The sequence below is a fragment of the Lepisosteus platostomus genome, chromosome 14 (genome assembly GCF_059453375.1).
Source record: "Lepisosteus platostomus isolate fLepPlt1 chromosome 14, fLepPlt1.hap1, whole genome shotgun sequence".
Classification (NCBI taxonomy): Eukaryota; Metazoa; Chordata; class Actinopteri; order Semionotiformes; family Lepisosteidae; genus Lepisosteus; species Lepisosteus platostomus.
In genome coordinates, this window is record NC_142624.1 from 39,190,746 (window position 1) to 39,479,103 (window position 288,358).

Here is a 288,358-nt window from a genome sequence, read left to right on the forward strand (position 1 = left end):
CATGGTTGCAACTTCCGGTGGTTTCTCTCCCAAAGATATTTTATCAAGTTGATGCCTTGTTGGGCACTTGGCGACTGGCTGTCCTAAATCGATCTACTCCCATAGGCACTGCTACCCGAAATAAACTCAGACGTCCGTGATGTAAATGTGTAAACGACCAGTAGCGATTTGCAAAAAAAAAGATATGCAAAAAAAAAAACACGCCAATTTCTGATTTCAAGATTTTTTTTTTTCAGGAAAAGAAAATGAATGATTCATAAATCATGAAGTCTGAAAGGGAGTTCGTGTGACAGGTCTCCTTGCCTGACGAGGTGACTCCTCCTGAGTGTTAAGTTCACACGTAGATTCGGCGCCGTGAAAACCCGAGGTTTCCTGCCGGGCGGTACTGCCCTGGCAGGTCCTGCTCCCCTGGTGTTCATGTGGAGCAGCTGAGGACAAGGGCTGGTCTCTCAGCCTCCCGAGCTGTGGAGTCTCTAGAGCAGCACTCGGCCCGAGTCCGAACCCGCTGCAAGAGCCCGAGAGGCTCCGAACCAGAGGAGGCTGTTCGGCACCAAGGGCCCGTCGGGTTGTAGCGACTCGTACTAGTAGTCCTTTGCACAATGGCACAATTGTCTCTTGATTTAAATTTCAAGTTTAATTAAAGTTGTGACGATATATTTGGTGTTTTAAATTGCTTCCCCACATTGTCTAGAAGACAGCAAATAGCTTGTCTACAATAACAAACTTTTCCATAAGTAGACATTTCCCATTTTAACATCTAATGTTTTTGCTACCTCAATGTAATACACTTTATCTGTCTGCATTGAATATCGTCTGCCAGGTGTTTGTCCATTCTTGAATTTTATTTATATCTTTAGTTTATATTACAGCATTTTGAACCAATAGCACCTTAAAGGGTATAATCGTTCTTAAACATCACTGGGTGGAAAGGTCTATTTCAATTTTGTCCTACTAAAAAAGTATTTCTGTAAGAGTACCTCATATTTAGTTATTTATGCTTTTATTCTGTATATTCATTTGAAAGCTTAATAAAATGCTTTTTTGGTACTGTCTGTGTAGAATCAAGGTTATAATCTCTGATTTCTTCACGTTTAACGTGATATTCAGCAATAGTTACATTTAAGAGACTCTTTGCTGTTAGCTTTTTTCCATTGTTCAAAACTCCGGGATTTAGAAACTGTACCAGATCTCAACGAGATGTTGAAGAATCGAAACAGTTTCACTGCACTTTGTGCACCAGTACAACAGTAAACCAGTTAACTGAAGAGAGGCAGATTGGCTTGGATGACAATGTTGCCAGTCAAGGTCCATCTCAATTTGTTACAGTGGAAGTTGTGATTTTCATCTGTTGAGCTCTTTGGCTCGTGGCATGCTAATTGAAATCATTAGTCACAGGAGGACTAAGATCTCACTTTGGTTTCTTGGAATCCTCTCATACAGCGCAACCCTACTGCACAATTAGATCATTCCTGCGGTTCGCAGGAAAGCTGGCGAGAACGGTACAGGGTGTTTTTTGTTGATATCGCCCAAGTCAGACGAGTGCTACTGTGTCATCTCTCAGGTGAGCCAGGGGTCACCACAGATCCCAGAGACTGGGATCATTCCAAACGATCACATCTTGTTTTTTTGCTCACGGGGTTGAACCATCTATTTTGTTATGTAATAAAAAAACATACAGTATACATATATACAGATACTGGTCCAGGAGCTTTACAGGAACTACAGTTCAGGTTACTCAGATGTGAAAATTGTGGATACATTTTGGAAAAGGAATAATCCAGGCTTCAACACCTACTGTGATGCACAAGATAAAAAAGATTACTGTTTGGATTTCTTGTTAATGTTGTTTTTGTACATACATGCTAGACATATTCTAAACCAATCAGAAAAGCTTCCTTTTGCACTGTGAAACTGCACCCCAGTGGTGGATTTTTAACCACAGTGAGAAGACAGTTGCAATGAAAATGATCCCAAAAAAGCAATAATTCTGCAACTATACAACTCCTTTCACTGCACGACATGAAAATGCAAGACACTTGGAAAACCGGACCGTAATTATGGAAGTATTTGCAGATGCACTCCCTTCCAATATTTGATTTCACAGACTCATAAAAGACATCTGCTTTCATCTGGTCATGCTCACCTGAGACAGAAGGGCTTGTGCTCTTCAGAACCCAGGACGAGCTCTGGGCCGATGAGGCACCATGGCTCTGGTCTGGACTTGATCTGGAGCTACTGAGCTCTCAGGAGTGACAGCCTGGTAGCAAAATGGCAGCACGTTGTAACACACATGGGGATAAAAGTAATTAAAATTCTTAATTACGTCAATTCACAAGCTCAGTTCGCCTCGTACACAACAAGCTGTTTTCAAACTCAACATTTCACCTCTTCAGGGGCTTGAGATGTGCCCCAAACTCTGCAAGTACAGTTCTCTTTGGTTGACCATTCCCTTCATTTCCCATTAACCCCGGGGAAGGGAGTCGCGTTCTCAGTCACCCCCCACGTGAGCTTCGCTGTGGCCTGCTCTCAAGATCCCTCTCAGTCCGAAAGCCTCAACGCTCTGCTGTTGAATGACGGAAACACCGCGTTTCCCCGAGAAGCAGGATAGCTGTGGCGTCTCCACGCCGGCCGAGCCGACAGTTCTCCTGCCAGCGAGCAGCTCGGGAAGAGCCCGCGCTCATTTCCTCAGGACTGCAAACCGCACAGGTGGGTCACGCTGGAAAAAAACACTTGACTGCCTGCAGAATGGAGTCCAGCCTCCGTTTCATCACTGGAATTAACAGGCTCTCTCCGGCTCTCCGGGAAAGGGGAGCTGCCTTTCCTGTAAGTGCTGCAATGGTATCTCAGGCTCAAGAGCACCTGCCTATCACTCCCAGGCCCTTCAATCAAGATGGCTTTGCTGGAGGGCAGCCAATCAGGCTACTGTGCATAAAGCCGTCATGATAAATCCGGCTGAGTCATGAAGGCTCTCTGGACTGGCAGCAGGACACAGTGACGGCTCTGGTATGGAGCGATTGCATTCAGGTACTTAACCTGAAGAGAAATACCAGCCCGTGAAAGTGGAATCGGTGGGTAACATTGGAAGCAGCCTTTAGCTGCAAGACTACAACAGGAGCAGTGTTGATCCCCATTGAGAGAAATGTGAAAGCCTTTGGATAGTATGAATTTTCGCAGTGTGCGTTATGAGAGAATAGAAATACTACTTTATGTATTTGTTACTTAGTCTTTCATAATATATACACTAGACTTCAGCATTTTACTCCTAGCTTTGTCAGCTCATTTAGCCATTTCCTTCCCCTGTATGTCCAGAGATATGTTTACTTAGGCTTTAACTGGTATCCAGTAGGTGTAACCATACAACATTTCAACATCGGGAGCAGAGACCCAGTTTTATTCATTGAGGCACTTTTGGTGCGAGTCGTGTAGGCAGGGGTGAAACAGCCCTCCATCAGTCTCTCCACAGAGAACGAACGGCGTGAAATATAAACATTCAGTGGTCCGATGATCGAAAGGTGACCTTCCAGCTCATGCAAGCAGGAGTAATCTGATCTTGTAATATCCAGGAGATACTGTGATTTAAATGCCTCTTCTTCTCAGGAGTGTGCAATTTTAACAGCCAATCAAAAAAAACATCTCCCACATTTCAAAGGACTGCATCCAATGAACAGTTTGCGGGTAAAATGTTTATTACAGAGAAGACTTTAGAAATGTTTATATATAAAAAAACGTTAAAAAAATATATTGTGACCAATTTAAGGCTTTCCAAGTCTTCAGTTTAGGGAAATTTCCTTCACCTTAAGACATTTATTGTTCTAGCGGTTTTAGGTAGTGACCAAAGGTGCTCCCTCTGAAACGCTTGTGCCACACCTGCAGACATTCTTACCCGTTTTCCCATCCCTTCCGCGAGGAGCTCCGAGCACACACCCACCAGCTCGCTGGAGCGGCACACAGCCGGCACGATCGGCCAAGAGCAAGGGGCTGCAGTGAGCGCGTGTGAAAGTCCAGTGTCTCTCAGGGCAGGGCTGCAGGGCGGTGACGCTGCCCCCAGTGGTGCACTGGGGCTGGGATGCTTGCGACTTGTTTTGGCCGGATCACGCGCCCGTGCTGCACGACTGCTGGCTCTCCGTACGCGGCCCAGGAGCAGGGTTGAGTACTGCCGATTACTCCCGGCCACTGGTGTCTGCAATCCCCAATCCACCTGTGCATGGGGGGGTGTGCATCTTCTGTGGTGGTTTAAGGATAAGCCAGCAAGCAGCAGGAAATTGTTTTGACCCCCCAGGAACTACTTACCTGAAAACAGTCTCTTTCCCCCCAAAAGGTGGCAAGGTCTTGATTGCTGACTTGGCAATTTTCATTTTTACTAATCAGAGAAGACATTTTAATATATTCAATATGTTGGGATTTCTATTGCAACTAAATGCAATATGGAATTTCTTTTCGGGAACACTTCAGAAGTATGGTAACACAGCAAGGCATTTTGTGAAACTTTATGTAACATTTGCTTTGACCTTTAGTTTTTGGGGCTGTTCTACTGAACTGGGTAGAATTCCAGGGATGCAAAAGTGAGGAGAGACAGAGTAATGTACAGTTCTTATTCAGCTGACATGTATAACGAGAAACAAGAAGCAAAATGCCTCAAGAGGAAAAAAATTCAAGTATGAGTGACCAGTTTTTAATTGTAAAGTAGGTGCAACATTATTAAAATGTTACATCGCTGCATGACCTGTAATGTTCACAATATTTACATTGAACTGTTGCTTACATGAAACCATAAAACTCTATAAAACAAAAAAAAATGAATTTAACTAATCCTAGCACCCACGCCAATGCTATCAGCAACCAACGAAATCAAGTGCACAAAAATACTTTACATAGCCTACTATTGTAAAGTATACACTGGTAAGAAAATAGAAACATGAATTACATGCTGAAAAATGGACGACAACAAAAGGGTTGATCTGACCAAATAAGGTTCAGGACAGAAAAAGCAAAGGAAAAAACCCAAATATAAACGCACACAAACACACACTCACCTGCAATGAATAAAACACATTGGAGCAGACATAACACTTTAGGAAAAACAGGTTGGTATAAAACAATGGACAACATTAACCATTATAAACATAAAAACATATCAACTTGTGACAAAAAATGATGTGAAACTGATCTACACAGATATTTCCCAAGGGGCTTGTACATGAGACTGTGATTGGTCACCATGTCATTGCACAAAGGGCAGAATGAACTTTACCAACAAAACTGAAGTATCTGCTTTTAGGCCTTGGTCACATGTTTTCTGAGCATCAGCTCTGGATATTGATATGGCAGAACACCCAAGCAGTGACTTAGTGAAAGGCACCCCAGCTGTGCACTGACTGATCCATCTGAACAGATCTGAATCTTGTTAATCTCTTTGTCAAGCGCAGGAAAAGTGACAAAATATACAAAACGGGGAACTGTGGGTTTTAGAATGGCTGAAAAAAGAAAACATCCGTGTGCCTGCCTCGGGGCCACAAAGGAACAAGAAGCCTGAGTGAAAATAGAGAAACACATTCCTGTAGCCTCTGATCAGGTTCTGAAGACACTGAACTGCAATGGCGGAATTGTTTTTTCATGTTATATTTGTCGTCTGAGTCTTCGATAATCCAATTACAATGTCTTGAATTATAGAAGTTCCTAAAAATATTGTAAATATAAAGCATACTGTTTGTCACTGTAACACAAGTGTGTCCATTACTGAAAAGGGTGTAGTGTACTGAGGATGGTCGTTCTAATTATGCTATATAGCAAATCTGAGCATCATTTCAGAGGTATAAATGAAGTTAGAATTCTGCCCACGAGCTTTCCTCATCACTGCTTTTCACAGGTTGAAAAGGAACCGTGCATTACCATGGGCAGGAGCTGGAAAGGCCTTGCACAGATCTACACTGTCTTTCCCTTGTTTAAAATGACACTTGTTTTGACAGGGTCTTTCCAGTTTTATTCAGAATTAGTGTTTCTTTAATGCAGCATCCAGGCCTGACTCTGCTCTCCCTTTGGAGTATATGAAGGCCCTAACAGGATATCCATTCTTGTTTTTTTCTCTCACGTGCTTGAGAAAGTCAGTATCGGCTCTGCCATAAACATGCAGACTCTGGGTTGTCAATCCTTCCAGTCATGTCTGCTAACAGGAATCTGTACTGTCCTGTAATAATGAATCAGGGCCTTCAGAGGGAAAGAAATATCAGCACTTTATAAAATGAACTAGTCTCTTTATAGAAATCTGTTGTTTCACAACAGCCTGTACATCCAGACTTGTAAATCAGCAGTGCCGTAAAAGGATGCAGGTACCATACAGTCCACAAGAAGCACAACAATTAAAGAAAATTATACATTTATATTTGTTAACAAATTAATAATACTCCATATATAGGCTGCACCTGTGGTTAAAGCAAAAAGTCCAACTCTAAGGCCTTTCAGAGTTTATAACTCTTATTAGTATTATTGCCAACTATAATAATCATATAGCTACAAATAAATATGGAATACATTTAATAATTTACAACAACAAAATTAAGGCCCCTACATTTAAAAGTAACCAGTACAGCTTTGGCCACTGTAGTATTTGTTCATTTGAAATAAGGCTGAGATCACACATACTTTCTTGCTTATTTGGGTATTTCTGAGCTAGTTTTAAAAGTTAGAGAAACTGACCTGCATTTTGCATCCCTTTGAAATATAAGCTTATAAGTGTTACAGTCTATCAGTTACAACCTTATAGTAAAAAGAGCTGTCTTGTTATTGTCATCCTTGTACTCCACACATGGATAAGAAACACTTGTCGCTGTTGAATAATAATAATAATAATAATAATAATAATAATAATAATAATAATAATAATACATTGCATCTAATACTTAAGATTTGATAAACATTAAAATACTTAATGCTTTTCCTTTGGAGGTATAACTTTTTTTTGCAGTGTATATTGAACTCCAGTGGTAGATATCAAGGGAAACATACAGCAAAGTAAAAGACTATCAACACTATCGATGGTAGCACTGAAACAAAATCTGAGAAATGACATGAAAACGGAGTGCAGAGTGAAAGTCACAAGTGCCACGGAAATGAAACTGCAAGTCAGTTTAGTTGTAAGGATCAAAACATCACCTAATATTTTCCCAAAGCTGATAAACCTGACGTTTTCACACCTGCTGTAAATGTCAAAATTTGCTGTATCAAAAATATTCAAGAAAATAAATACATTTAATTTTGAAGTAAAAAATAAAACAACAATTGAAAACAATAACTTAAAATGGACCTCTCAGGCTCCTTTCATGTCATGGCTTTCGTCTTGTTAAGCGCATACCCTACAATGTGAGTTTTAAACATTATTAAGAATCCATTTTAACACCTCAATCTGTCAGAATGTCAGCTATTCTCAATGAAGCTACCAAAAAAGTTTCACATACTCCTTGTCTGGTGTAAAAACACGTACCCATCATCATACTGTGACAAAAGTCACTCGGTTCTATGCTGTGCTCCTCTGAGTATTATAAGGACCTGCTCAGAGAAAGCCCAGAAGCACACTCAGCTGGTAAAGTTCATTCGATTCAGACATTAACAAACACTTACAGGTGTCAAGTGTCTGTCATAATCAAGGGATTACATAATCATGCCTTTTCCTCTGCTGTTTAATACAAAAACAGCTTTTTAAACATAATCATATAAAAGCTTTAGGCTGTATATCTTTTTATTTATCCTGTTTACACTGGTAGTCATCTTGACTGTGTACTGAATAAAAACCAAAGAATTTTGTACACTTCTTTTGTTTTGTACAATAAAAGATCAAGTGTGCATTAAGTACGCTTGTACATCACGATATTGTACATTATTTACATTTTTTCTCAGAATATCACCATGAAATTCTGCATTATCTATATACATATTGAAAATGTATCAGAAATATTTGGACTGTCTATTTTCTTGTATGCAGGATTTTTTTCTTTTTAGTATTCTAGAAAAAAATAGTTCTTCAGCAAGCTGTAGACAAATTGTAACCATGACCATACAGTTTTCTGAATAGTTATTCCAGCATCTTCACTGTCCCTCTTGTCTTGGTGTCAAAAAATACTGTACCAGGGTTTGACTGTAGCACCTTGGGGCTGTTAACAGTTAAGACTCTGTAGCTACACAGTTCCATTCACAGGTACTGGACTGGCGATGGACACATTCAATGTTATCTAGAAATCTTCCTCCTCTTGGGTTTCGGTGGTTTGACCTGTCTCTCTCTTGGTGGCATCTGGTGAACCTATGTAATCAGAAGCAGAGTATAAAAACACTCAGTACAATACAGAGTATTGTCACAGCAATGCCACAAAACCAAGCAAAGATTTAACTGATGCAGGAGGTATCACACTTTAATAACTATAAATAAGGACAGCTGAGAAAACATTGTAAAGTTATCATTCCCACTGGAAATAACACAGAAAAAAGCCTAGGACATACACTGCTGTTAAGCAATCTGAACAAGAAAACAGAATAATCCACTATTACAATCTGTTTTGACATTGTTATTCAATACATCCAGGCTGGTTTCAGTTTCAGCAGGTTTTCGGATGGCATCTATGTACACACACATGAAAAACTTTTTCTACAGTAAAAGGACCACTGAAGCTTTCATAAATAAGATCATCACTGTGAGCCATGTGATAAATATCACATTGAGTACATGTGTATTATTTGGCTGTTGTAAGCACAAAAGTTCTTGTGAAAGTAAAATATGTTTTATTGTCCAGTACAGATTCGCATTTAGTAGTGCAGATTTAATATTGTGATTTATTGAGATGCATAAATTCTTCAGTGTGTCAGGGGGTATCTCCTATAAAACTAATATGACCTGTAAGCTGTTTAGCAAGTAGATTGAGCACATTTCACATACTGGCATAACCAAATTTGAAAACTGTTAAGCCACTGCATTACTTGCAATTTAAAGCAGTTATATTGTACAACATGTGGCTCCAACATGTGGCATTGGCTTCTTTGATCATTTCAGGACTGCTAGGTCAGCGCTTGCATTAATTACTGTCAGGTAACCCAAAGAATCACAAGTCTTTTGATATACTGCTTTTTTATTCACAATCTCCATATATATTTTAGTCCCTGAAATTCTGTTACATTTTCAAAACACAAACCTTCTAAAAGTGAAATCAGTGCACATGAAGCAGCAGCAGAGGGCGAGTTTGTTGCGGTTTTTACGTAATATTTCAACATCAGCCTCCCAACAGACACAGAGCAGTGTCTTTGATCAACGCGCCTGTCACACTGCAGCTCAGCCGGTGGGCGAGGACAGAAAACAGGAGTTTGCTTCATTTCCGAATATTAAGTCCTGTTTAGCTCCTCAGTGTCAATGTGACTCTGACACAGAGGGCCAGCAGCAGAGCAGAAGAAGCAAGTGCACCAACAACAGACTAAAGGAAGACGGCTTCACCTGTCTACCTGGGGAGGCATCTACAGGAAAGCATGATACATTTTCATTTCAGAATGTTAACACACTTCAAATGTGAGTCTTTTAGCTGCCTATTTAACACATGAATACACAAAGTCTAAATAATAATTACACCAGAAATCAGAAAAATGGGAAAAAGATAAAAATTGATACTCACACTGCCTGACATTTTGTCCAGCTCACTCATAGCCTCATGAATAGCAGCTTCTAAATGATTATTCAACTTTCCACTTCTAAGAGAAAACAAATATTAACAAACTCAATGTATGAAACAGAACTTTCCACATAGACACTAACAACTTTTCTTTCTAAAGAAAACTGAATATGCTCTATGCCTATTAAGCTATCTGTGGTTATCTGCCTAAGCACAATTATATTTTATTTGGAAAAATGTACAGTATTTCACAAAATGTATATGTGCTGTTGTACATATGATCTACTGTTCTTTTAATTTCAAATGACAAATCTTTCCATTTCCAGGTCCAGTGAAAATCTGACAGACTTTACTGTGTAAACATCCACATGCACATCTAGTTAAGCATGCTCTAAACTGTCCCATCATTCCCCTTGACATGGGGAAGTGTTAGGAAAGCACATATTCTGCACAGCTTTCTGCAACATTTTTGGGAACAATGAATGGAAGCCTTTTTTATTCTTTAAAATAAGGTACTGGAGGTGGGATAACACCTCTGGCTAGGGCAGATTTCACAGGAGTAGGAACAGGCAGTCTGAGGCTTCCTGGTCATGGTGATCAGCCACCCCGCGGTTCAGTACTGAGTGCCAGTGTGTAAATTCACAGGAAAGGGAAAAACAAAAACTTCCCCATTCTTTAACTGTCTGGAAACGTCACAAAATCCTGCAGGATTTGGAGGAAGTAGCGCTTCTTTACAAAAAACGGAATTTAAACCTGACACTCACATGGTCCATAACCATAACTGTCCAATACCACATACAGTACCCACGTTTATTCCTACAAACTAAATGAATGCACTTATTGAAATAAGCTTTTAGGTTCTTGTGAGATGAATTTCACACTCCAGACTGCAAACATAGTATTTTTATGGAAAATATGGCCTACAATGTAAGCTGCATTACATACGGTTCCTAGCTGAAACGGAATAATTATTTCAGAAATGACAGTAAATCCAAATACCATGCAATATTGTGGTCACACCTGCTACACTGTTAACTTAACAAGTCCATGTTGCCAAAATGTGTTGGCGATCTGCAATATTCCTGTATTAATTTTAATTAACACTAAGTTCCCAGCTATCAAACAGTTCATAGAATATTATAAAGAAAATAAATTAAGAAGGACAATTATATGTCCCTTTCTCAGCCCTGCGACACCAACATAACAAATGTCATCAAGTACTCCCAAGGAAACTCTCTGGAACAAAGTTCACCCAGCGTCACTGTGTGGACAAGATAATACAAAGTACAACAGGCACATTGTAAGAGTGGAGGACTCAGAGTGAGGGGATCAGTATTAGCATTCCACAATTAGAAGTACACATAGATGTAGATATGGGCATTGGCATCCTGCATCATAAACTAATTGATTCACCATGAATGCCTTTCCCACACTTGTTAGAAAACAGTATGTTGAAGACCACGAAAGGGGTAATCACTGATGAGAAAGAAAAGTTTAACAACCTTGTTTCAGATGCAAGGTGTACATCTGACGGTGGGCAACATGTATGTGTTCACCTGTACAGTCAGGAGACTTACTTTCGATTTCTCTTCCTAGCTCGGTTGAAGGCTTCTAGATCTTCAGTTAGTGTCTTCAGCTTCTCGGGCTCCACCTGAGTGAAGGTATGAACACCAAACCACATTACCCAGACCTGCAATTATTAAACATGTACTTCACTATTTTTCTTTTTAAACATATTAATGACCAACACCTTGTGTATCATACTCAGCCCAGCATTCTTATGTACATACCTAACACACATTAATGTGCTTATCATTTATGAATGTAGGCTCTAATGGCTCTTTATTTCACTGTTTTGAGGCTAAAATGCCAGGGTCTGTATATAAATGTCCTACATAAAGCCTCATTAATGCACTACATGACAGTTGAACTTGCAATGTATGATTAAAACTCCATCGCATATGTCTGTATCTTGATTCATTTATATAGTATATAGTAAATATTCAAACTGTAATTAAAAGTCTGTTGTTGAGCTAAAATGATCAAAGTAGCAATAAAAAAGCAGTAATTTGAAAGAATCTATCTAGGATTCCAGTTTACAGGACAGCAGCACAAGACGAGATTACACACAACCAAAGTGAGGTCCTCATTGCACACTCCATAATCATGATTTAAGGTCAATAAAGCATAATTTGCTTACAACAGACAGCAGCTCCTTAATTAACAGAAGGTGCAGTATGAATTGCATACAATGGGGCAAGAATTAAAACACAGCTTTTTCAAAGCCTTTGCACCACACAGAGTATCTCCTGGGATTAGTACAGATAACACTGGTGTGGTGTGGTTGCATGGGTTTCTCCACTCACATATCGAGGTTCATAAATGACCTGGGCTTTTATCTACTAAGTATAGTATCTAGAGTAAAAAAATAATTATGAAAACTGCCCCCTTGTGACACCTAGCTGTAATTCTAATGAGACTGGAATAAGATGCAATCTTAGTCATGAAATGAGCAACATGTCTTTAAATGTATGTATGACTCATGACAAGGCTACACAGAGGCAAGCAAGATCCCACAGTCAATGTCGTATTTAAGTGTTCACTCTGAACTACAACAAAGACATCAAAGGGTTCAAAAGGAGCAATTAATCGTCTTCTCTAAGAGTAAGGAAAAATCCACACTGGAGGCAGGTGGAAAAACGAAAGTTTGTAAGAGAAGAGTTGAAAAGAAATCAAATCAATGCCAAGTGCTGTCTGACATCTGAACTAAGATGCAAGTCACAGGCTGAACTTCGGTCATGACAACGAAGACCCAGGACAGAAATGCAGAGGATATGAATCACTGTTTTGCAGAGATCCGTGGATATTTCAAAAGGTTTATGGAGCCACGCCGTCAGTGCTAATTCCACCGTGTCAGTCTCGGAAATGGAGTGGTCCCTGTTTGAAAATTAAGCAAAATAGTGTCTACAGAGGCAGCTAGCTATCCTGAGAAATCCTGGATATAATGCCTCCCGGGTTTCTGTACGGGAATGAGCTGGATGCTGGTGCTAAGGGAGCAGGGAGTAGGGTATTGCATGAGTGTAAAGGGGAGACAGGGGTCCAGCGCCAGATGTTTCAGATGCCCACAGATGAAAAGAACAGACATACACGCAACGACTAAAGAGACGATATCTTTGCAGAGGTTTGTCAATTGTCAGCACTGACATAGTACTTAAACTGCGCCCACAACACATTTAACTATCCTATTTTTTAAACTGTTATTGGTTTTTTGCTTATTACTGTTTTGGCACACAAGGAAAGAGCCGCGGGCCTGTGATCATGCTTTGGAACAGTGCAAGGTACACTTCCTGCGTGTTGCTTTGGAACAATGACCCCCAGGGGTGTGCCTTCGACTTCTTTCCTTTGGAGTCACTGAGCTGCTCAAATAAAAGCCTCTAAAACAACTTGCCTCTGGGAGGAAAGAAAGCAAAAGTAATATTCATATGTGGCTGTGTGAAGAAAAACCTACTTTATAAGTATCAAAAGTGGGAAAAACTGGTGGGGAAAAAATAGGTGATTACAACAGCACACACATTAATTGCGAAAATGCCAGTGTGCTGAATGATTAGTGGGAAGAGAGTAGTTTAATGTTTAAAATGCAAGAGTTTTTACTTTAGAGATGAGGCAGAATATACAGTAAGAAGGCTTTCAGATGAGAGGAGGGCCATCTAACCTGTTCATGTTCTATAAAATGCAATCACATTATGTATATAGTACTTGCAAAAGAGTGATCTATTTAAAAAAATGAAATTCTATTTTCCCCCTTTCGTTACATAATATGGGAATTTTATTCCTGCTCGTCTTCAAACATCACAAAAAGGTTCTCGTGCTTCGGCTGCTCCATCTATTGAAAAGGTCTCTACAGGACTGGAAGACCCGTGTCCTTGCAGACATACGCACCTTGCCCTGCTCACTGTTCTGGACAGCGGAGTTGTGCACCTCTTCTTCACTCACAAGTTTTCCCGGCCACGAAGGAAAACCCTTGATCTGGCCCCAGACCAAGTCGCCTACGTTAAACGTCCTTGGCCTGTAATGAATTAACTCGTTAGATGAAGGAGAGTCTGGATTTCTTAAGTCCTCCTCACTGCTAATGCTTTTAGTGTCTGATGGGCTCGGCGCACACCCATTAATGCTCTCTGCACTGAAGTCCCCATTGTAATGGATGTAGTCTTTGACCAGAGACCCTTCCAAGCTGGTGGAGGAGCTGGGGGACTGATCTTCGGCGGCATGGTCCTGCTTGGGAGTGCTCAGAAGGACGCCGTAGCCCCTGCCTGTCTGAGGCTGGTTGCCATTGATGTGCGCACACCTCTCCACAGTTTGCTCCAGCCTGTCCTTGAAAGTGACCATAGTCCTCTTACAGTTGTTGACCTTGAAGTTCTCCTCCAGAAACCTTTTCTCGTTTGGCATTAATACTGTGTGGTGGTGACGGGGCGGCGGCGGCGGCGGCTGCAGCTGCTGCTGCTGCTGCTCCACAGCCAGAGGCAGCATGGTGGCGATGCTGTTAGGCCGCTCTGTGCAAGGGCTGCTGTGGACGTGGGCGGGGCACTCCACAAACTCCTCACACTTCCACGGGTTGCCCTCCACGCCAGGGGCAGAGTCCAACTCCCACTGCTTCCTGGGGGTGCTGCGACCGGGGGATCTGAAGTAATCGTGAGCCTCCGCACCCTCGGGTGTACTTTTGCCCTGTTCCGAGTTCTTCCGCACCCTCGGTCCCCTGGCGTTTCTGGCCCGGTGTTCGGCTTCCTGACCCGAGGGCCGCCTGCCATGGATTACTGCATTGACCGCATGGGAGAGGTTGACGGGGTCCCCGATGGAGGCAGTAAAGGCACTCATGGCACTCAGAGCAGGAATGGGGCTCATCTGGGTGGTGCTGCTCACGGTCGTGGTGATGACAACCTGCATGCCCTTGCTAGCGGCGTCCACCACTGCTTTGTAAATGGCATCCACAGAGGGGTCTCTGCCGGGACCGGGACCGCAGAGGTTCTCCCGGGCAGCCTGCTCGGCTGCCTGCTCCACACCCTGGTGCTGGAGGTCGCAGGGCCCATCGCGGAACCGAGGGAGCGCCGCCAGGCCGGAGCTCTCGGGCAGCGGCACCGCCCCCGGCTGGGCGCTCATCTGCTTGCTGGGAGCTGCAAGTTCTTCCGGCAAGCTCACCTGACGAGAGTGAAAGCAAACGTTAAAAAAGGCAGGTCCCGCTGCTCCGCAGGGGAAAAAAAAACCCCCAACAAAACAAGCTGGTGTCTGATTGTAGCACGAAAGTGAGAGAGACAAGCAGGCGAAATCACCACCGGCTGTTTAACTGGGACGACACTGTCAGTGACCCCGGGGTCCTGTCACTTCGCTTCACGCACCTGGAAGCTTTGGAAGAGGCAGGCCATGGGGCTGGAGGTGTTCTCAGGAAAGGCGCTGTCAGGGAAGGCGTGCTGCCCCGGCAGCCCCACCCCCCTCTGACTGCCCTGCATGCCCTGCAGCAGCTGCTGTTGGCTCTGATGAAACATCTGGTTGTTGGCCATCAGCGACTGCAGGCTGCCCAGCTGCGGGTCACCCAGACTGCTGGCCAGCGCTGAGCCATCGCCTACGAGACAAAGAGCAACCAGAAGATGAAAAGGCTGATCACCTGCTTCGTGGAGCTAGTTATTAAAGAAGCAGCTCTGGCTTTTCCTAAAATAATTTTTCATGCAAAATAAATATGAAACCTATACCTGCACTACATCAATCCAAACATTCCTACATCCAGAAAAAGAGTCAGACATGTTTCTTCAAACATACTTGGCTAAGACTTATGGCAAACAGATGCTTAAAATCTTTTAGCTGCATATAGAATTCTACACCCTTAGTCACACAACTTTACAAACATAAGGAAAATGTTAAGATTGAAACATCGCGTATTCTGATGTTCTGCTGTATAAGACTGTAGTACCATTTCCTGTTAATCTGTATATGTTTAATTTAGTACAGGGTGACTATGAACGGTTCTGCATTTCTCTTTTTAGAAATGTGATGTCATTAAGATTCATTTTTATTTCTTAGATTTCCTTATATAAAATACACTTAAAAAGGTAGGAATGTAAATTGTTTCCCAACAACTAGAATTGAAATCATTTACTCAAAAAGGAGCAATAGAAGCACTGGATATGTTTGGTTTAAAACTTACATTAGTACGTTACTAAATTACCAAGGTCTGTGAGGCAGTGTTGGTATTTATAGATGGGCAAATCCGAAAAAGGAATATCTCCATGTAATACATTGCCTATTCCTACAAACAAACCATCAAAAATGAACGTTTCAAATTTCTCATCCAATTAGTGGAAGAAAACGTAAAACCTTAAACGACGAGGATTCCCACCTACAAAACGTACACCTGTCTGATGATTAAATTAAAATCTACTTGGTACTTATTTACGAGCTCACAAAGCAGAAAACCTTGCTGGCTGCAGGAGCAGGAGTGTGCTGCAGAAAACACGGAGATAGCATTCCAATACTGAACTGTTTTACAGGGGCACTCTGCCTAGTGTCACACAGAGACTGGACCAACCAGCCCAAAAACAGGAGGATTCCTAAATTCCTACTTTACAGAGCTGGGGGTTGACTGCCCTAAGGCTTTGATACACCCATCACACTCCTCCTGGAAGAGGCACTGGTGTCTGCTTACAAAATGATCTTGGATGGCTGGCTTTAATATGCCCTTTAAGATCTTTAACTTGTTTTATAAAGCACTCTCAGCTTTATAAACTGAACACGGAATTTACAAGTATGGAATACTTTGTATGATATCGCAGTTGCAGTGAGTAACAAGAAAATACACACTGGTACATGTTTAACTATCAGTCTAGCTGTGTAATCACTGTAACAGAATATTCACAGGTTTTCATCCCCTTCCAGTGACATCCCATTTTGTTGTTTTTCAAATTCAATATACACATCTATAAATATTTTTAATAAAAAAATTCAACGCTCAAACTGAACACTTATGAGTAAACCAAGTTCAATGTTAGTCAAAACAAAAAAATAATCCAATCCTAACATATTTTAATTGCATATGTATTCACCAAACTTTAATTTAGGCAAACCTACAGTAAATTAGTTCAGGTGCACAAAATTACAGTAATACAATCAGCAGAATGGCCTCTGCCCGAGGGCATTAATAGTGGTTCACATGTTCCTATTTCAGAATAAACACTTAACTCCGTACGGTCCCTGAGGCAGGTTGTGAATTTCATGCAAGTATTCAATCATGAAGATCACGGAGCTTACAAAAAACTCGGGGATAAAGTTGCCAATCGAGAGAAAGGTTTGAAAACGCAGCAATCTATCATCAAGAAGTGTGAGATGTATCATAGACCAGGCTGTCCCTCTAAGCTGAGCAACTGGGCAAGGAGGAGAAGGGTCGAGGGGCCACAGTGAAGCCAATGGAGACTTTGAAAGGGTTACAGAGTTCAATGGATAAGATGCGAGAAAAAGTCCATTAGTCAAAAAATATCCTGGTCCCTCCAGATAGCTGAAGGAAGCCATTACTGAAAAATAATCTCACCGAGTTTGCAACAAAGAATTTTTGTTTTGCAGTAAGAGGAGATATAATTGGTAATTTTGGGGGGTCTAAATGCAAAGTGTTTTGTATCCCAACCCAGTGCATCACTCGGTCAACACCATCCCTACTGTTCAACACGTGGTGGCAGCCTCACGTCACGGGGCTGCTTCTCATCAGCAGGGACTGGGGAGCTTGTCAAGACTGAGGGGAAATGGATGAAAGAAAGTAAAGGCAAATCTCAGAGCAAAACCTGCTTCAACCTGCTAAAGACCTAAAACCCGGATGAAAATTCACCCTTCAGCAGGAATATAACCCAAAGCACAAGGTTAAATCTAAATCTGGAGTAGCATAACGAAGAAGTGGCCCAGTCTGACTTCAATCCAATCTCAATTCTGTACCAAGACTGGAAAAATGCAGTCCATCAGACCCCCAACCAAACTTTACAGAGCCTGGCCAAGTCTGCAATGAACAAAGGCTGAAAACAGCACCATCAATGTGTGCAAAGTTGGTAGAGACTAAATCTCACTGCTGTAACTGCGATCAAAGTGGCTTCCTGCAAGTACTGACCAATACAGTACATCTGAGAAATAAAGTTTTCATTTCACATACAATACATTATTTAGAGTCATTTATATTGGGACGTCATTGTAAGGGGTTGAACACTTTACCAGGACACTGCATTCACAGTATGCTTAAAAGAAGTAAATACCAATATGAAGTGAGGCATTTGGGGACAGACTGCATTGAAGTGACTAAAACAGTTAAAATAAGGGAAAAAACTAAATAAAATATGATAAAAATTCCTAAAGAAAATAAAAACGGGAGATCATATCTAAAGATCACTCCATATCAACTTATGAATATCAAAACATCTATAAGAGAATTTAATATTACATGCAATTTGCTCTTCCATGGCTTAAAACAGCGAAACTAACTACTCTAACTACTATTCAAATTGGAAGAATATCTATTTCAAATAAAGGTTGTATGTGGAAAAAATTATATAATTGATGACTATGAATTAAAAAATCATCCTAAAAATGTTTAAAGCCAATACTGCTTGGAAAAACAGAAAACTGAAACTGAGCTGAATTACTTGTAGAGCTTTAAATAATTCATTATCAAGGCGGCATTAACTGACCACAAAAAAACAGAATAACCTCATCTGTAATGTGAATAAGAACATGCTAAAGCGAACACCATCCATTTTCAATTACTGCTTTATTGTGAGAGGAGCTTGATGAGCTGAACCCCAAGCCAGCAGGCACAGGGAGCAGAGCACACACACACTGCACAACCTTCATCTTCATCACAGCAAGGCCCTAGACTGCGAGAGCACACCAGAGCATACAGAGAACACCCACGGAAGACATGGGAGACCATGCAGACTCCCCCGAGCTGGGGCCTCAGGTTGGAACTGACCTCAGCTGAATCAGCGACCAGAAAAAGAATGACAACAGCCGGGTTTAGATTTACAGGGGGCGCTGCACAAGACAACGCCCACCGGCACATGAATATATTCAACTATCAACTAGCAGGAGGAACAGAGGTAGCAGGCAAGAGGGGCTTGCTAGAATGCACAAGGAAGTTTGTGTTATTTACGACGAATAAAAGTTTAAGTTTCTTAGGTGCAGCAATTTAACTCCGGTAGCATTCACCTGGAAAATGAATCAATTCTTCAAGCAGACCAGGAAATTTAGGAGGTTACCGATGTCTGGTTTCTTTACAGGACTGGTAGCAATGTCACACTTTGCAAGACAGCATTATTTACTATAGCTTATCTTCTATAACATTAGACTGAACACAACCAATTATAGCTCTATTCAGATAAAAGATAACCCCTGACTCTGTAATAAGGAGAAATCAATAGAAACATTAAGGGCCCCCAGTACATGTCTGAAGAGATACTTGAGACAAGTATCCATTTCTTTGCTTGGAGAATAATACAAATATGCACAGGTACAGTATTAAAAGCTGCAATTAATTAGAAATTCAAGGAATTTTAACTGAATGCATTTCATCTATAAACCTAGCCTAACTCATATTTATGACAGATTTTAAAAAACACATGTTCAAAAACCTTGTGCTTACTCCACAGATTTTTCATGACAAGTTTCTTGTTTGCGATCTTTCCCATGTTATTTTTGGAAAAATAATATCACTGAATCAATAAAAAACAAACCTACAGATTCGGGCTATTTCCTTTCAGCTTAACACATAGATCCAAACTTCTCACCTAGTAGGATTTTTGGTTGTGAAGGGATAAACTGTAATGTAGAGTAGAAACTGAACCAAATCTCTCTTCAATGGCGATATCATTATTGGGCCTTGTGCGTGTCAATGATATGACGCCCCCAGGGCCAAACTAGGAGACATGCTTTCATTGCTAACACAGGCACTAAAGCTTTTAAGGCACACATTTTCTAACTGTAATACTGTGTGAAAATTATTCAGCTAATCCTATCTTTCCAGAAGTTTGAAATCTGAAAAAACAGGGAGCAAGAAAAGTTCATAACAGCATACTGGTCACAGAGCAAGTCATAACTGTCCAATCAATAATTCTTTGATCCCAACACACCACAGATAATATTTTATGGCAAGTTCTCATTAAGGAACCACATAATCCATGTACGACCCCACTGTATTATTCCAGCAAACTGCATATCAAGACTACACTCCCTGACAAAGCTGACCTAACTCCACTTCTATAACTCTCCTCATCTGAAAAACAAGCCAATGAAAAGCCTGTGCCTTCTCCTCCCACAGATCTGTGACATACTGTACGCTTTACCTGCATTCTTGTTCAGACCGCCATGGACGAGAAGCACACAGTGCTGAATTTAATCTCCGCTCAGGTGGAGTCCTGACACTGCTTCACAAACTACCAATGTTAATCCAATAACTTCCACACATCTGCTGCACAAACATGAACGAGAAAGACGTCTTTACTGCTGCGTGCTAAATTACAGTGCAGGTATGATTCGTGGTTTAAAAAGAACACCACCTAATTGCTACACAAGTGCTATAACTCAACAACAATTAATCTTCTAATGGACAAATTAAGCCAATACCTATAAACACCTACCCATCGCAAATTATAAACCTTGCTCTAGGAAGTGATCACGTTTTGTTTACATGAGGCTTTCTCTTTTTGGTGGAAACTTGCCATGAAGTTTTGAAATTGTTATATTAGTTTCAGTGAGTGGGTCTGACACTTTATCAGGCAAACAGAGCATATCTGCACAGCAAAAATGAAGGTGATCAGATGGAAAGAGACTAGTCTTTATGAGTAACAGGAAGACCTAACAATACAAAAACAAAGAGCTAAGCACTCCATAGCGTTTTCCTAAAGAGACTGTCATACTATTCTGTGAGGAAAGCATGCAAAATGTATTTTAAAATCCAATCTTACTAAGCAGGCCTGTGCCAAGCAGAGGGTTCAGCAGCTGTGGCACCACTGAACCACTGATGAGCTTGGTGGGTCCTGTCGCGTTCCCAGAGTTGCTGGAAAGGTTCAACAGAGTCTCTGCCATTGACATTACAGCTGTCCCACCCAGTGAGGAGACAGCCATGGCTGCCACTGATGATGATGATGTAGTGGTTGTGGTAGTGGTTGCCTGGGAGGAGGTTGCTATGGGAACCTCGGGATGATTAGTAGTACTGTCCACTGCAGAGTTCAGGAGGCTTCCCAACAGCTGGGGATTCAAGGACATTAGCCCCGAGGCCCCAGTGACAGCTGGGAGGAGTAAAGGATTAGGAGCAGTGTCACTGCCTGAAAGACCCACTAAAGAGTTCATCAGAGGGTGGGAGAGCCAAGCCTCTGCTCTGTTGCCATCTAACTGGTTATGCTGCAAATGGTCTGGCAGAACGGGCATTGAAGTCATGGGAGGTAAAGGAGTGTCATCCTGCTGCTGCTGCTGCTGCTGTGACAAACCAGGCAGGGTCAGATTGAAAGGGGGCAATGGAAGCATGGACGCAGCCTGAGCCTGACTCTGCAGCATGGCTGCGAGGAGCTGGACAGGCGGCAGGGGCTGCCCATCCGTGCCATTAGAGAGCAAAGCCAGAGCAGCATTAAGGTTGGGGTTTAAGATGCCCAGAGGATTGAGATTGACCTCGGGCTTGCTGTCTCCCGACGGAGCCGGTAACATGTTTAGCAGATTCTGGTTTAGGAGGTGGTGCTGCTGTTGCTGCTGCTGCTGCTGCTGTTGGTTCATGCCTAAAGGGATGGACAAGGAACCAAGGAGGCTTGTGTTTAAAGGATTTGTAAGACTGCGGTTGCTTGGATTATTTTGTGGGATCTGAAGCATCTGCTCCTGTCCCATGAAGGGAAAAGCGCTCCCCATAGGTAACTGGCCTTGCAGTGGATTGCCTCTCGAAGTTCGGACAATAACTCCGTCCTGCATTACAGAGGTGGTCTTGGTGATGGCAGGCTGATTGGCACCGGCTACTGCCATGGAAGATGATGGGCCTGAACTTCCTGAAATACACAGAAATAAAGACCGATTAGGAGATTTCTGCCTGAGATGCTTCTTTACTAACATCAGGAGGCAGTGCGGCCAATTGGCTAAGGCTCAGGACTAAAGGTAACCAACAGCTGGACGGGAACATCGTCACCCGGCGATGCAGCGCTAGGACTGGTAAGAATCTCTGACATTCCCTAAGGCACAGAGTTAAGGGTGTGAAGAAGAAAATAGATTTAAGGAGAAAAAAAAGGAAACAACAGTATTTGCATTAGTGACAACCACCCTAATGCTGTGAACACAAATGCACAGATATTAGCTACAAGTCCAACAATTAACCCAGGAATAAAAGAAAAAAACAACACCAAGAAAAGACACAGTACTAAAACTAAAGTGTCATCCATACCAGTGTTTTGTGTGGTGCCCTTTGCCACCTTGCTTGTATTGTAAGATACAGATAACAGCGTGGGACTGAACTCATCTAATGTCAGATAATTAAAATAATCTGTTCGCTATATACATCCACACCTCTTTTTACGCATGTTCTTTAAAAGAAAATTCGATACGACAAAGCATGTGAATTGTCACCTGTATTTCAAAATAACAAAACCCAACTTCAAAACTACAAAGAACCGATATGAAGAAAAACTTCAAAACCTCCGCCAAATGTAGAGAGTGAAGAGGAAGACGTAATGGCACTGGTTTCATATGAAGTCTTCGCATCACATTCCACTGACTATGGGCGAGAGAGCAGAGCCTACAGAGTGGTGTGATACAGGTGTGATACAGTTCACCGGGTCTTGCATTGTGCGTTCTTCGCTATCGTGTGCACCCTTACTTTTCGTAAGGATATTATTTTAGACTTTGTCATGGATCTTAAAGGTGTTAAGAAAATGAAAATTGTGAGTGTGTATTTACATAAAAAGCAAATGAAGTGTTTAAGTACAGTACTTAGGATGACTGTACTTAGTACTTATGATTAATGATGTCTAACTAGGTAAGCAGTGTTTTTTATTACTAAAATCACAAACCACAGTATGAATGTTAGCTATTATTGCTTCTCCTATCATTTTTGGTGAAAAAAGTAAAAGTAGGGGTACAGAACCGATTGTAATTTTTCCCCCATAAGCAATAATGGAAAAAGGTTTTTCTCATCATGAATTTTCACTATACGAAAGGGTTTCTGGGAACGAATTACGTTCATAAAAGGAGGTAGGGTGTACTCTGATCCAAGGATCTGAGGAAACCCCACTGTGAAGATTAAATGAAATACTGCATTTGGGGATGAAACTGGTAACAATGTCAGGATTTTCCTTGGTCTGCGAGACAAACATCACCTCTCTACCCCAAAGCTGTGGACAGCTCTGTGCTGATGCGATAGGCATGCTGGGATAGGTGAAGCAACGTGTACTAGAGCCCTCCATCTTAATGAGGACAGAGCACTATGAGTTTCACAACTCTTGACCTTTCACTGGGCTATGTGATGAAAGTGTTGAAGAACCTTTGACACAATTAAGAGCCTAATTCTAAAAAATGATCACAGACACTAACACAAACTGAGGTATCCCATCATGAACAGATTTCAAAAGACCCCGATTCTGAACATTGTCTCCACCAAGAGTATTATCTGCTTATATACATTTATTGAAAATATTTAAAAATTGAACTTTTACTTATGACAATAAGAGTTGCCTTTTATTTCTTCCAAGTCTGTATCTTAGAGCATGACAACTCATTAATTTTCCATATTTATTCGGTTTTAAGCATTATAAATAAATCCCATAGTCTTTTAAACCAAATAAAATATATTACATCTTACATTTACATAACATTATTTAGTTGCGTAATTGTAATCTGATGCAGAAAGTAAAAAAAACACATATGCAATATGGATTTTTATTACGCCTGCTACAGTTACTACACTGTTACTTTGATTACAGTTTTCAGTTTTTATTAATCACTTACCAATAGTGAACACGGTTACATGATTCTAAGGATTAGCTTAGCTTGAGTATATAGGGTTGGGCAAAGTATTTTTGTAATAAATAATGAGCATATGCCAGTCAGATAATACCCATTTGTCAGCTGCACTTATTTCAGCATCTTTCACTGCTCATCAAAACTTGTGTCTCCTCTAAAGGCTAACAAGCCGATCTCCGAAGGTTAAAAACTGAGAGAACGATTTACAGAAAGTTATCGACAATGCACATTGCTAAACCCCAGAGCCTTGAATGCAGTCCCTGTCAAAGCATTCAAACTACCGAATCTGTCTTTTTTTTTTAGCTGATCAAATGTGATCTCAGCCACATTATTAGAACAGAATGATGTCACAGTGGCACCTTTGCTTAGAGGGAATATGAGGGTCAAAGAAAGGTGTAAACAGTCACTGCTTCAGTGGGTACCTGCTGTCCCCTGGCAGCCAGCCACTTGGACGGTCATCTCGCTGAAACACAGCTGCCACCACTGAGTTTGCGAGAATAAATTAATCATGGGCTGATCCAAGAGTTTTCAAGCACACGTTTGATGAGGTTATTCGCATCAAAGACTTCCTTCACATTTTCTGAACACAGATCTTGCTAGTCGAAACATGTGGTTTGATCCAGAATCTGTGAGTAAATGTTCCCGGACATTCCCAAATCCGTTACTGCATGAGCTTGGTGAAGCCAGAGTTTATCCCGGATGCTCGTTTGGTTGTGTGCTGCAGCTTGCGAGAGGCAACATTCACCCAACTCCACCTGCTAAAGCTGTCCCCTGGCTTATACCTGCAGCAGCAGCAGACCTCTGAGAAGATCCTGTAGCACAGAATGACAATGCAGTCAGCGCTTTCACTGGTAAATAAGTGCCATGAATTTTATTCTCTGCCTGTTGTGTTCTTTGCCGGATACAGTAGGTGTAAAACAGGTGGCTAAGGAAAAAGAAGGATTACTACCTCTTCTACCTGTACTTTTAATTTCTCTGCAATTTTCTATTAAGAAGTACAAATGTTTGGTTATCAAAAGTTTATGACCTATCATTCAGCTATTCTGAATTCAGTTATTGCCATTATTTAAGCTTTCTTCATTTGAAGGAGTCAGACTTGGTTGTGTGCTGTGGTCCTACATCAGCTGTTATAATGGAATCAGCTGGTTGCACGAGTCACTACAGAAATATCTAACACAGCCTGTGTAGATGAGTGTGAAATGCAAAATGTGCACCTCTGTGCCAGGCTGTGTAGTTTCGAAGAGATACACACCTGGTGGCACTAAGGCAAAGCAAGGCTCTGAATTCACACTAAGGAGGATCAAAAATATGAAAGTAATTGAACTTTGCATTTAAGCATTGCACCCATCAAAATAAAACCCCCAATGTAGTTCACAAATAAGCTCCAGAAACTACGTAGAGCAAAAACTTGTACTGGGGGCATTAAAATAGGATTACAGTATTCCACCCTTTCAGACTGTGATATTTTATGTCTAAAGTTGTAAAAGCCTCTGGAACTGCCAAGTGATAACCTAGGTAAGAGGGCACTGGGGTACCATAACAGATCTCATAATTGTTAAAATTTGTACTAAAACATGAATCTAATCCCCGGCACTCCCCCAAAATCCCCATAATAGGTTTAGAAATAGAAGGACTAACAGGAAAACTAGATTCCATGTGACCACCCATTCAGCTGGCATTGGTAAGCTAGGGGGATGGACTCAATATATTGCAGAGGCATCAACACTTCCAAGGAGCAGACGTGCACCTGTACAGTAAGTGCAGAAAATCAAGAAGGAGAGGGTCAAGGTGAAAGTCATCCACAATGTGCCCAAAGCTGTTTCTTTCACCTGTGGTGAAAGTACACAGGCTAGAAGTCACACTAGCAGATGGATATGAGAACCATATCACAGGGAATCCTTAATTCAGCACCAACAGTGTTGTTACTATAGCTACAAACATGCTCTGAAAATCTTTAAAGTCTATCTAGGCTAAATCTTTTATGAGAAACAAAAACCCTTTTTTATGTTGTTCTGTCATTAACTGTGGAATTCTCTATTAACATGCAAAGTACACAGATTGCAGGAAAGGACATCACTATGGGAAAATAGACTAAGCTTCAGAATGAAGGCCCTTTATCCATTGCTAGGAACGCCTGGGCTTCAGTAGAGCTTTTAAATCAATACTGTTTGCCATGGGATATTACTGACAATTTCTCATGGACTGACTTCCATACCTCCAACTTAAGCAATTCCAAAAAAGGAGATTGTAATGAAATCAAAAGAGGCTTTGTCCATTTCATCTGACAAGTTTAGATCCAGAGTTCAATACTATAACACATACTGTAAATCAGAAATGATATGTGTGCCTCACTCTGCATGAAGGGCTTCCATGTGGAAGCCATTTTCTATGATTTTTCTCCAAAATTTATAAGAACGTTGACATTGATTTTTCTATCACTGGGTTGCTGTCTCCTATTAAGCGACTTTAATTGCAAGAGAAAACCCATTTAAAGAAGCATTAACCTTTAAAAGTAAAATTTATTATGCAAGATTTTACTTGTGAAAATGTCACAAGAATATTTCAGGATGTTGATGACTGGGGGCTTACCGTCAGAATTATTTCAGTAGCTTCTTATTTTAATGAAGGTGCTATTTCACAAAGTAAATCCTTGATCTGTCAATAAAACATAACCTAAAAACGCATTCAACAACTTCAAACAAAACAAAAACATCCGTACAGGACAGAAAACGAATTGAGTCACCGTGTAACCTAAACATCAGATTACAAAAGCTACATAACACTATATCCAAAAACTAGACAGGTTTGTCCTTCAAGACTTCATATAGGCAGAATACCTTTTAATATACTTCACACAGAATTCTAGTATTTGGTGAAGGGCATAAGTTTTAATTAAAAAAAAACCCTGATTGCTCGTACAATACCATGATAAGAAACACTTCCAAAAGAAACAAAACCCAAACATACACATGGAAAACAATAGCAATGAAGTGAACCGGGTACCCCAGTCAGACACATGCTCTGTGCTGCTGCACTCTCATTGTGGGTTTTGTCAGTGACAGTGAATTAAAATAGAATCCTCCCATTTGGAAAATGTTGTAACAGCTGAGCAAATGTGCTTCAGCCTGATAGTCCTGTGGAAATATGAATATTGAAAGGTTATGTTGTTTTACGAACAACTTTGATGTTTCTTCTAAGTCCTGCTGTAGTTATTGCTTTCTAAAACTGGCACAGAGGAGTCTACACTGAGAAAGCCCCACTACTACTGCTCTAAGAATCATTATCAGAATGAGTCATTCAAGTCAAGACTAGTCAACAGAGGCAAAATGACTTTGGAAAAGGAGGCTTTAATTATTTCTAAAGTGCTGAATACTATTTCACTGGGAATATTTACAAAAGAATATTAAACAAAACACAATATTCTTCTTCAGACTTTATAAAATCCCCTATTGCAGTGTTAATAACCTAATATTCATATTATCATAGATATAGAGTATAATTAACCCATTCTGTGTTTGCTAAACCACCTTTTTTCTGAAATTGCTTCCAGTTATCATTTTCTGAAAGAAACGGTATGCTTTTTTTATTGCTCCATAGAATGTCAGCACTAGAACCTGCCACTTGTTCACTCCTCAAAACTCATCGTTGTCAGTTTTGATCCATCCTTATGTTGGACAGAGCTCAGTGGAAACGAGAATCCATGCTTTCGTATAGACAGGAGTGGAAAACTGTCGTGCTGTTCTAACCAGACACCCTCAGAGAACTGAAGCCAAGCTTCCATTAAAGGCAAGATTACACCAACTTCTGCCTCACTTGATTGCAGCATGTTTCAAATGTCACATGAGGGCAGATTTTTTTTATGCTAGAGCCTTCCTGTGTCCCTGGTGAAGAACTGGTTTTGGAATTTGAGCAGGTGAATGTTTTGACTTGGGGTATGAGATGCAATAACACATAACAGCCCCAGGGGTTACTCCAAGAGTCCACTGGTTTCAGCTCAGTCTTTGCAAAGTCAGGTACCTTCTGACTGAGCCTATGATACCTTCTGTCCCAAGGAGAGGTTCTCTCCCCCTAGAAACATTACTATTCCCATTCTGATTTTGTTTAGAAGCACATGGATCACTTTTGTGTCCACATGGCTCACACTGATATCCTACAGTAGCTGACTTTGTTAAGTGAACACTTTGCAAGCCTTTATAAGACATTGAAATACCTGGAACGAAAGACAAAGAACATCCCCCAAAATATGTTACCAACAGCTACACATTGTCATGTTGTCTGAAAGGGCTTAAAACATTTAATTAAATATGAAAAATGAAATTTAATTTTGCTTACAAGACAGTTCAATTGTTGACTTGTTAAAAGAAACTGCATCACAAGTGATGCTGAATTTAAGCAGCTTGTGGATTTTTGAATAACAAGTCAGACTAATAAAAACATAAATTAACAGAAAACAATGTGCATTTCCAACTGCACACTGCAGCTTTAAGGTACTATTGGAAGATTCTGTCCCACCTGTCATTTTTAACTGTTTATGACATCATCCATTGATTGCAGTGTCTTGAATATCAAGTGTCACTTCAAAGAAAGCTTAGCTGACAGCAGGCTCCTCTTTCTTTACACAATTATTTCCATAAATTAGTTAAATATTTAACACATTATTAAATATTCAAAAACAAACTGCATGCATCAGCCCTTGTTAAACTGTAAGTATCTATATTCTGTGTTCAGTTGTATTCCTGTAGATTGGATTTGAAGTAAACAATTATATTTCAGGCCAGCATAAATTCACTTAAATATCTCACAATTAAAAAAAAAAGTCACACTAGAGGCACTGCTTAAAAAAACATTTCTATATTAAAATGTTTAAAGATTGCTTTCTAAATCACATTGTATTAAAGAAGAGCAAAAGGCTGCTTCCTTCTATAAGTTATTCACTCTAGTGTAATGTCCCAATGCCTTAACATCTTGCGATCCTGCCACTGGCTCTCCAGTCAAGCATTTGTTTGTGTACATCACATAAAAACACACCACAGTGACTGAAAACACGGGGAAACTGTAAAATCTTTTTCTAATTTTATCAGCAATGATATGCCACACATGCAATGAGCTTCATTTATATAGCAGAAATGGAACTTGCAAAGCTCCAGAAAAAAAAGTTTGTTGTTAGTGTTCACAAACGGAATTACGGGTCAGGGTAAATAGCAGTGTTTCAGTTTCTCATGTTGTTCTACATGAGAAAAAATAATGTACTTCAAGAAGACAATGAACCCCACCTAGGAAAGGTAAAAATGTCTTTGGAATCAGATAATTCAGCTTGCAGAATAAATTTCTGTATTAAACAATTCACAATAAAACCTATGTTCCTTGGATGGTTGCTTCAGATTTTAGGCAGAAAAAACTCCCGATACAATTCTAAAATTAAACTGAATGCTAATTCAAACATAATAATTAGTCAAAGTCTGACTGAAATAAACTGAAAGAAATGTGTTCATTTTAAAATACTTCTGAAAACAGAAGTTACAAAATAATGGCAAGCACATTACCACATACTCAAGTCCAAGCTTTACATAATTACCACACAGAATGCAGTTTTATGACATGTCAAAACTAAATATGGAAGATTGCAGAACTAACCAAATAAACTGTTATTTTAGCTTAGTCTTACAACATTCCCCACAAAAGCCTGTAAACAGCAGAAGGCTACACAGGGACAATGTGCTCAGTACGCTTTGGTAGAAGTTTCTTATAAGGAGTGTGAAAAAAGTTTAAACACATGGAATGTTACTTTAAGGACAAAGTTGAAGAAACAAGTTCTTCAATGCACAGTACTGTTCAACGGGGCAAAAAAGGATAGTGTGCCAATCATAGGAGCAAGGAAAATCAGTTCTTTTTCAAGGTCCTCGTTTTAACCAAGACGAGCACTGCAATAAATAAAAAACTTGTATTTCACTGTTTCCCTTCACTTTATTTAACAAAAAAGTTTTTTTTTGGGGGGGGGGGGTCACATCTCCTGTTACATTAGTCTCTGAACCCACCTCATGTTAATTTAAATCCTCCCTGTGTATTAATCAGTTTGCCCTTAACGGATGGGACAGTACAAGAGAAAACCAGCTCTGGTTCAGATTAGTGCTGTAGAAATTCAATGGCTTTAGTAACTGGGTTACTAGACTCTTCACTTTCTAGCACACCATAACTCATCACCCATAGAGGGTGCACATGAGTCTCCTTTAAATAAGACTGCAGTAATAGAGGTTCTGACTTAATACTACAATAGGCTTCAGTGTATATATAAAAATAAGGACTGGAAAAAAAAATCAAGAGATGTACACTACCCAATATTTGTATTCAAAAATATGTGAGAACTCAAACATAAACATACACATTTTGTAATGTTTCCATCACCTTCGAAGCAACCTACCTTTTCTACTTATTACACTACGCTAGCCACATCAGCTGGTCTTAAAATGATCTGCTGCAAAAACTGTGGTTAGGTAAAAGCCAGAAACGCACACGAGCCATTTATTCAAAACACAGGCAGGCGAGACATTCATCTTCATCTCAAAACACAGGCTTACCTGCATCAGAGATCCCTCGCCCACAGTTGCTTCCATTGCTGTTTGGTACCACTGGCGCACAAACTGCCTGATTCCTTGAGTGGGACTTGTTCTGCTGTTGCTGCTGATGGTGGTGGTGATGGTGGTGGGGAAGATGTTGCTGGTGAAGGTTGGGATGGCCAAGGACAGAATTCCCTAAGGCTACCCCCGCCTGTCCGAGCACCCCACAATTCCCAGCAGCCTGCATCTGGTTCATCAGACCAGCGAACTGGCCATGCAGGACGTGGCCTCCAGTGTGAACCAAGTTAGTGTCAACATTTGGGCAGCGCATTCCTTCCCTTCTGTTATGGAGGTGCTGCACTGGCAGATTTTGTGCTGCAGCGGGTGTCAAACTGTTGTCTGCAAAATGGAGCTGACTGGAGGGGCACAGCATCCCTGAACTGGAGCTCACACAACCTGCCCCGTTATTTCCAGCCATATGGGAACTCTGACAGCTCATAGACTGAAGCAACTGGGCCATGGAGTTATTTGGGGGGAGGGAACCTTGTCCTGCTTTCCTCAGCGGGTCAGGCAGTGCAGGCTTGGATGCACCTGAAGCACTCATCTGAGACTTCAACATGTTGAAAACCGTGTTGGTGGACTGCTTTCGCTTTCTTAGAGGATCCTTCTGTTGAGCCATAAGCTTGTCGCGTAGTGCTGCACGCCCGCTCTGCCCTTCATTCACTGCCAGCAACATGTTGGAGTTGGGTGGAAACATTGTATTTAAAGTGCTGTGCCCTTCCCCATTGCCACCACTTCCCACTGGACCAGAGCTGCTGCTGCTGCTGCTGCTACTGCTGCTGCTGCTGCTGCTCCCTCCACTGCTGCTGTTATTGTTGCCAGTCATTTTGTTTTGATTTGCTAGCTGTGCTTTGGCTGCTGCTGACAGTAAACTACTGGCTGGAAATGAAGCAGCGTTATGCTGATTCAAGATCTGATTAAAAGGCATTCCCAGCAGACCTGGGTGATTCTTTTGTGGAACATTTCCGGCAGAAACAGGTGGAAACATTGAGTTGGGCTGAGTGTTGAGAACATTGCTCATTCCTACGAGCAACTGGTTAGGCATGTCTTTGTACTGAAGGAGCGCATCTGGCTTTGTAGATGGGCTTGAAGGCATAGAGGGCCTTGGAGATCCCATGGAGGACCTGGGAGACCTGGGAGGAACTTTCATGCTGCCGCAGGTCACCTGTGGACCCGACGGCATAATGAAGCTTCCGTGGTCTGATGAGGTGGAAGATGAACGTGACCTTTGCGGGGATACCTCCATCCTCCCCATAGCGGGCCCCATCATGTGCACTGGTGAGGTCACTGGGGAGGGCGATATAGAGGTGGAAGCTGTGTGCTGACCCCTCTGCATGTGACTGCCGTGACCGATGGGACCGGGCTTGACGGTTGGCAAAGGGAGATTACTTGGCAAAGGGACAATAGCGGGGGGTATGTTTACATTCATCATAGGTACCTGAGAGTGGACGTTTGATTGGAAGTTTGCAGGGTTCATCACCACTGGGTTCTGGTTTACCGGCTTACTGGGAATGGGATCCAGAATGCCAAGAGGGTCCTTTTCTGAAGTTATCTTTTTCTGAAGAGCACAGGAAGGGGGCAGGGAAGGTGGGGGTGGAGCATGGGGCCCTTGCTGGGGCTTATGGTGAAATACTGCACGCGGCATGTCCATGTTAGCAGGGAAATTACACATGGGTTTTTTCATTAGAGGGCTTTTTGTTGCGACAGTAGGAGAAAGAGGTATATTAGTCCTCCCTGCCATGGCGCAGGACGACTGTGCAGGGGAGTTCTGGAGCATGAGGGAGGGAGGAGAAAGCGGAGTCCTGCTGTTCATGTGAATGGGGCTAGAATTCTTTGCTCCATGAAACCCGGGATTGTTCCGTGCAAAAACATCCGGGCTCCCCAGAGGGTCAGTCCTGGGAGACAGGGAGCCATCACCATATATCTGCGATCCAGAAGAGGCCGGGCTCAGCATTCCACCGTGGCTGCCCCGGTACGGAGACTTCTGCCCATGCTCGCTGCTCCCCAGCCTCTGTCTCGGATAGCCAGCGTAGAGCTCCTGTTGCTGACCTGCTGTTAACTCCTGCTGGTAGTGCCTCTGTCCCACCATCATCATCTTGAAGGGGATCTTACACTCCGGGACCACGGAGTTAGGTATTCCGTCGTGCGATTTATTCTTTATTGCTCGAGGAGTTGCAGAACGTGTAGGAACCATGGGGGTTGCGCCTGAAATTCAGTTTAAAAACACAAAACATGATCATTTTGTGACCTGGAACACCCCAAGAACCACGTTATATATTTTTTTGACACTTTCAAGGTGCTCAACTTTCTAAATATATTAGGGATTAGCTGTTACTCAGCATAATTTGGGAGAACACATACATACTTAAAAAGCAAGGCAAACCAATAGCAGAAATAGATTCATAAACAGAAAAGAAAAAATTAGTTGACATGATATTATCCCAAATATATACATATATTTGAATTCATGCAAGAATTCCCAGTCAAAAACACAATTATGTATTATATACAGTGGTATAAAGGAAGATGTAACATAAGGCCCATGAACCTCATTAATGACATATGCTTTATTTCAAGATATAGCAACATTATCAATTTGCTACTTCAGCTAAATGCAGAACTTCACAATGTTGACAAAATACCCTGAATTTTCAGAAAGCTTCTTTGTCACCTTTTTTGTAATCTTTTGTAAAGTAGATTTTAATTTTTCCTGCATTCATAAAAACACAAAAGAAGTCTACAATATTTCCTAACATACACAGCCAATACCACACATATCCAAAAGCAGTTGGAGCACTGGAGCGGTCTTTTTTACACCGGCTCCTGACGTGGGAAGGAGGAAAGGTGTCGTCCAAACGACTTAGGTGATAAATTAAGTAAGAGCTCAGCCGGAACTAAGAACAGGAAACTGAGCAAAAATACAAAGATCAAATTCGCAAAAACCCCGGTGTTACATAAAACAACTGGTGCACCGCTCTGCTCCGGGAGAACTACAAGCCAGCAAGCCGCAGGTGAAGCCTGCTCTGCAGCCTTGAACCAGACAGGCTGTTGATTACTTCAGGCAGGTAATAAAGCTCCAGTGGAATGAAATCGCAGCAGCGGACCCCCAGACCTAGACCCGCGCGCGGCTGACACCAACCACACATACTTGTGCCTCCGCCGGGACTGGTCAGGACTAGAGAGGGATGTGGCGTCTCCATGCTCTTGTGCAGCGTGGCCACCGCAATGATTTTCCTTTTGTGGATGCAGAGCTTGGTGACGTCCTCATCGGCTTTCACATCCTCCGCTGTTCTCTGCTTGACAGCCGCCCCAGGATCAAAATTAAACACCTAGAGAAAGCATTTCTTTATTCAGTTTGTTAGCTTTTACAGCCATTCGCAGAGCCTTCTGAAGCATATATTTGCTATGCATCCCGTCTCTGACCTTGCGCATTAAAGCGTCAAGCTGAAAAAGACAGAGAAACGCCGGCTGATTAAAATGAACATCTGAGTTCACAGTGTGGAATTAAATTTGCTTTAAAAGCCGCTCGTAAAAGAACGGTGAAATGGATTTATCAATGTCTGTTCATTCGAACAAAGTACAGTACTGTGAAGATTTGCCACCCAATTAGTCTGTACATTAACTGCAAAGGGGCAGGCTTTTCAAATTTGAAACAACGAGAAAAGTGTTTACCTAAATAATTTATATCCAACTCTGTTACCTGATAACACACGAAAAATCTAGATTAAAGTTAATGTGATCTCATGAAGAAAGCTCTTAAATCTAATGCTCAATACAGATCATGGTGGGATGAACACTGCACTAGGTGAAATTGCAGGTATGTTTCAATATAAGACTGATCTTTGATAAACTGTACTAGGAAATCACAGTGTTTAGCCTGGAGGTTCTGAAATTGACAAACTGAACTGAAATTTTGCTGAACAAAACTGTGTAAAGACAGCACCCCGAAATGCACTGTTATTATCATCACAAGTGGCAGTCTTTCACTAGGATCCTCATCTAACAGAACACCACAAACTCTCAATAATTTAATTTAATTTAGCTATTATACATCTGGCAATGTGATTATTTTTACCACTTATTGGTTCCTTATCTGTGAGCTACAGAGCTATATAAACTCTGCAGCAACTAGTGTGTTGTGCCCTTCTCTGTGGCTCTGTACCACTACAGCCAGCCTGGTTTTTGGCAACCCCTGTTGCCATGGCAGCATGGGAGGAGTCTGTGCAGCTAGAAAATAAACTGTTATATAAAAATGGAGGCAATGTGCTTGTTTTAAATGACAAATGTAAAATATGCAGCACAAAACTTTTTGAAAATAAAGGACATTAATGCCAGCAGCGCATATGACCTGAATGAGAACAGAAGCATTAGCACGCCTCTCGCGGATATGGGGCGTACCAGTCTGCACTGCACTCTTGCAAACAACTCAGACTACTCCTCGAGCTGGGCTACAATCAATTACCACACTGCAGAAAGCAATATAGTTTTATGGCACTAAAAAAACCAAACAAACAATAAAAACAAATCCTCCTTCTGGGGACCCAGGGAGGGGGCCCTTGTAAGCTTCACGGCAGAATCGTTGAGGGGGGTGCTAAGAAGTGCGCACAGAGGGTGGCAGGCTGCTGGCGGGCAGCCGTGCACTGCACAGGGCCGGGCTGTCTCCAGGCGCCTGACGGCCGACTCTAGCAGGGCCAGCTGCTCAGCTGCTCCAGTGAGGACTGACAGCACCAGTACGGCGCTGCCTCCGTGGAGAGGGCTGCAAGAGCTCAGCCTGGCGGGGCTGTGTGAAAACCTAACGGTTCGCAGGCGAAGCGACACCGCTGTGGCCATGTTAGTTCATGGTCACTCAGAGCAGCGCTGCAGAGCGCTTCACACGGTGCCCCGCCCAGTCGACTATGCTGTTCCCGCACTCTTGAGGGACGCGGTGGCCCTGCGGCTAAGGATCTGCGCCTGTGGCTGGAAGATTGCTGGTTCAAATCCCACCGCCGACAGAGGAATCCTTCTCTATTGGGCCCCTGAGCAAGGCCCTTAACCCCAACTGCTCCAGGGGTGCCGTATAAATGGATGACCCCGTGCTCTGACCCCCAGCTTCTCTCTCCCTGCCTGTGTGTCTGATGGAGAGCAAGCTGGGGTATGTGAAAAGACAAATTCCTAATGCAAGAAATTGTATAGGGCCAATAAAGTCATCTTATCTTATCTTATACTGTACCTTAGGAAGGATAAGAGGACACTCCAGGCCGCACTTACAGGTCCCATCGGTCAGCAGGTAAGTCTTCACCTGCTCCAGGCAGGACAACACTGAGCCACTGGGACTGAGGGGTGCGGAACAAGAGAGCAATTAGTGTCTGAGGAACTGTTGAGATGATGCACAAATTATTAAATTGGTAACCCTGTTTTACGAAACCAAACATCCGAAAATGTTTACATTTAGAATTAAAATGAGTTAACTAGTAGATGGCTAAAACCTTTAGTTTCAGCCTGCCAGCAGCAATTTGTTTTTTAATCTATGAAGAGTTCAGGGGTTTTATGGGCTGGTTAAAGCACATCATCAACCAGACTCAATGTATTCATGATTAACTGCACTTTGTCTTTAAGAACATCGCAGGGAAAAGAAAGTGCAGGTAACGGTGACGAGGATTTGAAGTCAAATCCACTTTTCAGCGAACATTTTATTCTTCATAAGACAAATTTTGCTGCTTTCTGGTAGACTACTGTCCAGATTCAAGACACCCAGAGGTCACCGCTATTTCAGATGATAGCCTGTGATGTCAGAACCTCCAAGTGTTCTGCTTCACTCTTGTACTGGAACATTTACCATACAGACTCCCTTCATCACCACTGCTGTTCACTGAAAACGCTTACAAAGCAGTTCTAACAATAAAGGTTACACTCTATTCACTTGTCAGGTGTTACTTGCGCACATTTTTAAAACCTTGTCAGAAACAGCAGGAAAAAAGAGCCCAGATGAGAGACGGTGAACAATGTTTAAACTCTTTACAACAGGGAACTTTAAAACTATGGTAAACTATCCTGCTGTAAAAATATCCAAGGCTGAGAGCACCTCTTAAAGCGAGGAAAATTGAAGGAGATTTGTAAAAAAAACAACACGGTGTAAAAAAGAAGTGTAAATCCAACTGGAAAACATCTTGGTTCTACACCTCCACATGGAAAAATGAAACAGCCACCTTCTGCAATTGGCTTTCAATTACTATTAACACAACAGAGCGTGGAACCTCGACAAAAATAAGAGTCGACTGAAAGTACTCTTGTTCTTTCACGATTAATTGTATTTTTACAGGAAGCTTCAAAGCTCCTCTAATAAAAATGCAGTAGCTCTATATCAGTGAGCTCCAGATGTATACACAATGAAACTGAAGAAGCAGCGGCCAACCAGATCATTTATTAATTTATGTAGAACAGGAAGCAGAGGAAGGAATGAACATAAATAAAAAAGACTGTAAAATATATATTCTTTTGAGTCTTGCGAGGCCTTCCTCAGAACTCTGTAAAGCACTCCAGGCTGCTTGACAGGAGAGCTTCTCAGCTACAGTACAGACACAAACCCTGTCCTCTGAACCCTTTCCTGCACCGATATCTACAGTACAGGAACTGCACTCCAGTGCCTGCCTAGTGGATGTTTATACTAGACAATGTACTGTTTGGTTTTATGTGCACTTGTCCTGCTGTATGGCCACTTAAAAAAACGTCCAATCTGCCAGTTTTATTGTCTTTCCATTCAATTGATCGGACCATCCTAATATAGTGTCCATTTCAATGGAACAACCAACCTCACTGCAGAGAGCAGGAACTTCTGGTGTGGTTAGATTTAATTAAATTACTGATGGCAAAGTGCGCCTGGGTATGGACACTGCAAGGCACCTGGTCAAATTTCTGGCAAGAAGAGCTTTAAGTGCAATTAAGCAAAAAAACTGGATCACGGCCCAATCACAGTACAGTTGGCTTTTCTTCTTTAATTTGGCAAAAGTGACGGACTCTGTTCTTCAGGTCTGCCTGCTTGCCCAGGTGACAGATGCATATCCACACTGAGTGTTTCTGTCCCAGTTAAACAAGCTCTTCCACCAAAGCACACTGATGTCTCATATTTTGCTCAGTCACACTACTGGTAAATGAAATAAATACAAAGAAATCCAATTTCTGCAAACTATAAAAAGACGCTAACAGGAACACATTAGTGTCCTGAACCCTGTCACAGTTATGCTTCAGGCCAGAATTAGATCTGAACTTTTCAACCTCTGAACATGGACAAGCAAAGAGCTTTTTTCATCTTACCGGTTTTGAATAAGATATTGTTCCATAACGATACGCTACAACTTGCATATGAACAGATTAATTTACAATGGAAATCTAGTTTAATTGCGCACATCATTGGTAAATGTACTACTTCATTCTTTGCAAACTCTGAATGCTTCGCAAAACCTTTGTAAACATAGGCCTGGATTCAATCAAAATTTTGACTTACATGCCAATCGCAAATTACAAACCCAATACATGAGGCTGGGTTTCCACTGCATAGATGGAAGGCACCTATAGCAAACTGAAACAACGGAATACTTAATTGGGTCAATGTTTTGATTCATCCCAAATCTGTATTTCTATTAACAAAGAAAAATGAGCGCAGACCCCATTAAGGACAGAGGCACTGCTGGGAAAGCTCCTGGGGCCTTTACCTTATGTAAACCACTCCGTTTGGGTCCACCTTGCGCTGCCAGCCAATTGGAACATGGGCAGCAGGTGGCCCCGCCTCCTTGGCCCCGCCTTCACACTCCTTTCCTCCATTCATTGTTCTGGTTCTGCACACGATGCCTCAGAAGCTCTCAAACGCTCATCAGTGTCCCCAGACTACATGTCATCTTGGTCTTCCAAAAGAGGACCATACGGTACAGCTTCGTTTGCAAACTGTACACCACTGCGCATTGGGCGGTCAGGGCAGGCAGGCTCACTTTGGAACCAAGTCTTTGCTATCCTCCATGTTTGTTTTGTCCTTCTAAGCACCGAGGTGACGTCCCATCATCGCCTTCATCAACGGGAGCAGTCTGGCAAATCCTGTTTGATGGGAGTCACATAGGCAAGTTAGGTGTATGAAACTGGCTGCCACTCGCTCCACACAAACATTTTTCAGGTGAGAACGTCTCTTGAGCTAATCTTTCAACAGCCCGCTCTTTCTAAAAGCAGGCGTTCACTCTCGAGGGTTTTAAGATGCTTCTGACTTGCACTTGCAGAGCTCTCATTTCTTAGGCGGCGAGTCGGAGCCAGTGCTTCCCAGTGTCACGCCCTTGGATGTTTCCATCTTCCTCTGCTTTTCTCTTAAACCTTCCAGGACATATGATGGCTTACATTGTGATCTTCTCTTCTTGTTACCTGAACAAGGAAAAAAACAACAAAGAAAGCATTGTGAAAATGAATATACATGATTCAAAAGAGGCTAGAGCTCCTTCGGGAACCTGGGCCCTGAAACTCCTTTTACTGGGTGTTTACATGAAGTCCTGGAAAGAGCGTTTAGTTTATTTCTGCAGGTAATTGATTCAATTAAGGCATACCATCTCAGGTGGACTGAGGAACAGACTTGTCTCCAGCGTCTATGTTAGAGTATATTTTAGTTGCACCTAAAAAAAAATGCATACTTTTATGCATATACACCTTCAGGTCAAATGTAATGATTTGAAGAGCGTAACTGTAATTCATAAATGGATTGTGAAACATTCCTGGGGCCCAAGGTCAAGAAGAAATCTTACTGTTTGTAAAAATGAATTTTTTTAAAAAGTTTTTGTAAAAATGTGTGCATTATCAAATTGATTTTCTCACTGTTGTTTTGCAGTAAATTGAACTGCATATTGCTGAACATTCATTATTTCATCAGAAGGTGAGGCACTGCTTCATGGTTTTCTGTCACCAATTTAGTTTCTACCCTGTGTTACTAAAGGAAAAAACAGCACATACAAAAATATCAAACTACAGAAACAAGATCATTTTTCCTTCTTCATATTATGAATTGAGCCTTTTGTACATGAAAACAATTGGAAAACAACACACCAAACACTAAAAACAGCGCCACGGGTTGTTCCGTCAACAACCAACACGATATTTTCACATGAAGAAGAATACCTGTATGGCTAAATTTTCAGCAAACAACAGGTTGTTATATATCACACAGATGTATCCTTGGGAGAAAAAATAATATTTGATCTAATCCTTCAGGGTTTCTTTGCACACTGGGACTTCATTAGCATAGAGGAAATGTCTTTATTGTCTGAATGACCCTCTCTTCTCTTTGAAGTGGGTATCTTGCAAAATAATAGGAAACCTGGACTTAATTTAATTTGTAAAATAGTGTAGAAGATAATCTGCAGGGATAAACAAATCATTACGACAGAAGACGGCATTATCTTTGGCCTTGTTTTTTTAGAGAGCACCAATTTCTGATGTTCAGATATTTTATTTCCATTCAGACTGATTTTCAATGAAAAATTCTTATTTACATATAATCAAACTTCATGATTCATAAAAAATATTTTTATTAGGTAATGGGACATTCATGGATGATTTATGTTATCTAGCAGAAAATGCTTTTAATATCTCAGATGGATTTTTATATATACAACTGTATCGTTGGAAGGCATCTGCATACGAAAAAAAAGCCACACGGTAATGTTGAGCAAAAGGCAATCATTTTCATTATCTAATTATTTCACAGAAAGGGGCATATTTCATCAGCCAGGTGTAGAAATGTTTAAATTAAAAGTGAATCACTTGCCTGGAGCATTCTCATCCGTTATCTTACAGTAGCACAACTGTTTTGGTGCCTTCAGTTGCACTGCATTACTCACTTATTAACAGGCTGAATTTTGTTAAAATCCTTCACAGCCAACAGCTTAGTCCTGCAGTGGCTTTGGGTCGGCTGCCTCAGTGCATTTGGCCACATGATTGAGTGCGAATGGCAGGAAGAACCGTACAGCAGTACGACCGAAAACTGCATTAAGATTCTGATTAAAGGGATGGAACGTATAACTTGAAACTTCACGAGGGGGGCAGAGGATCTGATTAAACCAGAATCCAGAACCACAATATTCATGCTCACACCCGGCAAGAGCGAGCGAGCGGGCCGCACAGACAGAGAACTTATAAAACAGAGAAGGATGTCATCATTTCAATGCCACCAGTGATCTCATCGTGGGCACTGCAAAAACGCTTGATGAAAACATGAAAATAAATAAAATGGCCTTTTGCCGTGGTGACTTTCAGTATGAGTAACTCCCCGTTACAGTATTCAGCATGACATCAACAGCCAAAACAACAGTGCGAGAAGCTGCTCTGCTGGGAAGGACGAACCCTCTGGGGACTGTAAATGTCTACATGGCTCAGCTACTGATAAAGGCACCTGAAAGATCTGATGAATGTAGTGCACATCTGAACACTCCAGCTCAGTAATGAAAACGCAGGCCCTCTGCGCTTCACATCATTAACAGGCCCTCATATATGAAACACACACAAAAAAAAGATCGTGAACGAAATTCACAGCCTTATCAATGCGTATTTCAAATTGGGCAGGAAATATTTCACGTATTTAGTTCATACTTTCCTACAGCTTTAAAGCTCTAATGCCATTTTTAAAACTGACATCAGTATCATCAATTGTTTTGCAATTGAAGTCTTTTTATTTTACGATTATCTCAATAAATCCAGCTAGGCAGAAGAATGCTCTATCACAAAGCAGGCAGGTACAGTGCTCTGGAGAAACACATCCCTAACCGCCTGTATAATCTTTGCAATTATCATGTGACTTCTGGTTTGCAAGATCCCTCTTTTGTTGTGCTGCAGACAATGAAAAACTATAAATGTAATGACTCTCCAACATCACCACTCTAATATTATATTACATATGTTTTTTCAAAATATGAATCACTATCTTTATACATTTCTGGTTTTTGATGACTAATACCAATCACTGTACACAGGAAATGCAGAAAATCGGACTGCTTTTCCCTTCCACTTTATGAATGTTTTTTATGTTTATTTAATAAATTTACTCTTAAAAACATCAGTTGACTATGAACATGCCATGCATTGTTAGCGAGTCACAATTTACTGAACAGCATTAAGCCCTACCAAGCACTGTTAACGTATTAGGCTAACAATTGTTAGCCTAGTAGGCTATATATAACCTTTTATGTGTTTGGTAGGACACTTCAAAGAAAATCACTGTAACAAAAATAATTTAACTTTCTTTTCAATAAAAACCTTTCACTTCTATGAGACTTATTCTAAAGGGACTTTAGGGCACACCTATATACTGGCAATGCTAAACAGTTTAATTTCCTAAAAACAACAGTATGTTGAAAAACATACAAAATATGTGTGGTAATATGGTAACGGTATATTGAAACAATAGTTTCAATGGTAACAGTTAAACATTCAATTTTAAATTGGCCTTAACTATTTTAAGAGGACTGACTAAATAGAAATAAATGGTATTTTTTGGTCTGATACTGAATGCAAAATATTACCTTGGCAAAATTAAGCTGCATGGGGTAACTGATGAGTTCTACATGAGTTGCAATGAGCTTCATAGCACACTTTTGGGAAAATGTATTGAAATGTCATATAAAAAAATAGGTTCAATAGCCCGATCTTACATACCAATAATACACACACCTGAAGAAGGTTCCACGGCCAAAATGTTGCATCTCTTTTCTTTTCAGCATGGAATAAACCTTCACTTGTTCCTTTACAGTCTACGCATGCTGATGCAGCTTCCTACTTCAACTTCCTCGCATCCGATAATACCGCATATATAGAAGGATAAGAATATAAAAGACAGAATGATGGGACATGACTAGTGTTCAAAATCCAGGGGTGGCTCAATCACTGAAGCCGGGGTCATCTGGCCAGACAGCTCGTTCCACACTCCCAGGTCCAAAATGTGGAATGAGCACAAGCTGAAACCCCTCTTGTTGTTACCTTCTTTACATTCTGCACCTAGTCCTGCACACGTGACCCCCATTTACAGAAACTCAAAACTTTTTAAATTCAGTAGCTCCACATAACATGCAGAGGAATGAAAAATGCACAAAACAGTAAGTGGCATGTAAGTAAGATTACTGGGGTGCCACTGGATTGTCTTCTATGGCCATTATTCTTTCACATCGTAACCAAGGATCTGGATTCAGGTAGTTAATTCACCCATCTAAAAACCTAGCAAAAGCTCAAAACTACTTAAGAGATGATTCAAGACTGGGGAGACACTTGGCAAATGAAGTTTCTAGTTGACAAGTGCAGACAGAGACAAATTTTATTTGAAGAGCAAGGTGAGAAACAAGAGGCTTCCCTGAAAGAGGCTTTTGAAAGTGATCTAGGTGACCAGTCAATGTCCTCATCCAGACCAGTGCTGCTGCCTCCTCATCGTGTGAAATTTCATTAAAAAGCTCATTCAGGGGAAAAATATTTTTATATGCAATGAATATGAGTATGTCACACTGCCCAGCTAAGACCCTTGCTTTGCCTAACTGATCAAATATTGATATGTACCTTTATTTAAGGATAATTTATAAGATACCGAACAGGTTTCAGATGAGAATTCTGCTGCTCTTGAGCTGACTAAAAGAACTTTGGATTAGCACAGAGCTCCTGTTCTCTGCAAACTGCTCCAGGTGCCTGTGAAGTTCAGAGTGGACTGTAAGGCTCTCCTGCTCACATCTAAACTCACCGAATAGTTAATCCGGCTCCAGGTTATCAAAAGGACCTATGGCATGAGTATAGTCCAACTCTTCATCCGAGATCTGCCGAGTTAGCCATTCACTGTGCGCTGAAAAGCAGCTTCCACACGATGGGCAACAGAGTCTTTTTATGGAGCTCACTGCCCAAATCAGAGACTCTGCAACCTTCGACACTTTAAAAATTCACAAATGAAATCGTATTATTAGAAGGCAGAGTTTCGCTTTACTCTCAGTTTAACTAGGTCAGTCGGCTGTGCTTTTCCCTTTCTCTATCTCCCCCTGTTATGTGGATACCATGCGTGCTACTGTACAGTGCTCTACATTTCCTGAAATACACTCATAAATAACATTGTATCATAATAATCAATCATTGATTATGATTATCATTAACCCTGATGTACTAAATTCCATTCTGGGCCTGTACGCTCTGCCCTTCCTTAGCTCAGCAAGCGGTTTTTCACTAGTACAGTGGATCTGGGGTGAAGTGCGAAGGGGAGGGGGGGTGGCTGGAGGTACTTTACACAAAGGGTTGAGGGCATCAGGAGATACCCAGCCTTGCTCTTGTTCCCTGGGCCAACACACTACAAGCTACCAAAAAAGCTAAATGGGCCGAATGGTCTCCTCTCATTTGTAACCTTCGCTCTGATCTTCTGATGCAGGTCAGATGGCACACCCTTGCTTATCTTCCTCAATCGAGAGATGGAGTGCTCTCCTAGGTGTGACACAGAACTGAGTCTGTAGCTGTGGGCAGCACTGAAGTCCACATCCGAAGTGTCTCTTAATGAAACTCAGCTGGTATCATGTTGGACCAAAAGGGTGGAAAACAAAGCTCCATGTGACTTTGGCATAGCGGGTACTTTAGGCATATTCTAGTTTAGGATTATTGCCTTTTGGGGCTGCAAGCTGCTCATGTTTCTGACATCAGTTTAAGTTACTGTATGTATACAGCATTCTCTAAAAAAAAAGCAACAGTCATGTAGGTCATCAAACAAAAAGAGCAACATATTCTGCCGAGGCTTTCACAACAGGGCAACACACTAGCCTGCAGACCGGGGGACCAGGTTCCAGCCACACTCATGGCTGAAGTGTCCCAATATTTTGTGAGTGGAATGGAGGAGCTGTGATTGGGGTCGGTAATCTTCACCCTAGGGTCCCAGTGGGTTTCTCGGCTGCTGTATCCCTGAGCAGGGTAGGTTACCCAGGGTGCTCTAGCTAACCCAACTGGATGAATGGGCATCTATTTTTATGTCAAAAAATTAGTACCTGTAACTCCTGTAGGCGCTTTTTGATCAATCCAGCAGTCGAATTAATTAATAATCATCTCTGTGAGAGATAGGGTGGGAGATAATCCAGACACTCTACGGAAGGAACTTCAAGGTCTTTTTCGAGATGGAGCTCGGTTTGTTAGAAATCGGGTTTCTGATCCTGGTCAAAGGTTAACGGGCAACTTCATCCAGTGAATCACTACCAACCGTTCATGGTTTCTCATGTGGGCACAACATGGGACAACAGTCACATACAGGGGTGCTAATAAACTGGCCAGAGATTGGCATTGATATAAAAACACCGTAGACACGTGGTCATGTAAAGATTTCCGCAAGCAGGCAGCTACACTACTAGCCACATTCCTCGAATTAACATCACACTTTCCACGACTGTGAGTTATACAGCTAGTTTTCATAATACTGCGGAATTCTATATTTCACTGTGCTTTGTCTTATACTAAGTCTTTGTCTTTGGTTTCTTAAACTGGTTAAAAAAGGTAAAAAAAAACAAAGCATCAAAGCGATGAAAAAACTTTCAATTTTCACATTACCCAACTGAAATCGGAGAATACAATTCAACAGCTTAACATTTATACTATGCATTTTAGATTTCCCTTGTAGTTTCATCCTGTGTGTTTTACATGATTTATGTAAGCAGCAGAAATTTCAATATATCATGCTATATTGAAGAAGACTGTAGTCCAAATATTTATAGATTTAACAAAGGCAAGTATTCTGGCAAGTATTACAAGAACTAGACTGAGCTCTATATGTTGACTTTTTTTTATTTCAAGGCTATTGCAACAAGCAATATTATGCACAAATATTCATATTTACGATGTTGTCCTATAGTACTAGTTTCCACAGTTACAAAGCACAGCTTTTAGTGGTTAAGACCTTTACTTTGCATCAGAGAAGCTAACTTCCATCCATTTCTCAAGCTAGCATAGTGCCCACACTGCTACAGAGGCAAGCTCTCCCATTTGACTTGAAATTTGATCACAAATTTATGCTTCCTCGCCATACATACAATACTTCAACAATGCTGTTAAAGCAAAGAATGAAAACATGCTACCAGGTCCATATTAAATCACATTCAGAATGTAACACTGTCCTGAGTGTACTGTCTCTGCAGCTTCTAGGAAAAACGGCTTGAAATATAGGGCAGGTTGTCTTGGAGAGAAGGTAAAGTCCCATGGGATTCCTATAGTAGGTGTTGCAGCTCTAAATATCTTAGGAGTGTGCACAATACTTTAGTAACACCACCTGTTTTCCCCAAGTAATATCTTGAGAATATGAAAAAAAACACCACAGATTATCCAAGATAGAACAAATTTGTTCATTTAACATCCAAGGCATCTATCAGCAAAACCGTTTCAAGCTATGTATGTAGATACTAACTAAGTTAACAGCAAAACCCAACAGGAGAAAGTCCACCTGCGGTCAATGTAAAAATACTCTACACAAATGTGAAATCAAGCCAACACCAGAAATGTCATCAGCACTGTACAAAGATGGCCCCATCCTTAATGTGTTAAAACCACACTATCTCCTAGCTGTTCGCCACCACATGCAACCCCACCCTGTCCCTTTCCATGGACATGGATCCTTCACCACTTCTTATTTTTATAACTTCAGCTAATTTTGCTTTTTGGGCACACAAAAGTTGGCATCTCTTCCCAGCCCACCCTTCCGTGATGGTCTAGATCACTACTCTCTGGTAACTTGTACGGATGCCGAGGATTTACCTGTAACTGAGAGTGTGGCAAGTGCCTCGGTGAGCAGTGCTGATGGTGCCGGTCCTGATGTGACGGTGTACTCACTGAGAGCTGCACCCGTCCCGGACAGGTACCGTGACACTCAACGCCATGGCTAACTCCTAACTTTGGAGCCATGTGTGTGCAAGTTCTCACGTCTCTGTATTGACATGACAGTTGTACTAGCAAGATTTCAAACTAAGGAGATAATCGGTACTTCCATGAAACAGAATGTTCTTCCTAATTTGCTTGGGATGTTCGGTTTCTGCCTAGTTTTTTCATCTTTTAAAGCTGCACTTACTTAGACACACACTTTATGATTTTGCCACAGCTTTTCTTGAAGTTCTCTGCGGTAGAGAATTCTGTCTTTCTAAGCCTACCTCCCACAAACTATAATGCAACATGGCTCAGTTTATCACCATTGCCGCTGACACTAATCCACGTAAAACATTTCATTGGTCACTAGAACAGGACCAGTAATTTTCCATCACCACAAACAAGTCAGTAAAACAATAGCCTCACTTCTTTTTTCCTTGTGGTTTGAAAAATCTAACCACCAAAAAAAGGCAAAACGGAGTACTAATTAGACTTGAGGTAATGCACATTTTAAGCATTACTCCACTAATCTTTACAAAAAATTCTAGGAATGTAGTTTATTAAAATGTTTCAGAAACATTGCTGGTGAACCTACTGTAGAGCAAGTTGTTTTTAGTACAAATGTGTTGTAGCACACTTGAACAAACATGTTGAATAAAGAAAATCAACCTTATAATAGGAAATACACTACAATTTTATCTATGTATTTACTCATCTTACGCTAATGCATCATTACATGTTTCATGCAATACATCTGAAACAATTTCACTACATGTACCTGGAGTATAATACTGGAATAAGATTTATAAAAGAATAAAAGTTGTCTCTTTCTTGCTTGCCTATGCTCTATCCATATCAAACTGGCAGACATGTATAAATGCAATAATTCACAGACCAACATCCCCAATTGGTCCTAATCTTACAGAACAGAAAAGTAATAAACCTATTCATAGCACAGCCACGCAAAAAGGTTACAAACTGGAAGACTGTTTTGTGTTTTGTACTTTGAAGAGACTTTTTATCCTAGTCAGGTGCTCTCTCTCTGGTTCAGCACCCACCGGGGAGTATTCGGACATGCACTGTCTTGTTGAGGGAAAAAAAAAAGATGCATTCTTCATTGCAGGAGACGAGGATGGAGAACAGCTCCCATGGCTTGACATATTCCAGACAGTCAAACTGCTGCTAATAAGCACTAGCTCACAACTGCAGCTACTCTAGGCAACCTCAAAAGAGTAACGCTTAAACACACAGAAGTACATCTCATTTAACTGTGAAACTGTGTACCTTGTAAAGCTGAAGACTTCAAGGCAAGGTCCAACAGCAGATAAGACAATGGTATCACTTCCAAACCATGCTTTGGTTTTTTCCATGTCCTCACAGAAATTACTGAACTGGTGTCTGTCCAAGTCTGTCCAGAAAACTCTGATTTTCTAAGTGGGATGGACTGGATTTGAGAACAACAGGCATGATATTCACAAGGAAGGTAACCTCCAGCAATTTAATCTGTATGTAACCAAAATGGCAAAGGTAGACAGGCAAAATGTGAAGATGGCACTCTCCAAAAACTGGTTTATTTGATTTCAGTCTACACTCAATGCAAAGTGAGTAATGTAAGTGGGTTTAAAAGCAACAGCAGCATTTAATATACACCAGCTAGTAGAGTACCACCTATGTCTAGCCAACTGAAATAATTAAATGGCTTTTAGAATTGAAATTCCTGGCTAGCAAAGCCTTAAAGAGTAACATCTTTTTTTCTGAATAAAATGCCTTGAAATAAGTCAAATGTTGTACATTAGGCAGCTTCTAAACAAGAGATGGCTGCAATGAACAGCCAATAGTTTCATGGTGCCTCAAGCCTACATGTCCAAATCACTCTGCAGGGACCCACTTAAGAGTGGCCATTTACAAAGTCTCCTTCTTTTCATCTCTAGTGCCCGTCTTAAGGCTTCAAATTGCAGGAATAAAAAAGGGAAGATAAAGCAAATGAGAAAACTAGGGGGGAAAAGGAACACATGCAAAGGGCAGCTGGGAGAACAATTCAGGACAAAAATGAGGGAATGAGAGATGCAAGGAAGAGCAAACGAAAGCAATTCAATTCAACAGTACAGGGAAAGACAAATAAGACTTCCAATGCTAAACCACAAGGTTTATTAGTGAACACTTCACATTTCAATCAGTTGTGCAATTTAGGCAACATAGGAAGATACAAGCTACAGCTTTATCTTAATGTCATACCTGTTTTCTCCAGAGTTTAGGCCAAAAATAAAAGGTAATTTGTTATTCTGGATATCATTTTTCTTTAAAATGAAAAAAAAAAAATACTAGCGAACTCTAATTCATGTACTGCATGTAGCTACTGTATGCAGCTAGAAATGAAGCTAACATTGGTTATAAAGCAATAAGGGCACCTAAGAAACGTGAAAATAGAGAAAACAATAACAGACAAAATACATCAACTTTCATAGAAATAAAGGTATCTTTGCATCAGTCCAATATATATCAAAATAGTCTGAAAAATTCTAAATTATGTAAAAAGAACAAGGATGCACATTTTCATGACTGTGCTGTTCTGAACTATAAATGGTCACATTCTCTATTTCATTAATTCCAACATCTTTAATTAAACCCCCTATCTTTCCTCAAAATTGCTGCACATTGGTGGTGGTGGAGGGGAGTCCCCATTACCTGTAAAGCGCTTTGAGTGGAGTGTCCAGAAAAGCGCTAAATAAATGTAAGCAATTATTATTATTATTATTATATTAGTTTGGCTATGAATATAATCTGAAAGCTCTTGGGGAAAAAGCTGCACCTGTCTGCACACAAAGTTACAACTTCTGTGACTACTGACGAGTGATGGTCCTCACATTTGGATGAAAGGTCCAGAGAAGTAGAGGAGAAATCTCACGAACATGAGAAACTGACTGAAAGCATGGGAAATGCACACAATCTCCTCCAGAAACCCACACGTCACACAAACAGACTTGTAGCATGACTGGGAGAGACCAGCCTTCTCCTGTTTTTAGCCATGATGAACTGTAAATCTCTAGTTCCTTTCTATGCCTGCCTGTTAAAGACGCGTCTGATCTTTCATTCAAAAGGTGAATTGGAGATAAAACACAGTGGAGCCACGTTGTGGACGGGAGCAGTGAAGCCAACGAGCAACCAGGCACACCTGACTTCCACCTTACTGAGTAGTGCTGCACTTGGAACAGTGAACATCAGACAAAAAGCCACCTGGTAAATGGCCTAACTTTCAAACATCTGCCTTTGGAAACTGCATGTTTCCCCAACACTAGCGGTAAACAGCAAGGGGATTCCGCGCATGGCTAATTTACATACCAGCCTAGCCCCTCCCCTCCCCTTCCCCTTCATGGGCATGGTGCTGGGCTCCAAGTGGACCTCCTGTGAAATGAACAGACACAACGGAGGCCCAACAGGACATCGTGTTTAGCAGCATGCAAAGGCACATTAAAACACTGCCCCCCTTTTCACCTCCGTGGCCGTGGTGTCACTTAATGAGTCAGCCTCATAATCTACTGGGTATTTATTGTCTTGTTCAAGTCATCCAGTTCTGTAAAACGTCTTCAAGGAGGAGATAAGCAAGAGCAGCCTGTTTTAGACGACTCCTCCTCAAAGTCCAATATCCCACAGAGTGAACAAAAAGAGATTTTAAATCAGATGTGAGTCCACAGCCTTATGGAACCTAGTTCCCAGATTATAATTGTGGTTGTGGTACCTGTATTTATACTTTCTAGTTCACTCAGCATGAATTCTGACATAACCAGGATTCAAGGGAAGGATGAGGAGTCACAAAGGGCTGGACTGCATAGTACAATGCTACCTTTCTGATTCACATTTATGGCACGAAGGCTAAATGTTGCAATCTGTGTTTTTTTTCCGCACCATATCGGAACTTTATACTTTGACGTGAACAGAAGAGAAGCTGAACTGAAGGATTTATGCAATCTGAAATCTAATTATTAAAACTGGACAGTAATAATAGCGAAGCTTAAATCACGTCTAAGCCATTAGATTTAGGAGGAATCTACAAGCAAGGAGGAATATACAAGAAGAATTTTAATAATATAAAAAATTACTGAATTAATATCCTAATTTAAAAAATCTAAAATGAGAAAGTCTATATCTCTATATCTTTAAATACTCTTCCCACAGCATTGCCTTAAAATACAACAGATAAAAAACACTTATACTGCAATATGGCTATGGCGAGTTTGTTGAATGTTCTTTATGTTTTTTATACAATATATTCAAAACAAAACCATTAAAGAAATGCAATAGTAGATTAAATTATTATTATTTTAAGGACAAGCTTATTGGTTGCAAGCCATTAGTCTCTTCCTGTGTGATCGTCCGATTTCCTCATTACAAGGTTCCTGTTTGCTCCATCCTGAAACCTCTTTCCTCCTACAGGACCAGCCTTAGAAACTGAGGCTCAAAGCAAACAATAACAGCAATCGTTAAGTATTTAATGGAATTAAAAATTGTGATTAGTATATCTACAGCATAGTGCTGTGACAGTTCTATTTAATTAGTTATGAGATCGATCTCAGGGGGATGCTTTGGTCTTTGGAGTTTCAGGGACTGAATTCATGCTTTGTCACCTACAGGCTCACAACTACGACACCATCTCAGATTCAGGCGGCCAAAATGTCAAGTAGCACTCGGGTGTGCCAATCCCATCTAGAAATTTGAATTCAAATCTGGAGGTCAAGGCTCAGATTTTGTTCAAGGCTTGTTTCACTTCTTAGCCAGATCCAGGCCCTGCAAATTTGGGTTGATCTTTTGTTACGTCAGGGTTTGTTTTCATGAAAAAGTGAGAAGCTCAAGTGTGGTGCGAGACTCACAGAATACTGGCCCGACTGACACGGGCCAACCCCTTATTTGATAAACAATGCTCCTTGTGTGCCCTAATCCTACCAGTACTTACAGATCAGAACAAAGCACCTTTTGTGGTTTAAACTGGACATTTCAAAGGTGTGATGCTTTAAAAGGCGCAGACAAAACTTAACAGATAAAAGAGGTCTTTGCTTTTACTATATACCTCTTCCGTCTATAAGTCAAACTGCGTTACCTGTATTCACTATGAAAACTAAATTTTGTGGTTACAGCATGTGACTGGCTGGGTATAAATTCCAAAAGGGCTTTAATCTTAATTTTTTGTGACTATTTACAGAACACTTCAATTCAGTTTTATTTATTTTTTTCATTCAGTGAGTAAAAAAATCATTACCTGCAGCCTCCTGAAAACATACTGAATAAGAAAAACCTAGCTCAGTCAGTTGTTCTTCAAAATAATCAAACTGACTACAGGAAGAAAGGTTTGCCTGCATACAGAGGAAAAAAATAAACACGAAACTAACAAATCACATTGCGGGTGATCTTCTAGATCCTTAGCCAGCCATATCACTCTACAACTCACACATGCTGCCCACTGAAGCAAAGCAGGTGTGAACCTGGCCAGTACCTGGATGGGAGACCTATTGGGAAACACTTAAGGTTGCTGTTGGAAGAGGTTTTATTGGGACCAGCAAGGGGGCGCTCACCCTGTGGTCTGTGTGGGTCCTAATGCCCCAGTATGGTGATGGGGATACTACACTGTAAAAAGGCGCCGTCGTTCGGATGAGACGTAAAACCGAGGTCCTAACTCTCTGTGGTCATTAAGAATCCCAGGGCGTTTCCAGAAAAGAGTAGGGGTGTAACCCTGGCGTCCTGGCCAAATTTCCCATTGGCCCTTCAATCATGGCCTCCTAATCATCCCCATCTCTGGCTTCATCACTCTGCTGTCCTCCCCACTGAGAGCTGGAGTGTGGGGAGCGGACTGACGCATCATCCAGGTGGGGCTGCACACTGGTGGTGGCAGATGGGTGGTGGACGCTTTGAGTGGAGTGTCCAGAAAAGCGTTATATAAGTGTAAGCAATTATTATTATAATAAATTAATTATAAACAAACTACTTGATGATCCTCTGATCAAAAAGCTACAAGCCTGTGGATGAACAAAGAGGCCAAAGAGCCTGCTCTTATATACTAGCTTTCACAGGTTCTTACAGCAACTGCAGTTTTGACCTATCAGATGCTATTTGGAATTACGGTATCCCAGCATTAAGAATACTAAATCCATGAAGTTTGCAAATATGTGCTGCCATAGCATGAGCACCTAGGTGCAGAACCAGAAAAAAGCCGGTTAGTAACTGATTGACAAGGGTCAGCAAACAGTGAAGCTATTCAATGACAGTTTATTGTGGAAGTTGGTTTCCGCCAGGGAGTTAAAAAAAAACGCGCTATGGTATCTCGCAATTGCGACTTAGTACCTCAGAATTGCGACAGCTGGCAAGACCTGGGTTCGAGCCCATGCAGTGAGGCACGAAGTAGGGTGGGAGCGGCGAGGGCACAAGCCCTAGAACCCGAATCAGTTACAATAACAAAAGGACAGACAATGAAATGTGGGCTATTTCGAAGTCGCAAATGTGAGATAAAAAGTCGCAATTTCAAGATATAAAGACGGAATTCTGAGTTTTTAAGTCGCAATTGCGAGATTCCATAGCGCGTTTGTTTTTTACTCCCTGGCGGAAATGGGCTTCCATAAGAACCTGATCCCTCTCACATTTGGAGAAACAAATTCCTTCGTTCAATAAAAATATCCAGGAGGGAAGGAGTGCTAATGAGACCTACAAGATGTACCTGCTCAGGCTAAGCCTCAGTCCAAACCTGCCCCAAAAACGACATCAGAGAATAACTGCCCTCCGTAGTTTATACATAAGGCCTTAAAGCTCCAATACAATAGGCTTGCTGTGCAAGTTCTTAGAAACCATGCCTTCCATTCCTACCACTAGAGGCCGCTACTGCTTTACCCAGTCTTTAACTTGGCCTTATTAACCCGTCAGACGGTTAGACAGCAGGAATGGCTTTCCAACAGACTCGCAATATAGTGCCCTGTGCGTTGCATTGGAAGCCAACAAGGAGTCTGATGGCCCAAATGTAGTAGACAGTACTAAGAGACGTTCCTCAGAAGCCACCACTGCTCTGACCGTAAACTCGAACGAGTCGCTGTGCTGTCTCCACTAGTTGCATCATGCATGCCAAAACAATAAAATGCATGTCTTCAATGGGTGAGTGGATCTGTGGGTGGTAATAATCTTCTCCACCATTCCCAAACAGATCTGTCTTGGTCCAGAAAAACTTTACTTATCTATAGATGTGCAAGATTGAGCAAAATATAGCAAAAACAATTAGCTAAACCAAAGCTTGCAATAATATTCCAAAAACTAAAGCTAAGCATACATGCCATAAAATAATAATATTGCCTTTATAGGCTATAATTACTCTTTATAAGAATATAAGAGTTAAAAATGAAGACTATAGCACAGATCTTCTTTATATTAAATCTAAAATCGAAGGAGCTGTATTTTCACACGTTTTAAATGTCTTAATTTCAATAATGCTTTATTGAAGGAATTCATAAAATAAGATTATGAAATGAATGACACTAAATAATGAAAACGAAAACTAGCACTATATTGTAAATCCTGTAAACAATTAAGTTTCTATTTGGAATTTCAGTAATAAATAAGACGTTGATCAGCAATCCACAATCAATATCTGATGCTGTATAGATATTTTTTTGACTCACAGTTAACAATTCAAATAATCATGTATTGCATTAAAAATCAAACAAATTAAATGAACTACAGCATTTCAATTCTTAAAATTCAGACATCAGACATCAAAAAGGTAAATGCTTTTTAAATCACAAATTGAAACTAGAGTGCAAGTAAAAAGATAAGGGTTTCACGCCTTTAAACAGTGTGGTAATGATGAGTCAGTGACTCATACTCAGTCATAACTAATTCAAACAGCAAAAACAAAACAACCCCTAAGAAACTGTGAGATGTGAGAAGCTGCAAAAAGCCAGAATTGCTGTATGTTGAATTCTAAGGGGAGTGTTTTTAATTCCATTTTAAAACAGTTTAATGTAAAAAATATGTTGCATCCTGAGCTAATGTTTTTCAGTGTATCCTACCGCTGTAATTACAGTTTCCTTGAAGCAACAGTTAATAAAATGTGAAGTCAATAAAGCAGTGCATGAGCCTTTAAACAAAATGGTGGCAAACATTTCACAAGAAAGTCAGAAAAAACCTTCAATCAGTTAATTGCATGAGAATGGAGGTTTATTACAAGCTCTTGTATCTTCTGAAATCTGGAATATTTCATCACATACATAGGCCTTAATCAGAACATCGGTCTTCAGAATGATCACTTCAGAACTACATTTCAGCAATATTGAAATTAAATAGGCACAAAATAATTTAAAGAGAAAGATCCTGCTTCCCATTATATTACATACTGTACAGTACTCACATCAGTCACATGCTCTATGGCATTGTAGCTTCCCAGCCCGCCGCAGTAGAACACGGACTTACAAGCTGCTGCAACAGCAGTAACTGCTCAACCTAGCTACCATAGTTTCCCAAAGAAATAAAAAAGTAAAATTTTTGGAAAGTGGGAAACTTATTGCTTCTATTCTAACCTTGGTAATTTCGGGAATTATCATTTCATGTGTACAAAGCTTCACTTTTTGGTGTTGACATGATAAAAAGTCAGAACATCAGTACAACATCTTTACTAAAGGACCGCCCATCTAACAGCACAATTTACCTGGTTACTTACTATACTTGAACGCTGCTTTCTAAATTCTGGTCCCAGAGGGAAGCGTGCCACCTACTACTCCACCAATACCACTTATAGGAGCAATCACGTTTCTTTAGAGGTCTCCCATTTCAGTCTACCCGGGCGGTAAAACTGTTGTTGTAATTAAAGTACTTTTACTATAGGTTTATGCACCTTGGCATGTCATCATTTAATTCTCTTTAAGGGTTATTATAAGTATTAGCCGCCAACCCTCAATTTACGAATAGAATTTATTCCTCCAAAGCTGTTTGTACGGTTAAAATTCAGAACCTGAAAACAAAACTCCCATTATACGTACAGCCCCTCAATTCATTCCAGAAGTCTGGAAAATCATCCAATATTACTTATTTTTAACCTAAAAGATCACTGAATCATCAAAGTAAAAACACAACTGCTCGTTTGTGATAATCACCCTATGCAACCTCGAACAGCAGCTTAAAGGATTCGCACGATATAATATGCAAGAATTCTGCGAATGCAGGCGCACTGAGCTCCTGTGTTGATGGAGATGATGCTGTGAGGACAGCGTCTTCCATGTAGCTACAAAGAACGTGACTTTGTTGTAGCAAAAAACTCTAGCTACGAAAAACAGATATGATAAAGTGCGCTGTTACAGAGGAAATTTGGAAATCAGGTTTTCGAGGGATGGATGGATCTTATATTGTCATAATGAGTACTTCACTGCAAACTGCAACTGTTTTTCAAGCCTTGAAGCCCACCTAAGATAGCTTTCTAAAGGTATCTGCATTTTGAAGACCACCTGAACACCACTGAACAGCAGTATCCGGCATTCCCTTAGTTTCTTAAAAGTCTCTTTAAAACAATAACACCTGAAAGCATGAATCCTTTCCGTTTCACTTTTAGAATTATTCTTTGTTTTGGAATCACAAAGGGTACATCAAAACAGTCCTGAATACATGAGTGCCTGTGCTGTCCTCCACCCTCCTGCCAGAGCCATCCGCCATCTGGCACACCACAAGCTCCAAAGGGTCTCTCTGGGAAGCCACTGCCTGAAGGGGCTCTGAAGCCCTGGGGGTCTCAGCTGCCTCGAGACCACCACCACTCAAACCTGCAACGCCACTCAGAGCTGGTTAGTGATGTGACCAAGGCTCAGGCCAGAGATGCAAGGAGTCACGTAGTTGAGAACATTAGGCAGCTAATTCTTACTTTTACTTAAATCTGAGTCAAAGACAACTCTGTTTTACGCAAAAAGAAGGGGAAAGTTACCTGTAAGAAGAAGCTGGAAAGCTTCTCAATTTCATGTGTTGAGATATGCAGAACATAACTGTCAAAACTCGTCCCGTCATTAAAACAAAGTTTTGCACAGGAAAACCGGACCTCTAATTTTGCCACTATTTTTTCCCTAACAGAGATCTTTAGCTTTGGGTGACTTCTCAAACATCCCTTGTTCTTCCATTTCTGTACCTTTTTATACTTTTATTTTTTACTAAAATGTGCCATAGGAATAAAATGTTCTTTGACATAAAGTTTTATTGATTAAATCCTTTTGAAAGAATATTTTCAGTAAAATCATACATAGAAAAGTACAATTATTTCTATGTTCTTCTTCTTCCTTTATCCATGCATAATATCTTTATTCATGAATAAATAAGTGTGTACTACACAAAGCAATGTTAAACAGGTTACACAAGACTAAGACATTGCTGAAAACCCCTTTAACCATGAATAAATGGACAGCAATCCTGAGTTTTTTGTGGAACCAGTATAACACAGGTAGAAAATGACTATTCTTCACTACTAGGGATCCTTTAGTATTAATAAAAGCTTTAGATATCACTTTCATCACCTTGAGAAAATGTGGGATTGATTACTAAATGTAATAGTCTGATTTTGTCAAGATCTGCTCAGTCCTGTTTTATCAGACACCTCCCCATCTTCATTGCATAGTCTCTTTGAAACAGAGCAGCCCATAATTAGGAAATTTAGCAATCTATCCGGGCAGTTACAGAACAATATAAAAAGGACAAGCTACATCTTCAAAAATACTTTCAAAAATAACCCAATCACTACACTTACATAATTTTCTCTAGAAATAAAAGTCCAAGCATATTTTTAATCTTATGATATGGTTGGAGGAAAAGATAGAATAGATATTGATCAATTACAAGGAGAAATCCAACACTGAAAAGAAACAGAAAATGAAGGTTTAGCTTCTTTTCTAGATCTGTGCACTGTATGTCAGCACTACAGTAGGCAACTGTAAAGCACAGCAAAGTGAAACTTGGAACACTAAGCTGAAAATGGGAGAACAAGCCTGGGTATTCAATGTGATTCATCTGCTTTCACCTTTTATACAACACTGTTACGCTAAAACAGTTCAATTTTTTCCAGACGGTGCTGTGATTTACAAGAAACAGCCGTTATTTATGGAATCACAAGGAGTTTTTATAAAGGGGGGAAGGGAAACTATACATAGTTAAGAAGTATATATCTATCTTCCCGTTTTCCTCTTTGGTATTATAAGTAAATGTAGTATTAAATAATTGTTTAATTTGTATAATGAGGACAAAATGGTACTGATGGTAGTCTTTGCAAGAAAATATTTTGGAAGTTGTATCGCACTTAACGCTCAAAATGCCAAACGATCAGCAGAACAAAAACTTCACTCCCCAGAATTCCTCAGCCCCGACAGGCATTTTATTTCCAGGACCATAAAGCAAGCACAGTGCCCATGAAGTCAAGTCACTGGATTTTCAGGATCAGATTCTGTGCTCATCATGATCGCCACACACATGCATTCCATGCTTAACACAGACAGAAGGAAATTCTGGAAAATTATTATAAAATACAAATCTATGATACATAGCTCCAAATTAACTGAATCTGCCTTACGCAGACACTGTGTCGAGAACAAATATGGCATGTACAAATAAGGCAAATTAATATTTAGCTGAAAGTCAGATCCTGACTAATATGAAAGTAATACACATGTACTGTATTTGAACATGTATATGTAAGAAACTCTACACTTACGCTAGTTGTAAAACAAGACTACTAGATACTCCAAAACCATACAGCAAGAAAATGATGAATATAACCTAAGCTTCAAGAGTACAGCTTAGCTGAATTGTCTGTATGCAGCCATAAACTGCAAATAGTTCTTAAACATTAAAAAAAAGAAATGTATCTTAACTACACTTACTTGAGTCTACTCAAATATATTTGAGTACGTTGGCCTAAGTCTATTCATTTCAAACATGCCATTATTTTCAACTTAAATCAAACTAAATTACAATCCAAACCAGACCCGAATATAAAGTGCAGTAAATTCTGAAACTCTCTTAAGAGAATTCCAAATCCACATTGGAATCTGCACAGTCAAGCATGTACCACCACATCCTCGATCGATAATAGTTTTGCACTTTCTGTGAGACTTATCAAGAAGCTTCAACAACAATTTACTATCTGCCTGTGACTGGCCTTTAAAGGCATGCATTCTAACCCTAAAACAAATTATAATATCTAATTAGACCGAAGGATGCCAGGTTAATTCAGCCACTAAACAATGTAGAGCACATTAGTAGTCTATGCAGGTAAAACTGCCCTAGCTGTGGGAAGAAGAAAAAAAGATTGCTGAAAAGTCTTTTAAATGCTCTTAGTTACAAGCATCAAACTTTTAGAGTGTTTAAATGCAAGCTTCGCTTCGCAAACTTATTTATCTCACAGATCGATTTAAATACCGTACGAAATTATGTTAGGTATAAGAGGCCAGTCCACTGTTTTCTATAGCAAAAAAAAGTTTTTTCCTTTAAGCTTCAGCTAACTACTTACTGCTTAAAGATTAATTTCATTCACTAATGTTAACAGAAAAAAGCTTGTCCCAGGTAAAATGAAGCTATTAATCTTACATTTATCTAGTAAAGATGTATACAATTGGACAGGACACCTTTGTTCAGGCAGTATTGGTATACTGCACTTTCTCTGCCAAAAGTGCTAAAATATATGGCAACATGCACAGACACTGTTCATCTGTAAAAATTATCTGGCATTTGCACTGTGTGTGCCAGGCTTAGCTGTTAGAGAACTATTGTATTACCAGACACTACTTCTGAATCAGGGTTCACAGAAAATGGACAACTTCAAATGTCTATGTTTGGAAAAATATAAAATATTTTCCTTGATAGAGATCATTGTTTGCTATAATGCGTCTCAATACACCGACTTTAATACCTACAGGTATTCGATACTGAACAATAAAAGCATATTAAATATTTTCATTAGGAAATGAACCTAAATTTCAGGGAGAGAGATGGGCCTTTTTTCACTACAAGTCAACCATAAGAACTTTTTCATGCAACCTGCTGTCATCGAGACCTACATATGACATAGTTCTGCTGTGTGTAGTTGGGTAAGTGCAGTGTCTGTCCCGTGTCTATCCTTCTCTCCCCCCTCATAGACAAGCAGCCTTTAATCCACTTGTCAGGTACGACTGCTTTCTCATCTAGCAGTAAATTAATCATTTCTAGCTGCTGTAGTATGTGACAGTTATATGTCTTAATTGTTTCTTTCAAGTCAGTACAAAGTTTTCATGATTAAAAATTCTGTAACTAAAACAGAAGACATATAGGGCCTAAATAAAACTTTTATGAGAACTAAGGAATACCAAAGTCTGGGATTTTTAACCACATCGAAGCTACCAGCTCTCCCGGTGGGTTTGCACAGGTAAAGCACTGCTGTGCTGTGAGCCCCAGGAGGAAGCCCTCCCCTCATGACGCCAGGCAAGTGTCCCTTTTCAAGATCGCAGGTCCTGCGCAAACGGTGCAATGCAACTTGTAAGGGCCAAAGGCACAATACTGGCCGAAATCCTTCACCACCTCCGAGACCTCCGGAATGTGGACCCTCGCGTCACATAATGAGATGGAAAGAGGTGTGGCTGTGGAGCACAGCGTGCAGTAACGGCAAGCGTGTTTTTGGAATGCCCTTGCTCATTCTACGACTCCCCTTCAGTGATTAATAATTGTTAAAATACATATCTGAGGGAGACACAATATCGAGATCAGCAGCATGAACCACGCGGCACCCCGACTCGGTGCCGAGGCCTTCAGAATCGGGGGCACCTTCAGGCACCCCAGTCAGTGATGTCACGAATCGCCCGAGACAGATGGGGAAAGCACCTTTAAGACGATGAAGGACAGTAGCAACTTGACAGAATGTGTTCAGTGGTCAGTATATTATAAAAAAAAGCCACTGAAGTACAGATCTCAATCAATCATTAAGAAAGCGCAGGGCATCATTGTTATGTATTCTTCTTGTGGCATACGGTTTAAATTTAAATTCTAAAGGGTTTAAAATAACAAAGAGGCCTCCTTTGCAATATAAGGATGCCACAATTTGAGACAAAACTCTGTTGCAGTATTAAAGAAAATGCATAAATATGAGAGTCCCAAGAAATAGAACCTGAAGAGAATAACGAAGCAAAAAGAAGGATATGTTTAATTTTTATTGAGGAACATAAATTGAATGCAGAAGCAATTTACATTGACATCATCATAGGTGAAAGGAAGTTGAAAGAGTATATTTAAAATACGGGGGAATTTTTCTATGAGAATTCAGACCCAAACTATTCAGCAAAACCACTCAAAAGTACCACAGAAAGAACGTATGGAATGCACACCAGGATGTATTATATTCCTTGAGAATATTCAAGGAAAATTCGTAATTGATTTTTTTGGCATAGTAATGCAGTCATAAAAATGAAAGATGCTAAGACTAGCATTCCTGCTGAATGCTAATGAATTTTTCTTGTTTGTTTCAGTGCAGGCATCTCCTCCTCCAAGAACTTTAATGGACCTGTGCTTTTGGATATGAAAGAAGATCAGTCCTATTCCTCCCTTCACTGTATCTCAACTCTTACAGAGCAGCAAATCGCAATTCAGGTGGTGTTTGTTCAGATTCCGCCTTCTGTGGCTCCTCCATGGACTTGTAACTTACAGTATGAGTGTACTAATACAGGGTAGACATCGGCCTTTGACCTCCTTCACTGATCTGCCAGTGATGCTCTTGTAAGACGGTGTAGCTGCAACTGGAAATTTCAGTGGGACAAGAAAAATACATATTTGGTATTGGTAATGGTTTCAGTTACATTTGCAACATTCACACGTACTAAACCGGTATTAAAAAATGGATATTATGGTAAGTGATGGCCCAAAAGCAGTATGACAGTACAATAACAGCTGAAGCAAGTGAAAGCAGCAGGCCTGGCTCCTATCTCCTACTGCACATGTGGCACCTTCATCGGCAGAGGTGAGAGGGGGTGGATAAACAAAACCTTTTAACTAGATTAAAAAATCCTCACGAGCCAAGGATCTTCATTTCAGGAACACTTATTCAAATCTAGGGAAGAGGAAAAGTCCTTTCCCCCTCTTAAACAGTCTTATAAGTCATTTTACTGCTGAGGTGATGGAGGAGTTGAGGGAAGCTTTTCTTGAGCTGTGTTCTTATATAATTTCTTCAAACAACCTAGAGGAACTACAACACAACTGTACGCTTAAAAAACAGACTCAAGGAGCCCTAAAAGGTATATTTCCTTGTAATTGCATAGTATTCAATGAAAACAACAAATTGTTACGATTGGCCAAAAATCAAAAGCTATTATACGCCTCCACTGTGCTTTCTTTAAAAACACAGGAACCAGAATGCAAATTTCATTAAAATAACTTAGTTACTAATTTACTGATTAAAACTCATGAAAGGTACAGTATTTATAAAGAATAAATTATGAATGATATTAGCAATAGGTCACTATGGGTTGCTTTTCAAAATAATACATTTTAAGCTGCTTTTCCCTGTTTTTTCATCCTTGTTTTGCAACTGTCAAATCAAACATGTCATGATTAAAACCGTCACGTTAATTGGCCCGGGGAAGAGGAGTGTCACGCAATGTCACCGAGTAAAGTAGATCCTCACATGGGAGAACTAACAGGTAGATGCAGGGAAACTATTGACCTCTTTAGGATTAAAGTTGTTTTCTCTTGGCCTTAATAGGCACCTGCTCAACAAAGTGTAGGAATGAGATCCCAGTTGTGAAAACTGTGACTATTCAGCTCTGCAACTCTGAACATACAAGTATCACGTATCTGCCATGTGAAGCAACATGCTCATTTAGCATAGTACTGCTAATAGCAGCACACTGGTGACCCCTTTCCAATTGCTTTCAGAGCTCAGGAAATACTGCAACACTGTTTTCCATCCCTCACAAATACTGCTCACTCGCATAGAAGACTGGAAACCGCAGGTGATTCCTGTGTGTGTTTTATTGTTGTTGTCGTTGCATTTGTTCATTGGATTGCAGTTTTAAATTTGTTTCGGCCCTGCCTGCAGCTCTGAGACGGGACTAGCTCAGTGACAACAGCCGCTGGCCATCCAGCGCTGAGCTCCAACGTTCAGGAGGGAAATGGGCTGGTACCGTACCAGTGCCATGTGGCAGCAGTGCCAGCCCTGCCTCTGGATCGGACAAGTGCAATTATATAAGGCTACGATGGATCATCTCGGCTGTAGGACTTAGTGTTGATTAGCACTTTCCTGTCCTGTTTGCTATTGGTGCTGAAATTTTAAACTGAAATACTGTGTGGGTTTTGGCTTGAGTTATATGTATTATTTTTGTCTTGTGCTATTATGTTGTAAAGTAGTTCTTGCAGTGTCATTAATTCTACTGCATTATGTTCACTGCAATGTAAATTCGTTTAAAATATAAAGGTATTTTTCATTTCATCCATTTTTTAAAATCAGATAAGACACGACAAATTCTCATGTACGCTTTCTGTACTCGAACACGGATGATATTAACTCCAACATTTAACACTTTCACTTAACTTTCTGAAGCTTTTTTTTGTGCCATAACCTACTCTTGTGCACTAAAACACTCAGTGGTTCTACCACCTGGCAAAAATACTGATGTGAAGTATGATTAACATAACTTTATATATATTAAATTAAACTAAAAATATGTAAGGTACGATATGAATCTGCACAGAGAAAGCTACCAAGCTAATACTGAAACGAATACCTTGGCTTCCTTCCTTGGATCAATCATCTACTATCAAATGGGCTGGATGCGGCATATGGCCTCCTCTCATTTGTAACCTTTCTTATGTTCTTAAAGCTTTTATATACTACCGTTGGCTCATTGAATTTGCTCACTGGCACAAGCCGTGTACTGGGATAGGAAAGGTAAAAACATCACGTGTGCACGTCCTGAGACCAGCGAGTACCAGGAGCCTTACAGCACGAAGGGCACAGCTAAGGTCTCAGGTGGAGATTACGAGGCCCTGTAGGCCCGCCTGCCCCCCGCTAGCCAAGGGGTCACTGTCGTCCACTCAGCTCATTGACTTCAAACCTACTGGCCTCCCCTGCAGAACCCGAGCCACTAGTTCTGGTCACAGTCGGCTAATAGATTCACACCTGCAGGACCTGGGCTCCGAGAAGCTTTTATCGGCCGTGCAGCTCAAAAAGCTCTTTCCAAGGACTTCAAACAGTGGGACGCCGATCTTCTCTTCCCAATTCTTCACATTAGGAATGAATGGTAGATGTACATAAAGATCCATACTTGTCCTTCCCCGGGAATTTAACTTTGAAAGTATTTGAAACACACAATTTAATTACTGCAATTTAAAAAAAAAGGAAGGAATATACCTTGACAATAAGCACATCAAACAAAAGCTACCATACAGAAACGGATGCTGGATCAAAATCTGTTTAGGTCTGCTGAATATTTTGAAACCAGTGTTTTTATCTTTTACCGCTGTGAACCATCTTAAAATAAGCTAAAATTGTCACAGTATCACAACAACATGTGAATACAATTCTGAGTGAATTTTGCCATGATGCACAGATAAATACACAGATTACCCTGTAGGTTTTCTGAAAAATCTGGCTACTTCCAATTTCTTAAAACAGTCTTGCTTTCTATTACATAGAATTATAATCAGACATATCATACAAAATCATTAATTTCAAACTCCACAAAAGGATGAAATTAAAGTCAGCTTCCCGTAGTACCAAGAGAACTCAATGGCAACCACCATCGCCAATGGGTTCAGTCAGAGAAAAAACGGAATGCGCTGAGATGTCGTAAAGCGCCCCAATATGAAATCTAAGTGGAACACTGTGTATGACTGTGACAGAGGGCTGTAAATGACACCCCAATAAATGTTGCTGATCTACCAGCAGCAGTACATGGCGCTACAAGCCAGCATGGACGGCATCTGCCTTAACAGCTGCACTGGGAGTGTGGAAATTTTACAGTACAGGCTAAAAGAAAAGAAGAAAAATAGCCTTTTGAATATAAACCTAACGCAGACTCTAATCCCCGCTCTCAATAAAGGTTGATCAAAATGTGAAATATGTGGGTGCAGAGGATCTTAAATCTGGAAGATGAATCACAGGAGGAAACCTGAGCAGCTGATTCTATGCCACACAGACAGTAGTGTATCTCGGCTGCTCTTCATCACACAAGGCACAGCCCACAGTCACTGCAAAAATACACAAAAACAGCTGGGAGACACCCACCTCCTCGCACCTCTGCGGGAAGATGTTAAAGAAAATAATTACTGGGTGCGGCCTTGACCTTCTACAGCGATAAAGCAGAAGAGGCACAAAACGCCTTTAATTGTGGAAACCGATTCTGGGGACAAGCGCCGCTTCCTTACAAAGATGACGAACCCCCTGTCCAACATGCAGGACTCATCCTGTCCTCGGACAGAGGCATCCTCATCGCTGCACCTAGCCCTCGCGTTTCTTCAGCATCAGGGTGCACTAGCTGTACACAGCATCATACGGATGGCGAGACATACATAACTACGGTGATCCAAGTTATGAACACACTGACTGCAGCCTATGGCTTGGCTCACATGTACAGGTGCACTTCAGTGTTTCCCTGTCTATTAACTGACAAGGCCAGGTGAGGCTAAGCCAAGAATCACACTGAATTCCAAGGCAGTCCCTTGCTTTCAGATGCTTTCCATATGATTGGCATGAAATATATGAAAAAAAATACAGAAAGGGAAAAAACTGAGGTTTTTGTCAACTATAGCTCGACAGGCGCCCAGAGGACCAAAATCTATGGATACAGTTTAAACCCACCTACCTAAGAGATTCTAGAAAAACAGATGTCAAAAATAAAAGTCGAGTACATATTTAGTATTCAATATTTATCTCCAGGTTTAGGAAAATGGCCATCTAAACTGAACAACCTACTAATATAAGAAAAAGCAGGCAGTAATGAATACAAAACACTTACAAACATGCGGACGTCCTGTACAGCTGTTTACCACTTTCCTGAGGGAAATTCCACAGAAGTACATTTCACGTGTGCCCAAGCACTGGTGCTGTAACTTAACCTCCATGATTGTACCCAGCTGCTATGCCGTAATAGGTCATGTTTTATGTTTTTAATAGTTCTGCTGTCGAAGCAAGTGAATATCATTAAAAACAATAACATAAATGGTGAACAATGTTTGATTATGTTAAAGGGCATGGCGTCTATGGGAATGGTCTTATATAGGTCTACCCCCAGAGAGCACACACCTGTAAAACAATTGCTCTCTAACACACATTTTCATTATAGTCAATGATCCTTCGCTGTTCAGTATTCGGTACAGCATTAGCTGAATTTCAGACGGTAGGTGTGAGATCACCCAACTTTCTCTTCTTATAGGAAAAGCCAACACTATATCAATAAGTTCTGAAGAGAAATATCTAGGCTATTGATTGGGTTGTTGGTACACCTCTTCATTTTCTGAATGAGACAGCTTCTTGTAGTACGATTTGCATTCACATTTAAACCACTTGCTTCGATTTTTCCTTTGGAATTCTTTTTCACCAACCCGGGCATAAGAAACCATACAGGAGCCATGCCTAACTCACAAATCACACAATTTAACATGGCTTATCCATCACATGCACCTTGCATGAAGGGATTATAAAAAAAAAAAACAGTCTGCCAAGAATAACTCTAGAAAAGTCATGTCATAGAAAAAACAGCAACATCTTGATCCACATCATGGAACTCGCCTTCACTGTGAAGTCCTGCTGGAGCGGCGGCAGAGGACAGCCGTTTACAACATCAATATTTGCATTTGGAAACTATGAAAAGGAGAAACAACGCCGTGGACAGCTAATGAGAGGTTTTAATGAGCAGCAGCTGAAAAATACCTGAGATACAGGCAGCCATGGTGTCGGTCAGGAGGCTAGGGCTCAGGCTGGTTTTAATCCAGAATTAGCTGTGCCCGTTTACAACCGGTGGTATGGCATCCAATGACTCAGAAGTAGACAACCTAACTGCGAAACAGTGCTGTATGGGGCCACTCGGATGTACACAAACCATTTAACCGGGCTAAATTTCATTATCTTCACAATTAAACTTTTTATATGGCCGATGAAAGCTTCCAGGAGATCTCCCGAAGCCCCGGTCGGCCTGAGCCAGGTTATTTAATCACGCAGGGTTTCGGTACATTGTAACGGGAACACCGATCTACCGCTTTTCGTGATATTTTAATTTGCTTGACAAAATCCAAATCTCAAGGAGGCGTCCACATCCCCTGCCAACTTCAACAAAATGCACCTTGACTGTTCAAAGGAAAAAAATACCATTTAAGAAAAAAAATATTTAAATATAATCTGTGGCTGCGTGTAGTCTTCACAGCAATATTCTGCAGAACAGACAGCCCCAACACCAGAACACATAAATAAAATGCATTTTCAGACACTCAGGGCAAACAGGAGCTGAAATTTAACATTTTTCAAAAAAATATATCCAGGAATTAAAAACGCGCACCTACCTCTGATTATCTTCCATCGCCAGAGAAATTGAAATTACGGGCAGAGTGACCGAGAAATAGCGAAGTTTTTATTCTCTGTGTGAACTGAGAGGTCTCTGCTCAGAAATGTCTCCAGCCAGGGCCAAAGCACAGACACAGGGAGAGGAGAGGGTTGTGTTGCTAAGAAGAAGCAAGAGACAGAGAAAAGGGCTTTCTGGATTGTTCTCCTTAATATAAAGGCCTAAGACCCTTTTCCTCCATTTTTCCTGCCCCCGTTGAGTTCCTGGGAGGCTAAGGGCGGCGAAACGGAAGGTTTGAGCTGGTTAAAATGAGGTTCTGTCCCTTTAAAAATAAAAATAAAAAGCTTCCCCATCAACTGCTGCTGCTGGCTCTCTCTCTGGGCTTGTTGGGATAGAAAGATGGAGCTCTTCAGCGCGCCTGCGCCGCAGCTTGGGGCCCGGAGGAGAGGGGTGTCCCGGCATGCACGGTAAAACCCAGCGGAAGCGACGGGCGAGCCTGCCGGAAGGGCGCCGCTGACGTCACGCGCCGGGTTGAGAGTTCAGAGGTGATCGCAGGTGCTGGTGGTGGGTGACTGCGGGAAGAGCAGGGATGGTCGGGATTTAGGGACTGAGCGAGAAGTCACAGGTAAAAAAAAAATATATATATCCACGGTTTCTCAGGTTCACCGCCTTTCCTTTCCTTGTGAAATGAGTCCGGGATGCGTTTTAGATGAGGGAGCTATGCAGCATCTATGAAAGCACGCTCAGGCTCCTGCCGTTGAGGTGCTGTAGTGAGGAGACTGTAAGGTAACATTGCGTATAGCACAGTATCCGTGTGGTGGTTGTGTTCTTCCCAATGAATTGTAGCGCGTGTGAAATAAACCCTGCATGTATTTTGCAACCTAGACGGGTTTTCCCTGTTTGCCAGGTTTAAAATATTTTCAGCCCTCTTAACAGTTCTGGCAAGAGTGTAACGTCATGCCTAGTTAAGTATAATTGAAGGCGAAGGCAAGTCTGGCGCAGTCAGGTTCGTGCAACTTTCCAACTGGCAGGTCGGAGCACAGCACCGAAGGGCTGGTAATTACAATTCAAGATAAAGACGCGCAGTCACGTTTCAGACATGCCGACGTGTTCGATTAGGCTCTCAAAGATAGCTTCTTCAGCTCATAACTTTTCCATAGAGTCCAGTTCAAGAATCGGGTTAACAATAAGCAAGCAATAACCGTCTTTTGTTTTGTATCTAAAATCTGAAAAGTCAGTCAATATAGTTTTCGTTCTAGACAAATATTTGTCGTCGACAAGGTGAGAGCCTGGTAATTCATCTGAATGTAATGTACTCATCGTGATGAAATCCTGACTTTCTGGAGGAGGCAGGTTTTACCACTGTGCTCATTTTGCTGATGGAGGTGTCAGTTTGCCTGTATCCATTTGCACTGTTTATCCTGCAGAAGGGAGTTTGCCTGCCTGCTGACCTCTAATGTCTTTTTCCTTCTTTAGGCACCAAGGTTATGACATCATGAGTAAAAGAAAGTCGAAAGAGAGCACTTTAACACTGGGAGAATGTATTTCTCAGGTTTGTATTTTTTATTGATGATCATTACCGTTGGTACCAGTTTCTTCCATTTTAAATAGGTGGACAGGTTTTTGCTGGGACTTCATCTGAATGTATGGTGAGTTCGAGCCAGAGAACAGTTAAGTGAGGAAAATAAAGCAGCCTCTTGAGTAGGCACCACATTATTTAAGGATTAGTCTGACACATCTGGACTCCCGCAAAACATTGGGATTGTGTAGATCAGAAAGATAAGAATGAAGTGAAACCATGTGTTGCATAGATTAGTTCTATCTGCAGGATCGCTTATCTGCGATCAGTATTTAGGTCATGCTAGCTTTGCATCTGAAAGAAGTTCTTGCAAGTAGAATGTTGAAATTTGACTTACATCAGATACACTAACTTCCCTTCATCTATTTTCTTATTCTTAGTTTCTGCTGTGATTATTACAGATTCACACTGTTCCTCTTTGTTAACAATGATAATTGACTCGAAAGAGCCCATGCGAATCACAGCACTCTTCAAAGTGTAATCTCCGTTCTAAATCTGTGTTAGTGTGATCCTCTGATGTCTGTGTATTACTTGTGATTGTGCTGTCTGCATCGAAAATTCGCAGAGGATCTTACCAGATAAAATGGATACATTTAATACTATTTGTATTTCTGAAATTCTGCATAGTTAAAGTATTTTTTTTTGCTTCTTAGAAGCTAAATTTGTCTGATCTTGTCAGAGTACATCCTCAAGGATTAGTTGTTAGGCTGTATAATCAGAACGCAAGAACGATGGAGCTCTAGAAGTTACCACCTGCTGCAGCTCAAGATGTTCGGAGTGTTCTGTTCTGAGTTTGGCCTGAGGGGCATCTAGCTCTATTGCCTTATTTTCTGAAGGCTAGTTTCTCAGTACTCATTGTATACTTTGCATTCTGTATTAAATGCGTTTCCCATGGCAGTAGATTGTTTTATATACTAGTGGAATTGTTGACTTATTTTCTTAGTGCCTGACAGATGAAAACCTTCTTGCAGAATATGTGAATCTGTTGGATATGATTAGTTGCTAAAGTATAACCTTTGTTTTTGCTCAGTTGCTGTTACTGTGCCTGCCAGGTATTCCAACATATAAAATATGTTTTGATTTTAATACGTACATTTGATTTTTTCTGCTTTATAGAGGCTATTAATAGCCAGATAATGTATCTGTATGCCCGTATATCTGTCTGTCTTTTTTCTGTCGGCTATATTACTGAATTTTTCAGTTTCACCTCACTTTTCTTTCTTATAAATATTTGTACATTGTGAATCGTGGTTTCAAAAAAGAACAAGTGATTTTTTTATACGATATTATTACTATTTCATCTGTTTGAATGGTTTGCCAATCAATAAAGACTCCCTTTGTTGCTATGAAGTTTAACTCGTGCTTTCTTGTCCGTTTTCAGGCTCACAAAATACTGAGGGAAAGGTGCTGTCACCAGAAACTCCCCAGCAAGCCCTTCGGAGTGGAGTCCCAGTATGAGTAAGTGTCTTGATTGCCCTTGGACTGTATTCAAATGCCTTGCTTCCTGAAGAGCTTGAGTGTCTTCAGCTCGCTTAGAGCTTAAACAGCACTTGGGTCACTGAATACGATTCCCCAAGTTTAACCATTGCTGCCAGCCTGTTCTGTAGCATAACACGTAATTTTACCTGCTCTCGTTAATCATAAATAGTGCAGTTATGTCTGTTGGGGTAAGGATCAAGTCTTTAACCTGTGAAGGACAAACAGATGTACAAAATTGTAATTGCTTTATATTAGATGTTTTTGTCTCAGTATTTTTCTTACCTTTTCCTTCTAGAAACAATTTCTCTTTTTATAGCTTATGATTTAGAATTTTCACGGCCCGTGATGTAGTTTGTGGTTATATGCAAGGGAAACGGCAGATCAGAGCCATTGGGTCTATGTCTGAGCTATTTTGAGGAGCACCACTGCAAACTGTGCTGTTGTTGTGTCCTCATTCCCATGGAGAAAATGCCATGATTATTAATGGTAGCAATTGACATTGGTCCTTCAAGTTGTCACTTGCTTAGAAAGTGAGCCAAGGGATTTAATAGGAGGATGGATTGCAAAAGCAGGCAATGGCACTTGTTTATCGCTTGCTCTGGACTCTCCCAGGGTGCTTTCCGCTCCCACAGTGAGGCTTGCATTGCACCGCAGGCTGGCCACCTTTCTGCTGCGGAAAGTGTCATTTTTAAGCCGAAGGACATGGGAAGAGGTGTCTGACACTGGGCTGCGTTGTTTCAGGCACCTGCTGGAGCTGCTGAGGCGAACGGCTGTCCATGGGGAGAGCAACTCTGTCCTGATCGTGGGCCCCAGGGGAGCAGGGAAGTCCATGGTACGAATGTAAAGAGCCAGCTCTCAGACACCCCTCCTGCAGCTTTTGTCCTTTGTCCCCACCAAGGCTTTTCTTTGCCAAGCGTCCGCTGCGACGTCTGGAGTGAGACGTGCAGGTAATGTGGGCGGGGCAGCAGAGGAACACGCCCGCAGGTGACAGCCTGGGTGCCTGTTTCGCACTGAAACTGTAGAAGAGTGCGTGACTGCAGGCCAGGAGGATTAGATGATCAATTGGGTGAGAGACACTAATCCTTTATGGCTATGAAGCCTCTGTCAGGTCTTGCGTGTCAGTGAGCACTTTCAATTCCTCTATGCTCCCTTTTACACACTAACTTCTAGTTTGAATTCTGCTTTATATATATTAAATAGATCATTATGGAGAGCTTATTTTATTGATTTCAACAGGATGGAGCACTTGCTTCAGATAAACAGCCCAGTGATTCTAGAATAGCACCTTATCTGCAGTGTCAGCTGTGCTACCTTCATTCTCAAGACGGCTATCTACTCTTCTTCCTGTTGTGGATCATATTAATAGATATGCTCTTCTAGGAATTTGGTACCTTAGTACCTTGGTGTTTCTAATGGGAGGAGTTTAAACTTTGTTTTTATAAATTTTAATTTTAAAAATAGAACAGCTACATCTTGCTGAGAGGAACCCAACATCTCAGCTTTAGGTTGAACCTGACACTCATGTTTTACTTGTGAAATCTTCCAGCTGTCCCTTCTACTGCTTCTGGATCACTTTCGTGGCGTTTTAATGTGTCTGTGACATATGGGGAAATAATTTAGATTTGGTATCAATACAAATGTGGATTAGAAATATCTAAAAACAGTGATTTACTAAATTAAAGTCCAGTTTAAAGGTGAAATAATCTTTACATTTTATTATAGCTTCCTGGGCTTTGTACCATGATTCCAATCTGTGCTGTGTTATGCTTTTCTCAGATGATCCAGCCTCTTATCAAAAAAGGAAAAACCAACCAGTGTTGATCCTCATTTATCTCTTCAAAGGCCTCTCTGTGAGAACCTTCACGTCAGAGGCTTAGCCTAGTATTGTAACCTTTCACCCTGTTCCTTCAGCTGCAGCAGCTAGTGTTCAAAAGCACCATCCTGTGTGGTGCTGAGTAAACTCTTACAAGCCAGACGAGTCTGCAGAATTAGGATACTGCAGTGCTTACCTTACAATAAAGACAATTCTACTGTGAAGCTAGAATCTTCTTACTAGACTTAAGCAAATACAAATATCAAAATGTAAGAGCAGAATACTGCAGGTAATTGTAATGGAAGTTTCCAACATCACTTATGTAGCTCTGGAGAAGCCTGTTATTGTTGCAAGGTTTGAAAAAAAAATCAGCTTCACAAAGGAAATGAAGAGCTTCATGTAATGTGGGGAAAAAGGATGGTATAAAGATACTGTCATGCTCTGTTGATTTTCAGCTCCTGAGCTGCGTCTTGAATGAATTGCAGAAGGAGAAAGAAGTGATGGAGAATATTTTACTGGTTCACCTGAATGGCAAGTACAGTTCAGAAAAATTCACCTCCACTGAAAAATTAACCTTGTTTTCACCTGCAACGTGACTTAGCCCTGACTGTTACAGGATTGTTGCAGACTGACGACAGAATTGCTCTTAAGGAGATCACCAGGCAGTTGCACTTGGAGAATGTGGTTGGAGACAAAGTTTTTGTAAGTTTTCTATAACTTCTCAGTCCAAACTTCTCAGCACAGCCTGGGACTCGGCATAAGTATGAGTAGTTATTAGGTCAGAGGAGTATTGCTTTAGGCATTTCTTTCTGTATCCCAAGTGTCTTTTCAGACTTATTTCATCCTGTGAGGTAATATGCTCAAATATGTTAAGTGCTTATAGGCCGATCTTTAAACTGTATAAAATACCTAGACATTTCCAGTGACTGTTGGGGATGTTTATCAATAGCTGTTCAGTTGTCATGTTTTGCTATGATGTATTTTATTTTGTGTCCCTTTAAAATAGCTGTAATGGGAAGATAAACGAGTTTATTTTTCTCATAAACATAAAATGTAAGGAGTCATTTAACGGTTCTCTTTAAATAGACCATTGAAGACCTCAGGAACTCCCAGCTATCACATCTGCAGTGATAATAATGATTGTGACCATCTGTGTACTGTATCTCCAAGCCTATTTCTTCTTTTTCTTTAAATAGCTTCTCCATCTATTTTTATATTTCAGGGGAGTTTTGCAGAAAATCTTGCCTTTCTTCTTGAAGCTTTAAAGAAAGGTACGTTTTAAGCCCATATCTTTTTGTAAACGCATATATTATTCATTGTAGAAATTGTGTGAGATTGACAGCGATTCATGAACATGATGTTTGAAGCATTTTTTATTGCAGGCTGGATCTAAACGTTTTGCTTTATACAGGTCTAACTGTGCCATCTCTAAATGATGGTTACAGTGACAAAAGGATAAGAGGGAGATTTTCATTAAAGCATTGCTTTTCCAGGTAATAGAAGAACATAGGAAAGGTCACATATGAGAGAAGCCTATTCAGCTCATCTAGCTCCTTTAGGTTTTTAGAAGTTACTTGATCCATCCTGTGGGCAGCAGTGTAGCATTGCAGCCTCGCAGTGCTGGGGCCCTGAGTTCATTCTGGACCTGGGGGGCTGTCTGTGTGGAGTCTGTGTGTTCTCCCCGTGTTCACATGGGTTTCCTTCGGCTGCACTGGCTTTCTCCCTCAGTCCAAACTCATGCTGGTAGGATAATTGGCTTCCTGGTAAAACTGGCCCTGGTGTGAATGTGTTGTCCTGTCCAGGCTGTACACTGCCTTGCGCAAGTTGCTTGATAGAATAGCTTCCAGCTCCCCCATGACCCTGAACTGGGAGAAGTGGTAAGAAAATAGATAGATGATCCATCCAGCTGTATCCCATCAGGATGTCCTGATTGAAGCCAGGGCATCACTTTCCACAGTTTGCACTCATGTCCTTTGGCTTTTGTTTGGCTGTTGGTTCTGAAAAAGCCCATCAGGTTGGGTTTGTGGATGCCTTTCAGGTACCTGAATACTTGAATCATGTGGTTGAATATTGGGAGAGCAGAGCACTGGTTATAATGTGGGGGCTGTCATACAGTGGTGAGCCCGGAATAGTGGTAGACGAGTGAAGTGCTGCTTTATGCCAGTGCCTAGCCAAGTATGCAAACAGAGCCTTTGTCATGAGCCGGTGGTGGGGTCTGATTACACGGCCAGAAGGGGTCGCTGGTGAGGTCTGCCTGGGAGAGCACCCTGAACCTGCAGCCTCCTGCATTACAGGGAGCATCAGCGCAGGGCCGGCTGGTGGCACTCAGTGCACTGGTCCGTCGCCTCAGTCGCCACGTTAAGTATTTGTTGTGGAACACCTAAAACTGTCTGCGAGTAGCTGCACTATATAGAGGCGTGCTGATTACTTCATGGCAAGGGCAGCGGGACATGTGCCTGCCTGTGTTCAGGACAGCCATTCCCTTGCCTGCCCCGGTGGACTGGCACTCGTTCTTGCCGGCGCGCGTGCCGTTTGGCTGTTCTCCTTGTTGGCCTCTTGCCTGGGCTGCTGGGATCACGCTGGCCTGCTCCCCTCCCAGGAGACCGCAGCAGCAGCCGCCCCGTGCTGTTCACCCTGGATGAGTTTGACCTGTTCGCTCACCACAAGAACCAGACTCTTCTCTACAACCTCTTCGACATCTCCCAGTCAGCGCAGGCCCCTGTCGCGGTGGTCGGTCTAACCTGTCGGCTGGTGAGTTTTACGCCGAGTGGGACCCGCGGCTGTGCTGTGTTGGGCTTTTAAAAAAAAAAGGTTTTTGAAGCTGGAGTGTCCTTGTAGCCAGGTGTGCCTGTTGTAATTCATTATGACCAACACGCGTATGGAGTGTGATCGTCCTCATTACAAGATGCTGCAGTCGGCTGTAGCAACCAGATTAGGTCCTGTTGGGCTGTATCTCAATCTTCTCACAGGTACCAGTTAACCACAATGTAACGAAACCGTGCAAGCTAAAATTCTCTTCCTTAAACATGAGAATATAAGAATGTTTGGTACAAAGTGTTTTGCTCTCCCTTCTTTACTCACGCTATTGAAGTGGCATTTCATTGTAATGAGTTTAAAGTGCTTTTTTTTTTTCCTCTTGCTGAGATTTATTCTGTTGTAGGTTTTCAAAGCTAAATTTGACCATTAAACCAAACGATGTGGCGCTGCTATGACTTCTGTTGCTTTCTTTCTGTGTACAGTATGACATCTTGGCCGCATTCTATCGCAGTTACAGCTCTAGCAAATTTACTTTTATGAAAACAGACCACCCACTTGGCCTCTTTAGTCTGAAGAGCTTTTCCCGAGCTGAGTGCCCGGCCTGCCACCTCCACGGCACATCTTTGAGTTGTTTCCGCGTGAAGACATCTCTTAAAGCTGAAGAGACCACTCTCGTCTGCGCAAGGCGCAGCCTGCACAGACCCCTGACGCTCCTGAAGAGGCCGAAATCGGTTTCTCTTCTCTCTGCTATTCAGGGTGGAATTAACTTCCGTCTCATCTGTGCCTTCTGCCTAGTAGTGCACAGGGAGTTCGATCCGGATTCACTGGGCAGTGCAGACTGCCCCTCGCCATGGTCATACTCGAGGTTCATTGGTAGTCTCTTTCTTTAGGATTCATGGTTTCTCACTTGTGCCTTAAAAATGACAGGCCTTATAAAGCGGTGTCATTAGAGCCTTTCTATAGAAAGTCTTTAATTCTCTAACAGATGAAGTCCTGCATTGACAGTGGAAATGCTGTCTGGTGTCTGTTGTCAGGATGTGCTGGAGCTGCTGGAGAAGAGGGTGAAGTCCAGATTCTCCCACAGGCAGATTCATTTGCTCAGTGCCTTCGATTTCCGGAAGTACCTGGAGATCTTCCAGCAGCAGCTGAGTTTGCCGGAGGACTTCCCCGACGGAGGGTTTGCCGAGCAGTGGAACGAGAGCGTCAAGGTGACAGCTGGCATGTTCTGGAAACATGGAAAGGCTTGTGGGAAAAGCAGGTGTTGTGTGCTGTTATTCAAGGGGGAGACTTTGATTGAAATTATTGCTGGTTGTGTTCGATAAGTGCAGTAATAACGCTTGGTTATCTTTTACATTCGTGGAGCACAAACAGCAGTAAGGAGGTCTGGTCTGTCCAAAAAGGATGAAAAGGGGTGTTTGCTGCGTTGGACCCAGATATGAATGTGCAGGTTTTCACATGGTTTCAAATTCATAGCAACGCAATTTTTTTTTCTTGCAGTCTTTATGTGACGACAGATCAGTAGAAGATATCTTACAGAAGCACTTCCACTCCAGTAAAGATTTCCGATCCCTCCAAAGGCTGCTGGTAAGAGATTTTTGAAACATTCAAACAGCCCTTGTAGGAGAAAGACCTTGCATGATAAAAATGCCTATACGATGTGAAGGCCATATTTGAGGTGCACAAAGCTGGATTTAAGGTCGCAGATGTTGGTGATGAGGTGCATGTAAACACTCTTAACACCTTGGTCACAGTAGTTGACACCCCAAAGATACAAATGTCAACATGGCCCTGTGAACACACTCCCTGAAATTCCTTTAGTTGGCTCTGCATGCTCTGTGGTGTGGAGAAACATATTTACGGCAGTGCACCCACCCAGCAGGGGCAAATGCAGATTACAGACAGATAACATTAGCAAATATTTGCAAGACAAGCAGTAGTTTTGCAGTGATAAGTAAGAAATAAACAGATTTATTTCTAAGTGCTTTTAAAAGCGCTCTACAGTAGAGTACAAATGAAACAAGGCAGGAGTTTGGTATCCAACAGTAAATTGACTAAGTATATCCAAGTGTCCAACTATCTAAAGAAGCTATAGCAAAAAGATAGGTGCTTAAGTGCATTTTAAAAAAGTGCAATGTTGTAATGCCTGATGGGTTTGAGCAGTGAGTTCCACAGTGGGGGTGCTGCGTGAGAGACAAATCTGGAGCCCATAGTGCAGTGCTTGCTCTCAGGTGGAGTCAGATATCCTGAATCAGCAGATCTCAGATTAGGTTTTGGACTATACTTATAAATAAGCCCTTAAGAACCTGAAATAAGGTTTTTAAGTTGTAAGCATGGGAACTGAGAAGTCCACTCAATTTCACACTGAGCCAATGCAGTTTCCATAGGAAAGGTGCTGTATGCTGAGGCAGTTTCGTTATTAGTGTTAGGACACGGGCCGCAGAATTATGCGCTATTTAGTGTCTAGAAGGTACTCCAGTAAGACACTGCAGTACTCTGATCTTGATTAAATAAAGGCATCTCACGGTACTTCTGATCAGATAGAGCAAAAAACTTAACCAAGCAATGGTCATTGCGATACTCGTGGAGGAGATAGCTTTCTGATGTTCCCAAAATCATCTTTGAATGATTGTTAAAAACCTCACTGATCTTCTGTTGTGGTGAAGGATTTAGTTTCATCATTTTCAGCAGCAACATTGATGTCACCAGCTTTACACAGCTGTTGTTGGGAGCCAGGAAGCATAACCTCAGGCTTATCACAGTTTATCTTCAGAAACTTCTGTTGCATACATTTATATCAGATGTAAAGTGCAGAAGCCGCAGATGTGCTATCTGAATTAGTTTGCAAATAAACCCGTCATCAGTCTAACGGTGAAGCCCAAGGCTGTGATGGGGGAACAATTTTAACAAGAGATAGGAAACATGCTGGATAGTGAAGGTCCCAGCAGGTAGCCCAGTGGAACACCTTGAGTAACAGGTGGTACATCAGATATATAACATTCAGGATGTACAAATTAACTTCTATTAGTCAAATAGGAGCCAAACTAATGAAGGGAAGACTGAGTTGAAAAGCATCAGAAATGACCTCAGCAAGGATGAATCGGTAATCTGCCTGAAACCTGAAATGTGGCCCATTTTCAGTGATGTGGAAAGTGGAAATGAAATGTAAAAAATGTCAACACTGTCGTGGGATTCATCTTGCAGTATTCTGTGAATGGTTACTGTGGTCCTGGGCAGAGTAAGAGAGTTAGCGTTTGAGCCGTTAATTTGCGTCTCGAGGGCCTGCTGTCACTGGGCTTCAGACCCTCCGTCCCGCCTGCCAGAGCTCAGCCCGACGGGCAGAGAAGCAGGAAACGGAGAGAGCAGAAACACGAGGGGCGAAGGGTGCCAATTACTTTAGGAGAAGGCTGGGTGCCGACGAGATGGAAGACTGGCTGGAATCCAGAGGAAGGGGGAACAGCTGCAGTCTGTCAAGGAATAGAGAGAGTGGAAGAAGACCAGTCAGTCATTGAGATGATCTATTTCCCGGGAGTCTCATGTACCTTATATACCTGAAATGTACAAATGTGCATTTTTACCTTTCTACCCGACTGAGTTTTATTACATCCATGCTGATCGCCACAGATGTTGTGCACGTTGTGTTTATGCAACATGTTGTGTTTATACAACAGAAGAAAAGCACTTGATCAGCTAACGGATTGGCTTCAGTCTGTTTTCGGATCTGCTCATCATGGATCCACTGTTATCCGATGTCAGAGGGGCGTGAATATCACACGCGCCTGTTTTCACCTATGTCAGGTTTATGTTTTTCGTGGCCTTGCCGGCGGAGGTTTTTTCCTCTGTTTGTGCTCTGGCTGTGCTCTCCGGGTGTGACCTGGCCTTCGTGGGCTGCTGTCTGTTTCAGGTGCTGACGCTGAGCCGAGTGACAGTGTCTAACCCAGCCGTCAAACCGGCAGATCTGTTAGAAGCCAGCCGCCTCTGCACGATGGACTCCAAAGCTAATATTCTGCATGGTAACTTGCCTCATGTACTGACTGAAAAGCCCTGTGGGCTTTGCACTCGCATGTGAAACGGTGCCTATTAGTTGATTACGCGAATCGATAGAACAAAACTGCGCTTCGGTTGTTTTCTCTTCTCTCCTGCTTAAGAATGTGAAGCCGGCATTCAGTTCCTCCATAGGCTCCGGTTCTGTCCGTGCTGCACTGTGGTAAGTGTCCAGCAGTAGTTGAGAGTAACAGCCACCTGGAAGACTCCAGTTCCCCATCAAACCCTCCCCTGTTTCATTACTGTGTTTGCTGTCAGAACACTTAAATAAATGAATAATATAACTACAAAACGTTTATTGTTGAAGAACATATCATAAATAATTTACAAAGGAGAGCAAGAAGCACACGTTTTACAAAGATAACATTTTTTATAATGTTTAATGTATATAATGTATTTTAACATTGACAGTGAAATAAACCACTACACTTACATTCACTGCTCATAATATTATAATTTATAACTAACTTTAAGATCCTAGATTGGCACAGCAGCGACAGAAAGAGCCGCAGGAGGGAGTCTCTGACTCGCATGAATGTGCGGATTAAGAAATATGTTGTGTTGTGTTGCGCAGTGAGGGGTCCCCTGGTGGCCTTGGGGCCCTGGGCGGTCGCCCCGTCTGCCTCAGCCGAGGGCCGGCCCTGGTTAAGGTATTTTCATATTTAACTTACATGTGCGGAGAGAATGTTTGAACACGACAGAAAAGGGTTTTTTTTCTGCTTCTCCAAAAGTTGTAGTTCTCTATCACTTCTGAGAAGGTGGCTCTGTGCATGAGCTGTTCAAGGCTCAAGGATCAGAATATTTCTTCCTCCATGTCTGTTGAGCAGGGCCGAGCGCTCATTTCTTCTAGAAGAAGTTTGAAAAAACAACAGAAACAATGAAAAGCGCCGATTTAGATCTCTTGATTTGTTTGTTTAGGTCTCTCGGTCCTGGAGCTGTGCTTGATAATTGCCATGAAGCACCTGAGTGACATTTATGACGGGGAGCCCTACAACTTTCAGATGGTCCACAACGGTGAGCCAGCCACTGTTCCTCGACACCGTTGGAGATCTGCACCAAGCCCACTGCTCACACACATTGTCCCAGACGTGCAGTGGCTGTGTTTCCTGCTGCAGCTGGCACGGCAGTCTGGCCTTCGGTACCAGGCCAGCCTGTCACAGCGATCGGGACTGTGACCTTAAGTTACAGAACAAGCTGAAGCCATCGAATGTCCTCCCTGTATTGTGGGTGCTTGGGGTCGGCTGGAACCCTTGAAGATCCGTTAACTTCTGTTTAGATAACCAGTGCAACCATTCGGCAGAGAGCTAGAGAGACCGGTTCTCCACGCAGTGTTTTTGGGATAAGTGTCCTGCGTGTTCTTTAGTCCGGTGGAAGACAGTTTCTGTCCCACTGATTATTCAGGCAGGTAAGGGCCTGTGTTGCCGAGGTGAAGTGTGATTCTGCAGGGGGCTGTAGAATGGGAGTGATGTTAACTGATGCTGCATTGTCAGTGACTGAGGAGGACATGCCACTGGGGGGTGTCACGTGAATCGCTTCTTGACAGATGGGAAGAATTCTCGCCGGAAACAGGAGACGGGGTCACTTGTGCTGTGGGCAGGGCACAGGCCTCTGCCGGTGTGCATGTCCGTTCCGAAGACACAGGGAGTCGGTGAACGCCGCCGCGATAAGTGGCTTTGATTTACTGTTGGCGAGCGTGCCGACGATTCCCTTTAGTGATCTCGGAGGGCCGCATGTCTATTCCACCTTTGCTCTTGACCCAGCAGAACGGGTCACCAGTTTAACTGGAAGAGTTGAGTACTTCTCATGGGCTGTCGGCTGCTGCCCAGTTATGCAGAAAGCCTGCTGGACTCTTTTCCTGGAGGACTGGAGTTGGGCTCCTTTGCTGTACCTGCACGTCCACTGCTCTCGTTTGCTCAGAATCTTTATATCTTTTTGCTTTCAGAATTCAAGAAATTTCTGCAAAGAAAATCGCATTCCATACATAACTTTGAAAAGCCTGTTGTAATGAAGGTAAGAACAGTGTCCAGTCACCCTTCAAGACGAATGAAAATTCAGAAAGTCTATGGTTTACTGATGACATTGTCCCTACTTACTTTTTTATTGGTTAGCTTCTGTGTTTCATTGATAATTTTGTCAGGAGCTTGTTACTGCGAGCTTGTAATTTTAAACAGCACTATGTAATGTGAGCTGCATCCAGTCCTGTAGGTCCACTGTGATGATTCTAGTTCTGTTTAATTCCCCAGATCTTAAAAGAGCCGATTTGATCAAGTAATTAGTGCACTTGAGAAACTGAGAATACAGATCTGAAGGAAACCAGAAACCCCTGTGACCCTTAAAGAGCAGTCAATCAGGAATCATGCTGACCAGTTAAGTCAATGATTGAAAACAGTAGACATCAGGATTGATTTGATTAATTGGATGTTTTTCTGCCTGAATCTTTAGCAATATCAAAGAGAAGCTGTGTGTTGCTGCCATCTAGTGGAATGTATCTTTACTGTTGATAATTCAATCATTTTTAAAGCAGCAGTTTAAAGTTGTAAGCCAGTGTACATGTTTGTTTTTTATTACAAAATCAGTATTGTGGTAATAGTAAAAATAATTTTAGAATATTTTGCATTTTAGGCTTTTGAGCACTTACATCAGCTGGAACTGATAAAGGCAGTGGATGGGCCCTCTGTGAAGACCCAGAAAGAATACCAGCTTGTCAGGTTAATGCTGGACAACGGTCAGATAATGGAAGCTCTCCAGAAGTACCCACAATGCCCCACAGATGTCAAACAATGGGCAACATCTGCCTTTGCGTGAATGTGGAAGATGACTGTTACAGGGTCTGAAGGACACCACTGCTGCATGGACTTTCCACTGAACACTGTCGATATTAAGTTTCTACATTGTGTTTTGAGGTTTAAATGTGGATTAGAGATGGACATCTAACAAGCAGAAACTGTCATGAAGGTGTAAATGTGCTACTTACATTTTATAGATCAATTTCCAACGATATGGCTTACATTTTGATATTCACTTTTTATATATGAATTAAAACATAATATCTTTGTTATTCATGTTTATTTTTCTGTTAAAATAAGGACTGCAGCCAATTACAGATTGAAAACGCTGCATGTCTCCTGCCAGAACCTCCTTGCTCTAGTCCTAGTTTTCACCGGAAGCTTGCGGCAGTTTTCTCTGTAAACTAAAATAACTAAGAACAATGAAGTCCATTGGTCCCATTTCAATAGTGGTTTGGAAAACTTTCACTAGAAGTAAAAAAAAAACATCTTTGAAAACCGATAAATGTGCCCAGTACACAAAGCCTTTGCCCAAAATGTTGACTCTTGGAATTTAGGTCCTCTTCAGCTGTTCCTCTTCACAAGCCTATAATGTACTTGTCGAATCTCGAGAAAAAAGCTGGAACAGCATCTTTTCCTCAGCATAGTAACTGTTTTTTCCTCACGGAGTTACAGCAGCAAAATGAATACTGAAACAGCGTTCCAAATGTAAAGGTCGCTCTTTGGCCGTAACCCTCTGTTTGACACTCAAGTGTCAAATACTCAACTTCATTCGGTATTATTGCTAGTTTGAACATTTTTAGACTGTTGTTCAGATGTTCATGTGAATGACGGTGGTTCTCAAAGGGTTTTCTCTCAGTCACCTTGGCTGCTGTTGAAGCTGAGCTCTGTGGAGTGAGATGGTTAAGAACAGCTGATCCTGGCCCTGTGGAAGCAGAGTGTGTGGGTCGTACCTATATTACCACGGTTACTGAACTTCATCGTTCATCATCTAATCCGCAGGTGGACCAGGACAGCAGTGCAATGACATGAACCTCCTGGTGCGGCTGAAAGCCGAGAAGTGCAGCCTTGCGCTGTAACAGACTGGCCTTCTTCCAGCCTGCTACTGCGGTCTTCCTCTCACTATGCTGTTAACTCTGTTTCTCACCTGGTACTCCCGGTCAGCCGAGTCTAACTGGCAGCACAAAGCGTGTGCAAAGATGGAGCTCATGAGGGTGTAGACCAGCATTTGCATTTAAGATTTACAGAATTAGACATAAAGGGAGACCGATGATAAAACAGTGGCAGAAATCATATTGCCTCCAGTTTCTTTTTCTGCACTTCACCTCTTCTTTCCTGTCCTTGTGAGTTGTGCTTTGGCTGGAACGTAACCATCGCATTTACTGTGTATCGCTATGGTGTGCTTTATGAACTGGAAGGGACCAATCCTCCAGCCTGTCTGTGGCAGCAGCAGCCCCACTGCACACCAGATCAGCTGGAGGAGGGAGAGATTACGTTACCAACTACACCCCTACTCTCGCAGACAGTCCCCTGAAACCTTCAACGTCTCAGCCAAAGAACAGCACTGTAAGGAACTGCCCGTCATGGCTATTAACCATTATGAAGTTATTTTAGTTTGATTTGCAGACTTATTTCCGACCGTGAGCATGTTTGTAACTTCATTGCATCTATAGAAATACAAGTGCACAACAGTAGCTTTATTTTCAATGCTCAATGTGATTCATTACAGATATAGTTCCTCAAAGATTATAAAAAAAAACAACACTTAACTGTTTTTTTTTTCTGTGTGGTAACAGTATAGTGTTAAGTAATGAAAAGATTACAATTTTTAACTTCAGTAACATTCATGAAAGTCAAAGTACATTTGCTACAAGCAGTGCTGCTAACCCCACGACTGGCAACGTCAGCTCACACAGTGGTAGCTGTAGGTGGCACTAAAGCAGTAAGATATACACAAGCCAGAGCAGTCACTATACTTTATTGTAGAGGGGATAGCATACATTTTATCTGTACAATATTTAACAATCACTTCCAACCAGGCCTCTGAAATTTTGTTAAATACTTGCAAAAAATAAAAATGGCAAGTACACTTTTACAGTAGTACAGTCATCTGTGCCCCGGACCCAGAGGTCATCGGCAGATACAGGAAATAAAGCTAACACATCTCAACATATTAGCTTTCTGGCATATTGAGAGGTAATGTGTGTCACATGAACTGAACCGCTTCATAGAAAACACTGCTGGTCAGAGCTTTGAGGTAAACAATGTTAAGATCAAGGGTGTCATTTGTGGCGTTTTTTACAGATTAAAAATGTATATAAAGGAAAAAACGTTACGTTACTTGGGCCTAAACGTAACGTTCTCAAAATCAAAAACGCTACATTTTGTTATGAAACGGATACCTTTATAAAAAGAAAACGGTGTGTTTTTTTTGCATTGTGACGTCTTCGGGGGGGTAAATCCATGCTAAATCACATTCGAACGGAAACTATTTACACGATGCGCAGCTCTGGTGTGGAGTTCTGCCAACCCTGCGGTTACAGCCGAGGCCTGGGCTTGCGACTGCGGGAAAGAGAGAGCCGCGATTTGACCAGCTCGCCCTCCCGCCCATGACGCCCAGAGGAACACGCGTCTCCCGGGGCTGTAGCGCTGAAGGGGGGAGAGAAGCGGCAGGCAGCAGCGGGAGCCGTGAGGACGCCTGCAGGCCTGTGTGTCTAGTTAAAGGAACAGGAGACAAATGACACCCGAAAGTACTGGTGACCCAGAAGAGGGTCGAGTCACATGGCTACATTGATCATTATCGTTAGCGCCAGGACAAAACGGTGACCAACACATGGCAGGTGTTATACAGATAGAGGCAATTGCATATGGTGCCTTCCACCCCTCCCTGCTTGGAGACCTGTGACCGATTTTACTGACATTCTCGCAGATTGCTGCAGCAAGTTATGCATTTGCTCGGCAAATTTAGTATCGGAACGAACGAAGGCTCGGAGAGCTGCAAAGTTCCAATGTTCGAAAATATTCACAGTACTGAAAATATTCCTCGGAACCAGGCAGTGGCCCCCTCCCTCGTCAGCTTTGTTTCTGCGCGAATACTGTTCCGATCCAGCGGCCCGGGCCGGCCCGGCCCACCTCAGCTCGCTGGTGCCCTGTCCCACCAGCCCCGGTGCTCTCAGACAGGTAAAGGGTTAGTTAGTGTTCCCACACAATAAAAGTGGCACCTGCTCCTGACCTGTGGTCCTCAGGCATGGCAATTTATTGTACATCAATAAATAAAACAGCACTTGAAAGTTTCTTTAAAAATGCTACAACTTTGTAAAGGTCGCCTCACTGGCATTGTCAGTAAGCTGCTGTACCTGCACTGATTGCATATACTGTAATTAACTTAGTAAAGCATAGTATTGTATCCCTGAATGTTTTGTTTTAAAAAAAAGCAATATTGAACATCTGTGAAAATAAAAAATACACTTTAAATACAAAATTAGAGTCAATTATTTTTGCAAGTGTCATCGAAAATGTTAAGTGCTCAAAAACAATATATATAGCATATATCTGCATATATATATATGACTATATTGGATATATAGCATTCCTATAAATCATTTTTCCATTAAGAAACCCGATCCTTAAAGTCATAGTACTAAAGTACTAAAATACCCTTCAATGCATACATAGGTGTAATATTCTGTATGTACTGTGTTCCATTAACAAGTACAAAGAACATTCTTTCAATTTGTGGCTTATTTCCTGTCAGGAGGGGAATAGCTACCAGCACAGATGTTGAATATTAACTTTAAATAATGGCACCAGAACGAGTGTCACAAAAAGTCACTTGCAGCTCAAAGCAGAGAGAGGGGTTTGAGAAATACAGCTTCCTGAGGTGCATTTTAATACAGTGAAACCAGCAGACTGTTAACTGTACTTCCAGGAACAGGCGCAGAAAGAGAGACAGACCAACAGAAAGAAAGGAAAGACATTTAGCAAAACTAGGTTCAGGTAGGAACACCAGTGTCACAGCTCACACGGGGTGGAAGGGGAAAACTAAGAAGGCGTGCGCACATCTTGACATCCTCCATAGACACAGCAAGCCTAAACAGGGAAGTGCTGCTGCAGGGTTTTTTAACTTAAAACTTGGGGAGTATTTTTTTATTCTTTTTGTTTTTACAGGAACGGTAAGGTTTTGCTGAAAATAAACAGCTCCAATGCTCAAAACAAAAGAGAAACAGCAGGGCGAAATACACCACAATCTAATAGCCCAAAAGGAGGCCGAGGATCGGTGCTGCATGAATGGCCATTCGTCTGTTGGCATCTTCCATCACATGCTGTTGCCTTTTCTTGTCAAATGCATAAAAACCGCCAGAGAGCGTCCAACACTTCGACTGTTTTAGCGTTCAAGAAATCGTTACTTGTCAAATGCGGAACTGAGGTATACCTTGTTGAGGGAGGTTTATGGTTATTTAAAATAATGCTTGGAAGCAAATCCCACCAAATAACCTTGATCACCATTTTGTTGATATACGTACAGCAGCAGTACACTAAACATTCACAAGCTGTTTCATATTGGCATTACAATAGTCATTTATATAAACACAAAACAGCAAATGCATTAAAAACAAGTTGCCCTTTTTTATACTGAAATGAAATGAACTGTGTTGGGTTTTGTATAGTCTTTCGTTTCTTAAAAAACTAGCAGTTGTCCGTTTGAGGAAGTCTTTTTACCCAAGATAAAAAAGAAAGATACCTGCCAAAAGTCAGTTTAAATTACAATGTCCTTTGCCAAGCAGATGATGACATTTTCTACCTCTTCTCAAATTTGAATGATCCTGATTTTGATTCTGCGTTTTTCATCACTTACAAGAGACAGATGCAAGTCTTCAGGCACACATGTAACTAAATGTTGTTGGTAGAAAACAGTCCCCGTTCTTCAATTCCTGATTTTCCTGTCTGCGTTGGCTGCTGTACTGTTCTGTACATGAGAACACAATATTGAGTCTAAATGGTAACCAGATGAGTTATTTTAGCAGCTCTGGAGTTGAGTCTGATTGGTCGTTGTGTTTGTGTTGATGTGTTCTGCACACATTGTTTGACCAATGCAGCCATCATAGACTTGATTCTTTCGGTGGAAAGTCTACGTTTGTCACCATGGTGACCACAGTAACAATTTCCTCTGGCGTAATGATGTTCATCAGTCTTTGCATTTCGATAATCCGTTGCTCCACGCAGCCGGCGGACAGCCTGGCTTCTGCTTCATGATCCCAGCACTCCTCTATGGTCTCGCACAGCATGGCCAGACCCTGCAGGTGAAACACACACCGTCACTGTCGAGACGCCCACTCTGTGACACACCTGTGCTTCTGCGGAAAGTATAGTTTTCAGAGCTACGTTTACGGCACAGTAACAGCAGGACAAATCAATACACAGTTTGGGACATTTAAATTAGGAATGGTGAAACGGGTGCATGTCATTAAAACAAAACTCTTGCAACTGGACTCAACTCCAACAGCCCACATGTCTCCAAATTTCTGTCCTTTTAAAGGAAGTAACCACTGACTGTACATCTCCCTGACATCGGGAGGCCCGTGTCTTAAAGACGGCACTCAGCAGTGAACATTCCTCAGTGTCGCATCTCTGCTTGCTGAGGCCTGTTACACCCAGGCTGCTGCTGCAGAGCCAGGCCCGAGCTCGGGTCCGAGCCCGGAGGGACGAGAGGGGCGAGAGCTCGAACATGAAAATTAATCACAGCGTTAATTAAACACACTGAATTCTTAAGTGAACTGAAAGTGCTTCGCTAGTTGTTTTGCTTACCAAATATTCTTCAACAGAACACAGGTATATTGTAACTTTTTAGGAAACAATAAATTAATTGAATCGATTAAGGGAAAATGCATTTACTGCCAATCTGAGCAATGAAAACCGAATTCTAACACAGCTCTAATCCAATGACTGCTGCGATGAGGAGGCTCACTGACCGCGTGTTTCTGCCAGCACTCTCTCAGCACAGGCCTCATCTTCTTATGAACCACCACCTCCTGCATGTCTTCCAGGGATGGATGCTGGCCAACCTCCTCTTCAAAGGGTAACATATATTCGTCAACTGGACCTGAGGGCCGAACAGCATGGAAAAAAAAAGATTGATGTGGCTGCTAGGTTTCTGCTTCAGAAATCCTACAGCTGCCAAGCCATTCTGACAGCAGGAAGAAAATAAACTTTACATAACACTGCATTAGCAGTACTAAAGGGAACTGTGCCTCTGCATTTGGAATGTGGCATTATTCACCCAAAACACCAAAGTGGGAGCACTGCTTTTCCTAAATGCGACTGAAACATTCCTCGCCATTCTTTCAAGAGCTGAATAGAACTGAATTTGAATTAACCCCCAAGGGAATTCGTCTGGCACATCAAGAGCTCATGAACATACAACTTACACGACAATAATACAATACAGCAACAGTACAATGCCACAACACTCAACAACAAATCGCTCGATTTGTTGAAGATTTTTAAGGAGCTGCTAATATTTGCATTCGTTCATGTCCCTCAGGCACACAACACTCATTCTCTGCCCCATCCTGGGCCACGTGTGCAGAACAGAGGCGCCGAGGTCGTTCCGCACTGACCGTCCGCCGCTGTGCACCGAGAGGCCAGCTCCCACAGCACCAGGCCCATCGCGTACATGTCTATCCGCAGGAACGCGTCTCGCTGGAAGTTTATGGCGCCTTCCAGGACTTCCGGGGCCATGTACCTCCGGGTCCCAACCTGGAAAACAGGGGACACGGCTGGGAGAGCGACGCAGGAGAACATCCAAGCTTGGTCAACAACAGCGGGCATCTACAACAAGAGTGGTGGGAGTGTGGAACCGGCTGCCTAGCTGATGCCCTGGCTTCTTCCAGGAAATGGCTGGTGAAGACTTTTTGCTGAGCTCTTCAATGTGTTTGTAGCTCTCCGGGTTCTCAGCTCAGAAATCCCTTGCCTTTGAAGTAATTTCTAAAACTAAACAGATTGACTGACGATACTGTTCTGCTATAGTCTAGCTGTTTGGTGTTTCAAAGTCTTTGTGATACAACATTCAATTCTCCTTCCCACACTAAGTTGCAGGGGGCCTAGTAATTAGACAACAGGATCCTCGTTTCTTTATTCTGTACCCCCAAATCCGGGCATCTGTGCCATCTGTTACAGAGCTGCTGTGTTTGTCAGAGCTGCTCACCTGACCATGCGTGTCTCCTGCAGACTTCCCAGCTTCAAATTTCAGAGCCAGACCGAAGTCAGCGATGCACGCTGTGAGGTTGTTCTTCAACAACACGTTTTTGCTTTTAATGTCCCTGTTTTCACAAGCAGAAGAGACAGAAATAAAGAAAAAAATGTAAACATCGACGCTCTGAGGAAAAAGGCTATAAAATGTAATAGCCCGCTTTCTTGTTCAGCTGATGGTGTATTCTTGACCTGCACATTTAGACTCAGTGAGGTGAAACAGAAAACGTACCATGATTTATTTATATTAATGAACTGCAGTGTCAGCTGACACTAGCTGCTGGAAAGCAGATTAGCTCTTAAGGTAAATACATCTCCCAGGTGATAAGCTGCACTGTGATAAAAACAGATGTACAGTAGTACCTGACTTAGCACTCCTGGTCCTGGCCATTACCTTCATTAGTCAAATACAGCTGTGCGAGAGCCGTGTGCGACTCACAGACAGGCCAGGCGGGAGTGCCCAGAGCAGCCTCACTGTGACCGTCTGTGGTGAAGGGGTGCGAGCTCTCAGCCAGCGAGTGCGGTTGGATGGGGATGTTTACTGTCCTCGCTGACATTCCCAGTGCACTGGGATTTACACCTAGATTGTGTGGTAGAATATCAGTAGTACCTCAAGGATGCCCTCATACACGGCTTATGTGAAAGAAATAGCGATTCTGAAAAGGCACTGCCATCGAACCCGGGCTGTAACTGCCTTTGCTAGCACTGATTTCCCACCAAGCTCCTAATCCCCCGCGCTGTACTACAAGCGGAGGAGAGGGCCAGGGAGCAGGCTGCTGTCTGCCAGCATGGCAGGAGGGTGAATGTGACAAACCTGTGGGCGATGGCTGGCTTGTGTCCCTCTTTAAGGCCTGGGATGTCTTCGTGTAAGTAGGCCAGGCCCCTTGCCATGGTCTGAGAAATGTGACACAGCTCGTTCCAAGAAACGACATTTGCCTTCAGATAATCAGTCAATGAGCCCTGAAAAGGGGTAAAGAAAAAACAAATTCTGTATTGAGAACTCATTTTGCTTCAATTTGGCTATATGACATATGACAGAGAATATCTAGGGCATTTTGTCAGTGTGCCTAATTCTTCAGCAGAGCGCCATGTCAAACAAGACTATAATCCTATAACTGCTCTTTTTAAACACCAGGGGGCAGATTAACCTTGCAAGTGCTCTTGAATAACACTACAAGGGAAGACCTTTACACGCTCTGTGTGCTTTTCCCTGTCAGCCAAACTCTGGTGAAGAACAGCCTGCCCGTTACCAACATGTTGAGTCCCGAGGCCTCCTGGGAGTGGGCTCTGTTTTTGTACCAGCGGGAGATGAAAACGCAAACCGCACGTACCTTCTCATGAAACGCCGTGATCAACCAGAGCTCCACGTCAATGTTAGTCCCTCGCTTTTCTGCACCGATAAACTGCAGGATATTCTCATGTTTCATTCCACTCAGGCTGTAGATTTCGTACTCATTCTGCCACGACTGCTTGTCCTGCAGCCACACGAGACAGAGCATTCAGAGACGAGGCAATTTCTCACCACCGCTGACCTGCGTCGGCAGCAGCAGGAAGGAGCGCCTATGTTCTTGTGTTGACATAAGGACCACAACTCCGAGAGAGCAACAGATTAAACACACAACAGTTCTTTCTGGGGGAAGGAGATAAGGACATTTCTGCAGTGCTTAAATTCCAAGCATTTACCCAGCCTATGTTTTGACATTTGTTTAATTATCATCATATTTGTCACACATCCGTTTTGGTGAAAAATTCCCGCTTGCTTCCTGCCTCTAATGGAAAATTACACAGCAAGGAGACATCAAAAGAAAACCCCTCATTACTAATTTACTTCCCTGCAGAACTCAATCGCAAAATTTTGAAATCTGAAGTGTATTTTAAAACAGGGTAGCAGTGTTTTTTTGGCGGCAGACCATGCTGCAACCACAATCGCATGTCCAAGTGCTTCTGACTTCAATGGAAAGAATCATAACCTGCACAGCTACACAGCTCACTGGCGGACATCCACCTGGGAGGCACGCAGCTCTGAGGCCTGCAGAGCCAGACCAAACTGGGCGCCATGGGGCTCAGGAGACCACGCAAAACCAGCACGACAAACCCCGCAACGGGTACCTGCAGAGGGAAAATCTTCACAGCCACGTATTCGTTAAGCAGCTGAGCCTTCCAGACGCAGCCAAATCGCCCCCTGGCCTTGATCTCCAGCAACTGCAATGGCTTTTGTCCGAGGATAGGAGAAGGGGGTGGAGGTCCCGGGTCCTAGAACATACAAACGTCATTTCAATGACTTTACCTGAATACGGAAGACACCGAGACTTGAGCAGCAGGCTTTGAGACATGTTGAGCGCATGAACTACCCTAGACCTTTGGCAGCTCCGTGTGTGAGGAGGTGCGTGCTGCTTTCAGTCCTGGGCCCAGCTGTGCACTGAAGCCGGTCTCAGTGTCCGTGTTCAGAGAGGTACAGCCCTTTTCCAAGTCTGTCTGCACTTCACAACACTGAGCATTTAAAGGAATCGCCGTCGAACAAAAGGGAGGTTTGTTACTGAAATGCACTACGCCCCTGTCGCAGGTGGAGTCGCATCGGGATGCCGCAAGCGATATGAACCCAACGTGTCTCTTTTCACTCAAATGGAAGGTGCAGCGCAGACTCGCTGCTACAGCAGAGTCACTAAACCACCACCCTGATGGGCTGCAGAGAATTTTAAATCTGTAACTATGTGTAAACACGCTCTCACGGGCCCCGGGAGCACAGAGGCAACGGGACAGGGTGGCAAACACAGAGAGAGGAAGAGCAGGAGAGCGCACACTCCGACTGCTGCACGTGATTTTCACACAGCCAGCGTCGGGCAATGAAGGGCTCCGCCAGAATCGCAGGGCGACACTGAACCCCTTCTCCCCTGCCGCCCCACGAATCCCAGTCCTCTGTGTGATCCCTGAAAACCAGACCGGCCTTAAAGGAGGCGTGAGAGTTTCAGGGGGGCTGTGTGTCAATCACTGCTCTCGAAACCCTAGTCTTTCTGCTTTTCATGCAGGTGTTACTGCAGTGGTCAATACAGTACGCTGCAGGTGTGAGATCAGTTTGTCGAACTTGTATATTATATCCTGAGGGCGCTTCCCCCGAACACCACAGGACGACCGGCCCCAGGACACAGCCTCCCGTCGCTGAATTATCGGCTCAAAGGTAGAACGGGTAGAACCGGCAGAAGGAGTGGAGTAAGAGTGAGAGCTGCAGACACGGCCGTGAAGCTGCGAGCGGGAGCTCAGATCAGCTCGGAGGCCGAGAGCGCGTTCCAAAAATAAGTGGGTAAAGTGGGCCACTGCCCCGGATTAAAGTAATCGCTCGCACGTGGATTCTCCGAAGGGCTCTGTAATGATCCCCTGCACTGGAGACTGCTATTAGGAAAAACACTCACACAATAATATACTGTATGGAGGATTATAGTCTGGCTTATACTAGGTATACAACAGATTTGTCTTGTGTTCTCATTAAGCCTGTTATAAAAATAAAACCACAGCACGTTTCGCGAGGACTATGACATTCCGCAGCAATCAGGGCACAAACAGCCTTACGTGTACAAGAAAAAAGGTCAGGTCGGGGGTCAGTGCAAAGGTCACGAAAGCACAAGCATGCATACATGTGTTTTGTTGCAGTTTAAATGAAAAGAAAAAATAAACCAAAGGTAACTCAACAGAAAGCTTTTGCGGAAAGCTAGAAAACATTCCTAGGTATTATGCATTTCAAACGACAATACTGTAAAGACTGCACAAGAACATAATCGTCCTCCCATCAACCATGTTCTCAAAAACAGAATCCTCTAACAGGAGGTCTAGCGCCGTGCACAGCTGCTATTGTATGTGTTAACTTCAGGGGAAAGACATCTCACCTGTAAATGTAAAAAATAAAAAAAGAACTGGATTTACAATAGCCCACGTGACATTTCATATGACAACTGATCACATTACACAAAGTCCTGTGATCCATGTCTAAGGGATTCCTGTAAATGGTTCTGTTTCCATACTTGACCGCCAAACACTCTCGTTCCCCAAATGACCAAAGCCAGCTGCACCTTCAGGAAGATCTGCGGAAAACACAGTCCTGAACCTCACCACTTCCCAGGAGTTGACACACAGCCTGGAATCACAAGCGCCACGCTCTTTCATCACGCAGAGCCACACTCGGAGCTCTGGGAATGGCCAGCAGTTCTTTGCCCTGGTAGATGGCCTATCCTGCATTAGCAGGTCTATTAGTAAATCAAGGCAGTGAACCAACAAGGTGCACTGCGTTTTCTCACTGGGGTCTTAATACAGAAATGCATTCTTCCTAAGATTGCAAGGCCTAGCACTTGGAAACAGGTCCCACACACTTCAAGATGGCTCCTCAAGGTTCCCAGTAATTCATTAAATCATTTATACACACCATTCACTGGTGAACACTGGTGAATTGGTTAAGAGAACAACATCGATCAGCCCTCATTAAGCAGCAGCACAGTGCTTCTCATTTTTTTTACATCCACAGTTTATATCCAACAAAACCCTAATTTAAAAGTTAATATTTTATTTTTAAATCACTTTACAGAACTCAAATACACCAAAAACCATACACAAGGATATAAGGCAAGGGAACTGGATTTTATATATTACATTATTACTCAGCTTAGCCAATTCAGGTGATCCTGGTTCACCTGCACTTTTGGCACATTCATCTAACCAGTTCATAATCTACACATGTATAGGATGGGGTCATCACACAAACGGGGGATACAAAGATCTTGCATATGTGTGCAATAAAGAAAACTTAATTTTCACAATTCACTTAAGCCTAGAAACAGAAAGTATTGCAATGCAGAACAGGACAGACAGGTAGAAACCATGCTGGAAGGACACGTATCCCAGGCAATTCTTCCTCGGCGCATGCAAGTGGTTTCATATTCCCCCGTGTTCTGCAGTCCACATTATACGAGGGGGCAGAAAGGAATCATGCAAGAAACAAAAAGAACTGGAAATGAAACCTTTGAGTTTCAAAATGTGAAAATAATAATAAAAAATGTCAAAATGTATTAAGAGGCATGTCCATACAGAAAGAAATGAAACAAAGGAAATGGAACGGCCAGGTTATCAGTCTTTCCAAACCCACCGAAAAGTTTATGAGTTAATTAAACTTATCTTACCTCTATCATTATATGAAAGGCGTGCTTGTGAAGGAAAGAAAAGAGGCAAAAGAAATTACTGTTTCCAGCGAGGATGAAGTGAAGGCAGATAAAGAGGTTTCAGAGGATGATTGATGATCGAGTTGGGGAAGTGGTGTTTTTTTCCCCTCCTCAGATCTGGAAGAAGCAGCCGGAAATAGTCTCCGACCGAATCAATTCCAACTCTCCGACCTCAGTTTAGCGTATGAAAAATTGAAGTGGGATGACAAATGTCTCAGCCTCATTGTCGATGCACAGGGAAAACAGCTGAACACGATGCAGAGGGAACAGGAGCACTGTTAGGAGTGACACACAGGACTGCATGAACGATGGAGAATTAAGTGTTTTAATCTTCTTCTGGAGTGAAGCCATACATCCTGGCTCTTTATCACTACAGCTACAAAAGCGGCAAGGAACAAAAGGTATAAACTTCTGCTGCTTTCATTCCATTGTGTTCCTACAGAACCTGGCATTTTTAATTTGACCAAAAATAACTTGCAGGCTCACACGCTGTAGACGTCAGTGAGGTTATGAGGCATAACACAACTTGAACAACACATTTCACATTTATCAGAGGTCTACCGTATTGTGTGATAACGCAGCACAAACACACTGTATGGGCTGGTATTGTATCACCTGTGAAATACATACAGCATCAGCCAGAATGAGTGCAACTGTGTTAAAAACATAAGCGCTTGTGTCAGCCTCCTTCATACAAGCGCACACGCTCCGCCTCACTCTGGTTTAAACACAGACCCTCATGGTCGTCTCATGCTGCTCCAGTGCTGGGAGCCAGCTGCTTTGCCCATGAGCAGAGCCCTGCCTCAGGTAATGTCCTGAAGAACGGGAGAATCGTAGCATGGGCGTTAGTTGCCTCGGCACCACTCATCTGCAAATGATTAATGTTGATAAACCACAGCCGCCCGAGCCCTGCTGCTTACCAACCGCAGCAGGTGCAGTACCATCCACAGATCGGCACTGTCCTAGTCACCCAAGGCAATGCTTAGGCTCCTCTGTCATTTGACCGGGTTCACTAAACACGTGGTTACTGCAGGACACAATCGTTACAAAAATACAGGAGTTATGTGCTGTTTCAATTCACAAGTTCCCAGCGATGAATAAACAGACAAAACAAAGCTCGCCGTTGCTCGACAGCGTGCCAGCCCTTGCAGTCGCATGTGAACACGTGCCTGGAATCATTTCTGCTGGATAATTGGAAACAGCTTTCCGAAGTTATGCTCGGCGAGTCATTCCGTGCAGCTTCTCTCCCAGCTCGGGCTGGGACAGCCGCGGACCGGCGGGCGACACTCCTGCTGCAGTGCGAGCAGCTTCCCTGCTTCCCCCAGCGCTCCTCAACACACACAATCACTCACCGGCCCCTTCAGGACCTCACCACCTGAGGCGCCAACTTCGATGAAATGATAAAAACGACCGCCACAATCTCTGTAGGTGTTAGTGTTCAGAAGAGCTATCCGAGATTTCCGTTAAAAAATGAAACAGCTAGAGCTCACCCTGAGAAGGAAACCACAAATAGTGGCATGCTTCTTGTCTTACTGACTGAATTTGATATTTGCATTTTAAATTTCCTTGAAGATGAATGAAAGCAGAACTCAGTTATAAAAACACTCCCAGAGGAGGTACTTGCAATTCCACACGCACACACCCAGCACAAACTGGACAAGACGCTGTAATTATAATCAAATGTTGGGAAAGCATCCGAGGTCAGAAATCGTCTGTTTGGGCCAGCAGCTCCTCTGCTCCGTGAGAAAATGCATTATTGATTAATCATTGATGTTTTGAGTCCAAGCCCTTGTCTTTCTGTAGCTGCAAAAGTGAAAACTTAAACCAGTATAAGTTTATCAAAAATTCCTTCCACAGACACAGAAAGATGAATAGAAGGATTTTGGGGCTTGTGGGTTAAAAGACTTGGAAGTCTATCAAAATCTATTTCAGACAATGAACACACTATACAAAGAGTGGCATCGCCAAGACTCCTATCCTCAAAGAGGGGGGACTGTGCGGCGGCTCTGTGGCTCAGGATCTGCGCCTGCGGCTGGAAGGTTGCCGGTTCGTATCCTGCGACTGGCAGAGGAATCCTACTCCGTTGGGCCCCTGAGCGAGGCCCTTAACCCCAGCTGCTCCAGGGGCGCCGTATAAATGGCTGACCCTGCGCTCTGACCCCCAGCTTCTCTCCCTGTCTGTGTGTCTCATGGAGAGCAAGCTGGGGTATGCGAAAAGACGAATTCCTAATACAAGATATTGTAAATGGCCAATAAAGTGATCTTAAAGAGTCTCGGAGAAGGTATAGCAGACCTGTGTGCTCCAGTGACGCCGGGGAACAGTTACAGGCAGCCTTAGTGTTTTTTTCTCGTCCCTCGAGGGCATTTGTTGGCATGCTGACCTTACTGAATCCTGAAATATGACCTCCATAAGAGTCAACATGGTGTTTTTTTAAACTATATTTGTTACCTTTGCACAACAACGCATGATATTCCTTTTGTTTCAGGTCCCTATTCCTAGATAAATGACAGCACTACATACATTAATCTATTACGTACTACTATTTACCGGCAGCAGAACGTTTGAACTCCTCCCTATCAATCCACCCACTGCACTCCTGCACTATTCCTGGTGCCAGGAGTCACAGCCCCCAGCCTCTGGAACATCAACAGAGAAGGATAACTCACACACCGGGGCTGAGATAAGTACCAGGGAGATCACCAGGTCATGTGAAAGCGGGTTTGAATTCAGGGAGTGTTGTGAGCCAATCTTGTCTGCTCCTGAAGTCTCGCAGTGCACGGCAGTAATTGTACGAGCAACCTGGAACAAACATTCAGTGTCTTTCCCCACTGAAATGAGACATAAGCAGTCCTCGCAGGCCCGGCTTCGCTCTAGAGCTGGAGGCCATATTTTTGGATTGTAAAAAAGAATCTGTCAACAGGGGGCACTGGTATATCATAAAATAAAAAAAACACTCATCCCATTCCCAATCGGTCATTATCTGGTGTTCCATTTCTCATTAATGGTGTGGAGAAACTGCACAATCTACACTCAGAAAACTTTGATATTTCGAGTGCAGGTATGAAAACCCCAAAATGGTTCTACACACGACAAAACAATCTTATGCCCTACAAAAAGATTTTTCTGTTTGATGACATAATCAGGATAGCATCAGCAAAGTTCACACAAAGATGGCTTTTCTTTGCTATGTATAAAGAGCCCTAATTCAAGCATTTCGTTTTGTTGCAAAAAAAAATAAAACCAAATAAAAAACTTCAGAACCCATTAACAAGGTTAAAGTGAACAGTATGAAATCAAAAGTTTGTCATAGCATTCTAAAAGTCATGCGATAAACTACAAAACAAGATATTTAATTTTTTAGTAGTTCAAAACAGACAGCTTTCCAAATAACAAGACAATGACTTTTAATCTTGTTTTAACAATAAAACATTGGCTTGGCTCCATTGTTGTTAAAATTGGATAATGACTCTTTAAATGGCAATTAGCCTTACAGATAATTACTGTACTCCTTTTTCAGAATTCAGTAGGTATTTAGAAAGCTGTAGAATTTTTGAGTGTACATACAGTGTCAGTTTTAGTACTAAAATTGGAACTGTCCATCCACAACAATTTTTTAAAAGTAAGATATCAAGTAATATTTAGCACAATGACATCTCTTTAAAGTTTTATTTAATTGCAAATTAATTAAATAATTTAAGACAAAGGACAAAACCAATTATTACACCCTGGTTGTAATAAACTGGTTAAATTGATATAATTCAATTTTATTCAATTAATTCAATTTATATCAATTCAATTGATAAAATTCAACCTACTACATGCCACAATTAAATGGTTTTCAATAATATAATAAGAAACATCCCTGTCAAATTAGCTTTAAACAAACTAGTACACTCTTAAGAAATGAAACAAACTGTAACAACGACAATAGAAAAGGACAAATTAAAATACTGCAGCCATAACAGCTGGGAGAATTTAGGGATCAAGGTGCGCTTACTGAATTTGGATACTGTTTACATACTTTAGTTACAAATATGATCACAATTTGAGGAAGGTCTTTCATCTGTCGCAGTCTCTGCCCTCCACATGCTGAGTGTAACACAGCTGGCGATGTGAGACTGACGATCCATAATAGTGCACACTACTAAAGAAAAACCGTCAAGAGACTGGAGCTCAGAGCATGGGGGACAATTATCATTATTTTACAACCTCTCATCAGATTGATGGATTTGAGCTGAGAAGTTACACAATAATATACTTTAGGTGGACTCAAGGCTCCTGTCATGAAACAAGGAAATAAAAATGAAACTGCTCTCAACAGAGAACAATGACAGTAAAAAATCTGACAGGCTCTGAAAAGCAAAGCAACGACAACAGACACCTTCCAACAACATTACACATGATTAAGAAAGAGAGCTCCTGACCATTGTCTATGGGAAACAAATATGGAATGCAAAAGCTGTTACACCCTCACGTGACGTAGTGAGTGAACATCATCACACTATGGAACAATATCTGGTTTCCACTGTTTATTTTTGAGTTAAAAAGGGCATGGGAATTTCTCACCACAGGCACTGTGGTCTAGCTAATGGTCGCAACCTTTTCACCATCATCCCACTGAATGAAAACTTAACTCTGGTGTATAAAATGGGAAATACAAACAATGTGCACAGATCGAAGATCACGACAAGCCTGCAAGATCCCAAGGCCCCCTTCAAATTGAAGACGGCCGTGTCCGAGCACTGTTCACACACAGCCAGCTTCTGAGAGGCCCTCGGTCCTGTTCAGTAAACCGAAGCCAACAAACAGCTCCTTTGTATATGATTCTGCAACCTCCATTCTGCCTGGAGCTAATAAATATGTCAGAACAACCTACATATTTCACAGCATTAGTGACAGCCTGTTCCCACAGCACATAATAGAGTTTTTCTTTAACTATTGTAGGCACACACCCTTTAGAAACGCACCCGTAACTATTCTGAATTGAACTGTAGCTACTGTTTCTTTGTGAGGCACTACATTTTAAAAATGATCGCCGACCAGAAGATAAATTGAATTGCAAAAAAATAAAAACACAGAATTGAAATATTTTTTTTCTGCGAATTATTGCTTTGGCCTTCATACCACTTAAACATGTAAATGTCTTTTGTCTGTTTTGTGGGTTGAAGACACGCACCCAGTTGTCTAGTGCGCTTCAGAAAGCAATTCTGGAAATGTTTTCTATTCTTTCCATGACTAAACGTGCCAAAAAAAGAAAACATTCCTTCATGTGATGGTAATAAAACCTTCCTCTGTACCTGCTTCTAGTCAGATTTTAAGTATGACACAGCAATGACACATTTGATCTGTGCTATTACTGACAGCCAAAAAAAAAACTTTCAGTGTTTCAGCGATTGTTAAAGAATAGCTTCTGAAAGAAGAATTACGAATGTGTACAGAAGGTTCATTTCAAAATTTAAACTGTCAATTCTAAAATCCTGAGTGCATCTCATACCAAGCAACCTGTGAATTCACTGTGTTGAATGCAGGGCCCTGTTGAACTCAAGAACTAATGGCCTTATATTGCCCATATGAAGTGAATATACTGATCAGCAGTCCATAATTAAACTGCACTGCCAATGTATATGATCTGAAAACTACTCAAATAAAATTAGGAGAAGCAAAGAGGAAATCTGTCTGAAATCGTTCCTCAATTGCCAGAGCAACTGCAGAAAAAACAGCATTTTTTCAAGTTTTTTTTTCAAGTGTGCCTTCTTGAAGATACTCGATGTTTCAGTGTGGGCCTGGAGAACACTCCTGACCAACACCACTCCTCCCCAAATACTTAAGCCCAGAAGACCTGCAGGAGGAGAGCCACTCCACCCTTCACTCATCCCCCATTAAGAGCAGCCCCACTACACAGCTGTTCGGGGGCAGAAATGGGGAGTTACATCACCCACTGAAGAGAAGAGGAACTTTGGAGTGGAGATGAGCTAGGACACTCTTAAGAACAGTGTCCCTGGGATCTTCGATGACCAAACAGATAAAATACATTTTAGCCACAAGATGGCACCTCCTGCAGCACACATTCCTTGGTCACAGGTCTGGCTAGGGTGCCTGCTGAAGTGACAGAGGAGAAGGAGAAGGAGGAGAAGCAGGAGCAGCTGGAGGAGTAGAATGAGGAGGAGGAGAATGAGGAGCAGGAGGAGAAGGAAGAGGAGCAGGAGGAGGAGCAAGAAGAGGAGGAGGAGAAGGAGGAGCAGGAGAAGGAGGACAGTCACTGACCTGAGTGGGCACCAGGACTGGGGGATAGGCCAGCTTGTGATGCCGGTACATCCAGAAGGAGAAAAGGACGATAGCAGCGATTCCCACGATGGGCACCAGGGAGTACAGCAGAGTGTTGAACAGCAGGGGCTTTGGTGTCACGGGATTGGAGGTTGCTAGAAACGAAACCAGGAGCAAAGTCAAATTAATCAAGGCTAGATGCAACACTAAAATTAAAAAAATCCAACAACAATTATTTTAGATCCAAAGCTACGCGGGTTTTAAAACACAGGTTTTAAAAAACCCTAAAAAATCAGCAGTTGCCAGCTCATGTATTATGCTAAGAGTCCCAGCCGGGTTTGTGAATCCATTTGCATTGTGAGGATTTTCTTTCTCTGCCCCTCCTAACTGGAACTGTAAACAGGCCGTTAAATGACTGATTCTGTGTTTTCACATTCGCAGTGCTCTGGAATAAAGCCAAGTCAGCACCAGGATGTCCTGGCAGAACATGCCCTCCTGCAACGTGCTGAAGCATATGCTATTCTGATCTGATCATATTTACCAGTACCATAAAATCATTTCCTGAAGTGCAATTTAGACCACCTCTAAATTGAGACCAATGTCACAATACAGTGCAAGTAAAAAATATTTCAGTTTAACTATATAAAACAGAAAATCCCCTACAGCCTTTCCATTCAGTGTTAGAATAATTGCTTGGCTTTTGAATAGAAAGCAAATTTGCTTGCTGCCCGTATGTTTGTAGAATGGGACAAAACTAAATCACTTTCTTTGGCATCCTGTAAACAAGTCTGTGGCCCTGTGGTTTATCCAGGGAAACATAAGTATGACAGTAGGAAACCATTCATCACTGCTACTATAGGAAGAGTTCCAGATCCAATTAGTTAAATTTAGACAGCCTGTATTAAACAACTAATACTACTTTAACAAAAATGCTAGTTTCTGAAGAGCCTTCTTCAGTATTCATTAAATCAATTATTTTCTCTGGGAAATGCATGCAACTTATACAGAGGGCATATTTATATATGCATTATAAATGCATATTTATATACAAGTGACAATCTATTCAAGGTCAGTAAATAAAGAAGTGAACAGAGAGGTGAATTTAATCTTGGAGCTATTCCCATTCCATGGGAGACAATGTGATGGATAATAACTAATGTGGTTTCAACCATAAATTACAAAAAGGTCATTTTGTTTTAAAGAACAGAATCACTGTAAATGCACCTGAAAGACAGCAACTCAGTACGGAACAGGTAAGATACAGACACAAGGATGGCTTTATCAAGCCTTGGAAAGGCTCATGGGGCAGAAGATTAAAAAGAGGAACTGTGGCACACAGGATCACACCTGCGTAGTGTGACAACAAACCTCACAAGTGAACTTCACTTTTCTCTCCACCCACGTGCTCATTGTACAGCAGGGTGTTTATTTTAATTTCACTGAGAATCAGTCACAAGGCGCAGTACAATATCATTATCACGTACGCCGCGCTGACAGGACAGGTGTGGTTTTAAGACTGTTCCAGCCAGCCAGCATGACTTCAGCTCCAGCATTTTGTTCTTAAATGTAAACCTCAAGCACAACTGTGTCACCACACATTCTGTCCCCAAAACAGTTCTCTCTCTCTCTGTCTCTTCCCCCTCTTCCCTGAGATCTTGCACATGACTGCTGCACTTTTAGAACAGCTTTGTCTCTCACACACACGTGCCTGCTCCACCAGATCTGCAGGGATAACGCGGGTCAGGTCTTTCGGATTAGTCCTGCAGGCCAGCAACACGCAAATCCCTGGAGTCAAGCCCAGGGCACCACGTGCTACAGGCAGGCAAGGGTTAAACTGCCCCAGATCAGAATTAAATGCAACTTGACACAGACTTGTGTCGTATTCGTCACAAGGTCATAAAGCAATCATTTTAAAATTGGTTAATCTTCATGCAATTTTTCCCCCTTTTAAAACTCAGTGACTCATTTCTACAGATTTATTCAGCTCTGAGTTTCGAGCCGGATTAATAACCTTCTCGCATCACACCTTGTGTGCTTCTCTGGGGACAATCTCCCTGCCAGCTCATCCTCAACAAGGCATGAATTTTAAACACTTCAATGGCAGCTGTTTTTTTTTTCTTGCCACCTTTGCACCAGTTTAATTAAACAACAGAAAAAAAATATACCGCTGGAGTGAAAAACAGGCTGTCAGAATGTAGGACAGGTGTTTTAGGATTCAAAATAAAAACAAAGTAAACAATTTCTGTATAATGAAGCTCTCTAATTGGCATGGAGACAGCTTTTTATCATCGTTAACCATACTTAGCAATTATGGCCACACATCCAATTAAGACCTTTCCTTTACAAGGTAGCTGTTGTTTAATCAACAGCTGAAACAACTTAGCCATGTGATTTCCCCCCCCCAAAAAAAATAACTGCCCTGACGATTCTGCGGCTAGCACTTCCCAGCACCGCTGTCTAAGGTGGCAGCAGGCCAGGAAAGGCAGCCCGAAGCCCACCGCAAGTCGCCATGGCTACCCGAACCACAACCACAACCCCGACGCCGAGCCGCAGAAGAAGCACAGATCCAGCAGGCCGCCGGTGCATCAGTCCATACCTCCCCCGCAGGTTTGTCCCGCAGGTGCGCAAGTCTTTAAGGCACACCACGTCTGAAGTCAGAAATGCGAACGCCACCTCCGGGGTGCGCCAACAGCGCAGTGCACTGAAAGCTCGTTTTACAGACGGGAGTCGCTCCCTCTTCTAGGCTCGCTTCTCTTCCTGAGCGCCAGTGTTGCAAGTAGAAGCAGGAGCATGACAGAGTTTTTAAACTTTTTAATCGGGCGGGGGGGTGCGTTTCCCTCGAGCTACAAACGGACTTTTAATGAAATCGGCTCATTGCTCGCTGAAATTTATTTTAAATAGGTGGTAGTAAGATTTATATTAAAATGAATAAGTTTTCGTTTTCCAGCCACCTGTTCAAAGGCAGTAGTAAGTGAACAGAGATGGCTAACGTCATCTTGAAACTACTCCCTTACCACAGCAGACAAATCGTTGTAAAAAAAAAGATTACGGCTACGACAGTGCATTCATAAAGTTAAGCACAGAAAAGACTGAACTGCAGACTGCTTTCTACAACTTTCTATTCAAACCTCCAACCCCATACAGCCTCATAGAAGGCATTAAAAATTCACTATCAAGCCGTGACCCTTCACGAGTCCACTCCACATCGAAGTTTAATTAACCTTAAAAATAATAACAACAAAATGTTGTTACAGTCGTACTGCAGCAAGGAGATGAGAATTCACAGAAGTGGTGAATCACTAGTTAGTAAACTGGTCAAAGGTTGCAGATGATATCTGACTAGGTGGATTAGCAAACACCGAGGCTGCTGTGAAGAAAAGTTACACACAGGTCTCGAAAAACCCATGAAGGAACCTGATCCGAGCAACCCTCATTCAAAATCGTCAGTAAGCACAAAGTCAACTCGGCACACTGCTTCAGCACCATCAGGGAAACACGAGGCAGAGAGCCCGTTTGGAAACTATGGGGAAGTGTGTCTAAAACAGAGAACAGGACACACTGGGATACAGCTCCCTATCCATACTGTCGAAGCTCCTACTGTGGCTGCTTTCAAGAACAGCTGGATGGGATTCTCAGATCCACTATCCACCAGCAACTCTAAGACGGGTTGAAAGACCCTCCATAGTCTGTAATTATTCTCATGTTCTAATTCCTCCATTCTAACAGTTCCGATCCTAGAAATAAATCTGTTACAAACGTAACTGTGTTCATTAACTATTCCGGATCAGCTGTTTAAAATATTACAAAAGTATCTTGGTGACTAAATCTGCAATTCCCGCAACTATTTTAGAATTATAACATTATGCATTCTTTTTTTAGCGGCAGTAAAGAAAAAAAGTTTTAAAATCCAATTACCACACAATACACCTACAAAAACGCACAGACAACAGACCAGAGAAAAGTTAAATAGTTGATGTTCTTTACAAATATAATACAGCTCCTTCAGCAACTTTTATGACATGACTCATTTTGTCTAAAATACCTCAAATTAGGTGTCAGTAAAACGAGCTGGTTTAGCTTTACCATTTATCCAAGTCATTAAACCTCCATGCTTTCCCAGCAGGAGTTGTGGAGTAGTAGAGGAGTTTATTGCCACATGTACATGTACACTGGAATTCTTAGTTGTGCCAATCTCTCTGGACAAACACAGTACAACAGACAACATCACGCAATGTAGACGCAAACAACACAACCAGAACAAGAAATATGTTGTGGGGCAGTAAATATGCGGTAGTGAGAAAAAAACCATGGTAGTCCATGCAAAAAACGCAGTGTGCAGATGTGTACTGAGTCTGAGGCTGTTGAAGACGTGTACTGCAGTGAGGTTGAAACTGTTCTTGCGTCGAGTGGTCCTTGCTAATAGTGCAGTACTGCTGGCCAGAGCGCAGGGGGGAGAAGAGTTTGTGGCTGGGATGGTTGGGCTTTATCGTGACAGCGAATGGTGCAGATCTCGTTGACTGATGGTAAAACAAAATGAAAATGGATCTTTCACTGGAGAAAGAAACAATGAAACAAAACACAGTAACCCTTCGTTTTATACCGAGACATTTCAGAGTTGACAACACAACTTACGTTGTATTCCCAGCGTTTCAGGGTTGTAAAAAAACTTTTCGTTACACATGTCGCCTTCACAGCAGCAGAAGAAGACATCTGGACTTTCCTTCTTCTCCACGCAGTCATTTCTGCAAGGAGTCAAGAACAGGCAACTGCGTGACAAGTCGGCATTTTCATCTCGGAGAACGTGCTTCACCTGCACACTCCCCAGAGCACTGCCTTCCAGGCAGTAAAACAGCCATCCAGACCTGAACGTCTGAATGCCACCCAGAACAACAATCAGGAAAATGAAATATGTTAGCATATTATCAAAATAATTCAATATTCACAGCCAGTGTGCTGAAGTGGGCCAAAATCATACAATGGAAGCAATTTCACAGCAGATATTAAATCTGTGTAATAAGCTTTAGCAAGGCTAAGTAACACTGGTGTATGCTGGTTATTCAATAAGCTTGTTATTAAAAGGGAAAACATGATGATTTATACAGTATATGTTTAGTTAAGAGCAAAAAAAAACTTGGACTTCATTTAGGGATGTTGACACATTTTTCAGCAGAGGAAGTAATCAGACTTTGACAAGTTGAGACACGTAAGGTGAACATAGTTTATATATTTTTTATTTAGTATGATTTTGTTTAAACTGTAAGATGAACCACAGGAATTCATTTTAGCACCCAGCTCTTCCTAGATGACTAAACTATTTATACTGTATCTCCGATTTAGTTCCCTGTTTTTCATTTCAAATTCAAAATGGATCATCTCCTCAGATGTTCTGCTGCACAAATACCACTTGTCTGTTAAATGATAACAACACAACAAAGTAAGCTGTGTCTGCATGATTCAGAGGAATTTGTTAGTCTGTCAGTTTCTGGTGGAAACACTGCAGGACAAAAAGACCAGGGTCTTTTTCTCAGTTACACTGCTTATTCTATGCACAGAGCTGGCTAGCTGTGCAGACACCACAGTACCATGGTGTAAAATCGGTGACGAAAACATTCGTTTGAAAATGCAGTGGAACACGAGATCACAGGTCAGCCGCTGACCTTGCCCCTGTGATGTGATCTATCAGCTCTTTCTGCTGAACACACTTTGTTTCTCCGAGCGCCTGGCCATTTGCACCAGCCATTCATTTGCAATTGAAGGCTTCAAGAAGCTTGTAAAGTAACATTTAAGCCTGAGTGCTTAGTGCAATAACTAAAGACAAGCAAAACAAATTAAAAACAATAACACTTACAGTAAACCACCAAAGAACCTAACTGTGCATATAACACTTGGATTTCACAGCAAAAATAAAACCTCATTCTGACACCGCTAAAATTCAGTCTAACCACCTGGCCCGTTATGAAAAGAGCTCACAGGAGAATACAGAATCTGCACGAGTTTAGGTCTATATGCTGGACACCATAATTAAAACAACACAAAGTACAAAAGGAAAAGAAACATCTTTTTAACCTGTCGTAACAGTTGATGTCGTCAAGCCAGCAGCCTTGCTTGACAATTTCAATAGATCCAGAGATGTTCTTCCAAGTTGCAAAACAGTGTCGCCTTTTATCTTTCTCCCCGTAACAGGGCTCGATGCCACTGCGATTCGTCCTGTCCTTCTCCCAGCTGGCGTTGTAGTAAATGCACTGCTGTGTCTCCGATCGGCCAAGGATTGCACCTGAAGAGCAGGGGACAAACGAACAATGCTGAATTGAGATCTGCATTAACACTTTTTTCAGTTTTTCCTAGCAACAGGAACATGGAAAACAATTTTGAAGATAAAAATCTGTTCTGAGCTACTGCTGCAAGACTGGCAGTAAAACACAAAAGACTTATGATTAATGTTATTCAACCTGTATCACATTCACGTGAAATACGGATTCTATTAGGTATCGTTAAGAGCCTCGCCATCTACTCATCATCTATATAAAATTAATTTCACACACAAACAGTGCTAGTTGCTGTTGGATAACCTGTATCAAAGCTACGCTTTAATCACATCGAAACACTGGGCTTGGTTTACTGAAATGTGTTAAGGGCCAAGCTCCCTTGTCATGTTCAGCACCAGCAGCTCGGCAAACCCAGGTCCTAATTTCGGAGGCGTGCGTCTTACGAGGAGCCTCACATGACGTCAGTCTCGAACCGGAGCATCTTGCTTGGGCAGTGAAAATAAACGACTCAAGGCGGCAGGCTGGGGACGGGCTCGGGCTTGTGAATTTTTTATCACAAGCGCCCACACCAGATGAAACACCTCCTGATACACCTAATCTGTGCAGCGGAGTCAGGAAGGCTGCCCAATTTGCACTCTCCTGGGGTGTTAAATAAGGGCAAATGGCAAAGCAACCAGAGCGCAATGCTGCTTGTTTTTCCCTCACCCGCATGTGCGCTGGACGGACACGCTCGCTGCACTCTATTACACCGTAGGGCAGCGCGTTCCAGCCCGCACATGCTCTGCCACTACACTCCGGCTTTCCTCCATCACGGCGGCCCACCTGACGCTGCACTGAAACTGAACTGGAGCCTAACACGCCCTCTGGCTCTGATCCCAGAAACCATCCACCATGGCTAAGATGTGTCACACACGAAAGCACAGCGCGTACGGGGCAAGGTCCGCCAGTAACCATTAACAGAAGATCTTTCCTATCACGCTCTGCAAAGCACATGACAGGGCGCTGTAATTAACTCACGCCACAGAAGAAGAAAGCAGCAGTGGCAGCATCAACACAGCTTTAATCTGGAACAGCCCCACCACCGGTGAACGGGGGGGCAGGATCTCCGGGCTTTCAGGCTGCCTGGACCCCCAGGCCTCGCCCCCGGAGCTCGGGCAGGACGTGCGGCGATGAAAGCAGTGCCTCTCCTGAGGAAGGGGGCTGCGGTCACTCTGCTGCGGACCGGAAGCTCGCGCCAGCGTGCGGAACGGAAAGGGCGGCAGCTCAGATGAACGGCACGATTAACCGCCCTCTGGAAAAGAGGCTTGGCAGGCTCAACGGCACCCCGGCCAATTCCTGGTCACACAAGGACCGGGCTCTGCCAGTTTGAGACTCGGGGAAGCCGTCCTCGCCCGGCGCGCCAGCCTCCAGAGCCGAGAGGAGCGGGTGCACCAGAGGCGAGATATCAGCCGCCCTGCCGAACGGCACCGCAGTGGGTGGTGCAATTTGTTAAAGCACTTGCACAGAAAACAAAGCTGAACAGCAAAAAGGCAGGAGAGCCGGGCACATCGCCACTTCCCCTCTGCCGAGCCAATTCCTCAAGTACTGCAGGCTTGATAGCAAAAGTAAATAAGTAAAAGGCATGAAAAGGAATAAAAAGAGATCAAGGGCGAATTTTGTAAAGTTATTGATTTACTCCTGCTGAATGCGGTTCAGGCACTGTATGGTGTGCAGTATTGTTTGTGGAAGTGAGCAGCGAAAGGATTTTAAGGTAAGTGCTTTTCTTTTGAAAAGCAAGAGAAAAGAGCAAATACTGACACCAAAATACAAAACTAGGATGAACTGTGCTAATGCACACTCAGCTTCAAAATGTCAGCAGTGTAAATCTAATACATATGCATCATATGAGTCTTGATACTGAATATATACAACAAAATTACAAGCTACATGCTGTATTGTGTGCAGTGGAGTTTTGTGGTCATGGCGTACAGTAGCTGTGGTACAGAATAATACTGCAATTTTATGATACCAGTATGCAGCACAACAGCAAGTCCAGATTAAAAGTGTATGTTTCAGAAGACAGCTAGGTTTTACACTTTAATTTCCCTTGCATTTCACTCCATAAACACTTCCAGAAATACTGACGGGAACTCAGCCGAGCAGAGCTGTTTATCAGACTGCCTTCTGACTCTCTACAGTAGTATTACTGGCGACATTCTGACACGGCAAAATCATGTTTCTGCGATCCGGGGCCTCCTAAGAACGTCTCCACGCAAGCAGAGACACAGATCTATCGCACACAGCTTCCTTCACACTCTGAAACGCGTTCATTTCGCTCCGAGCAAAACTGTTCAGGACTGCAAGGCCACGGTTTCAAACAGGCTTGTGTGCTGGAGGAATTCGAAGTTATTTTAAAAAGGGCCGTCACCAGTTCATTGAATAAAAACGCGTATCCACTCAAGAGGCGGTCAAAACTCAACAGCCCCCAACTGGACATTGCTCTCTTTGCTCGTCTTCTGAACAGCTGGTCTTCATACCCAGAAGCTGGGGGTGGCAGGCGAGTTGTGACACCTTGAGCTGCTCACATTAATGGCCCGTACACTCCATCTTGGCAGGGCTTGCACCTCCCAGGATGCAACACACATTTCTGGCCCGCGCCCACACCAACCCTGGCACCATCCTTCAGCAACAAGCTCTTGGATATCGCGAAAGTTGGTGCGCTGCCTGGTCTCGACTTGTCTGCTCCTGCCAGATCTCTTCTGTGAGGTTCAATCTACCGGAGAATCGCTCCGTGATCTCTTTCCGAAGTACTGGAGAGGGCGTGGTGCTGGATGAACGCACGAGTGCACTCGTTTGGTTCAGACAGCAGAGCTTAAGGGGGCAAACTGTGCTGTCACTTTAGGGTGGCTGACTTCTAGCTCCAGTAAATTCTTCTTTGGCTGGCATGGCTTGCATGGTCTACCTCTCTCGCCATGAGCCGGAGAGGTGACTGCTGAAGGGCCAAGGAAATACTGGGTGTTTGCCCAACTGGAAGGGATGCAGTCATCACCAATGGGGAGAGCCTTGTACTGCCCACTGTTGAAGGGTATATTAAACTGGACCCAATCGCACTACACAGCTCCACTACCCACTCTGCCTCTGAGCTGGTTGGTGTCAACAAACCCCAGGTGCTCAGAAGGTTGCGGGTCACTGCACCCGTTAATAATCCTCAGGCCCTCACAGTGGGGGAGGAACGCCGAGCACCTCCCTGGCCAGTGGAGCACCTGAAAAGGGAGATCCCTCTCCCTCTCCTCCAGAAGGCAGTGCTGCAGCAGAGCCAGGGCTGGGAAAGTGCAGAGGGCAGCTGGGGTCAGGCAGTGGCCACTGCATCAGGACTCGGAGAGCACCACAGGGCCCAATATGAAGAGGTCAGCCACAGTCAGCCACAGTCAGCCACAGTCTGGCCACACACGTCCACCACCGCCACACAACCCCAGTGGCGGAGTGCCCATTCTGGGTCATCTGATCTGCAGCAGTTTTCTGAAGCCTGGACAGGGGGACTATCCTGACAGACAGCCTCTGGAGGGCGCACTCCACCCCTCCCCGCCTCCAGCACCAGCAGGAAGGCCTGTAAAAGTTTCCAGGTGCTGCTGTTGATCTACCTGTTGTACCCTGGGGTGAGCTTGCCGGTGGTTTGATGCATAAAGGTGAGACTTGAAAGTCATGACTGTAACAGCAATAAAGGATCATAATGCAAAAGGGGGGGTCTTGCAGGCTACAGGGCCTTCTAAAATTCCTTCTAAAAGCTGTATGAAACTGCTGTATTATGTCATTTCATTATACAAATTGTAAGTTTATACGGACCATGCACTTAATTCAAAATGCAAGAAAATAGATCAACTAAATATGAGAAATATAATGCCTCCCTCATGTGACTGTCCTGAATGGGGTGTTTATTATTACGAAAGCTTGCTGCTGTGTCTACTACAACACTTAGTCAATTCACCAAACCATCAAGCCCTTAACACTCTTAACTTAACATTTATGCACTTAAATCAACTCCAGCTGAAATCCCTGCTTTGACATGATTTTACTACAACATGTAAAGAACATGTAAAACAAATGACGAGAACATAATAAATTTGAAAAACAAAAATAGGCAATTCAACCCATCAAACCCATTTAGTAACTGACCCACAGTAATTAATCACGGTAAGCGAATTCACCCACGGATCTCATCCGGCAGTTTCCTGAAAGAAGTACTTCAACAGCATGGCTGGGCAGCTCTTTGTTAAGAAGTGCTCCTGTTCTTGGTTTTAAATGTATTTGTGCATCCAGCAATGCATATGTAGCTCATCTTCCATGGTGTTCTTTACTTCTGAATCTGAACACTGAATCTGATTTTATACAAAGTGTACGAATGTCAGAAATCTAGCTTTATCATCACGGCTTCATCATGTCCGTTGGATTCTAACCTTTGTAGTCTCGTTGGGAGTGTAGCCACCATGCAGGTGTGTCTTCTCTAAAGAAGGAGTCATGTTTCACAAACAACCAAGTCCTGGGATTGTTCAACTTACCATCCTTATACACTCTGTCAACACAGGTCATTGTGAAAACCACAGAGCTTAAAGGAAAGTGTGATTCTAAATACCTTGACTGATATGTACTGGGAAAACTACAATCTTCTTCACCTTCACAACTGAAACAGAAATGCATGTAGATACAAGCTCGGCACCGTTCACCTCCTCACTAGGTTTCACAAGCCTCCCACACGCAGAATATTTAAAAACTCTTCATGTGTACATCGCAATCATTCACTGTCGAAAGGGAAAATGTGTGCTGCTGTATTTAAGGTTGAGCACATTGCAGTGAAAGCATTCAGAAAAAGCATTTTAATGTGCTAGTATATTACTGTTTTGGAATCCAATTATATATTGCAATTAGAAATGCTATAAACTCTATAATGCATCACTGGGACACTAGATTATAAAATAACATTTTATCTTTATTTGTTTTAAGCATAAAAAAAAACTTTCCTGACAATTGTGGCATGGGTCTTGTGATATGAGAAACGTGATATGAAATGATGCACACTGAAAGGTAAACAATTTGGCATTGCATTATGTTTGGACTTGGGAAGGTCAGAGGGCATCACAATGCTTCTTGCACAATGTACATAGACTTGTTAAATACATACAGAGTATAATATGAAAGTGTTATACAGATTCCTTAATGTGTTTAGACATGCCCCCATTTCATCACACTCTTTAGTTTATCTACAAAAATATGCCACACTCTCAGCTTCCACAGTAAATCTTTTAGTTTAAAAATGTAATCCGTAAGGTTTAATCAAATACAATAACAACATATAGGCGATAACAAGAAGCATTCTGCTGATTGTAGAAGAATGCCTCAAGCTAGTTTAACAGAAAAACCTAGAGTTTGAATTAGTATTGTGGTTAGCCAAAACAACAATTTAAGAGCAAGCGCTTAGAGTAACAAAAAAACAATCTCATGTTAGATCTTGGCATATGACCACAAGTGTCAAGATTCATCATGATGAAATTTGTAGTTATTAATTCTACGTGACCTACAGTAATAATGGGCTTAATATTTTACAGTTCAGTCTAATTCAAACATAACGATTTGACATTTTCTTACATGGCAGAGCAGAAGTCTTTGACACTATCAGGGTGTTGCAATTCATGTCAGTTGTGAGCAGTAACAGTTGGCTCAAGGCCTCAGCTAGTGTTTTCTACAATTTCAACAACAGTTGAGTTTTATTACTACAGCTTGGTTTGTGTATTATGTCTCAGGCTTTTTCACAGTGTACACCCATAGCAAGTGGTATCAGAGTGAGCTGTGTGTGCAGTTGACATCCTGATTGCACTGCTCAAGGCCTCACTCAGAAAGCCTGGACCTATCACTTAAGGCATCTGGCTAGCAGCAGGTGAGCCAAGATGCAGGTAAACAGATAATCAAAGGGGTTTTCCACAGACTTACTCTGGTTAATTTATCTCATGGTAAATCATTACACATTATACCCATAATAACAGATAAACATTCAACAGCCATCAACACATCAGAAATGCAGAGACAGAGAACACAAGGGATGAAGACCAGCAGAGAGGGAAACAGAGGTGGAGACAAAGCTGGTGTCATGCAAGAGAGCCTTGTTCTGTTCAGGCTTGGAGACCAGAGTCGCACTCAGTAAGCTGAACATTACCATAGAGATCTTGCTGTCCCATTTATCTCCCATACTGTGGAATCCTCAAGCTAAAAACATTCTCCTAGTTTGGTGATGCATTGTTAGAATAGGGAGGTGGCTTCCCGCACACTTTTGGGAAATTTAGTTCTGTTCAGGATCCATTTATTGGTTATTCAGCATGCGGGTCTTCATGGCCTGGTAAGGTGTTTTCTAGCCTTTGCAGATTACAAGGATATATTCTGGGTTTCTAGGTCTGGAACATACTGATTTATACAAATGTGTTCTCGTGTGATATACTGTTTAGTTGTCTTGGCGACTGTTAACAGATATTTGTTTGTTTTGTCGAAGTCACTAGAGCTGTGCCCCACATTTACCTAACACTACGGACATGAACCTGACCTCAGGTGTTTCAGAAGAGTATGATGAGCTGGCAGACAGTATAGCACTCAAACAAGATACTGCAAAACTAAATATTATACTCCATGGAAGTAAAATAGTATAATCCCTTCTCTGTGTAAGAAGATGAAAGACGTGAAAGGATTAATCTGGAAAATGAAATACTCCTCTAATGTAAATATGACATATATTCTTCCCCTGCTAAAAAATGACTCACCTAACAGTTTAAGGGCACTTTCATTTTGTCCTGACTGATAGAAGTGACAAAACGCTTCAAACTAAAATGACCCCAGATCCATCCAGATACAATGCCAGGTTCAATGCAAACACAGGGAGCCTCAGGCAAAAAAACACGCAGAACAAGTGCAGTAACAGAGGGCTATGGAAAATAATAAGAAAACAAAACCCGAGATAAAATGTGTAACACAATAGCATGTGCATGACTGGCACAGGGTGTCATGGACTTGTCTATAAAACTTCATCGCATAAATGAGAAAAGCCAGAGCTGCTTTAACAACATTTCTGGTAGCTTATTTCATACTCCTACCACTCTTTGCGTGAAGATTGTGCCCCCCGTTCTTAGTTTTAAATGCACTTCCCAGTAGTACTGGGGAAAAAAAGGTAATACTCGGGTATATCTGTTTCATTCTTCACAAATTGAACTATCTGTTCTTCCTGCCAGCACAAGCTTTTTTCCTCATGTCTAAGATTTCTTTATTTTTAAGCTCCACAAATTTTTCATAGTGAAATTGTTAAAGGGAGTGGAGTTAAAATGAAGGTCGTGCGAGTTCATCTCAAACACGTTCAGAAAGAACCCCGTATCTCTGTCTTGCAGATACACCCTTATCTGTTAGGTAGTCACTCACAGCAGAAATAATAAATACACCTGAAAACAAACAAAACATAAGTTTTGTAGGGCTTTTTAGTCAATTTCAGCTCTTGTAACACACAGTACTTTGTCAACATCAGACAAAGCATATTTCTTATACAGGCGCATAAACGCCATTCTATTTTGAACGTACATTTCAACAAAACTGTTCTCACTAAACACCAACTAAAAAAAAAAAACTTGCCACTGTTAGGGTAAGCAGAGGTTTAACCGTCCAAAGACTTTCCTCCTACCATAAATGTTAAAAAGTTCACCTCAGCAGCGTCAGAGACTGACAGGACAATTACACGGACTCCACAGAGTCTAGACTTGGCAGACTTACCCATGAGTTCCTGCCATTAATGCTGCGAGCTCTCATTTGCTGTACTGCAGCCAAACATGATGGAAAGAGGTGGTAATCATAGATTTGCAAGCCAAAACACTGCTGGGTTATGAAGTGCCACTGGCACAATGCTGACCAAAAGTTACTTAAACATAGAAAAAAAGCACGTACTACAGCATCTTGCAAACACAAAACATGGGATGTGCAGAATGTCAGCAGGCTGTATTAAACATACCTAAATACAGTGAACGCAGGAACCCTGATGCAGTAAGAAGCTCATCATAATTAATCAGCCATCGATTACCCAAAAAATTCCTGGTAAAGGTTTTGGCAGCCTGGAGCCTTATTGGAACAGCGGTAGGGCACAGGTAGAACAGGACCACACCTGGACAGGACATCAGTGCTTGTTGAAGGCTGCTGGTCATACAGGTCTTAACCACTCCAGCAGGAGTTTTCTCTGGTACGGTGCACTAAAGAGAGCTGTGTTGCTCCAGGCCACACTGTCAAGGCAGGGGAGAGACCCTGGAGGACTACATCAGATACTTGAACCCAATCACATGGTATAAACATGTGTTATTGGTATTATCACAGCAAACCAAATGAGCAACTTTCCTATCTTGCAGGTACCTTTGGAAAACAGGCCTGAAATTCACCTTCATTTTATGGTAATATGTCAATTACAACAGGCAAATGCATGAAAATCTCTAGAAAGTGTATCAAGATCACCTTTCCATAACAGGACCACAGCTTGAAGACAGGGAAAAATTGAAAATGGCTTCAGGGCATTTCTGCACTATTCCTTCTTTTGTGCCAAAATGCAGTAAGGTATTAAATTCCTTTAATGTTCATGGATTTGATACGAATGTAGCTGCACGATACAGATGATTATGGAAGCTGAACATAAAAATTTCAGAAGAGCTCATTCACCTTGACTGCACTCCCTGTTCTCGCTGAAGGCTACCATAAACACAGCTCATTGCGAGACTCTGCAGCTTTAATACAAATGAAGTGTCTAAATAATGCTGACTTTCTGTTTTACTGGAACAGTCTACCTTTTGTTTTAGCTTTCCTGTTGAAGCAGAAACAATTCAGAATGCCTTGTAAGCCAGACTCAGTCCTGTTTCTTCCTTACAGTAGCTGCATTTTCACAGTGCCCTGTAGCAAAGTAATGGCAGGCGATTTTCAGGTGCAGAGTGTCATATTCTCAAAGCCTTGCATTAAATATTAATTTCAACCCCGCTGTCACCAGCAGACTTTGTCTACTCACTGTTATTACAAGGGTCAAATGGTAGTTGTCTGTAGGAATATCTCCTGAATTCAGGCCTCCCAAAGGTCCTTCATAAAGGCTTTATAAGAACAAAGGAGAGGAGGCCACTTGGCCCACCTAGTCTGTTTGGTGGTTCTTAGCTAATCGATCTAATGAATTCATCCAGCTGCTGCTTGAAAGAATCCAGAGTATCAGATTCAATAAAATAGCTGGGTAGCTTGCTCCACACTCCCAGGTCCCTGTGGGTAACGAAGGGGCTCCTGTTCTCGGTTTCCACTGCCCTTCCATGCAGTTTCCACTTGTGGCCTCTGGTGGGTGTTTGACTGTCCACTGGGCTGCAGACATACTGCACCAGCACACACAGACATCACCTCCAGCGCCTGCTGCACGCTACCAGCTCAAAGGAGGTCGCTTAATTGTTTTCATTTCATGCAGCTCTGATTACGTACTGAGCTATGTGTTCTGCTCTATTTCTAACAGCACTACACTCCTGCAGCCTGGACCAGCTTCTGAACACATGACCTCTTCCTGGCAGGAAGTTGAGAGTGGTACTGTGTCCCACTGTGGCGTGGGACAGTTAGAGGGACAAGAGACAGCCTGTGTCCAGTCTAATCACTGCAAGAACATGCAGATCGCCCTCCCGCGGCTGGTTCTACTCCAACGGCGCCAGGTGCATGTCGCGGGTCGTGGGGAAAGTCCAAGCCAGTCCAGCTGGACCAGCAGGAAGAGGGGAAAGCAGCTGGAACGAGCTGCAGGTGAAATAAAGACCCAGAGAGCCGCCAAAGCCAGCCAGGCAAACCAGCACAAATCCCACCCCGACGTAACCGCCGATCCCTCCCTACAGAGCCCAGGACTGGTCCAGAGTGAGCTCGTGCAAAACAGCACAGAGAGTCGGAGACAGTAAGAATATGCCTCTGATTATTGTGACACATGCTGCCTTATGACATTCTGCCAGAATGCCGGCCCGATCGCAGAAGCTACAATAAGCAAGGCTGGGCTCAGTCAGCCAGCACTGGGCTGGGAGACCTCCAGGGAACACCAGGCTGCTGCTGTACAGTGGCGTGGATGGATCATCAGGGCACGCTCTTCCCTCGCACATTCCCCACTACGGCACAGGGGACGGGGGACGCTGCGTCAGTGCCGAAAAGTTAAAGATCACGATCCTTTACGATTAAAACCGCTGTGTCAACGCTGGTATTCTTTATTATTTTGAAATGGCTGAAAAGGTGGAGTTACAATTCTTAGTAATCTGGAGCATTCAGTCACAGAGAAACATACGTCATCAGCAGCAATAAAACCGGAGCAGAACTAAAGCAGAGGCTGTACGAGGCCCTAACGAGACACACACAGTAATGCAGACTTGATGCTTTAGGACACTGAGCTGTATTTTTTCTACCCGTGTTAAGAGTTTCCATTGAGGGCTCTTGCCAGTTTAAGATGTTTCTACTGAACCGCGACAAATGTTTGGTGTATGTTTACTACAGATACAAACAAAACAAACCAGAGACTGAAAATGCTGGAATGTGTATAAGGCATAATCACATAATACTGTTCACTGCCATCAGGATAATTTACCACACTCCATTTGAGGGGCAAACCCAGATTGGAGACTGATGCAAAAAACGATCGGACATGGAAAATTACATGTTCCTCAACGTTTTCCTCTTAAACACCATCTCTCCTTCAGGAACAGCATGCCCATCCCACTGTTTCTTCTCCTGCGGCCACACGCTCGATTCTCGGGAGCCAGGAGACCAGGACTACAACGGGGACAAACCCAGCCGTCAGTGAGCCCTCCTTTGCGGAAAGAGATTCCCCGTGTTGGAAACAGGCCTCTTCTCGATCCCGGGGCCGTGGGACGGCGCTACAGAAACACGCTTCTGGCTGTTTCAGGGCCTAACCCTGCACAGCTCTCCAAGCAGAGCACGCGCTCCACGTCTTCCACACACGAGGACCAGCGCGCTCGGGAAGAGGCAGAACCAGTTTAATCCTCCAGACGCGGAGAGAAACTGGCCATCTTCCCCCGCTCCGGTCCAGACACAGCTCACAGTGGCTGTCCGTGTGCAGGATGCGTCCCGTGGCCGGCTGGCAGATCACTGGACAGCAGACTGAGCGTCCTCTCCGGGGTGGCACACGCTTGGCGGGGGTCCCGCAGGGCCCCCCTGGCACCCCCATCCTCTCCTTGCCTTGCTCGGCTCTTTTCTCTTTTCCTTCTTGTGGAGTTTGTTTCTTTAGTGTGCCCAACTGCTTCCCAGTCTCTTCTTATTTGACACCTTATTTGCGGTCTATCTCCAAGTTCATATTGTGTCAGAATCAAAAGAAATATTTTCAAACTTAACCTTTTCCCAAGAAATCACTTTTCTCCAACCCAAAATCATTTTCAGATTTTCCCTTTAAAATAACATTATTATTAAAATAGCATTACATGAATAATTTTTTAATTAAACGGTAATTGGTGAAAAGGAAAACCGCAGTTCTAACGCTGTCTCGCACTACTGCATCCATCCTTGAAAACTGATGTCCCACAATTTCTCCTCCTTGCGTTATGAAAGTATTCTCCCAAGTCGCTGAGGATCAGTGAATGCACATGTACTCCGGCACACAGGGTCCTGATGTCTGCTGAGCGGAGTCTGGCCACCTCACAGTCTGATGACTGGAAGTGCATGACACACTTTTCTCCACATGAAACGGCACAGCAAGCAGTCATTTCTCACACTGCTCAGGATTTCCAGTAGGAAAATACAAAACAAAGCAGTAACTACAGTGCAGTACGGTATTTATTTTCTCCCAAGTTCTTTGTGTTATCTGGGGGCATTTCTGTTGATCTGTATTGGGATGCCCATGGTATGTATATGGCATAAGGGAGATCTTTTTTCATTATCTATGGACAATTCATGAATGTATCCCCCAGGAATGAGGAGAACTGGCTGTACTGGCAAGTAACGCAGGTCCGTCCCCTTTGTTTACCTGAAAATACAACGCCTTCAGGGTTTTATTTCAATCCTAGCCACTGGTTTAGTTCTTCAGCCACAGAAAGTTCACTTTATTCTTTACACAGCATCAAAGGCACAATTGTATGATGAAATTATAGTCTAGGGATGCATTAGAATCCACTTTATTAGGTCCTACTGAAGCACTAAGAAGTGAATTATCACAAAAGCACTAGTCTTTCCACAAATACATTAAAACAACAGAACTCAGCAACAGAATCTGATCCTTTAATCTGCACTGGAATGTTTAACAGCCAATCAGTCTCTGTTTCAATGATGTTTGTGATCACTGCAGCTTACGAAGAGGCTGAGTATTCAGGCTCTAAATGAACTGCTGTGGTTCAGGCCTTCTGCATTCCACACATATGAAAAAGAAGCAGGGTTTTAATAGGATTTCATAGGGTGCACATACTTTACATTCCTCATGTTTATTACACAGAAAAAGCTCTCATGGCATTAATCATCCTCGTAAAATAAATGACAGGCTATATGGACTGCTACATTTTGAAAGGGCAAAGTTATGAAACATAAATAAATGGTATGTAATGCATTTTATAGGCATCTATGAAAGGTGGTCAAATATTTTTGAGATTATCCACTGAAACACTGAAAAAAAAGGGTTGTAATGTATGAATGCACAGACAGTCTAATCTTTGCAGACAGTCTAATCAAGAAATGATCAAGTATGTAAAAACAGAAACATGCTATAAAGGATGAAATCGGTAGCGGTTGGTAAAAACATCAATGAAAAGAAAGTGAGAGACCCTTTATTCTGCATGCTTTCAGTCTGATTTCAAACCCTTGGCTCTTTCTATTCCATATGCAGGAGACATTACACCACACCGGTGGGGCCAGTGCACAGCTCACAGGTCTACTGCAGGAAGCCCTCGGCAATGTCCTTGTGATTTATCAAGACAGAGCCAAACAGCCTTTCAGTAAACCGCCTCATCCAAGCACTGCATTAATCCAAAGGAAACTGATCCGCTGTAGCCTCAATCCAAGAAAAGTGTTCAAAGCCATATCCTTATCAATTCCTTTCCAAAGTGGAGTAGTCATCCAACACACTGTTGCGGAGTCTGTTCAGCCCCTGCAGGGCAAGACCAACAGAGACATCGTGCCACAGCTGTGGCTGGAAACTGAACACCAAACCTCAGGCAAAGCTCCCTCACACGCCTCCTCCCCCACCAGCAATACACAAGAGTGAGAAATCTGCACATGGTACTGATGAGTAACTAAACAGTGTGCACGGCCCATTTTAAACCACGTAGTGCCAGGCTTCCACACTGCACTCCTGACAAACTTGGCCTCTACATGCCAAGGGCACCAGTGCCCTTGCCTGTCCGCCAGCTGGAAGTGATGGCTTTTTACAAGGATGCAAAAAGCCACTGTTTCAGCAATCCAGGTTGTTTACAGTGTATGTGGAGGGTAAATCTAACCCAGTCCCTCCCTAGTCTGCTGTGCCATCACCTCTGCAGCACAACACACGCCATCAGCCATGTGTCACTCAAACCCTCTGCCGAGATGAAACAGAAAGGGTGCACGTGTATTACTCCCAGAGCTCTGCTACGGAACATTACATAGGCCACTTAAAACACACAGGACAGATCCACTAGATATGAACATATTAAGAGACGTGCAGAATTCTGCTGTGTGTACAGGTCAGCCAGCTCTTAATGAAAAACACAACCAGGTGTAATCAGTTTACATCTTCCTGTAAGTGCAACTAAAATGCAGTCCTCAAACCCATTCCTCATGAAACAGACACACAATTCCAGTAGGACTATTATTTTTAATGCATTATCTGTGATGGGTAAAATGCCCTCTCCCCCCTCAAATGACTTAAATGCGCAGTAATGGAAGCAAATCAGCCCACTGGTCAGAGGCAGCATGGATATCTTCTCTGCAGACTTCGCTCACAGTTTCAAAAACGTCGGCACAACCGAAAAACAGACAAGGTTAAAAGTCTTGGGAGACTTAAAACTAGAACATGATAAATGTACAACAACCAGTTTTAATCAAGGATCAAAGCAGGAGCAGAGCGCAGCCAGACTGTCTAGACTGGAGTCTACAGCAGGAAGCCTCTGTAGCACATAAAACAACATCTGCAAGGCACATTAATCACACTTAGGGCTTTCTTGAGGTCTCCTGAACACTAAGAAACTCACACTAAAATCTATTAGGTCTTCATAGTTTATGACAAGAGGACCTGCTGAAGAAAAGGCTCCACTGAAACACCCCCAGTGGAGCAACTTGCTGGCAGCTCAGCGAGCTCAGAGACTGATGGCTCCATCCTTAGTTCAGTCATCTGGGGGAAGAAGAAGCTTCTCTCCCATCACACCTTCATGGCAGGGCAGAGTGAGGGCTACGGCACCACGCGCTGCGGACACACAGCGCAAAAAAAACCAAAACACGGCCCGGGGTGTTATACCACCTGCAGTGTTTTAACTTCTACTGAATAACGGTTCCTTACAGTAGTTAATTAAAATTTAATAGCAAAAAAAAAATCAATAGCAATGATTTATTAAACTTTTAGCCGCTCAGTATTTTCGATGGAGAAAAAAAAAAATCTTTTAGGTACCAGAAGTGCAATTCAGCGATATATAGTCTTGCCTGACCTTAACATAAAGGAGAACACCGTAAGATCTTACAGTTCATACCAACTCAATTTTGAATACAGATTGAGTCAAAAAGCAAATGTTTCTTTTTTAAATAATCTTTTAGCGGTATGTCTGTCAGTGAATCTGCCTAGACAGAGAAACGGCCAAGTTCACAATACAAAACAACACAAAGTAACAAGTCCAGAGCAGCTCAGCTTTGACCGCAGCCTACAGTTCGATAACCAGAATAATGACTTGACCCACAGAAGCTGTGGGCTGTCACACAGATCTAAAGGGCCTGTGGTGTACTCTACTTCCAGCCTATACAGCGGGGTCTTCTCACTGCCCCATCCCCAAGCACAGCTGGGGGCGCACACAGACCGGTCCTGCAGAACTGGAGTCCGGGGCCACACACCTGGATTCAACATCACGCTACAGTTACACCTTTATAAACTTTCAAACTCTGTTCGATGTTAAAAAACCTGCAAGCTAAGCACTTTGATTCTTGGGTAAATCTTTGTTTTGCTGCCTGCCTGTTGGCATTGCCAGCCCTAGTATTTGCCAAAAGGTTTAAAGATACATAGAGAGAAAGAACACAATTAATTAGCCAACAGTGTTTTTCCTCTTGATACTGGGTAAAAACCACTAACTGCATAAAATCTATTGCTGTTTTGTCAATCACAAGGAAAATACTCTGTCGATGAATACAAAGTGTTATTGAAAATTTAATTTCAAAATCCAGCCTGCTTTTAAGAGCAAAAAGGTGCCAAGTTAAACAGAACAAAGCTCAGACTTTAAGCCTGATTTCAACATAGGAAAAGCGAAAACACGTTTAAGTTCTTCCAAAGCAAAACAAATCCTACGTATTAACACTTCACAGTGACACTTAACGCAACTTGTTGTCAGAGTGCTTTACCCTCTCTGAATTTACTTCTCTGTAAATCCACACTTCTCTCTGTCCTTAAACCAGGAGGCCAAATTAAATCTCTGTTCATAAAACTAAAACATACAGCGGGATGTCCCGTTTTTCACACTGCTGGAAAAGCAGGTGATGTCAGACATGTAGGCTTTCTGGCTCATCTTGATTGGAAATGTCTTCCTTGGAATACACTCTTCCCAGATGCAGTGCACGTCCATTGGCAGGAAAAATCCACCAGGGAATCGAGGAACAAGGAGACGCCCACCAATCAATAATCTTTCCTCCCTGCAGTCCGCAGTGGAAAATTTTGAATTAAACTGCGAAATGAGGAAGTGTTAGACTGAACTGGCTAAAAACTTGCAGGAATGAGAGCTAAAGTCGCACTGACGGAATTTGCAACAGCTGCAACGCATTTTATTCCAGCTCAGACATGCCAGAGACTGGGACAGAGCTCACTGGGGCCCCAACATTTGTCACAGCAAGAGATTGGGTCTTTCAGAAAATATTTACTGCACATCAGCACAGTTCAGTTTCATCCCCTCAATCTTCTGATCAACGACCATTTCTCTTTGCTACTTCTCATGTTAGCTGATGGTCACTATGGCCAGCACGTCCTGCACACAGACAGGGGACACTCACCTCTCCCTCGAGGTTACTGACAAGCTGCCTCTCGCTCCACCTTTCCACACAAGCTACTGGCCACTGAGCGAACAACGTGGTGGCCAGAGCACTAACGCCACAAGACAGCTTCTGACTGTGAGGAGCCACAGTAAACTTTTACTCAAGAGAATATTACAAGAACGGTAAAAGCAATCAAGAAAGATGGCCGTGTCACATTTGGTCGAATAAAAAATGAAAACAGGCAAGCCATTACGTTGTCCTCTTTGAGATAATGTAACCGTCCGATTTCATTTGGTCAGGACAGCTGGAATTTGCCTCGCGATTTTGCTGTTGATCCATGCTTGCTGCTTCCAGGAGTCATCGTCTTCAGGACCTTCTCATGGCGTGTAAACAAACGGCCCATGTGTGACGAGACGTTTGTTCAGAATAGATGGAACTCGATTACTTACAGCGTGGCTCAGCAGACAGCTGAGGCACAGCTACGCGACAGACGTGCGGCGGCTCAGACAGCCCAGACCAGAGGAGGCAGGTGGAAACTCGGTTTACACACCGAGGACAGGCGGCCCTTCTTCACCCAGAGGGCAGTCGGCCTCTCGAACCAGCGGCTCAACCACACGGCAGAAGCCAAAACCCTGGCTTGCTTTAAGCAGCTGGCCGGATGACATCCTTGGATCAAGAACCTGCTCGGACCAAACGGGTCAGATGGGCGGAAGGCGGGCGCCTGTACTGCTCCAGAATCCCCCTGGTTCAAAATGCCTCTGCTGCCCTGCCGCTTACTGCCTGTGCCACCTGGTCGCCTCAGGGAGTGAAGTCTTACTAGGTTAATAACAGACACGACGAGATTATTAGCCTGGCTGTTATTCCTATAATTGTTGTGCAGTGCAAACGATATTCAATTTGGCAAATACACAAGGCTTAAATTATACAGTACCTGAATTTCATCTCCAAGGGCATCTTGGAAAACTCCCATCAGCGCACACATTCCTAAACAATTGCATTTTAGGTTTTGACTTCTTTCAAAGAGGATATTGCACAGAGGGCATTAGAAGTTGGAAATGTTTGATTCTACCAGTATCTGCATTGCAGGACCGTGTATCATACTGTACGTCCATGAGGATTCAATTTCCTTCCTTCACCTCCATTCCAGTGGCGACAGCTGTGCTTCAACACCCTCTTTCGATCACTGAAATACAGCGCTTGCATGCTCAAACTACACAGACCCCAGCCGATCCGTCTTAACAATGTGTTTTTGGAAAAGGGAAGGATCGTGGATCCCTTTGATGCGGATCGCACTATTGTTACCAGCCGGAGCTTGGAGTGCTGTGTAGGCATCACCTTCGCCGACTCCCCGTTTACAATCAAACCCTGCTCACCGAAACACAAAACTCAAAATAAAGCGGAGTACAAACATAAAACGGCATAATATTTTAAAGCCCTCAGGCCTTTTGTGTTTTTTTAAAGAAACTCAACAAAAATTTAGCAGGCTTCACAGGAAAAGATCAACGCAAGAGACCACCACAATTCACCACGTTACAAAGTCACTCGCGTAGACTGTAACATCAGGCGTGGTTTGCCCAGATGAACAGACACCATGAACACTCATCACCAGCTGGTCAGATTGAAGACTAGCACGTCAGTCCCCCGTCAGAGTCCAGAGTGAAGTCCCACCGGGGAGAATCACCCTCTCGAAAAACGACTGCAAATCCTGGCTCACACCCACAGGTCTTTCAATCCTGCTTGTGTGCTGGAGAACTGTCACAGAGAGAGCAGCTGCTTCACAGAACAAGACCTACTACAGCAACTGGCCAGATTCCCTGCAGAGAAGAACACGCTGCTCTCCAGAAGAAGATGAAGAGCCACAAAAAAATGCTTATTTCTTTCAGGTCACCCGTGTTTCCTTTATTTTGGAAATCCAGCTGATCTTTACCTCCTGTGGCTCTGTTCTTAGGAAGTTCTCCTTGCAATAGGATGTACTTCAACAGTATTCCTAAAAATCTGTTTCCTGAAAAATCTGCAGCGTGCTCTCCGACATGAAATACTAATACTTACAATGCCTGCTTGCATCACTCCCCAAACAAAGAAAACACCAAAAGATGACATTGCACAGCTACTGAAAGCAATTAGACAACAAATCATTTCCCAACACTGGAGTTCTCACTGTATTGAGCAATTAAACCCACAGAGTGTTGGAAAAATGTATACAGGATACATACTGTATACCGACATGCTACCTAATAGACATTTTATTTTTAAGCACCACTTGAAATATAGAACAACTCAGGGTAGTACAGTTATTGTAGCTGCTAAAGCACTACTTAAAATTCAGGACAGACGGGGGGGTGGATTTCAGCTTTATAGCACAATGCCGCCCAAAATTAACATTTAAAGGGGCAGAATCTCTTTTATGTGGCAGATTTGGCTTTTGTGCTTAAAAGGGCAGCTGTTTCTCAGCACCCAGTTGTCCATGGCCGACTTGCTGCATTAATACTATACGTGTTGGGGAGCTTTCACTCACTCAAGACACAAATCTGAAATTCAAATTGCACCGAAGCATACAACAATCCATGTCAGCAGAGCAGCCTGAAGCTAAATTACAATCGCAGTTTATCAGTGTGGCACATGCATGTAAAAGGCGTAACATGTCATGACAAATATTACAAAATCTCTCAATGCACCTAGCACCTCGCATAACACAGACATTCTACACAAACAGCAGATCTTTGGTTTACAATTTGATTACAGAGACATTATTGCCCTTCACATTAGCTGTCGATTAACCAACCTCCCAGCTTCGCAACATTTAAGTACTGATATTCAACCAAACTAACCCTGAACACAGCACTGGGGAGTTTCATACCACTCTGCCTAACGGGCCATCAGGACAGACAAGCAGCTCCATTCCTTCTCGCCAGCGTCCCGTCCACAGTGCTGTCTGAAAGGCCAAGAAGGAGCGCTAATGCACAAAAGCACTGCACCGGGCCAGCGCAGCAGAGGAAGAGCTGGGTGCACTACTGTGTGCTGCACTGCCCATCGTGGACTGCTGGCTGAACAACACACGCTTGCTGCATGGAACTCTTTCCTGCTTCCTGCACAGAACCACTGCTGTCTGCAGCACCTTCGTCATACCAGCGCTGGTCACCACCTTCCAGCTGCGGTGTGCTGGCAGCCTGGTGCCAGTGTGCCAGCCCGGTGCCAGCGTCTCAGGGACGAGGCTTTCCAAGCCTCTCTACCTCTCCCAGCAGGACTGGAAGCCAGACCAAGCGCCAGCCGCCGCCGTGTCCCAAGAGCCACTCGCTCCCCCGTCACAGCCAGCTCGGAGCTCCTGAGGCCCGGCCCGCAAACATCCGCAGGCGCACACAGCCGGGGAACAAAACCGCTGCAGAACCGAGCCCGGGCCAGAGCCGAGAGTCAAACAGGGAGGGGGTCTACGTTTACAGCAAAAGGAGGAAGAATACCAAAGACCGTCTCCGGAAAAGCAAGGAGAAGGACACACGTCTGGGAACCTGACCTCACAGCCGTCAGGTTTCTATAGAAAATGAGCCGTCAAGCCTTCTCTCAGCTCGAGTACACACAAGCACTACTGCACTTCCAGCATGCCTGCACAAGCCAACAGGCCAAGAATAACAGATAAACACAGTTAACAGTTAAAAGTAGCAGGTCTGATTTTCACAGAAGACTGCCACAGATCTGGAAAAAAAAGCACAAAAGAACTTTTTGTATCCACCTATATTCCTTCACAGCCAAGAAACACCTGTAGACATTTAAGGGAATACGAATTTATGCTGTTCACGACATCAGATGTACAAAATATTTTGGACAGCAGCTCTCTCACTTGTATTTGCTCCATTACTAAATCTGTGCTGTTGGTGATGTAATCTAAATGAACACAACATTAAAGCCTTTCCATTTTTCCCCTCTGTGATTATTTCTGTCTCCCAGTGAACAGCCCTGTCCTCACTTGGTCTTGATCTCTGCCTAAATCTGCCTCACTGATAATAATACACACTGCTGTTAGCACAGAACTTTCCTCCAACACTGTGTTTCCTTCTTCTACAATGAGGATACTTTTCGGTCACTTTAAATGGACAAAATTAAGATTAAGGAGGGTTTTATTTTAATTGGCAAGGGCTTAAAAACAGCAGACTGGTTGGAAATTTCTTCAACCATCCAAGTCATGTTGCTGATCTCATTAAGGTCAACTAAAGGACTTATAACACATAAAGTAGCGATTTTCTTTCTCACACACCTACAAAAACTAGACATCCATTAAGCATCCAAACTTTCCTGATAATGAGATAATTAGCTGTACTGGATATGCACTCTGTCTTTGAAAAGTACTGAAGCAATAATGATGCCTGCACAACAGCTCAGGGTACTGCAGCACTGCCATCTGCCCAAAGGGCCAAGGCCAACCAACAGAAAGGTCAGGATCTGTAAGATTTACATAAAGTGCAGACTGAAGGCATGCCTCTTTTTAAGGGTAGCCGACAGCCTGGGGTCTGCTGAGCAGCAAAGCAAAAGCACTTGTGGAGACAGGTTTGGAGCTCGTCTGTGGATCTGATTATTAATTCACTCTTGTCGGCGCTTTCAATAGAGTGTGACAAGCATAACTCTTGCAGCATGAAAGGGGAAAAAAAAAAACTTCTAACACCAAATCTGTAAAAGGCTGCAAAAGCAGTGTAGCACAGATGGCAAACCGAGCCTGGTGGCGCGTTTATGGCAGGACTGTGATAGTACACAGTCAGATCTCCCGCCATGTGAGAGACTCTGGAAGCAGGAAAGTAACGTGAGAAATGGAGGAGAAAACAAGCCTGGCAGTACCAACCCAAGCCCTCCGTCACGACGAGAAGTGGAACAGCACGGGGCACACCACTGCGAGATGAACAAATGAGAAGCACCGCAAGTAAACGACCTTCGGCACATGATTTATATGACTTTGATTCTGCACAACAGGTTGAAACGCTGCACTAGACAGTTCAATGTTAATGGAATTAAAAGGGTACAGAGCTGAAACGATACGGACTGCAGTCTACAGCACTGCCTTTGAAATCAGGACAAGAAACAACATGCTCGCCATGCTCATGCTTTCCGACGTCGGATTCGTTCACAACGGTTCGGTAGACTAGAAAGCATCTTCCAAACTGAGAATTGGTGTTCAGAGCACCAGGTATCGAACTGGGAGCAAAAACACCAGCTAGAGGCTTGAGGGCTGGTGGCAGAAAAGCGCTTTAACGACCTGCCATTTCTGTTACAGTGCTCTCCTGGCACCAGCCTCGGGGGAGACAGCCGGGATAGACTCGGCGCAGAACTGAAGCACAAATCATTCCTTTGGATAAATAAGGGATTAGACCAAAATAAAGACAACAGCTCACGTAAACAACTCCGAGACGGGACTCCTCGATTTCGGATAAGGTATTTCTATCCCTGCCCCAAAGCCAGCAGGAGCGTCTGCCAAAGTATGCTGCGAATAGATTAGTACTGCCGCTGTAAGGCCAAATCAAAACTTATATGCCACTTTGGCAGGGACTACTGCTGACTGGCCTGAATGTTCAGGGGGGTACAACAAAAGTCTCTATAAATCTCGGCATGAAAAAACCATTAGTGTAACAGAGGGAGTTCCAAAACAAGTCAGAGAGGACAGGAGTGCTCCGTGGCTGGGATAAAATCTGCATTATTCCTCAAGAATCAGCTGCTCATCTAATGGATGCGATTTCCTCTCCAGCTATCTGGCATAGTCTCGGCCAGGAGTCAAAGTGGTGTGAGCCTCCTGCAGCTTGTGCACACCCTTTCTGAAGATAGGGACTGATACCCCAGCGTGCCAGTCCAGAGACCCTGTACCCGCCTTCCACCACCCTGCCAAACACCTCTGAGGCTGCCAGATCGTCATTCCCCACCAACTCTCCAAACCCCCACACCAGTCTGGGCCTTCCCTTCGGCAGCACGTTCGGCAGGACAGTACACAAGCTTTGCTCTGGTGGACTTCGTACCATTAGTGTCCACCGGTGCACTATAACAGGCCATGAGCATGGAGAGACCACAAGAGAGCTCATGAGAGGAGCCCATGATGGGTGAGACCACGATGGGCGAGAGGAGCCCACGATGAGCGAGACCACGATGGGCGAGAGGAGCCCACGATGAGCGAGACCACGATGGGCGAGAGGAGCCCACGATGAGCGAGACCACGATGGGCGAGAGGAGCCCCTGATGAGCGAGACCAGCTCACGATAGGCGAGCCAACAATGGGCAAGAGGAGCCCATGATGGGCGAGCCCACGATGGGCGAGAGGAGCCCACGATGGGCGAGACTACGATGGGCGAGAGGAGCCCATGATGGGCGAGACCACGATGGGCGAGAGGAGCCCACGATGGGCGAGACCACGATGGGGGAGAGGAGCCCACGATGGGCGAGACCACGAAACGGTTCCACGCAGCCATTCTGGACTGACTGCTGCTGGGTTCTGTGGGTGTCTCTGATCACAAGCTGCAAAACACAACCACCACACCCAGCTCCAGGAATCAGTCCCAGTATTTAGCAGTGTTCAGGAATCAGTTTTTTGTGCATACAGCTTTTCTACATTAATCTAAGAAGGAATATAAATTTCAGTTTAAAAAATAAGACAACTGTCATGCCTGTAGCTCCACTTAAATCGCAGAATTATTTTTCTCCTCCAAAATGGTGTTACATATACACACAAAAGCCAAGAAACTTACAATATGGCTTTAGCAACCTATAATAAAACTACTTTTTACTCATTTTAATTTACGAAGTAGAAGGACACTAAATACATGGAATTAGAACATGCAGAAAATGGAACTGCTATCTTGCTGACTGCAATAATTTGAAATTCATAAAGACAGAACAGTTACTGTAATAGTTTAAATTCAAAAGCAGAGGCAGAGTTTAATGGCAACATGAACGCAAAAGCACGACTTCGCCAAACAACAACAGACTGACTCGCAAGTCAAGGGGGACAGCAAGACGTGTCTGGAAGAAACACAAAGTGAGCGTCACACCAGTGACACAACCGTCACAGAAAGATGGAGTGCAGGTTAAAAAAGGAAAAGGAAGGTATTCCTTCAGTGCAGACCAGATATTGATCCACTATGCTTTCTGAAGCATCCCCAAGGCTTCTTAGAACTGAGGTTTCCAAAGTTTACTAGGACATCTTACCAGGAAACACTGGTCAACTCAAAATGGACACAAGCGGACTTCATAACAGATTAATAATACAAAGACTGTAGCACACACAATGACCTAATGATTGAAGGAGCAACAATATCAGTGGTCTTGTTTGGATACCAGTCTCCAGCAGAATTTGTATGATCTGAGCCGAAGAAAGCAGGGAAGACAGCACAAACTGGGGCGACTGGAGAGATTCAACATGAGTCTCTTTGAATAGCCAAATAGTTCAAGTTCAAAGTTCATTTGCCATTTGTAACAAGTACATTGGAATTCTTATTTGTATTTGTTCTCTCAGTGTACAGATACAAACACCCTTCAAAAATGAGCTAAAGAGCCTCTTAAAAGGCTCCTTTCAAATACATTTGAAAAACAAAAAATTCTTTACAGATGTTCTTTTTTACACACACATTATAGCCAGACAAGTCCTTCAGTTTATTTGCAACAGAAAGCACTGAATGTACACCTGTATTTTCATGTTAAATGAACCCACAGTTCATCAGGGGTACAAACTGATTCAGAGACTATTGTATACTGGATTACTAGGGATACTGAGACTGACAACACTCCACAATTTAGTTTCCCTTCAAGTCTGTATGAACATATACATATATTTCTACAAAGCACTCTAAAATGATGCTAAACATATAAATACTACAGAACAGTGAAATAAAACCTTACTAAAAAGGCAGGCAAATAAATCAAGAGGCTGATTTTTTTGTAGCAGTATTATGACACAGGTGTAAGAGGCTTCCTAGGGTTACTGGGAAAAACCCAAGAGCAGGAAGAAAAACAGCCAAAATGGAGGCAAACCCAGTTCTAAAAGACAGATTAGGACACTTAAAAATCCTTAGTTGACAACACGCATAACCTACATTTAAATACCGGTGAAAATCCTGTTTACTGCACATTGCCTAGCTTTCACTTTCCCGACTTTTTAACAACCTTGTGACTTAGTTTTGGAAGATTCTGTATTTTTAAAACCGTACAACAGAATATAACAGATGAAAATGGGATAAAGTCGTACAAGAAAAGTCAAAAGCGGGGCGGCCCAAACAGGTTCCCGAGACGAGTCGGAGCACAGCACCCAGCTGTCAGTCCGTCTGCGCCAGCAAAGGCTAATACGGGAGTATTTCTTTCCACAGCAACATTGTCTAAAAATGACTGCAGCCAAGTGCGATTTACAGGTATCTCGGCCTCCACCCAGCCTCCTGAAATAGGGATTTTCGCCGAAGTTAGACCGCGAACAAAAGACGGTGTGGCTGAGGACGGAAGGTAACCGAGAGCCAGCGAGCACGGTCGCGTCAGAAAGCTCATTAGTCACACTCACCCAAAAGCGCTGCTGTCGCTCGACACTCCCAAAACGTGCGAGGTGGCTAACAGGTGATACTGTGACACTGTAATTACCTGCTGCCACTGCTGGCAAAAAGACGAACTCTCCGGAGAGCTCCCTGCACCGTTTAACAAGAGCCGCAGGGCTGCAAGACAAAGCCTGAACTGTTGTGGTTTGTTTTTTTTTTTCCGGCTCTGCCTGCGATTTCCTAGTGCCAACAGCACCTAACCAACTGAACCCACGCTTTGACAAGGAAGGACGGGAGCTGAGGCCGAGAAGGCTTCATGGCTGCCTTACCTCCAACTAAATATTCCTACAGCTGGTCTTCGGAGAGGCACCCTATATGCGAAGTTCAAGCACGAGTAAGCTAAGGGAGATTTCCAGTGCAGTGAAAGTAATTCAAGACAGCGGTAATGGTAACATAAAGGAATGTTTAAACCACTTGGATGCAGGCCTTTATAAACATAATAACAACAATCAGTTCACCTTTTTTTTAATTCCTCACGCTAAAACTCCAGGTTTGATGTTTGACACAACCGCGCGATAAGAAATGCTTTCCTTGCATGACCGGCCTCCCCTTGCTTGGCGACCGAGACACACTTAGCTTTTGAAACGATAGAAGTCCCACTACTACAACGCCGCGAAGACGATACAGGTGTATATATATACACACACACATTAAAAACGCATAAAGCAACAAACAATCAAAGCCGTCAAAAGTGTATTCTGGACAAAATGCAACATCAGTCTTTGCCGTTGTTCGCGACAGTGAATTTCCCGCAGGTGAGCTCGCCAGTAAAACGGCCAACCTCTCTCGCGGGCAAAGCCGCAGTGTGGAGGCAGGCAAGCTCACAGATGAACAGCTGTGCGCTCGGCAGTGAAAGTGCTGCTCACTCCGCCCCGGGCACAAACCCAGCTCCCATCTTTGCAACGCAACCTCCTGTCGCCCTGGGTTCCAGTGCCACGGTCATCTCATCTTACAGCGGGGCAGATAAACCGGCAGGCCCACGGCGCGTCACCCACCAGCTCGGGAGATGGCGGGCTCGCCCGTCAACACGGTTTTGGAATTTGCAAAGACGCAGGGCGCCTGAAGATGAGACGTGGAACAACCTCCAAAAACGGAGGCTACACATGTGCGGGGTATAGAAAGAAAAAAAGACAAGGTGCTTTTTTGTTACAGGCGTCGAGACATAATGGGAGACTTCTTTAGCAATTGCTACACCTCCATCTGAAACTTCAGCGCGTTTCGTGAAGTTTTCATGAAACGGTCATCACAGAGCAGCGCTGGGTCTAATCTTGCCCTGTCTCGCCTCGGGTACCCGTGCCTTTCGCCACTGCCTGGCCGACCCCTCTGGTGCAAATCCCATGAACACCTTCGCACCAGGCCACACCGGGGCAACTGCGGCCCGAAAACCGCTAAACCACGACCTTCTCCAAAATGCCTTCCCTGCGTGACGAAGATCGTCTTGTACCGCCAGACACGACGAATTTCTTCCAAGACAGACACCACAGCATTTGAACAGATTTTTAATATGAATGAACCTCCTTTTTTAATATCGTTAAGCTATTCTGCATCACAGGGATTTGCGACGTAGACAACAGCAGGGAATTAAATACCCTGGTCTAGGCCAGGCGTCTCATTTTCATTGTGAGCACGAAATGTAATTAAAAATATTGACATTAAATAGCTCACACGTCGACGTAAAAACACAAGTCACGCTAGATACATTTTAATGATATGATTTCAAACCGTGTTATATTTACGGTTTTCGTCAGCTTAATGTACGTGGAACCTCTCACCAGTTTACATTCTTTTGCTCATTCAAAAAAAAAACCCAGATCTCCATCACAGCTCCGCGTTACTGCACCTCGATCTGGTGATTTAATACAACCAGCGCAGCCATTCAGGAAATTCCGAAACACCGTGTGCTTCTCTCGACAGAAAACTCAAAACGTTCAATGCGTGTATTTGCTGCATAACAGCATAGCCCAAATTAATCACCACATTAATTTAAGCAGCGCAACGTGTAATTGATATGTATCTAATTGTATTGAACACAAGCGTATCATTTTCCCTTGAGTTATAATTTGTAACAAAGCCCCTCAATCAGATAATCAGATTTAGTACAGAACTAGAATTTCAGATTTGTGGACTGATATGAAGAAGCGTCTCAAACCCCAGCGCTTTGCCTGAGAAGCTCAATTTGTGCGCGATAATCTTTGATACCCGCAGACCTTCACACGATACAAAATTCGCAATTCGACTATTTCGTTTTGAGCTTGCGGCCCGCTAAAGCATCTAAACAATGTCAACTGGATGATATTTCCCCCAGCTGAATAACTATTCACGAAGAAGCAGCCCGTCTCCTGTGTGTAAGCGATGAACTGATTGATTGGCACGTCCATCCCTTGTACCTCTGTTTACAGTTTACACTTCACTGTGCCGCTCCGAAATCACGAACTGCCATTGATTTTCATGCTCCATTGCCGGGTTATTCTAAGCCAGACAATACTCAACCCGTTTACAGGTACCTGGCGAAACATAAAGCGAACTTCATCTCCGCACATGAAGTCTCAAAACACCGATTTCATTGGCCGCTGTGCTCCGATCTGCTCGGCATTGATACTGTAACATGTTCACATTCAAGGTTACCTCTCTGCGACGCTACAAAGGGAGTAACAAAAAAACAACCAGAGCCTCAGTGAGAGATGCCGTGTTTCCAAGCGGCCGACAATTTCAATCGCGAAGCTGGGCTGGAGGGAGATACTGTAGTAACAGCTAAGGCGCAGACACACACCTCCTCTCGCCCGGCCGTTCCTCCGTCGCCCTCTCCAAAACGCGGCCGAGGCGCAAGCGAAACCCCCCTACCCACCTGAGGAACAGGAGATGAGGAAAACGGCGAAGGCTAGTTTCGTCGCTGCTCCCATTTTCAGTCCGCGAACCAATCCGGTATTGCAATAAAATCCTTAAAAACGACGAAATTCCCAGGATGAGCACCCACTCGTAAAATGTCTTCTTTTATTGAGTCATAGATGTGCGCGTTTATGTTTTGTATATATATTTTTAATGAAAGCCAAGCCTTAAATCAAGGAATTAGAAATTTCTTTAAAATTTTACTGTGACAAACTGCCGCTGGCAAAGTCCCAGGGCAGGCCCCGCTCCTGAATTTTGCGTGTACAGTCCTGAAACTCAAGAGACATGTGTCACTTGACTGGCTGAGAGCATCAACATGTTTTTTGACATTTTTTTCTTTCAAAATGATCTTATTTCGGAGACGCCACGTGTTCAGTTCGCAGATGCCCGCAAAGCCGAAGGCGCCTGGGCACCGATCAGTCCAGATGCTAGTAGTAGTTGTTGTTGTTGTTGTTGTTTGTTGTTTTAAATTAAAAATCTTCAGATCAAAAAGAAAAACATCGTCGCTTGCTGCTTGCAACAAAATACCTTTCCTTACGGACCATGCACCGAATCCCCCAGTGAAAGCTGGAGAATGTGCAATAGAAAGGTTTTAAAAAATGTTTTCTTGTAGTGTTTTTCAGTTTTCTCCAGGAATACTACAGTAGCGAACGCACAGGCAGCAGTCATCTGTCCGAATTCTGTGACACGTCGGGATTTGCATAATATCAGCGGAGTTCATAACGCATTCAATCACGACACATGGACATTGTATTCAGCCGCTGGGAGGGTGGATGCACATGTACTAATACTGGTTAAAATTCTCCCAGCGACGATAACGTCCCCCTAAAACGAGCCACTTTATCCCCCCCCGACACGAGTGATCCTCCCCGAACAGAAAAAAAAAATCCTTGCTATTTGGATCTCAAGTCCACGTTTCCAAACGCCGAGTGTAAAAATGCGTGGCAACGACTTGTCACAAGCGCAGGCTTCTTCATAATTGCACCGAGGACGAAAAGGCGAGATTCCCGTTTTCTTGGTGGTTTGTTTTGGGAGGGGGTGGTGGACAACAGCACAGTCCTGTTGCTGCCTCTCGCCTGCCTGCCTGCCTGCCTGCCTGTCTGCTGTGGTGGGTAGGTACCCGATCTGAGGTGTCAAGTCCGAACCTAGCACTTCAAAATAACTTCAGTGCTCCACCAGAGACTCGCAAAATCCACCACGACGCCGGAGGAAAACCCGTGCAGTCACCTGGCCAGGCGACCCCTCGCCTCCGCGGCCAAGCTGTCAGAGAGACTCCTTGACGGCGCTGGCCCGCTTCTCTCGCCTGCCTTCCTCGCAGCCTCTCTTTAATTCAGCGAAAACAGACCCGATTCAAGATGGCGGCCGGCACGAATTGTTTTTGTTTTTTTTTTTCCTCCCCTCTCTCCTCTCTCCTCCTCCTCCTCCATCTCTACCCGGCCCCTCCGACGGCGAGCCGTCTCCCCGCACGGCGAATACCCTTGACTGACATCACAGCACGTCAAATCGAAAGGGAGGGGGAGCCACGCCAGCCGCCAGCCGCTCCGCTCCCTCGCCCAATCCCACGCAGGACACCCGCCTTGTGTGGAGCAGGTCGGGGCGCTGGAAGTCCCAGGCTCTCTGCAGCGCGCCGCGAAGGCGTGATTGATGGGCGCCGCTTCCTATGGCCGGCAGAGGGGCATTGACGGGCTGAGCCGTGGAGCCAGCGCTGCTGCCTGTAGTGTACAGGACTTACACGGGATGCATGCGTTGCCCTGGCACAGGCGTGGGCGTGTGCGGCACACGGGGCGATGAATCTTTTTTGCAAACCAGCGCTTGGGCATTTTTTTAACGCCGTGTCCTCCAAATCTAATCCGCCCTGGGACTGCGGAATGGTTTCACACCTGCAAACGTGCCCCCTCCCCGCCAGTTACAGAATCAGCAGTCTTCGCAGGTTTCTGTGTTGTTCATACACGTGTTCGGTTTCGGTATTTTATACTGGTCGATATTTTGATATTAATAACCAGAGATGACATGGACTTCGCGCCTTTTGGAGAGTCCGTTTTTTTCTGAGATGTCTTATCAAAGTCACAAAACCCTGTACAGCAGAGCCAGAACTGATTTCCAATAAACAAATTCTGTTTCATATCAAAATCTACCCCGAAATACTCTTACCACATCTCATGCTTTGGTCCGCAGTGAAAGACACTTTGAAGTGTATTTATACCGGCATGTTCACGTTTCGCACGATGTTTCAAAAGCAGCAATAGAGCTAAATTCCGTTCGCTTAGAAATGTATTTTCAAAAATACATTTTTAACAAGGCGGAGAGACAAATGAATAAATCAGCTCTCTGTCTCCCAAAGCGTCTGCTACAGTGACTTGTCTTGCTGTCTTTTGTTTTCGAAGACATTCCAAACAACATACTGTAGGTGTAACTCAAGAGCCCTGCAACATCCAATCCGATGACCACAGTTGTTTATTAGTAACTGGTCCCTCAATGATCACATTACTCCACAAAGGGTTTGTTATATAGGAATCAAGATGGAGGCAAACAGTTCAGATTTCAAAAGAAATGTTCTGTTCAGAGGTTAGGTGGCACTTCATTTCTGTCATCCTACAATGGGCCATTCCGATTCAGTCCTGGAAAAGTTTATTATCTTTTCTTAAGATGTGCTGCCTCTGGCACACCTGGACATGCTGCTCAGAGGAAGTGTTTCAGTGCAGCAGGTCTTGTTGGTTTCACGTTGAGACTTACGAACAGAACTATTATCCAGCTCAAACATGGATACATGCCTTAGCAGGACTTCATTAAAGGACAGTGGGATCTGCCACAAAGCCAGATTTCAGAAGGGTCTTCCACATACACAGTGTACAGTAATATACTAAATGAAGTGAGCTTTGAAGCACTGTGTTTTATTGTGTGGTGAATGTACAGTATAGGACAACTGACATGTACTGTATCGTTTCACTTATTCTATAATACAATTCATTATATTTTATAGCACTTGAAATTGTACAATGTCAGTGTCTCAACGCTCCTCTTTGATGATAGCTGCTGTTACAGTCTTCTCCAGTGTGTTGTTAGTGTAGAGTCCTCTCTGTCACAGGTCCCCAGCGCTGAGCTGTGATATTCTGCCAGTGGAGAATATTATTACTAGAAATCATACTGCATGTTCAACTGGTAAAGGTCAGTCTTATTTATTTAATCTTATTTAGTGCAAATTCCTTTTCCTTTTAATAAAGCACAAAAGGTCATGTATTTTGTGTACACTTTATGTATGAAAGAAATGGAGAATATTATGTACAAGTTCTTCTACTCTACAAGAAAAACTCTACTCTAAAAAACTCTACAAGTTTAAAGTACCTATAGATGACAATCTGTTACTTGCAGTTACATCCAATTTATATGATACATTTCTCTTTAAGGAGAATAGGTCTCTGTAGGTTTCGATTAAATTGATTTATTCAAATAAGCAAATGTCAATGGGAAGCACCAAAGATAATGGTTTCAAGCAAAGAACAGACCAATTTGAGTGATATATTGACTCAAAACGGTCAGTCATCTAGGTTAATGCAAGTGTAAAAACTAAGGTTGTTTACACTTGGAAGTTGTGACACATTTCTTGATCACTTAATGGTATTTTTCTCCAAATAGATGATAACTTGTATGGATATACTTTTGTCTTCTTTGCACAAATTCCTTTATTGGCATATATCCTAATACGTTTGAGACAGAGAGAAAGTTACATTGTTCAAATGATAAAATTACCTCTTCAAAGATCTTTACATTGAAGACAATCTTTTTGGGATCGGGTCAGAAAACAAAGGAAGAAAGTACTTGAGACAAAGTGTTTAAGTACTGTATCTCTGATACTTCAAAGTGCATTTTTTAGTTGACGTTTTCAGCGTATTTCAAGCATTTAACTATGTAGATATGCAACGGGCCTGTCTTTATTTTCTCTTTGGGAATAGCATATCATCGGATATAAGTGACTTTTATATACTCCATAAACGGTTACAGAGAAGCTTTGAAGGTTTTAATGTCGAGGGACCGGTCATTTAACTGCCGTGGCGTGCTACAACACGTTTTATGTCACAGCCTCTTGTTGCTGACGATCTGGCTTGTAGCCAAAACCTGTTAGATCTTCTTTAGATCTGAAAAGGGTGGTCTTAAGACTCGCCGGGTCTAAAAAGGGGATCAACGCTTTATGAAATGTCTACAGAGGTTGCGCGGAAGAGAGTATTTTACCAGTAATAAAATAAAAACGAAGCACAAAATGTCCTGAATAAACCTTCAGCTGCTGTGCACTTTCCTTCCTTTAGGAGCAGCATTTTGAGAGAGAATCGGAGAGAGATGTCCGGGGCTCCTGTCGCCTGTCTCAGATGCTCCGTCATAAACAGGACGACGCACTTACGCGTGAAATACAATAGGTGGATACAAATCACGATTATGAAAAGAGTTACTGTGGTGATGTTGAATTTGCGGAAAGAGCATACATTTTCTGCACGAAAACGACTTTTTAAATGGTGGACCACATGTGGTCTGACATTAACAGCAACGACAACAACCATCTTCATGTGATGTACAGTAGCAGCTTTCATGTGGAAATAAAAATCCGCAAATGTTTCCCCAGAATAAAAACAGATCAGCGATAATAAAAATAAAAGCAGTAAATACAGATCAAAAAGTCCAACATTCCCGATAAAACATTTCCTGTCCTGTGTTTACGTTACCCTTGAAAAACATGCAAAATGATTTTAGCCGATGATTTACTTTAAGATGTTCACGAGAAGGAGTTGTGCTTTTTTCTATAAGTTCTAAATATAATTGTATCAAGTAATATTTGCATAGTAAAGATATATAAATAATACAAATAAATAGATCTAATCTTAACCAATTTACCACAAATGCTGTTTTATGTTTTAGGGTATTTACATATTGATTTAAATGTGTGCATAAAATAATATCTAATGTAAAATTGCAAAGCATTTAATTCTGTAATATTTGATTTACATTTATGCCATTGCGTACAATATGCATGTGTCGGAGCTACACTACCAACACATTGCGTTCCCAAAAGGGTTGCCGTTAAAGTACGACGTGCCCTGTTTTATAAGTTATATACTGTATTTGTACCACTTTACAAAACCTTCGAGCTCCCCCTTTAAAAAGAGCGAACTCGGACGGCCTGGGATGGTTTCGTTTTGAGCAAGAGAAACGTGATTTCAGAATGGAGCTGCCAGTGGCCAACCTGCATCACGCAGTGGACCCCCCCTTTACTGCCGCTGCACGTTATATAAACAGCGTGTTAATCCCACGCCCCCACCGCCGCACTTCTGAGCCGGTGCTGTTGACCTTGAAACCGGCGCATTAACTTGCAGCGCGCTTTATTTTAAGCTTTCCTCGCGGAATAGAGGCTGCACGCCGCCGCCCCTCCCCCACACACTTACTGTAAATCCTGGGTTACAAAATCTATACGTTCCTGTGCTTAGTGATTGTAATAGGATCACCCCCCCCCCCCCCCCCCCCCCATTTAAGACGGCGAGGTTCTTAATGTATAAAAATATCCACCCAACGCTGATTTTGTTTTTTAGGAAAATCTTAAAAGCGGGTTTACACCAAAAGATAAGGGTAATCGTGTCGTCGAAGTCGAAATGATGAGGCCTTCAGTCATCCCCTTGTAGCTAAGAAGCTGTTTATAAATGCGAAGACTTCATTATCCAGCTACGTACGTTGCCTTATACCGAACCACCCTTTCCTCTACAGTCCAGGCTCTTTGCAGTTAATCAATACGAATGAAAACTCAAACATTAAGAATCAAAACTTTGAATTTATGGAGCTTTTGTCGTGGCTATTGAACTCCACGTTCTTTTTTAACGTGAAAGTGCCCTCTCTGAGCAAGCGATACGTCTGTCACACTCCGAAGTTTAGACACTATCGTTTATTTACTGAGCATGTTTTGTTTAAATTCCAGACGCCTTTGGAATATCTCATCATTCTAAGGCACCCTCTTTGTGCTACGTGGTGATTATATCTGAGTTGCATTTCACTGCTTTGTAATGTCCAATTTTCATTGTAAATCGCAAAGTTTTAACAGATCACATTCAGTTAAAGAATCTGAGATAAACTTGTGCTGAAGTTACAGTAGGTTACTGTAGCTCAATGGTCGTAAGCATTTTGCTAAAAATACAATACTTTTTTTAAAATCTGACAAGACACGGGCTCTCTAGAATGCTGTGATTATCCGAAATGCATTGAAACACAAGCTCGTGTCATTTCGTCATTCCTTAGTGTCAATTCTTATTTCTCATTATCACTTTTTAAGGACTATAGCAATCTGAGATAGAACGAGTTCCATTGAGTGATAAAGCTGACAAGGTGAGTGAGGTGAAAAATTTTCACATTTTTCAAACTTTGCTTTGGTTGAGGGTGTGAGTGATTAATGACCCTACCGAATAATCAGAATTGCTGTTTTCCCCTCTTACGTACGTGTGGCATTTGATAAAGAACTGCACACTGTTCCCTGTGCTTGAAGCTGGGGTTTTGTCAGCATTAAAACGTTTGGAATGCTGATCTGTCAGCGGTAATCTCTCACTGTGGTCTTCTAGGGCTTCAGCAAACTCATTTTACCCACAGAAATGTCAACAGGCACGTAGCTTTTAAAAACATTATTCAGATCAAGGAAGGAGAAAAGTACAGTGTGATATTTTTGTATGATTAACTCATTTTAAAGTAAAATGCAAATAAATTGCGTAACGCGAATATTGATAGCCCATTCATCGAGCTCATGCTACACAATGATTCCGTTCAGTTTGGGGGTGAGGTCTGGTGTTGTGAACTCCGTGCTTTCACGGCCACGAATGAGCAACAACTGTAGACTCAACCTTTCCCGCGAGTTCCTAATTCTTGCCCACAAAGGTTGCATTTGCATTTTAAATAATACCCTCACTGGATGAAACGCCGCATCGTCCATTTAACGCATTTCAAGTAATAAATTGCTTTTGAATTCCCTTCTGTCCAAAAAAAAAAACTGCTCACACATGTGTATGGTTGAACTTTTGTGAAATTATGAAACCTTGTGAAACCTGAGGCACGGAAAGTAGGCAAAACCCACACAGGAAGCACTAAGTACAACCAATCGCATTTCATTTGTGGAATACATTTTGAAACGGTTTAGAGAAGAGGTTCTGGACAAAGGTATAAGTAAGCGGATTTAATTTCAGCCCGATGTGAAGATGTCCTAGTATTAGCCACGTTCTTTATGGTCGTGTACAGTATCATTATACTTTAGACACCTTTTGTTGTTCAGAAGCACTTCTAACAGGTCATGTCTTCTCTTAACACCCATGCTCATGTTACACACATGTAACATCATTATCATGTGTATCTGAGTTAATGATAGGTAAAGGGTTTGTGTTCCATGCCTAAACATTTCACACTTTTTTTTTTAAACACAATTTTCAGTTCAAGGACAAATTATCAACAGAGCCTCTATTTCTACAGTACTATGCTTCTAAAAAAAGCCCACGTGGTATTCCAAAGGCCACTGAATTTGTATAAACAGGTAGCTCTTTTCAGATAGAGTTCCAAGCTTGTCTCTATTCAGCTGCCACAGGCCACCTTCTGAGAAGATCCGCGTTCAGGGGCCTTTCAGAGAGAGAACGCCGTGGTCAGTCTAAACTGGAAGGGGCATCAAAACAACCTTTCGCACTCCTCAAATAGCAGCCTGGGCCTGTCTGCCCCCCTCCCGACTCCCAGTCGCGGTCTTTGAGCTCAGTCTGGACTGTCAGGACAGAGAAGAGAAAAAATGGTCACAAACCCGACAATAGCTATGATGTGCCATTTGGCAATTAAATTAAAAATTCCTCAGTTTCTTCACATCCTTGTCCTGATGTGCAGTTCGTGTGCTCGTTAAATTGTAATCAACTTTCCGAAAGTAAGCAAGATTAGCAACAGGGGGTTCAAAGTATATTTAAGCTCCTCCTCATATTTAAGATGTCAGAAGGCGGACAGAGCACCTGTTTCTGTGTGTTCCCTCTCTTTGTCATTCCTTGTCCTTGAACAGTAATTGCAAGCATTCCACATGTGGAATATCATTCTTGTGACCCCTGCCCCTGAGCTTCTCTAGGGCTGACACTAATGATATACTGTAAATCTGCACAGAAAACAAAATATTGGTTTTCCTTTTGCATAGTATTACTACGCAAGAAATACTATGACAATTACTTACAATGCTCAATACTATTGCTCATTGTTCAGCAACAAACTAACAATAATCTTACCAAATCTTACCAAAGGACAATAAATAACACTAGAGCATTTAAGACAATATGTAGATTTCCCAAAAGCTTTTGTTAAGGTACCTCATAAAAAGCAGACACTGTAAAATGTGATATTCACTTAGGTACAGATCTGTCAAACGAGCAAGGAGGGTTAAATGTCCTTGTGACCTTGTGTTCTCATGATCTTAACCAAAACTACAGTACTGTATGTCTCTTTCCAGCAGTGCCCGGTGGAGCCAGTGGCTTGATTGAGTTCAGCAGAATCATGCCAGATGTCACTAGAGCTTTGTTTACTGTCATGTGTTGAAGACTAATGCAGGGAAGAGGCATGTATCTCCTTCGGACCATGGCTCAAAAAGCAGATGCACTTCTGCTGTCTGAAGGAAGATTGTGGCAGCCATGCTTAGCTACTAGGGGCCATGTAACTTGTGCTCCTAGCCCATAAGGGCAATTCAGATGTATTCATTTATTACGCAGGTTGATTTACCTAACACCTGCATTGCCCTAGGAGTGACTCCATTACAAGCCCGCCACAGGAAGGTTGATGATATCAAGTTCTGTGGGATTACTCATTCTGCTGGTGAAAGCGATAGATGAACAGTGGCTCTATGCCTCAAAGGCAGGAATTTCAGTAGCCCGTACACAGACTCCGACTAGTATTGCCTGCATATTTACACACAGACACAAACGCAGATCTTTAGTGAATCAGGATCCACAGTGGAGAAAATTGATCATCTCTCATCTCTATCCATATGTTATCAAAGTCGATCAGTCCTGCAAAGAAAAACAACAAATGTCATGAGGCTTATGCTAATTTTGGTCACACTTTAGTTTAGTTTAGAGGTAGATAAGCCAACTGTCAATCTGTTTATAAAGTCTCACAGCTGGAACACGCTACCTTCTACAAATAACCCAAGAGTTAGGGTTAAGGTTATAGTTCAAGTTACAGTCAAGTGAACTAGGTGTTTGTTCCTAACATACAATTAATCAACGACATAGGTTATTATAACTTTAATGTTGCTCTCTAATGCTTTATTACTCTATTCCATGTATCCACTTATTTTATTTATGTACTACACTATATTCCAGAAAGCATTTATAAATGGGATTTGAAAACCCTTATCCACACTGTTACAATTATTTTTGCATGCTTATATACAGTAAAAAGAACTAAGATAGCGCAGCACATTAATGAGTCATCACATTCCTAATGTTAATCTAAATCGAGATTGTTCTCCTTGAAGGAAGAAAAGTATGAATATATGTATATAATACACCTGAGTAGAGTGACACCTTGTTATGATCTGTATTTCTCATGGCTGAACTGGAGTGAAGTGAGACAATGCAGTTCAGTTTCCTCTCTCACCACGGTATCATCTGTTCGGAACGGAGAGCTCCGACGGTGGAAATAACAATGAGACGTTTAATGTAGCGTAGAAACTGTAAAGAATATCTATGACATGTTTTAACTACCTTTTCAATTTGTGCCAGAGTAAAGAAAACACATTGTCTCAACACAATAACTTCTTTCTGACAGGTCTGTAGAGCACAATCAATAACACTGTTTTCTCCTTGGCTGTTTCAGGCCTGCACTAGAGCCCAGCATTTTCAGAAGATCTGAAGAAATTATAGAACAGTACACTTAGTGCTTTTGGTGTTCTAACTACTGTTACATAATGGACTTCTTAGCTCACCCTGCGTTGCCTGTGTTGCAGAGTTATTGAAAAGAGTTATGTAAATAGATAACAGCCAAGCTGAAGAGCGTTGCTGTACAGGAAAGTTTGAAATTCTCTAGACCCCCCGAAGCATAAGAGTGCTCTTGGCATGGCGCAAAGCATTTGGGAATGAAAAGTATAACAGAAAAAAATAGAACGTGTATAGTCAGAGAATGGATTTTGTTATGCATGTTAATAAACTCTTAAAATACAGCTTTATAAAACTTCAGACTGGCTGTGGAGTGTTTCTCCTCAAGCCTGGCTTCTTGTGCCGGAATGAACAGGGTTTTCATCGCTTGTCCTAAGATAAGTGTTAAGGGGCAAGGCAGGATGTACAGGAGGAAGCAGCAGGTGAGTTCAGTTATAATAATAATAATAATAATAATAATAATAATAATAATAATAATAATAATAATAATTGCTTACACTTATATAGCGCTTTTCTGGACCCTCCACTCAAAGCGCTTTACTGGTAATGGGGATCCCCTCCACCACCACCAGTGTGCAGCCCCACCTGGATGATAACACCATGCTGTTATCATTGTGTTAAATGGCTTTTTATATAACCGTTTAAACAACTAGTTGAAAAGTAACCCACCAGTCCCAGGGTTATTGCTAAATGGACTTGTGATAGTCTTTCAAGCCTCCTATTTTCTGGCAACAGAAATTAGGCTGCATCACAACAACCACATGGACAGAGACAGCGTAGCAGCTGTCTTGAGTGTAAAAGCCCTGGTCAAATTGGTCACTGATGATTGACGTCATCACCACCCTATGAATAGTTTTCCTCACTAATAAAAATCATTTTGTAAGGCGGTCTTTCGATGGGACATGCTGTCTGCATCTACAACCAGCTGTTCCTGTTTTATTTGGGGAAAAGATAGTCGTTGGGAAAAATCAAGCGCACGTGTTGTAAACATTATAGTGTCAGTATTCTCTGTTTGTCATCCTGATGTTGCATTTTGGTGAATAGAAATTATTAAAGTATGTGTGAAACATTATGTATGTATTATAATTAAGTCGTGGGGGTTTCTGTGTGATGCCTATGGCGAAGGGAGTCCTGGCCATCTAATCCCACCCTAACCCCAGCAACAGGGCAAGTCACAGTCACAGTCACAGTCACAGTCAGCTAGTAACATGGCCTTTGCTCAAACCCGCGATCACAGAGCTCAGCCATCGCTTGGAACAGCTGCTTGCATCTCCCTCACAACCCAAGACAAGAAGCTTCATGGAAGTTTAATGGAAGAAGAGCCGTTAAGTATAGATACAGTATATACTCCCCCGCGGGTTTCTTTAGAGGCGCATGACTTATTCCTGGGGCCCCCAAATCTTGTAGTAGAGGGGGATCCACTTCAGAAACGCACTGTCCGCCCAACTTGTGTGACTTGATGCTCCTGTCCTGCAACACTAGGACTCAGGAAACACTGCCCAGGTGGAGAAGAAAAAAAATGGACTTCAGGTGAGATATCGCTCATGCACTTAAAACAAGCCACACCAGATATCAGAGGCTGGAAATACAGTGTTGACATCTTGCCCACCAGCTGACGCCTCAACCTCTCCCATTGAAACTGTCCCTGTCAGCTCTGGGAGGCGACTCCACTGTCGATGATCCCCAAAGCAACTGCTTCCTCTTCACCGTCCACACACATCCAAATAATCCAATAATCCCAAAAAGTTGAACAGGGAAACTGAAAGAGGAACTGCCCTGTAGCCTTTCAGTTGCTCCTGACTCGGGTGTAGGACATCAGGACTGCAGGCTTCTCCGCAGCAAGTCTTACCACCTGGAATCACGGAGAATCACAGACTCGGACCTCTGTCTGCCCCACCTGTGCTTTTATCAGCTTTACAGTCAGTTAGCCCTTTTCACCTATTACCTCACTGAAACAATATGCGAGGCTTTTAAAGTTGTTGCTTTTGAGCACACTCAGATGAACATAAATGGAACTACAGTATGCAAAGAAACCTTTTTTTTGAAGGGACATTTTTGTCTCTGACATGGGTGTATCCAGCTCTTACCCCGGTGAATTTCTTTCCCCCTGTGGAGGCAAAGTCAGCGTATTGTGTGTCATGTGGGACCTTAGCCAAAACTGAAAACTTGAAAAGGCAGATTGCATACTGAAGATTTATTACTCCCTGCTTATGTCACTCAGACAGACTTCTATAACAGTTTGGGTCATTTTTCAAATTCCCTAGAGTCTCTGTAATAGGGTGGATGTAAAAATCTTTTTCTTAGATAAAAACATAACGTATGTGCAGCACACTGTAGGAAACTGCGCAGAGTACCTTAGCAATCACTGGTCTCCAACTAGAATACAAATGAAAGCTGCACAAACAGCACCCACATACACTAGTGCACAAAAACACAAATACAATTCTCCCATCTCTGAAATCCAAGGGAATCGAGAGTTATGGCAGAATAGATCCTGTGCTTCAGATCAAACATCTATTACCCTAGTAATTAAAATGTAAAAAACAGAAATAAAAACATCATGTCTCTGATTTCTGTATGTTGCAATGAAGAAAATTATGGCGTATATTTTCTCAGTGACATCTGGAAGATACATGACTTGACATGACATGACAAAACACAAGACGCTGAAAGCATAATATTGCTTTAAATTGTGATTCACACTGTTATATATTGTAAATGTCCTAAGTTACACTTTAAAAGTTCATATTTACAAAGTATAGATAAGAGACCGCTGTGAAGAACGGGCGTCCAATCCAGGGTGTGTCCTGCCTTGCACCCTTACTGGATAAAGAGGTTAGAAAATGGATGGAAACACGTGACCAATCAGCAAAACAGATTTTTCTCTTTTGATTCATATTTGTTTTTTTATAACACTCTTGTTTTCTTTGACATCGCATCTATGGTCCAAACTGTAAACATTGAAAACAAGCCTATGAGATGTTAAAATAAGGATTTTAACACAATATTAAACTTCACTTACTGGGGACATTGTGTGTATCCTGGAATCCTTGCATTCAGAAGCTGAATAATAAATTGCTACTTTACCAGGATCTGTGAGATTAAGTAGATTAAGTCCTCTTAACAATTGGATCCAGTGTGTGCTGTATCTGTGTGTGTCTGTACACCCGTTGTTGCACGGTTACTTCATAATCATTCTAAAGAGCTCAATTTGTCCAGATTTTACTAGGAGAAAACATATCCATGATAAATAGCAGAGGGCCCAGAATGAGCTCTGTGGAACACTAGATCCAACTGATTCCAACTCGGAAGGAAAAGAAACAATAGAAATAGAAATAAAATGTCTACACTCAGTAAGATACCCATTTCAAGGCAATACCAGAGATACCAAACCAACTGTAACTGAGTATGTAGAATGTAATGTTTTACAGTGAATACAATCAATTAAAATACAAACTCTAAGAGTATAGACTGAGGTCTAAGAAAAGCAAGAACATTTGAATCAGCAGCCTTTAAGAAATCATTAGCAACTTTAAGTTGTTAGTTTCAGCGCTCTGTAAGTGCATAAAACCAGATTGAAAACATTCAAAAAGTTTATTTATAGTGAGATGACTAGTTACTTTACAGCACATTCAAATATATTTGCAGGAAACTGGCGTTAACTTGGAGGAAGTAAACCAATAAATACAAATTACTCACAATTTTGAGATGCAAGGATTGAAAGACATTCTGATCTTGTAACGGTTTGAAATATGACAATATGGTGTTTTTTAAATAGCAGTTTGGTAAGAGATCATTCTAATCCTGCGCTCTTCTGCGTTCCTAACCATAAATATTTCTTCTGCTGAGCCCCCCTATGAGCTTGTTTCTCATACCCCTCCCTCCACCTATCCTCACTCTTACAGCAGCTCCCTGGCTCATTCCTCACTGGCGCAAAGTCTTATTTATTAGGATTTGGCTGAAACAAAAACTCTTTTTTTAAAACTCTTTTTGTTTTAATAAAGAGTTATGTTTTCCTTTGGAAATGTGTATTATCAAACATTATGAGCTATTGTCTTGTAAAAGTACAACCGATGCAGATGAAGCCATTTCGATTTTTATTATTGTTATCATTTGGAGTTTTTTTGCTTGGGTCAAAGCACAATACAGGAAGAGCTCACAAAACAGCTGATGTGTATCAGATATCCAAATAATTGTGTCATTTCTCCTTCTCTTTGATCTTGAATCCAAGGCAATCAATGGTACTTATTTTGGGGTTTGGGTTGTCTGAACTATTTAACGAACATCATTAAAAGGTTTGTTATCCAGTTAAAAATAACAGGTGAATTAACCACAAGTAATTTGGTCTATATGCACAATTAAACAACCGTTTATAAAAAATTGCAGAAATCCATTTATGTTTCCGCAAATAGTATTTAAGTTTATGCCAAACCACACAATTTTTTTGTATGTAAAATGGGTGGTGCCAAGGCTCTTATTTAACATACTTCAGCTCTCATAAAACAGAAAGTTGCCTTCCCTTGTCATAAACTGAATTTTAAATGAAAAAAACAGACGGTATATATTGTCATATATACTATATATTACATATGAGCCTCAGAACATATCCTGGTAGCTGTGTGACCAGAAAAACTTTTTTTTCAGAATTTTGTTGAACTGTGAAATTCACTCTCTTTTACTGGAAGGTGTGGTTAGCATGTTCTGATTTGGAAATTTGGGAAACAGCAGCATTGGGTTCGGACACTTAATTTCTGACCTGGGCTGGGCGTGTGGGCTTGCCACTAGCGCTATGGCCTATTACACAGTGTCAGAGGCCTGGTACCAGTCTGGGTTACCTGTAGGGTAACCTGTAAGACCTGTAAGACTGTACGGTATGTTCAGTACAACTGACACCAATCTGAGCAAATACATAATTCGGCATAATTAAAACACATAAATGGAAACGGCAGTGGAGTCTTCTTCAGGTGTGACTCCTTTGTTTTCAGCATGGAATAAACCTTTACCTGTTCCTGTGCAGCCTACGCATGCTGACGCAGCTCCCTACTTCTTCCCAATCAAGGTCATTTCATCCGACACCGCAACCTGGAGGGCTTTACAATAAACAGGCATCTCTGAATGAGATCTAACAGGCTGCAGGTTCCTGTGATGTAACCCAAACCTCCCTCTGCCTCCAGGGTTGTTTCTGGGGGGAGGCGGCAACACCCTTGACCAGCTTCACCTGCGGTCAGCACGTCTCATTACTGGCCAATGTGAACGGGACAACAACAGCTGCACAATTACAATGAAACACAACCTCGCATCCTCTCTTCCTTCACGATGACATATTGTGTCTGTTTTGTTTTTTTCTGGTCTCCATCGTGACATTTGTCCGCTTGCTTGAGCACCTCTCCATGTCCTCGCGCTTTCCTGTACAGGTTGTGAAACGGAAAAAGGAAGTAAATTAATTTAATTTCTCTCTGCAAATCAAAAAAGCCAAATCAATATTACAATTCCGTGATTCCTACAGCGAGTCATTTACGAGACAAGTCCACCTACAGGGAAGACATTTTTATATTCTTAATTCCGAAAAGAAAATAGGGTGTGGGATCAGGGCAAAAACCAAGGAAACTGAGACGGGTCATGAATTGTTAATAAGTACAGAGTGCTTTTCATCCCAGACAATCCTAAAGCGCTTTACAAATAAGAGGAAACTCACTGTATTTTTCTTCCAAAGGACAGGACCTGGGTTCACTGACACCTTGCCACTTTGCATCATGTGTTCCTGAAAGAGCGTTCAAGCCCAGAGCTTTCGCTATGCACTGTTCTGAAAACGCCGATAAATGCCAGCCAGTATTGCTTAATGCCTGCATGAACGCCTCTGTAGTAATAGCTGCACACGAAACTGAAAACTAAGAATTATACAGTATGTACACAGCTGCAGTGCCCTCCAAAGCTATTGGGACAGCAAAGTCAAAGCAGCTAGTTTTGCTTTGCAATCAAGAAATTTGTGATTTCAGATCTCGTAATCAGTAGAAACAAAACACGTCAGAACTCTCCAAGAACAGGCGAGAAGACGAAGTGACTGCAGCAAAGCCCCTGAAACGATTACAGAGAATTTGGTGAGCTCATTCGGTTTCAGACTTCATGCAGTTGTTGCCTAAGAAGGAATATGCAACCATATATGGATGTTTACTCAATCTTAAAACCTCAATTGCATGTGTCCCAGAACGTACAGTCACTTAAAATCACTAGATGGAACATAAAGTATATTTTTGTTCTAAAAATATTAATATAGTATGTAAATGGAAATACCCACAAAAACGGCATACTATATTGTACTTATCATTCATATTACTGCAATGATCACAGATGCAAATTTCCATCACTTTTCTGTCCACTTTTGAAAGGCATTGTATATTGTACAGTTATACTGTAATCCGATTTCGGAGTATCAGTGCTTTTCAACTTTGTATCCTCACTTGTGCTGAGATCTGACATTCGTAAGATGTCTGCACGGGGGGCCCGGTGGGGATTGTGCTGTAGAAACCCTAGACTGCTGCTTAGCAATCGGATTATAATGCACATGTGCAGTGCGTGGAGCTCATTTACCCACACCTGACATCGGCAGTAATCCCCCCATGTGGGGGTGCCACTACTAATTCCATCAGAAGAAGGCCACATACAGTACCAGCATTTCAAAAAACAACGCTAGAAAAAAAGGGATTGTTTCTGAATAATAGGGAAAAAAATAGGTGTTTTAATTAAACAACCAAACATATCCTGAATGAAAAAGAGAATTTTCTGTAAAAATTCATTCAAGCAATCATGCTTTCCAGGCCAGCAGCTGCTGACCATTGAGCAGATATGTCTTGTTTACAAGGAGTCCTGATTAAAGGCCACTAATTGAATGATCAGGATTTCTGTTACAAACTTTATCTAAACAAAGACACAGAGTGATTCCATGCATTCAATGCATTTCACATAATTCTCACTGGAGACAGAGGACAGCTGCTCTAGTTATTATTAGCTGCTACTTATGGACTGGTATCTTCTTTCATTTACAAAATCACAGATGGCTGGGTGTCTTTGGGAGTGTGACAGTGTTTTCTAGGGCCCAGGTACAAGGGACTTGGAGACCCAGTTTAATATCGAAGGATATCATTCCTTTATTCTTTTTTTTTGTGGTTGCAGGTTGTTGTACAGTAAATCTATTTTTATCAAGCAGAAATGCCCCAGAAATGTGGTTTGGGTATTATACACCCCCTGTGGGATGAAAGCATCTTGTGTGCAATATTAATGTGGCATCATTTCAAAGTGAGGAAGCAGAGAAAAGGCTTGGCTTCTTTGGTAATGACCGAATGGATAAACAGCTTGGTTTAATGTATGTAGATAAACAAGCACATGAGTTAACACATAGCCATTAGCATGTTATAAAGCCCTGGAGGAGGAGTCTGTTTACAGAGGATAACAGGCCTAGATTCCTATACAGTACAAACTGCATAGGCTCGTCAGAGCCTGAATCTACAGAAGTGCTATACATAAAAAAAATGACTTATTCAGTAAGTTATTAAAAAAAAAAAAAACAGCTTCATTTCATGTGTTGCATGGGTTAACATTAGGTAGTATTTTAATTGTCTTCAAATGAATTCCGTCAGACAAATACAGGAATACTACCCTTACATGCAAATTCCCTGGCAGGAATGTTCTGAAAAACAAACCAGAAAATGATTAAAACTGTTGGAACGTGTTTTATCTTGAACACATCTCATTCTTAATCCAACTTCCTTCTGCACTTCAGGGCAGACTCCTGCTGCACAGAGCCCGGGAGAAATGACAAAGCACTGCTGGGGAAGTCTGCTAATTTCCTTCATTGTGTGATTAAGATACCAATTAATAAATTATATTTATTTCTGTCTTTATTTACCTTAGGTGATGGGTTTAAACCAACCACCATACAGTACAGAAATGTACTGCCTGCATCTTGCTGATGGCTCGTTTAGATAAATGCAGTTTATTTTGCACCATATTGAACATAATGTTGCAGCTACTTGCCCTTCACCATCAGCCATAAGCAGTGTTTAGTCTTTACATTAGCATTTACAGCACTTAGGAATTATAAACTCTTACACTTTGTGTAGCTTGTTTACTTATGTCACCACTTTCATCCCCTTCCTTGCTGTGTTCTTATGTCTTAAGTATTTTACTTTGCAGTTTTTCCCTGGGCAGTCGGCCAAAAACAAAGCATGAGCTTTGTCAGGTTCCTCAAAGGCACACAACTGGTTTAAGGCCTCGAGCAGTAGGACTCTAAAATGCAAAGGAATTCTGCAGCCCCAATTTTAACTGGTAATAGTTAGCTACCATAATCGTCTATTTTGAAATCCAAGCAAATATGACAAGTGATACAATTAAAATATTAAAATTGTAATAATAAAATTACAGTTTGCAGCAGACTTAATTAAAAAGGATAAGTATGACAGTTGTGCTTGGAATTTCCTGAAAAAACACATTCTTTTCAAATACATCAGATTCTCCATACTTGAAAGCACACTTCTTGGGTTTGGAAGAAATACCCATCATATACAGTATCTCTGTACAGTAGAAGCTGGGGTAAGATTCTTTTTTGTTTTATGGAGCAGAACGTTTTGTGTCAAGCATTCCTACATGTCTTTAAAAGCTGAAACAGGCACAGAAAACCATCTTTTCTCATGGTCTCGAAGCAGGAAAATGGTGGGACTTCCTCTCCCAGGTTCCGCCTCTGAATAATCCAATTAGGAAACTATCAGACAAGAAGTCACTTTAAGAGGCATTAGGGGTTTAGGCATCACATACAGTGCCTTGCGAAAGTATTCGGCCCCCTTGAACTTTTCAACCTTTTGCCACATTTCAGGCTTCAAACATAAAGATATAAATTTTTTATTTTATGTGAAGAATCACCAACAAGTGGGACACAATTGTGAAGTGGAACGAAATCTATTGGATTTTTGAAACTTTTTTAACTAATAAAAAAATGAAAAGTGGGGCATGCAAAATTATTCGGCCCCTTTACTTTCAGTGCAGCAAACTCACTCCAGAAGTTCAGCGAGGATCTCTGAATGATCCAATGTTGTCCTAAATGACTGATGGTGATAAATAGAATCCACCTGTGTGTAATCAAGTCTCTGTATAAATGCACCTGCTCTGTGATAGTCTCAAGGTTCTGTTGAAAGCGCAGAGAGCATCATGAAGACCAAGGAACACACCAGGCAGGTCCGTAATACTGTTGTGGAGAAGTTTAAAGCCGGATTTGGATACAAAAAGATTTCCCAAGCTTCAAACATCCCAAGGAGCACTGTGCAAGCGATCATCTTGAAATGGAAGGAGTATCAGACCACTGCAAATCTACCAAGACCTGACCGTCCCTCTAAACTTTCAGCTCAGACAAGGAGAAGACTTATCAGAGATGCAGCCAAGAGGCCCATGATCACTCTGGATGAACTGCAGAGAACTACAGCTGAGGTGGGAGAGTCTGTCCATAGGACAACAATCAGTCTTACACTGCACAAATCTGGCCTTTATGGAAGAGTGACAAGAAGAAAGCCATTTCTCAAAGATATCCATAAAAAGTCTCGTCTAAAGTTTGCCACAAGCCACCTGGGAGACACCCCAAACATGTGGAAGAAGGTGCTCTGGTCAGATGAAACCAAAATCGAACTTTTTGGCCACAATGCAAAACGATATGTTTGGCGTAAAAGCAACACAGCTCATCACCCTCAACACACCATCCCCACTGTCAAACATGGTGGTGGCAGCATCATGGTTTGGGCCTGCTTTTCTTCAGCAGGGACAGGGAAGATGGTTAAAATTGAGGGGAAGATGGATGCAGCCAAATACAGGACCATTCTGGATGAAAACCTGTTGGAGTCTGCAAAAGACCTGAAACTGGGACGGAGATTTATCTTCCAACAAGACAATGATCCCAAACATACAGCAAAATCTACAAAGGAATGGTTCACAAATAAACGTATCCAGGTGTTTGAATGGCCAAGTCAAAGTCCAGACCTGAATCCAATCGAGAATCTGTGGAAAGAGCTGAAAACTGCTGTTCACAAACGCTCTCCATCCAACCTCACTGAGCTCGAGCTGTTTTGCAAGGAAGAATGGGCAAGAATTTCAGTCTCTCGATGTGCAAAACTGATAGAGACATACCCCAAGCGACTTGCAGCTGTAATTGCAGCAAAAGGTGGCTCTACAAAGTATTAATGCAAGGGGGCCGAATAATTTTGCACGCCCCACTTTTCATTTTTTTATTAGTTAAAAAAGTTTCAAAAATCCAATAGATTTCGTTCCACTTCACAATTGTGTCCCACTTGTTGGTGATTCTTCACATAAAATAAAAAATTTATATCTTTATGTTTGAAGCCTGAAATGTGGCAAAAGGTTGAAAAGTTCAAGGGGGCCGAATACTTTCGCAAGGCACTGTATAATGATGTTAGCTAGTTAGTGCTTAGAGCCCAGCAGCAAGCTTGGAGTTCTGTGAGTCACAAGAGTCCTTAACAAAGAATACAAACTTCGACACTCTGATGACAAAACATAGCTTTAGATCATGAGAACTGAGACTGACTTCCTTGTGGAATATGTCTTCAAAGACCTTCTTAATCTACTACACAGTGAGCAGTAACACCGCTTTTTTCACCACTAGTTTTTTTTGGAACCGTCTTTAATCTTCCTAAGTTCATAATTGTTTTGCACAGAAGTGCAGTCAATGGTGATCTCTTGAAACGAAGCAAAATATTTAACATGTTTTTTTTTCAACAAAACTCAGTGCTAGTGCTGTTGCTGTTGCTGTTTTGGAAGATGAATCACGTGATTAAAATGTGTACTATTAAAAAATAATTTACATGTTCTCTTATTATCTCATATTAGCACAGTTTCATGACAATCCTTTTTTTTCCCAGAATGCTATTAGCTATTAGCAATAAAAATGCAGCATTTAACACCCAGACATCTTAGCACAATATTCAAATTCCCCCAAATATTCTGCCAAACGGTAAATGTTAGTCTATTACAGTAATTCTTCTGTTTTTGAACTGTGCTGACGTCATCTATTATTCACACAGGAGAACATGCACCTAAATTGCACCTAAAACATGTCTAAATTTTTGAGGAGGAAACAAGGGAGTTCCTCCTGGAAGCCAATTAATGGCAGTTCAGTTACTATATACTGATATGTGGTGTATACAGTTCAGGTCTAGATGAGTTACAATAATCATACTTTGAAACTGCAATGAATAATTAAGGGAATGGCAATGTTGTGGTTTTTAAGTGTGTTGATTGCACATTAATCAGTGTTTGTGTGGTGATTGTTTTAGGCTAGCCTAGTGTCAAAGCCCGGATTTGAAAAAGGACAAAGATAAAAGCCTGGAAAGCACAGCTCTCTGAGTAGACACATGAAGGTAAAGTTATTTTTTAAATGTTCACTTCTCTTATTTGAACTGTTTTTTAGATCATGTTCAGCTTATATATTTAAGGATTTACCCTTGAAACATGAGCATTTCAGTCCAATGACCATAAATACATTAAGTTAAATTGTACATCACAATAAAATTGCAGATGCCAGCTGGACTAGTGTGACAAAGCTTTTCTGGTCCCGTTTCACACAGTTTAAGACTCACTGTCTGAATTGATCAGAGAGTCCCTTGACTGATAACTATGAGCTATTAATCAAAACTGGAGGAAGAGGCAGCATTTCAGAAATATGTGATAGATTATCGACAACAACACGTTCTTCTGCTCAGTCTCTCCCCACTACCCCCGCAAACAAAGAAAGAATAAAATAGGGAATTGCAGATACTTACGGTATATACTGTACTTCATATTAGACTTTTCTGATAACATTTGGAACATTTTTATAGTAGCGTTCGTAAATGGAGAAGTCAATGTCAGCAGTAGTTCAAGTGGTTTCAGAAGAAGCCGAACAAGCACTTTCCTGGGCATTAGAGTTAGCGAATTTTTTCTAGATAACAGGATTTAAGGACACTTCTCCAGCACTAACCTGTGATGGCTTTGAAATTTTGCTTGGTTGTACTACAGCTACTGTATGTATGCCTGAAACTAAATTGTACCTCAATGACAGGAGAGAGCTTTTTTAAAGGGCAAGAAAAAGTTTGAGAAACGTAACTTTTTGTCTGTTTTGTCATCTAACTAAAATGCATTTCAGTTCATCTAAAAGAGTGCGTTTTAGTCTGAGCATATTGAATACATTTCATTAAAAGCATCGCTGCATAGGTGAGGTGAGCAGGGCAGGCGATATAAACAACGGTACCTGTAACGACAGCCCGCATGGATGCTGTGTAGAATGTCACAGCACCACTGCAGGTGGGAGGCCCTTAGTGCAGAGGGATGAAGTGACCTCAGCACAGCAGCAGCAGCTGTACTGCTGTTCTGCTCCACCTCATCCTGATATTATTCGACCTCAGGAGCTCAGTAAGGCTGGTCCTGGTAATTACTGGGGCACCGCTAAGGAAAGCCAGACTGTGGCTGTGCGTGCTATCGTTAACCTGCAGGTGGCGCTCTTGTCTCTGGACGAGAATTTCTAAGCCGATGCAAGAGGATGGTGATCTGGGGCACTCTACTGTAAGAGGTGACATCCCTCGGAAGAGATGTCTCTCTGAGGACCTCACGGCACTTTTGGAAACTCCACATCCTGGAGTTTTCCTTACAAATTAAGGCTCCTCTGTAATTCAGCCAGTGAAGTGAAGCAGTTTCTCCCCTCTCCACCAGATCTGCTCTGCAGTGGTGCTGCCAGCACAAATTGACTCCCTGCATGCACATCATGATTATTTAAGCACCCAGGTCACTATTATCTAATTGTTACCAATGGAACCACTGGCTCATTCTTCCCTGCTTCTGAAAGGACAGGAGGTGCGTCATGACATTTGTGCTGGCAATGCAGTACCTGAAGGATTATCTTCATAAAATATGACACTTTATCTTCTTCCTTGTATTAAAGTGCAACAAAAGGAAATGACCTCGAAGGCAGGGCGTTGATCTCTACCTGTCAGAGCAGATTTCTCCCAGGGGATCTAGAAGATTAGGAGGCTTTCTTATCCCTGACAGCAGCTTCCTGGGCTTCAAAGTACTCATAAATGTGGTTGGACATTCAATGCAACTGTAGTGTGTCAAAGGACATGACATTACAAAGGAATCCAGAATACAATCAGGAAATCAGATCTGTTCTATATTTTTTATCTGATGCAGCACAAAAGGGGTTTCAAGGGAAGGTTCAAGGGAAAAAAATGTACCTCCCTTCAAAACATTTGGAAAATATGTCTAAATGAATAACTGTCTGTGAATCTGTGTGAGCCAATTAAAAATTAATTGTCTTCCCCTCACGTATTCTCAGTTTTCTGAAACTTGGATGAGTTTTGATCCTGTAAATGCTAATGTGAAAATGATGTTTGATGGCTTAAAGTCAAACAAAGACAGAAGATTGTAACATGCTGCTTGCAGACAGGGATCATGCACACTGCTAACATAAGAAACAAAGGCTACAAACAAAAGGAGGCCATTCAGCCCCTCTGTGAACATTGTACTGTAAAGTATAGCGTTAGATATAGACACACCGATATGGATTTCTATCGGAAATTATCTGGGATATTGGTGATCTTTACAGGTCTCCCCCTGGGGAATTTCAGTTTAATCTCACCCACGAGGCAGAAGAAAATCTTTACATAAACTTGGGAACTTCAGGGTATCATCAGCTCCAGATAAATAATGCAAAAGAGCTTCATTGAACCGTGAATTGCCAGGAACACAGCTGAAACCGAAGCCTGATAGATGCTGCCCCAATACTTTGTTTTCCCTATCACCTGGCGTTCAGCTCCAGTGTGTCCCCATCTGAACCCAGGTAGCGTGTCGGCTCACGTCAGTCCCAACATAGTTTGTACTCATTTGCTCCAGGTTTTCCTTTTTTTCAGGTGGAATGCATGCTGCTGTATTTTACATGCCATATTCTTGCAGTCATTTTAGTGTAGTAAATGCCACTTCTATTGGTAGTGCAAAAGCATGTAACTAAAGCAGGAACCTGCTAATTATTGATATTAAAAACAGAGTTTTTCAGTAGAGATCACAGACAAGCCACTGTACTTGGACTGTAGAGCTGCCAGTACCTCTGGTGGATGAGGAAATCATTTCAAAGGAGGAATAACATTGTGCATGACAATAAAAAATAACTACAGATTGTGTCCTTGCATTGAACGTATAAAATGTTATATTAAATCACAGAGTTAAGAGGCACAACATCTCAGTCCTCAGCAGGAAGGAGGCTGACAGGAAAAGGGGTCATTGTACCTTATTTTGCTTTCTTTCCCCACAACTGCATCTGTCTGCATTCAGATATCTTTAGACATCTAAAATTCACCAAGCAAGTAAACACTGTTTTTCTCTCACAGTGAGAAATAAGTCTGAATTCAGGTCCAAAGACACTGTCCAGTCAGGGTTGTGATCTTGACTGTGATAGCGCCTCTAACATCTAATAGACAGATGTACACAATCACATTTCAGCCAATATGTGTAGTATACCACTGACGCATGGCTAGGGCGTCCATCTCACCTGATCTGTTATACTCAGTCCAACAGTAAAGACAGTAAAGAGTTCATTTACTCAGAAATCAAGATGTGTGTGTCCACTGTTGTGAGGACACACACCAGAGCTCACCTGAACAGGGAAACCTAGAGCTGATGCCATTTTCAATCTGATAGCAATTCCTCCAGTTGCTCTGCCATTCCACACTACTTCATTCACACCAGTTCTTTGTTGCCATCTGCTGCTGTTGACTTGAGGAGCAGGAGTATTGAACCTCCTGGGTTCTGGGGGTTGAGACGACAGGCTGTGAGTATTTGAGATGTCTTTGCTTTGTTTGCTTTGATAAAGCTGGATCACAGATATTGTCAGCAATATGCCTTCAGTTCAATACACTGTCAGCATTCCCTATAGCATGCCTAAGCAAGCCGCCCTGTCCTGTTGCTCGCACACACTTCTGCAGTTCTTCTACAAATAGCTCATTTCAACAGCTTGATATGCTGAGCACTCAGCACATGACAAAATCTGTACCAGTTCGTCTTTAACAAATGAAACTGTCACAAAAAGATAGATTGAGATAACATTGTTCGAATAATTAACAGTTACTGGAAAGCAGCATTGGAATGTTGGGATAGCCATACCTGTCCAGAGTTATTATACTCCATGAATTTAGCAAATGTGAATATTGGTTCTGTCTGAAGGGAGTTCTGATTCTGCCTTGTGTATATAAATAATAGCCAGCAGCCACAGACAGTTGTTTTTCCCTTATTAGGACTCATCAGCGTGTCGGTGTCATAGCTGATGCCAAGCAGTGACGTCTGTCCGTTAGGGGTAGGAATATTAATGACCTCTTTGTTCAGTCACACCACTACAGGAGACCTAACCTGGGAAGGCGTTCATTCTTTTCAAGAGCTCCTGTAGAATCCCACAGAATTGTTTTTCCATGTTGTAGCAATTGATAAAACATTCCAGGTCTGGAATAATGCCATCCGCCGAACTACACGGGTATCTGAAAGGGCTTGAGCATCTCCACTACCTCTGAGTAATTTCTAATCTTGCGATAGACCCACCTCCCTGGAACACTGTTGCCATCTGCTGCTTTAGATTACTGAGCAGAAGCATATTCCCCTGTGATGCAGTAATCCTCTGCTAACCAGAAATCTAAGGCTTTTTTGTTGTCAATGACTGTATTTAATGATTCTGAGGAGGTCCTGTCCATTAAGCTTATTACACGCACAGCTGTATCTCTGGGTGGATGATTACACTGAGTCGCATTATATACTGCGCTGCATCCTTATCCAGAGATCAATATTATATGGTTATTCTTAGACTGGAAGCGTATGATGCTGAATGCAGACAAGAGGGAGTGGATCTTTCGGCATTCTTTCTCAACAGTGAAACGAGAAATATCTCCTCCTCATGATATAAAATGATATACAAGCTATGCTGTTAGTATGTTAGTATTCAGAGGTGTGCATATGATATTGATTCATATTATATAAGCCACATTAAAACCAATTGTATTATCATATTATTATATTATCATATAGGAACCAATGGTTATAGTAGTGGAAAATTATATATCAAATTTTGTTTCAATGCTGAAATGTTTCAGTCTCTTACTGGTAAACCAGTTGGTATGTGTTACTAAATATAATCCTGCTCCAAATTACAGTACAGATAAGTGTCGTTTCTCACATACGGGGCAATGAAAAGACTGCTGTAATGCTGTGAACACAATGTTACCATTTTTTCCTGTGTGCACAGCTCTGGAACAGTTTTGAGAGATAATGGATTTGACCCTGACCGTACAAAGCAACAACATGGCATGTTGTTCATTGGATCTGAAGTTAGGTCCTACATTAAGTCTGCTTTGCGTGTGAGTCCTGAAGACTGTGAAAAGAGCTTGATGTGAGGGGCTGGACTCACCTTTAAAACAAAGCAGCTCCCTCTCTTCTGGCTGCTAATGGTACTGACTTTTTGCACCCACTGCTTCCTGTGGCTTTACAACTATCCAGTTACTTCTTCTTTCATGCAGGAATCTGATATCCAACGATAGCAAGAAAAATGAACCTTGGGAAGCTGCAACATCGAGTGTTTTCAGAGCACAGGAATTCCTGTTGTCATGGAGTATTCTAGAATGAAGTTTCTACATGCTGTTGGCACGGAGAAATAAGCAAAACACGGTGATTAATTGTGCTTGGTTTTTAAACTTAAAAAAAATGTACAGAAATTGTAATAACTATGTTGTAACAGCAATCATCTGTTGAAATACAACACAACTTCGAAAGAGCACTCCATTAAATCATGTAGGCTATTTGTCTTTGTAGGTGTATTGTAATTAAATGTACTTATTAAAATCTAAATTGATTAATGCCAATTTAGATTTTGAGGAAGCAAGCCTTAAAAGGGGAAAAATGGTGCAGAAATATTCAAATGAGGTTGTACAGCTATTATACTTGTAGGCAGACAATTTGATTGGTTATTAATTATGTTAATTCTCCTTTAACTATCTATGTCTTTCTTTTCCATATCTGTGGTCTTCACTGGAGCAGAATTCATTATGAGACAATACTCTTCCTTGAGAGAAAAAGACCTATTGCCAATATCATTCTACACATGACTTTTAAATCCAATTAAAAAGAGGTCATGACCTTTCTATTTTTTACCTTAAAGAAGACAATTAAACTGGGAGTAAAGGTTCCTGTTTCACCTGGTGTGTTGAAATGCTTGGCAATATTTATGCAGTTTATTGTCAAACGTCTTCATAGGAATGCCTAATATGCAGCACTTTTTATGGGAAATCAAGTCTAAATCAAGCATAATGCTTGCACACAGCATTTGAATATCAGACCAACACTGCATAGAAAGGTATTGTGAGTTAAATATCTCTAATGTAATGCTTTAAATCACTGTTATTAAAATGAGCAGTAGAAGGCAGTCAGGAATTGGTCTTGTGCAGAAAACAAAACATCTCAAAGATTCTTCTGTAAAAATCTTAAGGGACTGATAGAGCTTTACCTCATTTAATTAGAGAACAGATGCCCTTACCCACTGGACACTGAAAGTCACAGCAGCATCTTCCTTTACTGATTTATTCCTACACCTGTCCAGTTTTAAAAAATGTATTCATAAAAAGAGAGAGATACAACCTCAAGAAGTAAAGTACAGTGTAAAAATGAAATTTTCCAAGTTTGCAGGTTTTCACAATTTTCCAGCATCATGTCTCTCACTGCTGAAGAGAGCGTCCATCTGGGTGACACATAGTGGCCCTCATTCTGCAGCAACCTACTCAGCAGGTCAGGCTGAGAGCTGAGAGATGACTTCGCCAGCTGAATTAAGGTTGAACTTTCGCTGGACCTGACTGTATAAGGTTAGAGTGGAATTCAGCCTGTTTTCCTTGATGTGACACATTCATAGATTTCAAGAGAAGCACAACACTGAGTTAGTTACCTTCACAACTTTGGTGGGAGCATTGTGCCCTCAGTTTTGTCAACAATAGCTTGACACAGGGTGCTGACTTCTCCATCGATGTCTGCCAGGGCGTCCTACTGTAGCTGTGGTTTTTCTTCAGCTCTGTCCAGCTTGTGCTGCTGTCCTGAACTCAGGCCTCCACGAGCTACAGTAGGTCATGCCCCAGTGCCAGGCCTGCACTTAACTCTGCTGACCGCAGCACCCGAAACCTCTCTCAGATTCTGCTGGGATCCCTCACAGCCGTTCCCGCAGCCTGCACCTCTTGGTCATCGCCCGCTGACAGTGTTCTTCCGGGCAATGTCTATCACTCTCCGGCCAAGATACAACACAAACATGAACTGACTCATTCTCCCACCCCACATCCCTGTCCCCTCCTCTTTCTCCCCTCTGGGCCCAGGCTTGCAACCCCACTGGCACCCTGGGCCCCAGCAGTTCAGAGCTCTATGTCAATAACATCAGCACACTTTGGATCCAGTGACGCCAGGAGAGGGAATGCAGAGACTCACAGGGCAGGTCCAACATAATTTTACGCAAGAGTACTAGAGGTCAACAGGCAGTACTCTTTTGAGAATAAAGGACAAACAGGAAGAGACTATTTTCCAGGAGAACATCTGGACACTCCCAAAACATGTGCAGAATCCTTCCATGAAACACAGACAAAATCCATTCTTCAGTCGTCTTTATTTATGGCAATATTATAAATTAGATCACCATTATAAATCCAATGTTCTCTTCGGTCTGTTATTGAAAAAGTCCGGATAAAATTACATTTGTCATTCATACTGTTTATTATTGTAACATTGAATCCTGCAAAAACACAATTTAAAGCACCATTGAGATGATGAGTGACACTGCAAAAATTTAATATTTGAAATGCATTTTTTAAGAAGTGACCAAGTGCCCTTTCTGTTTCTCTCCAATGACCAAGACTCTAGTATGAGTAGTATTTACTGTGACTTTGGTCCTAGAGTGGGTTGCAGGCTATCAAACTATAAAATAGTGGTGTATGATACTCAGAAAGAGTAAGGCTGAGCTCAGAACTGGACAGACATGTGGAAAATTGAATTGATTACAGCTGTTTTACTCTCTGAACTATAGAGAACTGATGCTAACACTTTAAGAATCATTCAACAAAGAAACTAGAAACAGGGCACAGAGATGGAAATTGAGGGAAAGTGCATTAATGTGATGGCAGGAGTGGTCTAATATATTGGCCACCAGATATGAGTGGCAATTGAAATTAAACCTTATTGACACAACAATTAACAATCTATGGGCAACCCAAGTTGTGGTTACAGCTGATAAATATTGCAGGATGCAAACCTCCCAAGATGGAGAAACACTGAATACATTGTTAAACAGGTAATATTGAAGGACATTCTCCTACTTTCCAAATGGTTTGCATATTTTACACGGGGGACTCATAGACTAGCAGATGTGAGAGGCTTGTTAGTTTCAGAGGCAAATTCTGCTCTAGTTGCAACTTGCTAGACAGGTGATGACATCCGGCAATCCGGTGGCAAAATGGTTATTTCGAGAAGCTGTAGATTTTCTTTTGAGAAAAGACAGAGTCCAGATTTGGTCTGAGGATGAAACAAAAAACGTCACGATGATCTAGAATGTGTCTGCTGTGCAGTCCTACTGAGTTGGAAAAAAATTAACAGAACGTTTGGCAGCATGGATGATAGTTAAAAGTTTTTTGGAATGCAAGTATGACTAAACTAGAAATATCACAGGTTTCACAGCTTTAAGACCAGCCAGTAAACGTTTTCTTTTCTCGTGTGGATTGTAGAGAAAAATACTTTAAAAATATATTTCACGGTCCCACAGGCTCCATGACAGGAAGTTAAATTGCCTACAGAATATGTAGAATTATCATTATTTGATAAGGAATTATTTTTTTCCCACTTTGAATAATATGCAGACATGATTCCTAAAATGCTTTTAATAAAACATTCCGCCACCGTATCGCTAATAAACTATATGATTACTTTGTGGACACTGGGTTCCAGTTGTTTAAGCTTCCTACTAGACTTTTGATTTTTAAACCTAGAAATCCATAATTAAAAATACCCCCCTCCACAGTCCCACTCCCACAAGATTCATTAAATTATTCGCGTGCACAGACCTGCAGCAACTTACACAACTCATTTCCCAATATACTTCATCTTTCAAACATGTGCGTATTCTGATTTGCAAAGGCATATTCTATTCATTTTTATATTGTTCAGTATAAATTGCCTAACAAAGAGGCAGCTCAATGGCAGCTGTCATTATGCATGCAGTAGGCAGTGTGAGTTGCATTGACTGACAGACAACATTGTGCTCTAATCCTTGAGAACCTCTGAATCTCCACAGAGTATGGGCTTTCACAGATACAGTCTGCGCAGAACTCAGACTGATACATTTTAATGACTTTTGAATGTGTGCAGGTCTAGTCATGCGCTTGGGTCATTGTCAGCATTTGCATTATTTCATACTAAAGCTCGGAATTATCACTTTTTCTCTGTAGCCTCTGTGTGCTTTTTATTATGTTACTAATCTGCAGCAGGCCTTGTGGAAGGTCTGCTTGCTACAAGGGTGATGCATTGCACCCAACAGCAGAAATCATCACAGCCTGGAGCATGGCTCAGGGGCTTGTCAAAAATAAGAAAAATTACTAAAATGTCCTGATATCTCCCTCGTTTCATTCGGACATTTGCAACTTGTCAGGAATGTTTGCTGTTGTTCCCTTGAACTGTTTTTGCTCTGAAAGTGTGGGAAGACTGTGGGGGCGGGCGGAGCACCTGTAAAAAGTCAGCGCCCCTAGCTGAGGGTCGGAAGCACCGGTGCGAGGTCAGCAGGGACCGAAAACAACACACAAAGTTCGAAAACATGGGACAAAAAACAAAAAGAAAGGTGCTGTAACATCGCGATCTCCGGGCTGGGCTTAGCCTATTTAACGGGGTCCAGCCTGGGAACAAGAAGAACCGCCGGCACAGCGGTGACCAGACTGGACTTGCGCTATTCAGCGGGGTCGAGTCTGGCAGGGCAGGGCGCACAAGGCCCAAAATACAACAAAAACTGTGTGTGTGTGAAAGGTGTATCTGCCCCGGTGAAAACACGCGACGGGACGGAACAGAAAAAAAGAAAAAGAACGCCTTACGCGGGTGCAATCCCCTCCGGGACTGCCGGTGTAAAACTCCCCCTTCCGGGGGTGGCCCTGCTCGTCCCGTCGGGGGGTGTCCAGTGTGCCTTTATAGGACCCGCCCAGCTGGGGCTCATCCTCTCGGAGCCGGGACAGCTGGGGCCACACAGGCGATCAACTTCTTCTATTGGTCTCTTGGAAGTCATGTTTTCAGAGGTCGGACATTATCTTTGGTGGGGCCATTCGTGTGTGCTTGTGGGGAAATGGTTCTTACTCCTGGCATTGGGCTGAATGAACCCACAGGGGGTCTCAGGATCACGTTCTCTGATGCTGAAGTGCAAATGTGTACAACATTAAAAATGATGTCCAGCTGTAGGCTTTAAAGTGTGGAGAATGAAACTGACTTCTCACTCTGGGCTGCCCTAAGGACCTGGTGGGACATTTTAAAGATGCACCACATGGCTGACAATCATGACCTTTGAGAGGAAAAAAGTCAAAGTACTGTCTTGAATTTCAGTCTAAATCATTTGATGCAACAGAACTAGTAAATAGGGATCCAGTGGTCTGTTAAACATGCTCAGGTTCAAACATGCTCATTTGCCTCCCAGTTTATTCAATATAAATTAAAGCTTGTCTTAGCAAAAAAATGCAAGTTTACAATCAGTAGTTGTTGCATAACTGAAAAACATGTAAGACCATTGGTACTGGTTATAATAAAAGAAAATCCAAGCAATATTTTTTTTCTAAAAACTAATTTCCTCTCACTCTGTAAATGTTTTGAGAATCAATGCTGCAGATCTAACACTTCACTGCTGAGTGGTCATCCCAAGGATAGTACTTTCTCTTACTATTTGGAAGTCACCCCGATAACAATCCAGTCAGTATCATTAATCATCATGGTGAAAGTCAGAGAGCGGTCAGGCAAAAGGTTATCGACCTTTGCAATGTACAGTACATGGCATCTATAAAAAATAGAAGCTGTACATCCCAGTTCCAATGGTTGTGTCCATCTTCAAGAGGTTCAAGACTAATAATGTGGTTGCCACCCTACCAAAAAAAAGGATGAAGAAAGTTGTGTCCCCAAATAAAAGTGGTTAATTGACAAGAGGCAATAGTTGGGCATTTTAAAAATAAATTCATTTTCTTTTAAGTCAAATTGGACCACATGGTATGGTTGCCTGAAACCCCAGTTAGGTGTTTTGACAATCTCTCCAGTAACAGATTAGCACAGAAATGTGAAACTCAGGTTGTAATAGATTCCAAAACGTATTGGAATCTATTTTAACCAAAAACATGGTTTCCTGTGTTTAGGAGCTCAAACTAGGTTGCAAATTTAAACTCTCCATTCGAATCACACCTCCAAATTTACTTTCAAATGGTTAAGGGAAATTCAACATTCACACAATTGTGATGGCTAACCAACTCAAATTAATCACCCCAATCTCTGAATTTAACAAAGCTGTGTGAGGAGCTGAAGGAGGAGTTGGAGGAGGAGCTTGTGTGAAGCTGAGAGAGGAGCTAGAGGCCATGTTGGAGGAGGGGCTACAGGAGGGGTGGGCGGGGGGAGGGGGCTTTAGGATGAGCTGTGGGCGGAGCTGGAGGAGGGGTTGGCGAGCTGGAGGCGGAGCTGGAGGCGGAACAGAGTAAAGGAGGAGCTTAAGGAGGGGCTGGAGGAGGAAATGAGGGAGAAGCTGAGGGAGGAGGTGTAAATGATTTTGAAAATGTTATATTTAAAAAAAAATTGGAATTAATTGTAACCTATGGTCAAGGCTTGTCTACAATATACTGACCTGTGAGGTGGATGTTTATTTAATGTGACTATGTCTGAGACAGAAAAATATAATATTCGGATCTCAGTTTGTAATATTAATTTTTGAATTAAACCTTTAATTCACTGTTTACCGACTTGGTTAAATACATTTTCCCTTCCTATGACGAACAGTTTCAGTTTCCATTTTCCACTGTAGTTTGCAAATGAGAGCATTTCGATTGATGTGGCGTGAGAGCATTCTTCACTTTCACTGCCTGCCACATCCTGTGTTTCACTCTGTGAATCTAATCAGTGCTAATTGCTGAGCCGTTGAACCCCCTAGGACTGCTCTTTAATTTAGCTTAACTGCTGTATAACCTAATTGTTAATTAACCAACAATTATTGATATAATTTCAACAGAAAAAGTTGATATATGAGACCCTGAGTTCAATTGGAACCTCAAGCCCAATATATTAGCATACTCATGAGGCATCTGGTGCTATATTCAAAATAGTAAACATTATGCATTTGTTTTCATGTAGAACAAAATTAAAATTACAGATGTGTCCATTTCACAGGAATGAAAATTATTCTCAATGCATTTGTAATCAAACAGACTAAGCAATAAATCCACACTGAGGGAAAGAAACTGTTCTCACTCTCTTTCTCAAACCGGTAATTATTATACAAAAAAGAACAGCATTCTGCTAAATTGAAGCTATTCATCATCTGGGACAGTGAGGAATCTGAAATTTATTCATTGTATTCACAATGCTGACTTTACCCACAAATCACACTGGCTTGATACATTTTTGTTTATGTTCATGCAGAATAATTAGAATTCAGAATAGCACACATTGGTAGACAAATGGTTTGCTTATAGTGGAGACTGGGACTCACTGCAACCAATTCAGACTGGTTTGCAGCAATGTCTAAAGCCTGTGATTAATTCATTCTGTTTTAACACAGATAAGCAGGAATGAATAATATCTTATATAATTTTCAACTAGACCATACATAGCTTTCCTGCCATAAACATTTCATTAAAAAGAATAAAATAGATAGATGGATACAGTGAATGGTCTGTGAATTGAATTTTCTGTTTATAGTACAGTTTGGGTTAACTTTGACGAGTGTAATACCGTCTGAATAAGAAAATAAAGAGCAAAGAAAACTGATTTCCTAAAAGCTACTGACTATCCAATTGATAAAAAGATGTATTCATTCATTCTGAAAGTATAAAGGTTTTTTTAAATCTCATAGATCACACAGTAAACAGCTGTTCATACACAGAGTCTTAAAATCAATGAATCACAGCATGCTGAAGGCGCTCCAGTGCTTCCCAAGAACATAAGACAGGTTACAAATGAAAGAAGGCTTTTCAGCTTATCTAGCTCATTGGGTTGCGAGTTGCTAATTGCTCCAAGGATCTCATTCAGCAGTTTCTTGAAAGAAGTCAGGGAATCAGCTTCATCCACATGGCTGGGCCGTGTGTTCCAGACCCCCACAACACTCAGAGTAAAGAAATGCCTTCTAGATTTTAAACATGCTCCCTCCTTAAATGAACCTAATCCTAGAAAGCCTCTGGTATTTGAGATCTAAGAGGTTTTTTTTATGGAAAGTTACCATACTCTGAAAAGAGCAGTAGAGTAAAGCCAACTTGCAGTTGGGAAAATATCGTGTTTTCTTAGTCAATTAAAGTTAATCTCTTGAAAGCTTTGTGAACAGGTTCAGTCAGTGTAAGGAAATCCCGTGATCGGCTATTCAGGAGGTAGTGCACTGCAGGAAAAGAGACAAATCCGTTCCTCGCAGTCAGTGCCTTTGTTATAGTTCCATTCTCTAAAGTTTAATTACATTACCCGCCCATCCTTGCTCTTAAGTGGTTAATTATGTCATCTGATCTATTACACTGGGAAGGAAGTGAACCTCCTGGGTGGGAACCATGTACTTTTCCTGTAAATTTAAACTTGATGTTACTAAGTATTTCACTCTGGGTTTCCAACAGCTCTTTTTTTTTGTGTCAGATCTGTTTGTCAGCTCAATGCGCCCATATTGTCTTTTTCCAGTTCTCATTTTGATTTGTGCTTTGTACGATACAACAGGAATTAAACTACTTAAAAATCACCATTGGCTTTATTCTACCTTGGGGATTCAGTGTCTTTAATCAGCATACAGCTGAGCTTACAGTAAGGGTAGAAGAACTTTCCCCAGGGTCATGTAGTTTCTCTGCTGCGCTTGCTGAGAAGGGAGCCCGCTGCATGCCTGAACTACCTTCAGGAAACTCTCGGGCAGTTGAGATCCAAGTCTGATAGCTGGCGCCTGGGATATGAGCTCATGATCTCTGGATGTGACAGGCTTCATTGAACCACTGCACTGGCACCACAGTAAAAAAAACAGACAAATTCTAAGTATTCCTGTTACTGGAAAAAAACAGCAAATTGGTCATGATAACTCTTGAGGACTGGTTTTTAACATTGTCATTAACAATTTCAGACCTCTTTTGCACACAAGTGGACTGTCTGGCCATCTGCTCCCAGCTGCCAGAGTTGTTTTGTCTGCAAATCGAAGGTTTACAACAGTTTTGTTTTTGAAACACAGCTGAAACTCGTCCAGATTGGCTGTCATTTAAACTAGAATCATTTTGGTCATTATCTCAGCTCACACATTTTTGAATAGCAAGTTCTTTGAAATTGCACCTCCCACGACGGACTGCTTGTCCTCCTGTTTTCTCACTTCTCACTCACTCTTTTGTAATTATTCTGCCTGTGGCCTGTAGCTCGCCAGCTGGGTTCTTTGCCAGCATCATTACTTTCTCTTACTACACAGTCGTCATGGTAAAGAGTACGAGACCGTCCTACTACCGAGCTCATTTTCCAGGAAAAAAAACTCCATTGTTCTTTGTTGCATTGTGATGATCAGTGATGTGCATTCAAACCAAAATATATGAGGTAGACGTGGTTCCAAAATGTGCAAAATGAGGAGTTGACTCATCCGTTTACTACAAATCATTCCTAAAGAAACTGTTTTAAAGATCGGATGTGTATGTGTTTGTCTTTGTGTGTTTATCATTTTGTATTTTTTATAATGATTCCTTACATGGTAAATACATACTGTACGTTAGGGAACATACAATACTCTGATGTACGTATGTATACTTGTTAAAACTATACTGCATGTCTGCTGCAAAATCTAGGGCCCAGCTCAAAGACTCCTGCGCTTACTATGCAATTCACAGAATGTTGCGCATATTTGTTGGACATAATCTACAGCGTTCCAACGGGTATTTTTGAAACTGTGTGCACAAATGGCACAATCTCTTTCTGATCCATCTGAAGTTCCGACCACAATAATTGCCTCAGTAAGTGATGCAATATGGTTGGGGATTAAAGCGAGCTGTAGCCGGGTGAAAGGGATACAAATGCATGGTGTCAAGATAAGTTTTCCCAGGCTGTGCTCATAATGGGCCATGACCCTGACCTCTGGGGCCTTGTCTTTTGGGGGTGAGATTGAACCAGCTCTTTCTACTTTTCCAGCCAACTGTAGCATGAAAAGAATGTCATTAGTACTAAACCTACTGACAAATTGAAGCAGTGTCTGTATTCTTCCAGAAAGGCTAGAAAGGAATATTTTTGGCTGCTTCCAGCCATCTGTTCACAATGATTTTAAATGAATGTAAACTTGATGCAGTGGCTTGGAAGTGTTGGTGGCTCTAACAGATGGGGACTTGAATTTTACTAAAATGTAATGTTTTTTTTTTGGACCACGGAATTTTTCAATGCACATTTATTGCGAATTACTTTTTTTTTAAATGGGTGAAGCTTTTAAAATACACAGAGCTCACTGATACAGTCTGTATTTCTTTTAAAATCAGTCATTTCCAACAGGGTGCGAAACAGTGTTGGCAGCCTGATCTTGTTAAGTTGTTGTTACGTGCTGACTTGAGGGTCCTGAATTTTCATTGAAGGGCAGTAATAAGATAAAATAAATGTGTATTATTTACATTTCTCTCCCTCTCATTTACAGCACCATGCAGATCAGCGTGGGCAAGGCATGCCATGCATAAGCCATTTTGCACATCTGTCATCAAGTAACAGCTGAGATCAGAAAAGGCACATTTTTCATGTTTTCAATGTCCGTTGCGTTGCCTCATCTTAACGATTCGGTATGACTGATAATTTAAAAGAGAACCTCTCAGCTTCCTCTCAGGAAGGAACAAGGGCTTGTTTTGGATGTTACGAGCCAAAAGCAAATGTAGCTAATGAGCCACCAGGGACCCCCGGGGCTGGCGGCAGAGATGAGGCTTTTAGCAGCGTGTTTGACTGGGGGATCGCATTCCGGCGCTGGGGCCTGCAGCAACGTCAATAACGAGGAGAGCATGCGAGCCCCTCAGCCCGGAAGCAGGAGACTGAGCCCGTGTGTGAGGACCGTGTCACGGACAGCATCACAACCAGCACCTGCACACTAATTCATCAATCGCCACTCCTCACGCTCTTCCCTGTTTATACCCTCTCGCTCCACTCAGTCCCCGCTCACTAGTGAGAATAACCTCTGGCTTTCTCCTGTGCGCGTTTAATACTCTCGACCCGATTCCTGGTGACCCCGCCTTGTTTTTCCCCCGGCTTCGGCTTGGTCCCGCCTCTCGTTTTGGATGTGGATGCTCTCGACCTGACTCCTGTGATACCCGACCTGGCTCTTCTACCACCACAACGACTTTTGCCTTTTGCCCTTGGGATCTGAACACCAAACACTAGCTGCCCACAGACTCAGCGCCGCATAGGGTCCAACCAGGCGCTCTGAAGGACAGCCCTGACAGACCAGGTGCGGGAAGCGAGCGAGGTTTGGCCAGGGAGAGGGGGAGAAACAGATCCCTCTGGTGTGAAGCCTCCTAGAGGTCAACAGAATAAGGCCATTTCCCATTACATCCTGATTACAGAACAATATTAAACCCTTTTACAATAAACACATGAATTTGTGAAAAATCAGTTCGATCGCTGTGTCTCTTGCATTCATATTCCGTTTCAGGGTGGGTGCTTATGGGCAACACGGTGAAATTAATTTATCTTGGAAATAACTGGCTTACACACTAGTCTGGATTTGTCTCTTCAGTCCTTCAGGTTATTGGAGAGTGGGTATAACTGGGATACCATAGTATATCTTGTGTCCTGCTTATGTGTCACTGTGCTATTGGCTCCCGTGTGCATCACGTGATAAAGAGAAAATGAGGAACAGCTGCTTTTGAACAATATAAAGAGTTTGTACATTGACTGTTTGGGCTGCATGAGTGCCCTTATGATAATCATCGTGCATACATATGGTCAGCATTACCACTTTCCTCGGCAGATCATATTAAATCTGTTAAGATGCAGACTCTCACCAAATTGCCTTTTCTTCTTTAGCGCATTCCAGGATCAAAGATTTGTTACAAATACTTTTTTGATCAAATAATTTCTTCTTTCATCTGGAACAATAAGCCTCCGCCTATCCAGAAAATATTCCTTTCCCGGAAGTCCTCATCTGAGGGATAGTGCCTCCTATTGCACAGGGTCCCTGGCACGTTAGTTTCACATTCAGATCCTGAGTGAAGAGCGTCACCTACTGGTCCACCATTTACTATAGCAACCCAGCGTGCAGAGCTACCGAGACCTGACAAGATCAGGCCGAAGAACAGCAATGCTGCAGTACTGGGTTCATTCTCAGGGCCTCCTTCCTTACACATGGAGGCATCAGCTTATCCATCATCCTATCCTTGCGCTCTCCAATGAGACAGGTCCCTGCTGATCAGGCCTGTTCTAGGCTGTGACATGTAGAAGCCAATTCTACCTCCTGTTGATGATACTGTATTTTGTATCTGGCATAGGAACAGCATTGCATCTGTCAATGACGTGTGCACAAGCAATGCTTTTGCCTCTTTTTCTCAGCTCTCACTAAATCATAACTTCTTAAAGAAATTTCTTTCCATTTGTACAGGTCTGTAGATTTGTTTGCAACACAATGACTCACTTTCCCCTGATACCCTTAAAATCTGATATTGAATTCCAAACTCAGTCGCGAACAGTGGTGTCATTTCCAAAAATTTGGCACAGGACTGCCCCTTACTTTTTTGTAAAAGTCATGGGAACAGGAGCTGGTAATTAATGTTGCAGTTTAAAGTTGGAAATCAACACAATCTTGCATACACACCTCTCCAGTCTCTACCAGAGACTTTCTAACACATTAAGATAGCCAATTTAAACAAATGTGCAAGATGCTCTAAAATGAATCTGACCGTAGACCCAGTACGAGTCAGATGTGAGTGGGCTCCTGCTACTCTAATGTTTAGAACTAGTCTTTTGTTGGTATGGATCTCCATTTCTTAAACGTTTAACCATCTGCTGTCTGTCCCCCTTGATCGTACAGTACCCCTCTCTTACTGCCCGCATGTCTCATCCTCTTAACACTGGCAGTGGGCCACCCCACTCTCATCTGCACGGTGGATGAGAGATGTTGTCCAACATGCTCCCTTAATCTAGGAAGAATGAAAGGCACACTACGAGGCTCCGAGGAGAAATTGAATCGGAATTCTTTTTTATATTAAATCAACCAGCTGAAACTCTCACTTGTTATCTAATCCACTGAATTTGTTAAAGGGACAGAGGCCTACAGTCCTCCTTTCCATATCTCCTATTACTCAGGGCTATCGTCAGAAAGCCATAACCACAAAGACGCTATTTCAAATTCTACTTACTGCTATTTATTAACACATTTATTTACTGTATCCTTTGGCTCATTGCTGTTATAATATGAGCAAGACCTTTGCTTCTTCTTTCTTTTTTCTTCTCTCTGTTCTGCTTCTTGTACAAAATGTGTGTGTTCACCAGAATATTTGACACTTTTTGTTGTCTGTGCCGTACGAAATCTTATAAAAAAAGGTCAGATGACATATTTTTACATTTTCTGTGTATGGTATTGTAACAGGCTTGTGAAATTTGACCCCAAAGGGAACAGGGTCATTCCAAGGAATTCAAAATGTCCTTGATTACTTTTTGACAAGGTAAGGGCTTTAAATGTAATTGTAAATTATTGTAAAGACTGGACAGCAGCGCCGTTGAATCTGAGATGTGATTCAATCCGAATAAAGCAGTGAGTCTAACAGGGAACTCCTATGCACTTGAAGTCTAGCATACACCTTTTTTCATTATTTATCATTCTATGTTGTGGCAATTTAAAGATTCATCTCTTCAATTCTCTCACTTTTTACATTAAGATTGAAAATGCTATTGGCGGCTTTCAGGATTTAAGCGTTTGGCAGAAGGCTGGGCGGCATTATTCAAATCTACTGCCATGAAAAAGATTGGTCTCAGGCCGTGCATACTGACCTGAGGGAAAAGCCATTGTAGACCAACCACATTTATAACTTCCAACGATATTATAAGGTTTCTGTAATTTAAAATGTAATCCCCACCTCAGGGTCAGTAGCAACAGGCTGGAGATAATGAAGCAAAGGGAGAGTACTGTACGTGATGAAATCTGACTTCTTCCTTGAAAATGATATTCTGCACTGAGCAAATATACACTCCGACCAGCAAGAACAGTGTTACAGAATAAACACAGACTCCAAGCCTCTTTAATTAGAATAAGATGGTCCATATTTGAGAAACAATATTTTCTTTCATAAACTTCTATAATTTTGTAAGATTGTGGAATAAATATTTAATTTTTGCTCAAGGCTGTGCTTCTTCCTGTGGATAATGACAGATTGCATTATTGCCTTATACTTCCTGGACATCTCATTTAATTATTTCTCTATTGAACTTAGCACAAAATATACCTAAGACCCAAACCTTACCTAATTTAAAATCAAACTTCTTTTCTTCTTTCATGAGGAACTGGTGGCACATGTGGTGTATCTTAGCAAAACGTGATTTTTAAAATGAGGAATATGACTTAAGATAAATAATTTCTTTTCAAGTTTCCCTGAAAGCAATATCTCTCTCAGCACAGCAGGAGGACTACTGAACTGTAGTTTACACAGAAGGTCATGCACACCTCTTATTAAAGGCGGAGCATGAGGAGAAGAAGCAAGCAGAGACAAGAACTGCCGACCAGCTCAGAAAGACCCACAGGAGCCATGAAAGATAAACAGCTGCACAGTGTTGGTCAGCTTTCTTCTAAAAACTCAGACTCTGGCAGAATTAATCTTGATATCCCTTCAGAACCAGTGCCAAGATGATCGAATTCATCACACACTTGTATCTTGTAATGGTAGGAGGCAGACATTATTCTTTGACACTTATTTATCAAAGTGGAATCCACAAGCACAAAAGTGAAGGGGAAACTAAAAAGCTCCAGTACTTTGTAGGCCTGCCATGGGTCCAGCTTTCTGGACGTATTTTAGGAATTTTTATTAACATTGTTCACACCTACGGAAAATACACAGAAATGCAAGCAGATGACAAGCTTCTGAGGTGAACCCCGTTGAATCCTAGAAGATTTCACTACAACTGACGTACTTCTCAAGAAAATAAAAGACAATTTCCTTCCTGCCTGCCTGCCTGCCTGCCTGGATGTCCTGCTCTATCTACTTCACTGCGGTCTGCAGATGTCAGGGTTCGCCAGATACATCCTGCATCCCTGGGTTAGATAAGCAAGCCTGAGGGGTTTGAGAAAGCCCTGCGTAGCCTGCAGTAGGCTACAGTGCAGTGACACTCTACTTTTCTCCTCAGTCTTAGTTTCATTATTTGGAATCTCAGAAATGATTTAAATTAAATATTGAATGCATAAATTAGATATGCACAGATTAGTCTTAAAATATTCATTAAGTCCCAGATTCGAATGCGCCTCACATTATCATACTGCTCTGAAGAGGCTCAGATCTGTTACGCTCACCAGGATGCACTTTTAGAAGTCCCAGGCCTTTAATTGCTCCAGTCCTTTTATTATAATTGGTAATGAGAACCAAGTCCTGCTGCCTTTAGATCTGATGCAGGGCTGTGAGAAGCAAGTGTTTTTTGGCAACACAACCTGGACTTCAGGCCACCAGGATGCTGGGATGCAGGGCCCTAATGACTCTCCACATTCTCACAGCAGGACTCCTACACAGGACCGGAATGGATTAAATTGCAGAAATCTCAGCCTTTCCATTGAAATGATGGTGAAAACTGCTGTGGTATGAACTGCCGAACCCCCAAAGAAGTGTGCCTTAAAAGTACACTTAAACATGTTTATAAAGTAACATTTAAAAACAAAATGCCTCTAAAATGTCTTATTTAATACTATAAATAAACATTTACATTCTGTACAAACTCTTTTCCATTGCTAAACTGGACAATGCTCAGAACAGCATACCCAGGACTACAACAGCGGATCTTATCTGGGAATTGAACCTTCAGAAACAGGTCCAGAACACTAATCTACAGCACTTATACAGTAAGAATAACGATCCTGCTACAATGTTACTGAAGGTGATCATTTATACTTGTACATATCTTCTAGACAAGCAGGAATGACATTTATGCAGTTTGTAAAACCCCTTCACTTAGAATATCTGAATACACCAGTCCCTGCAATCTCCTGTAAAACTGCTTGACCAAACATAAACTTATCATGTCATAACTTTTAATAGGCATGTCAAATAAAATTACACTGCAATAACAACAGAAAGGAAAAAATAGGCAACTTTCTTTGGGTTAGTTCTGAATTAATAATAATATGCAAATGCATGCATTCAGCTAATTTTCTTTTTGTATTTTTTTTGCAACCAATTAGAAACAATTCAATGAGCAGTTTTGCAGAAATTAATGAACAGAAAGCCCATTATCCTAATCAGTCTCAGTCTTAGATGTTTAGTTGATAAGTACTACAATTGAAATGTTCATTTTTTATTACATGTGGCATGGTACACTGCCTTCTCAATTTTTATGCAGTTTGACACAAGACATCTCATTTAAAAATACCCCACTGGCTGGTTTGTTTAGTGAGATGTAAGCAATAGCAAACAACAGTTAATTTCACTTTTCATTGTCTTTAATATCATTGTGCCAAGACAAGACACTTTCCAATGGAAACGTACAAACTCTATGTGTTCCTTCTCTATCCCAGCTTCTTTAGCTTATCTAAATGTTTTTCAGCTTTTAACAGTCAATAACTGTTAATAGGAACTAAAATCATTAACCAATTAAAAATAACTGTTTTGCTGCTGGTCCTAGGAATTTTAAGTGAAGGAGTTAGAAGTACTGTCACCCATGTACCAGTGCCTAATTAGCCAAATTAGTGTTTTAATTGAGGTGTGACAGTCCACACATAATGAAGCCGTCTTAAAGAAGAGTAAGGTCACTCGGTTGGGTTAGAAGTTAGTGGCTTTCTGTTCCTCCTACAACCCCTTCATAAAGGGTGCAGGGAGAAGCACAGAAAGCTTACCCACTACCAGCAAAGCATACATATCATATCTTTTATATTTAGTTACCTTTCACAGATTCAGCATGTTTCCTCACTAATGCACACTAAATTAAGGAAAAAAACACGAGAAGCATTTTTAAACTTCAATTTACAACGCACCTCTGACTCTTCTGGCCTCTGGATCATTACACAGTTTGAACTGAATAATAAAAACTGGTCAGACTGCATGGCTACCAGAAGTGTAATTACTACCCAGGACCTCTCTTCAGAGTTTCAGTATGGTTATCCGTACTGTTTGAAATTGCATGTCTCTCAGACGCTTACGGGTAAAATCAAAGAATGACCTTTTCCTACCCCCTTTTCTTACTCCTTTTGTGTTATGATTTTCACAACTCTGCTTTAATAATAATAATAATAATAATAATAATAATAATAATAATAATAATAATAATAATTGCTTACACTTATATAGCGCTTTTCTGGACACTCCACTCAAAGCGCTTTACAGGTAATGGGGATCCCCTCCACCACCACCAATGTGCCACACCTGGATGATGTGACGGCAGCCATAGTGCGCCAGAACGCTCCCCACACATCAGCTATTAGTGGGGAGGAGAACAGAGTGATGAAGCCAATTCATAGATGGGGATTATTAGGAGGCTATGATTGGTAAGGGCCAATGGGAATCTCAGGCGGTGTGTCTGAAACCCCATTTAAAGTGCTGTCCTTCTTCTCTTATAGACAGAAAGAGGATGCATTGGCATTTTAGAAATCCCTTTCAACCCGCTGTCAGAGGTCAAAACAGTTCCCAACTATCCGCTGGTCATGATGGACAGGGGCAGTTGATGGATGGTAACCCTTAGTACATTTATAGCAGGGATCACATTGGAACCACCTAACCTCTCATAATTTCACTCACCCTTTTACAGTGGAGGTGATAAGGTGTCCATTCACATGATAATATTTATGAGTGAGTTTTGGCCATTTTTTTCCATACCACAGTTCTCATGATTTGAACATTGCTGGTGAGTGCTCTGCCTCAGTGTTCACTGTTCAACGCAGTCTGGGGTGCCTTCTGTGTGGAGTCTTGCGTGTGCTCTGCAGTCCTGATGGTCCTGATATGGTTACATGCAAGTGAAGGTTATCTGTCTTGATAACACACAGTAAACGATATGACAGAGATGGAGAGGAGATGCTTCACATTGCACTGCAAAGGTGACACATTCGGTAGCTGCACATTCATACAACTGTCTTGAGCTGAAGTCATTAAATCACCCACTCTTGCTATGTAGCCTTGCCAAATGCTTCGTGTGAGGAAGGAGATTACAGCGGCGCAGAGTGGCCTGTAGTATGCTTGTCAACTGGGTTCCTTTATAATATCTCTGGACACTGAGAATGGCTGTTGAAAACATTGTTTAATGACTTTTACAAGAATATCAATGACATGCGCTTGCATCTTAGTTCAGGCTGTGCGTTCTGAAACGCCCTCCTTCATATAGACATTTCAATGTGTCACAGATATTAAAGCACAAGATTATGCCAAGTACTGACATTCTGCCAAGCCAATTAAAATAATTCTGTCTGCATTTCACAAGTACAGCATGAAAAGGGCAGGGATGCCAAGACTACACAGGAACTGTTGACAAGATAAACATGGAGAAAAACTTTCTTCATACCCTCAGAAGATTAAAAATTTATGTAACAAGATTTCTATTGCTATTTAGTTTTGAATTAGTCTATATTCTGATCCAAGTTATCTGAAAAATGAATATCGTGTAATCCTCTGTTTGAAGCTGAATTGTGCTGTCATGTTAATCTTTAGGTTATATGAATGCATATATTTCAAAATTGCTTTAAGTTAGAATGAAATACTGGTGTTAAGAAAACCATTTGTCATGAAATAATATTAAACTTTTCAGCTAGATTGGAAATCAAAAGCTTTTTCATTATTAAGTGCATCCTGTGTTTCACAGAGGGAAAGAAGCACTGTACAACATCTAACAAATTGACTATTCTTTCCCACAGAAAAGACAGAAGTCTTAAAATATTTAAAGGCTGTAAGCATAAAATATATACATTACATTCTATAGTCAAAATAATTTTGTCTTTGTCTTTTGTTTTTAAAACCATTAATTTAGCAGGATTTCTCTAGCAATTGCTGAATGGCTGTTATGACAAAAATGGAATATGGGAAGAGTTTTAAAAATAATGCATTAGATTATGGTATTAAACAGGCTGTAAGTAAAAGTAGAAGCACTTAATGATTAATAAGATTCTGAGCAGTGTGATGGATTGGCCCAATCTTTTAGGCTAATGATGTTTATATCAATGGGAATACAGATCCTCCCATACTCAGTGCTTTAAGGATCATAACTTAATACACTTAACAGAGAGTGCTAAATGCACACTCCTCACAAAAAAGGTGACCTTACTGTTTTAAATTGTTCTTTGTATATATGGATGCATAAGTACTTTTTTTCCCCAAATAAGAATAATATAAATGTACTTTTACATTGGAAGTATAATCTTTCCACAACTGTACAGATTTTACAGTATTTTTTACAATCAAGTGGTTGATTCTGATCAGGTCATTGAATGCATTAAAAACATCTACTATAGGGAGCGAGTGGACTTTGGGCAACTTAATCTTAAGTTACTTGAAAGACAGAGTTCTAAGGACGCACACACATGGGTTAAATATTATATTAATAGACCGCCACTTAGATTTATGAGTGTTCTTTGATCTCAAGGAGAACATTGATTGCAAACGCAAGAATGCCCTTGAGAATAAAACAAATCCTACATATACAGCACTTTGAAATGTGTATCTGTCTTAATATGTCAACCACTGTAATTGTCGTTATACATTAAAAGTATACCTCAGCTTATCAGCAGATAGCTTTAATTAAATTCAGAAAGTTCATGCATTGTTTGCGTCAAGTCACATTTCCTGGGACACGATGTATATTGTTGTTTATCATAACGAAATGTTTACAGTGCTTATACTGTAGCTGTAATTTATTGCGACCTGCACAGCTTCTGTGCTGTAAGTACAGAATGACTCGGAGAACAGTGGTTTAACATATCCTACAACACTGAAAGTTGCTGGGAGGGGCCAGCGGGTGACTGAGCTGGTGACATTCCATCGTCTTTGCCTTTCGGGGAAGAGTGTGTATGAAAGTGAGGAGTGTGGTGGGGGAATGTTTGAATCTAGGATTTTTTTGTTATTTGCTCAAACAAATAGTTTTATGCTGAAAATGTAAAACCCATTATATTTAAATTGTATATTCATGAAGGCCTGAAAGTTTGAAGTGCTTGCATACAAAATTAAACAGCTAATATAATGTTTGGGAGATTAAAAAGTCGGCGGAGCGTATCTGCTGTAAGGGATCTGAATCAATATACCATTTCATCAGACCATCAGTCTTTGGGATTGACCCACATACAAAACAGAGAAACTCAGTTTTAGAAACTCTCTGGAGCAGAGGTATTTTTTATTATAAAGCTCAACACACAATTGCACGGAATCACTTACCAATTCCTAAGCTGTTCTCCACATTATATATAAAACATATCTGTGCATTTCTGTTCTTTTCTTCCCCAAAGTCTGTCCTTTTTGTCATCAGCGAGGTGTTCAAAGTAGTGAACAATTGTATGAGTTAAATCTAAATTATGTAACTACAATACTTATTCACAAGTCCACTAAAACATGTATATGTGTCATTTTTTTTGCCATGTAAATATCTTAGATTTCTGTAACATGGCTATATCTAAACAGCACATTTAAGTAAAAGACCTTTCCGACTAGAGTTAAAATTTTATATTCTTCTCATAAATGACATTTTAAGTCTGTGGGTTAAAATCCTCAGGTTTTTTTATATAGCTTTTACTTTTTACGTGCAGGAATAAGGTTATATCTGCCAAAACGTACATTTCAAGAGAGGGTATGACATTTAAGTGAACTAAACTTTCATAATGTGCACTTCTAAGAAATGCCACCACTTGAAAGGTTTAACAGGATATGGATTGATAGTACCTATAATCAGCCTGGCTGTGCTCGGTGCCTGCTGGGATTCCATCACAGTCGCTCTGGGGCTCAGAGCAAACAAAGCAACTCACCCCAGACTCACTCTAAGCCACAAGACCGGGTTCTGCACCAACTGGGCTTCAAGGGGGTGATGTCACCTTCCACAACATGCTCAGTGCTGCAAAGTCTGGCTAAGTAAGTTCCTGCAAATCGTCACTAACTGCAACACCCATTATTGCTCCTTTTCTTCTTTTTGGCGTAGTCGATAGGATCTCCCGTATGCACCACTTGCAGCCATGGGCCAGCCATAGGGTTTAGGAGCCGAGATTAGGACTCCAAATTAGGGAACAAGAACCACGGCTCTCCGCAGTTTAGAGTGGAGGAGGAAGAGGAAGCATGAGGAATGGAAGGCACTGCTCCAGGAAGAGCCCTGCAAGCGCAGAGGAGCATGCAAAAAGACACGCTGGTACCTTGCCCGGTGATGCCCGGCTCCTGCTGGGGCCAACACCTCCCGTCAGCCCTGTTGCTCGGCCCTGTGCTTCAGTGCTGACGGGCCTGGCCCACAGACTAACACGCAGCCTGCCTGGCCAGCACTTGCCACGTCCCTGACTGTAGCCAAACCTACTGTAGTGTTCTGCTCCTCCCGGAGTTAGGGACTGTGCCCTTGCCCCTTGACCTTGAGCCACAGCTTCCTTCTCCCCCACTGCACCCTAAGAAAGGGGGCCCCCTTCATGCTCCTCCTTTTTGCACCACGTGCTGCGCTGTGGGAAACTGCTCTCCCCCTTTTCTCTCCACCTGCAGTCTCTTTCTCCCCTCATCCCTCCCTGGTGAGTAGCACACCTCTCTAACAGCCTTTGTTAAGCTGTCCCCTGCCTACTGTCTGTCTCCGTCCTCTCCATCGAACGAGGATCGGACCGCATGGCCACCCGAGGTTTTCTACAGTCATCCTTCGCCCACGGGATCCCACAAGCCCACTCGTTGCTCCCGAGACCTCTCTCAGTCTCCTTGCTTCCCTGCTGGTGTTTAGATGCAGCCCGAAGGGCTTTTCCTCCTGGTTGCTCTTGTACACCTTCCTGTTAATCCAGGGCGTAGGCCAGTTCCACTCATGTTGGAATCCCGCTCCCTCTGGATGCCTATTGTTTAATCAGCCTAGGTGTCTCTCATCTGAACCTACTCCGCCTCTCACCACCTCCCAACCCCTAACAAACTGCCTCCCCCAGTGTGACCACCTTGAGGGGAAGCTGATAGACATTGTTCACCTTCCCTGCCTAAAGGAAACCTCAGATTCTGATCCTACCGAACTTCAGTGGAGCTGATGGAATTGGCAGCTTAATCTCACACAGAATTACACTCATCACAACCTCAACTGAAGGCGATCTTCACAGACCCATAGTATTTGGAAGTAAATTTAATCTAAACCTTGTGGAAAATCTGCCAATTCCTCCGAATTGTGCATAATGAAGCAGAACACACAGTCATCTTGTTCCAAAGTATTATACCCAGCCCCTGTGACCTTGCATTACTACTTTATTTAATATTAATACTGGATATGAATATTTATACAGCCTTCAAACATTGTATCAATAATAGATAAGTTATTTGATTATTCTGTGTTGCTGTTTTGGGAGACAAAAGCTACTCTTGACTTACAGTAGTCATTTTAGAAAAATATGAAAGGCTTCAGTCTGATTTTTGTGCTGGAAAGGATTAACTGTAGCCAGATTTTGCTAAGTGTAACAATATATACTGTAGCTGGCATATTGAAAACCAGGAGGAACTCTGTACATACTGTATCCTTTAAGATTTTTTACAAAGATTAATGGAAGATTTTCAAGAAGTCATTTTAGTCACTTTTTAGTCGATGTATGATCATAATCATTCATGAAAAAAAGAAACGAGGGACAAATTTGTTTACTGTGTCCTCTCTTTGAGTGAGTTGTACAAGTGAACTTTTTGATATATAATAGGTATTAATTGGTATTTGAGAAACACTTTACCCATATGAAGCTTAAACACTCTCAACTCATAAATCCTTCAGAAACATTACACCAACAAATAAAACAACACGCAAAAAACACATAATTTATGGCATAATCACATAAACATACCTTTCACAACTGGTACTGAGCCACAACTTCACAAAGTGCCTGTCAGCTTCCAAGTCCTTCAATTTCACTTGACTTCTCCCAAAGTTCTGCTCTGGGTTTTCAGCTGAAACTGTATCTTGTTATGAACTGTTTAAAAGAATAGCATGCCTGTAGTGTAATTTGCACAAATAGGATTATGCAAATTGGTTTATTGTGCTTCATAGTGTTTATGAAGGAGATATGATAGTGTTCCTTAGCCTCATTCAGGTGCTACCAATATTTTTAATACTGTTTTACAACTTTTCCCTCTTTTCTCTTTTTCTTCCCTTAAAATGCAATTACTGTGTGCATTTGTAAAATTCTTTCTTTCATTGTAAAAGACAAAAAGAGAGAATGAATGTGGTAAAACTACTGTAGGCAGCTTACTCTTTGACTTGTGCTGTGTTTCGTTCTTGGACTCTGTGCTTTACTGGAGCAGGTACAGCTGATACACATCCACTGCAGAGGATGGGTCGATTCCTGGCAAAGGATCCACACAAAATCAGGTGAACTACTTAGGCAGGCAGAATGCCAGGCCTGGAGACAACTCATGAAAATCAATTAAGTCTTAAAGAAAGAGAGAGAGATATGAATTAACAAAACCTCCTTGTGCACATGTTCTTGTAAATTGAGGGACATTTTAAAGACATTTTATATTTCTATTTGATCAATAAAACACAACACAAGCCAGCTTTGATTAAGTGCAATATTCTATCAATAAGTTGCTGTGCAATGCAGTAAAGCAATAATCTTTCAAAGTATCTGCTCCTCAAAGCAGAGAAAAGGTTTATGTTTAATCATCGGTAATATAAATTGTAGCTTTTATGCTATGATAGCTGATGAACATTACTTACTGTTGTAAGCTAAATTAAATCTTAGAAAGTAAGAAGGGAACTTTAATATTTATAAGATAATAAAAGCAAGTTACAACACTATTATACATTAACTTTTATTACCTTTTGTTCAGTGCACTGCAGGTTCTCATTAGAAAGATTTGCATTAATATGGCAGAAGCACTTCCAATCCAAATATTAACATTGCAGCTGCAGTACGAAAAACATTGGAGATGGCACGTAAACTGACTTGAAAAACTGAACATTTAAGGCATACTATCCTTTGATCTCTGCTTATTGGAATTTAGGGAGCTCATAAAATGTAATCCCGATAAGGACATACTGTATTCTCGCTCATATATTTGAGCAGGGAGGTGTGTGTTTGCTGTTCAGTAGAATCAGCTCCCGAGTGACTCAGTTCTGACAGTGATGCACAGAAAAAGCCATGCTGGTGCAGTACTGAGATATAGTGTCTGCTGTATGTTATGTCCATGCAGAGACCACATGGGAAATGTCGAGAAGAAATCCTTTGGGTTGCTAATGTGTTTAGGAAATGGCTTCCCCAGACATCCTGAAAATGGGTTACCTTGTGTATGTGGTATTTGCGTTCCAAGAAGCATTGTTATTCTATCCTGTGGCAGGAGGGTTTCAGGTCTGACTGCCCTCTACTGAACCCATGGAAAGACAGAAGAATAGCCGGCATATTGGTCACTGGGCCTAATGCTGACAAAGATGGATTTTTCCCTTTTGCAGCAACGGTGTATGGTAAATTCAAGAGGCACATTACTAATAGAAGACAGTGACGGACAAGTAACATGTAGTGGATTTATACCTCCTTTGTCCCTTAGAAAGCAGAACGGCATCGCAAAAAACTTTAAAATCTCTCCAAAAACAACACAAAATCGGAATGTCTTCCCAGTGACAATGTCTGGGCAGTTCTATTTAAACATGAAGATGGATCTAAATAAACAAAACAAAAAAAAAATCAGCTGGGAGTGATAGCCGATACTGTTACGTCACATCCTCAGAATAACACAAAGACCAAAAGCTCCAATGGTAAGTGGACTGAAGTTTCAGATGGTGCTTTTTAGGAGAAAAGATCTACTCCTCCACTGGTTTCTGGAGATGAACAAACCTCTCAATTATTCTCAGAATGGGTGTCATGAGTGATATTACATTTCCAGAATTGAGGATCAAGGGTAGACCTGGTTACCCATTGTACAATTCAATGCGGACAGATCCTGAACACCTGTCACGGGCCACTACTCAGTCATGTTAAAGCACAGTATGACATCTTCCCACAGTCTTGAGTAAATGTTGCACTGGCACTTTTGTGAATGGACAGGACATTAGAGCTTGAGCGCAGTACCTCCTTCACTCTGGGTTTACCTAACACAACAGCTCACTCTCTCTGCCCGGACAATTCAAGCAACAGCAGAACACTTTCAGTGATCAATGATCAGTTACAAATAACAATTGACTTTTTGGCCCATTTAACCCATTTAATAGCTAGAAAACCTGACTGATCCAAGGATCTCATCCTGCTGGTTCTTGAATGAAGACATGCTTTTGGGTACAGGAGTGTCTCCTGTTCTTGATTTCAAATGCACCCCCGCTTGTGCCCTCTGGCTTGTGTTTAGCTGACAAAGTTACATTACCTCTGTTGGTAATAGCCACTTAAAACCCAGGTAAATCTTGCAAAGACTTACAAAAAGATCAAAGCAGTTTTAGAAAAGCTATGAGCAAAATGGGTGAGCACTTTGAGTGATATCTGCTAGGTGATATCTGAGAAGAATGATTGGAAACAAGCACAATAACATTTATGTTGATCTCTTAAAGTGTCTATTGTGCTACATACACTTACTGTTTATGTTCTTATATTGAGAAAAGGCCTGATAATACTAATTTTGCCTCTTTAAATTCTGAGTTACTGTGGACTTTTAATGGCACAGGCTTTGATACATAGCTGATGTCTGAACCACGAAGTTGAAAACTAATGCCACATATTGCTGTATAATCCGATATTTTTTACAACTTCAGAAGCTGTTTGACAAGTGTATGTTACACAGGCTTGAAAAATATCAGCTTCCAGACTTATTACATAAAAGCACAAATTGTGCCTGGCATCGTAGCATCACAACATTTGACTGCTTGAATATGTTTTGTTTTCAAGAGAAAACTGAAAATTAAGCCATTTTGAAAAGAAATTCTTAAAACAAAGTATTAAATCCTGACCATAGGATCCAGGTAAATGACTTCAATACAAAGGATCCTGGTTTTTCTGGAGTTACTGCATTCTCACATGGGTAATTTGGAGTACAATTCAAAGAATGAAGTCAATCACACTTACAATGAGAACAAATGTGAATTAGCCTTTTTGGTATTTGGGTTACAGCCTTCAGATTTACAGAATAACTCCACTGAGACAGGTCTACGTCCCAGCAGGGCCATGAGCCCTGAGCACATACACAATGACACTCGCTAAGATCTTGTTTGTCTAACCAAGTTCTTCAAAATACACCAAAACCAACATTAAGTTGTGAAAGTGAACCCCCTTTTATACCAAACCTAGTCTAAATTTAACCCATGGGAGAATGTGGCTCTGTGCCCTTCACCAATTAACGAATTAATCAATTAATACACCACATTGGAATCTAATACACACAACCTTAATTGACACCAGATCCAACCAGAATATCCTTGTTTCTAATTTAAAGCACCATTTTCAATGTATTAGATAGAAAGCATTAAGCTTTTTGCAATTCTGTGCTGGACTGTAGGACTGTGAGTTTTCTCCCACATGCTTGTGAGCAGCACATCTGTCAGCTTTCTATAGCACTGACCAGGCAAGTGCCCCAGTTCAGCTTGCAGGCATTACAGACTGTACTTCAGTGAGAGCCGAGGCCAGAGAGTATTACAGATACTCTTTAAATAGGAACAAGGTGTTAAATGTGTCTGTGAGAGTACACTGCAATAAAATTATTCTGAGGATAGAATACATTTTCTTCTGATGACCACATATACTGTAATGAAAATTGTGCATAGCTGCAGGGTTACAGGGCAGACTGCCAGGCGGAGATCGGCTTGCCCTGATCTGGGTGGGAGAATTAGGCAGGATCAGATGATACTGTCAGGCTGTTACTCGTCTGGACACTTTTTCAGGGGAATTTCACACCTTGAATATTAAATTTCTAAGGCAGGCACGTAAACATCAGTAGTCCCCACACGATTTGGCAAAGACCATCATTAAAGCAGAAAATAAAATATTACTCTTGCTAAATGTTCTCTTGAAGTGTAAATGTAATGGACTGTAAGTAACTTGGAGAGGAGCTGTACAAATGTGTTTCCCCTCTGTCCAGGCAAGGGTATGGAATGTGGCTTAGCCAGAAGGGGAGAAGAGACACACTGAACAGAACCAGTGATGGAGTACTACCAAGAGGCTAATGCTACAGTCTGTGTGCTCTTGTTCAGCCAAAATGTAGGTCTGTGTGTACCAGCTATAAAAGCTGGGAACTGTGCACACAATGTTCTTTAAAACAAAACCAAACTTAAAAACCAACAGTTCTTTTATTTTTCATCATCAAATATTTTGCATTACCCCACTCAAGAACGTGCACAGGACGACGCCCCCATCTCCAGTTATCTTCCTGTTCAAAGGTGTCATCTTCCCTATTTGCTGTTGAAAACTGGGAAACTCCTGCTGGTATTACTCCTTTTCTCTGTTTTTCTGATTTGACAGGTTTTTCTCCTGTGTTAATATAGCTCTTATGAACTCTCTGTAATCTTTGTAATGCAGTTCTGCAAAAGCACTGCGATAGTGAAGCCATATGGAGAGGTTCATACAGAAGCACGAACACAGAGAGAATCTTTCATTTATGCTAGAATTCATTTAGTGGGCACTGTTGAATCTGCAGCATGCTGATCTTAGGATAATATCGAAAACCATAGCCTCAGTGACAGTGTGTAACCATGTATCCTCTTTAATGAGACTCCAGTGAATTTGTTCTTTGTTAAAAAGGCTTTTTTCCTTAGCCTGTCAACATTCCATGCAAAAAAAACCAGAATTATTGCTAATTAACTACAATGACATTACAGTCATTTTTATAAAAGATGAGCAACAAAATATTTTGTCCTCACAGTGGTAAAATTAAGACAGAAGCTTAATTACGTTAGGAAACAAGAGTATTAGTTTATTTCATTCTCTCCAGGTAACATAATGCCACTAAGAAAAAGTTCAACGTCACAAATAAATTGAATTTATGTGATAGCTGAAGAATTGATACACTGAGACAACCTGCTTGATGTCTGTTGCAAATTCATAATGTAGTTACCGTATTGTATCATTGGATTATGTACTAACTACCCGTGAAAAATGCATTGCTCTTGCATGCAAGTAAATTTTAAAATTGGAGTTTTCAGAATGAGTGGTGTTGAATGATGGATGGCTGCTTCAAGTCTCTGTGGTTTGGCTAGAAAGCTGCTCTGATCAAAATGACAGTGCATTTGTCCCTTTTAACCACAAACTGATTGTTTATACCAAATAATAAATGGCAAAATAGAACAGCTCTGGAGCATCGGGCAGTCCTGCACTTGACTAACCAGTCTTTCAATGTTCAGCTTTTGTGTGTGTGTGTGAACTACTTAGGAGTTCGGTTAGGAGCTGGAATGCAGTTTTCTGTGCTCTACAGGGCTTTTTAAAATGCTTGTTCTAAATTAAAATGCACATATTGAGGGGCATACATCAGGGTTCACTGGTGGTGCTGTTGTGGGTAATTAGATTTCTGGAGAGTAGATATTAGTCTTCAGTTGACTCTCCTATGAACATCCTCTGACCCAGCGGGAGTGAGCTGCTCAGTATAATTAAAGGAAATTTATGCCTGAGCTAATTACATTATTAATTTTAATATCAGAGTAATGATTTAGCATTTAAGAATACTGAAATTCATCACTGCAGTGATTACAGGTTACGCAGTACAGGCCCCAGCAGATCAGGTAGGAGATACCCATCACATGTTATTAGAATATCTGACTATTAAGCACAACCCTGTTGGATTGAATGAAGTTGAGATCTCAGCAGAATATAAATTACTGCTTCACAGTACTTTTACCGCCTTCAACTGCCAACACAAAATCCTGAAAGACATGTGTTAAACTGCAAAAATAAGTGTAATATATATTTTTATTTTTCATTACTTTTGATTCTGTTGTTGACTTTACTCTGGAACCCACAAACAACCAGGTTATGAGTCCTATTACGTCATTTCTTCAGAGGTATTTTGATTGACTTATGCCCACTTACAGCTGAGTGTCTCTTCAGTTGTGTTACAAAGATCCATTCCTCTAGATTCACCTAGTTCAATATTTTCATGTGCATCAGAGAAACACAGAAGTGGTAAATACAGTATGTCAGGGATGGTGGTTTCAGGCAATGTCTCCTGAAAGCACTTGTTAACACTTGTCACAATGCACAACAATGTGTGTGACTGCACAGTGAATCTACCTTCACGAGTTACTGTATTTTTCTCTGTAGGTCATCTCACTTGAGCACATTCTGACAAGACAAGGGAGAAGCACAGTTTGTGATTCTGGCCTTCCTCTCGTTCTGCTCCTTGACATTATTTTGAAATTACAGTGGCAATTGGAACTTGCCACAAAGGTGTATGGAGATTAACGATGCAATCCTTTTTTCATGTTATCTTAGTCCCCTGTCCGCCATGTTGACATTTCCTCTCCATGGTGACAAGCACTGATTTCATAGGTGACCCATGGAAGGCCAGATGTAGGTGGCTCTTCTAGACTCCTGTGAAGTGTTTTTTTTAGTTTATCTGGGAGATGGCAATTCCTTCTTGTTTCATCACTTTTTTTCTAATAAAACATTATTTTGCTTAAGGTATAAGTTTAAAATCAACCTCTTGTGCTCATTTCCTGGTCCGTCCGTTTTCTTAAAGGAAACACAATATTACTTCCAGTGGTTTTTGTGGCTGCCCGTATTTCAGCAAAATCCTGTCTTCACCGTGGCTCGTGGATAAATAGATGCAAACAGAGTGCTCTTTTTCTTTTATTTTAATTTTGTGTCTTTTAGTCTTTCAAAAACTTGCACAATTTTTCTTTCATTACCTTTAGGTAACATGAAAAGAGTAAATGGAGCAAATTTAATGTTTAAAAACATGTTGTGCCGCAGTAATTAGAACTGCTGGGGGACTGGGTTCAGTTCCTGGGCTGCTATCTGTGTGGGCTTCCTCTGGGAGCCCTGGTTTCCTCCCTGTCCGAAGACAGGCTGGTGGGTTCACTGGGTGAGTGTGTCTGTGTTTCTGGCAGGCTATGCCCCATCCAGGACATCTCACTGGCGATGGGATTGTGAGTCCCATGACTCTGTATTGGATAAAGCCATTAGAAAATGGAATCCGGGTGACCGAAACAGAAAAATTGCTAATTTTCTTAAGACTTCAAAGCTGTTGTGTTTTCTAGATGTGGTGTATGTATATGCAGGAATTTACCAGCCTTTACTGAACGGAGTACACTGCCTCACATATTTCTTAGTACAACTGGCATGGGCCCTAAGAGATTTCGGATCAAGCACTATCAGCTAGTCCTTTCAAATGTACTGTACGCTGAAGAATGGCAGAGTGTTCATGGCTTTGGGTGTTAGACATTTCAATCACATCTCCTGTTTCCGGGAAGTCAGTGGATTCCTTCAGAGAAAAAAAAACAGTGAATCACAAATCATAGGGCACAAGTGAAAATGACATTTAAGTGCATTTAAAACCGAGAACAGGAGGCACTTCCTTATCTAAAGGCTCGTGGGAGTGTGGAACAAGCGGCCCAGCCAAACTATGGAAGTGGATACTATGGTTTCTTTCAAGAAACAGCTAGATGAGACTACCAAACAGGGGGCTAGGTGGTGCAAAAGCCCTCCTCTCATCTGATTGCTCTGGTGGGGAGGCAGTGGTTTTACACTGTTGGCAAATGAAAACAGACAGCTGTGTCATGTCCTCTTCATTCCCAGTCCTCCTCTCTCCCATGTCTGTGTCTCTGAACCTCTCCCCTCACGTTTCCTTTCATCTTATTTCTGAATGCACCTCAGCATCTGCAGGATATATTTTTTTTAATAACTCAGGATGCTCTGAAAGTCCTAAAAAAAACAAGGATGTACTAAGAAGTGTGTTTTATTGATTTTTTTTAACTTAACATGTATTTACTGTATTCATTATTATATAAATTATTAGAACTTCACAAATCTCACTGGTGACGAAAGACATTCCTGAGCCTGCATCCTCTTGGTGTACAGTATACCTGGCTGGTAAAAGTGAAGTGATGGTTCTGGATGGAAAAAAGGTATACAATGCAGAGTCTAGGAAAGGACATTTCTTGAAAGATGTTCATTTGTTTAAGAATAAGGACTGAAGAAGACTATCAGGACACAATGCTGATGAATATGAACATAGCTGGCTAGGAAACCATTGTGAAGAATTCATACTCATGTTTCATATTGTGAAATAACAACTGTAAGGCAGTTTTGACTCTGTGGCACTTATCACGAAAGAATGTAAACAAATGTTTTTTTTAGAAGGTACTATAGCATAAGTGCTCTTTTCATTCTTCTGTAATGAGTTAAATGGATCTTACAATTGAACTGAAAAACGAATGCAACTGAGACAGCCTACAGTATGTGTTGTTTCATGTAAATAACGTTAAAGTGTACTTTTGCATCTATTTTACATATATAATTAATGTGCTACTATATATTGCATACCTTAATTAAATTCTTTTTACAATATAGTGCTTTGCAAAAGGATTAAATCCCAATTAAAACTTTCATATTTTGTTTCCTTAAAGGTTGCTGTCATGATACTTTGACATAACCATAATTACTTGTTATACACACAACCTATTACATGTTAAAAGTAGTCTACAATCCGAAAGAAGCAAATAGACGTTTTTTAAAATGAAAGATTGCAAAAGTGTTCAAAGTGAAATTAAATTAGTAAACAAAAGAACAATAAAATTACGAGCCATACAATTAGTTAAGTGGCCTGTGCCTGTGTGCAATAATAGTGATCACATGTGTTCACAATAAATACTGCACACCAGTCTCTTTAAGTTCCCTCAGCCCAGTAGTAAATTTCCAGCAAAGATGGTACCATGAAAACCAAGGAGCTTTCAAAACAACTCAAGGATAAAGTTGTATAAAAGCACAGATCAGGAGAAGGCTATAAAAACATTTCAAAGACCCTGAATATCTCTTGGAGCTTGGTGAAGTCAATCATTAAATAGCGTAAGCCACACAGACACCGACTATCTCCACCATGCAGTCCCTCTAAGCTGAGCGGTTTGTGACTGCCGCCATGCACTCGGCTTTATCCAGTTCAGGGTCGAGAGCCAGCCGCAGCCCAGCTGGGCAAGCAACGGGCGCGGGGGGGGGGCACATACTGCACGGGACACCAGTCCATCTTCCCAGATAAAACAGAAAAGCAAAATGGAAAGACTGTCAGGCCTGTCCGTCGGTCTTTCTCATTATTCACTGATGGATTTCTCTCGATAACTGGGGTGCTACACAGATCACTTAGAAGACAATGCGACAAGCAGTGTCTCTCTAAACAGTGTGTATGGATACTCACAGGCTACGCAACACTTTTACTCTTGTTAAATTATCACAAACTACTTGGCTAAACTTTAATTTCCTGGCTCATCTAAGCCCCCCTGGCAAGATAAGGGTGTAATCTGTTTGCACTCTCAAGCCCTTGGCACACTGTCGTCTTGGCACTATATTAGCTCACCACATGTGGCATATTCACCTCGGGCACTAGGAAGGAGGCTGAGAGCTGCGGCCTTCAAGTAATCTCATTATCTGCATCATGCCTGTATCAATGTGAAGTGACAGCCAGCAACAGAGCTGAATGCAATTAAAGGACTTTTGGCCCAGGTAATGCTTCATAAAAAGGCATATGTTCTGTGTACAACTGGCAGTGAGGGATTTTTTTGCAGGTTCTTAAAAGGCCATATACTGCACAGTATAAAAAAAGTAAGTTGCTGTTTTTGTAGCCTGAAATATCTGTCATTTTAAATAATATATACTTAAGACTTTCTGTAAACTAGATCATATCTGGTCTGATTAAAGTTAATTTTAGTGTGTAACTTAGTCACACTTTGTCGCTTACTAGCCTCAGAGTGGCTGCCGAGGACTGAAACTTGACCCTTTACCAATACAGGCTTGAGAGTAAAATAATCCCCCTCAGCTGCTTTTGTTTAGTGATTGAACCTGTCAAATTCCTTTAAACCTCTGACAGATATTTGATTGAAAGACTGGAAGTATATATGCAGCTGAATACGTCATCGTTCTGTTTATTACGGAAGTCTTACAGTATAATATGAGCAAACTAAGCTGCAGGATTCCCTTGTGTTTTTTGCTGTTGGACTGAAACAGGTCAGTACAGTCCTAGTTTTAAAGCCCTGTGTTTTCTGAAGACACTCTAAACTCTAAAGGAGTTTTCACATTCAGAGTTCTTCTGTGCTTAACTGCTCTGTCTTACTGCCTCTCCACATGCAGTAGGTATACAAAACAGGGGCTCTTTGCTTTTAAGCTCTGCTTCTCTTCAATGAGTTGACTAATACTCTCTGCTGAAACCTGCAGGACACTTGTACTAGCGTTGCTTCTGAGCAGTGAAGCAAGCTTTGGCACTAATGATATTTCTAAAAACCTGTAGGGGGTATATTAGCAGTTACTAAATGTGCTGCAGGCTGAGAGCTCTGTGAGCTGAGTCAAAAGGATTGACAAAATTCATTTTCACAGTGACACTCATTTCCGAGCAATCTGAAAGTGCAAATGAGTGTGGAGCAGAAAGGAAAGTCCTCACCATTGGTCATTTTGCCAAAAGGTTATTGTTTGCTATCCGTGTTTTTAACAGTCATACATCAATTAACACACTGCTTCAGAGATGTATTTTTCACAACACTTCCATAGTATTTACAGTGTTAAAATGATGATTTATGACAGTACCATTACAATTAAACCCAGATATAAAAGCTGTTTATTCTTATTTGCATTTGCTCTTTAATTGTGTTAATACCTTTCAACTGAGCTTTTTGTAACAATCTTGAAAAACGTTTCCTTTGACCTTTGGATAATTATGCAATACTGGCAAACTATCCCATGAATATAATATCCGATCGGAGGCTAATAAACCACTTTGCCAAGCTGTCTGAACTGCATGCTCTATAGTACACAGTGCATGGGGCAACAGTGGGTCCTAAAGGCAACACTGTATCTCGTGCATCAGTGCTTCGGATTGTCTGCTTAAACAGACTGGAAGAACATCCCTGCCTGACATTATACAGTACTGTTCAGATGACTCTGCCCTCGTTGACACACACAACCTCTTCCTGCTAAACAGGGTATTCTAGTGTGACAGGACCCTCAATTTGCAGAAATGGGAACCGTTGCTAAGGACTGTTGCAGATCTCCGGAGTCTTTCAACAGAACGGTTCTTTATCGCCGAGACAACAGCTGTAGCCGCAGTGGAGAATGCCCACGGCCAGTGTGCGCACAGAACGCGTTAGCTGGAGACCCTCAGAATCCAGTCCAGGGTGTGCTCAGAGATGGCACTGATGACCGCGTGCATTCTGAGACCTGATCTGCCATAGGGGCTGGGATTAAGAAGTCACCCCCCAATCCAGATCTCCCATTCAAACTGTCTGGCAGGTGACCGTCCACAGCAGTGACCTGACTGGCTGATTAAGAAAGGTGGTGGGTCTGTGATCAAACCAAACGTAGAAAAGCTTGTCTTCTTATCTGTTATAATCTTGGCAAGAATCTTTAAGAGTTTGTGATTATGTTTTTTATTAATAACCCTGTTCTGAAGTACATGTCATGCTTCCATCTTTGAATAAGCTTTGTAATTATTCAAAATGTTTTGTAATAATAATGTCAAGAAGTTTTACAACACAACAGAGCAGAAATCTTACAAACAGAAATACACTGCTGCAATAAATTAAACAATTAAAATGGAGTGTAAAGAAGCTTAAAGAGTTTTAAAATGATCTGATTGACTTGCAGATTTAGTATGGGTAGGGAGATCTTCCCTCAGCCTGGAAGCTACAGAACTCAGAGCTGGGGCTGTCAGGGCCTGTCAGACTCATCTGCATCCAGAAACCACATACAAATTCACAAAATTCCATTATGCACACATTGAAAAATGAAAATGCTATTCTGTTCTAGTTTCAAAAGTGGTAAAAAATTGGGTAGGTATTATGTGTGAGCTAATGTCAGCTAAAATGTTATCTCAAGGTTTGCACAGTTTTAGACATCTTAATACATACTTTTACATTTACCTAACATTAAAATAGCATTGCATGCATTAAAATATTTTAGGATTTTACAAAACTGAATTCAGCCAATTAAGCCACCAGTTAATGTTGCCTGTGTGGTGATCGACTTGAAAGACATCCTCTGTCCGCGCAAGATATCCATGACTGTTCTTCCTTTACCTTGCGCCCTCTGCTGGTGCGATACAAGCAGAGCATCAGACCCCGATGGACGCGATACTTTTGTGAAGTTTCATGAAGCGCTGCAGACCCACAGCAGTGAGGAACCCAGCTCCTCTCAGCTCATTATTCACCCAGTCTGAATGAAATATGCAGAAAAGTCCGATTTGTTCTGAAGCAAATGGACGTTACATAAAAATCTCTCCTTCAAGGCAACTAACAGTTTAACAACGCGAGTATTGCCTCAGAGCATAAGTCTAAAATCTTGAATAATACCAACGCAGCATGGACTAATTCAATGGTGTATTCATCGCCGTTGGAGTATATATATTTGTTCGTGTTTTTTTTTCTTTTAGTTGTCTGATACACATTCATCTGAGCAGACCTTGAAAAACAGGGAAAAGTTAAAATTGCCACCTTGAAAATATGTTGTCTGAAAGGGAAGCTATAAATCCACATTCAAAGCAATACATCAGTTTGACACTGTGCTGCAGGGAGGCTTAAGTGAGGCCCTGATAGGACAGGCTATGACTTGACTGGTACAGCAGCAAGCTGCTATATACAGTATACTAAAGCTCGAAAATCTCATAAGTTTCAGACTTCAACTACATTAAAAAATTAAGGTTTATTTATTATTTTTCATAGTTTATCAAACTGTGAAAGATGGGCACCTCACCAGCACCACCAGTCCAGTGTTGTCATTCAAGAAACACGAAATCTCAGCGAACAGAAATGAGCTACTTTATGGATTGAGCCGAAGGCAAGAAAGTGATCTGGCAGTAAATCAGCAAAGTCTTCCCTTTATACTCCTTCAAAAAGCGTCCACATGTTAAATGAGAAATTTCTGCATTTCTGCCTGCGTTTTCATATGCTTTGAAAGTTTTCACCCTGGCGAATCCAGACCGTTGAAGGATGAAGATGTTACTGGCAGCAGGCTGGAACAGTGCCAGTGGAGCAATGAACAGCTGTGGAAATAACACTGTGGGCAGAGCTTACAGGCAGCACACTGGTCAGCATTGCTGCCTCACAGCACTGAGGCCCTGGGTCCAATCCCTGGAGTGCTATCGTGGTGGAGTTTATATGTTCTCCTCGTGCTCAACTGAGTTCCTTCCCGCTTAACGATCTAAATTACTAGGAAACATTGTAACATGGGAGATTTATGGAGGGGGATTACGAGCATTTTTGTCAGAAATGTCAAGGAATTGAGTTTTTGAGTTTCAGCATCAGTTTGAGCTTCACTAAAAAAAGATCAAATGTAATTAAAGAGACAAGAGGAACAGGAATACATTGACATTTCGGCTTCAGAGAGCTGTTCGTAGGCAAAGGTGAACTGACCTTTTCTGGTCTTCTGAGAAGAGTGACTGAACATAATCTCCTTGGCATTTAATGAGCTCAGTGCTTAGGTGGTTTCGCAGGTCTCCCCAACATTCATGTGGGATCTCGCCAGGTCCCACGGATGTGTAGTGGCAAGGTGCACTGGTGTGGTACTGGTGTCGTACTGTCCCTGTGATTATAGCACTGGCCTGGGCTCACCTCAGGGTTACAGACCTGCCTTGTGCTACATTATGTGCCAGCCAGGAGAGGCGCCAGCTCAACACCAGACGCTTTAGGGTGAAATTGCTCTGGATATTGGACATATTTATCAAAGTCTTGTCTAAAAGCAGATTACAACTCATTTTTGTGTACTCTTTTTTTTTGCAAAATGAAGATTTCATGTTTCTGGAAAAAAGGCAAACAATTTGCCTCTGTTGACATACAACTCCTCATATCCTCATGATGTGCTTTAGGTGTGGTGATTTGTGAATTAGCAAGCCCGTAGGTCTGTTGTTTGGCTTAAATGGTAAATAAAATGCCAGTGAGATATAATAGAAATACCCATCCACACAGAAGTGAAATTAAATTTGACTGATGTACTGTACTGTTCTTGAATTCTGGTTTTTATCTGAAGGACAGAGGGATGTTTAACAGAAGTACAGGTTGTTTTGCAGTGGTAATCTATGAAACTGTAATATTTATTCGTTCTGGGGTACCAGTACAAAATGAGCAGAAAGAAAAGGCAATATTCTTTGTCAGCAGCTGGAGCCTGAGCTGATGTGTCACTCAAAGTCCTTTTTAAATTCAGGAAGACCACAAAGTCAGACTAAAGAGTCAAGGGCAACAGTCCTTAATGCCCCCCTCTTGTTTGCACACTGTCCTATGTAAGCTAGGATGACAGGCACTGTATGAATGCAATTTAAGTAATTATTATTATGAAACTTCCCTTTAAGCAGCCACAAGCTCAGGGTGCTTTGGTCAGCTTCGGGGCTCAAGACGGTCGCAATATTCTGATGTCAAAAGGACAAGAGGAATCCTGTCTGGAAGAGAGGAAAAAGCAGCAGGACCACAAATTACTTCTGACAGCACTCGCCAGTGTCCCGAAAGAAACGGCAACAGGAAGAGACCGCTTTGAAACAAGCCGAGACAGTCAGCACATGGGCAAGAAATATCCTGCCTACAGCAGACCAAAGGCACGCGACTCAAAGCAATATTTTAAAATATATTGAAATACTGTATATACTGTAGGCACTGAAAATAGAGTGAAATACTGTATTTATTGGGCAGTAGGGCTCTCAGGTTAACCTGAATGCTGACATCTGTAATTGAACAACCCAAAAATTTAACTGATCAATACAAATCAGTTAAATTTCAGTCGGAAGCTTCTTCCAAACACCCACGACCCAGCGCACTCACCTCTGCACACAGGGGCTACAAGTGAGGTGTCCGTTCACTGACAGATTACCTTGGAGGGAGAGATGTGACTTCTCAATTAGCGTCAGTGTTTTGGAGTGTACATTTGAAAACACTCCTTTGTTCACATGGGCTTTCAATAACTGGCTCATGAAAGAATTGTCTCTGATTGCAAGGGCGTGCTTAAACTGCACACCCATCTCCGCTTGTGTCAATACGTACAGTATTTAAATTAGTATGCAATAGTTTATTACAACTCTCTAAATTGATGGCTGCATACAGAATACATCAATATATACAATAATATATTATACATGATCAAATTAAAAAGAGTTATTAACACATGGAAAATAAGAAATGATCCCCATATCTTTTCTGATTCTGCATCTCCTTTGTCATTTATGAAGAAAAACAACCCTATGATGTTGCAACGAATAAACTGAATCACAGAGACTAGCCAGGTACAATTAAAAATACTTGATCACAGTGATAGCTCTTTCCATATCAGCCATATGGTCTGCTAACTGCATACTTATTAATATTCCTTACTTGAGGAAAGAAAAGCCTCATTCATTTTTTTCTGCTGTAACTGGTATGTTGTCTGCCTAGAAACCTGCAGGTTATTCTACAGAACCACCCACATACACACACGCAGCCTTGTTTTCTACTGTGACATTTCAGTTTTTACACCAAATCCAGCATTGAGAAATATATCAAATAAAAACTGATATTTACGGAGTAAACTGTGGTATAGTGGTATACAAATATGGTAGCAGTGGCTCACTTTGTCTTTGTAGTCAGGCATCCAATAGTCTTCTCCTGTAGTGATCGTGCTAACGGTCATTTCCAACATTATTTTGCAACATGAAGGGTGCCTTTTACAGTATGTCACATCTATACAATGAGAATACCACCTACACACAGTGAAACAACCTGTGTTTTTCAGAACAGTTAAACTTCGCCCCCCTACGCTGACGTCTTGAAATGCGTGGTCTTGATTCATCTGTGGCATCAATGGGTTGAGAGTCAAAGAAAAAAATCTGAGGGAGATGTTGAGAGTTCTGGTTGGTAACTAGTTACTCCCAGCGTTGTGCATTTGCTCAAAAAGACACAAATTCTGATGTTTAAGATGCCTTGCTCCTCAGTGAGCTCTCTCGCTGTGCTCACACCTTGGTGTTGCTCGTGTTCCTCTCCTTCCCAATGACTTGGATGCTAACGCTAATCCTCACTCTCGTTGTCCCTCAGCCTCCGGAGTGAGTTTAGCAATCTTATATTCCCTTCTTTCACGTTCTGGCACTCATCCGATTATTCTTTATTTTTCTATTTTAATATTCTTATTTAACTGAAGGGGTCACAAAATTACAACATTCCAGTGTTTTTATAAGGAACAGCTGGTGATTGATGTTCTGTTGCAGTTGTGTGTGACATGCAGCACTGTCACAGAACTTGAATTCCCCTGTATACGCTCTGGCATCATTCCTCCAAAGCTCGTCATCTGAACACCAGTCCCTGTGTCTGTGGTCTTACTCATCTGTGGTCTTATTTAGTTGTTTATTCATTACTGTTTGACAGCATTACATGTGGGTGTATACAGAGTACGATAGATGTACTGTATTACAGTACATATAATTCAGGATGTGCTTCAGTTTTTGAAGTGACTGATCCTTTGAATTGATAGCACTCCACACACATTCAAGAGCACAGAAGCTGTTTTGCTTTAAGCCAGTAAAATTAGTGAAATATTTTTTACATTGGACAAAAAAAATATTTTTAAAATTCAGAATTCATTTTCCTGGATATTGTAGCAGTTGATTTTTGTGATTTAACTCCCTCGTTCAAGAACGATTACTTTATAACAAAAACAAAAGTATTTTATTTTGGAGAATATATTTGTCATTGACAACACCATAAAAGTCTGATATTTATAATATCTGAACCTTATTATATTTTAACAAAGCTGATGTTTTGGAATCCACTTCTAATTAAACTTTTAATTAGCCAAAAAAGTCTAATTTACAGTAATGACGTGTATAAATTACTGTAAATTCTCTAACTTCTAATCTAGCTTATTACAAAGTTTCAAAGCTGCATTTCATTCAAAAATTTTTTAATTATGAGCTACAGCATACTTTTACTAATTGTTTGCTAAATATAGAAAAATAAAATCTTATGAACTAAATTTAAATCTGTAATCCTCCTGAACATCAGGAAGAATTGTACATTGCAGATTTGTCAGACATTACTTTGATAAAACACAAGTTTCACAAATGGAAAAATTGTTTTGCTCATATGAAACAAAACATCCTCATGAAAAATATGTTTTTTCACTATTACTGACCAAAGACATAACACTTTATTTTACTTTTATGCATTTATTTCCCCTTTCACTCATAATGGGGTTATTTAACAAAAGTTTGGAGGAAGTCAAATTTTAGTCTCACACTTCCACTCTGAAACATTACACTCTCTGAGTATAAATACTATCTGGCTGCCCACAACTCTGCTCACATCTCTTCTAGCTTCCTCCCTCCACTCCAACTTCACCCTTGTAGCTGCCTCCCTGGTTCATTCCTCATATATGAATTTTGTCCTGTAAGGACCTGTTCCAGTATAAGAACTAATATAGTTCTGACAAAATATGCTTTGACTATTAGAAAGAAGGGTTTGCCTTGAAGTTACAGCATTCAGACTGGAAGCTTATTCAACAGCTTAAAATTAATTATAATTAACTCATTTAACCTGCAAATATCATTTGATTAAAAACAAAATATTCTGCTGCATCAGTATCAATTTGGAAATGGTATGCTAAAATTAAACAATAACAGTGGATTGAAGATCGGTACTGTGCCTTGTTTCCATGGTAAAAACTTTCAGTTACTGTTGAATAGGTTTATATATTTTTTATTTTGACAGCAAAATAACCATATTTCCAAAGACCTGTACTTTCAATCATGCTAATACTCCACTGTTGTGTTGGCAACAGTTTAGATCAATAACTTGTGTCCTCAGCCTGAAGAAGTGTGATGTAACCAGGTCATACAAGCACTGCCAAGCATCACTCTCCTACAGTACCTTCATATCTGATCAGTTGTATGCACAGTAATGCAAAGAGGCAGAGTTGACTGACGTGCTTGTGAACAAGCCACAGTTGCTGCTTCAAGGACCCCCTGAGGCTGAAGAGCCTGGCTGTATGAGGGTTCAAGAATGTGAAGTATCCAGTGGGTTGCCATATTTAAATCCTCTAAGATTATTGCTTAAAAGGATGCTGCATAAAAAGTTTATTACCATCATTCTAACAGTTAAGTGCTCATTCTGCCTGTGGATTCACAGAATTTCAGAAGTGTTTAAATGATTTTGACAAATACACTCAACACACAAAATTAAGGCTGTGGCTTTTGCATGACTTGGTTTTGCAGTCTGCATTTCAGTCCTTCAACCACAAGATGCCAATACAGCCTCCTCATTAAGATACCGATTGCACATTAATAATCATACCATTGAATTACTTTATTAATCATCTCATAGTGCTATTTCATTAATCTCAATTACTACAAATCACACACATTAGCATGTTGATTAACTGAGCAGGGCACAGAGCTAGTGATTTTTTTTTGTATTTGATTCAGTAGCACTTCAGACAATGGAGCCCTAAAACATGAAAGGTATGATGGACTTCATGATTAACTTTATGCCTTTCAAACAACTGTTTCAGATCCACAGTCCCTTGTTATGTGTGACAGGGAGATGAAGTTATAAACTTTCAGCAATTTCCGGAGTTTCTTTAGTTAATTGGAAGTGGTTTGTGTCACGATATTAGTTCCCCCTCCTTAAGGGTGCTCCAGCCCTATCACTCAAGACTTTATTCCATGCACCTGCGCCCTATTCCCTGCCCACCTTAAAAGCCAGGCGCTGACGCTCTTCCGGGCTCTGCATCTGATTTCCATATCGTGCGAGTCCGGGACCAGGAAGCGCCTGGTCCCGTTAAGGTTTTAACCTCCGTTCCCGTTCCTGTTCCCCGTCCGCCGGTTCCGACCCGGCCTTCGTGGTTTTAATTCCGAGTTCTGATGGATCTCCTGGTTTTGGACTTACCTTCGTGTTTTGGATACTCTATGGATTATTCTTTGGGATTGTTCGCCTCGGCCACACCTCCCCCGTGCACCAGCGCACCTTGGACACGCCCCCCTGTCTTCAGCCCTGTTTTCCTGCATGACGTTTTCCCAGTGTTCCCCCACTCCGTCGGACTGTGTTGTCCGCATAGGGTCCGGAAAGAACTGTTCGTTACAGTTTGCTTTTTTCATCCCAAAGGATCCCAAAGTGCTTTACTTACAGTACATGAGGGGACAAGCTTCATTCATCACTGAAGTGTTAGTGACCCCCTACAAACAGCACAAACGTAGAAACCCACCTCATTCGTTAGTGCTCCGTTTGTGCTGTTGAAAGTAGTGTTTGTGTCATGCTGGAATGTTCTTTTCAGCCGAGCTTGAGGTGCTGTGCAGAAAGAACCAAGACTCTGGCTAAGTGTTCTGGTACGTGTTGGGGTTCATGACTTCCTCTGTCTCTGCAGAAGTCAATGGCCCTTTCCCTGCTGTCTTTGGAGAGCTCACTGACCTGAACCTTGAATGTTCATGCTAATACAGAATGTTTTCCACGTGTTACTGTACCTCCATTTACACCCCAGGGAAACAGGAAACCTTTGCAGAGCTCCATATAGTTCCACTGTACTTTTAAAGAGCAGAATGCTACAATAGATTTGCTTTTGTTGACTTTTACTTAAAGGAACCCTTAGTTGTGTGAATACAACAGATTTAAGAAGGTACTATTCAGAGAATTTTGGAATACCTGAAATGTATTTGTGTATTATTTTGCATTTGTTAGCTACACACAATCCAATTTGTATAGTCTCTTCACAAAAGCCCTCGAATTGCCCCTTGAATTATTGACCTCTGTGTGTTTTACCTTTACATTTTACAAGGTAGGAATAAATGAAGTAAGGGATAGAAAACCATCAATCAGTGGAGGGTGTTTTTTAATCTAAGACTGATCAATTCAGGGCTATACAAATCTTTTATTAAAGGTTATAATTTTTTATTAACTGAAGGACATTTTCCAGTAGGATGATTAAAAATCTCATTATTACTAACCAGAGTTGGAGGTATGATTTATTATTCAGTGAAAATATCTTTCCACTGCCTGATCTTTTTCAAGGATTGAAATTTTGCTTAGCACAAGCGATGTGTTTATCTTTGCCGAATTATCTTGTTAACTTGCAGGATGCCTTGCAAAGACAGAATTTGACTTTTGCGTGAACAAGTTAAAACATAACATAATGTACAGGAGCAAGGTCTTTCTGTATGAGGTGGAATAAGTTAAAAAATGTATTTCAGAATACTCCTTTTCTCCACAGCTGATCTTTATAGTGTTGTTAAAATTAATCATAGTCTAAAGATTATGTGTGACTTCATGTTATAATATTTAGATCCATCCTTCCATGAATGAAAGGCCTCTATGCAATGCAATTTGTGACCACGGTCTTATTTAAACAACAGCATGCCTTATTCACTAAATCACATTTATCGGCACTACTTTAAAAACATTCGGAAGAATGAGCTCTAAAAGCTGAATGAATTAACAAACAGCCTCTGCAGCATTAAAGCCATGGACTCTACGAGGGCAATAGTGCTTTAAAAGGTATATACATTGCTAATTGGCCACAAATTCCATTGTCATTTGCCTTCACAAATTTTAATGTCAAGAAAGTTTGAATGTGCAGGTTTGCTTGCAGAGTCCTGGGCTGTTGGTAATGAACACTTTAAGGATGGCCCGCGTTACTCGTTTCTCAAGTGTAGCGCATCGCCCGCGTTTTTATGTCCCTTACACCACCTGCTCTAAATCTGGCCTTGAGACAACCCTCTTATGTCTCTGGAAGCCGCGTTTCTCATTGATGTCCCACATGGAAGTGTTAGTGCAGTTTTAATGAGATTGCAAGGTGCAGGACCAATCAGAAACGGAAATTCTCCACCTTGTCACGATTGCCTTAGGAGAGACACCCCTGGTTGGAGAAGCAGAGAATGTGACTGATAAGCACAGATAAGAAGCTCATGGATTTTCGAAATCTGGGTCATCTGGAAGGATGCTTGAGGATGGAAGATTTTCAGATTGTGAGAAGGAATTAGGAAGTGATCCTGTGAATGTAAATAATGAGGACCAAGTTTATGTTTTAAAAATACCGTATGTCTGTATGTGTTGCTCAAAACATATGTTAATGGTCTTAGCTGGACATTACTTTTACTTCTTATTTTTGACCTGTTTTTAAAATGTTTTTATTTCCATTTTAACATTTAGACCTGTAGGTCTTGTCAATGTCACAGAATACAGTACACACGTTTGTGCAATGTAGTCTTGATGGAAAAAAAAACCCATGAAGGCTTTAATTCTGAGTTCATTGTGAAAGTGATTTTTTTTGCTTTGTCCTGTGCCTGATTTACAGTTTAATATATCCTTTAATGCATCATTCAAAGCCTAATGTATTAAAATGGTGAATAAGCCTGTTGTTGTAATGAGGAAATGCATAAGGAATTCTTCCTTAGATTCAGTATGTTTTCAATGTAAAATTCGTGTTGTGTTTTGATGTGCTTTTATTCTGTACTGGTAGAATTCAGGGGTACGCCCTTTGAAATCACCATTAGCATAGTGTAGTTCTGACATTTTTACACTTAATTGAAATTCAGCCAAGCAAAAAGCCCACTTGAGAGTCCCTAACATCATAACTACAAAACCCATAACAGCATGTGGTACTTCATATAATCTTAGGGTTTGACATCTGCAATAAGGCCTAATCCTGTTTGAATAAACATCTTAATAAGGTTTTGGGATAAGAGGCACTTAATACATAAAATCACTTCTAAGTGCCTGATACAATTAGCAGTAAATTGTAATTACACTAATTAGACATCACATTAAGACACTCCAGTAATGACAAAGTGAGTGCTCTGTAATTGAATGGAGAAATAGGGAAAACATGCTGCTCACTCTAATTACCTAAATTAGTAAATTGGTTTGCACTACGACAGAAATATTCTGCTTTCGGAAGGAAGATCAAAGAGTCATTACACAGGTTGAATCAAATTCTTAGCTCTCCTTCTCCAAAGCAGCTCTCAGCTCAAAACCTGCAGGCCGAAATGTGGTGATTATTTGTACTGAGACACATGTGCTTGGTTATATACCAATTATGTACTGTAACTGTGAATGTGTGTTTACTGTGAAACTTTTTTGTTTCTTGTAGTTAATCAGAACCTGACAAAGCTGATATATGAAGTCATCCCACTAAGCACAGTTTAAAACATGTTGAGAAGTACTGTTCTTTCTGTTTACATAGAAAAGGGTATTTGATGTGTAATGAGTGAAGCACTTTCATTTGTCACAAACAGATCCCAGTGCATCAGCTTTGGCAATTGGTTTAGCAATTTCAAGTACCAGGTTGGACCCTGTGACAGATTAAAAAGAAATTGTATACGTTTAACAGTTTTTAAAGACTTTGACAGGTGAGAAAGAACAATGTGAACTCTTTTTCTAAAGGATTTTTTGAGCAAATCTAAAGATCATACTAGGCACACAGATGTACTTTAAATTTGTATGTGCATTCTCAGAGCATTGTACTGTATATACACACATTTATTTAATGATCTTCTAATAGACATCACCATAGTTTTCCAAGCAGAAGGAGTCTGAGCCCTAAAGACACTTGACATTCGGGGTCCACAGGTGGGTGTCTGCAGTGTGCTAGCGACTGGGCTATGGCCAAGCTGTTAGCTTAGTTAATCAGAACCTGGCTGTTATGTTGTCACTGTGTCTATTGGCTTTCTTTCCAGTTCAGCACTAAATCTCCAGCGCTGGTTGATGCCACTTACTCCTTTTGACTTTTGGTTTACTTGTTGATGCAATCTGTGCTGTGTTTTAAACATACGCTGCATCAAGTTTATTGCTTTGAAGATGTTTAACATATGGAAATTTGAGAAGTCTCTTCTTAGCTTGCTTACCCTTATTGTTGATTAGACAATTATTATTTGGGTGATCAGTTAGTGGATAACAGACATGAGTCGGAATGACAATATGTCAAACACCCTCACAGGTGTGTAGAAAAGTGTTCCTCCAAACCATTGTTGCAAGCCAATACTATACAAGATGTTATGAACAAAAATGAGCAAATTTTTTTTTCTCAAACATAACAAAAAAGATGTTTAATACAAATATGGCAAGTATAATTGACAGGTTATGTTTGTTGTCTAAGACTAAAGCACCAGTTGTAGAGTCTCTGTTATTTATTTTAAATTCAATTTTGGAGTGTAGTCATAAGTACACTTTTTTTGAAAGCTGAACCCACCAAAACACAAGTAATGAGTATTTTCAAAATTGCCTTTGGAAAAAAGTATTGGATTATTTAACCCTTAGGCATGTTTACAGCATTAATTAAAATGGTTTTCTTTACTTTGAACTGTCATTTGTTTAATGGTGAATCTGCCCCAGTATTGAATGCAAGGTCTGTGTTTAAAGCAATCACTATAAAGCTGGGCGTGCTGTGCATCTGACAGTTTCAGTAAATGTATATCTCACCCGAGGGGCAAACACCTTTCAAAAGAGTGCAATATGTAATTTTATATCTCCGTCATATACCGAAGAATGCTTTGAAAATTTCTAAAACTTTGCAAAAGACACGGAGTGGCCTGTTTCCAACCACTATGCAGAGTCTATAAAATAAAAAATAAATTACAGACTAAAACTTCCAATACTCAGTCAAAGCTGACCTTGTTTGTGCTTGTTCTTTTGAAATCAGGAACGACATGATTGGGGAAAAAAACAAAAAAGGGAACTGGGCAGTGTTTTCTGAAGAGATCTGTACTGAGGTGCTATACCGTATAAAAATTACATTTCAGGCAGCAACCAAAGTCAAGCTATTCACTTCTATGGCAGAGATGTCCAAGACAGAAGATCAGGCTCTGAAAACAAGGGCCGTCAGCGGTCCTCCACCCTCCAACAGTCACACACACATCCCTCTCATCCAGCTCGGTCATACTGATAGTATCTACAGGACGTCGTTTTCTGCCACACGCATGTGATTGACTGTGGAGAATGTTTAGTTGGTAAACCAGCACAGCATGAGTACAAGGTTGCTGGACAGTGCAGCATAGTGGATTTCACACTGTTATATTCCCCTGACACTAGTGTCCTGAGAGGCTGGATGTTTTTGAGCTTTTCATAGCAATGATGACAGCCAAGATGGAATCTAAAAACAAATAATGATGCAGTGATCCTCGGGATTTCGGTATGCCGGCAGTCATGCTTCATGGCCTCTTGGAGAGTGGATTTCCCTTGGGGATGGGCCGCCAGCTGCACGGCCTGATGGGAATAAGGAGGGATGCTGGCAAAGCACCAGCTTCGGGGACGCCTCTGGCAAACCTTGGCTTCTCTGTCCCAGCAAACACCGCTTTAGAGCAATGTCTGACTTCATCATGAGGTTCTTAGTAAAAAAACGAATCTCCACATGCACAGCGCTAGCAGGTTATTAGAAATTAGAACAGTGCAAATAAGAAAAGTTACTGTTCGCAGGGCCCTGCAGAACACATCGTGCTCACTCTGGAAGGTACAGTACAGTACAGTATTTTGCCAGATCGAGCCTGACGAAGCAGCCCACATATTTCCTGTAGTTAACTCTGTGTCTGAGCTGAACAGTGCTGTGACCTTGCACAAAAATAGAAAATGTATTTTAATTAGATGTCATTTTCCTTAAAGTCTGAATGCTTGGTTCACCTGTTTAAAAAACACAAGCCGTGCTCTAAATGCATTTCATTATTTACTTCCACTCCATGGTCATTGTCAACCAGTGCTCTTAACATGCATTGTTAATTACACTGAATACGCAGTTCAGAATGCGCAAGTACTTTTCTATACTGTCAGCCCATTTTATTTTAGTGTTTACAAAGGGCTGAGTTGTAAGAGAATGTACTTTAAAACTGCAAGAAGAATCCAGGATTTCAGGACTCTGGAAGAGGAGTAGGACAGGAATCCTTTTGTGTGATCCAGGAGGGACAGAATGGATAAAGGATTAAATGGTCACAGGCCGTGTCAGTAATGACTTACTGAACTGATTTAGATTCGTAACCTCAGGCTTGTACATGTACGAGTGTGTTGTCCTCCTAGAATAAAGAAAGGTGAGTGATTTTTGTTGCCAACAATAACATTATATTCTGTAATAAAATCCCATAGTTTTAAATTAAGATCTCCCCAAGTGAAGGGTGGGTAATAAAAAGAATGAGTCAGCTTTCTGCATTATTGAGTTTTTCTCTCATTTCGTGCCTTTATTGCTAAAAACTCAAATCTCTCCGATATTATAGCAAAAGCCACAAATTAAATGGAACTTTTTAGCAGGACTTAAGCTATTTTTTAATTAATCATTTGGAAACTTCATATTAACGCTGGATGATAACAGTACCTAAATAGAACATTTAGCTGACAAATCAGATTTTACCAATATAACAGTAATAATGGCTATGTACAGTAAAACATACATTTGCATTACATAAGACCCATAGAACTGAATATTCTTGAAGTGGGTGAACGTAGAGTGTATTCACTGAGAAAACTAAATCATTTATATTTTGAAAAACTAGATTTTGTTCAACAAGGAACGAATGAGATTTGAACAGAATGCTGTATGGCCATGTGTATGACATTGCAGGGGCAAACTTTCAGGTTCAAAGAGATCTCTGTCTTCTGAAAGGACCACTCTTACTATTTCATAGGCCAAGACTGGTCAGGTTCTACAGGGGCTGTGAGCTCCTAGATGTGGAATCTGCAATGACTCATCTATTTGTTATTGCGTGAAGTATGACCATCCTTCAAATCAGGCCGAGTCAATCAATTTTCAATTAAATCAAGATCAATTAAAATGGTAACTTTTTACTGGGTTAAGCTACTGCTGAATATTCAAGACTCTGAACATTGTTCAGCTCCTGGGGGAACCAGATGGAGGAAGAAAATGGGGGAAGTAGTCCAGCACCTTCAGACCCAAAGGTGTCAGGAAGAAGCTGAAGAGTGATTGAAAAGCTAATGACCACATCTTGAGAAGCAACAGCTTCACAACCTGCCGGAGAGTGTCTGCATGTTTACTTGCACATTGTCTATTGTTTGTTTGTACATTGTCTTGATGCACTGTTTGCACTTTGTTTTGTTTTTTACACTTGTTTTATAATCGAGAGACTTTCTGTAAGTAAGAATTCCATTGTACCAGTACCGGTTACATATGGCAATAAAGTTCAAGTTCAAGTTCAAGTGTGCGGATCCTGGGTTGATATTTATGGTGCACCAGCCTCCTTGAGCATGAGTGATAGCCAACGAACTTAATATTTACTGTGACTATTAATATTGTTTGAATTGTATATGTGTGGGCTCTACCCTTAGTTTCCAAAAGCTTCGACCCCTATATTTTGTTCTCCAAGCTCAATCTGCAGCAGGTACTGTAGCTCAGAACTGTCCTAGTGTACGACCACTTCCATCCTATACATTTGAAATGTTCCGATTTCTAGGAGGTGTATGACTATGTATGACTATCATTATTTCTGCAAACTGAAGACTTTGAAGGGCCACTGCATTCCCCAAAGGGAAGGGAGCTGCAATTTTTCTTACATCAAATAGAAATTCAACACAATTTCGATGAAAAGACAATTCAAAGTGAAGTGCTTAGTGATTTGAATATATGACCTAAACACAGATGGATTATCATACATTGTTCAGGAAGTTTGTTATTTTTTAATATTTGTATTTTGTTTAGGTGATATACGCTTTAATTACTCACTGTGACAAACATAAGGCCCTGTCACTGGTTCTGGTTAAGGAAACGAACCCTTGTGGTTTTCTAAGATCTTAATTTTTCATTGTATTTACAAGCATAGGCCGGAGACACATCCTCAAATGAAAATAGATCCTGATCTTATGCATCTAATATTGGAATAGAAGCCACATGACAGCAGACATATCATTGCCCTGGTTTTTAACTAGCCTCACTCATTCTTCAGTTGCGTTTTGCACTTTTTGTCACCATGGGTGTCGATATACAGCTGTTAACTGTGTGCAAACAACGGGCCCTTCATCTGAAACTGCTTCGAGGTCAGTGTTACGCTGCACAGGTTAGGGTGCTAGTTGTGTCCGTATCTGGCCAGTGTGTGGGAAGTGTGCCAGTGCTGTTGGAGGCTCTGGGCTGTGTTTTTTTTAAATGACCCGTTTGATGTGCTTTATCTTTGAAAACATATTCATCAGTCTGTCTCCACAAGGGTGAACATTCCAAAGATGTTGCCGGCGTCCTCTGTAACCTCAGAGGACCTGGATTTGGCTTCTGTGAAGTCATGTTTTGCAGATACTCAAACTTTTTTTTTTTGCTGAATAGTGCTAACATCTTCCTCCACACTGATTAACAGCAGTGCTGGACTGTACGTTATATGTATGCGTCTCGGATTCACTTTGGTCGTCTTCTGCAGTATTTCTGGACATATGCCATTAAAAGCCTTTGCAAGCTGAGTAACTTAACAGGCTGGGAAGAAGAACAGTTTCAAGCAGCAGAACACCTCAGTAAAGAAACGATGCTGACACTTGAGTTTTCTAAACTTGCCACAAAACATTTAATCACAAGACTTCGCATGCAGCGATCACTTTCAAGTGAAAATAACACTGAAGAACTTTGACAGTTACAGGAACCAACAGCACAGAAATAGATCACTTTCTGTTATTAGGCTAAAAATCAAAGTGGTCACAAGAAGTGTCAGATCATAACAACCCTATGAAACTTAGCATTTTCCCATGCAGTTGGTGGTGGTGACGCGGGGAGTCGCCAAATAATTTAAGTGGCTGAGGGATTGTTATCTGTGTCATCAAAGCTGATTAGCTGTGTTCAGTAAACCACCTCTTCAGGGAGGGTGAGGCTATTTTCAACAGGCAACAAACATTCGGAGCCAAAAGTCAAGCAGGCGCCACACATCGTCACACGCAGCATTGATGGAGCTCAGCCAGTTTACATCACTGGTGCTATTTCTTGATTTCTTTTTCTGTATCTTGACAACAGCGTGCCAGGTTTACCCTCTCGCTGCATGGCCATATCTTCATTTAAACATTGCCTTTTGCACCGTGTTGTACCAGAGCTTCCCAATACTACTGTATTAGTTTCAGACACTATTAAGGTCTTTGCTTAAGTGATGAAATAATTTAGTCACTTTATTAATGGGTGCCATCTATGTTCAGAGGCGGTGTACAGGCTGTACTGTCTGAAAAGGGTCTGGGGTGGACAGGCACTGAGAAACAGGCCACATGCCAGCTTGCATTCTGCAGAGCTGGTCATGGCAGCAGCATAAAGTGAAAATGACAATGTATTCAGAAAAGTTGTACTTGGAAATAGTTTAAAACTATTTTGTTAAATGAGGGTAGTTGACACTGCATTGGGCGTGGACAGGCTCTCATTTTCCCCTGCTACGCCCCTTTATACTTTCTTTGAGGCTCTTTTACCTTCTTACACATTCTCCTCCAAGAGTGGTGAGAACAGCGACACCCTCATCAGGGTAACAGGATACATGACTCCACATTCCCTTACTTCTGGGTCCTTTAACATCAGAGCCTCAAGTTCACCCTATTCATCCTGTTGTCCTCACTGCTAGGAACCTCCCACTCCCAGACCCCAACAAGGAGCCTCCTGCTCCTACTCCAGTAGGTCACCATTTCATACTCAACCAGTGCCTCAGACTCCCAGCTCCGCCTCCAGCCCTGACATCCTCTCCCAACGCCACCAGGTTGGGTTAAACAAAGACACACTACCTACATCACCGAGTCTCTGCCGCACTACACATAGTGCCAAGACCCAACACACTCTCACACCCTTAGGTTGTGAACTCACAGCCGCCAGCACACCTCTCTGTCCCCAGCCACCACTGCACTACCTCCCAGAGGGTGGAGCTGGATAGACCCCACTCACTTCCACAATACCAATGTATTGCCAGGGGGAGGGTCCCCCAACCACACAACCCACTTACTCATTTATCAAATCACAACTCACTCACACAGCGGACACGACAGCCCTGCTCTCATACCCTAGCAGGATACTGTCCCTTTAAATCTTTCAACGATCTCATAAAGCTCCGTTTCTTCCGTCAGTCTCCTCACAGACTGACGTTTTCACTCCTTTCCTTGCAGGCTATCCCTCTTACAATTCCCTCCGGGATTATCGTTCTTCTCCAGCCACTCACGGGGTTTCTACAGCGGCTAATCTAATCTAATCATCGCCCCGACTAGTAGCGTATCACACCCGCTACTGTCCTGCTTCAGCCCGGCTCTCGCACAGCAGCGCCTCCGCATTTGTTCCCTCACCACTGCAGCCACAGGAAGGCCGAGGTCCGGCTGCATCTTTCCCCCTTTAAACCACCTCTACACCTGCCGTTCATTCACTTAATCAGGTGTGTCAGGTGTGGTTTCCACGGCAACGCGTCTTCCTCAATCCGGGGCTCCTCCGCCCACACCAGATACTCCCTGCATTGGACCACAACTATCACATGAGAATGCACCCGGTTTTCCCTTCGGTAAACATATGTTGTTCAGCACAGAGGAGCTCCTGTACCTGCATTCACAGTTTCTTTGAGATTGCAATGCAATAAATGTTTTGCTGTCGAAAGTTTCAAATTGGACATTACCACATTGAAATCTGTCTGTGAGATGGGGCAGACTGTGTGATTATGGTGCAAGTGGCACTAAGATCAAACTCTCATGTAAATACTGCTCAAGGGTGGCAATAACGGTACATGAGCCTTTATAAATATTGAGCTGCACATCACCTACAGTATAACCATAAAAGGTTTAAGCTGTGTGCTGTGCATGTTGTGAATTAGGTTAACAACAATAAAATGCTCAATAACGTACACATGCAAGTGAGCTGAAGAAGTTTTACTATAGGATCTGCATGTTCTTTCTGACATATGTGTAGTCAGTCCAGACTCTGTGGTTCAGCACCTGTTAGTTCTGACTGTGTCCTGGAGCTAAGCACTCCTTCACAAGTCACTGGTGTGCTTGCCTGATAGTGTTTTAATAACACTCTCCCAATCATTAATTACAACCCAGCTGGTGCCAGAGTCAGCCTTTTATACACAGGCCTACAAGGGATCATTTCTTTCTCTGGGAAATCACCGAGAAATTACAGCATTACTCCTCAGAGGAAATTGCTTTTGCCATGAAAGTTAGTTGCCAGTGTCCAAACAGAAAATGTGGTACTTAATTCAAATGTTTAAGTAAAACGACAGAGTATTAAAATTAACAAGGGGAATATGAATGCACTGGCATTTCCCTGGGTAAAAATAATGAAAGATAACACTCTAACAACATGATACCAAGGAAAGGAAGCTTTTAGTTTTCACTTTAAAAGTGATGAAGCCCCCTGCCGATTTCAGTACCTTCAGTATGATTCTATTTGTGACACATTCTATTTGTAAAGCTGTTAGTCCAAAATCTAAACTTAACAAAACAAGTGGGTATACTGCTCTTATTTCACAAGCAAAAGTATAGTATTACATTATCAAGTAAAGGACATACATATTTACCTACTCACTTTATTGCTCTGGTTGTATTTTTTGTGATGTTGTAATATGCTGTCTACATTGTGTGGTGGTGTCTGCTGTACTGCGTCGTCTGCTGTGCTGCGTGTGTCCCGGGAGATCTGCGTGAATAACAATTCCAACGTACATGTACATATGGCAATAAACTCCAATAATCTACTCCACATGTTTCATACATAAACTAAACTGTGGAAATAACGATCCCCTCTAATTTAAGAATAGTAAATATGTCTTATAAATTTTTAAAAAACAACTTAGTTTTGTTTTTAAATATTTTTAAAATGTAACATGAGGTGAAAATGTCTGATTTGACCATTCCTTCCAGATGATGCCTTTGCTTTAAAATGTGATGTAATGTTCAGTGTGGCTTTCACTTGTGCCACTTCATAACGAATTTCCAATTGCCAATGACTATTCATCTGTGCTCCTTCTAAGAAATGGCCGAGCACACACGTGTCCTTTGAAAGCTGATAACTCCGCAAACTTGCAGATTCCTCCTGCATGAGGACAAAATCTCCTCGATACAGGATTCTGTTCAGCCGGAGGGAGTAGCAGGATGAGTACGTCTGTGGAAGATCTACCTTCACCCTCACACACAGACACAGTTCTGTACCCTCAATGGGCAAAAGCCACTTCGGCTGCCCTCGCCAACAGGAAAGACTAATACTGAAGTCCAAAACGATTGGGGCTATAATTGCACAAGTCAGTTAGGGGCCCCATGTTTCCATCCTTTTATTAATAACTGCCCAATTTAGAACCACCGGCTGTTTTTTCAAGACGTACAGTAGCTCTCATACTCACTCAGGTGAGAATGAAGCTTGTAGACGTACTCCTCTGACAAACCCACATGTGGAGTCGTTCGTCATTTGACAAGTACTGCTCAAGCTCAACTGTGCCTGGCAGAAGAGTTGAGCACCACAGGGAGGGTCTGTCAATGACGTCACTGCAAGCCTTAGGCAACAATCAAATTGCAGACTCTCGTTGTCCTGAAAAGTCACTGTGAGGTAGTGATGTATCCCAGGCTCAGACTAGCAGTGTCAGGAATGTAGGGCCCTGAGCTCTGAGTGAGCTCCCTGTTGGTTAAACCACACAGGAGCCTCTCTCTTTACTTTACTAGATTCAGGTGTCACCTTAGCACTTCAGAATGAGGACAACAGATTGCCAGTGAGGTTCGTACTGATTCTTTTTATTCTGTCCCTTTAACTGTGTTTCAAGCTGTTTGTGTCTCCAAGCTCCTGAGCCCCATGAGGACATGTGGTCTAAGCCTGTTACTGCATAAACTAAAGGACAATTATTAGAATTTGCTGTGGAGCAGTGCAGTGATCCAGTGTTGGACAGCTGTACTTTCCTATCAGCCGCACAGAAACTCACAAAGTACCTCCTGTGGCTTACAATCCTGGTTGGAAAGCGTGGTGTAGACTGTGAATGTTCGGTTGCTTACTCATGAGATGCCATTTTAGCAATGTAAGTGAAAACCCAAAATCTCTGATTGTTAAAACCGTGTGGCTCTCATCCAAGAAATGCAACGTGATCTTTGCTTGAATCAGCATCCTAAAGTTTATGCCGCAATGGTTTATGATATGTGTTTTCCAATATGTTGCATAACATAATTTTAAACTGTTGCGTGCTGCAGTCCACCTCGTCCTCGTGTAACCACAGAGCTGACAGCACAGATTTTTAATTTTTCAATGGTGGACCCAATGCACTTCATCTGGATTAGATAAACCCAACTGACGCATCAGAGAAAACGATATTAGGCCCTGAAAGATGATCCTTCCTGAAAATATGTTGAGAGGCATGCAGATGTCTGACTCCTTGGCTAAAGTGAGGTCATGGTGACACCAAAGTATAAATGCTGGCAACTGCTTTATGGACTCTTCCTCCACAGTATGTCTGCATTGCTATTCTGCTATGTCTGTTTTTGTGCATGGGCTGCATTTGCCACAGATATATCCTGACTTATAAATCTTTCCGCCTGACAAGTGCTGAAGTGTTCAAGTCTGGGCTGATCCCAAATGCAACATGTTAACTTTTGGGCTTACCCCCAAGGCTGCTTCAACAAAAAGCTGGGACTTTCCACTACATAACACACGTCAGATTTCCAGTCTCTGTCAAGCGGTACTGGTGAACTGCTTTTGAAGGCTAAATTTCTTGTGATGACCAGACATGTCAAGACACCCATGTTCCACCGTGTTATTGGTCTCAGAAGTTTACTAATATCAATGTTCTTTAAGAAGAATTCGAACAAACCTTCTCCTTTATGGAGACTGGTGCATCAGGTGCACTCTACATAGAGGATAAGTATTTTTTCATTTTGAGGATTGTTGAAGTACAATTTAAAATCTCAGATAGATTACAGCAGCCTTACCTTACTGTAGCCTGATCTCATCAGATCTCATGAGCTAAGAAAGTTTAGGCTTGGCCACGGCTGTGACTACAGACCATCCACTGGTCTGTCCATGTGATTAAAGGCTAACCTGGCAGGCACAGGGCACAGGCCTGCACTACAATCCATGTCAGGGCACACGCCTACAAATTCACTCACACTGTACTTGCATATGAAGGGTGCTTTAGTGACATCGATTAACCTGGACAGCATATCTTTGGAAGCTAGAGCACCTGGAGAAAACACACATAACATAACGATAACATGCAAAGTGACAAAACCAGACTTGAGCACCATGCACCACTCGTGATGGGAGGTATCAAAGGAAAATTAGGCTCCTGCTATTAGAAATGTTGCAGGGCCAAGAGGCGGCACTCTTCCCTCTGGCACTCTGCAGCAGACTTTCCAAACCAATGCTCCAGTAAAGTGACAGGGGACAGGGTGCTGTAGGAAGTATACTCCTCTGATGTTAAACCAAGGCCCCGTCTGCTTGATGCTTACAGATCTCATGGTATTGTTCCTAAGAGCAGTGGTGTAAACCCAGTGTCCTGTCTGATTTCACTGTGTTTGTTTTTGTACAATCTGGCCTGAAATGAATGTTCTCACTCCTCCCCCTTATCTGCTCTGTAGCGGGTCTTCTGTAACACAAGGACTGCCATGTGTCTCCCAGGTGGGGGCTGTACTTCAGTGGGGGTGAAGTGAGACCGTTCCTTCATGTAAATCCCTTTGAGATGAAGAGCACTATATTAACTCAAGGAATTATTTCTTCGTCATCGTCATCATCGTCATCATCATCATCATTTCTTCCCAGGAAAATAATTTTTACAAGTATCGGAGAGGTAAGCAGGCCAACAGTTTGGTTTTGCTGTGAGCATCTCAAGACAGACCTTCATTGTAATAAATAGTGTCTTGTTTGTCATCAGTTTTCTTGTCATGTAAAAATTGTCATTCAAATTGAAACTTAGTGAATTTAAAGATTTTCCACTTTGCTGTTTCCAGGACTTCTTATTTAGTATCAGTAAAAGAAAACAGCAGAAAACTGAGAGGACATTGTGCGATTTCTGTGAGAAGTACAGTAGTGACTGCAATGGACTAGCTCCTGGTGACGTAATGCACCTGATGAATTATACAAAGCCTCCTCCCACCACAGCGATGGAGAGATGAGATCACCACAGCGAAGCAAGGCTTTTAAATTGGTCTGATTCATTTCACAAGCAACAGTAGCATTAAACAGTGGGCAGCATTTCTCAAACTAAAGGCTTCTGTTACATATTGAATGAAGGTTCTCATATTGTGAGGAGGAATTACTTTACCATTTTGTTAGGCCTGGCAAAATAGATTCAGATTCATTCACGTTTATCATCTTTTTTGACATCTCAAAAGAAAAAAAAGTGTTACCTTCCCAGGCCAGAGATAAGAGAAGAAAAGAGTTTTCTTTAATTTGCTGATGTTGTGTGTGTTTTTTTCCCTAAGAGTCAGCTTTTATCCATCTTTAATCAAGAACTGAATCCTTTTCCAAAAATCATTATCCTAAAGATAGTTCAAACCGCCTTAAGGGATAAACCTTGATCGAGGTTGTTCACTGATATGTTTGTTTCCTTGTAGTTCAGCTGGGGAAACAGGATGACATATTGCTTTCAATAATGCTGTTGTTAAACTAAAGCTTTTGAGCTCAACTTGTAAAAGGTCATGCAGAGTGCAGACGTGCAGTCCAGACCCTGACAGTCTGAATCGGGGCTGTGTCGGTGACTGACTGCGGCTGGGCGTTCTCGTGTAGTGGCATGCAAAATGGGCTGGAAACACTGCCTTACCTGTTCCCCGCTACACCAAAAAAATCTATCAGTTTTGTCAGTTAAGGATTCATAACTCCAAACAATGCTGTAGAGGGAATAATGAGACAAAATTGAGGACTGGACAAACAGCCTGACAGACTGTTAATGTAGATTAACATGTGATTCTAGAGAAAGTGGGAAAGCAATAAAAAAGGCCAACGGGATGTTAGCATCCATAGACAAAAAAAGCAGAATTTAAATCAAGGGATGTGGATGTCGTGTCAAAATTGTGCATTGCACAGGTAAGATTAATAATAATCATTAAGATTATTGGGAACAATTTTGGTCCAAAACTATGAAAAACATACGAAAGATCCTACGTGGAAACTATGTGGAACTGCGTTTCAAACTGAGAACAGGGGTACTTCTTTTCCCAAAAGGGTTGTGGTTGAAGCCAACACCCTGATCAATTAGCTATGAGCACTCAAACGAGCTACACAAGAAAATGTGTAATTGTGAGTTGAGTAAATCAACAAGTAGCAATTATTAACATTAAACTATTAACACAAATGCATACTGTTTGCAAAAAAAAGCAAAAACCAATGATGAAGAATAAAAGAGATTTTAAAAATTTGCAAATGGCCGTGTCGTTTTACAGGTTTTGAGAAAAAGCAGGTCTGCCTGTAAGCGCTGATGTGTGCTCTACAGCCCTGTGGACCCCAAAATATTTACATTTTCGTATCAAAAGGTTTACAGAGGGGAAGAAAATCTAATTGGCATAAAGCCCTCCCTTGATGCATTGTCAGCAAGACTGCATCTGCTTGGGATCTGAATCCATTTAAAGAGACTATGAATTTAATGACTCTCATTCATCATCTGTCCTTTCTTCCTTTAACATGATAATAGTACTAATTTCAGAGATTGATAACTGTGACTTGTTTAATTATTATTCTTGCTGGGATGAATTATAGATTAGTGCAAGAGACCGCTGTCCAGTGCACCCTCCCCATGCACCAGTAAGACGAAGGTGAGCAGGTGTGCACTGCATACAGCCGTTTCAGACAGTCACACCACAGGCTGGTTTGCGGACAAACTGCTTTTATTCTCATGTGGACAAGTATCCAGTACCTCCCCAGCAGCATGTGTTCTGTGTTTGTCATGCAATGCTGTGATACAGCTGTTCCACACAGAACTTGATAAATGAGTGCAAACACCTGTTTCAATTTTGCATACAGCTTGAGTTCTGGTGAACACTGGGCACATGTTGTTCTCGTCCCACGGCAGGATTACTCTGTTTAGAGGAGGTTTTCAAATGACTGGAGCTGAAAGTAGATAATTGGATTTCTTCACTCTCTCCTCGGAAAGCACACCCAAGCTGATTCTGGGGGAATAAAGGTGTAGAGGGTCCTGGGTGCCAGTGTCCTACGCAGCACGTTAAAATAATAATGTAACAATAATGATAATGTTGCTTTATTAGCCATATACAATTTCTTGCATTAGGAATTCATCTTTTCACATACCCCAGCTTGCTCTCCATGAGACACAGACAGGGAGAGAAGCTTGGGGTCAGAGCACAGGGTCAGCCATTGTACAGCACCCCTGGAGCTGTTGGGGTTAAGGACCTTGCTCAAGGGCCCAACGCAGTAGGATTTCTCTGCCGGCTGCAGGAGTTGAACCAGTAACCTTCCAGTCACAGGTACAGATCCTTAGCCACAGAGCCACCGCTCCACCCCAAATGAAGTGTCACATGGCACAAAAGCTGAAATAATCATTTTTCAGTAATGGTGTTCTTATCCCCGGGGAAAACTGCTCTCAAAGAGAGGACTGCCAGAAGCCACAGAAAACAAAGCTGCGCTCCCAGAATTCAACAACGCATTCTTACAGTAAGTAAAAACAGAGTGTATAATCTCTTTCTCACTGTAGTCTATGTCTGTGATACAAAACGTTTTATACAACAGGGTAGAATGAGATGCGGGAGGCCCCTCTTTATCACTGTGGTGTGCCTCGTATGCCTTTTAGCATTTTGCATTGATTGGACAAGTTGCGTGTGTGACTGTGTGTTGCAGTGACACAGACATGTAAATGGGATCACTGTAATGAAGTACCTCACTGGCTGCTTGGAGAAAAGTGTTGTTTACTGACGTTAATGTTGTTTTGTCAACATGATGTGAGCAGGACACACTGCTGCTGTCAAGAATTTGAAAATGTTATCCTCTTATTTTCTTCGATGTTACATTCCCTGCCCTTTGTTTTCTTGTGTTGATCTCCGAATGGTTCATTGGTTTTAATAACTTTTATTACTTTGCTTTAAGCACATTCAGGGCAATGGTGGTTAAGGCACTTCTTTGCCTGAAATTTTATATCATGCCAAAGACTGATTTGTTTCTACTATTTTTATTTCAAATTGTATCTGTACTAATAAAATCAAATTGGTTTTATGCATACTGACTCTGTTACTTTTGGTGCTCAACCATAGATTTTCTGTCTAGATAAAAAGAACTTGAAAAATGATACATATTGAATGTCATCCAGTCCATTCAATCCAGCCAATCCCTTGGATTTGCATATCAAAACTGTATATACAGTATTTACAACTGTATTGGTTTTAAATTCTCTAATGTTTAAAATGAACTTTAACTATAAACAAATAAAGAGCATTCCCACAACAAATGCAAATCTACAGAGCTAAGACATGATCTCTAGAAAAGGCCGTGACTTTTTTAAAGAAAATAGCCGGAATAGGATCTACAGGACAGTAGTGAGATGGCCGTTTAGTCCTGGTCCTGGAGAGCCTGTGTATCTGTGGATTTTCAATCCAGCTCTGTTCCTAATGAGTCGATCCAGCTGGTTACGGTTCCAGAGCTCCTCCCTGCTCTTCAGGTGCTGCTGCTTTAAAGAGCCTGGAAAACCTTCTCCGGACACACCAGCCCTCCAGGACAGGGGCTGGGCACCCTTGGGAAAGTGTAATCCCATTCGGCACACACTTCAAGGAGCAGCTCAGAAGGGCTGGTCACCATGGACCTTCCTTTCCGAGTTCCAGCCGCAAAACTAACTCTTTCTATTATTTTTATTTAACAGCTCAGATGGTACATTTGCTTACTGCAGACGTCCAAAGAGCAGAGAAAATGTGAAAATGTCTCGCATACCACAGACATACCTTATGGCTGCTTTACTGCTGGGCCGACACAGGAAGGCCACCAGAAGGCCAAACGCTTGGTATTTGGCATTGGTGGGTGAGCTGAAATTATGATGATTTTTTTTTGCATAAAAACAAGCTATATGTCTGCGTCTTAAATATGATAAATACTCACCTTCTAATTTTGATGTTAAGTTATCATTTGTAATGGTTAAATATTAAATGAGAACATGTTCAGTACAAGCAATCCCTTTAGAGAGGAAAAATGTATTAAGTAATCAGTTTTCCTGTCTTGACCACTGAGATGACAAAACACAGGTAGGAGACCAGATAGCTACAGTACCTTGTCCATTTTTTATGTGGTGTGGGTTCGAGATGGTTTTCCTTAATGCACATTCAAAGTTGAATGGTTCTTCTATTTCCGACAGGAACAGTGCCTTATAAAGCACCTTTTATGATATGAAAGGATTTCCCAGTAAAGACGTTTCTTTTGATCTGAGGGAACAGGATCATTCTGTGCCTTCCAAGTCCAAACCTGGATAAAAACATACTCAAAATAAACCTGGTCTGAACTTTTGTTTTATTACTGTGGATTAAAAGCAAGAGATATTAAAAATGTCAAGCACCCACAGAGAGAAATGCCTGTTGTTCAAGCAACTCTCACACACAAACTGTTCAAATAAGTCTCTTATTATATTAAATATTTGTAATGCTTTTAATTAAGTAGAGTTGATTCACTTGAGAATACTTATTACATAATAATGATAATGTGTGCTGATACACAATTCTCACTTCAGATTTCTAAACACCATTTGATTATTTAATCAGAAGCACAATGTGGACATGCCCTCTAGTGGCTATTTCATCTGTGTGAACAAATTATGAGAGAACTTAATGCATTGCTCGTACAGGCAAAGCCAAGGTACTTATGAAGTTCACAGACTTTAGGCTAATTAAACGTATAGTTACTGTATAATCCCTGGGCAAGACACAACCAACAAGATACAAAACACAGACATGTAATAAATGTATGAAGACATCTTGTTTGATAAATATAAAATAGATATTACAAATGGTAAAGTGTACAAAATTGTTAATTAATATATAATAAATATATAAAAGCTTGCAAAAGTTACATTTTGAAGGCAGTCACTCATCATGATCAATGACATGGTGTCAGTCATTTAAAACAACATCAGAACATGAATAATTAAAGAATGATTTATTTAAAGCCTTGATTTTACCTCAGTTCGAAATGTTATAAAATGAGGTGATTGTCTAATGCTGGACGGTAATGTAGTCCAGAAGCTAGACTGTCAAACGGAGAATGCTGACTTTCCAAATTCAGTGTCTCTTTACTGCATCACACAATCTCCTGTAGTAGAGACGCCTTGTGTTTCTGTTACGGTCAAGTTATAAAAAAAGGGACTGTTGCGATCGCCTTATTGGATTCTTTATTGCTGATGCCTCCCATCCCTTGAATTTTGGGTTCATTTCCAGACTGGAGCACCTCCTGCGTGCAGTTTGCCTGCTCTCTGTGTGAGGAGTTCTCACCAGGTGCATTAGTGTCGTCCCACTTTCCAGACTCGTGCAGGCTAAATAATTCCTTCTCTAAATCATCCCTGTGTCGCTACGGACAGGTAAAGCCCCTGAGGCGTAGCCTTACCTTGTGCCCTGTCCTTCTGCAACTCATTATTATTATTAACTTTCTGAAATTGGCTGGTTAAATATATTTGTATGCATCATATCTGTTACTCTATACCCAGTCTTTATACACGTTGTGATTCACACTGGGTGAAGACATGTGCTAAGCAAGTAATAATAAAAACAAGGATAATTAAATCAGTATGTTCCCAGCAGGTTATTCCGATACAGTGAATCTGAAATTCTGAATTGAAAGGTTTTATTGCCACCTGGTGGTACACCTTGGTCTTGCACATGGCAAGATAACTACTGAGTACCAGTATCACACAATGTGAGGTCCTGCAAATACTGCTTAACAGCTTCTTGGATGAAATGTGTTTACTCCAAATGTAAACTTTTATTTTACTTACAGTTTTTACTGTGATTTTCTTTACCACAGTTCCCCCCTCCCTCATCCCTGTGTGCAATGTTGAAAAAAATATAAAGTTGAAAATGTAGTTTTCCATCACTTATGAATAAACCATTTACAGTGTATGAGCAGAATATATTGTGCTGTACCAGAAGGCTGACGGCTGAGGTTTGTACTTTTCATACTCTGAGCTGTTAAGAGTGTAGTAAGAGACAGTTTCTTACTCTTTTTTGGACATCTCAGTGAGCAGGCTCTGTTGGTCTCCAGGGGTGGGTCCTATATGCTGAAAGGACCTTGAAAGCTGTTGGGGTTCAGCAGGGCATGCCTGAACCCTCAGAGCTATTCCCTGTGCTCAGAAGCGAGGTGCGATTCTTTTCTCTGTGACACCCCAGGCATTTACTATAGGCAGGCCCTAGAAAACAAACACACAAACGCAGACAGAAAAATCAGGGCTGTTTATGCACCCAGACCAAAAGAAAAGCCTAGCACCTTTCTGAGCTGCTTACTTGACTTGTTTTTAAAGTCACATCGGGCAGAAGAGCTGCTTACCAGTTTCCAAAATCTGTCTCTCCCAGACTTTTCACAAATGAAAAGTCTTTCGCTGAAGCCCTTCACACAAACTTTAAAAAATACTGCAAGTCCGTACACAAACATAGATGCTGCCCCTCAGACAGCAGATCAAAACCAGCAGTGGGAAGGCTCTGCTTCCTGCTTTATAAACTGTCACCTGACCACATCTCTTGCAGCAATTGGTCAAGTGACTGAGGGTGGCAGCTCATTCACCCACAGCTTTCTGGGGAATGTAGTCCAAAGAAGACTGCCATCTTCTCCCATGACTGCTGTGCCATCACTGCATTTACTCTAGGACACTTTATTCAACATTTAAAGTGAACTTTTGCTGTCAGATTTTGCTGGTTTTGAGAAATGTGTTAGTCAGTGGAGTCAGTATTTTTAAGTTCCATCATATTTTGTACTGGGAACAGCTGTTTCCCCTGTCACAGTGTGTGGTGACTCTGTGTGTGACCATTTGTTGTTGTTCTGGTGACACGGGATAGAGAGAAAAAAAGATATTCAAACGAGTAGCTGCATTCGGATTGGTTTTCTATGGTAAAGGAGGTGTGAAGGGACACAAATGAGATCATTTTTGCTACCTCTATCACCTTTGGTAAGGTATCAGAGACCTGCAGTTTCTCCCTGCTGCTCACACTCCAAAGTGTGTCTGACCAGACCTGGCTGCTAATGCCTTAGTGAACCACACCCAAAGGCCCATTCATCAACCCTTTTTTTTTAGCTGTGCATGCTTTTTTTGTTTGTAGCTCATTTTTGTATCTGCTTTCGCAGGTTCTCTCTCAGTGTATTGCAGTATTTCCCATTTCTATATGCATAGATTTCTCCAGTTTATTGGGGGTCTTTTCCTCTTTGGAGCGTTTCAGAGTATTTTGGTCTTTGACTCTGGGACTCTTTCCCCTTCGCTGGCTTTTGCAATGTTGTCAGTGGTAACTTCCTCTCCCTAATCTCATCGCGGTGGATCGGTGTCTCTCTAACACTGGCTGTTATGTTTGCAGGCACTCTGCATCTTGCCTGAGCTCAGAGCGACAGCTTGCCTCTTGGTGCTCTCCTTTGTTGGGCTCTGGTAGTGGTAGTGCAAGATCTCAACTGATCCTCTTTTCCTTTGGTGCTATGCAGAATACATTCTGCTCCTATTTTGGAATTCAGTTGCTTCAACTTCTCTCCACTGTGCAGTAGCCATCTGGTGCTAATGCACTATTCTGTGTCAGTGACTTTGAGTTCAGATCTACTCCAATTTTCTCTCTGGTGCAGGTAGAGACCCTCAATTCCCGCATTCCATCTTGAAGTAGTGATATATTTTTTTTTGTCATAGTACAGTATTACTACTTAACCACATTGTGGAAGGTATTAGAGTAATTGCTGGGATCTGGTCATTTAAATCTTTACTAAAAGGTCTGTTAAGACAGCATAAAGCCGACTTGCACTAACAGTTGCTACAACAAATGTCCTTCTACAAAGTTTTAAGAGTAGAAGTAATCCTATATGAAGGGCCAGTTTTGTGAAAAAACATTGTCCTGAGCCTCTGTTGTACACAAGATTGGGGAAACCCTTGCAGGGTGTCTGTCCTGCAGTAAGTGCTGCATTGATATACTTATTGAGCTCACTAGAGACTAAAAGCGCACATAACTGACTACAACAATCTGTAAAGGGTTTCATGGCATGATAACTTTCCTTCTGATCACTCTCCCTGCTCAGCAAAGCTACGGTGTCTTTCCCTCATCTTCTTCCATTACTGTCAAACACTCAGGCAGCCTCTCCCCCTCTTCTTCCAGTTGCATCAGGAGGTCTCTTCTTCCAGTGATTCCAGCCTGGAAAATGTTTAGTTTTTCCTTCTCAGACCAGGACATCAACGCCACTCTACCACATCCTTCTTTCCCCAATGGTTCAGGAGAGAACAGTCATGACCATCTGTCTTGTGCCTCTTCCCTCTGAAATCTCACTCCATCATGTCCCTCCTTCATTGGAGACTCAGGCCAAGGGATATCGCCATCAGTTTCAGGTCCCTGTCGCAACTCTTGAGTCTCCATCTCCCTCGCCTTCGGGGGCTCTTGGGTTACAGGTTGTTCAGCCTCTCACTAATGTTTTTAACATTGGCCACTGTTGAAAGAATCTTTTTTAACCATGTCTTTTCAAAAAGAGGCTGGTGTAGCTGAGACTGAGAATCTTTCCCTTTCCTGGTGTTAATTGGAAGAAGAGGTCATCACCTGCTTGGCCTAGGTACGAGGCTACTGCTACATTGCGGAGATTTTCCCACCTATTTCAGTTTCCTTTGAAGTTTATGTTCACTTTCTCTTGGGCTGCGCTGCTGCAGACTGTCTTAGTTCTTTCTCTGCAGGGCCTCATTCTTCTTCTTGGGTCACCGAAGACCTTTTGTGCATCTGTGATGCAGATTCTTCAGCTCGGCTTACTCTTGTTTCTGAAATGCACATTCACTTTCACCCAGGCTGGTCTACAGCTGGCTGCCTCGAGTCTCACATGTGGCCACCGTGGACTCCAGATCTTTCCCCTGCTGCTCACCTGACTGCAGGACACTCTTCGCACTCGGGTCACAGAGTTTAATGCTCTCATGATGTAGTTTCTTTCTCTCCATCTTGCTGGTTCTCCCTCTGTTTGGGGCTCCACTGGAGACCATGTGGGAAAGTGGTGGGTTTGCCAGAGATACACAGACCTGCTGTTCACCTGCTGCTATGGTTTCTGAATGTTGTCAATCAGCCTCTGGAGTTCAGCCACTTTGTTCCCACAGCCTGAACAAATGAGTCTTTGGATCCAGGACTCCCTGGCACAGAGGCTTGACATCTCCTTTAGATCCTTTTCTTTTCTCTCCTCTTATAGAATAGTCATGATAATCTTCCACATTATCCAGAGAGCACTATGGGGTTGGGTTCCTCCCAGACGTCCTTTGTGTCTACTGGCAATGCATCTTCTTATGTGGATACCTGACTCTTCTTCTTCCTCTTTCCTGGGCAGGAAATCTCAGTTGCTCCTGATAAGAACCTTCAGTCCTTCCCTGAGCAGGAAGGCAGGACCCATCAGATGGTGGTAGTGGTGTCAGACATGCCCACACTCCTCATGGCTTCTACATCAACCTTGGACCCTTCTGGATTATGAGCCCTGCACCCCTCACTCCACCCCCAAGTGTCCAGGGGCTGAAGTGCAGCCAGTAGAGGGAGACACCGCCTGGTGAGACCAGCCTGTGTCAGAGAGCCGGGTCCCACCTCTCTTATGACTTCCTTTCCCTCCCCAGTGCTTCCTAGGTTTTGGAAGAGGGTTCATATCTATCTAAGTGCCACAGTATAAGACCACCATGTCATTTTCAAAAAAAAAAAATTGGGGGTGGCAACCTTGTATTTTTGAGCACCAGAGTGCTCCCGGCTTTCACCATCGATTTGCAACTGACCCTACCCCGTCAGTACAGTAAGGTCTGTACTAAAAAAAAAACTCACAATGGCAACTCGAAATACAGTCCAGGAAGTTTGATTGTCTGCTATAAATAAATAAACATAATTGGGTTTTAAAAACACCCAACACCAAGAGCAGTCCCCTTTCATTACCAAATAAAAACTTAATTGCACCCATGTGAAAAATGTGAATTCCTAAAATCTGTACCAATTACCTACTGTAGTAACTACCAAATTCCCCTCTAGCGCGGCTATTTACAGTACAAGCCTTTTAGCTGTCACATCGCGGCCTCTAGTGGTAATTACATCCATCTCTTTATTTGGTCTGCTGCAGTTACTTTTCCAAAATGTCAGCATGTGTTCTATAGTTACAGTGGTTTCACTGTTGCAGAAGAAGATGTTTTGGTTTACATGTACACTTTGTCTGCATTCTCCAACAAATGTGACAGACTGGTCACAGCATACAGGCCCTTTTTATGGCTTGGAATAAACCTTTACTTGCTGCACTGCAGCTTGACACAACTCTCCACTCTTTTTAGGATAGTCCTCTAGTGTGCAAGAAAGGATTTCTGTATAAAGAAAGGAGTTTAAATCCAAGTGGTGATGTATTTTACTTACAAACTGCTTTTTTCCTACATAAAGCATTCGCTATTTATTTAGCAGGACCAAGGCCACACTATATTATATTTCATAAATGATGACAGATCTAAACTCTGCTACTTTAAATGTGTTAATCCTTAATAATTTTTTTCATAATGGCTATAGTCCAGTCCAACATTGAAATGCTTCCTGCTGACAAGTATTTCCTTATAATTCCAGCTGCAACACTTCCTTTCCAATGGTTTGTGCTTGTAATTGTAAATTAGACAGGATGAGAACACCATTCTCGCCAGTGAAAGTAATTCCACTCATAATTGACCACAACTCTGTTTATAGCCTTTCATACAATTTGCAAATGAAATGCGGATGTGCTCTTTGATAAACAGCTCCAGTGTTTAATTAAACTTTCCACTAAAATCAATAGGCAAATGCAATCCATCATTGCTAATTTTTCACAATTCTTTGAAGTATTACTTAAGTCATAACATAAAAATTACAGCTCTCATTGTTAATTTATTGAAGTTTGGGTTTTACCATTTTTTTTCACTATTAGGTTTGACAGCACAATTAAATATTAAAAGGAAATTCACTCCATTTAAATTCAACATATAAGGAAATCTTAAAGATATTATATAAGACATGAAGTTGTCTTGTGTTTTATAATACTGTGATTCAAAATTCATGGTTTATTCTGTTAATTTAAATCCCAAGTTCAGCCTGCTAAAAGCCCAGCTTCAGTTCAAAGTCTTTTAACCGATTTCATAAAAATTTGATTACCATAGAAAGATTTTGGATAGGTCGGTATGATGACTGTTTAAAAACACACACACAAATTATAGTGCTCAGCTTGTAATGAAAATAATTTATATCAAATTGCAGTGGAGTTTTGTTCATGTTTTTAGGTATATCAAGAAATTAAAAATAGGAGAAGTAATAATCAAAAACTCAAAGATTTTATTCAGGGGCACTGTGCTGGTTGTTAAAAGCAGTAGTCTGTTGTGTATTTTATGTACATTACAATGTACTTGATTCTTTAGGGTACTGCAGCTTCCAGTTAACTAATATAATGATGATTCCATGGCTCTTAGCGATAATTAAAGCCTTTGATTAATGTAAACATGTTGTAACAGACTAATTAGAGAATGTATTTGAACGAGGGTGAGAAGGGGAAGCACTGGCTAACCTTGTGTTTGTTTTCTGAATGGCTTGTTATTTCAACCACTGTGCTTGTTGCATTTATTTATGAGATAATGTACATACTTACAGAGGTTTATACTTTAAAGAGAAGAAAAACTCTCTGAAGCTCAGTGACTACAGACTTTCAAAGACAAGGCAAGTCTAATTATAAAGAACTATCAACAAATCATGTGAGTAGATTTCAGGTAAAATGAGTAATTTAAAACATAGGACAGGAATATCAAATTGTGTCTGTACAGGTGTTCAAAGTTTTCAGCATCGTGAAACACTGAAGCAATGAAAAGCTGTACCATTGGTAACAGAAAAAATGTGAGTATAAACAACAGACCTCTGGATATGGGCTTGTCTAGCTTGTCTGGTCTGTGGTTGCAGGAGTGTGAGTGTGTTTATACGTCTCATCATCGTTTTCCTGATCCTTTGATCATCAGAGGATCCTCATTCCTCTGCCAGATGAGCTCTTTCCCATGATTGTTTCTTGAACATTGATGCCCCAAGTTGCTCCTGCTGATTTGGCCTGGTCATCTTACAGGAAGTTCTCTTCCTGAATGTGTTTTTCAGTCTCTTGAGATACCTCCCAGTAGGTTCTTGGTTCAACAATAACTCACATATAGATACTGTGCACAAGTATATCATTTTGTGTGTATGATCTGAAAACAAGATTATTATACAGTAAAGTAAAGAGTGCTGTGTTACTGCAAAGATCGTCAGTAGACAGCAGCCTGATCTGTCTTTTGGATATGTGTTGTGACACAGTGCTTCAAATGCTGCATTTCAGACAAGAGCCAAAATTCAAATGTTCAGATACTTTGAAGATTAATGCACTGAACCTTTCCACGCATTAATAAATAAAAAAGGAGTTTTATCCCAAAGGTTTTCACATATCCGCGCAACTGTGCGCTCTGGGGGACTGGGACCAAAACAAGCTGTAAATTCTCAAAACATGAATAAACATTGAAGAAAATAAAAATAGAGGGGAAAACATAGGCAATTATAATCTTTGTACATATATTCCATTTGTAGAAGCATCTGCAGTCTGAGTATAGTACCTGTATAAAAAGTAATGTACTGTAAGTGTTTCTATCTGATTCACTATTGGCAGCAATATCCCTTTGTAGCCTGATCTGGTCAGATGTCAGAGGTTCAGCAAGGCTGGACCTGTGCAGTTATGGAATAGGAGGTCTCTAAAGAAGTTGGACCGGGAAGTGGATCTTCAGACCAGTATTTCCGGACCAGTATCCCAGTCCCAGTTTTTCATTCCTTTCTTTTATCAGGCTGGCTAGTTAAGAACCCATTCTCATTTACAGTGATGACCCCGAGACCTATTTATACTGCAGGGCCTTTGCTGCAGTAGTCTAAGTGATGTGCCTTGCTCAGTGTACAACAGCAGCATTTATGTCCAGGGCTTGAACCCATGACCCTCCTGTGGGATGATGGAGTCAAGGAGTCCTAGAAAAATTCGAGTTGTGTAGCATTTTTATAGAATTCAGTTTCTATATGAATTCAAGTTCTGGTTCTAGTTCTGTTCTTCTCTCTTTTTGATGGTTTTCTTTTTTACCAAATTCCTACAATCTGTGAATTTGCGCTTAGTTACAGTCCGTCTTGTAAACGGGGGAGCTGGGGCTGTTCTCCCATCTCATCCCTACTAGAGTTTGTGTGTACACACAGATTTGTATTTATGTTTAGAAAACAGTAGTTGACCTAAGATTTATGAGAATTAATTTTGTTTAGATTTCAGAATTAGATTCCATCTAAACAGCCAGCACACAAACACTTACTAATTGCTTAATTAGTGCAACGTAATTAATGCGATGTTGAAGCTGTCTTAAATCTACAGTTTCTAATTTAAGCTTTTGTTATTCATGTTATTCCCTGCCTTCCATATGTCTCATGGTATAATTTGTAAAGGTAGTTTACTGTATCACAAGCATAATGTTAACTGTGTGTTTCTGTTTCATAATAATGCAATGCAACACCTGCAAGCTATTTCAGGTTCAATCATTCATTTTCGACAGAAGTAATATCTGTTAATGGTGTGAGTTTTGCTAGTTGCTAATGTCTACTGCCAATCTGACTGGCATAATATTTCAAGTTCTCTTTCTCTTACAAGCAGCTCTGTTCATAAGAAATGGAAATATAAAGAAAACAACTCAGGATCAGAATTTAATTTAAAATGATTTTACCTGTTTTTTTTGTACCTATGATCCTTACCACAAAACCTTTAATGTCTTTGTGGACTGTAGTACAATAACTCTTTGTTTTGATACATGACATTATATTCCTACATAATCCATCAGATAATCGCAAATAAACCTTTTTGGTTTTTCTTGCTCTGCTCCCTTTTTGCACTGTAGGGGTTGGTGGTGTTGCCAGTTCATGACCAAGACACAGCACAGCAGCACAGGTGACACATTGCATTGTTGAATGCTATAGGGGCACCAAAGCATACATCAGCAAACAATAGTTGTGAATGTGTACGCCAATTAGAAATATGAAGATGTTGATGCTAAACTGAAGACTGCCCTGCTATCAGTCTATCACAATCACACCAATAAGAACCAATAAGAAATAAAAGAACACTTCTTATAAATATAGCCAATGTGCAGAGTGTGTGAGGTGGATCTCATGTTTTTCTGGAAATTGAAATATGCATCAAAGTGTGCAACAAGTAATTTTCTTTCATTGAAGAATTATCTTGAAATGTGCTCAGTTTTAAATTTGGAAACAGTTTTTTTTCTTTTAACATAATGAAAAACTTGTAAGGCCTAATTCTGAATGAAAGCAAAAGATGAGTTTTTTTATTACAAGTGGTTTAGCGCTGTGTAACTCACATTGAAATATAAACACAGCATATCATTATGTGCTTCTCTTTCATGTTTGACTCCATTTGAATTCTTCAGTGAAACAAAACAGGTTCAATAATTTTATGGTAAATTGTACATAATTAACCTTTTCGATATTAAATTAAATATACTGTGTAGCATATAAAGAAGTAATAGGCACCTTTATAAAATATGTCAAAAGTTGTAGCTCTCTGCAGGATCTGTGAGTCTTTTGACTTTATGCACTCTAGAACATTTTATTAATTATTAAATAGACATATTCTCAGGAGTTCCAAATACAGCTTCAGTTTTCTTTAGAACATCAAATGTGTATGTAAAATTACACCACGCATACAAATGTAAAATTTGCATTTGGTTAATTAAGTTTCCTTTGCACATGCACATATCAAACACTGTTAATTGCAGAATGCAGTTATGTGTCTGTGGACTGCACTGAGTGAATGGAACTTATGAAATGTGTTTTTTCTTTTGCTTTTGGAACGTAAAGAGCAAAAACTAAAAGGTGAATGGTATGTGGGGAAAGCTAAATTAGCATCTGATAACAGAAATTTCTAGGTTTAATATGACTCTGCTTACTTTCTACGGACATAAGGTTGCAAACGTTTTATCTTAAAGAGTAAATATTAACAGTGCTTCTTTTTTCTTGCATTTAAAAGAAACTACAGGGAAGTACTGTATATTTTAAACTGAGAAAAGGAGACACTTTCAGTTGTAGGAATCTGGAACAAGTTATCCAGCCATGTTGTTGAAGCCAATAACCCAGGTACTTTCAAGAACTGGCAGAATGAAGACCTCTGATCAATAAAGCTGCTAATTGCCAAACAGACAGATAGACCAAATGTCCTCCTCTTGTTTGGAACCTTGATTATATTCTTAAAAACTAAAAAAGTTGGATTCTTTTTTCAGGTTTACCTTTAGATGTTTCCTGTTTCTAATACACTCTTTTCTACAGCAACTGCAAGAAGTGAACTCACATACAATTGTCAGGTAAGATAGTACCGGAACAGAAAAATCATTTTAACGATTAATATTGTTAATAATTAATTAATAACTCTTTAGACTGTACCAGAATGGATCAAAAGTGAGCCGTCACACAGTTACACAGTTATTCAAAAATGTGCAAGAATATTGTGAGGTACAGTAGTTGGTGGTCAGGTCTGTTGGGCTGAAGAGACTTCTTCAACTCTTCTGCCTCTAAGATAAACGTTGCAGGAAAACAGAGGGAGCTCAATCTGACAGTCTTCAGTTTCGGCTCGCCAGACAACCATTTATTTACAATTTAACAGCAATCTTCAGCCTAGTCAGGTAAAAATCGTTCAGTGGGAATATAAACATTTTCATCTCACTCCACTGCCAAAACCCTAGAAAAAGAACATGAATTATGAGTCTTGCTCACAGTTGTTCTGCGCTGCCTACAATGGAAATGATTAAAAAACTGGCTGGGCTGTCACAGTAGAGCACCACATTATAAGTGTAATAACAGTTTAAGGATGCAATCCATCAATGCTGTCCTTGGTTGAAGAAAAAAAAAGTTGATCTATTTCTTAGGTCATCATTTTCAGCATATTAGATGACAAATAATTGCCCATTCATCAATAACAATAGATGAAAGTTGAAATGATTTATTGCTGTTTCAGTAGTGTTATGATGGAGCCTGTGGGTTACTGAAGCAGTGAAAAAGGGCTGGGGGAAGTCTGTATTTAATTTCCACAGGCTTTGTAACAGAATAATAGACAAAAGTGAAATCACCTGAAACAAGGTAGATCAAGGTTACTGACAGGTGATTGGTGGACCTGTTCTTCATGAGCGACGGAGCAGACATTGCAGTTATTCTGTTGCCCTGGTTCTGCGAACCACTAAATCAAACAGACCTTGTCTGCTCACTTGCAATCATTCTCTGGTAATGAAGTGAAATTGAGCCTGTTCTTCTGATTTAAGATTAATGAGAACTTTTTAATTGCCCCTACATCTGTGGCTCTGCTTCTCTAGGTGTCCTCATTTGGCCATTTGTATCTGTAAGACCCCTTTATGGGGTCTTTTTAAATACTTTCTGACATTCACAAGTAATGAAGATGAAGGCTTACTGAGGCAGGGGTCAATTTTCTGTTATAGATAACGGAGACGGACAGCTATATACATCAGAGTATTGATCTGTAAATTTGCATGGAATGCAATCCTTATATAAGTTTTCTGTGTGCATTAGAGTATAATCAATAGGTCTGGCCTTAGTATTTTTTCTCTCTAAATTAGATATGCACATTCATACAGTAAATACATGTTCTGGGCTAACACACAAACACAGTTAATACACAGCTTTATTAATATGGATTTGATTAGATGATGCTATTTATTTTAGTTGACATGCTAAATTATACAGATTTTTTATCATATTAATAAGGTACATATTTTGATTGAATAGGAATGTGCATGAATGCTTAATTTTTAGATGCCAATAAATAATCATTATCATCATCTCTATCATCAGTCCAAACTAAATCTTATAACATACATATTTACATCTGGCATATTAAAGTTTGATGCATCCCATTTAAATCTTTAGATGTGATAATTAAAGCAGACGATGACCATATTGAAGACATTAATTACTGAAAAAGAACTTTCTTCTTTCATCATGATCTGATACAAGTCTTATAATCATGTGGTAGACACAAGCACTTTTCAATTGTCTCCTTATATTTAACTCCTACTTGTAATTAAAACAATCCCACATGAATCAATAGATGTTGAAACTCTGATGTGCATTAAGGGCTGTAAATTCTGTAGATTAAGCCTATATCTTACAACAGGACATCATTAGAGGATGAGAGAGAATGAATGCATGACATCTTTTTAAATAAATCATGGAGGCAAAGGAAACAGCTAAAATCTGTTTTTGGAAGTTTACTTATAAACTGGTAGTTTACTTATAAAGACAAAAGTCTTGAATTTATTCACAAATCTTTAGTACTGATAATTGATATGGAAGTAATATTTATCCATTTCATGTGTTGTTACAGTATGTACATTTTGTTAAGGAATATACCCGTATATACAAGGGGTATTTTGTTTAAATTCACAGTGTATCATGGAAACTAGAACCTTTTTTCTGGCTCTCATTTACAGGGTTTTTGACAGGTTTTTGAAAGCAAACAGCAGTCGAGCTCAGGAAGACTGCTCTAGTGGTCTGGATTGTAGAAGCCTGCATTCAGGACCTGAGGCTGCAGTGAACAGGCTTACAATATTTGTATTTGTGTTGGACACTTGCACCAGCCAGAGCATCTTTAACAGTGGTGCTTGTTACTAAGCCAGTATTTTTCTCATTGGAATAGCAAATCCAATAACAGTTAAAACATGGTTTATGTTATTATCTTATAAGGACATGGAGGGATTCAGTTTCACTATACCTGCACGCTGGAGTTGAGGCATCTAGGAGAAAGCTAATAGTGTCTGTCATCTGTTCTGTTAATGTTTCACCCCCTCCTGTTTCCTGGAAGAGTACTGATTTGCAAGACCTGTGTTTTGCGGGCACCATAGGGGAGATCTTTGGGGAAGCTCATCAGCTGCTCTGGACAAATAAGTTTGTCCGTGTGATTCTGTGTTCTCTCTCGACAGTTTAAAAAAAAGCTAGAGTATTTGTTCTCACGGGTAACTGAGAGCACTATGAGCTGAGCTTGAGTACTGCGCCCAACTTGCTCTACTCTTGGTGTCTCTTTCGTCTCTTTGACACAGCTCACATTATTACATTCCACCCTCCTTTCCTGGTAATTGAAATAATTTCCCACCTTGCCCATGATGAATGTCTTGCCTGTTCTTACTCAGCCCTTCCACTTTACTGAGCCTAATTAAAGAAAACATTCCATGATTGCCTATTTTTTCTCAAGCATGACAACCTATTATTCTTTCTACTACCTGATTAGGGACTTATTATGCTTAGATTTAGATTGATTTAACAGGGCAGCTTAATAAAATACTACTTGGTTTGATTTAAGCGAATTGCAGGTTTGCTCCAGTCAACTGTAATTGTTATTACGAGTTCATGATATAAGTGCTGCATAATTTGGGGGATAAAGTGAAATTGAATTAGAAAATTACAAGGTTACACAATGGGCACAACAGGTGACATTTTGGGACTTTGTTTTAATAATGGAGCTGTCGGGAGAAGGCATTTTGTAGCAACTTTGTCAAGAACGATAAATCAAATCCATCACACCTTGCAAAACTGACATATTTCCATCAAAACACTATTAATCTTCCCATTAATGGAACGTGCATTTTCAGAATAGTTTTTTGCTTGGCTTTCTTTTTTCATGTGTATGTGATATGTGTTTCTAAAATGTCAGAGTGCAACATTGTATTACTCGTCGGTGGTAGTGTTGTCATTTGTGTGCAATTTCCTGCTTTTCAGAATCTCTGCAGCTAAAACGGTAAAATGGCAGCTATTTAATGTATTTTTAAAATATTATGTGTGAATATATTGCATTGTGCTTCCTACAGACCTGTAAGAGTCATGTGGCACTTTCAATTATATGTAACCTGGGGTCTGATATAAAATGTGCCATGCAAAGAGATGTTCCTGTTACAAAAGGTCTAGTTTAAAGATGGCATAGAATGCTCAGCTAGTGAAAGAGGACCCTATAAACTCACTGCACATGCTTCTTGAAGGTATTGTAAATGGCACCAAAGTATTTCTGAGTGAACAGCAACTGAATGGATGTAGATATTAGAAAAAATAAGCCTTTTCTATGAGTGAAACATATGAGCATTGTTAGTTTTCTGTAAATACCAAAATAAAAAATGGGAGCTGAACTCTTAAAAGATGTGACTTTTCAGGAAATGCACTGTAAAAAAAAATCAACAAAGCCTACACAAACCACAATAACTTTTTTAAAGCTGCTGGTTTAACTATGAAGATCGTGAACGGCTATAATCTTACCAAAGTCTAGTTAATACAATCACGCATTTTGATATGCATGAGTTCTTTTTTGATAAATGATATGATTAGAAGTATAATGAAGAATTTCACTTGAGCCATATAATAAAATAAAAGCATAAAGATTTCAGGACTTTCTGAATCCATCCTATGTTAATAATAGTAGTGATGGCAATATACAATGTTTTTTGACAATATTAACAATTTTAATTGCTATGCTTGTTAATGGTCTAATTATCTTTCTTAGAAATGAAAAGACTGTACTGGATGTGTATAAATATAAGCTGCTGTTTTCTTAATCAGTCCGACACTATTTCTGAATTATTTCACTCACCACTGGAGAGAGATGACATGGCCATCATCAGTCCCCAAAGGTTTATAAGTTCCAAAATTCAGAATTTGCCAAAGAAGCAAGAGAGTAACTTTATAATACGAAGTAAGAACATGTCTTAAAATGTAAACTCGGTCACTTGCCTGAAAGACTAAAAAACAAACAAACTTTGGAACAATTTATCTCCCTGTTTACAGCTAAGAAGTCAGTTTGTTTTTTACGTGTTCACTGTAGTATTCAGTAATTTATTTGAAAGAAGATGAGAAATAATGTAGATAAATGATGAAGTGTCAGGGTCTGACGCTCTTAAATGAACCTATTATGGTCGGAGAGAAAACGTGAGACCGGCGGCTCATTATGAAGAGTGTTCTACTTGTCAGTTAAGTGAAAAGACCTGGAATGATTTCCAGTTTATTTGTCATTTCAGTTATTAAAGCTGTCTACTTGGTGGCATGAAAATGAATTGAAGACTCTATACAGAGAAAATTGTACCAAGGCTTTCAGATATATCTCATATTTGTCCAGTGAAGCAGGAAAAATAAACCTTCAGACCTGAAGAGCTGCTGTACGAGTGAAGGATCAGAAACACTGCTTGCTTGAGCTGGGGGAAATGAGCAGATGCGGTACTGTTAGTGGACATTGAAACGACACTTTAAAATAATTAAAAAATGTCACGAAGCCACTGATAATCCTTCAACACAGACTTCATTATCACATGTAATGTCTCCTGAGCTACTTTACCCAATCATCACATTTTTGCTTTAAGAAACTTTTACTGTATGGCCAATGCATGAAAATTTGTTGCCTGGAGATACTATTCGTAAACAGAATTAACATGAAATAATAGCTTCATTTAAAATTAGTAAAACATGAAGAAGGATTGAGGAGAAAATGAAAAGAAACAAAATATAAATAGATCCCCAGTTCCTTTTTTGGTTGTTTCAATCATTTATTAGTTGCAGAAGAGATAGGAAATGCAAAACTTACAAGGCTAATTTTTATCTTTGAAGTTGTAGGAATAGTTTCCTTTCATCTCCATTACTATTGTTTTTGCTTCATAATAACAGGTTTTAACTATAATGCAATTAAATGTGTCAGGAGTTCTCACAGCTGTTGTCTCTTATACTGTATGTGGAAAAAGTAATAATAATCTCGAGAGACATAATCTCTCATGTTGGATATAAATAGAAGACTTATGACACCCAGGTGAACAATTATTTGGAAGAGGCAGGGGCTTTATAAAAATAAACATAAATTATAGTCCATGTTTTCCCATCGATTTTAGTTTCTGAGAAAGGAAACGAAAATAGGTCTGTAGTCCTTCCTCATATATCAACCTACTGAAGCATAAACAGCAAAGCCTGAATGGGTGATCATGAACTCTACTGCTGTGAAGGTTTGTAACTGCTAAAAGACACTTAAAACTATACTTTTATTATCTTGGCAGCTTGTGTTCTAAAATGAATGTATAATAAAGGCTTAAATTACTTCTACACTATTGAAAAGAACACTATGATACATTACTTTAAAATACACGTATACAGTACAGTATACATACTGTATGTGTACACACATAAATATACTGTACAAGTACGTAGTTGGCCAGATGCTTTATTTTTCCCAATTGTATTCTCCAGACAAAAATATATTTTTATAAATAATTTAAATAATTAAAAAAAACAACAGTTTATTTAAAGGAAAATTTGGACAGAAATACAAAAAATACAATAATAGGCCTAAATGAAAATCTTGGATCTTGTCTGGTAGGTTTAATATAAAACATCCTGGGATCAATTACCTACTAATCACAAAATAGGCGAATTGGCCTACTATCGTTTGAAACCATTCTTATGTTTTTATATTCTTCGAGGAGCTGAAGAGATTCTTCTGGTTTGTAACCCTTCTTATGATTATATGTCATTTTGAGCAGCCAAATAGACTTTCCTTTTCTTCTCCTCAAGTTCTATAGTGTCATGCCCATCACTGTTTTATAACTGCCGGAGGTCTGCTTCTTCTCCGCCTTGACCCGTGCCCGGCGTGTTCAGAACCATCGTCAAGACTGGAATCTTTACCAAGAGGCAGAATCTGGGCACCCAAGCCCAACCTGGCAGCAGCGCATCAGAGCACAATGCCTGATGCTGAGGCCACAAAGACACCTCTCTCTGATCAGAGACAGCAAGTCAATGTTCCCTTTGGCTTGCTGGCAATGCCTCTGCCTACTAGCTGGGGGAATAACTCGTGCAGGCCCGTACAGAGTTTTAGTTTTCTCATTAGCACTTACAGTGCAGATAACACACTAAGTTGACAAGCACAGCGTATCGACTGTTACTTCCCTTTGGAAGCTAGAGGGCTCAGAGATTTATTTCTTAGCCTCTGACACTCGTTACTACATTTCCTAGAATTCCCCGAGCCACACTTGCAGCATCCTCAAGGACAGCCTTCTCCTTCTGGCAATGACAGATGGAGTAGAACTTGTCGTGTGATGGATAACAGTGGAGCCATGGCACTTAATCCTTCTAATTCTAATGGCTACATTATCATGGAGATTAATGGAGGTGTCAAAACTAAGTTCCCTGTCCCATTCATGTTTTTTTTCCCCCTTTTTTTCTCATTTTAAAAACTTCAGCTGCAAAAATGTTGTGTAGAGCCCATTAATTCTAATTATCTTGGTTCATCTTCTCAGCAGTTTTGCACCCTGGAACCTTTCAGTGCAAATTAATAACATAACAAAAAAGTGTATTAATTAATGTTTGTGGCTTTTTAATTTCTGGCGAGGATGCTGTCTTGAAGCAGCTGGCAGTCTGGGCCGTTCGCTGTTGAATCCATGCCAAACAAGTGCAGATGTAATTCTGTTATCTCTTGCTTAGTCGTTTACGCAAATTAATTTGAACAATTAGCCTTTTACTGGTCTTTCATGAATCATACAAGAGGGAACTGCCAGAGAAGTACTTGCAGAGAAGGAGGGACTGGTTAATGGGGAATTTCCCTCAAAGCAGCAACCATCTTGTGAAGCCAACCTGTCAGGCAGTTATCTGTTTCCTTTCCGTGTTGAATGGCTCTTACATGTCACTGTAGGAACTGCCTGCACCATTTCATGAGATGCGCCAAATACAATTACATGGTTTTAAGTCATACATAAGGAAAACAGTAGTTACGTAAAATATTAAAAACGTGGCCTTAATCACTTGACAGCTTGCTGTTGACATAAATAGTTGCTAGGCTTGGTTAGGTTTTAATGCTCAGACCTGGCATGAGTGCTTTTTGGATTAGAAGTGTGCTGTATTTATCACATATACTCTAGCATTTCTCCTGCTTTTGCGGTTCCTTTAAAAGCAGCTGAACTGGAAGCCTAATGTATTACTTTTTTATAGCTGTCTTAAGGCTCTTGTGTTATAAGCAGGCTTGGTACTTTTTCACTTTTACACTATATTCCTGCTGTTCACACAATACTGTAAACATATACAGTACAAACACCTAGTAATTGTTTATTTGAATTTTTTGGTAAAATTAATAGTTTTTTTTTAATGAGCTGACACTTGCTCATTTGTTTCTTGGCCTGGCAAGTGCAAGCTTCTTCATTGAAAGTTTGGATACTTCTTTCAATTAATTAGCAGTTTATTGTTTGTACATGTGTAGCTTAATTCCAACATGGAAGCTGCCTCAAATCAGCTGATTTATGCATTGGAATGGAAGCAATGGAAGAGGCATAATTTTAACTTTTGGAAAAAATAGGGGATGTTTTTTAAACATTTTCTGAAGAATATTTAATTTGACAGTCATAATGCATTGCACCTGTGTTAGTACTTTTAAAAGCTGAAGAATATACTTTAGATTTTAATGGACAATATCAACCTAAAACTAGATTTGTTTAAACAGTTTAAAGAAGAAAATGAAAAGGCCAGTGTTTTATTATGGTATTTTGCATGCAGGAAAGATATAATGGTTGAAAAATACCAAGCCCAGTTATATGATAGTTTTATTTAGATTAAATACAATACTATGGAAAAAAGTTTACTTTTTAAGGGTTCCCTAAAATGGGAATTATAAAGTTTATGCTGAAAATGGGAAAGGATTTGCATTTCAAATATTGCAACCATCATGGTTATAAACAAAATAAATGGTATATTATTGAAGAAGTAACTCTTCTTGGCAGAACAATGCCAGAAGCCTCAAATCTAGTATCCATAGTGAAATGGTATCTGTGTTGACAGCATGAGAACTAGTTAGCTTTTAGATATTTCAGCAATGTAATCCAAAAAATAAGCAATATTGTTTTCAAAGTAAAACAACGGCTTTCAAGCCTTGAATATATTATAAGATCCTTATTCTCTTTCTAAGAATACTGCATGTGTACATTTGTTTCAAATGAATTCAGCATGGCTTCCATTTCGCGTAAAGATCCTTCAAGGCAAAGATAACATATGCTAAGCCAAAGCCAAATTTAAACTGAAACTTTAACCCATGCAGTTTCCAGACCAAGTTGACGATAGTGGTTTTGTTTGTCTGGAAGTTTTTCACTTCCACCCAATGGAAAGCCACCACTTAGGCTTAGGTTAGAAATCTGTGGTTGCATTTTTGGGACAGAGCTTTGATTTAAGCTGGACTATGTCCATCAGTGCCTTCAGCTTTTTTATTTATCCAAGCAGGAGTTCTAACTTTTAAAAGCAGGTTTAATATGTGAAGCAGCAGTCAAACTCTACATAACTAACTATGGCAGCTTTTCAGTGTTCCGTGCCAAGAGCTAAGAGCCTTAGTGGAATAATTTTTTGAGTACTGAACCATTGTGCATGGTGCTGTAGAACTGTATTACTTTTTTATAATTTTGCAGGACTGAAACAAAACTAGGTGCTGATTTTTTACAATGAAGTGAGATTTTCATAATGTTGTAACTAGTTTAAAAATGGTTGTTAGTTTTGTTATTATATTTTACGGATGCAAATCACTCAGTATGTAAGAACGTGTTCCTGCTCAGACAAAGTAATACACTAGTGCATCACAAGGCATGTTCTGTTGATAATGCTCGTGTTTTAGGTGACTTATGGTGTTAAAATTAATTGCCTTTAAATTTGTCACTTGAGAGAGTCAGGGAGATTAATCTTGTGGAAGACAGTACGTGGTCAAACTACACTACAAGAGTAAGAGTAACAAAAAATCCAGAAACTGAGAAGTCTACGTGTCTACTCATGATTCCTCCCAGCTGCAGACAGCTGTTAAATTTGAGAAATGTCTTGCATCTGCTGAAATGTGGTTTCTGAATACGTTGTGGCTATTAAGAAGGACCTTGAGTGTAAGCTGCTGTTGTGAAGTGTTGCCTTCCACACAATTCTAGGCATGTGCAAAGCAGATCAGCGTTCAGGACATTGGGGCTCCGAGCTTTCATGCAAATGGCTCAGGAGCACACCATTACTCGTTTTGGAGCATTGTATCAACAACAACAACAACAACAACAACATCACTTTATTAGCCATATACAAATTCTTGCATTAGGAATTAGTCTTTTCACATACCCCAGCTTGCTCTCCATGAGACACAGACAGGGAGAGAAGCTTGGGGTCAGAGCGCACGGTCAGCCATTTATACAGTACCCCTGGAGCAGCTGGGGTTAAGGGCCTTGCTCAGAGGCCCAACGGAGTAGGATTCCTCTGCCGACTGTGGGATTTGAGCCGGCAACCTTCCAGCCACAGGCGCAGATCCTGAGCCACATTGCCACTGCTCCGCCTAGAATCAAACTCTAGGCGGTGCCATTGTTATACTGTACTTCTACCTCAAGTATTTCTTTGAAAGCCTTTGGAATCGTTTTAGAATATTATGTCTTTTGGTTTTCAAGTGAGGTGTTTCATGAACAAATTTAAAATCTTAACATATTGTGTAGTAAGGAAGGATATATGTGCCTGGTGACAATCCTGTATTTATAATATGAAAATACATATACATTCAATGATGAAAGCCTCTCCTCTCATGTGCTGACCGTGCAGATGGGATTAACAAGGCATATATTTACAGTATCCTGCTTCCCTTACAGCCCTGTGATTCTGGAAGAGCTAGGAGCCCCCGAAGGACAGCGTGGCTACGAGGATCCCACCAGTACGACTGGCTGCTGGTACTGAGGAGTGGGCAAACCTACTGTAGATTGTGACAGCTCGCCCAAAGCCATTGACAACAATCTCTGATGACTGACGCCAAACAGGGACACATGACGCATTAACAGTGGTAGTGTGTGAACTGTGGTCATTTCCCCAAAAGACATCACTACTTAGGATGTTTTTTAATTATTTACTGTACTGTATTTAATGAGTTATTTTATTTGAATATTGCTGCTTTTCTCCCCTCAATTGAATTTTAGGAATCCAGCCTCAGTAAACTCCACAGTTTAGTTTTTCTTGTCATTTATCGTGAACACTGGAACACTGGAACACAGGAATCTTTGCCTCTGCTGGTGTGTGACAAGGAGCACAAATTGGATCATTCCTGGCATCTGTAAGCTCTGCCTCCGTGACACCCTTGCCCAGGGCTTCTGAAACAGTCTGAGGGGTACAAGAGTAATACTGTAGATCTTTGGGGGGCAAGACTGCAGCGAGACATGTGAGAGGAACTGCATACAGTACATTGCAGGCAATGGAAAGAAAGGCTTGTAATTAAGCTGAGGCAAAAGGAGAAATGTCGAGATTTAAAGTCCAAACTTCAAGGCAACTGGATGCTGGAGATGCCCTGCAGATGAGAAAAGCTAAGGGCTGATTGTTTTTGAAAGGTGCAAAATCAGAGATAATGATGAGAATCAACAGCTGAATCTTTACATTTCCATGAAGGGTTGCATCTCATTTTACATGCCCATCAAACAGCAATTAAACAAATAGTTACATAAGACAAAAACAGCTACATCTTTTCTCATTAATTCATCCTGTCGGCCTTAAACTTGCACATGCATAGTTTTAATAATCATTTTTTAATAATGTCTCCATAGTAAGAAGTCCTGATTTTTTGTTCTTGCCTTCATTTATTTTTCACGAAAGAAGGAAGGAAATGTGCAGTAAAACAACATGCAATGCTGAGATCATGGTTATATTTTTACTTTGTTGAGGGGCATTATGGAACCAACTTACACATTTAAATGAAGAATTATATTTTGAAGTAAGGAAAGCACTTTAAAATTGCTCTTGCTTTATGTAACCAGTAGGGAGAGCACTCTGCTAACATTTTCAGCATGCTCTCTCTTGTGAGAGCTTCTGTATTTTCCTCCTAAAGCTGTTTGTTACTTGATCTGGAAACACCAGGGCAGTATTCTGATGTTCATGGTTTTCAGATGACTTTTGAGTTTGATTTTTCCAATAAAAGACAAGTTAAACAAGAAGCTACAGATATGTGAAAAGGTGAAATCATATGGGTATTTGAGACACATTTCAAATGTGAACTGAAAGAAGTATTGTCATGTGGCACCTGGAGAAAAGGAAACTGAACAATGTTTTGTGCAATCACATCTCTGTTATTTATTTTGTACAGCTTTTGTGCACAGTCTAAAGAAAGCATTTTAAGCATTTTAAGTGGTGCCAGGTGTCAATAAGCATGCAAGACATAACAGCTGGACGCTTCATTACCACCATTTACTGTGGTAAATTTACCATAAGATTTCTGCATTTTTTTTCACAGTTCTACTGTGGTTTGACAGTGGATTTACTGTGTGCTTTTGTGGATTCACTGTGTAATAAGCAGTATAATGGGAGTACCATGGTAATTATGTCCACAGTAATGTGTACTGTGGTCCAGTGTAATAAAGCATAGTAAAACAATAGAAGCCAACAGGAATTCTATAGTCATATGACAGTAAAATGCAGTAAAAGTGGGGAAAGACTATGGTAAATTCACCACAATACACTATTGTTTTCACTATAAATACTTCAAATATATAAAAATTGAACTTTATTGAACTGAAAAGGCTTACTTTCCTAAACTTATATTGTACACTTTCTGCAAGGGTTTCTGCATTGTTACACAAATATATTGAGGCACATTTTCTGGTAAGTGCCTGCTAATTTAATTCCACTTATATATTTTTCTTCTGTTCTGTGTTTAATGCCCATTAAGATTCAAAGACGCCATGGTTGAAAACTGTAATGGAGTATGGCGTATTGGAGAGCATGGGAACACTTTTTCATTGGTCACCTAAAAGCAATTACTGCAAATGGTTTTTTTAAGTATATTTTTTTCTTGGTTCATCCTTCTGATCAATTAACTGGAAAACAAGGCTTCATAAAGATAAAAACGAGCTTTGGTTTAGAAAATTAGATTTGTCTAGTTTTAAATAAATTTAACTGAATATAAGGACTAAAATCTCTTTATTTAAGCACTGAAATTGCCATTTCATTAGTAGTATTCTAGGAAACATTTTTTGCTTTGTACTTTCACATTGTGTGTCTCTTTCTTTGCGTGAATGTGCACATAAAACACATGTGTGGTTCTTAGAGTCAGTATGTACAGAACACGTTTTTGCCCCTGTAAATGGAGCTAGTGGACATCCTTGCCTTTCCTGCTGCCATTCCTGATGAATTTGTACAGTAGCTCACACAAGAGGTTTTCTGTCTTTGCTGCACAAATGCCATGAATTCATAAGATCAGTTTGTTTTGGTCAGTGAAATGTGAATGGCGTTGTGTACTGTAAGTACAGTTTACCCATGTTTCTGTGCACTCCACTACTGGCAAGGGGACACAATATAAATTTTCTGGAGGTAGAGCAGAATTATTTAACAGTGTTTTCTGTAACAAAGGTTTTTTTTTTAACCATGCAGGAGGCTTCAATATCATGAGTAAGCAACATCTCTTCCTTTCATGGGAAAAGAATTTAATGAAAATACAAACTTCACTCTAATAATTAGGAAAACCTCTTACATGTGCATATAGTCCAATGGTCTGTGGCTTTGAAAATTAAATTGTGTTATAGCTGCTAATGAATTTTAGCTGCCTATACCTTATAGAAGCTGATAAAGGTGCACACCGTAATAAATGAGGCATACGATGAACGAGTCAGAGCACACCTAAATTAAAAAAAAAATTGGCAATGGAAAACATAAAGAAAAATAGACAGTTACTGTCTGCAAACAGATGATTAAAGATTCAGGAATATGATAACGCTCTGTGCTCTTCATGCAGTCATTATGATTATTTTACTTAAGATTAACATTGGAAATGATTTAGGAAAGACAATATATAAACATTGAAAAGGAATAACCTAAAGTGTGTGAAAAATACCTTGTGGTATTTTAAAATGCATTCAATTATAGAGATACGAAACTAAGAAAATAATAAGATGGAAAACTGAATTGTCCAATCCTTACACCACACTTCCTGTAGCCTTTTATGTTAATTATAATATCTTTATGAAGTTGGTTAGAAGAAACATATTGTCTCTAAAACCTTTGAATTTTATAATGGTACTGTCATTGCTACTCTTCTCTATTAAAGACTAAATGAATTTGAGCCTCATCTTTTAAACTAAGCTAACAAATGAACACATTTGCCATCACTAAACTAGTCTTGACAGTGATGTATGGATTTAAAGATGAGCTCTGAAAAACTGATGGATTTGTGATCTTATAAATGCTTAGACAAACTAATGCATGTAATTATATTTTCCATTTGAAGTCTATTGCTAGGCATCTTATTACAATATCATTAGTCAAAATGGCCAAAAAACGATACAGTTTGCACATTTTTCTTGGGGCAATTACAGGAAGTTGATTTTTTTGACTGAAATAAAAAAATTCAATTTGTTTTTTTTTTTCAGAAGGACATCACTGGGCATTGAAATGTAAGTGTTTGTAATTGTGGAGAATCGTGTATGCAGTGCTGTAGTTAATAGCCTAGGACAACTTAAATATCTGGATACCATTTCTATCTGTACATATACACACTTCTGTATAAAGCTAGGGGTGTGGATCAACGCTTCCCTTCATACTGTATATTACATGTAAGTACAAATAATCACAATTAGATCTTTCACAAGCATCTGTGCAACTGCTGACATCTCTACAGCTCAGGACGAATGCACCTGCAGGATGCCTGATCTATTCTCTGTCACTGGACCTGAGCAATATACTTTACTTTACACTCTCAAAACACAGTGCGGGACCACAGGGGAGCTTCTGCAGTTTGTTACTGTGCATCTTCAAGCTCTTCCTTCTGAAATGAATAATCTGTTTGTGCGAATCGTAACATTGTCTCTATTCACTTGCATCAGGCTTGTGCATTCTCAAATGATCATTGTAAACCTTCTGCAACAGTCCTGAACAGTGCAGTCATTATGATCTAGTGTTTGGCCCTAGCTTTTTATACAGCAGAGGAAACTGCCACTTTGTACTATGGACTCCACTGGAGACATTATAGGCAAACCTCGCTTTTATCACTTTCTGTTTATGTTAAACAATTTTATCTAACATCTATAGGAATAAATGAAAACAAGCATTTTGCTTCAGACTTTTTTTTATTAACCTGTTATATAACAGTGCAATAATTAATTAACAGTATTATTTTGTAAGTTTATCCAACTCTAAAAAAACAGAAGCAAAAACGGTTTAATAGGTCAATTGGAAAACATATGGAAAAAAAAAACATTTCACAGAACGATTAAAAAGAAAAGCATCCAGTCAAAGAAAACACATACAATGTGTTGCAAGTTCAGGTCAAAAAGAAATGGCCAAGAGAAAAAAATAGTTCATGAGGCTGAAGTGAATAAAACATTTTCAGTACTACAAAAGCAAAAATATTTCAGAAGTGAAATTAGGAGACTTTTAGAATATAAAAAGGGAAATGACTAATGTATTAAATGATTATTTCGCTCAAGGGATTACCAAGGATGATATCAACAACATGCCTCAGACTGAGGAAAGATAAAGTTGCATATTAAATAATATGAACACAGAAGAGGCAGAAGTCTTAAGGTACTAGAAGACTTTAAGATGAAGAAATCTCCAGGTCCTGATGATATTCTATCAGGAAATGAAGCAGTGGACATTTAAAACAGTTTTACAGGAGACACTGTACAACCATATAAAGATTGCAAGGTAAAGACATATGATAAACTATAATGACAAATTAATACATAATAATACTGCCTAGAGGGAGTCTGAAAAAGCTATGCAGCCACGCTGATACACTGGCTTCTTAAATAAACTGCATGAGAGAGACCCTGGTATCACGTAACTATTGCTAACTACACCTGCTGAATGGGTCGAATGGCCTCTCATGGGAAAACAGTCTTATGAAGTACTGTATGCTCTTCAGTTAAGTGTTATAGTTTTGCTTTGTGATTTGGTGTTATAAAGTGTTTACCATTTCTCCCTTTGTCTTTCACATCCAATGATGATGTGACACAACAAACAGGTGTAGTCCAGATGCACTGTTGCCCTTGAAACTGTGTGTTCATCATACCGGTGTCTGTGTGTTAACAATGGGAGAAGCTGCTGTGACATCAAGAGCACAATGTGATGAGAATTACACAAGCCGTTTTACAATAATCCTATTATATTGACACCAGAATACAGTATCACACCATTGTCAGTTCCGCAGTTTAGAACTGGAATGCCTCTATCCCCTGGGTGCACTATGGCTTTACTGTAAAAGACATTGTTGCCTCATGGAAACTTTTACAGATTTTTTATAAGCTGCGTTACGACCAAATCCAAAGTATTTTTGCTAACAAAAGGGTCCTTTTGACAAATTAGGTGTTCACTTCACAATTGTCTTCAACTTCATAGAAGTGTCCGCAATATTTGTCACTGTCTCACTGTGTGGATCTAAAACCACATTAATTAACTGATTAATTGGAATGCATTATTCTGGTACTTCTGGAAGTGTTTTTTTGTTCCATAAAGCCTTTTAGTATGTCCACGAAATGATTAAAGTTGGGGGGATAGTGTTTAAAAGCTCTGGCAGTTATGCTTACCTCCAAGACCACTAAAACGCTTCATTTTCATTACCTTCCTCACCTATCAAAAAAGTACAGTCTTTTTTTTGGAAAATGTTGACGAAAACCCAGTTCCTGTTGATTCAAGGTTAATATATTTTTCCCTTTTTTTGGGATCATTTTGGGTACCATTTAATGAAGCTCATTCATAGCGTCGTCTTCTTCTCCCTCCACAATGTTAAGACATGGCGGCGTACAGTATAGGAAATCCAGCAGTGTATGAGAGGTAAAAACAGTTGGCTTTGCGAGACGACCAAGTTTGGCCACGCAGCTCTTTGTTGCTGAAGTGCTAATCTCGTTTTAGCGGAACGGAGAGAGGCCCTGTGCTGTGAGGAGTCTGATCATCAACCCGCTCGCCAAGGACAGGCCCGCCTCGCACATCCAGCCGCAGGTCTTCAAGCTGCTGAGTCCAGGTCAGGGTTGCGGGGAGCTGAAGCCCATCCAGGCAAGCCGGGGACTCGCTCCGGACAGGACGCCACTCCCCGCGGGCTTCGACCTCATCTTCCTCTTCAGACCTGTGAGTAAGACACCCGTTTGTCACAGGGGTCTTGTTTACTGTAGCTCTCCAGAGCCCCGACCTGCTTTAAAATGCTAATAAATAAGTCACATCACAATACAATGATTTAGTAACATGGTATAGTGGTATAGTACAGTATAGTAACATTTGATCCCAAGTACAGCACTCAGCTGTTTTGCTTTTATACATTATCTAGCTTTACAATGCCATATATACACTTATTAATAAATAATACTTCTCCTGTTAATCTCGATGATTATCTGCTAAAAATAGTGCTGCAAAACTGCATTGTTTTTAACTGACTGGTGAAATGTAAAAATATCCTGCAGTTTGCCCTGAACAGACTCTCTAGAATGACATACATGTTACTCTTTTAGTAGCTGCAGACGTATTCTCTATTAATGGTGAACGAAAACACAACAATATATGATTTATATCGGCAGCACACTAGGCATGCTCATAATGTTATTGACATTGTAAATAGTGAGTAGACAAGTTTGTTGATTGTTTGAATGGTATGAGCTACCCTTTTCCAATAGAGCATCTGTGGACAACCCGAGTACACTGTATATTTCATAACTTCCAGGTTTGTGTTTATGCTTTATCATGTCATACCCGATACTATCTTGGAATCCTTTTTTTTTTTTACAGTGTGCCACTTTTAATAGTGCAAACTTATCTGGACTTTTTTGATCTGTGATTTTGTTCACATTTTCTGTGGTTTAGTTTGAAATCTGCTGATAGAAGACTTCGTTAAATCCACTAAACCTAAACGTCATGTTTCTTTTGTGCATCAGTACATATTTAAAGAAATTACTTTTCAGGACTCTCAGCATGTGCATATTGAAACTGACATCAAATAAAATTAAACCATCGGAGTTTGTTTCTTGTATTGAACACTAGAGGGCGCTAAGTCATTATGTCATCGTGCTGTCACTGTTCTTGCAGATGCTCTATGTAAAAAAGTGTTTCAGTTGATCATATGAAAAGAAAAAAAATAATGAGGTCTTTTGCATTTTGAAAATGTGATACAACATGTCTATCTTCTGCAGATAGATTACATTCTGATAAATCAAACACTTTAGTTGGAAATGCACGATAAAATCCCATTTTAAAAAGTCAGCAAACGGCACGGAATACTATTTGCTACACTGTTACCAACTCTGTGTGTCTGTGCTCTTCTAAGCCTAAGGAGTGGACAGCACTGTGCGCTTTTCACAATTGTGAATTTTCCAGGTAATAATGATACCCAGTCTTTTCCCTGAGGTGTGCTCCTGTTCTTTAGATGCCAGTCATGAAATTGACCCCTGGTTTCCCTGAGCACCGAGGATCAATGTGAATAACTGTAAAGGGCTCGGAGTGATCAAGACAATAAAACTGTTCTGATCATATCGGTCAGAAAAAATGAGGCTGGGTGAGCACTCCTTTGAAAACGAATGAGAATATATTCAACACGCAGATCTTGAATTTGAAGTACCAGCTATGAACTCTACAGCAGGATGTGGTATCAGGGGGCAAGGCACAGGCATGCTTTATCTTAACAAATAAAAATAAAGAAAAATGGTTTACAACCCCCCCCCCCCTTCAATGAAGCTGAAATGTCTAATTTATGTATGATCTCTTCGCTGCTGCGTCGCAGAAAGACGTTCAGCCTTTTTAAATCCTTCTGTTCTGCCGGCCAGATCTCTCCACTCAGAGCTCGCAATCAGCAAATGCTGCCAAGACGCTGAACCCGCAGGAATACGGCTCAGCTAGATCAGACTACCCCAGGGCACAAAGGTGAAGCCAGCACATGCGAGCGGGCTCACCCTTCTCGGCGCGCAGGAGAGAGGAGGAGAGTGGGGCCTGCCGCAGCTCTCCCTTAGGGTCCGCAGCCAGGACCAGCAGCCCAGCAGAACTGGAACTCGGCAGCCGTCTCCCCACGGCTTACCCTGCAGACTGCGGTTAATGTCTGTTAAGCAGGTGAGCCACTGCTGACCTCTCGCAGCTCCCACCCTCCCCTGAACTACTGACGTCCCCGACAGTGAAAGAGAAGATGGATACGATGAAGAGTCCAGTCAAGACGTCTGCCAGAAGCCATCACACTCCTGCTGAGACAAAGCCAGCACTGACATGACCAGTAACAGCCAGGTAGCAGTGAGTCTGTCAGTCACTGCTGCTTAAAGTGCTGGAGGAGCTCAGACACGTGTTGTAAGGCACCAGCTCTTCCAGTGCAGACTGTTTGCCTTTTTCAGCACAGGGCAGAGGAGGGACCCAGTGTGTGTCTGGGCTGGATGTGAATAACGCCCAGCATATCAGCCCCCCATTTTGTCCCACAAACACATAATTGTCCACTAATAGCAGGTTTCCATGTAAGTCTACATACAGTAATAATTCCCGAATGTATTTTCAGACAAAGGTATTTTATGTCCTTCATACTCTGTCTGCATTCACATAGAGGCTACCGCAAATGCTCTTGTTGAGGTTAATGTTTTTTTTAATAAGACAAATCAGAGGCCAGTTGACCATGAGCAGATGTGCAGAGGAAGCATGGCTGAACAGGTCTGTTACGGCTCCGTCTCTCCAGTAAATCAACAGTCAACAAGAAAGCAAGAGCAGGCCTGGCACTCTGCTCATGTTCCTTTTACCCTCCACAGCTCCCAAAGGGCAAACGGGTCTCATCAGCAAAGACTTTTTATGTCTCCGTTTTGAGCTACTGTATTGCAGGCATTTGATCGGCTGTATGGTAAGGTCATATAAAATAAAGGTTAGAGCACAAAACAAGACACCTTCAATAAATAGCTACATTTTTTAAAAGTAAAATACTTTTCTGTTTAGGCCTACTTTCCTGAAATTGCGCACTGGCTAGTGGGTCCCAGGACACCCTCCAAGTCTTCAGAGCGAAATGAATTGACTGTTTGCTCTGGTGGTAAAAAAGAAACCCACAAACCTTTTGGAGCTTTGGCCCGGGATGTGGGCCAAAAATAATATTCCTGGTCTTGCTCTCCATTTACAAACACGGCTTGGAAGAGGAGAAGGTATAGCCCACAGGCAAGGAGAGAATGTGTCAATACTGCATTATTCTGCCAGGTGGGGCGCATGGAGAGAAGGTTGAGTATGAAGGAGAGCGGAGGTCCTCTGTGTGACGGGGAGGGGTGTGGGACTCGTAATGGCAAAGGAAAACCTGGTAGCTCGCGGTAGTTTTCTGTAAACGTTTATATATACAGCCACCATATCTAAAGTAAAATCAAAATGTAAATTTCACATGACTACAACATGTATAGATACTGATGATAGTAAGGATTTTAGAAATTAATTTTAATTATGAAGCACCTTGAGATGATACACTGAGGAGGTTGTTAGATCAATTAAAGATTGTTGTTGACATTTCTAAGATGAACATAAAATTGAAATTACACAAACAGCAACAATAATAATTATCTTCATCATCTTTAATTTCATTACAGTTAATTTCAGTGTGAGTCACATAAAAGAAAAGGCTAAAAAAAGAGACGTCCTAACAACAACCATGAAGGAAAAGGATAAAATATTTATTTTTAAGACAAAACATTAAATATTTTTCTTCTTAATTAAGGTTAATTTATGATTTCATTAATTAAATGCACTGTATATGTCTGTGGGACTGTGATCTTCCACCTGGTTGGCTTTCATTAAGGAAAGTTATATTTCATTCATGTTTTCAGCAACACCTCAGCATAATTAATTAAATCAGAAAGAAAGGCTGACAGAAGATGCTGCAATGCCTCATACTGTGGCATCCATACACAATATTCGATGTTACACAATGAAGTTCCAGTCCAGAAATACTGGCTCGTTGTTTAAATTATTAGCTGAAGAAGCTCATTCTAATGTCGGTTCATCTGCAGGCTAATCATAATTTCAAAATCTGGAGTTGAGCAATTTTCCTAGGATAGAGTGGGCACTCAGACTTTTCAACTATGACATAGATGGCAACAGAGTCTTGGGAGAAAACAGAAAAGAAGGATTTGTCTTCTAGTTAATAACACATTCATCTCTCTACACTCCATAAATCTTCAGAAAATTTCTATTACAGTACAATTTGTCCAGCTTAGCCTATTTATTACTCATTTTATTCTACTGCTTTAAAAACTAATTCTGACATTCATTTATGCTGCACGTTCAACAAATTGTTAATTATAATGCACTGATTGTGGCTGACGTGATTTAAAAGCTACATTAACACTGTACTGTTAGATTTATTTTAAGTCTATCAATCCCTCAATTGGTTGTTTGTGAAAAAAGACAGGATTAATAAAAAAAATGATTGCTACATAAGCCAATAAAGGCTAGGAACAAAAATGTTTTAGACTGATGTTTTGACTTCTTCTCTTGATGATAATAATAATAATAATTCAATTGTTTTATATAGCACCTTTACAAAGCAATGATCTCAGATTAAATGAATAGCTTTAATGTGCATCAGTCTCCAGTTTAATTTGTGTGATTTGGATAACCATAATTGCCCTGGAATTAAATAAATATGGTTTTCAAGTTGACATTGCATTTTCAATGTATGCAAATGTTTATCAAAATATTTATTATTACTTCTACTGAAATGGTGAAGGCAACAATAATAATCTGCCCTGTGAAACTAACGAATTAATATAGAAATGAATATGAAATTACATACTGTAAAACTGGAAAAGGAGCACCATGGGGATCTGCAATGTGTGCAGAGTGTATTGAAGCTCAGTTTAACATCTCATCCCCAACAACTGTGGCTCCTTTTAATAGGGAACATCTGCAGACCAGGGGCTTGTTGCAGACATAATTTGGTAGGACAAGAGGATAAGGCACGCGCAAGACTGGGCACATACGTGTGGTGAGGTATTAGAGGTGTACAGTATGCGCAGCAGAGGCTGTGGTTGGGAGCAGAGCTTGTGTGAGGCCTCAGCTGCAGTCAGTAAGCCTTCTGAGTGCACATCTGGAGATGTTATTCATGAGCAATGTGTACCATTCCTGTCCTCAGGAAAGAGTCCTGATGATCAGCCCCTGCTTTTCTGATCCTTGCTTATGTCTTCTACAGCCCTGGTTTGGCATTTCTGGTCCAGAGAGATGGGTGCCGCCTACTGGTCCAGCAACGTCGCAGCTGGACAAAAGCAAATCTCCAGTATCAATACCTGCCTCAAAGTGGAAATCGGGAAACCCTTTCAACCAGAATTTGAGATTTTAAGCATCTTGAAAACACTGAAATGCTGGCAGGAGTTAAATAAGAATGATGTGTACTCACAATAACCTCATGAAAATAATATTGTTCTTTCTTACTCAAGTGCTTAAATGCTTCAGACTAGAGTTTAAAGACCCAAGTGCTGTGACCCTCAATTATTGAAAGTATTCCATGGTTTTATTTCAAAAGGAAATGCCTCTATTTCCCTGAAAGATGCAGGTGTGGTTTGACTCTTAATGGCTTAAGGGCTTTAATGGTCAAGCAATTTCAGGACTAAGTACTTTTTTGATAAAGCAGATGTTCTAAATTACAAAGTATTAATCTTTAGTGGCTGTTATTTTTGTAGGTTTTGCATGTTTTTAATCTCCATATTGCATTAGGTGTAAAAATGTAAAAATGACAGTTTTTACAGTGTAAAAATGACCTGTGAAACCATAATCAGCCTGTTGGGATTTTTCTATGGTACAGTAGTAGGGCATTGTTTTCTCCTCAGTAACAGTTCATTCCCTGTCCCTCACACCAGATCTTAGTGAGTAGATACATCACAATACATCAGCCAAGTGTCAGATCAGATAAGATCACTTTATTAGCCATATACAATTTCTTGGATTAGGAATTTGTCTTTTCACATACCCCAGCTTGTTCTCCATGAGACACACAGACTGGGAGAGAAGCTTGGGGTCAGAGCACAGGGTCAGCCATTTATATGGCACCCATGAAGCAGTTGGGGTTAAGGGCCTTGCTCAGGGGCCCAGCAGAGTAGGATTCCTCTGCCAGCCACAGGATTTGAACCAGCAACCTTCCAGCCACAGGCGTGGATCCTTTGTCACAGTGCCACCGCTCCACCCCAGATAATACAGCACCTAGAGATGCCGGGGATTGAAACTGGCACCTCGTACATGCAAAGATGCACTCTACCACTGAGCTACATGCCCACCTTCAGTGCACTCACAAGAGAGGTTATGTAGGAGTCTGTTCCTATATCTTTTCATGTAGAAATTATTAAAAAGTTTAATCACTTTAAGTATAGTTTAACTGTTTAATTTGAGCCTAGATGTTACCCAGAACATCAGCAATATCACTGGAGTAAACATACTTGAGTAGAAGAAAAAGAAAAGATCAGGAGAAGCAGATATCGATGAACGCCCAAAAGACTTTTGCCAGGGTGGAAACAGACTAAAAAGTCAGTGGAATTTATCATTCAGTTACATTCCAAAGTGGATGTGTTCCTAAAGCTTTGGCGTGTCAAGTGGTATTCATCAAATTTATGAACTGATTTTCTTTTATATGAGAACTTCCCCAATGAGATGAGTACTGCAGTCCAAAAAGAATGTCTTTCATAATTGTACTTTTGAGAATTTTCACAGATCTTAGATTTGCGTCCTTTGAGCCTCATCCCAGATTCATGCATTTTTTGATATATAATGAGATGTTATCCAACAAAACCCTTTTTTAATTAAACTTGCAACAATCTATTAAGTTCTGGTATAATGGTAGAAATACAATACCATAAAACTGGCAATGAATCTTAGCGAATGCTAATTATTTAAACACAGAACCTTATGCAGATATAGTTATCTTTCTTCTTTTCAGGGTACACTTTGGATTCTTGACAGGCATTGGATTCAAATCAATTCTATTTTTGTGTAGAAAAAAGGGTAACATATTGCACATATACTAAATTGAGCCATGGGTGGTAAATCTTTTCCACACAGAAAACATGCTACTTAGAAATGAGCCGCGGGTCTGTTGGGTCGGAGATTATTTCTATTTTTTACACACAGTGCTGCTGCTATAATGGCCCTGTGAAGTCAGTGGATCTTATTTCTTTTTCTCTGCAATCTGCCAGTGCAGATGATACAAGCTACAGACCCTAAGTCAACTGCTTATTGTTCATTTTTGTACAGCTGTCCAGCACTGAAGAACATGGGAGTTCATATCCAGGGATAATCTGTTTTTCATTTGCTTGCTTGTTAATGCCTGGTCTCCAGTGAATTGAGGCTTTTGGTCAAAGAATAGAAATGGTAAAAACAGAGCTTATGAGTATAGCCCTTAATCCTTAGGTGACCACTCTCACAACCCAGATGAATAGTTACTGTACATGATGAAAATAGTTTAGAAACTACTGGGGCATTCTTTTGTCTTATAATGTGCTGCACCGTATTAGCAGGAAATGAAAGTCAAGGCAGAAGTACAGGGTATCTGCATTTGTCAGTTCACAGTTTAGAGGATACACCAAATCAATTTATTAGATTAAGCAGACCGCTTGCACTGGGCCCTTTTTTCCAAACATCATATTAAAAACAGCATTTCCAGATTATGTACCTCTTTTATCACAGACAGAAGAATTCTATATTCTGACCCAACCATTTTAAATCCTATTTTCACTCCCCTTTATTTCGATACGAGTCTCATTGTGATACTTCTTCAGCCTTCAAGGACAATGTCACAATAAGGGTGGAGTATAGTTTGCACTGCATAATGTGACTGCCAAGCGTTTAAGTACCATTGGTAATAGTTCACAATTTGTGAGGACGGATTTTTGGCTGCTTTAATTTAGGGAGGGAAAGCAGAGTTCTTTAGAGGAATTTCAGTAATGTACCCTGTTTCCTTGTTTTATAATGGGAGGACATGCTGTTTTTCAAACCTAGGATCTAGGTACAGTGTACTGTAGAAGTAAATCCAGTGTTCTCTGTTTTTTCAGTCAGTTAACATGCTCTACTGTATAATTTTAGTTTCAGATTTTTTCTTCTATTTACTTGGTGACAGATTATATATATCTGATGATTGAAGGTTAAGAAAAGTTCCATTTTTTTCATTGTCCTGGCCTAGCTCAGAATGTTATAGTCTAACACAATCTTATTTGAGTCTGAATTACATCGATTCCCTTTGGCCATGATCATGTGTGAAAGGAAGCTGAATCGTTCTTATGAAGTAAAGCAAGATTTCTAAACCAAGATAAGAAGCGTAAAATTACATTGGCCATAATTTGATCCAAACTAATAGGTTTAAACACAATAAAACCTGTCTACAAGTTAGTAGAGATTAAACAATACAAATGGAAGCTGTGCAGTCACAAAAATGTTGCCTGCATCCTGTGAAAAGCATAAAGCGTTGGGGCAGAAAACTTTTCACTGGAAAACAGTACCAGATTGCTCCAGATTGTTCTTAATATAGGCACAAACCCAAGTGGTCTGTACGATCTCTATTTTTTGTGATACGACAGGATATCAAAGAAACATTTTTATTGTATCATGCAACTGGTGGCAAGTGACTGAGCCACATCAGAGTGAGAACAAAATTGTATGCATAATGATTAAGCATTGTTTACTAAAATACCACCATCCATCAGGACTGACTGCTGAAAACTAGCACTGTGTAGCAGTTTGCAGAATATAAAACTTCGATGAGCACTGCCACTTGATCCACTGCTTGTCTCAATGCAGAAGTGGTTTACGCACCATAAATAAAAGAGCCCTTTGACTACATACTGCACTACTCATGACTGGCAGTCACTTGCAAGTGAGGTGAGATTGCTAGAGATGCCATTAACTATTGACTGCGGTCTCACACGCTATTTTCTGATCGGAGTAAAACGTTGACTTCCGAGATATCCCTCTGTGGCACTGTGTGAGAGAATCCTGTCAGGCCTGTGGCATAGTTCTTGGTAAACATGGTGTGGCGTTCCACTAACTAGCAAAACTAACCCATCTTCCCACTTCTGAGAGTCATATCAGGGCTACCAAGAAAACATCATGGCGCAATATGTCTTGGCCTTAGCTCACTGCCCACAGGGTATCATTAATTTGACCCAAAAAGACCCCAAATCACTGAGCACATGGTCTTACTCACCATCTCTAGTAAAGAAATAGCCAACACTTCCCTTGAATTCTAGACCTGCCGCACACAGATGATGTGTAACAACATGTACAGATGTGCCCACCAGTGCTGACTGTAGTATTTGGGTGTTTTGTTGTGGAAACTGTTAAATCAGGACCAAACTGCAGTCATGGCCTGTCCCGTTGCTGCTAGCGGACCAACATGTTATTTTCAATAATGCCGAAAAGTTTCTTGTAGCGCTGTGCAAGGGTTTTGAATCTAGTATTGCCATTGACATCACTGTCAGATGTTTTAGTGCTCCAGAATGATGTCTGTAATGTCCTTATAAATAACATAAATGTTATAAATGGGGGGGTTGTGGGATTTTGGAATATTAGCTGAATATCTTTTCATTTTTTGAGTCCTGTTTTTAGATATATTCTATCTAGCAAAATGTATTAAAAAAGTAGAGGACATGCAAGTTGCCAGATATCTGGCATTCATTTGTAAATCCATAATCTTATTGCTTCTTTGAATTATGTATTTCTTTCACAAACTACACAGATATAAAAGCATCAAATCCCTTTGTCCTCTTGGAGTAACATTTTCGAAATAGCATCCACAGGGTTTCAGCGTCAGAATTCTTTAGCAAAAAAAACTTTCTAATCCCTGGGGGCTGAGCCCTCCACAAACAGCACTTGGAGCGAAGGGAAATTAAAGGTTTAGCCTTAATGATTTGAATCAAAGCTTTCTTGGAGGTCTAAGGACACAGATTCTGTTTCGTTCTGGATCCATCTGGCTCCCAAATGACGATTGTGCTGATTGCTGGGTTTCTCAAATTGTAACCATTTTAGATTTGTTATAAATCTTCTAAGTAAGCAAAGGAAAACTGTATCTACCTGTCAGCTGGTCCATAGGAAACCAAAAAATCGTCAGGAGGATGAAGTAACATTTCCTATCTGAATAGGCTTCCCTGCTGATTCTGTTTATCAAAAAAAGGAGCATTTTACAGCTCCTAATGGACTGAGATTTAAATAAAATTTGACCCTCAGAATAAAAGCAGACATTATGAAAACAATAAAATTATTCATTTAGCTGACAAAATGGCATTAAAATGTGCACTTCCTTTGGCTATAATCTTTTAGATAAGAAAATGAATGTGAGACTCACATAAAAAGGGGTTATTAAAATGATAAGAGGTTTTATTGTTTAATGTTGTAGAAGATGCATGGTTTAAGGTGGATTTATTTAAAACAAAGCAAAAACTAAAGCTGTATATGAACGAACAGATCACAGTTAAGATGGCAGTTGCTGAATTTCAAATGCGCGAAAATGTACTTTTTGAAAGAGTTTTCTGAATGAAGGTTGTTTTACAGTTTAAAATAATTAATGATGGGTTTTTAGTTTTTCATGTACAGTAGTTTATTTGGTTTCAGAAAGCAGTATTTACTATTATTTTATGTAAGCCATCCAAATGGTAAAAAACATCAGTTGCATCCTACATGTCAGAAAAGTGAGATTCCTATTCACACCTTCCACATAACCTCAACTGAAAAGTTGTCTAGGAAAGTATGGAAGAAAGGAGACTTACTATTATCCAATTAACAGCAGAGGTTTCTGCCTCTGGCAAATAATAAGTATGCTTTTACCATTACACAACTGTACTTACATAAATTCAGCCATGTTATTAATCCCCCAAGGGACTATTTAAGAAATACAAACAGCGACTTAAAATATCTGCTTCTTTTCAGTTAAACCACTAATGGAAAGTTCTGCCTGTTCCTTTTCATACTGTATAAGCAAATATATATTTGCTACACACTATAGACAGATCCCATTTAGATACTGTTGTAGCTTTGTAGTTTATGCAACAGCTTCCTTAAACTATTGACATTCTTAATCTTCATCATCAATGAACTTAAGGCTCAAACTGTCCAGTACTTAATTAGCCATTATATTATATGTATTTGTGTGTGTATATATATATATTTATTTATTTCCATTCTTTTTCTAGTATACAACATTAACACATACCAGAATGATGTTGGTCCCTGTGATGTTTGATGGAAAACTAATTTGGACAGGTATAACTTATCCAGTCCTCTGGTGAAGGAGCTGTTGTGTAGAACTGCTGATGAAAGACTTATTCTGTCGGTAAAGAGACCGAAGAGTGTAGTTGAGTTTCAACAGGTGGTCTGGAAGGAGCCTCAAGTTCTAAAAAGCAAACAATATTTACTATTTTTTATTTACTATTTTTTAATTAAGATGTGTAGTACATTTTCATTACAGATTTTTATCTGGCTGATTACTGGAATTTATCTTATATTCTATTAAGCTTTGAAAGTTTGAAATGTGGAATTTTTAATAATTTAATTGTAAATAATCTCTACATAAGAATATCCTTAATCTTTTCTAATTAACATTTGTATTGCATGTAAGGAAGAGTTCTTGTTTAAGAATTTTAAAGATGAGAATGTAAAGAAGAATTTATTGTATGTATTGTAAATATATACACTTTCTTCCTACAGTGTTTCTTGTAAAAGTGCATGGCTGAGTTTGCAGAAAGCACTCAAGACAGAATAGAAATGGAAATAATGGATTACCTTCATTACAGTCCTCCAGACTAAATTTACAAGTTATCCAACAGTTTAAATATAGAAAACAGTACAGATACTGTAAGTGTGAATCGCCAGACCAGGGCAATGTAATTAGTGGGGTAATCCTTTGATCTGTAATGAATCTGTAGATTTCTCTTCATATTTTATATTAATGATGAAGATTGTTGATTAGTTAATAAACTAGTCAGGTTCACAGACTTCAGCTTTGTAGGAGGAAACACTACAGGGGGTGCAGAAAAAAACTCAAATAGATTTAGACAAAATGTAAAGCAAGACAAACACCTCACAGGTGACATTTAATGTACAGTAGACCAGGGTGAGCTGTTACATGCAGGTAACAAAAACATAAACTCTAAATATTAGATGAAAACTCAGAAACTGGAGAACATAGCTCTGAAACAAAGCTCTAAGTCTTTATGTTGACATATCTAACATTTTACGTTTAATTTTAAATGTAATGTTTAATGTCAAAATATACAGCTAAAGGTATAGAGCGTGAAATCGAGGGATGTTACAGTATGTTTGCACAGTGTACTAATAAGACCTTGTTAAGAATATGGAGTACAATTTGGGTCATGACTTGCTCTGGAATCAGTCCAGGGAAGAGTGACTAGATACATTTTGAGGCTCAGACAGGCTCACAGAACTGAATATTTTTCGTCTTGAACGCAGAAGATTAGGGGAGTATTGATTGATGCAGGTATTCAGAATTGTCAAAATCACTGACGATGTCAAATCATGGGACTTCATCAGAATCAGCAGTGACAAAGGAAGCAGGCTATATGAGCGTGACGTATGGGGAGCAGCATTTCAAACTGAGAAAAGGAGATAGGTTTTTACTTAAAGGATTGTTGAGCCTGGAGCAGGCTGCTTCAAGCTCTTGTGGAAGCTGATACCCTGAAAGCATAAGATCCCTGAGCTTCAGAGTTAAGGAGGCAGGGCAATGAGCAGGATCAGCACTAACAGGGTGAAGCGAACAAGGGTTCCTTTTGACCCAAAGGCCCTTCAGTTACCACGCTGACTCACTAGCATTCCTATATTCCCCTCCCCCTGGCAGCCAGGGCTATGGGGCCCAAGACCTCCACTGTAGAACATGTGGAAGAAGATGCACCTCCTGGAATATCTCAACAGGTGTGCTGGCAGACAAAGGCCGCGACAGACCCAGATCTGCAATCGTCTTGGTATCCATACAGTTGATTCAGGTTTGTTTTCTGTGTATGTGTGGACATTACTACATTATTAATTTCTGTTTATACTCCATAGATACATTACATCTATACATATATATACATAGAACAAAGTACCTGTATTGTATGTATGCAGGAACGTACAGTGCACTTCAGTGCAATTAAGAAGTAAGTTTATTCGGATGACCATCCAGAAAGCAAAATAAACGCAATGTCTACTCTGCTCTAAAATACTGTCTTTTTCAAAGGCCTTTTATAATGCAATCACAGCCCCACCTAAACTCTTGTGTTACCAAAACCATCACATGTAGGACAAGGACACAACATACATTTGACCACAGCAGACGTGGTACAGAAATATTTTTAAACACCAACAATGAATGTATATTCTAATGTCCAGCCCTTTTGGGAATGTCACACACTCTTTCAGTCAACTACAGTAGGCCAAGCATATTACAGATCAAATAGTTAAATTCCCTCAATCTCATAATGTGCTGCAGATTCTCTACTCACATGGCAATCTAGTCCACAGACATTACAGCACAGATCAGACTCAAGGCTGTGGTCAAGTTCTCTTCTCCTGGCTTCGTGGCATTTTGACATGACCTTCAAACTAAGAGGTTTTATCTTGTGAGGACGCTTGAGCCATAAACTACTGTACCTCTTGGCACAGGTTAGGAGGCAGAATTTATAAATACAGTGTACTGTCTTACCCCAGCCATTTTTGTAACTTTTGTAACTCTATATTACCTCTATAAAAAAAAAACAAAAAAAAACGAATGTTTCAAGAGGTCGAAAGACATCTAGGCTGTGTGGTAATTTGTAGCTAATCATGCAAGGATTTTATCCAGCCATATGAGAATCAAATCTTAATCTGGGATTGAAGAATTTATGAGGTTGCTCAGAGTATGACTGGATTTGGAGGAATAGGAGACTAATCACTTTTCATGTACTGATATTTAGATATATAAAATGTTTCTTATTACTAATACAGGAAGGGACTCAAGGAGGAATGTTTATCACACTCAGAATCTCACGTAACAAGTAGGATATTCACACACACATTTTTTATAAACACAGTATTTTAACAAATAAATAATTTTCCTTTTTTTGTTCAGTTGTTAGCTCACTTTAAAACGTATTCTTAAAATAAAGGCCTGTGTCTAGTATGTATTCAAAATGTGTTTGCAAAACAAATAGAATTTGAAAACGTGAACTCTCTGTATTATGAACATAAAAATAATCTTTCTTTGTGTTTTTCTACTGTGGCATTTTATAAAATGACTCTGTTAAAAGAAAAAAACAATTTATTCTTGGATGAGTCTGACTTCTTCAATGCCTTCAACATTCCTGCTTCATTGGGTTCAATCAAAGAACACCACCCTATTGTGTAGGCTCTTGTGAGTAAAGGTAAATACATTGAAAGATCAGACATAAAGCCATTAATTATTTTGAGGATAGCATACTAGCTCTTGGTCGAAGTTGAAGGCAATTGTGTTGAGATATTGACAGTAACATAAACATCGGTGTTGCTGGATTTGTAAAACTGGTGTACCTAAATACAGCTGAAAGAAGCTGTACCACGTCTTCTGTTTTCATTTAAAAGCTTGGGAATTGAGGCACTTTGCAAAATATAATCAGTCCCAGTGGTAACACTCAGGTTGTGTTAGGATTTTATGAACCTTGAAAATTGAGACAAACCAAAGAACTGGGTGCGCAATGAGTTTTAAACAAAATCACCAGCTCCTTCATTTATTTCAAACAGCGCATACATCTGACTATTTTACCAGTGAAGAATATGCTGCTTTATTGCAATACTAGTTTGTACTGTATTTATGAGTTTAATTTCAAATGACACAGTGAATAAATTCAATTAAAGCTTGTAACAGGTCACTTAATTTTGAAACAAAAAGAATCAAAGGATGATCTTTTTACTGTAGTGTTCCCTGGTATTATTTTCAATTTTCTAAAAGAATATACAGTATTACTATATATTCTTTATCTTGCTATAAATCTTCAGGATTAAAGCACTTGGTTAAACACTGTATTGAAATGCAAACAAATTAAACCCAGCAGAAAACATGCAGGTAATGTGGTGTTCGTTCATCAGTGGGATGCTCAGCTGTGATCAATTACCATGGAGGGGTTTTCATGTTATAGCCAACAACTTTATGACTTTTAAAATCTTTTGTGTCTATATTAGTTTTTAAGAAAGGACACAAGGTGCTCATAATAGGATTTCTTTCTGCATTTTCCTTCACATACGGTATGCAAGTGTGGATGCAAAGGAACAAGTAACATGTTTATTCCATGCTGAAAAGAGAAGAGAGAAAACACAACTTTTCAGCAGTGAAGCCTTCTTCAGGTGTCAAGTGTGGATTGTGAGTTTGGGAATTCATGACAAACCTTTTACTTAGATCTGAGTTTGTACCTGAACAATTTTCTCTCAGCTTTTCAGAAGGGCTTACCTGTCCCTGGGTGCACAAACCTACAGACACTATGAGTTTCGATCTTCTACAGCCAGGAGGGAAAATGTTGCATTTTCATATTCATGCAGTATACAGTTTGCCATTTTTTTGTGCATAGTTTTAGGTATTTTATAAGTTAATAAGAGAAACAGGTCAAATGGTGTTTAGAATGTCTTTTCAGAGGTGAAAACATCTTTTCATAACCTGGATTCCCTTTGTTATTCATCTCCCTAAATGATTTCTGCTCTGCCTAAGCACTATACTGTATTTATGTGAATTAGATATTTTGCTTATCTAAACTGTGAAACAATATCTATATTTAATGTATTATATGGGGTGATCTGAAAAAATACCATAATAATGCATACAGACATGCCTGCACAAATACTGTACATTTAATTACAAAGGAACAAGTGGGTATGAATTCTAGGCTGAAAAGCCGAAAAGGAAAAAAAACTCCAGGTGTTTTGTCTGTGGAGCTTCTTCAGGTGTGTGCACAAGCCCTTCTGACAGAACAGAAGGGAAAGTGCGAGGGGTAGTTTTTTTTATCGTTGCTGGAGAAGAAAAAAAAGCATTGGTCTGTGAAAACCTTCCACCTTAAGAGAAAAACCACGTTATTAGCTTTTCCACAGTTGGAGCCCATTTGTGGCCATTTGCATCTTACAGAAACCTGCAGCTGAGAGCAGCTTTCGGAGGTGTAATGACTGGTTGTCACAACACACTGGAGGTGGCCCCCTAAGCAAAATGATCCCCTGTCACTCCTTTAGCAAGAAATGTACTGGCAACCTGTAATTCCCTCGCAATGCTTCCTTCCTGCCTGGGTTTTGTTAAATGGCACTTTGTAGGAAGTAAATCTGCAAAGTTGTGTTTAATAACGTTCTCTGAGAGTGATATTTGATGGGAGTGTTTAGAAAGCAGCTCATGGGGTTAAGAGGGATTTGTCATTTGTTTGCACTCACAGGCCTTAATCTATTCATTGAAACAGCCTATTTTTTCAACTATACATGTTAAAATAAATGAAAAACAATTACGTGGTAAGGAGGTGTGACACCTTTCTAAAATATGCCCTTGTTCATTAAGCTTCAGTTCAGATAATTTTTCAACTTCTGCAAAACTTTTTGAGAAAGTTAATGTACAGTGTGATAAGACATGATTTACACAACAGTGAGATGTTTCTTTTAGGGAAGTCTCAGTGCAAAAAGTAATCCACAGCCTCACTTTCCCTGCTCTCTCTCCCTTCCCACTTGTTTCAGTTGAAAGCTGAAGAAAATTAACACAGACGAAGCGTTTACGAAAACTGAACGTATTACAGATTTATAAGGGAATTGGAAAGCATACAAAACTGGAGTCTAACAAGTGCTGAGTTAGAGAGTAGGTGGAAACAGTCACAGCTAAATATTGATCATCAGCAGCTCAGTGGCGGTGGTCTAGTGGCATGGCAGATAACACTGCTGCCATTCAAGCTTTGATTTCTGGGCCTGATTCTTTATTGGGACCCTTGGTGTGGGGGTTTGTATACTCTCCTGGTGTCATCCTTTTTTTCCCCTGTCCTTCTAGAATAGACATATACAGTATACAGTATATATATATGGCCACACCTGAAGAAGGCTCCACGGCCAATACGTTGTGTTTTCTTTCTTATCTTTTCAGCAGGAATAAACCTATTACTTGTTCCTTTGCAGCCTATGCATGCTGACACAGCTACCCATATACATGAACATATACAGTATACTGTATAGCAACCTTTTTATTCCCAATACACATATTCCATCCATCCATCCAAATTTGCATATCCCTGGTATAGGCTGTGGCAAGCTGAAGTCCCTACAAATGTGATTTTTACTGCTATCCTTTCCATACAACTGTACTCTGGCAACATCTTTACCCACTGAGGAGCAGATACGTTAACTCATTCTTTCCACCGTAACAACAAAACTACTTTCTTTGCAGTTGTGAGAAGTACTATTGTTATTATTGTAGTAATCTCCAGAGATATCATGAGACACATGATTGCACAAGGACTTGTGGGAATCTGGAACAAGCTACCTGCACTTCTGTTTCAACCTGATACTCTGGCATCCTTCAGGAAAGGTCTGGATGAAATTCTCAGATATTTTACTAGCAGCCAAACTAACTAGATGGGTGATATCCCAGATAAAGATAAAAGACAGGTCTATTGTCTGACAATACTACAGCTCATAGAGATATTTTATCTTTACAGAGTTGACATCTTTCTGTGAACACATTCAAAGAGAAATCTTTGTGAGAAGTCTGCCCTGTGCAGAAAATGATATAGGATAAATTTAACCTTTGTATTCCTGAAATACAAGAGGTTGCTATGACATATTTCACTCTAGGCAGCTAAATCCCTTCTCATTTGAAGATCTCTCTCCTATTTATTGATTGCTGCTGTCTCCATAATTAATTATAAAGAAACAATATATGTATAAGGAATGAATACATTCAGATCTTTGTACTGTACAACACTCTGACCCAGAGAAAAAAGGGTAATACGTGCTTTAGACTTTAATTTTAATCTGAAGGAATTAAAAGAAGGAATTATTTACTAGGTTGAATTCATTACTCAGAAATGGGAAACTCACCTCCTGCAAAAGAAGATAATGTGAAAGTCAGTAAAATACCTTATACAGTATTACACTGATGTCAGTATTGGCAGTCAGTTCATTTACTAATTCATTAAATGCACTAAATATTGTACAGCATTTACTTGCATTGATGCACCAAGTTTCCTCAAGTTTAATGGAAGTAAATTCTCTCAGCAAGCATAAGCAGTATCATAGTTGTCAGCAGCACAAGTAGACTTTCTAGAGAATTAATCCAGATAAGAGGCAGGTATTTAATGTCTGCAATAGAAGGAAATTGCCTCAACAAAACCTTCACACACAGCTTCACAGTTAGAATGAAAATGTTCCTACATCTAACCAGAAGAAGGGATGTTAAGAATAGGGAAGATGTCTAAAAATAAGAAGATCTGTCAATACTTTTACAGAATACGGGTTAATATAGCCTTGAATAATACAAGTTATTTCTCCCTCACTCTTTTTACTGAGACAGGACTTGAAGTTTCTCCATCCCTTCATGTTTCGTGATGCAACAAAACAAGAAAAGTTTTGGTCACGTTTTTTTTTTCACTTACAGCTGTCTAGAACTTTATTAAAACAATGGGGTTTATGGAAATACTATACCCTAAATCAATTGTTTAATGATATCATCAGTTTTAATGAATTCACTTTTAAAACTTTTGACAGTGGCAAAGCTTGTGATGTTAACCATGCATATCTTCTTTAAGTAAAATCTAGAATGTCTGCACATACTTTATGCAAACAAATGATCAATCACCAAGCAGCCTTTATAAAGTTTTCAGATTTGTAAAAATGCGAGCTCTTGCATGAAAAAGTCATTCCCCAAAAGGCAAATACATAACTTAGCTAAACCTGTGAAAAGTGCACAGAAAATTAGGAACGAAACATTTTCAATCTAATTTGTCATCGATGCATAAATCTTGCTGACAGTTCCAGTCACTTTAATGGCCTGCCTGTTCTAGAAATCTGTGCAAACTTGCGCAATTGCAGAAAAAAGAAAAGTATATGTTGAACATCACCTTATTTGCATAATTTACCAAAAGCCAATGAGGCAGTGAAAGTAGCGCGGGTGATAGTAATAAGTGTTTGGGGAAAGGCAGAAAGATCACTAATGGTTTGCCTTTGGGGATTTCTGTACTCCATGGGGGAGGAAAATGAGAAATATTTTTCAAACAGCAGGGGTAAAGGTTTTAAAACTAGAAACACATGGAGAGATAAAGATGTTAATGCCACAGGGTGCAAGGCAGGAAAAATTTAGTGTTAAAAAACCCTCCGTAATTTCAGCATTAAGAGGTAATAATCATGTTTCACCACTGATATTAAAACAGTTACCCGCAAAGTCTTGAAAAAAGAAGACTTTTTGCAACTATATCATCAGGTAGCATGGATAATCAAGGCCTGGCTTTTTGTACTGCATCCTCTCCTCTGAAGTGCTTGTAGAACTTGCAGAGTGAGTAGACAGAGTCAATGAGGTAGCAGAGGCAGATTGTTGGAAACTGCTGGGGAGAAGTGGTGTGATTTAGTTTGGATGCAATATTGTTGGCAGGTACCTCAGGCTTTAATGCATACTGCATAGGTAAATAGTAATTAGTGTTCATACAGAAATGTTTTAGGACTTTATGTTCTCCTGGAATATCTCTTGGAAGTCTTTTGGATCAGAAGAAATGCACAGAAAAATTCTTAAAATGGAGAAAAGATTAAAATTGTGGATGTTATTATGGGGCTCTAGCTTGAAACATATTGTGGCCCTCTCCCAAAAATAATTAAGGATTTAATCCACAAATAAAATATACACTTATTTGAAAAACTGAATAATATTGTAACGCATACGGCCTCCATTGCTTGTGAGAGCTGGCTTACCAGCGTGGTGACGTCACCACCTCTGTGGATAGCAGGGACCGCACCTGCTGGGCTGATGGGAGATTTCCCTTTGTCTCAAGAGGCTGGGTCCCTGTTGAGTGACGCCGGAGGCCCCGGTTCGAGTCCCCGATGGTGGTGGGCCGACCTGATGCGGCAGCGGTGAGGGTGCCCACGTGAACCCCATAGTGTTACATTGGTGTCAGCAGTGGGATGGGAGAACCCTTCGCTGAGAACGGCGAGTTAAGTGGAGGAGGGTGTAACGCATACGGCCTCCATTGCTTGTGAGAGCTGGCTTACCAGCATGGTGACGTCACCGCCCTTCCCTGTGGATAGCAGGGTCTACAGCCGCTGGGCTGACGGGAGATTTCCCTTTAGCTCAAGAGGCTGGGTCCCTGTTGAGTGACGCCGGAGGCCCTTTTTCACAATATAGGTTATATTGTTACTGGGTAGGAACAAGAAATAGGTTTATTCCATGCTGAAAAGAGATGTCTGGTGTCACCCGAAGAAGGCTCCACAGCCGAAACATTGTGTTTTCTTTCTTCTGTTTTCAGCAGGAATAAACCCTTTACTTGTTCTTTTGCAGCCTACGCATGCTGACGCAGTTACCCACTTGAACTACTTGTTACTGGGTATACTACTGTTTTCAGAGGTTCTTCCTGGACAGCTCTTCTAGTCTTTTAAGTGTGACAACTATTGAAAAACACTTAAGTACTCCAGAGAAAAAAAAAATTTTGTATGGCTTTTCTTAGAAAAGATTTTGGAATATAAGAAAAGCGGACTGAGATTGCTCAGTTTGAAATGATGGTATACATGTTTTTTAATACTTAATCAAAATCAAATTTTATCTTGAACTTGTTTTTTAGACCTATCTGCCATTACATTTTCTTACTTGAACAGCAATTCATATTGACAGCTGTTGCAGCTCCCAGCATCTTTCCACAATATCGTTTACTTTCTTTCCTTTTTCAATACCTGTGTAATGATATCAAGTGTCCTATGTGCAAGGATGGGCTTTTGATTAATTTCATCTCTGTTGTGAGTCAGATACCCAAGTGCTTGAATTGAGACTGGTTTTTGCTAGATTGTACTTTGCCAACAGTAACTTTATTGATTAGATTTCTGTCCAGATTTCTAAAACAGAGTGTTTTTCGAAAACAGACTAGCACAGTGCAGAACTTTGGAGACCTACAAAGAGCATCACATCTTTCCAAGGGCAAAGAACAACAGATTGATTTGTCCTCAAGCCACATTCTTTTTAGCTCAGCTGTGCAAGTGGCAAAACAGAAGTCACTCTGCATTTTGCTTAAAAAGGTGCAATTTTAATGTGTAAAAATGTGTTGGTTGAGTTGCACTTTTTGCACTAACAGATTTTTAATAATGAGAAGTGCCCTCTCTGTTTGACTTTGCATGAAACCACAAGACCTGCTAGTATGAGGCCTAGTATGCTAATATAAATAACAAAGGTCTGAACACTGTACCTCAATGTAAATATTCTGAATTGCATCTAAATGACTTTGGGGGTATTCCAAAAAGCTCTTTTTCTCCACAAGCTTAAACAACCATTCTGTCTCTCAACCACTGTGGACAGCTCAACCTAAATCCATGTATGTACTTAAGCTGGTGTCCCAGGTATAAATTCCATAGGTAGTCTATGGTTACAGTTCAAAGATCCATGTGCTCCAGTAATTTTATATGAAGTAAATTATAGAAGGTATCACTGACCCTTATTAAATTGAAACTCAGAACTCAATTACATATGAAGATATAGTAGTCTCAGTACTACCAGCAGCTGAGCAAAAGAGACTTGCAATCAATGTTAACAGCAGCAAAGCAAAGGTAAACCAGGACACAGTTCTATCCAAATATGTGGATGAACTCAGAGAGTATTGAATTCTTTTAAGCGCAATGCTAACACCTCATTAATGAGCTGATTAATGTGCAAAACATGCTGCAGATCTACACATTGCATCAAATTACATCAAGCACATGTTTATTCAAAACAGAATGAATTATTTAAAGAAAATACACAGTGGTGATTTATCAAGAACAGGAAAGATGGAGAATGCCTTTGAATGTCAATGGAGTGCCGTTAACTTTCCATGAAGAAAATTATAAATGTAGGCACTGAGTCAGTTATACAGTACATTGTGATAATGACATTTGGGAAGGGATAGTGTGGCAAAGCTGTTAAGCTCCTTCATTGCACCAAGAAGATTAGTGACTAGATGGGCTTGAATGGCAGTGAAGGTAGAATTTCTAGCCTGCAGAGGAATTGGCATACAGAGGTCTGTTAAAAGCCAGGCAGTTACTTTACACAAAGGAGCAATTGTCCTTCATTTGAGGTCAAACTATGACAAAATCCACAAATCAATAACATGTGATTTCAGGGTTCCTAATAATTGTGACATTTGTTTTGTTAGATTATTTAAGTTTTTTTACTTGTTTTGAATCAGCGTTCATTTTTCTTTCTTGAGCTCTTGTAGCAATTTGTGTTTCCCTTCTTGCCAGTGCAAAGGTTTGGGCTGGGTAGTGTGGCAGCATTTTTTCACAGAGGAAAAGGGGGTGAATTGTGGTCTTTTCCCATGCGGCTCCCTTCCAATTCCCAAATGGTAGAAGACTCTCTGAATTAGACCTCGGTGGCCGACCTTAAAAGGAAAGCAAGAACTCTGGATAGCTCTGTGCTGAATGTCTTATTATCCGGGACACTGGCCTGCTAGAGTTTTATCTCGTCACTTTGCCTATTGCCATTATATGCCTTCAGGGAGAAACCTATGTCCTGGGTGTGTGCAAATCCATATCCCAGAGGTTTTGACAAATTGCTTGGATTCTTCTGCTTATATTTCATTTACTTGTTCCATCAATGGTGAGTCTTTTTGTTTTTAAAACTGCAAAAAGAAGAGGCACTTTGTCAGTTCTTAAGCGTCTGACAATCTGAATGAAGTTTTAGCATGCTAAGAACAAGAGGGCGTCCTTTTCTGTTCAGTTAAAAAAAAATGATATAAATGACAGGCCAGTATCGGTCACTGAACCCACTAGTGCATTAAGAAAGTCTCATTCTGTCATCAGAAAGCTCTGACTGGAGCAGAATGTGTCTGGGAGAGGACACATCGCCGATGACCCTACGCCAACAGTGAGCTCCCTGGTGGTCACAGAAATGAAAATGGTGAAACACGGAAGCTGCCAAACTGACAGCAAAGCCATCTCGGGAGGGAATCACTCTTCTCTTTGGGTCCTCCTCGGCTGTCAATGGTAGCACCTCCTTGAACTTGTCGTTTATTTTGTCTAACTACAAATAAGAAGGGAGTTATAAGTTACTTAAAAGTTGAAAGAGCTGTGTATGATCAGCTGTACTCTGTGCATGTGAGCAACTTTTAAAATCTCTATTTACTGCCTGTTTTGTTTGACAGCTGCAGTTATAGCTTATCAAATCCTGGGCTGCCGTTCTCAGTTGTACATGATTGTGCTCAGTTGTGTAGATACCACAGAAAAGCCACACAAGCAATGTTTATATGAAATCTCTCATTTTAATACATTGTACAGTATGTAAACTTTATTTCAAGAAATGTTATGTAATTCCCTACAAACAGAATATTCCTTTCCGAAAATGGGTCAGGCATGTAGAAGAGCTTAGTTTGAGGTAGCAAAATAAATTGAAATAACAAACTATTTAATTGGATTACAGAAACTTCAAAGCACAAAAACAACACTATTTAAATTCTCAAGTTTCTTGTACATGTTTAACAGGTGTCATAAAAAATATATTATCCTTTAAAAGTTTTATTTTATGTGTTTTATTTATTTTGGCTGATGACCTGATGACCTGTAACACATCACTCTTCAGATAGGGTTGGAGTGTCAACCCTGAGAAAAGGCAGGTGTAGTCTGTGTCATGCTTTGGCGCTTTGAGCTTTCAATTCAGAAGATAATTACCCCTAATAGGAGTAATAAATACCCTTAATAGGAATAATAATACTGTAATAATAACAACAAAAATAACAAGAACAAGAATAATATAAAAAATATGCATAACAAGAAGGAGAATAAAAACCTTTATTTTATATGATATGTCATCTCAAGGCTCTGTACTATAAAACAACCAAACAGAAGAGACAGGGATACACAAATAAAAACAATACATTGAGCAGAATTAAATGCTAGAGTATAAAAGAGAGTTTTAATACAGGACTTGAAACTGCTGAGTGGTTCGGAAGATCTGAAAAAGGCTGGGAGACCATTCCACAATCTGGAAGCAACAGATCTGACGACAAGGTCCAGAGCCTCATGCTGGGAACTGCCAGAGCGTCAGTGTCCGAGCAGTAAAAATGACCTCTAGGTCTGGAGGGGATAGCACTGCACGGGTTTAATCGAAACACAACTTTTCTTGTGTTTTCCATGTTAGCATATAAAATACACTCTGACCACATTTTAGATTTTAGATTGTGCACCTGCCTTCATTTAAAATCAATTCTAGCTTTATCATCCTCGGGGGGGAAATTTGTTTTATGGCACAGTGCAACACAACAGAAAAAGGACAGACAAACATTACGAATGGTGAAGGCAGTACAATCGTGTTCCAGGATGTAAGAGTGTTACTTTACATTGTTTGAGAGAGAGATTGCAGCAGGGATGAAAGATTTCCTGAGTCTGTTAGTTGTACACACAGACAGGGGACACAGGAGTCTCCCAGATGGGAGAAGTGTAAATTCACAATGGAGGGGGTGAGACACACTCCATAATGCCTTTGGCCTTCTTTACAACCCTCCGTTTGTAGAGGATACATAAGTCGATTTGCATTACTGAATTGGTGAATTAGTCTGCTACTTATGTTCCACTAATTTTCCCAACCTTTTACAATTAACTGTACTTTTTTTGCCAAACCAATATTTGAGACACTTTCAATAAATTACTCATATAAAAGTGTTAAAAAATGAGTGTTTTATCTCCCTTAAAAGAGTTAAGTTTTCTAAGAAAAAAGGCTATGTTGGCATTTTTTATACAGTAAGTGGCATCGCAACAGCTATCCCATCTCAGAGTTGTGGTCACTGACAACCTCTATAATCTGACGGTCTGACCGTTAATTACAGTAAGCAGGAGGGGTGTTGCATTATTCTGAAATCAATGTTTTCAAAACATTTAGCATCAAAGAGAACTCATCACAACTTTAAATAAAATTATTTAGAATGGGTTTGTGATTATTTTATGGATGCTTAATGAACTGATTAGAGCTGTGTCATCAGCAAACGATTTATGTTTGTGTATTTGCTCTTACAAAATGTACAACTATGATGTGGGGACAAGATAGCCCTTTGGTGAACCAATAGAAATGTAGGGAATTTCAGAGATCAATTTCCTCAGTCTGACCTGTTGATACCTGTCATGGATGTCGGAAGGGATGAACCGTGGAGAGGCAGGAGAGTGAAAAAGACCCATATGCGTAGCAGCGAGACTGGGGTTAGCCCAGGCTCAGCAGTTCAGGAGTCGTATAGAAACCAATGCCCTCAGGCAGTGGACGTGGGGCGACCTGGTGCTAGGCTTGTCTCAGGACATCCGAATGTCAATGCTGAGCGAAGGAGAATGAGTGACCCGGAAATATATAGCCCCAGAGAGGGAGACACTGGAAGGACAGGAAAGCACAGGAAACTAGGGACAGGACAGAGTAGGACCGCCCTCTGGCTGCAGATGGCGTGATAGTGCCCCCCCCCACCCCCCCTTCATGGGCGGCTCCTGATGCCAATACAAATAAGTGAGCTGCGCAACACTGGGGGGAGGAAAAACCTCATTTAACTGAAAGGAAACCTCCGGGAGTCCACGGCTGAGAGCTGCCCCCTCCTCAAGGATATAAACCTTTATTGGGTAGAGGAAGGGGGGGTCAGGTAGAGCTCCAGAGACTTGAAACAAAAAAAAGACAAGTACACAAGCACAAACCACAACAAAGATATACCTGGGAGACCAGGGAAACAAACCATAAAAAAACAGATAGGAACCAAAAGTTCCAAGACACACGGGACAGGGGGGCCAGAGAGAAGGGGAAATGAGGAAGTGAAAAATCAAAACACCAAACAAAAAACAAGAATAAAAACACAAAAACCCGGGAAAAATACCGCAGACTGGGCAAAAGGAACGTTCACATTCTATCACCGATATCGGAGTGGACAACCCAAGGAAAGCCAGGTCCGCTCACAGGCACGGATGACCAGAGTGATATCCAGCAATAAGAATGGAGGAACAGCAAAAAAGGCTCACCAAACTAATGCTGAAATCGGCAGAAGACAACCCGAGGAAAGCCAGGCTGCAGCCCACTCACAGACATAGGAGTCAGAGAAAGCATCCCGCGATAAGAATAGGAGAGCTGAGAAAGAAAAAGCCCAGAAAAACAAAAGGCACTGCTCGCGGGGTCAGTAGGAGGCTCAGCATTCTGTCACGGATGTCGGAAGGGACGAACTGTGGAATGGCAGGAGAGCAGAAAAAGACCCTATGCGTAGTGGCGAGACGGGGGTTAGCCCGGGCTCAGCAGTTCAGGAGTCGTATAGAAACCAAAGCCCTCAGGCAGCGGACGTGGGGCGACCTGGATGCTAGGCAGGTTTCAGGACATCCGACCGTCAATGCTGAGCAGAGGTGAATGAGTGACCCGGAAATATATAGCCCCAGAGAGGGAGACACCAGAAGGACAGCAAAGCACAGGAAACTAGGGACAGGACAGAGTAGGAGCACCCTCTGGCTGCAGAGGGCGTGACAATACCTGTTTGTTAGAAGTCTAGGATCCATCTTATCAAGTAACTGTTTAAATTCATGTTCTTTGAGAGTTTCTGTGCAAGCAGCAGTGGTTGTATTATATTGAAAGCAGAGGAAAAATCAACAAATAAGATGACGTTTTGATAAAGATAAATTACACATTTAATGTAACCTGACCTACAGTATAATACACAATTTGCACAGTTACCTGACAATATCCAGTGAGGCTTAGATGGAAAATACCTTGCTGTACATCCATGGATAACAGAACAAAAACCCAGCCTGCTTCTAATTAGCAAGTTTTTTGAGAATATAAAAGAGATCCTGAGCAGGTTCTGGTGTCTTCTAGTTGTTATTCTAGTTGATCTTAGTTGCTCAAGTAATTGGTACATTTATTTAATGAGCTGAATAACTGTAATTCTTCTATTTAGTTTGATTGTGTCTTATAGTTACAGTATGTGCACAGTAGATTACTATAGTCTGAGATTCAGTGCCTGTAAATTCCTCCTTTGGTATGTTGAATTCTGCACGTCCCATAAATGCATCCTTACTTTTCTCAAACAAATTAGTGTAAAACATGAGAGGGGTTTCTGAGTTTCGTTCAAACCTGAGCAGTTCGTTTTCACCAGTTTTAACCTGCTTATTTTCCTGCACATACTGTATGTTGAGTATATGACAAAAACACGTCCTGAAACAGATAAGCCCGTACTGGTCGAAACGGATGTGTAGAGTGTACAGCTTGGCACTTGCTGGGGTTCAATCACATGAGTTCTCTAACACTCTCTCCCACTAAATACTGTATCTATTCCTCTGGCTGCAACAATAACAGTGACCTGGAGGCATCACTGTTAAGGATTTTGTCACTATTGTGGGGCTCAATGATCCCTCTCTGTATTATTGTGGCACAAATGTTGTTAACATGGATCGTTCCCCACTGGGCCCCAGTTACTGTCCCTGAGTCGACTCCTAGCTTCTCAAAATGGTGGTGAATTCCACTACACCAAAAGACAGGGCTCATGTCGGGGAATAATTGAAGGCTATTGAGTTTCCTGGGGGATTACGTCACTTAGATATAGGCTTGGGATAAGCCCTGCTCCAAAAAGAATATGTGGAAGTTGTCCAAAAGTCATGCTGTGCTTCCTGATAAACACATATTTTCATAAGAACATAAGAAGGGTTACAAACGTGAGGGGGCACTTTGTCTCATCTAGCCTGTTTTGTAGTTAGTAGTTAATGTTTCTTTCTGCTAATGGTGTGAAAGGGGATAGAAATAACATCAAAAGGAAGAAATGGTATAACAGCCAGCACATTGAAAGCTGTGGATTGATATCCCACTCAGAGATTTATTATGAATAATGTCATTCAACAAATAATTAAATATTTATTAAATATCTGTGTATTTAAAAGGCAGCCACATGTCACAGTGACCTCTCTGAACTGAACAATTTTTTGCGATTCATTTTCATGTCGAGGAAACCATCTAATAAGGAAGGGATTAGATAGAGAAGTAATTCAGAACATGACCAAATTAGCACAGTATCAATCAGTTTTATTGTGACATAGAGTGTGACATACTCATGCAATGAGTTTAGTTCAGCAGAATTGCAAATTCTGTAGTTTCTTTAGATGCTAATGAATGTGATAGAGAGACGACACGTGTATAAGGTATTTGGCATGACTCCTGTTCAGGGAATGGTGGGAATGGCAGCCTCCCCAAGAGGATAAAGCTGACAAAGTTCCCTTCACTATTGCAAGGATTGAGCCAGGGAGCTGCTGCAAGGGTGTGGAGAAGGAGGTGGGGGGATGTGAGACAGATACAGTACTGGGTGCGAGGCTTATACACGTAGGCAAGTGGATGTGTGTGAGATTAGGATCTAATCCTCCCACATTTCTGTTACAAACTCCATGCATTAAACTTGCATAAAAAGGTGCAAAACCCAAGAAGAAAGGCAATGTTATTTCTAGCTTTTCTTGTATGAGTCACTTATTCAAGTGTACACATGCATTTTCCTGTCAGAAGTAAAAACTATTTCAGACACTGCCCAGCAGGGTCTTGGGTGGTACAACTTACTTCAGGCTCATTGCTCAGGTGACTGTTCTGCTGGGCGAAATGAGTCTCCAGGTGATCATGACCAAAGTGATTATTTGTTCTCAATCGATGTAGTTGGCAAAATTAAGTCCTTAAAGCTTTTCTCTGTAAATGTATTATTCAGCAAATCATTGTAAGTCAAAGATAAAAAAAATCAAAAGGCACCCAGACACCCATCTAATAATAGAACAGCACAGCCTCTATTAGTGCCAACAGCGGGGTCAGTAAAACAATGATATTGTCCAGTTTGAATAAGATAAATGTTTGTGGCACACACGTAAAATAAGGTACAAAGGTTAAATGTTTTTTTGGGAACAATGCATGTTTTTTAATGGATTAATATCGGTACACACCTTGAGAAATAAGCAACTATTGCCAAGTAAAACTAAACCAAACTTGTACATTGTTACAATAGAATTATTTCAAAACATAAAGAATGCACGACTCCTCAGAGTAAACAGTAGCCAGACATCCTGGCATCTGCTACGATTAATTTACTGCTCACTGCTTTCAATGTGATTTTCCCCCATATGTTTCAGATGCTGTTGCTTCTCTTCTGCTCTGGAACAAGCAGCTTTTATGTGAATTATTTACTGAATACACAAAGCAGTCGAATACAAAGTCCGTAAAAGCACTATAAACAATTTATCTTTAATTCCTCATTAAAAAAATGTTGTTCTCCTTTGCAATATAATTTTTTCTCGGTCACTGATTCTTAAAAAATAAATCCAGCTAGCAAGTCTGTGGACTGGGCAGGAAGTGCTTTCAGAATTTGATTTGGTTCTCATAGTTACGATTGGCTTCTTATCTGATAAAGACCAGGTGTGTCTTGTGCATTGTAATGTGTTTAGTCTAAAACTAACCCAAACATCATCTATTAACCTAAACCACAGCGAGACAGGAAAGGAATCACCATATCTAATACATCTCTGATAACAAACCATAAGGCTAATGCTTTCTTTATTGTACAGTAAAAACGATAACATTCCCCCTTGTAGTAATTAAAACAAAAAGCTAGGTACAGAATATAGAGGTGAGCCAGCTTTGATTAAAAATAATTTAAATGAAGAGACGTTTAGTTTTTGATATAAAATGTGCCTATTCTTGATATGTTAAGAATAAGACCTGTGGATATTGGTTAGCTGGCACCCTTTTTAAAAAGTCTCAGTTTTTAGCATGTTATTTGGAACTTGCCAAGAAATCTTGCTGCCTTGTACTTATTGCAAATTTCAAGCTTTAAAGTTACTTCACGAAAAGATGTTAGATGTTAAAATTTTTGGGGGACTGGGCACTGAAACAAAATTAAGCAGCTTGTACATACAGTACGTTAGTACTGTAAAAGTTAAAAAATAAATAAATAAAAATTACAAGATCGATTGTGAGATGGGAAAAGACAGCAAAATAAAATGAAGAACGTTTTCGTTCTTATTTACCAGAATGTGGCAGTTCTCCACTCCACTGCAAGCCAACAATAAACTGAACAGTTACAGCTTCCTTAAGGTAAACTAATAAACTTAAACCTGACACAGATGAAGAGACCAGAGAGTCCTTGTACTGTAATGGGATAATGAGAGTAACAGAAGAATCTGAAGGGTGGTAGATTGGATACACTTGTATAACATTTATTTTCATCTGTACAATGGAAGAATTCAGTAGAAACCACAAAATCTGTTAAATGTTTCTACCTGGTGATCTGCCAAAGGCTGTCTTATTATTTTTGAAAGGTATCTTTGGTTTAATCTACAGTATCAATCACAGCCTTCTACTGTGGTGCATAGAAAATGATCTACAGTAGGGATCAGTAGGACTTCCCTTCATTTATTTGGCTCCTATATGGCTAGCAAAATCAATCTGTGGATCCTGGATATTTGAAATCTGACGTTGTCTCACTTGCTCAGGGTATTCCACAGGGTTCTTTGCTGGGACCTTTGCTGATTAGTATTAACATACAGCCTCCTGCTCAGGGTATTTGCCACCATGATGGTAAATCTGAGAAGCTGACTCTGGGAATTATGTGCAGAACAAATCAGATTGTTCTTCTGTAGTTTCTCCTCTTCAGAGCTCTCTCTCTGACATTAAGATATGTATGCAATAGTACTTAAACCATTGCTGATGGGTTTGATGTAAAACTTTCAAAGAAAGTTAAAAACCTTGGTATTACTTTTGGCCCTTTGAAGTGTAAATTTTAGGGCAGTTTTCTTTTACCTACCGTAACTGAGTTATAACCCTTGCTCTCTCTATATTGCTCAAATATTGATTGTTACGACCCCAAGTGTCTAGGGGTAAAGGGGTGTAACATTTAGGATAATTCTTTTGGAAGCAGGGGGGTTTTGGTGAGGGACTAGGAAGCGTGATAACAAGGGTAAGGAACTAGAGTGGTGCCAAAGGAAAGAAAATAACAAACAAAATGGAGCTGGCTAGGACAGTGAGGGAAAGCTAATCTGACTACAAAAGAAAACCCGAAACACACGGTCTTCGGCGTCTTCAACACCCTAGCTAATCTGCACTGACTACCCAAAACCATACAAGACAAACGGCACTCACCCGTACTAAACTAGTGTACTAATACAAAATCAACTAAGTGTGTAAAGTCTACCCAACAACCTAAACTAACCTTATATACAAAAGTTCACACAAAAACACAAGTGAACCAGGAATACAAATAAGGGAAAACAAGAGTAATAAACAGGAGCAGGGTACAAAAGAACACAAAAGTTGAACATGTAACACTGGGGCAAGGTAATGACAAAACAAGGATGAACACACAAACAAACAAAAGTACAAAGAAACTAACGTAAAACCAACAAAACAACAAAGCCGAAGCTATACGAAAATACACACACACAAAGCAAAACAAACCAACAAACGAAGACGAAGCAATAACCAGAAGCGAAGCGATAACCAAAACGAAACGGGACCAAAGTCAAACGAAAGGCCTTTTCTTCCTGAAAGCCTCCATGTTATATAGTGAATAAAATGAGTTCTGATTGGCTGAGGCTGATTGATGATGACATCATATTGAAACAGTGGTGTGATGGTTGGCCAATGGGGGAAGGGAGAACAATCAAAGGTCAGCAGTGTGGGCATAACAGAAAAAACACACACAGAACACTGGGACGTAACATTGATACTGTACATGTCTTTATTTAGTCGGGATTAGTCCACTGGAGTGCCTTACTTACTGGATTCTCTTCTAACATATTAAACTGGCTTCAGTATGTTTGTAATTCGGTGGCTCATGTGACTCTCAGTGAAATTCAGAATGGAAGGTTCCCCTGCTCACATTTAAAGAATGGTCAGGTTCCATGTTGTCTTAAGGATGTACAGTACTGCGTGAGTGTCCAGTTCCTAATGTGCAGAATAATACACATGAGGCTATTTATGAAAAAGACAGTGGTGTTTATATCATCACATTATTTACATTACGTTATGGGAGTGTGGAACACACTACAGAGCCATGATGTTGAAGCTGATATGTCTTCTTTCAAGAAACAGTTGGATGACTACCAAATGGTAGATGGGCCAAATGTTCTCCTATAGTTTGTAATCTTTCTTCTGTTCTGCACTGTGAAGATACAGGTTAGTTTGTAACACATTCTTGTAAGAGTCCACACAACTGACATTCCATTTTATTGAATTCATTATTCAATACAATGAATCATTTAGGAGCACAGACCAAAAGTGAAAAAAAGTTAAATAAATTAAATGTTAATAGACAAAAAAAACGGTATGGGATAGAATACTAGAAACTTAAACAAAATGTTTTTTTTCACGTAAGAGTTTCCATGTAGAGGGTCTTGTGGTGTGGCAGGTGTGAAATGTGTGAGCCCAAGAGTTTCATGATAACACTCTTTTTGTTTTTGTTGAGTGGTTCACTGGTTTTCCACTGGACCGGGGATAATGTTGTGCTTAACTATGCCAGTGACTTTGCTCTCTTTCGCAGAGAAATTAAATAAAAAATGAGGAGCAAAAATGTAATTTGTTTTAATTTGTGACTAAAAATGTTCCAAGTTACCCCAAATACATGTCCTTAATATCTAGATTTCTGAATTCAGAAAATAGAAATATGATATATATATATACATAATACTGAGGCTGTAAAATAAAGAGATTCCAGCCTAATGCAATCACCATCCATTGGCTTTTCTTGGTAATCCATAACAGTTAACATACAAGTAATGAGCACAGAGTTCATCAACTAGCTTGGGGGTTCAATTTGTTTAATAATCTTTTTAGCTTGAGGGGGAAAATAGAGTGAAACTATATGTATGCACAGAGTTAATGTACCAAAAGATTTATAAAAATTTAATTAACACAGTTCGTGTTGATCAATTAATTTAGCTTATAGTGCAATGTTAACCTGGACTGTAAATTGTTACTTTCTCAAAATGAGAGGCTCATCTTTTTAGTTATCACGTTATGTGTTGCAACCAGTGATTATTGTTTAGGAAAAAACATCACATTCTACTATGAAGAGATTATAAAGAAGTTGTTTTTTCAAACTATGTACTGTAATATGTTCTCATCTAGAAGATGAGGACTCACAGTTTGTTACTCCCGCTTACTCCTCACAATCTCCATTGAGTTGATCCGCTCTGTTAGAAAAGTGTACAATAAAAGTGAAACAACAACAACAACAACAACAACAACAACAACAACAACAACAACAACAACAATATTTTCACATGTTCAGATTCAGAAAAAGTACAGACCCAAACACAAAACCAGCAGAGGAGAATTATGGCACAATAGCAAAAGTATTAACAAACATAATAACATACAGCTGCAGCTGTATGACATCATAATTGCGGTCATTTGAAGGAAGCGATATTTTTCTTATCTAAATGATTAAATAAACAGCGTGCTTCTAAAACTGGTCAAACAGAAATTAAAGAAACTCAGGCATCAGCTTAATGCAGGAAGAAATATGGCAACGTAGGATTGGGGCTTCATAATGTGTAACTGGAATGTAATAGTATCATTACACAGGAGAAGGAAACCAAACTATTTGATATTCAATAAGTATTCCATTTTCTTTGACAGGACATTTATGGAGAAGCTGCCCTTCAGTTTTAGGCTTCCCTTGAGGGACATTACAAATTGATGGAAGGCTTTGTAGGTACAGTAATTGCTAACAGATTTTTACAAAGATCAAATGAATTTTTTCTCCAATTTCATATTCATAGACTTTTTCGGGTTTTGTTATTTGTCACAAAAGTAAAACTATATTGTTGCAATTTCAGGTTTGGGAAGGAGCAAGAGGATTTAGTTTTCAGGATGCATCAGTTGTTCTGCTGCACAACATGGTTTAGCTGGGAATTGTTAATTGTGATTCAGCCCAGCTCACTGCGGCTGCCCTTCACTGACCTGGAACATCCAGACCGCGCACATGAGTTCTCTGAGGCAGGCCTGCTGCCAGCCTGGTCACTCTGCTTTTGTACTTCAATTCAGAAACACAAACAGCGGAGCTGGATAATGGACACGGCTGCCACTGATGAAGGCAGGGCTCGCAGGGTGCAGGCCCGTGTCGGGGTCATCATTTCACAGCAAGCCAGCCCTCCACCAGCCAGATCCAACCTGGGAGTCACGATTCGCAGGTCAGCGCTGCCCGCCATAGGGAGCCATCCACAGCGCAACCCGAGACCTCATTCCTCGCAGATATGTGGGAGAGGAGATGGGAAACAGCATTTAAAGAAAGTCATGGACTGAAAATGAGAAAAAAACCTAAGGAAAGTTCGGAGCAACATAAGATATTTTACATACTCAGAAACAGATATTAAAGCCTTTGATGATGAAGTAATGTCAAACCCAAATATTCTCCCACATTCTGAATATCCTTGCGGTTGTGCAAGGCCTTTTTGATACTTGCATGTGTACAACATGTACAGACAGTGCCTTGCAAAAATATTCTCCCCTTTCCCATGATGTCTCATTTTGTTGAATCATAAATGATATGTACATACTTTTTGAAAGCATTTTTAATCAAAACGTGAATGCTCAAATGTCAGCAAAAGGTGCAAGTATACTGTACATCAAAACTTAATTAGATTGAGTAAGTATTCGCCTCCTTTGCCAGAGCAAATGTAAATTAGTCCAGGTACACAAAATTACTTTCACAAGTCAAACAAAGCACTAGATGTGTCTGTCTGTATTTACATACAGTATGTGAGATGGGATGTTTAAAAGCTCTCTTATATTCTGATGTAAATCATTCGGCAACCTTTTATAAACAAACATTATGCTTATAGCTTAATTAGTAGACTATATTTGCCCCATTTAGTTTGTCCTGTGCATAAATAAAAAATGTCTTGGAAGATCACTATGGCTCCTTTTCTTTCCAATACTTTTGGGTGGAGTTGGTAGAGAGTTCATCTAATTGTCGGCTACCAGCTGTATTAAAAGTGAAGCTGGCTGCTGAGAGACTCTTGCGGAATTATTGGAGGCTGGAACTAGTCATCAGTGAATTGCTGAATGGATTTTGAAAGAGCAAAAGTGAATCCAGACCAAGGTAAATGTAATGTGACAGTAAGGATTCCCTGGAGACGACATAATTGTAGTTCACATATGTAACACAAAGCAACCCGTTTCCCCGGGCGCCCCTACAGATGGACGATTTTACATATTTAAGAGTTAAGGAGAGTGCTTCTCTAAAAAATGTGGTTTAGCCTTAGCATTAATTTTTAGTTGAAAGAATGTACTGCACATTCAAATTGCATAAATTCATGTTACCTGTAAAAGATATGTAATCCTATATAGATTCATCTCCATTTTTATTTTTCACAGAACATATTTTGCAATGCAAACCTACACTTTTCATGGAAGATATTTTGCAGTTCACACCTGTATACAGGTTTAGAGAAGAGAATATCAAATGGCCCGCATATTTACACTCATAGAGTATTGTACTGTACACGACATTCACAACAATAGTGCCGGTCGCAGATAATGGACAAAGCCCCAGCTACAACAAGCTAAAATATAAGAACCCCTCCATCCTTGTTAAAGCAGTACTGGTATTCTAGCTATTCTTTGAGCAGCTGAGAATAGACGTAGAAAAAAATACATGTATGAACAAACATATCTATAAATACATAAGAAAATGTGATGTCAGATTAAGGAAAAACAAAGTGGTTCTATCATATATATGAAAGAGAGCCATGTATGGCTTCAAGGTGTGGGCCTGAGGCTATGTGCAGTATAACAACAGATGTCTGCTATTTTTACAGCAGTAACCCAGTGAGATATTGGCATCTTTCGGGGTTTTACTAAAACAAAAAATAGAATGATAGCCCTGCGATTTATGGAACTGCAATTCCAGTTTTTGTACATTTATTGGTTTATTTTGGCAGCTCCACATGCTGCAGTAGCAGCATCACATAGAAAAATATGCCTTTTAAAATGCATTCATTTACATCAGCACAACCTTTTGATTTATTCAGGTAACGTGTATGCTTGAATAATAAGTGAAGAAAATGTATTTTAATAGTCCTCAGCTTTGGCAAACACCAGAACAGAATATGGTAGAGTGATTTGTTCTTGTTGACATTGACTAAGGGGTTGTGGTCTATTGGCAATAGTTTGTTTCACTCTGACAAGCAATTTATTTCAATTACAAATAGGAACCATAGAGAACCTAAGTTGTTGGTTCTAAGAGAACTGCTTCTCTGTGTAACTACAGTCATTCTAATTGTAATTGACACCATGCCTGGTATAGGCCTTTGGTGATCATTGATTTCTGCATGCAGCACTGTTCTTGGTTACACTGGGTCAATCCACAAGCCATTTATACTAACAAATCAGCTTGGGATTAGCGCGGGACAAAATGTGATGGATGTTGTAAGACTTTATTGAGATGAACATTTTAATTTGTACATTCTGTAATAATATTCCAGAAACAGCAGATGGAGCTCTGTAAGCCCATTCATAGTTGATAAATGTAAAATGTTTAAAAGCAGCCGAATTCAGTCACTTTTTAGGAGGTGTTTCTAGATAAACACGAGCACATTTTTGGACAATAATGAGTTTTGTTCACGATTAAAGCAATTATTTTTTAACCCACAGACAGAGATTATTTCTGTTGTTTCTTAGCTCCAATAATGAAAACCAGCATTTCTGTTTGCTGTTTCATGAACAGCGATGCCTTGCTGTTTGAGACAGTAAATAAGAGGAAAAGAAAAACAAAACAGAGCTATTAGAGCACACGGGCGGTTCACAAGCCGACGAAAACAAAATAGCCATGTTCTGCATTGCCTGGGTCTGTACCAAGGTAAACAGACTTAGGATTATCTGACAACAGAAAAAAAAAGAGTCTAATTTTGAGAAACCACATGAGGGGTTCCTGAGCACGGTCCAGATAAGAAAATATTACCAGGACAGTTTACAGTGCCGCTCGTCTGTTTACTAGCTTGAGTACTTCATTATAAACAACAGATCCTGATGATAGCCCACCATAGTCAAAATAAGCATGGATAAAGCATTATTCATATACAATTTAGAAAGCACAGCTTTTGTGCTATTTATTTAATAATTGTCCATAAAAGGAGGCAAAGTGCAAGGAGGGTGGAATGGAACAGGAAGCTGCACACTAAGGGCTTTTTGAAAGATTGATAAATATGGTGGAATCTCAATTAGGCTTTAGAAGGAATGCAGATATTAAAAATTTGGTCAAGAATCTAATTAGCTGGAGGTAATTAAACAGTCTCACACGGGGTCATTAATCTTTTCCATGGACCTTTGATGTTTTGCATACTGTCTTCCAGTCATTAATAAAATTCATAACGCAGTTCTTTGTGGTGTTTTATCATCACATTTTTTTTTGTAGGAGCACAGAGCAAGTGTCAACACATCACAAGGGCTCTCTTCAGTTAATTTACTTTTTGTGCTTATTACATTTAAAGTTGCACTATCCCTTTTTTCATGCACAATTACAACTGCAGATCAAATTAAATTCTTCTGCAAGCACAGCTTATTCAAAGCATAAACTGGCCATGCTAGAGTCCACTCAGATGCATGGCGTGTCCTGTTTTAAACAGAATTGTACGGCGAATCTAGTCCACTGAATTAAATATAGCAGGCAGATCACTTCAGATCTTCAAGGAGCATTATAAAGGAGGTTTAGGTTTAGGATGGATATCCAGACTGCTCTACTTTTTTTTTTGCTAAACCTAATGCAAATCATTGTAAGAAATAAATCAGCCACTAAATAATAGTATTTCTGCTCATATTAAATATTTTTATTGCTGTTGTTTTACTTTCAAAATGCAGGGATGCATGCATGTAAATATACTGTATCAGCAAATACTACATATAGAGGAATGGATCCTTTCCTTCAGACAAGTCTAAGTATTCATCTTCTGTGATATAATCCGCAGCCTGTTAAAGCAGTGCTCTCTAAGTTACTGAAATCTCACAACTTTACAAAGACATTTTAACCCCACATGGAAAGCAGATCCTGGCATAAGCCAGAAAAGCTCACGGCGTGAAGGAGAGTGACATTTTGAAATAGAGATGTGTGCCTATTGGAACTGAACTGTATGGTCTGTTTATCTTAGTGAGAGTGGGGAGCTGAATCAGCATACAGGCTGCAAGCAACAAGAAGAGGTTAATGAGAAAAGTAAAAAGAAAGAAGAAGGAAAACACAACACTTCAACTGTGAAACCTTCTCCAGTTATGCTTCCCTCTGTCCCTTTTCTGCTTTATTCATTATAGGGTCCAAAGGAAGCCAGAGCCCCCCCTGGCAAGCTGCGGGTGAATGGCAGGATACACCCTGGACAGGACGCCAGTCCATCACAGGGCAGACACACAAACACAAATATATACACACTCACAACAGGGCCACATTTTTTTCCAGAAAGTGATGAACCTACCATGCTTGTTTTTGGACTGCGGAGCGCCTGGAGGAAACCCAGGTGAACACAGGGAGAACATACAGGACATACTCCACGCAGATACTGTAGCAGCCAAGGTCTGGCATTGAGCCTCTGTGAGACAGCCACGCTAACCACATCGCCCACTTGCGCTGCCGGGATTGCTGATTTTGACTTTAGACATGAAAACAGCAGACCTGGATGCCTGTGTGCAGTACTGTATGTGGTTCTGCCTCTCATCATTGTGAAGCAGCAAGTGTTAATTAAAATTCATTCCATTAATTCACAGCAACCTGCATGCTCTTCAAAGACACTATAATCTTGAAAGGTGCTGCTTGTAAGACACCTACTGTACATATAACCATGTCACTGGGAGAAGTCAGCTGATGCAGTTCCTCGGTTGTGCTTGCCAAGATGGAAGCTCATTTGGGTAAAACATGGATGGCAAGAAAGAACTTCCAGAGGTGAATATCACCTTTTACCATGAAAGCTGGGCAGCTTTCAATCTTCAGCTCTCTAGTGATCCATTTCCAGTTCAACATTAAGGACTGTAGGCAACTCTTGTGTGTGATGCTTTGATCGAAGATTAAATCTGATTTGTAGG

The 288,358-nt window shown here is 40.9% G+C and overlaps 3 protein-coding genes and 2 long non-coding RNA genes across 13 annotated transcripts; 2 read left to right on the forward strand and 3 right to left on the reverse strand.

Annotated features, from left to right (window-relative positions):
• Positions 1 to 4,656: 4,656 nt before the first annotated feature.
• On the reverse strand, positions 4,657 to 67,102 carry mbd5 (methyl-CpG binding domain protein 5). 5 transcript variants are annotated; one of them, XM_088606265.1, is made up of 12 exons: positions 66,617 to 67,102; positions 37,951 to 38,641; positions 35,472 to 35,574; positions 33,411 to 33,591; positions 30,224 to 32,467; positions 20,621 to 21,685; positions 15,032 to 15,255; positions 13,804 to 14,834; positions 13,581 to 13,707; positions 11,219 to 11,331; positions 9,645 to 9,720; positions 4,657 to 8,290 (listed from the first exon to the last, which is right to left on the reverse strand). In XM_088606265.1, exons 2-12 carry the CDS (start codon positions 38,061 to 38,063, stop codon positions 8,219 to 8,221), a joined length of 5,349 nt encoding a protein of 1,782 aa, XP_088462391.1. In that variant the 5' UTR covers positions 38,064 to 38,641; positions 66,617 to 67,102; the 3' UTR covers positions 4,657 to 8,218. The 5 variants fall into 5 exon arrangements, with proteins under 5 accessions (XP_088462391.1, XP_088462392.1, XP_088462390.1 ...); XM_088606266.1 differs by having other exon boundaries at positions 13,581 to 14,834; positions 21,563 to 21,685; XM_088606264.1 differs by having other exon boundaries at positions 11,219 to 11,292; positions 13,581 to 14,834.
• Positions 67,103 to 67,113: 11 nt separating this feature from the next.
• orc4 (origin recognition complex, subunit 4) lies at positions 67,114 to 81,342 on the forward strand. Of its 3 annotated transcripts, XR_015926369.1 has the most exons (15): positions 67,114 to 67,240; positions 68,092 to 68,167; positions 69,576 to 69,652; positions 70,415 to 70,505; positions 71,942 to 72,017; positions 72,103 to 72,188; positions 72,709 to 72,757; positions 74,086 to 74,237; positions 75,278 to 75,451; positions 75,741 to 75,827; positions 78,145 to 78,253; positions 79,203 to 79,298; positions 80,227 to 80,294; positions 80,528 to 80,650; positions 80,907 to 81,047. XR_015926369.1 is itself a non-coding variant. In XM_088606268.1 (14 exons), exons 2-14 carry the CDS (start codon positions 68,111 to 68,113, stop codon positions 81,087 to 81,089), a joined length of 1,305 nt encoding a protein of 434 aa, XP_088462394.1. In that variant the 5' UTR covers positions 67,116 to 67,240; positions 68,092 to 68,110; the 3' UTR covers positions 81,090 to 81,342. The 3 variants fall into 3 exon arrangements, 2 of the variants coding, with proteins under 2 accessions (XP_088462394.1, XP_088462395.1); XM_088606268.1 differs by lacking the exon at positions 80,528 to 80,650 and having other exon boundaries at positions 67,116 to 67,240; positions 80,907 to 81,342; XM_088606269.1 differs by lacking the exons at positions 67,114 to 67,240; positions 68,092 to 68,167; positions 69,576 to 69,652; positions 70,415 to 70,505; positions 80,528 to 80,650 and adding an exon at positions 70,512 to 70,739 and having other exon boundaries at positions 80,907 to 81,342.
• A 1,404-nt stretch (positions 81,343 to 82,746) lies between these two features.
• On the reverse strand, positions 82,747 to 135,304 carry LOC148649490 (activin receptor type-2A). 3 transcript variants are annotated; one of them, XM_088606271.1, is made up of 12 exons: positions 133,602 to 135,304; positions 105,850 to 106,057; positions 104,416 to 104,525; positions 99,784 to 99,938; positions 93,481 to 93,504; positions 90,428 to 90,571; positions 89,650 to 89,793; positions 89,133 to 89,278; positions 88,275 to 88,389; positions 87,688 to 87,826; positions 87,040 to 87,170; positions 82,747 to 86,364 (listed from the first exon to the last, which is right to left on the reverse strand). In XM_088606271.1, exons 1-12 carry the CDS (start codon positions 133,654 to 133,656, stop codon positions 86,170 to 86,172), a joined length of 1,566 nt encoding a protein of 521 aa, XP_088462397.1. In that variant the 5' UTR covers positions 133,657 to 135,304; the 3' UTR covers positions 82,747 to 86,169. The 3 variants fall into 3 exon arrangements, with proteins under 3 accessions (XP_088462397.1, XP_088462396.1, XP_088462398.1); XM_088606270.1 differs by lacking the exon at positions 133,602 to 135,304 and adding an exon at positions 106,755 to 106,842; XM_088606272.1 differs by lacking the exons at positions 93,481 to 93,504; positions 133,602 to 135,304 and adding an exon at positions 106,755 to 106,842.
• Positions 135,305 to 140,821: 5,517 nt separating this feature from the next.
• Positions 140,822 to 183,526, reverse strand: LOC148649491 (uncharacterized). Its single transcript, XR_015926371.1, has 9 exons — positions 182,948 to 183,526; positions 160,016 to 160,242; positions 158,222 to 158,373; positions 149,243 to 149,350; positions 148,551 to 148,953; positions 143,181 to 145,042; positions 142,391 to 142,677; positions 141,640 to 141,776; positions 140,822 to 141,404 (listed from the first exon to the last, which is right to left on the reverse strand). It is a non-coding gene; the product is annotated as an uncharacterized LOC148649491 (long non-coding RNA).
• A 65,392-nt stretch (positions 183,527 to 248,918) lies between these two features.
• LOC148649492 (uncharacterized) lies at positions 248,919 to 252,468 on the forward strand. Its single transcript, XR_015926551.1, has 3 exons — positions 248,919 to 249,324; positions 251,007 to 251,286; positions 252,394 to 252,468. It is a non-coding gene; the product is annotated as an uncharacterized LOC148649492 (long non-coding RNA).
• The last annotated feature ends 35,890 nt before the right edge of the window (positions 252,469 to 288,358 follow it).

Bases quoted from the DNA above. Each gene is read 5' to 3' on its own strand.
- mbd5 (XM_088606263.1), bottom strand. From the start codon at position 38,063: ATGAATGGAGGAAAGGAGTGTGAAGGCGGGGCCAAGGAGGCGGGGCCA. The intron at 32,468-33,410 runs GTATGTGTGGTT...ACTGAATTTCAG, and splicing joins CAGTCCCGGCGGAGGCACAA to GCGCAACCCCCATGGTTCCT. The intron at 21,686-30,223 runs GTAAGCCTGTGT...TGTGTATTTCAG, and splicing joins GCGAGGGATCTCTGATGCAG to GAAGTTCAGGCCCATCATCT.
- orc4 (XM_088606268.1), top strand. From the start codon at position 68,111: ATGAGTAAAAGAAAGTCGAAAGAGAGCACTTTAACACTGGGAGAATGT. The intron at 69,653-70,414 runs GTAAGTGTCTTG...GCGTTGTTTCAG, and splicing joins GGAGTGGAGTCCCAGTATGA to GCACCTGCTGGAGCTGCTGA. The intron at 75,452-75,740 runs GTGACAGCTGGC...TTTTTCTTGCAG, and splicing joins AGTGGAACGAGAGCGTCAAG to TCTTTATGTGACGACAGATC.
- LOC148649490 (XM_088606270.1), bottom strand. From the start codon at position 106,827: ATGTGCGGGCTGGAACGCGCTGCCCTACGGTGTAATAGAGTGCAGCGA. The intron at 90,572-93,480 runs GTAAGATAAGTT...TGTATGTTCTAG, and splicing joins CCTTTCATATAATGATAGAG to GACCCGGGACCTCCACCCCC. The intron at 88,390-89,132 runs GTTTGTCACATT...TTGTGAAAACAG, and splicing joins AAGCCAGCCATCGCCCACAG to GGACATTAAAAGCAAAAACG.